The following is a 288,358-nucleotide window of genomic DNA, read 5'->3' on the forward strand; positions in this document are numbered from 1 at the left end:
GATGAAGCTCTTTCCATGTGGCTCTAAGCAAATCACCCTAAAGACATGTTTCCAGCTTCAAAACAAAGGCTATAGACAGAGTAAGTCCAGTCTCACCTGCCAGCTAATGAATAAAATTGAGACCAGGAGCAGGGTATAATTTTTTTTACTAATCAGTGGAGCAACACCATTAGGGATGTTGTGGATTCTCTGCTAATTGAAAGCTTGCTCTTAAGATTAGGTAAATTCAGGCTAAGCCAGAGCAGAATAACTCAATGAATGAAATACTTGGCAAAATTCCATAAACTGTTTTAAGTCATGGAAATAAGCAACTGCAATGGCCTCCCTTGTGTCTTCAACATAAATGAGTAATTTTTCAAAATAATAAGATGCTGTTTGAAATGTTCTGCTTTGTGGAGAAATACAACTTGGTGTCTTTTTGTGTGGCACAATAAAAAGTGAAGACGAAGTGAGCAAAAGGGGGGATTCCTTTGTGATTATAAATTGGGAGAAGGGGAGAGTTGCTCGTTTTAATTTTCAAACCCATATTTGTATATGTATGACAGAATCACGGAATCCTTAGGGTTGGAAGGGACCTCTGGAGACCATCCTATCCAACCCCCTGCCAAGGCAGAGTTACCTGGAGCAGGTGACACAGGAATGCATCCAGGTGGGTTTGGAATGTCTCCAGAGAGGAGACTCCACGACCTCCCTGGGCAGCTGTTGCTGCCCTCAGTGTAAAGAAATTCTTCCTGACGTTGAGGTGGAACTTATTTGTGGTTTAGTTTATGGCCATTGCTCCTTGTCCTGTCGCTGGGCACCACTGAAGAGTCTGGCACCTCTTGGCACCTGCCTTTGAGATATTTCTGTGCATTAATGAGACTCCCCTCTCAGTTTTCTCTTCTCCAGGTGAAACAGGAGCAACTCCCGCAGTCTATCCTGGTAATAGAGATGCTCCAGACCCCTCATCACCTTTGTGGCCTTTGCCAAACCCTCTCCAGTATCTCCTTGTCTTCCTTACACTGTATGTATCTCTTCCTTATACTGTATATAGTTATAATATACTTTCCATTGATTCTCCTATTTTCCTATCCTTTTTTTAATATATATTTTCCTATACAGTAGTTCTAAGGGACATCTACATTTATACAAAAAGAATATTTGAGTTTTTATGAGGCTCTGGCTTCGACATCGCGCTCCCATTTGTGTAAAACCTGAACATCTGGAGCTGGTCAGATGGACCTATAAATTATCGGTATGGCATCGGATGCAGATGGAAATACAAATTAAACATAAATTAAAGGTTTATTCTGTGCGTGTCCCGTCCTTCCCCCCTCCCCGTTGCTGAGGCGACGGGCGGGGTGCGGCGGCGCCCTTGGCCGGCAGGGGGCGCTGCGGGCGGCGGCCACGCGCCCGTTCCCGCTCCTTCCCCGCGGGAGCGGCGGGGCCGGAGCGGGAGCGGAACGGGACAGGGATAGGGACGGGGACAGAGACGGGGACTGGCCGGAGCGGCGGGGCTGGGCCGGGCCCGGGCGGAGCACAGCACAGCACAGCGGGACGGGCGGGTGGCAGGTGAGTGCCGGCGGCAGCGCCCGGGGAGCCGCGCGTGCGCCGTGAGTCACGGCCGGGCCCGCGGCGCTCCCGGAGCGGCTCCGGGCCAGGCCCTGCGAGCGGGGCCGCGGCCTCGCCCCTGCCCGCGGCTGCCCCGGGGCTCCTCCGCGGCTGCTGTCGGGGCGGAGCGGAGCCGAGCCTTGGCCGCGCTCTCGCCCCTGGATCCCCGCGCGGCCTCCGCGCAGGCCGCGGCCCCGGGGGGAGCGGGATCCTGATTCCCGGGGCCGAGATCCCGATTCTCAGGAATAGAACACCCCGCGTTACTGCCCTGCGGCCCGGTCCACGGGGAAGAAGTTGAGCTTTTCGGCTGCGTTACCTGCGGTGAGACTTGCCGCGTCGGTGCACTGTTGGTGCTTCCCTTGCAGTCAGAGAAAGCGATGAGGGTGTTGGTACTTCAGACCATGATGTAATGTTAAAAACACTGATTTTTTTGTTTTTTCCATCCCTTGAAATAAAATTCTAGTTCAGGGATAGTATTGCATCTCCTGAGAACAGCATTAACTTGATGAGGGTCCTTTTTTCGCTGCTTTCCCCTCTGATGCATGGCACTGACTGCAGAAGATCCTGGGCCCGTATTACGGTAACCCACATGACATTCCGTGCTTGCAACCCTTTCTTTTTCAAAACTATTTGGTCCCATCTATAGCTCAAGTATTTCTGTGTCGTTTCCAAGTATTTTTCTGCTGTCAGGAGCTGACAAGTGCAGCAAAAGACAACAAACCTGAGACAAAAGGAAAAACATTCCAATGCTTATTAATTTTGATGCTCTAAGCCAAAATTAATATCGACTTCTTATGTTGCTTTCTAGCTTCAATTTCCATAGGTCTAATCTTTGTATTACTTGTATTACTTGTATCTGATTCTGTGTTTTTTTTCTTTTGTGCTCAAGTTTTAAAGTGGTTTAAAAGGCTGTCATTCCATAGGTGAAAGTTGTCTTGAGCTGATGCATTCCCTGCCTTTGGAAGTTGTACAGCTATAAGCTTCTTAGCTACTCAGCTTCCAGATACTGAAGAGTCTAGGATTTTTGGTAAGAGAGCATGACTTTGTTAGTATGTTAAACATTAAAACTTGTTTCTGAAGGGCTCTGCTTCAGAATATCTAGTCTCTGACAAATGTCTGCAGGGTGCTGGAGACCTTCCTTGAGGTGACCCCGAGTGCTGGAGTGCCTCGAGTCCTCACCTGCCTGTCTTTATGAGGAACCTTCTTTTGTTCCAATGCAGGAATGTGAAAGTGGACTTAAGCAGTTGTGTGCTTAAGCAGTTGGGTTCTTAACTGTAAAAAAATAGACTGGGGGGCAAGAAAGGGGACTAGGAAAAAACTCTTGTATTTAATAGGCAGGTTTTCAAAATGCTTGTATTGTTCCATAAGGTCCTGAAAGATCAACTAGATACAAAAAAATCTAATTCTTGGATATTGTTACTTTACAGTTAATTCAGACTGTTCAAAATGAATGAACATCCTAAAAAGAGGAAAAGGAAGACTCTACATCCTTCTCGGTACTCAGGTCAGTCTAGAGCTTGAGTTATGTACATTTTACTAAAGTTTATCTTTTTTCTCAGAATAATAACTTTATGAGAAGTGACCACGTGTGCTAATACGTGGAAAATTAGTGACACAAATGGTGGATAAGAAGTTTTGGCTTGAATGTACCAAGCACCCACTCTCTGGGCTCCCTTGTTGGGTTACTCTGAGTCACAGGATGACAGAATATGCTGAGTTGGAAGGGACCCACGAGGATCCATTGAATCCAACCCTTAGCCCTGCACAAGACAAGCCCAAGAGTCACACCATGTGCCTGAGAGTATCATCCTAACGCTCCTTGAACTCCGTCAGCTTGGGGGCTGTGACCACTTCCCTGGGGAGCCTGTTCCAGTGCCCAACCACTCCCTGTGTGAAAAACCTTTTCCTGATATCCAGCCTAAACCTCCCCTAAGACAACTTCAGGCCGTTCCCTTGAGTCCTGTCACTGGTCACCACAGAGAAGAGATCAATGCCTGGACAGTTTTGTTCTGTACTCCCTGCAAATGAGGAAACTGGCTCAAGCTACAAATGAAGGTGATCGTGCTTACACACAGGGGAGGAATTTTGTAAAGGTTGGGATGGGGGTATGCAGAAGTGTTCAGCACTGAATGGACTGTGCTCCTGTCACTCTTCAGTGGGAGCAGAGTTTGATAGTGATTGTATCTGATGCTCCAAACATGAGGGCAGCAGCTGCAAGATGTAAGTCACAACAGAAATGTTGTCAGGTGAGCGCAGAATTCTCCCCAAACAACAGATAAAAATGTGAAGAGAATTTTGATGAACATGAAATATGTCTGAAGCTACATCAGTGTATTAGTATTTAAACTTACTCTTTTTTTGTTTGTTTTGGTTTAGATTCTTCAGGTGCAAGCAGATACATAGATAACAGTGGAATTTTTTCTGACCACTGTTATAGTGTCTGTTCTATGAGACAGCCAGATACAAACAGAGGTAAGATTACATTCTGGGGTCTTGTTCTGCAATTCTTTAGGAAGTGTGTCATGCTCCTATTCATAGAAGTAAATAGAATACACAAGATATAGAGGGTGATTTCTGAGCAGTGTTGTGATCTGATAGGCCTTAGACTAGTGGAAGGTGGTTTAATCATTACAATTGAAATACGGTTTTCAAAGTAGAAACAATGACAACAGAAAGATCCTTCAGTTTTACATTTATAATGGTGATTAAACTACTTCAAATATCCACTAGCTAGGTAATGTAAAGCTGATGAGTTCAAATTAAATTTACCAGCAGTTGCATTGTATTGTACTTGTACTTATGGAAAACAAAATGCCTTTTTATAAAACATCCATTATATTTATTTTTCTTTTCACTCTAGTAACTTACCCAGCAAGTCTCCAGAAGTCTTATACAGTATTATTTTTTAAAATGTGATATCCAGAAATATTTAAGAATACTTTTTTTAATCATGTCTCTTAAATGTAAAGTTTCTTTAAGGGTTTTTTCCATTACAATCAGCTGACTGTTTTCTGCTGAAATTTTAAAGACAGAGTGGCCACCTTTTGAATTCTTTTTTCTTTTGCGCGTATGGAAATAATTTCTAAGCTATTTATTGTTACCTTTTTTAATGTAGGTTATGATGTGCTTAGTATATTAAGATAAATTTATGCAACTAGAGTAAATAAATAAGATGTATGATTAAATCAAGGAATCAGAACGATGTTAGTGTAGACAAATGATGACAAGAAAATCCTTATCTTACCTTTGCAGGCAGATTCCACAGTCCTGTGCAGAGCCTGGACACGGATGATGACGGGAGTCCGGTGCATGCCGGGAGTTCTCACTGGAGTGGGGCACAGTCAAACCTGGGGCTGCACTGTACAGACCCTAAAAGGAAGGATAAAGGTAAAGGTCAGTGTGCTTGCAGCTGAGGTGCTGGGAAGGTGGAGAGCACAGCTGCTGGCTTTTAATGTAAGTGCTTTGCTTTGACAGAAGACATGAGAGATTTGTAGCTTCTGGTATTTCTTTGTTACCTGAACATACAGCGGTAGTCTGGCGGGGGAAAAATAACTGCTTTTTGTATTCGTAAGCTGCAAATGACTGAAAAGTTAAATATAGACCCAGGTCTTTTGCAGTGAGTTTTTTTCAACGTTTTGTTATGTATTTCCTCCTGCAGATAAAGGTACTAACAATGGAATGTGCAGAGACTTATGTGACTCACCTATATTCAGTGACAGCCCCACAGAAGAAGAGAAACCTCTAGATATCCAAACGGTAGAAATTTCTACAACAGAAGTGAATGCTGTAGAAGTTCACGATATAGAAACACAGACTGTGTCACCTGAGAAGCTGGAGGCTGAGGACCTGGAGGAAATCCCCTTGGAGACCTGTAAAATCTTTGAGAAGAACCAGGCTTTGAATATCACAGCTCAACAGAAGTGGCCCCTGCTGAGAGCTAACAGCAGTGGCTTGTACAAGTGTGAGCTCTGTGAGTTCAATAGCAAGTACTTCTCTGATTTAAAGCAGCACATGATCCTGAAGCATAAGACATGCACAGACACTCACGTCTGCAAAGTTTGTAAAGAAAGCTTCTCCAGCAAAGTGCAGCTCATTGAACACGTCAAGCTGCACGAGGAGGACCCGTACATCTGTAAATACTGCAATTACAAAACGGTGATCTTTGAGAATCTGAGTCAGCACATAGCAGACACTCACTTCAACGACCACCTGTACTGGTGTGAGCAGTGTGACGTGCAGTTCTCCTCCAGCAGCGAGCTGTACCTGCACTTCCAGGAGCACAGCTGTGACGAGCAGTACCTGTGCCAGTTCTGTGAGCACGAAACCAACGACCCGGAGGATCTGCACAGCCACGTGGTGAACGAACACGCCTGTCGGCTGATAGAGCTGAGCGACAGCTACAACAACAAGGAGCGTGGGCAGTACAGCCTCATAAACAAGATCAGTTTTGACAAGTGCAAAAACTTCTTTGTGTGCCAGGTGTGCGGCTTTAGGAGCAGGCTGCACACCAATGTCAACAGGCATGTAGCTATTGAGCACACCAAAATATTCCCTCACGTTTGTGATGACTGTGGGAAGGGATTTTCAGGTATGTTGGAGTATTGCAAGCACCTGAGCTCTCATTTATCTGAAGGGATTTATTTGTGTCAATACTGTGAATATTCAACAGGACAGATTGAAGACCTTAAAACTCATTTGGATTTCAGGCATTCAGCAGATTTGCCTCATAAATGTACTGATTGTTTAATGAGGTTTGGGAATGAAAAAGATCTTTTAAGTCATCTTCAGATACATGAGACGGTGTGATTGCTTTCTTTCCCTGTAATCAATTTGTTAGAATTGGAATCTAGTCACCAAAATTAAATACAATTTTAATAGAAATTGTACAGTTCTAATGTTTTCATCTTTATATCAGCAAAGCATGTATAACAACTTGGTGTTGTGGATTTCCTTGTCTAAGGGTTTCAGTAGGAAAAATCACATGTACAGTGTGATGGATCAGATTTGGGGGGAGGGACAGTGGGAGTGCATGCTGTGATAGCAGTTCTGATGGTCAGCCCACTCCTTCACGTTTAGTGTACAGGACCAGCTCTCCTGATAAAAAGGTACAAAACCAAATCCAATACCTATTTCCATGCCTCAGTAACACAGTATAGATCCCAGTTCCACATCCAGCTCACGTTGCCCTCTGTGGCAGCAGGTCATTGCACTGGTGTTTAGCAAATTGCACCAGCCTGCCAAAGATAAGGGTGTTCCAAAAATTCCCAGGCATGGACATCTCCAAATTCACATACCAGCCTTCATTTCCCACCTCATACTCTTGATAAGCTTTTAAAAGTCTCCTCTTTTTCTTGAGGTACATATCCAATCTCCTTGTTCACTTTGTTCATTGTTCCAAGTCCCATCTGTGGGACTCTCCAACAACCCTCTCTTCCACACATGTACTACAGGATTCCCTTTATTTACCTTCAGTTCCTGTCTTTTAATGCACTGAGGAGACACGCATTGCTTGTGTGTAGATTGGATCATGTTCTAAGGAGTAACTGCAAAAGGAATTGCAGTGATCCAGGTGAGAATGCACAAAGTGAATTTCTTACATAAAAGTCTAATTTAGCTCTGACTGAAATTTTGTATGTCGCCAGCCTCTGAATACAGCAAACCTCTAGAAGTCTATATTGTTATAATTCTGTATATTTATAATCAGCTTTCTGCAACTAATAATTTGAGGACTGTTATTTGAATTCTTTAAATTTTAAACTTCTATATACTGGCATAAAACGCTGGTACATTCCAAAATTTTTACTAATCTCTTTCAAATTATTTCACACATTTGTTTATATTATTTAGTGCTGTCCTGCCACTGTAATCATTAGAAGTGAATTTTTACAGCTCATTCTGTAGCTGTATTTCTAAGGGGATACTTGGACAGATAAAAAAAAGAGTGAGGTCACTTAGATTGTGCTAGTTATCAGGGTGAAAATACCCATAAATTACTGGTGGAGTTTACATTTCTTTCTGCATTGATTGTAAATTTGTAATGTAAATTGTCTAATGCAAGCTTTGTATAGAGATAATTAATGTATAAAAACATTTCTTGATCAGTGAGATTTGGTGTTATCAGCTTCAAGGTGTGCAAGAGTCTATGCATTGGATTTTTAAAGGAAAGGATAAAAATTGGCTGAATGTTGTCGGTTTATGGAAGTTCTGATTTCCAGAAGAGTGTTTCTGGAATGTCTATGAACCAGTTAGTGTGTATTTTGTTATAGGATGCAAGACCATTTCTGTCACTTTGAAATGCTGATTTACTGCTAAATCTTCTGTTTTGTCATTAAAAGAGGGCAACCTGAGGGTGTCCTGCTGTAATTTATTAGTCCCTTGTACAGACAATGACAGTATCTGTGGTAGAATTGCTAATTTCCTATTTTGAACACATTCTTCCTGACTGGCTTAAAATGGTAGCAATAATATAGTTAACGAAACACTAATGAGAATTATTTTCTATATGAAAAGTTAATTTTGTTTATATATTTGAGAGGGGATATGCTGGCTCACTTGAAACCCTGCTCCTGATGATGGCACACAGGTGGAATGGCACAGTTGAGCTGTGGAGAGAAGCTGCTCCAGGGGACAGTGACAAGAACTGGAAAAAAGGCATTAAAAAACCCACCAAAAAATAAAACAAATGGGCTTAAGAAGTGTGTGTATTTGTAGATCAGCATTGTGTCCCCAACAGGAGAGGTGGTGTCTTGTACTGGCACGAAGCCCTGTGATAAAGCAAACTTAAGTGTTGACTCCTGAATAGCTTCATGTCTGTCTTTGAGCTGGTTTATTTCTAATCGCTAAACTGGGAATGAAAACAATACCCCATAGGAATGTTATGAAGCCAAGTCACTCCAAACTAAAACACAGTGTCTAAATAGGAAATGTATCTAAGGCTATCTTAGGTCAGATTTTATAAATGAAGGACTGATGTTAATATTTTTAATATCTATCAGAGAGTAAATGGAAGTGTACAGGAGTAACATGTCCTATTTTAAAGTTTTAAAAACTAACACAAGTAGACTGTAAGCTTCCACATGATCAGCACATTAAAGCATGGAAGATATTAAATAGTAGGAAAAATAGGTAATGAGTCTGTCTAGAAGTTGGAAGGCTGAAAGGAATGGCTGTGCACGCCAAGGACAGTGTGTTGTTGCCATCAAAGGAAAGTGGTTTATTTAGGGTGCTTTATTTAGGTGAAGCTGTAAGTGGAAGGTGAGTGCTCTGACATTGCTGCGCCGAGGTGACCTGGGAGCACATGAGCAGCTGCTCTGACACTGCCACAGACCTGGCGCCTTGTAGCTTGGGCAGTTCATGTCATTCATCCCTGGAATGACAGAAGTGAACTGTGGTGACCAGGAGTATGCCAGTATTTATTATTTTTCTCCAAGACAAATAAGTGTAACACATCCAGTCGTTCAGTGGTACCTGCAAAGTTCGGCTGTTTCAGGAGCAGCATTCTGACCAGAAGCTATGCAAAGTTGTGAGATTGCTTTGGGAAGTGATTCGTATTTGATTCTTCACCTTTCAGACTTTTAAACCTTTAGGCTTGATGTGTGACTCCATAATTTTAGGGTTTTTTTCCAACCTTAACAAGTCTGATTCTGTGTGTTTTAGGTTCCTGGATTATGTTTGTTATTGAGCAAAAGAACTTTTTTATATGAAGCGTTGTTGGCTCCAAACCAAAATTTACATCCCAAAAATTATTCCAAGAATTTAAAATACAGAGGATTAGTAATCCCGAAATGATGTGGTCTCTCTGATGCTCATTGTCACCGATTTTTTTACTGTGGTTCTCATTTTCTAATGCTCCTCTATGAAATACATGAATTATCGGTGCTCTTTAACCCTTGGAAGCTGTCTGTGATCAAACCGTGGTGCTGTGGACTCGATCCCTGGGTGATTATCCCGGTGTTTCCCGGGCTCTGCCCGGCTCCATTTCGCGACCCGCCCGCGCTCAAGATGGCGGCGGCGGCGCCCTCAGCCCGCAGTAAAGATGGCGGCGCCTCAGGCGGGTTAGGAGTGGGTCAGAGGAGGCGGAGGAGGAGGAGGAAAGGGAAGTAACGTGACGTCACGTCCGCCCGTCCCGGCGGCGGAGACGGGCACCGCCGGGGCCGTGAGGGAGCGGGGAGAGCCGGGGTTCTGTGTGGTACCGGGGCCAGCGGGGTCCGTAAGGGAGCGGGGAGAGCTGGGGCTCCGTGAGGGGCCGGGGGCAGCGGGGTCCGTGATGGACCGGGATCGTCGGGCTCCGTGAGGGACCGGGGCCCATCCTCGGTGCCCGGGGCACAGCGCTGACCTGTGGGCGGTGCGGAGGCTGGAGCCGCGTTTGATGAGGGAAAAGTCTCGTGTTTCCAGGACGGATCGCGCCAGATCGGTGCGAACTTTGGCCAGCCGCTCTCGGCGCGTGTGTTGAGGGCAGGAGATAGGCATAAACAGCGCAAACTGAGCGTCCTGCCCTTCGTTGGTGTTCAGGGCTTTGATTTGGGGGTTTTGGCTCTTTTTTTGGTTTTGTGGGTTTTTTTAATGGCTGTGTGTGACTTTTCATTAGCTGAGGGTGTCGAGTGTTTTGGTCACTTTTGCGCACCTTCCCTTGCAGCAGCAGCATGGCAGAAGGCTCCGTCTCCCCGCTGAAGCACTTCGTGCTGGCCAAAAAGACCATCACTGCCATCTTCGACCAGCTGCTGGACTATGTCACTGAGGGGGCAGCGTTTGTGGAGGGTGAGCTTTCTCCTTAAACTTTGCTTGGAGTATGTTTTACAGCAGCACAGTGTGCATTATGTTACCTGTTACTGTGCTGTTAGTATAAACACACGCCTACAAAAGTAGTCACGTTTTTCATTTGACACTTTTTTTTCTTTTTCGATGTGGGCTGGCAGGAATGCCTGGTATGGTTACATAGGTGAAAAGCTGATTAAGTCGCTGGCAGCGTGGCCTCCTTTCCGTGAGGGTGAAAGCTTAACCACCCGTAGTCCTGTTGTGTTTTCTTTTGCATAGAAGGAAGGACAAACATGTTCTCCCATTATTCAGTAGGAAGGTAGGTCAACATGATGTCATGCCAGGAGCCACTGGTCACACCCTCAGAGGTGTTAGCAGTGTGGAGAGGTGTGTGTGGCCACGTGGAGTTGGTTCCTCATCACTCTAGGGAGTTTTGTGGGGAAAAGACAGCCCAGCTTAGCTGGTGTATCCATGAGGGGTCCTGGCTTTCCTTTCTGAAGGAAGCAGGTGTCCCGAAGAGCAGGGCAAGTGAGGACAGCAGGCTGTGTTCACAGGGTTACTGAATCAGCAGTTAGATTAGTGATTGACATGAAGTGATTTATGTCATGACTTCACAAGTGCTTGTGGTGGAGCTATCAAATTACAGGGGCTGATATCACTTTCTGTAGTGAGGTTTTGCTTGTTTTGTTTTATCACCGTAATTAAAATTCACAGTGATCTTTGCTGGCATGTGAAGTACTGATTACCTGTGCCCTGTACTGCAGAGCATGTACTCTGTATGTGATTGCTTTTATGTTTTTCTTTTCTGTGTGTAGCCACGTACAGGAACCCAGAGCTTGAGCATGTAGCAACAGAAGATGAACTAGCAAAAATACAAGCGTATAAAAACAAGTTGGCAGTCATTGGGGAGGTGCTTTCACGGAGACACATGAAAGTGGCATTTTTTGGCAGGTAATGAACGAAATTACCAGAACTTAATTTGATTTTTTTTCCTTTCTCTTGTAGAGCTTAGTGTTTGTATTTCTAATTGAAATGCACTGGAATTAGTGCTTCACTGTAAAATTATTGTATGAAATGTAGTACATAAAACCATAATTACCTAATTGATGCTGAATATTTCTTTGATGCCTTCTTGTTTCCTGACTCTATATTATTTACCTATGTCTTGTTACCTATGTCTTGTTACCTATGTCTTGTTACCTATGTCTTGTTACATATGTCTTGTTATTTCTTTGATAAACTTTGAAAAATAATTATCCTGTCTAGATCCATTATTTGACTTGGTAAGGCCTGAGTTTGTTGTCATCTTCTCCAGGATGGCTTTTTTTTTTTAAGTGGTGGTTTTGTTTGTTTAATATTTTTTTTCTGGGCTATATCTGTTGGTAAGTTTTGTTTGTGTTTGTTCACGAGTGCTGAGGAACTGAACTATGAGCTGTTCATGTTTCTGTATATAAGCAGCTGAAGAGAAATAGAGACAGTCGCCTTGTTGGTTGTATCATCAGTCTGATAGATCTGTGTGATGATTTGAAGGAATAACAGCAACAATGAGGTCTCTTAGTCCCCTTTCCTTCAGGGAGATTGATTTTTCTGTGCTTATATTTAAGCGTGTGGTTGCATATATTTATGGAGTATAAATCTTCATGGTTTAGTTCTAAAAATTCCATAATTGTATTGGAAATAATGCATACAACGGTGGTCTTGCCTTCATTTTGCTAAAAATAGTTATTTAAAGAAAAACTTAAAAGTCCTGGAATAAAGACATTTGTTATATCTCAGCCTTGCTATTTCACAAAGTTAAAAGTTGAATACATTTACAGGCTGTGGTGTGTAATGAAAGTTGCTTTTGCAAAGGGCAGAAGTTCAGAGCAGGAAAAAGAGAGTTTACCTCTCCCTCTGATGTTTCGAATAAATTTGAGTCTCGTAAAGTGAGCATTGAACTTTTTCTAGAAGAAGGAGCTCAAAAATGAATTACGGTCTGTGTAACTTCATGCTGTTGTGTAATAGTTAAACCTCAGATATATATGGGTGAGGGGTAGAGGGTTAATGTGAAGTAGAACTTTGCTGAGTACTTCAAGTTGTTGCAGAATTTGGAGTTGGGGTCCAGTTCCTTTAAGTCCACACTCCCCACTCTTTCCTGGCCAGCTGTGCTGTGCTGGCCTGGAGCTCTGCACCCATAACAGCTTGTGCTGTTCAGTTCAGGACAAAGGTGTGTTTAATGTTACTGTGCTCTGCTCAAAGGGCTTTTATTTTCTATCCCTCTAGAACAAGCAGTGGGAAAAGTTCAGTCATTAATGCAATGCTGTGGGATAAGGTACTTCCTAGTGGGATTGGCCATACAACAAACTGCTTCCTCAGCGTGGAAGGGACTGATGGAGATAAGGCTTATCTTATGACAGAAGGATCAGATGAAAAGAAGAGTGTCAAGGTACGTTTCTTGAATGATTTCACACTGCTTTTCGTAGGATTTTTTCCTCAAAGGGTCTGTCTTTTAGCAACCATTTCAAGTCTAACAAAAGTATAAGGCTAACTTGTTCTGCATTTTAAAGTTCTTAATTAGGAGGGAAGAAGAAACAAATGGCAATTTTTCTTGGCTATTTCAGAGGAACAACTAAATGTATGTCTTATGGTAGGAGAGCATATGTTGAGTGATTTATTTTTATAGGACTAAGAGTAAGTTCTGTTACTTGTTAAGGATTTGGAATGTGCCCCTCATTTGGACTTATGGTGTTTATCTTACTGAACTGCTCGCATTGGTATGTTAAACCTCTGAGGTAGATTCACCATGATGCTCAGTGTCACACACTCCAGCCCTGGAGAGAATACACTACTTTGTGTCTCCACAGAAAACCCTGTCTGAGTTTCAAGGCACAACTTGTTCTTTAGACGCTGGGGACTTGAAGAGCTTAAAAAAAAAAAAAACTCAACTATTCACCAGAACAAAGTATGAACTCTGTTACCCTTTTGCAGAGAGATCCTGTCCAGCTTTGCTTGAGAGCCGAATTAGACTGGTGTACAGACTTGTTCGTGGTGCATATTCGTATTTGTCTTCTCTTTATGCTCTTTCTAGACTGTCAATCAGCTTGCTCATGCACTTCACATGGACAAGGATTTGAAAGCTGGCTGTCTCGTCCACGTCTTTTGGCCCAAGTCAAAGTGTGCCCTGCTGAGAGATGATTTGGTTTTAGTGGACAGGTATGTTTTCCGTTTTAGTAAATGATTTCTTAAAGAAATCAGCCATTAGAATGTTTAGAAAAGAGACTAGTTTAGGTTCAAAATTAATGAAAGGCTTTTTTTTGTTTGAAAGTACAGAGTTTGTTCATTTGAATATACTGATGCCTGCCATCACCTCCCTGATTTTGGCCTTGTAGCAGTTGGAACAGTCAAGTGTCTTGTGACTGAGCTGAATAAGGGACTAGCTTTTGGCTGAGGATACTTTATCTTTAAAACAAACAGTATGGAAGCACGAACAGGGTTGTTGCAGCAACAGCCTTTTGCCCATTTCCTCTCTTTAGACGCTTCAAACTGATTATGTGAAGTATAAAGCAGTCTGGACTTCATTTTTAAAAGCTTCTGATAAGTGTCTACATACCAGAGTAGTGGGTGACCTCAAAACGTGGTTGTGAGTGTCAGCTGTGTGTGCCCTGTGTTGGGCTGGCATTTCCTACAGCTGGTGTGTTGAAAGAATTCTGAAAGCTGTTGCTTTGTCTATGTCAAATGAACTTATTTCTGGCCACTGAGGTATAACCTGGTAATAGATTTTCAGACTTTTAGGTAATTTATACCTAATTTGTAAATCAATATAGATTGAATTTGAGAATAATTCACTCAGTTGTGAGTGAAATTTTAAGTATGATTTCTTCATATCTAACAGAATAACACCCAGGGTGTATTCTAATAAGTTGCAGTGCTTTTGGTTCTGTCTCTAATCTTGTGCCTTTGAAATCACTGTTTTCTTGAGTGCATGATTTGATCTGCATGGTCTCGGTTGCTGAAGGTAAAATGTAAAGGGAGAGGAAAAGAGCCTGGATTCTGATAAAACAGATACATGGAAGGAGCAAATAATCTCTTTACTGTTAAATTGAGGAAATTTGAACCAGCAACAATTTAGGTTTGCAAACGTGACTTATTGCTCATATTTCACTTTAGTGCTGTCAGTTTAAATAAAATATATAGTTTTAGCTTCTTATTAAATCTCCATACAGCTTGCATATCATATCATTTTAAAGTAAGACTTTATTATTGAAAAAAATATTTTATGTACCACTGTCTCTTCTGATTAAAATCTAAACCTCAGGATACAGGGAGGGGAACAATTCTGTGAGGCTCTCTGGGTTTCTGATGGACTGCCTGTCACTTTCCTTGCCAATTATGCTTATTAATACTTATTAATTAGAAATTACATTTGTAATGAGTAGATGGTCTAATGAGCAAGTGACTGATAAATGCTAGAGGGTAATTGGCTTTTGCTGTGTTCACCTTAAGCTTGATGTAGGCAGCAGCCTCAAGGTATAAAGCTTTGTATCTTCTTACAGGGCCCTTAGGCAATCCCACTCTATTTTTATCAGTTTATAAAAATCAAGTACTCCTTTGCTGTGTAAATAAGAATTTGTGGGTTTTGTTCTCAACAGCCCTGGCACAGATGTCACTACAGAACTGGACAGCTGGATTGACAAGTTCTGCTTGGATGCTGATGTGTTTGTCTTGGTTGCCAACTCTGAATCAACTCTCATGAACACGGTATGATGTGCGATGATTTTACACTTCTTCATTTAAATATTCAGCAGTTGCATCACCGAAATAGCTGAGACCTTTACTGGAGGTGAATCACTGCACTTGGATCTTCTGAATAGGATTTGGGGGTAGGAGGCAAGAAACCATGTATATCCCTCACTAGGGAAAGGAGAACCAAGCTTCTTACCAGCTTTCCTTGCTGTGCCTTGAGGATCATAATTATCCTTTAAATTTAAATTGCTTTTTGCATAAATAGATGTTGTAGTGCTTGTCTTGCTTTACAGTTTGTCATATTTGTCACGTGAAGACAATTGTATTATCAAAGACATTTTAGAGTATTTCATATCCAGAAGTTCAGTAAAATGCACAAAGTAGGTGAAGGAAGTTAAATTTCTGTCTTGTTCCTCATATGTTCCTGTCTCAGGAGAGGGCGAATTCCCTTGATTTTTAATACAATAGAGAGTGGAATGTACAAAGACAGTATTTCTTTGCATTCTAGCAAATGAGAATAGTTTGGTAGAAATCTGAGAACATAAAAGGAGTTCAAAAACATGACATTCCTATCTCCTGAGTTGAATCCACAAAACCTCAAATACAAGAGATGTAATTTAGAAGAGGGAAAAAGGAAAATTCCGGCAGCATCCGTGGCAAAGAGAGAATTTGATGTAACGATGGCTTTACATTCCCCATTATCTCAGAAGTGACACTTTGGCTTTTAATATGGACAAAACCTAGAAGTTGTTCACATTATGTGCATATCATAGTTGTTGGGGTTTTTTAATTAAAGGAAGACGGGGAAAAAAATGTTTCAGTGAACATCTGGTTGCTGTCTAGAAATCTGGAAATAATAGGGACCTGTGTGCCAGATTTCATTTTGGTGTAGTGAAATAACAGAGAAAAGCCCAAATTTGATCTCTTTCTTTCATTGTTCAGAAAAATGAACCACTGAAAACAATCTGAGATAATAAATATGCAGCAAAGATGAATAGCCTGTATGTCTACTGGAAGATTCTGTTAATTTTGTTTTTATCTGCTCCTAAACACCCAGACACACAAGTGCTCCTCTGCTTTTTAATGTGATTTTTGGCCAATCTTTGTTCTTGTTGGGTGTGGCCGAAAGCTGCTGAATAGAAACAGGTTAGTCTGGCAATTAAAGTCATGCTGAAGTTTTTGGTTGCCTTGCCTATAAATCCTCCCTTGATGCTGAGCGCCTTCTAATTAGCATCTGGAAATCACCAGTGTCCAGGATGTCTGTCGGAGGGAAAGGAAGTAGATTTTAGTCGTGATTGAGGTTTGGGCTCAGTAAACAGCTCTCTTGCTCTTTCCTCTTTTTTGTTTTTTCGACCTGGTAGACACAAATGAAGTTGCTTTTAACAATTAGGTAACTATGTAAAAGCGTTTGTATTTTTCTTTGCATTGTGGCAGATGGTAATTTCTTCATCTACACAGGTTTATGCTGCAGGTAAAGCGTGTGACAGCTATGTTCTTATCCTCCGTAGGCTTTATTTTTGCCTCCTGCCATAACAGGTTTGAGAATACTTGGCATTATTCTGCCATATTATCACAGATGTGTTTTGCAAAAACATGATTGTTCTAATATTCCCCCCTAAATTCTCCTCACACAAAGTTCTCATTTCTGCAGCAGTGATCTTGTTTGCACATGATTACTCCTGGCTGATGGAGGCTAATGGATCTCCAGTGCTGTGTCCAGGATATGTGGTGGTGTCCTGCTGCCTGAAAAAGCTTATGGCAGCACAGAGACCTCTTGTGTTTCAGCTGTGCTCAGTGGGGATTCACTCCATCATGAATTACTCATTATGGCTATGAAAACAGCAATGATGGGTGGTAGGTACAGGCAAGGGACCTAAATACACCTTATTTTTTAAATTAAGACATTCATCAATGACTTTTTTCCTGTGACTCAAGACTTACATTCTCATGTAGGAAATGTAACTTCTCTGTAGTTCTAACTGATGTTGCCTATGTGAAGAATACAGTTAGAGAATTTTTTTTTTCTGTATATATATATCAGATTTGACAGGGTGATCAGGAACATGTTGGTAGTTCAAATAAGAGAGACTTCAGAGTTTTAGCTAGGCATCTTACTTAAAAACTGAACAGATCTTGTTTGCTCTTTCTCCCTTCCTCTCTTTCCCAACAATGCTTTGAGTGTCACACAAGTGCAAAAAGTTTTAATAGGGGGCTTGAAGTATCAAAGGAGATGAAGTTTGAGATGGTAAGAGTGAAAGAAGGAAGGAAAAAACCAACTGTGAATGATATGAGGGACTTACAGAAAAATAGATCTTATTTTCTAACGTTTTCTAAACTATTTGTTCTGGAAGTTTTTTTGGTTTGTATTTGTACCCATTTTTAGTGAAGCTTGCAAGGTCTTTGACTTTCAACATTGGCATTGGTTTTAAGGCATTTGATGACTTGAACTGTCTAAGCCTATTTTGTGTTGGATATCTGTGGGGGTTAATGTTGATGAATTCTTTTTGATAAACTTTTAAAAAGCTGAATTAACTTCAGAGTCTGTTACAGAAGAATGTGTGACTCTGGTTTGGATGTCTGGGCAGTTTTCTGTTTGTGTTTTAATTCTTAGGAGAAGCATTTTTTCCATAAAGTGAATGAACGACTTTCGAAACCAAACATCTTCATCTTGAATAATAGATGGGATGCCTCTGCATCAGAACCAGAGTACATGGAAGATGTGAGTGAATTGGTGACTCTTATTTGGGTTTACAGTTAATTAAGACATATTAATATGGAAACACTAGCTTTGTCTTATTAATAAAAGGATAAGTTACATGGTCAGAAAATGGAAATAACTTATTCCTTGTTCCATGCAAAAAGCGACCTGCAATTCAAGTGGCAATATATGCAGACAGCTAATACAATGGCAAACTTCTTTAGAACCTTATTCCTCCACAGTTAAGCTTGGTTTTTAATCTTCTTTGTATTACCTTCTATTTCTGTAGTGGTAATGCAGCCTGAGGGTACAGTTCATACATCTGTACCTGTGTAGAGTAGCTGGTGAAGTGCAGCATTAGGTGTGAACAGTTCAGAGTGCTCTTCAGATCTCCCAACAGCAGCCAGCTCATCTCAGATAAGTCAGAGAGACTTATCTCTCTGCATGTGGGGAATGAAGTGTTTACCCCAGTAACGGGCTGAGATCTCTGACAAATACAATTGTAGAAGGAAATATTGTTGCACCCAGCTCTGTTTAAATGAGTAAAGGCAGCTGCTGCCTCGGTAGGATTGGCAGCATCTGCTGTCTGAGGGGTGGTCCAGCATCTGTTCTTGACTCTGTTCTGATTTGTTGACAGCTCCATTTTTGCCATTTTTCCTCATGAGCTTTTTACCTTTTCCTCAGGTGCGAAGGCAGCACATGGAGCGCTGTCTGACTTTCCTGGTCGACGAGCTCAAAGTTATTGATCCTGTAGAAGCAAGGAATCGCATCTTTTTTGTTTCAGCAAAAGAAGTTCTGAGTGCCAGGAGACAGAAGGCCCAAGGAATGCCAGAGGGTGGTGTGTAGGAACTGCTTTTCCTCAAATACAGAAAAATACCATAAAACCTGATAAACGAAAGTATTTAAACACCGCTGTGAGGTCTTGCTGTCTCCCTTATGGTCCATTATGTTTTGCAGGTGGAGCACTTGCTGAAGGATTTCAAACAAGATTCCAGGAATTTCAACATTTTGAGCAGATATTTGAGGTATTTGTGATGGGCTTTTTAGACTGCCTGGGTTTTATTGCAGAGGTACCTTTTGCTTATGCTTAGCTTAATTTTACTGAGCATTACCCATGTTAGCAAAGGAGTGTAAGGTATTTAAACCATCCGCAGCTTTGCCTTTTCTGTGTGTTCTGTTCATCTCTTCTCACCTTGAGCAGCAGGTGGTTGTTGGAAAGGAGTATTGTTCAGTGAGGGAAGGGACCAAAGCTCTTAGCTCTTGTTTGAGATCTCAATACCAGTATGGTCTTTATAAAAGGAGATGATGCCCTTGAAAAGGTGTGTACCACTTACAACCATGTGCTGGTGAATGTTTCTGGTAAGAAATTCAATTTCACCAACATAAATCTAAATATTTACTTGCACTTTTAAAGCCAGAGTTTTGAATCTATCACCATTATGTACCTCTTAGCTCTGTTACTCTGAGCATTAACACTGGTTTTGCATCCTTTGTGCTGTACAGAATCCACACTTCCACCTCAGTCTAGCCATATTCATGGTTGGAGTTTACAGTTTCTGCAGAAGTAGGACTGGCTGGACAGTTGAGTGAGTCCTTTATGATAGGATCCATTTGACTTGCTGAATTTAATAACTAATTAATTAAAGCCATTCTTGGAGATCTTAAGGAGGCATCTTGGGCCTCAATGGTTTTGTGTATGAGCGTATTTAAAAAAATCAAACTGTCTCTGAAAAGTATTTCTTCTTGCATTAAAACAAACGCATCTGACCTTAGCAAAACTGAGTTATGTAGTGATGTGTGTGTATCAAAAAGGTTTTAAAATAATAGCTTGGTTCGGTCTTGCATAAGCAAGAAAATGTCAGACTAAAGTTTAAATTTAGTCCTTATCCATGCTCTTATGAGAGATGACTTGAATTGTTGGATTCAGAGTACTGGCAGGGCCTGAATCCAGGAGGCATGCCATTTCTTGCTTGTGTCATCAGCTGTAGTCAAACATGCATTTTTTTTTGTAATTTTTGTCCTTAGAATTACAGTAGGAAACTTTGAGCCAGTAGGAAAAAAGTGGAAATTTGGCTTCTAAATCAGTTATTGTTCATTATTGTGTTTTGCCATGTGCTGTACCCATAGCTTTTTTGACAAAATCTCTTATAATTACAGTTAAGCACTTAACACTTGGAATATTTCAATGTTAAGATGAATGATTACTTTTTAAATGATGTGGTGCTGTGAGTGCCCAGCACGTGTAAATCAGATGTCACAGGTTGGCCACCACAATGAGAATCATCCATCACAAGGTCATAACCATGACAAGTTTCTGTGTCAGAGGCTGGGACAGGGAACAATTATGTGACAGCACTGTATAGCCTTAAAACAACCTTATTTCTTGTTTCACATTCTGTGTTTCATTTGCTGCACGCCTGCCTCCAACCATGAGAGTAAATTCTGTAATGTTTTTCGCTGCTTAGTCGTGTTACATCCTGAAATCACAATGAATGGCTTTAAATAGGAGTGTGATCCCACCATTTGAAGAGAATGACAGCTGTGCTATATTAAGATTGCCAAAGCAATTTAAATTTTCAGTGTCTGCTGTTGCAACCTCTTTCACATTCAGGTTTTGTGGGCAGTTTCTTGAGTTATAGTGGCATTTTATATGCTTTTAAAGCAAGGCTGATACTTAATGGTTCACCAGGTCTGAAGTCTTCAAACCTAGTACTCAAATTACTGTCACTGGAGCTGATAAAGTAGCTGACAGCAGCATGCTGTTGTCATCAGTTATGTTTGCCAGCTCTAGGCTATGTATTAATGAAGAATATCATGCTCCAGGTAAAACTTTTTGTGTTCAGTCTGGGAACAAATTCTGATACCTTGCTTTGTGCACTGCCAGACCAAATTCAGCCCTGAGTACAACCTGAGCACTTCTGCCTAAAGCAGTTTGCATTTACTCTGTTTCCTGACAGAGGAGCTGCAAGTCTCAAGACTCTTGGATTACACTCCAGTGTGTGAAAAGGAAGGGATGAGAGCACAGATGCTTCTGTCTGTCCTTGTCAGACACTGAACCCTCCCCTTCCTCAGTCTGTCTGTCCTGCCTTTAGCTCCTGGTCCCTGTCCAGGTGCCCTGCTCAGACTTCCCAAACACCTCTGACACCCTTTTGTCCAGCTCCCATCTCTGAGCAATCTCATCACCTCGTGTATAAACTCGTCCACGTGTGCTGTGTTCCCCCCGGGCTGTATCTGCTAGATTTGCTCCTCCTGGATTCTCTCACCCTGCTTCTGTCTTCACTAAAATTGGACAGCTTCTTCCTCTTTTCCATGTGGGCTGAGAAGAGGAACTGTTACTTCTCCAGTACTTCCACATTCCTGATTTTAGTGTCGGTTGATGGGAAAGCCTGTTCATTCCAGGACTGATAGGAGCTCAGTATAGCTAGAATCTTAAAAAAACCCCAAAATCTAGAAGCAGGCCACCAGTGCCAGTTTGTTATGATATGAGAAGAATATTGGACTATTTTTGAAAGGTTTGTAACTACTTTTATGCAGACTTGCGTGTGAGGGCAAAAATCCTTCCAAAAATAGGTGAGACATGGTGTTTTGCAAAGCAGAGGGTGTTTAAAGTTGCTAAAAGAAAAATTGGTGCAGGCATTACTAAAAACACTTGTAAGCAGTGGGGAAATGAAGATTTTAGAGACTCATATAGTAGCTGCTTTAAAAAGTAATGCTACTTTGTATGTCAGCTGTATTGCAGCAGAGGAAAAGAGGCAGTCTTAAAGGGTTGAATTCTTGGATCAGTTCTGAATTTTTGTATTGTGGAATAACGGAAAGAAAGGGTATCTTCTGAAATTTTACAGTGAGATACATGGAAACACCTTATCAAACAGCACAGAAGTGCCTCCACACTGCTAGTCCTTAGTGGATATCCTACATAAAACCAACCTCCCCGTGCCTGGGGTTGTGGTGTTTCCCAAGTTTCTTAAAAAAACTGGTGTCAGAAGTGGTGTGGGGAGCAGTGGAGGAGGGAGGCAGGGTGGAACAGTGCTCCTGGCTGTAAATGGGAGTGAATGGCAGAGCCTGAGTGAGCCTCCCCACCCCTGCTCAGGGGTGGAATAATCTGTGCACCTAATGACTGTCCTGCTTACTGGAAGTGGGCTGGAAGGTAACTGGATGTGGTTACATTGTTGAAACACACCTTTTATCTTTGTTTCAGTAAATACTTATTTACAGACTAACAGCAAAACTGCTGCTGTCCCCCTCTTATCTTTCCCCGTTGTTTAATTAACCTTTGTGTTTTTCCTAGTGCTCTTACTTGGATTTTCTGATTGTGTTGTGAGTGACTGTCATCCTTTTATCTACCACGTACTAACGTTGGGAAGACTCTTTGCTCTGTGCCCAGTCTAGCTCTTACAATGTGCTGATATTTATGAAACTCTGGCCTTTCATTGCTGATTTCTAGATCTGCTTCGTCGAGGAACAGGGGATATTTTACCCATTTTGTTTATTTTGGTTTGATTTATTATTTTTAGATAGCTGAAATCTGTTACTACAGAATATGCTAAGGTCACAAACAAGTCTTTTAAAACCAGCCAAAATCTGTTTGTGCTATGAAAAGTGCATCCACAGATTGGGAAGGGTTTAAAAATCCCATAGATCTGGATTAAGCAAACTGGCTGCTTGCCTTGTTCCCCTCAAACATGGAAGGTGTGGCTACTTTGGGGTGCCTCAGTGCAGGTTGAATTCTGACATTTAATTGGCTCCATAACTCAGGATGTGCAGTTGCTTGAAAAAAAGTCAAATTCTGAATTAATGGCTTATTGCAACTGATTTGCTTTTGCCCAAATTGAACATTTGTATATCTCTTCAGTCGCTGTTCTGTATTTCTGAATCACTGTTCAGTATTCAAGATTGATTAATTCTGTCTTTAGAGCTTTCTTTACTCATTCATTTAACACTTCAGTAATCTTCAGATAAGCTAATATTTTAAGGGCTACTTAACAATTTTTTTTTATCCTGTGAGAAAACCCTTGTTTCTTATCCCTGCTCATATATTTTGTTCCTGGATGGTCAGTATTGACCTGAGCATGTCAAATTTCATTGACAGAACTGCTTCTTGAAACTGAGAACATGTATTGCAATGAAGAAAACTCAAGCCAGGCTGTATTGCCAGTGTTCATGTTTGACATTTGTAATTCTGAAGAGATAGTTTGGAAAATTTTCGAAAGAGATAGATTTATCTTAAGTATTCATCAGTTTTCTTCTTTCTTTACATTATTGATTTATTTTAAAAGATTGAAAACCTCTGCACATTACTGTGAATGAACACGAAGGCAGATTTGCTGCTATAGACTCATTTGAGATTTTAGTTCTGTTGTTGTTTAATTTGTCTATACTTTCTCCCTTTTTATTTCCCATTGGTTTAAGTTCTTGGTAAAATTGGCAGCATGTGCTTTCTGACAGTGAAATTCCTGAGTGTGTTGGCATGGAATTGCAGTAATGTGTTGTGGCTTGGGCCCCTCGCAGGAGTGTATCTCGCAGTCAGCCGTGAAAACCAAGTTTGAACAGCACACTATCAGAGCTAAACAGATAATAGATACTGTGAAAAACATTATGGACACCATAAACGTGGCAGCAGCAGAGAAAAGGTAGGTGGGCTGGAGGGCTGGTTGGCTTTGGTTTGTCCAGATCGTCTGAGGAGCCATTTCTGTGCTGGTGATTTTCTTGGGCCATTTGTGGACTTTAAAATTCACTTTTCCTGCTTGGTAAGAAACAGAAAACTTTTCTGGTGTATCAGTGTGTCAGTCTTACCACTGTTGACTTGCTCAGTCTTGTCCTTGGTCTCTGACTTCCGTACAGGGATCTTGTTATTACTTTGTTGTTCTTTGTTACTGACTTGCAATCGCTGGGTTTTCAAATCTTTTTTTCAGAAATATTTGAAATTTTAAGTTTTTCTAGCTGCATGCAGCATTTCAGAGGTGACATTTTGGCCTGTTTAACCTAAGTTTCCTGTTAACAGTAACACTGAGAAAATAAATGGGAGGATGTGGACATTAATTTGCAAGTGATAATAATACTGTCAGGGATGATACAAGCCCAAGCTAACAGAGTCTTTGCCTCTGGCCCTTTCCAGATTGTATCCTTAAATATCTGTATTCTCTCTTTGTTCTTGTAATCCTGTAGTGCTAATGATAGCAGCTTGTCTGCTCTGTTTGATAGTTTCATGTATCCTTTGAGGTTTGCATAGTCTGGGATTTTTCCTCACTTTTGTTGCTACCCTTTGTCTGTTATACACAGTGAACTTGCTGTGACGTTTAATCCTTCCCATACATCTCCTTTCTGCCTGTCAATAGTGTGTCTTTATGTTTCAGCAGACTCCACTGTGCTGTCAAACACTCATCCTCCTGAATATGTCAGCTTTTACAAACTGTTTACGTACTGACTTGTCTCACATTGTCAGATCCCATGAAAACATGCTGTGAAATGTTTGAAAATTCTCTGATATTCTACTGCTTTCTGTCAATTGACTTACCAAAATGTCTGTGGTGACCCCTCTTAGTCTGAATTGCTGTTTATTGTTTCTGCTGGCCCTCAAGATGGAACTACTCTAGGTTTTCAGGAATTTTTGCTTAAATGATAGGTCAGGGAATTCTGAAGAGAGTTGTTAGTGCTGAGGTTTCTGCCACATCCCCCTTGCTTTGCATCAGACTGATGTCACCATTAAGGAGTAGTTGAGTGCTGCTGGTGAGCAGCAGTTTGATCAGATTTACCCTCTTTTTTTTTTTTAAATCAGGATAGACTTAAGTTAAAGAGCTCTGGTTCCCCACACCTTTTTTAGTTGCAATCATGTACAGTGATAACAGTTTGACTCAAAATGCTGGTTTTGTAAATATATCAAAATGCAGTGACTTGAGTTAGGTTTGGTCAGTGCAGCCACGTTGCAGCCCCTCGGGGCAGTGCCTCTGCCTTGGTCAGCCACGGTTCCTTGTGGATTCCTCTGGATTCCTTGTGGCTGCTCAGTAACCATCAGCTGGGTATGGGCTTGTTTCATTCCTGGGAGAATACCTGCTAGTGATGGTGGTTTCCTTTCTGCTGCATTAGAGTCCATTCCATGGAAGAGCGAGAGGATCAGAAGGACAGACTGGACTTCGTTCGAAACCAGCTGAACATTCTGACGGAAGATACGAAGGAAAAAATCAAACGTGTTACTGAGGAGGTCGAAAATAAAGTAAGTAATGGCAGTGTGAACAACCTCCCACATCCAAGTGATGCCTCTTCTGTCAGGCAGCTCCTTTAGGAGCCCACCCATCGTACGAAGGATGTTTGAAATGTCCAGTATGTTCCTTTTGCAATATAAAAAAAGAAAACCAGGCCTCAAAATACCTGTCAGGTAATTGAATCATTTCTTGTGACAGTTCATGCAGTAGTCTGTTTTCACTCTGACTAGAAAAGGTAGGAGAAATATTTAAAGTATTTTCTGTGTTCTTCCAGGTCTCCTCTGCCATGACTGATGAGATTTGCCGACTTTCAGTTTTAGTTGATGAATTTTATTCAGATTTTCACCCTTCTCCTCAAGTGCTGAAGCTCTATAAGACAGTAAGTTTTCTTGCGTGATTTGAAGTCAAGCTCTTTGTCTTTCCCTTAATTTCTACTTCTGTATTTTCATAATGTATGTAGCATTTTATGTGACACTTTAGGCATTGCAAGATTTTTGCTTTCTGACATATGCATATCTCTACCTCAAATTGGAAAAGGTTAAAAATATTTTCTGCTTTGTGTTTGGAAAGAAATTAATTTTTGTTTCAACCATCCTTTTAGTAGAGTGGCTCCTAATTTGTAGTCTTCACTTCCAGTAAATAAAGACCTACCATAAATAATTTTCACCATACCTAAAATCAAATAGATCCAAAAATAAAATGAGCTTGCAAATACCCAATGCTTTTAATAAAAACTGGGACTTTTTTTAAAGTTCTGTAAATTCCTCCTCAAACTTAGTGTTTTTAAGACCTGTACACCCTCGGTAGCCTCTTATGCTCAGACTTTGCTGCTGAGGAATGACTGCCATAGCTCCCACCTCTTCCAGCCTGGTTGGATCACTTGGGAACACTGCGTTTTCGGGACAATCTGTGCTGTCCCAGCTCAACAGAGTGTCCTGAGCAGGCCCCCACAGGAGTTGGTGGGAGCAGTTTGTCTCTGCAGAGCAGTGAAATTGGCCCCCATCAAATGACACAGTAAAGGCTTTGTAGGGCAGTAGGTGGTTCAGTGGCTTTCCAGTGTCACAGGTTATTGGAAGTACAGACTTTTCCATGTGCCCCTTTAATGATTGCAGTCACAGGGAAGTGTTCCCTGTGTCGTTTCAGTTAGGTTTCGGTGTGCAGTCGGAAAGCGTGGTATTTCCATGGTAACCTGCTTTTCTTCCCACTGTAAGGAACAGTGCTTAGTCTGTAACATGTCAGTGCTCTGTACAGTGTGACTGAATATAAATTAAATGAGTTAAATGCAAATTGGTGAGCATGTGTTCTCTATAAAACTTCAGGAACTGAACAAACATATAGAAGACGGTTTGGGGAAGAACCTGGCTGACCGCTGCTCCAGTGAAGTCAATCAGTCAATGCACCAGTCTCAGCAGGAGATGATTGGTAAGAGGAGGGAGGAGAACTGTTAACACTTCTCACTTAAAGGAAGACAATCTAAGAAAACTCGGTGTTAAATCATGATCAGAAAGAAAATTATTTTAACATTGATGCTATAAATGATAAAGGAAAAGCCAGCATAGATCAGGACTGAGTGTTCAGCTCAGTGCCCTGACTCTGATACTGCCCAGTAACAGATGCTGGGGGAGAAGAACAATGAACCAGGGTAAATATAGCAATCCCTCCCCATTTTAGGGACTTCTGAGCCGAGATACTGCATCTGGATTAATGGCTTAAGCAAGTAGCAATGGACCTGTCCTCTGGCAACTTGTCTAATCCTTTTACAAACCCATTTAAACTTTTGGCTTCCACAACAGACGTATGAAATACACTAATTATTAGGAAATGTTTCAGCAGTATAATCCTCTCCCTAGGTCTCTCCAGATCCTGAATGCAAAGCAGATAATTTCACAAAGGACTTGTGCACTCCCTTTTCTTTCCTTTTTCTTTATAAGTAGTAACTTTATTGCACATCCTTCTCTACTGATCTGTTCCTGGTAATAAAGATTCAGAGCAAGATCATGAAATTACGTGAACCCTTCTGTCCTCTTAATGCAATAATGTTGCCTTTTCTGTATGGCACCACAGAACTGCTGGATAAATCAATTCTTTCTTAGTCTGTCCTTATCTTTTGACCACTGATAGAGGTCTTTCAGTTAATTTGCCCTTTTTTCCAGCAGTGCTTTCTTGATGAGTTGATTTTCATTACTGTTTTCTTACATCAGAGCAATAAATTGCCTGCTCTGTTGGGGTCATCCCTGCTGAAATGCCATCGATTTTACAAATAAATAAATAAATAATGAAGTGGTCAGTTCAGATTCTTGACAAAGCTCGTCAACAGTGCAAGGATACTGCTTGTGAATATGCTCTGCTTTTAATTAATCTTTACTATTTGTTTTTATTTCTAGAAAATCTGAAACCATTGTTGCCTTCTAGTGCTCAGAATCAGCTCCACTTGCTAATTCCATGCAGGAAGTTTGACCTTAGCTATGATCTAAACTGTCATAGCCTGTGTGCAGATTTTCAAGAGGATATCATGTTCCACTTTTCTTTGGGATGGACTTCACTTGTAAACCGTTTCTTAGGTCCTAAACAAGCTCAGAAAGTACTCTTGGGACTAGTAGATCCAAACCTACAAGTGAGTGCTTCGGAGCTTGGGCTGCCATTGTGTGCCTTGTTTTACCTTGATGAGAATATATTGATTTTTACTCTTTGCCTGTGCTGTTTACATGCTTGCTGCTGCCTTCCCCTAGGCCCTTTGTGTGAAATATTTTTGGCGAGGGTTGTTTTTATTGGATTATATTCAGGGTTAGAATGGAACTAAAAACCTCTCCTGAACTTTCTGCAGCTGTAACACGAGTTTGTTTTTCTTTGGATTAAACCCTTTAGATAGCCTGTTCCCTTCATACCTTTTGGATCCTTAGCTCAGAGCCAGCCCTACATAGAAACCCTTATTTTAACCCCATGTCCGTTGGGCAAGGACATGTGAAAGCCTCCACTGCTCCTCAGGAGTCCGGTTCAGGTTTCTGTGCTGAAGGGTTTTCTTTCAGTAGATCAAACCCTGAATGTATGAAAATAAAACAAAAACCCATCTGTGTAGTTCCTTGATGCTTTTTACTCAGGCTGCCCTGTTCCCATCTTCTAGATCCCTCGTCCTTTAGCCACCACCCCGTCTGCCGCCAGCCTTCCCGCTGTAACTCCAGAGAATGTGCCCCAGGATGACTTTATGGTTCCTTTGGTACTGAGTTTAGCCTCGCTGACCTCTCGGACCTCCATGAGCATCATCATTGTTGGCGGAGTGGCAAGTAGCACTGGCAGCATTCCCTGTGCTGGAAGGGATGGCAGAGGCCAAGCTGGCCTGTCTGGTTGGGGTGCAGCACAGAGCCTGTCACGGACTTGACACTGGGCCAGATGAGCACATGCAGTGCCCTGGGTACCCACAGTCAGTCTGTAGTGAGAGAATCAGTTTAGTTACTCTGAGGAGAGCTGGGCATGTTCTCTATGCCATAGGTCTGTGTTCAGTGTCTGAATTAAATGGTGATTTAACTGATTCAGTTTGGATTTAGTGGGAGCTTTGCTTCCTCCTTCATGAAAGAGCAGCAAGGCTTCTGTAACCTGCACATTCTCCATGCCAGTGAGGCCAGCTCATGGGAATGTAGCTGTATTGCTCTGCAGTAATATTATGGAAACAATATATTTTCTTAAACTAATCCGGTGAAAGGGGCCACAGAGATGATTTTTTTAAAAATAGATGGAATTAGATTTAATTCTCTGGGGCAGTTTATTTAAGCTGAAGAAGATTTTCCTTTTCAGATTTGGAAAACTGTAGGCTGGAAACTGATCTCGTTCTCCCTGAGCATGTACGGGCTGTTGTACCTGTACGAGAGGCTGACCTGGACCACGCGGGCGAAGGAGAGAGCCTTCAAGCAGCAGTTTGTGAACTACGCCACTGAGAAGCTGCAGATGATCGTCAGCCTCACCAGCGCCAACTGCAGCCACCAGGTGCAGCAGTAAGTGTCACATGGGCTGTCCCCAAGCTGGGACAGGTGTCTGTCACCACGGGGCTGTGGGGACTGGGTGTGCATGGTGAGGGGAGGCACCTTTAGTGTCCCTTGGCATTTATTGTGAAGGAGTTGGAAGAGAGTTTAAAATTACCACCTGAAAAGGCCAATAGCTGCATCTCTGTGTGTGGCTGTGTGTGCTGCTCTGCAGATGGTGACTCTTTGTCCAGCATCTTACGGTGGAGACGTGGGAGTTTGCTCCAGTGGATTGTTCTGGCCTTGCAGTCCCTGTAGGGGTGAGCAGAGCTTCTGCCCCAGGGGTTGGGATGGGCAAGTTCTGAGTAGCCAGTGCTGATTCTTCTGCACTGCAGAAGAGGAACTTGACAGCCTTTCTGAACTGTTGGATTTTTCTTCTGTGTTCTCTTTCCCAAATCTTTCCCCACCTGTCTCTGCAAAGTAATGTCTAGCTGATTGTCTCCCTCAGACTCTTTCATTGAAACAATTTATTTTGATTAAATTATTATTTCAGAAAATTAGGCCTGCTGATGAGACCTAACCCCCAGGGTGCAGAACACCTCTCCTGTGTAGCTCAGGGAATACTTTACTAGTACAGAGTTCAGCTTCAGCAGAGGAAAGAGACTCATCCCCGTGTCCAGCAGCTGTGTGTCTCTGTGAGGACATGGAAGAGCTGGACTCAAACCAATGCTCCAGTGAGGTGAAGTAGAGAGGGGAGAGGATGTCTCCTCTCCTGGGGGACAGCCTGGGTGCTGGCCCAGGGTGGTAACTGGGTTTGTTTTCTGTTTGTGTAAGGAGGAGTCTTGGAAATGGGGTTGGGAGCATGTGGCTAAGGGGACAAGTAGGATGGGGTGCCTCAGGGGGCAGGTCTGGGGCACAGGGCTGCTCCAGCACCTCTGAGTCTAGCCAGAGCCCCATCTCAGGCTTGTACCTGTGGTTGCTCTATGCAAAATGGCCAGACATGATGTTGGTGTAGACTGAGGTGCATTTGGCATGTTTAAGGTTTCTTTTTCTAATTTAAAAAATGCACAGTTCTCCTGCTTTCTGCTATTCTGTAATCCCTTAAGAGCTGGAGGCTTCGATTTCTGTGTTCTGCACACTCCAATGGCACATGATTTTTGAGTTGTTTTCTTAATTTTTTTTTGGTATCATAGACTTCCCTAAATCATGATTACGAACTTGTTTTCCCTTTAGGGAAATGGCCACTACCTTTGCTCGGCTCTGTCAGCAGGTGGATATTACCCAGAAAAACCTGGAAGAAGAAATTGCTAGGCTTTCCAAAGAAATAGATCAATTGGAGAACATACAGAGCAACTCCAAGCAGCTGAGGTAAGTCTGGGTGTGACTGGCCACAAGCATCTCTTAGCCCTGCTGCCTTCACAGTGATCCGTGCCAGCTCTTCCTCTGGAGCTGAACTAGGCTGGCTTAGGTGCAGAAGGGTGTGCAGAGATTCCCTGAGCAGCTCTGGGTAAGTTAAATAAATATTTGCTGCTGTCTTGGTGAATGAGCAAAGCTCCAAAAATACTCTTTCTTTGATCATCTTTACCCTTGTCTCTCTTCAGTGTATGGGAGAGTGGCCTTTCTCCGGAATTTTAATCTCCTGTAGGTAGCTGAGGTTGGCACCTTCCCAAAGCGCCCTCCCCACAGTAGAGCAGGGGAGCAGCTGTGCTGTGTTGAGTCACTCGGTGCAATACTGGTGTTCTAGTGCCAGTAGTAGGTGTTTGCAGAGGAAAAACTTCCAGCAGTTGGTGCTTTAGGGATTTGGAAGCAGCCTCAGCTGTAGTTTCCTGTTCTTTTCCCCCACTGTAAGGCTGCTCTGGCTCTGGGCTGCTGCCTTGGGCATCCACCACCACTGTGGGGTGAATGTCTGGCATGCCCCACACACCCCTTTGAAAAACCTGCATTTAGGTTGTCTCAGTGCTGCGGGTCTCAGTAGAGGAATAGAAATGAAACTGAATTCCTCAGTAGAGGAATAGAAATAGAAATAGAAATGGTTTTGGGATGTTCCTGCACTGAAGCAAATCCCTTGCTTTTGTTTTGCAGAAATAAAGCCATTCACCTTGAGAACGAACTAGATCGCTTCACAAAACACTTCCTTCAAAAGAGTAAATAAAATGTCCTTGCGAACCTTCCCAGTGATCCTTTGTAGGGCAAAGTAGAAATTTTACAGGTGACACTTCTCCTCTGTGGAGCCACATGAAATGATTTATATTTTAAATGGCACTCTGATTACACTTATTGTAAAACTTGGACTGTGATGGTGAATCAGACTGAAGAGCTGTGCTACTCCAAGTGTTACGTTTGTTTTGCAGATTTTGGGTTAAAAATTATCTTTAAACACTAAATTTCTTTGGGCACTTGACAATAAAAACCCAAATCCTCACTGGTTTCCATTAGTATGTAGCAGTGGCAACTCTTACTTCCTGGCATCCAGGAGCTTATGCAGGGCTAGAGCTTATCACAGTCATCACTGTCTCCTTTCAGCTGCTTAGGAATAAGCCAGGGATGGAGGGTGCTGCTTTTCCACGTGGGTGTGATTTTGTTAAGTGAAGGGAAGTACAAACTCTGGAATGGGGAAAGGACTCCTGACTTGATTGGAAAGCAAGTGCCAGTGTGCTGGGCAGCAGTTCCTCTTCCTCAAAGGGCAGTGAAAGATGAGGGCAAACTGCATTAATGAAATGCAGTGGATAGAGGGGTATCTGGCCACCACACTTAGCCAGGAGGGCACTGGTTAAGTAAAAATGAACCTTTTCTTGCAGTTGTTAGAGCAGTGAAATGGCCCTTTGCCTGTGAGGGCTGGGCTGGAACCATGGTCAGGTGAGCTGCAGGTCACAGCCAGGCACAGGAGGGTTTGCTGAGATGGTCTGGACTGGATTGGTGGGGAAGCTCAGGGTGTCAGGATTGACCTAGAGCTCCTGCTGCTGGACTCAGGGAGTACAGGGGAGATGGGCTTTGACCATGCCCTGACCAGTCCCTTGGTTCTGCTCTAGGTGACACTCCAGGCAGGTGTGCTGAAGACCTTTTTCTTTGCTCACCTTCAGTAATGAAAAGCCTCTTTTTAAAAAAAGGAAAAGTTTCTGCTGTTGCCATCTGCAGTCATTTAACACCTACTTTTTTCTAACTAGACTTTTTAAAATTATTTTAAAAGAAAAACCCTTTTCAGAGTATTTATGTATTTTTATGGCATTTAGTTAACATGACTAAATGAAATACTCAGCTCCAAGGTGTTGCTGTTTTCCAATAACTAAGGGCTACCTTACCAGGAAATGGATGTAAGATGTAATGCCAGAGGAGTCACGGGAAGACAAAGAACAGTTCCACCACTGTGTTGGGGTGTTTGTTCCTGGGTTCTTGGGGGTTTGAGGGAAACTCTGAAATCCAGCTGTGAGTAACAGCCTGGCCGTGGTGTGGTGAGGGCACAGCTGTGTATCAATGCTCTGTTTCTGGAGCATTTTTATTGACATTGTATCAAGATAAAACTTTACATGCATGTGTTCTACAGTTGTTTATTAAAAAAAGTACTACCCCTGTGCTCTATTAAGTTCTTTGCAGCTCTGTCCAAGGTGAAGACCTGCACCTCACTCCCACAGGGAATGCAGATCCAGGGTAGGTCCCAACTGCTGAGGTTGCTCCATCTCCCATCCCATGTCCCAGGGGCTGCTCTACTACAACACTGACAGGTGATCCAGGATGGTTAAAAGCACTTGTTTATTGGTTACAATATCAACTCATGGCAACATCTTTCACTGAGCCACTGTACAAATACAAAGAAAAAGATCCATCCTGGAAAAAAAAAGCTATAAACAGTTGAGTTCATAGCAAGTGATTTTTTTGTCACAGGGAAGTCTTTTTACAACAGCACTGTTAAAGAACAAATGGCACAAGTCCCTGGTTTTTTTAATAGCTTAAATAAAAGCTTTAAGACTGTTTCTGAATACATACACAATCCAAAGGCAGTGCAGAATCACTTCATAATTGGTAACATTACCAAAGTTTTCCAAAGTAGTCAGCAACAAGTAAAAACAAAACAAAAAAAGCTGATGAGAGATCCTGGGAACTAAAGGCAAAGTAAAATCAAGCATGTTTAGAAGCATTTTACTTTGGACTCCTTTGGATGTAATATGTACTACAAGTGTTCAGATGCTTTTATTAAAAAAAAAAAAAAAAAGGAGAAAAACACAAAGAGAACACCATTGTGTAAGTAAAACAAAGGCTTGAAATATCTAAGACTATTCCACCGAAGTCCATATTAGTTAAAACCTAAACATACTGTGTGGTATAAGAATGTCAGGCACATGTAATCTGTTATCAGTTATATCAATTAGTAACACTGTTCACACATTTACCATAACAACACTGCATTAACATTCTGCATGTATTTTACATAACCAGCAATTGGATAAAAGGCTCTGGTGCCTCTGAAGTGTAGGAGGAGTGTGACCAGCATGCATGCCAGAGTACTGGATACACAGTGCACCATCAACCCATGCTAAGTACTTGTACAGGAAATGCTATCTCAAAACCAGCCATTCTGCTACACAACCATTGATACCAACTAGTCCGATTAGCCAATACTCTCACCAACATCTTAAAGCACAGCACTAAACCTAGTGGAGGTGACAGTGTCCTCAGAGAGGACAGACTACAACTCTTGGAATGTTTTCACAATGTTTTCATTCCACCTTAAAGTAATTAATGTGAACTTCATCGTGGGACAAGCGGTTACACAACTGAAGTAAAGAGTTAACTATTTCCAACCCATGCATTACATAAGGACACACTGGGACCTGCTGCTGCACCAGGTCAGCTTTACCAAGGCAAGGTCAGGCCCTGTCCATAGGCAGGGAAAAGCCTATTTATTCTCTGTTCCATTGCCACCGGTACAAATCTCATCAATATACTGAGCTGTTGGCTCTGCCAGGTGCTGCCCCTTCTCTGCAGTTGAGCACGGCAGAGGGTGGTGATGTTTGGAAGGAAAAGGTCTGGAGACAGATGGGAACAGGCCACATTACTGGAGTGCAGAGAGCACATCAGCACGACGCCGCAGCAGCTTTCTCCTCCAGCAAACAGACGCCTGAGTCTACACAGGAACAAGCCCAGGCTGGGCACTCGCCCCAAGGGAGAGCTCTCTATTGCAGAGTTCAGTCTTGTAGGAAAACGCTGACAAGCTCTACCTGAATAAAACAAATTGTTACACCGAGCACATGGTGCTGCTTCCCAAGCCATGACCGACTGGGCAAGAACAACCCAGCCACCATTGGCACAATGCTCCTGGCTACTCCATTTCTTAATGACACAACTTACTTGAAATTCAGCTAAGGATGGAGTTTGGCAACAAACTCTGAAAGCCAGTGAAGATGTGCCTGCTAGTGCTGCCAGACCTGCTGTGAGTGAGTTTGCTGTCATAGTGCAGTCAGGAATCACAGGAGCTGCACACTCGAGCCCGTGGTAACTGTGGGCACACACCAGTTTCTTTGAGATTCAAAACTGGGGTAAAACCTTTCAAGTAAAATCTACAAAGGGTCATTTTACTACCTTCCTTGTATTAGGAGAAGTTTGAGCTTTTACCATTGAAGCCACATCCATTTTATCAGGGGCATCGACCTTGAGAGGTCAGACAGCCATTTAACAGGAATGCCATTGCCTGTGTGAGTCACTACATGGCCTCACACAGCACCTGTGGTACTTAAATCTGTAGGCTTAAAAAAATAACCCATCTCCAGGGCAGGAACGAAACGGCAAACGTCACCTGGGCAGGATCTATCACGGGCTTTCTCCAAGTTCCCGAGACGCACCAGATGCTGTTTTCCCCGCTGTGCTCGGGCTTCTCCAGCGTCTCCTCGTGCGCCGACACAGGAGCCCCCTCGGACCTGGGGCACTTCAAACCCAGGGTGCCCAAGGAGCAGAGGCAGGCAGGGCTCTGTGATGCTTTTGGACACCTCAGCAAGTGGTTGGCATTCCTTAGTATTTATTTTAAAAGCAGCTGAATCCAACAGACAACAGCCATCCAACACTGACAGTGAAGTTATTTGCAGTAATAACCTTACAAGAGCCATTACCACGGTTACAGGATACCTGAACTGGTAAGAAAAGTTATATACAGCTGTAAAATTGGTTTTGGAGTTTCACAAGTAGAAACCAGTTTTAATACCAGAATGTAAAAATGGCACCTGTCTTGGCAAAGGTGTTGACTAGGAAATTGGTTCAAAACACACTTCTATGGAAAAAAAGTTTTTTAGAAAAAGAATATTTTCTTAAAATTCTTTAGTAACAAATTTCCAGAATGATTCACTCAAGGCAGCTGTGAGTTACAAAAAAAAAAAAAAAATAATTGAGTGTAGCACTAAAAAATAAACTGAGTCTGCAAGATCCCAAAGAGCTGCTCACTTAAGAGTTACAAGAATTCCACAACAGTTCTTTTAATGCAGAGAGATCGTAAAGCAAAACACTGAGGAACTCCTGTGAGACACAATACAGTGGGATTTTGGTCCTACACCACAAGGCTGCTGTTAGGAAATGTTCCTTCTCCAGCACAAGAGGTGCCTTTTCCTTATTTTAAAAGTGAATTTACTGTGATTGACTGGTACATTTATTGGCACCTTCACCACTATAGACATGGTAAGTTTACAGGCACAGTCTGGAAGTACTGAAATTTAAGATTAAAAATGTCAGAAACTTGACAAATAGTCATCTCAGCCAGAAATCCAGTTGGATATATTACAAAATTCTGGCCCTTATCTTGACTACCTGACCCAGAGACACCCAGGCTCCCCATCGGTTCTGAGGAGCAATAACTAATATCATCTTCCAACCTGGTGATTTAAAATTCATGTTATTTTCAAAGTAAGTCACTTAAGAGAAGCCAATAGACTTAATCCCCCTTTCAAAAAAAGCCACAGACGTTCAGATTCCCAAGGGAACATCCACTGTTCAGACAGGCTGCCAGGCACCAGAAAGTTAAGCAACCTCCCTGGGCAGTTTCATATGGGCATCAGTCACTTGATTTTCCTCTCTCTACGCTGAACTGTACCTGATCAGATTTATAAGCAACTGACATCCACATCAGAATCAAATGGGGAAAGGAGAGGAAAGGGCTATTTACAGTGTTGGAGCTGCAGAACAACTGGCATCCAGTAACCCCCTGGCACAGCCCTCAGTGACCACAGAAAGACCACTGTCAAGGTTATCGTAGGAAGTTCTCAGGGGTCACAGAGGAGCATTTCAGTTACACAATTCCTTTGATAATTCACTGCACAGAACTGACAACAAGCACTTTTGGCTGGGCTGTGCTTTGGCAACCCCCGAATTTGGAGGGGGATTACAGGCGATTAACTGCACAGTTAAATCCTCTTTAGGAATTTAAGCAAAGTCTTCCTGAATTTCTCAGCTGGTGTGGAACTGAGCAAGCTCTGCAGAGGCACTGCTCTGGGCTCCCAGCAGCAGCTGAATCACTGTCAGTGCAGATCAGCTGGAGCCTGAGATGGGCCAAACCCACCCCGTTCAGCCAGAGCCGAGCACTCGGCTACTGCACGACAGCAGCGACCACTTGGCTTCTGTACCCACGGACTGACTGCGTGGAATAACTGATGCAAAAAGCTGCAGGAAGGAGGCTAAAACTTCTAGAACTGGAAATATTTTATTTTCAAATTAATTTTGCTGTTGTTGCAAGCCTGCCTGGCATTAACTCCTTGGTGTTTGGAGGCCATGACTGCCAATGGATGAACCAGGAACCACTGGCTTGAAGGAAGAACCCCCCTGATTAAAAATAGGCAAGCAGGTCAAGAAGTGAGTGAATAAGGCGGTAGGTATTAACTGGGAGTCTCCAGGGCCTTTAAAAAAAAAAACCAAATGCCTTCCATTATAAAAAACACATACATACCATTGGCTTCACTTTATCTACAGTAAATTCACAAAAAACATTGAAAACAGCAATCTAGTTCACCCACTACAAAACTCAGAAGTGACATCTCAGGTTAAAAGCAAAGCTATAAATGTAGTTCCTTAAAAAATGCAAACGTATTTCTTTACATACAGACAAATGTTACATGATTGGCTGCTATAATGTGTATATTCTGTTATGTACAAAAAAAAAAAGTACAGGATTAGCAGACTGAGCACAAGCAAAAACCCTTCAAGGACAATCTAACCAAACCACCAAAAACAAAAAGACTGGCTCTTAGTTTGTCGGTCACCATGATTATGTGTGCTGGCCCCTTTTAAAAAGTCAGTGATTTCTTCCCCCCTCCCCTATTTCTTCACTTGATTTTTTTTTCTAGTTTACAGAAAGCCTTTTTGTGTAATAATCAGTGAATAGAAAAACTTCACCTGCAAATACAAGGTAGAAATGTTATTTCACAGCTATAGGCTGCAGCATTGATCTCTCCAGATCTCAAATGGAGAATGTACATGTTTGGCTCCCAGTTAATTCCAGATTCTGAGAAAACTGTCCCAAGACCCTGTAGCTACAGCCATGCCATCATCAGTGACACCTAAACAGCTGACACGGTTGTCATGGCCAGCCAGGACACCTGGAAAAGAAGAAGCAATGGAAGTTACTGACTGCAGGATGTCAAGGACTTCGGCTGTTACTCTGCTCTCCCAGGCAAGTCTTAAATTTACTAAAAGAAGTTGTAATGCAGGATTTTAATTATCCTTTCTGCCTTTACCCTGAAGAACCATACAGAACACAACAAGAAACTCAACAGCAAGGTTTTTAAAAACATATACACATGGTATCGCCTCCGTTTTTCTTTCTGCCCTCACAATGTAATGTCTCCTTCCTGCCCCAAAGATGTCCTCATCCCTAATCAGGTTGGCTGTCCCCTGTTTTCGGCAATGCTGTCCACAATTTCAGCCATCAAGTTACTTCCAAAATCAAATGTGATGTCTCCTGACAATGTCTTGGTAACAGGAACCACCTTGAGTTTCCCAAGTTTTTCAAACCCTTGGGATTACAAATCCCCCACGTATCATGTCAGACTATCAGAAGAGGAGCACTATCCTGCCTCTTCCCACTTTGCTTTTGCTTTCCCTCTGCCTGTTCTTGCCCTTGTCTGCTCTGCCAAGGTTCCACACCCAGGTCTATCAGAACTCAGCTACCCACATGTCCCTTAAGGAAAAGGATCTATTTTCAGTCTGAAAAGCAGAACTGATGTTCAGAACTGAACCAGGCCCCAGCATTTAAGTTCCTGTAAGTAGCACAAAGAAATAGCTGCACTATAAACATGCTGTGTCCTGACAGAAGTGACTAATTCAAGGACCAGAAGTGTCCACTTCACCTCTCTCCCAACAGGAGGAAATGATGGTCCCCAAAGCAAAAAGCCTACATCAGAATTACTGCCTCTGAATGGGTGCAGAAGTCAATGCAAATGTGTAATTTTGTATTACTTAAATTCACATACTTCAGTGAAATGCATTTTCTGAAGATGTAACATCATTTTGGAGGCTGTTCCTCAGCCCCAAGAGCTGGGATCTCCCAGCACAGAGATCTGTAATGGTTCATTCCCAAAACCAGGCCTGTTCCACTGACTGCAGCATTTCCTGCACACACCAGAGATGGAACTGAAATGCAGTGTAACTACTGGAACACAGAAGCAAATGCAGTAAAAGGGTGCCATTCCAAAAGAACAGTGTTAAAAGGAAGCAGGCAGATTCCATAACACCTGCAACAGCACTGGCAGTGAACTGGCTCTGCATTCTGCACAGAGTGTGAACATCCCCTGGGACAGCTCCCAGCAGTTGTGTGTCCTCACCTGCCCGCTCCCCTTTCAGGGTGTCCCACACGTTGCAGTTGAAGTCATCGTAACCCGCGAGCAAGAGGCGCCCGCTCTTGGAGAAGGCGACGGAGGTGATCCCACAGATGATGTTGTCATGGGAATACATCATCAATTCCTGATCTGCACGGAGGTCAAAGAGCCGGCAAGTGGCATCATCAGATCCAGTGGCAAATGCATGTCCATTAGGGAAAAACTGGAAGTTTTAATTAAGAGACAAGAGTTTGACACCAGAAAAATACATTGTTCATGCAGGAGTTTAAGAACATGACAGGATTATTTTGCCAGGGTGACCAGAGTGGTTTATTTTAAAGAAATATATGCATGTTAAAAAATGCATATAAACAACTATGCAAGGAAACCCCTCTGGAACAGTGCTGGTGACGCCTGAGGACTGGAATTGTACCTAGCCAGTACCCACGTGCAGGGTAACAGGAGTCACAGGGGATGCAGCTGACTCCTACAGAACAGAGCAAACCCCAGTTCTGTACATCCTGCCCGTGGGCCAGGAAGACAGGGAGAAGTGGAACATGATGTTCCATCCTGAGCTGGTCAGCCAGGTTGGCTCAGCCAAGATAGAAGATTGTAAGCAATTCAATTTCAAAAAAAATCTACTCCAAATCCGAGTCATCCTCTCAACATCCGTATTGATTGAAACGGGAATGGAGAGAGCTCAGCACATCTCAGGGTCCAGGTCTAAGTATAGGATCTGCATTTTTGTACTGGTCATGCGTTCGGTATTTTCTCAGCCTTAATAATTTTTCATGTTTATCAAAAACAGATGCAGCTTAGACTTAGATTTCATTCCCTATTTACCAGGGCTTGTATCTTGCAGATCAGAACATAGTGTTACTATGACAGAGAGGAAATACAATCCAGTTTATAAATATTACCAAATTATTCCAGGGAATATTCAACATCAGAACTGATTTTTAACTTTGCCTTCCAGAATATTTCTCTGAAAGCTCTTTTCAAAGAAAATATTAAATACACTTTTGTTCAACCAAAACCTTTAAGATGAGGACACTTGGCTGTTTTGCACCCTCTCAGTATATTGCATTTATCTGCAATTTTCAGTTTTTAACACATTGCTACACTGCAAAAATCTCCCTAGTCCATTCTTCACTTCTTAAAAAAAGTGATGTCTCAGTTACTGAACAAAAACACTGCTGAAACTATCCCAAGAACAGCTCAATGCATCACAGATAATGGCAATAATAATTCAGTTACAAACTAGATCATAATTTATTAGACAACCTTCTCCAATTTAGCAGTCCCTACCCTAACTAACTGATTTTAAATCAAGGTAACTCAGTAGCTGAATTCATGTAAATATAGCCTTTATCCTCCCCCTTTCTTCCCACGTGGAAATACAAAGGATCACTTACACAAACTGCATTAATATCTGACACGTGCCCTGTGAACGACTGCCTGCACATTCCATCCCGGATATCCCAAAGCTTCGAGGAGGCATCGCAGGCACCCGAAACAAAAGTCCTCATGTCTGGACTTAGGGAGAGACTCATCACATCTCCAGTGTGCCCAGTGAACGTGGTGGTCTGCTGACCAGTTTCAATGTCCCACAAAGCGCTGCAGATAAAAGGTTACCACGTTAACACCGTGTCTGTGATTATTTCAGAGTTCAAGTTTCAAATACAAATAAAGGCACTGGAGAGAGGAAAAAAAATAAAGAGGGGGTGAGGGAAGGCCAACAGAGCTCAAAAACTCACCAGGTGGTGTCTCCTGAGCTAGTGACAATTTGGTTGTCATCTAGGAAGCGACAACAGGATAAGTATCCTAAAACCAAAACAGTTATGTTAGTTTCCAACTCAGGAGTAATAACTGCAAGCTTAAAATCCAAGAACAGCATCAAAGTTCTCCCACAGCCAGTGTGTGACCAGCAGTACTGTTGCACAGCTCACAGCACACCTCAGAGTGAGATGGTTTCCTGTGGTGCAGTAACAAACCAAAGTGGAAGAAGACCATGGCTGACCTGTGTGTCCCGGCAGCTCCCGGCTCACCCGCACATTCCCCTCCCTGGTTTTCAGGTTGTATATGGAGCAGATGTTGTCCAGGCCACCACAGGCCACGTAGTTGCCAGAGGGAGCGTAGGCACAGGTCATCACCCAGGAGGATCTCAAGGGAATGGCGTGCATCTTGGGAGAGACACAGCTCGTGAGGGCACGGACAGCAGCTCGCTCTCACCCAGTCACTCGTTCAGCAGCTCAAACACACCACGGGCACTGTGCACTATAAGCTTCAGTATCTGGATTTTACAACATATTACAGCTCATTCCATATTTACACATCCACACACACTGGGGTGGCAGATACCAGCGGTATCTGCAGGGCAGACATACAGAACTTCAGCACAACACTATTCCACAGCAAAGCTATCCTAAACTTAAACACTTACAACATTTGTTTATTCTACTTAATTTCTTTGTCCAACTCTTTTACATTTTTGAGCTATAGGTCGTAAGACAGGATGGCTGTGCCCATGGAGACTGGACAGTTTATGTAAGCACAGCTTTTTAATTCCTTCTCCTTTCTCTGCCCTCAAACCCAAAATCTTCCTGTAAATTCTGAGGTTGTGTATTTCTACAAATCAAAATCAAATTAGTTTCAGACACAATACCAGACAGGCAGAGAGCAACAGCTACCAGCTACTGCATTAGCAATTTAAGGGTGAAAATGTTACATATTACCTATGTAATTAACTGTTGCTTCAGAAACACACCCTACAACACATCACTAGTAATCAGCTAGTCAAAGAGGAACAAAACATTATGTCTGAATTAGAAACACTGCTGCTTTTAATTGACTTGCAACCATAGAAAAAACAGACACAAGCCTTCTCAAACACACAAATCATACATTAACTGTTGATAAAGATTATAAATAAGTACCTTATTCGTTGTATAACTATCCCAAATAATTAATTTTCCATCTTGAGAAGCACTGACTAGTAGCCTAAATATAAACACAAAATAAAATATGTTAATGTAAAACAAACCACAAATATCTCAAAATATACATACATCATTCATGATTACCAAGTGATTCAGAAGTTTCATAATTTCTCAATTACTCTCTGCTTTTTCTTTTTCAGTGGAGGGGTGCATTTGTTGGGAAAAGTCTGCAAAGATCTAGATCTACACATGACCTGACTGAAGAGTCACATGTGCACAAGGACTCATGATTAGCACTGAACACAACCACACAACTTGGTGAAAACACATTTTATGAACTCCTTCCACAGCTGCTTTCATAATTCACACAATAATATTCTAACTACACAGTTATGAGAAAGCAAATAAAGAATTTAGGTGAAAATGAATCTGGAGAGCAGAGTCCAGATGTATTCCTCTCTGGACAACATGACAGAGACACGAGGCAGTGTTACCACCTGACCATCAGTTGCTCCAAAGGCAGCATAACAAAATTCCAACTTTTCCCACTATGTACAAAAGGATCTTTTTTTTCAATGAAATAAAATTGGTCTGTAAAGTTTTGAAATCTTTGTTATCACAGCAGTTACATGATTATTCAACATCTTGGAAAATACAATGCCCAGCATTCCAAAAATATGCCTCACCACATACTCTCCTCTGCTCAAAAACTTGGTTAAAAATGAAAGAAGGGAAAATACCCACAGTAAGAACAAGCCAAGTACCTCTCCTCTCAACCAAGGCTTCTCTATCACCTCTCTGCAGTTTTAGGAAGGCAAAGTATAACTAAACTCAAAAAACCTGTGATGTCTCTTCAAGGGCACCAACATCACTCCATAAGACTCCCAAAACCTGACATTAAACCTGAAGCTGACAATCTGATTTCCAACCCTTAAACTGCAGGTTTAAGCCTCCCCTGTACCAACCTTGAGTCAGATCCCCAGTGCATGGCATAGATTTTGGCTAAGTGACCTCTAAGCGTGCGCCGGGTCCGCATTTGGATCCGACCCACGGAGTCCAGACTTGTTGTGATCTAAAAATAAATCAAACAAACCCCCGAGATACTGAGAACTATTTTTAATGCACGAGATAACAAAAATACATATGAACTTTGATAGAACATAATCTGCCTTGGCTCACAACAAAATCAAACAAAAAAGGGCTACTGTTGCACACCCAGGATTAGATCCTTGCAACATTGACAAAAACAGATTTTACTGCTGACAGACTGTAACACTCTTCATGATGGCTACACCTGAAACTTCAGGAAAGCTTTTTAAAAGCTATTTAAGGCTATTTCAGATTATCAAATCTGAAAGTTTTCAATTAAAACCAAGGAAAGAAAATCCTCCAATGTTTACTGCACTGTTACTTTTTTAAAGCACGGCAGAACTTTAAATGCAAAAAATCTTTTTGTTCCCAAAATACAGCTAAAAGACATTCATTGAAGTCTTTCTAAATACATTAAACACAATAAACATGCTCTATTTAAAAGGTGAACTGGAAGCAGGATCCATTAAGATGGTGGGGGGTTTTTGACTGGTTGGATTTTTTCCTGTTTTGTTTATTTGGGTTTTTTTGGTGGTATTGTTTTGTTCTGTTTTAAATACACAGTACATTTCCAAAGGCTTCTTTCACTTCGTTCTTTCAGTTACTGAACAGGAACATGCAACAGTCATAAACTGGTATTTTTAATTTTTTTTCTACCAAGTAACAGGCTATACAAAGAATCAGGAACATACCTGAGCAAGAGTTGTGTCACTGCACGCTTTCCTGGCATCCTGAAACAGAAGAATGGAACAAGTTGAATTGGAAAGGCAACACTGAGCATCAACTGAGAGAGTGTCTAAAGGAAAAATGACTCAAAAGTTAGGCTTTAACACACTCAAAAAGCCACACACCACCACCGACTGACATCCCATACACCTTCTGTCACCCTAACTGGTTGGATTGTTCAGGGGATCTAAAGCACTGGCACACAACTAGGGGTAGTGGAGGAAAAGGGACTTAGGAAGGGCTGTGCCCCAGCAGCCTTTGAATCTCCCTTTCTACAGACTACGGGATTCAAAGGCACTTGCAGCCATCCTGAAGTCCCAGTGCCTACCCTTTTCCCTGTATTCCTTCCCTGGGGTGGATGTGCTTGCTCAGGGTGTGCTGAGCACAAGGGAAGAACTGATCCACCTGGAAAAGCAACCATATATTACACATGATTAGCAAGCTCTGTGCCACATGAGGCTGTACATTAATTATCAACCCCCTTGGCATCACAGGGGTGACAGTGCCAGTTGGGAGAGGCAGGATGGAAATCAACAGGCAGGATCTGAGCAGGACAGACAGCAGGATTACCAAAGCTTCACCTGATGATGCACTTGATGCAAAATGAAGGGGAAAAAAAAGATTCTACTAATGCCCTCACTCATTTCATGGAACGGGTGGTGCTCAGCTCTCCATACAGACATTCCTTCGTTTTTCCTTATTTCAGACTGCATGGACATAGGACTTATTTTCTGCACATGATTCAACCCGACCTAAACACCAGACTTTCCTTTCATTCACATAATCAGTCACAGACTGAACACCTGACAAAGGTGAGCACCACCGAGCCTGGTCCACAACAATGATTTTGCAAAACCTGGGTTTAGTTACAGCTGAGACTGCACTGCCCTCCTTCAACTGCGGCCCTGCACTTGAAAAACTGAAACAGGCACATGGTCAGCAACTCCTTCTGAGAAATCTGCTTTAAAACTGGCTTAAAATTAGACAGGAACTGTGTAGCACAAGTTAAGTTAAAATCATTGACAGCTCAACTGAAGGATCAATCCACAGAACCCTCTTGAACTCCTGTGATTTTTCCAGTTTCCCAAAACCAGTGGTTTTCACCACACATTTGTGTGTCCCCCCACCCCACCACAGTTCAATCTGTGCACAAATGGCAAAGTCCTCTCTGAGAGGAGGAACGGAAACATTTACTCACACATTTTGGAACTGCATCAACACTTTCAGACCACAATCTTAATTTTTTTTTCAAGCTCTTGCTTGAGAGTTACTTGACATTGCAACTTCAACATTTCTTAAGTGCATGTTTATTTTGACCACCCTTTATAGCTCTCCTCCCAAGAAGCAAGCCTGAGAGTGGATTAAGTCATCTCAACTTATTTTTATAATGTCTGAACTGTAGAAATATTTATAAAATGTTGACGTCTGGAATCAGGAGGGGTTTAAAATACCAGAGCAGCAAATCCCTTAGCACTCAGGACTTATTTCATCCACAGGAAGAAACACACTGGATGGATATTAAACAACTTTACTTGTTTGGTTTAGCTGAAATACTTAAAGATGTTCAACATAAAATGATTTCTCAATGCAGTCTGAATGAGACAAAGCATTTTTTCTCTTTAAGGAACAGCTATTAGCAACACCTGTACTTGAGGCTGTCTAACGCTTGCCATATGATTGGTAAAGTTGCAGGAACAGGAGAGTTTCAAGAGACTATTTTAATTCTTACACTGACACTGTCATTTCTACGTGAGCATCGTCGCAACAGAATCATTAGTGTCAAAAGATAAAAAAGCTCCTCTATGTACTTGTAGATTTTCTCAGTTCATGCAGCAGACAATGCAAAATTGGTGAGAAAAATCTACCTGCTCGATCAGTGTGCAGCCCCCACGATTTCCAAGCACACGCACCTCAGACCGCAGTTTTTTTCCTAAAATTCATGGATTTTTTTACATACAGTGCCTATTTGTTCAAAATGTCTGGTTCAAGTGACACTGTGCCAAGTAAGCAGCACTTCTAAAAATCATTATCCTCAATTTCAGTTCTCAAAGTGAGGATACACATATCACAAGGGAACTTTTATTACAGAGAAAACTGGGAATTAACTTTAACCATAAACTCATCTGACAGATCTGACAGTTCAGTGTTCAAACCTCCTGCACTAAAAATTCTGGCAATCTTAGGTTATTCCTCCAACATTGTCTGTGTACAGAACTGAGCTACAGCTGCAGTTACTGCATGGGGAGACAGGTACCCACATCACTACGACATTGGAAAAAAAAAATTAAAAATCATTAAACGCTTCCAAAATACCACAGGCTAAAAAAAGGGGAATGGACAGCTCTGCACTGCACTTTGTACACTTGAGGAAGCTGGTAGGTACAATCTGATCTGGACCTCACTTCTAAGCACAAAGCTGATTTTTGTGATCATATTGTTAGAGGAAATATCAGACAAAACCCAAGAGCTGTAAACAAGTAAGACAGCAAAATTCTAGCTATATATAAAACATCAAATGCTATTTTAGGAGTGCATCAAAAATAACCCCTGAAAATTACCAGCCCAATGAATCTAGACACTTAAAAGGAACTTTTTTTTTTTAGCTCCTGTACCTATCCTCTTATTCATCCCAAACAAACACCTATTTAGAAAGAAAACTGTGCAATGATTTAATAAGCAAGATAAACAGTGATCTATACAAATATGAAACTGAGTTATTTAGTCAGAAAGTTTCTTGGGTATTAAGTCACCAGGAGCATTTGTAAGTTGCATATATATCTGAAGTCAGAATTAAGCACAAGGTATCCAAGCCTGCACTCAGATCCAAAGAGGAATCCCTAATTGCCACTGCTGAGCCAAAAGACTCCAAAGGCAATACAGCCCTGGTTACTCAGCTACACCTGATAGATCCAGTTACACGGTTGGGTGACAGAGTTACAAAGGAAATGTTAAATTGACATAAAGCCACAAAATGGAGGGCCAATTATACAAAGGGCCAATCAGATTTTTATGCTCCAAAATTTAAAAAAGAAGCAAAGTTTCCTGCAGCACAGTGGAGCTTTCCTGGCAGCTCTTCCTTCACACAATTTTGAATAAAACATAAAATCAGTCTGATTGATTACCAAGACTGAGCAAAGACTTAACTGGCTCACCCTGATGTCACACATCAGGTAGAGGAAAAATTATGTACAACTTTTATTTGTGCAACGCTGTAATAAAGCTTCAATAGAAAAAAGTATTTTAAACTAAAATTTATTTGCATGTCCTACTGGAAAGGGCACCCAGTGCCACAGCACTGACTGATCCCGCCCTTTTCTTTCTGGAGTGTTTTAAGTGAAAATGATGGGATGCTGAACAAGCAGCAGGAAAGCAACACTTGCCCCCACCACAACTCGTGAAACATGAAGTGTGTTCTCCACATGGCTGACACCAACAAGCAGCCTCACATGAAGCAGGAGACACCACACAACAACTGCTGCCAGCAGATGCCGTGCTAAAAAAAGTCAGTGTGCAACATATTCCAAGAAACCTGTACTCCCCGCTGATAGGAATGCTTGCAAATAAGGCATTCCCATATAAATCAGGTTTATGGATGCTTCATGTTTAGAAAATCTTGATTAAAAATAAAAAGACTTTGAATATCCTTATTATGCTTTGTACTTTCCTGAAAACTGCATCACTGAAATGTACAGGCATGTCGCAACAGATTCCTGGAAAACTGACTTTGGGGATGACAGCTCATATTTGGTTTATCTTCAGTGAGTAAATACAACAAAAAGTTAGAACATATGGGGGGAATCAGTATTTAAAAAAAATAAATTCAACAGGAAGCAAAGAAATAGGGCTTGTAGAAATGACAACCCTGGAAGGTTCTCTCTCACAGTCCATGCTGTGACCTGCAGGCTATTCCAGAGTGGCAGCACAGTCATCACTTTTAGCCCAGAACAAGCTTTTCTAATACCCCTAAGCCCAGTTTGTAATGCCAAAGTTCTATAAGTTTGCTGCTCCCCTCTTGTTTTAAAAACCCAAAATAAAAAAAAAAATTGCAGAGACAAATACACCCCTAATACCAAAACTCAGAGAACTTCAACAGGAAATAAAACATATTGTTCAAGAAATACTAAGAATGCGCTTCATTATACCATTGGCTCTTCTGATTTTTAAACAAATATTCTAAAAACATTTTAGGCTCTGCACAGCTTACACAAGTGTAGTAATAGATGTGATCTTTACAATTTATTCCCTTAAAGGAGGAATTCTATAATGAAAAATAAGCAATTAGCAGTTCTCACTCTGATTTGGTTTCGCAGCTGCTCTGCCTCCTGCCGTAACTGTTCCAGCTCACTCATCTTCTTCAGCCTTTATTTCTCACACTCCACTGGTGAAGAAAACCTGCCAACAAAAGGGAAGAAAAATAAGTTTCAGTATCACTTTCTCCTCTTTAAAAAAACAAAACGAAATCCCCCACAAATATATATATATATATATATATTTATCCTGCCTTTGGAAAGGCTTCCAAATAGATATTCCTGTTAGTACACTGTCTTTAATGAATTTGGCAAGACTTAAATGATTTCAATCCCTGAATTACCATGAAAAGTAGAATTAAGTGAAGTCTATTTTGAATATAGAAGCAACTGTCAACAGAACCACCCACTGTACTTTAAGAACCTGTTTTGTAGCAGGGCTCTGCTCACCCGCCCGCAAACTCCGTCACAAATTCTGTGCCCCAAGATGGCAACAGAGAGCAAAGGCTGCAGGTCCCCTCAACATTCACCTCTGGGCTCAACGGGGGTGTGATACAGGCACCTTGCACAGCACAGCCAGGGTAGGCTTGGTTTTAATTACAGACAAAATTTCTGAATCATTGACTACAGCTGAAATAGCAGGTTTTCTCCAATTTTTTCCATATTTTCCCTGGGCAAGGCACAATGATGTTTTCATTTCAAAGGCCCCCATGCAGTGAGAAGGGATAGCAATGCCTGAACCATCCCTAAAAGCATCCTCGTGCTGATACAGCCTTCAGCTGCCTAAAGCAGTTCTCATCTGACTGAGGACTCAAAGCAACCTCAACAAGAAGATCAATTAACAGTAAGACTTCATGCAGGCACACTTTCAGGTTAGTGATTTTTTTTTTCAAATCAGATTTTGCATCGGATTTTTTTCAGCATGTCGAACAAAGTTTCCTCAGATCAATTTTCCTCTTTATTTCCAGCACAGCAGTGCAACCACTACAGAGACCTCTGAAGTCTGTTCACACACATGGGGACTTCAATATCCTTGCAGTGAAAGGAACATCAGAAAGTAACTTGCTCACAAACAAGCCAGGCACCTATTTGTAATCTTTTCATGACTGGAAAAGCACACCAGAAAGGTGATGGTGGTGGCCCCATGACATTATCTAAAAAGCCAAACCACTTCTAGCTTACAGAAGAAGAAAGACAAAAGTTTGTGAGTATTGCTCAAAAAATGAAAATTGAGGAAGGAAGGAAAAGAAGCGTGAAGAAAAACCCATTCAAAACATTATTTTATGCTTCTTATTTAGTCCACTGAAAAATGGCCAAAAAACAGAGGAAGAAGGGTCACAGAGTGTCTGGGAAGTTGTAGGGAAACCCTTTATTAGGTCTAGATCCTGGTTCTTTGTAGTCCAATAGTGATGTGCTCTAAAAGACTGACTCTGAAAGCTTTTCTCCATCTATAAAACACAACACTTCATAGATTGAAAAGAGTGAGAAGTTTTGGCTCAAAGCAATTTACTAACAAGATAAACACCCCTGGATTAACACCTTAAACAAGTGTTTGAGAGCTAAAAAATTTCTGGCTACTCAAGAAGAAAAGTATCTTCATTAATTATCCATCTACTCCTTTTATCAATCTGAACCTCGTGCTTCACTGCAAAGTCCATTTCAGAACAAACTCACAAACATACATAAGTTGGATCATCTCCAGATCAAAATAAATCCAAACCAGTAACAGAAGTGGTGACTTAGGTCTAACTAATATTTCCAGCTGTATGTAAACAAACTATGAGGTTTTCCTTCCTTAAACCTGTGCTCAGTTCAACTACAAAGACGTAATTCACATGTGAATATCAGACTACTTCATTTACTATCCTGTTCCTATTTCAGATGCCTAAACTACTTAACATGACTTAATGCATAGTAGGTATAACACAGAAGTCATCAGCACTCATGTCTGATTTTAAAAATTAAGCATTAAAAACATCCCTTTAGGATGTACATTTAATCATATACTTTTAAAGTCTATCAGTTTAATTACAATCTTAATGCATTTAATGGGTATACCTCTATGAAATATAGCCCCATTTTCAGTTCTGACTGTGTCAAATTAATCCTCTCATTGTGATTTTCCTTTTTTTATCTAGAATCTATTCAAAGGTAACACAGACAAAACAATGGTCTCAAAGGTCTTAAGCCAGCCAGCCGTGCTGCCTGCCAATGTTTAGTAGTCTTGTGTGCTATTTTTAACAGAAGATAAAGATTCCTAACAGAGAAGTTGATGTGTCTCTATTTTTCTGAGAAGGGAAGTCAGCCTCTGCCCTGTAATGTGCCACACACTTGAGTGCTCTGTAAACAGTCACTTCAATACAGAGAATTATTGATCATAAAGTCAGTGACACTATTCACACCTGGAAGCATGCACGGCCAGTCACAGCCACCTAAAGTCATCAGGGGGTTTTTTATTCATAGGTAAAACCGTGAGCATATTAGGAAATGAGCTGTAGCACTGCACTGGCACTCGAAGTCCATCAATGACCACCCTGCACTTCAACCACAAAGTCGCTGTTAGGGACTTTAATGTCACTTTAATGTATCAGCTCTGTTCACCATTAATGCCATTCCTGCACCAGCAGCTACACGGCTTTAAACTGTGTTACACTTCTCCAAGTTTCTACATGGACAAAATCCAGCTCCAGAAGCCTTCTCACCCACCCACACACGTTTAGCTATAATTCTGAAGCAAATAAAAGGACAATGATCTTCCATATTTTTTGAAAGATATATTTTTTTTGGTAGTGGAAAAGCCCTAGTAGCACCACTATGTTTTAAATCTGCAAGGCCTTAGCATTACTGCTCAGCAGAAACATGTCAGTGGTTCAAGGTCAAGCCATACCTCAGTGAACAGAACGGCCTTCAAGCCAGCACACATTCCCGCAAAATCCAGGTTTCTTTTAGAACTGGATTACTCCAGCTTTAAGCATTAAAGTTCCTTTCCAGTATGCAGCAGCTGAACAGCAAGCTCTGAGATATTCTTAAGCTATGTATAAACACCAGGATACTACAGTAAACAAACTAAGTGCACAGTTTAACTATTAAATTGAAGCGCATCCAACGCTGTTGCACCGGCTGGCGGCAGCTCCCGATGGCCTCTGTGTTCAGATCATCCCCCACCATGAAGTATTTAGCAGAACTGGGACTAAGATGCTTCCACTTGGGATTTTTACTTTTTTCTTTTTTTTAGTACTACTTTGATGTGCCCACAGGAAAGTACAGAAATTGAGTGGGTAGGGAGGAAGCTCTCACAGATGCCTTTGAGATTCACACTAACCCTGCAAGCAGCGTCTCCAAATTCCTGTCAAACTCCCGACTGATGTCAGCAGAATCACGACAGCAACACAGGAAGATAAAACACCTGCTTGGATGCCTGGCACTTGTGGATACATCTGTGTCTGTTTTAATACTTCTGACGCTACAGTGATATGGTTGAAGATGTAGTTATGTCCATAGATCGTTGGCTAGACTAGATTTACTTGCTGTATGTTTTTAAGTGTATCAGTGAAGCACAGCAAGAATTCAGACCTGAGATGCCTGGTAGCACTGGCCAAGCAGAGGCTACATCCTATAAACCTGTCCTCAGTGCAGAGAAGCAGGTCATCACCACAACCTCGAAGTGTGCTATTTTCCAGTGCTATGAGGCATCAGATAAACAACTTGGTTTTTATCAGATTAAATGCTGGGACTGCTTTTGCAGGGCTTACAGGGATTGCCAAGAACGGAGGTCATCTCTATATTGCAATTTTTTCCTCATACAAATTACTGAAAACCTCAGTGGATTCAACAAGTGTTGTACTAGGTTACAAAAGACACATGCCTGTTCGTTCTCCCCTCCAGGAAGATCAAAATACTACAGCCAGGAAGGAGCACAGCCTCACAGCCTGGAAAAAAATCTTTATTCCAAACATGAATTTCCCCAGGAGCCCTCAATCATGTACACAGCAAAGCCACCAGCTCTTCTACCTGTATGGGCAGGAGTGAGGCTTCCTCCTGCCACCTCAGGACACTGGGGTAATGTAATGCCTACCTCCCTGACTTATTCATATTTTTAATAAATGTTGAGTCAGAGAAAAAATACTCTGACTTCCCTTAGATGCAGATCCCTAGTGTTATCTGCTTTTCAGCATTCAGAGGTAGGACCTCTGATAAAGAAGCCAGATGCTTCTCTCCAAATGCAATTCATGATGTGCACGATGAACAGCATCACCTGCTGTGGCAGGGAGGCCTTGAGGGGACGAGCAACAGGAAGGGGAAAAACTTTTTAAAACCTTTGGTAGCTGGGGGTGTACCACGGCAGGACACCCAAGGCATCAGGAAAGGGGGTGAAGGACACGAGATGATTCCATCAGAAGCAACAATACAGGGAGCACTAACCACTGTGTAGCCAAGGCAGTAAATCTCTGCAATACAGGGAGCACTAACCACTGTGTAGCCAAGGCAGCACATCTCTGCCCTCAGCCATTTGCAGGCTGAACTGTCCCTCAGTGCAATTTCTCCTCAGTGGACTTGTACAAGTGAATTTACTGATACCAAAACAAAGTGCCTCCCGAGGCAAAATAATTAACTAAGTCAGATTCCACTGCATATCTAGTGTCAAGAAAGCCAGTGGTAGTCTTGAATGCTCCACAGATAAATTACCCCTTGCACTATTCCTGATTCAGTAGCAACACCATTTGCTAAGAGTTTAATTCTTCATTATACAGGCAGGAGGTGACAAATTACCAGTTTCTTGTCTCCAAAGTACTTTCTTTACAAACCGTGGAATCAGAACACTGTGGTTGGAAAAACACCCTTTTCTCTGTAAAAACTCACTCCAAATGTACTTGAGCTCACGCTTTGAGAAGATTCACTGAGCCCAGACCCCTGTGACATCCCAGCAGGCAGCAGGGCAGGACACAGTGCCTACACAAGCTGGGATGCAGGGAGTTCATCAGACAGGACCTGCTGACCCCATGGCACTGAGCAGAGGGCTGGCACAGGGACCAAGAGCTGATGGAGCTCTGGAAAGCCAGGAAATAGGCTGGTATTTGCAGGTTATTCAAAGCAGAATAGCCAAGCATGTAGTGATAGGAACCTTTAGTTCTATTTCAAGTATTTCCGTCTCAGAGAAGATTACAGTTTACAAACTAAGTAATTTATATTCTTAAAAATAAAAAAAGTATTTAAAATAACAGGTACTTTCACTTGCCTTGGCAAGCTTAGCCTATTCCCCTGTAAAATCACCATATACATAGGATGGAAAAAAAATTACTAGAGAAGTGTAAATATGCCCCTTGCCACAGCAAAGGATTACTATTTTCGTGTCAAATATATAGAGATTAAAGGGACTGCAGAAAGTGTAACTAGATTCTTAAGAGCTATCAACTCAAGAGTTATTTGGGTAAGAATTTCATTCTGTACCAAAAAAATCAGTCCTTTAGAATTGAAATTAATGCTTACCTATACATATCAACTTTAGTTTTTCAACTCATACACAGCAAGATCTCACAAGTGATCAACAGATAGCAGCAAAAAGAGAGGTTTCACATAACTTTTATGTGATCCTCTCTACTAATGATCACACAGGTGGCTAAACATAAGGAATGCTAACTACAGCACCTTACTAATTATAGGAAAAAGACACCAAGGCATACCTCAGCTTTCTCTAAAAGGAGATATATAGTGGTAACTCACACACATTCAGGCTTTGGGCCACAAAACCTTTATATGCTGAAGTTGCTTGTGTAAATTTACCTGTTTGCCTCCTGTGAGTGCTGACAGTGTTTGCAGGGGTGGACAGTGGGGTTCTGGCTCTGAAGCTGAGCCCTGCCAGCACACACAGACCAATACTTCATGTATTCAGGATGTGCCAAAGAAGATTTTCATAAAACACTTCTTCATTTAGTACTAAACAAGACTTTGGCAGCTTTGCCCACTCATTTATGTCTCCCCGAACCCAGGAATAGAGAATTAAAACACAGAGAGGTTTTATTTCTTGCAGCCCGAAGGCAATGGGTTTGACATATTGGAGAACGCTTCAAAATGTACAAACTTGGACATGGCCTTATATAAAGTGAAATCTCTGCCTGCACAACAGTCACTTAAAGTAAATGCATTAATGCTGTGATGCAGTTACAGACCTTCATATAGAAACTCTTTCAGCTGGAATTTTACATAATATATTTTCTGCAGCAGAGCTGTTTGAGGACCACACACACACTCAGCTCTCCACTGAGGAAAATGAAACATGTAATGGTTTTTTTTACTTATATCTTGGCCCTATGTTGTCTCTCCTGTTTCTCAAAGAGACCTTTCCAGCTATCCATTTTCCCAAGCATCCTTTGTTCTGACTTGTAGCTGTACTGCATCAATAAACAAAGACAACAAAGCAAGGAGCTTTTATATTGGTCAACTAATACTTGAATAACAGCAGAGAGAGGCTGGGATAAGTTGAAACACCAGTATGTAGGGGCTGTAATTGTGTCATTGGGTACCTTGCTCTTCTTCTCTCCTCTCAAACCAGTTCATCTCCTTCCTTTATCTTTAATGTATACTTTTGAGGGGTGCACTAGTTACAGAACATCTTACACATTTCAGTAGAGAATAATGATTATTAATTTTAAAATGGTTACCATTTATAAAATAACTCTGGAAATCCTAACAGAATATTTTCCCTAAGTTATTTTAATTTTGCAAAATGGAATTAATTGTCACAGTGATTTCTGAGTCCTGGGCACATGCACAGGAGAGTTCTCCCATATTCAGGGCCTCTGGTCTCCCCAAGAAGAAAACAGGAAGCAGCCTGGGTGTGACCTCGCTCGCTGAGGTCAGCGCTATTGTTGCACTTCTGCACATTTTGGAAGTGTTTTAAAGTGATATGTCTCCATTATAGCTTTGGTACAAAAACAGGAAATAATCAACCAACGCCTCTCGAGAGGAAGGGTATGAGCAGAACTTACTTAAACACCCATTTCTCCAACAGACACCGTCCCCAGTTTTAAGGAACTGATGCGAGTGTGTGCTCAAAATTGAATGTACAGCTGGAAAGGAGAGGCCACAAGACAGACTCACAAGCAAACAATGAATCAGTGGGATTTGAGAGTGTGTTCCCTCTTCGTGTGACCACATGCCCCCTGCAGTTACATCAGGAACACAACCCCACCCACCAACTGGGTGGCAGAAGCAGTTTCAAGACAACAAGATTGCTCCTTCCTTCCTTGGCCAAAACACCTCATACCTACACATCACAAACATAAATATGTGCCATTTGACACACATGTAGCTACTCAGCTGGTGATTTTAGTATGACTTTGAAACAAAGACTGCCACATCAAAACACTTCCATTTACCACAATAACTCCTTGGTGCTGTGAACAGAAGTCATTTCAGTGAGACAAATACAAACATCTGTGTTCACCTTCAGACTTCAGTGCTGTAAGGATCAACCTCTGGTGTGTTTCAGTCACAGAGCTGGGTTTGATGACTGGTTTTATTACGGTTGCCATGGAAGACAAACAGACCGACAAATACTGACCTTGTTAACAGCAGTCACAAAACAGACAAAGGAAATCACAGTTGAGAAGTTTGAGTGAAATAATTCTTAAGTTTGCTAGCAAAAAACCATCAGTAACTTTAGACTTTTACCCTTCTTTATGCAGTAGGCCGACATTTCATGAGACTAGTGTCTGAAGCTCAGAGATTTGAGAGTTTATTTCTAAAACCCAACTGAAAGTCTAAGCCAAGTACATTCATAAAACATATAGAAAGCCCCTACTCTTCTTTGCCCACACACACTAGATTCTAGAAGAAAAACACAAGAAATTCAGTGATGAGCACAAGGCTGAAAAAAGCACAGGAAGGAAGGCATTTTTAAGTCATGAATATTTCACAGTCCAAAAGAGTGATTTTTCCAAAATTAACATTTTTGCATCTTATCCTCATTATGTTTGTTTCCAGGTCAAAATGTTTTGGTACATAAGCACAGATTTATTTTTATCACACTCCCTGCAAACAGAACTTCATGTGAAATTCAAACTGTCTTCAGCGACTATAATGATTCGCCAGTAAAAACTTGGTTCGCTGACCTCAGGACACATCACTGAACAAATTATTAATGGTTTTGCAATTCAAATCATCTAAGAAGTGGCAAGAAAGATCTTAATGAAGCAGAAAGATATAACCCTAAGTAAGAAGACAGTGATGGTTCCAGTCCAATTTCTTCTTTGGGCACAGACAGGTGGACACACACAGGGAGTGTGCTGAGGTTTTTTGTCTCTTCAAATACCCAGCCACATCCAGAGGCTATTCTAACATTTTACTAGGAAAAATGTACTGCAGAGTGACAATTCAAAGTCATTTTGAAAGACTCTCATTTACATTAAAATCCATCTCCAAACAAGTTTGATTTTGGATTTTTTTAGGGGCCAGCACATTGGTATTTACTGAAGTGGCATCATGGAGGGCCAAGCAGAGCTGTGCATATAAAATCTGGTCTGGCACCTACAGGCACAAAAGATTACTGAGGCAGCCTCCTGTTATCTGAGAGAGAGCAGACTGCACAGTGTGCATAAAAGGCACCAAGCACACAGATAATTTTAGGTTTAAAGTCAATGGAGAAAATACACATTAAGAGAAACTAGTACTGTCTCCAGGAAAAGTGCCTTAATTCAACTCGGATGACTATTCACTCGACTGCAACAATTTCTGGCTGACAGTCTTTGCAAGGGGAGCATTCTCACACACTTGAGGAGCAGAAAGCCCAGCAGTACCAGTTACACACACATTGTATCCTTTCAAACTCATCACCAGCTCGGGAAAAACCACGGATCTGATCTATACATAGTGCTCAGCACCCTTCCCTCCTCCTCCCCATTCAGCACCACACACACTCCCTTGGTACCGAAGCTACAGCGAGGCATTATGTGTTCACAGCACCACGCAGCTGGAACACTCAGCTGGACTCTTTCATACGGAAACAAGGGAATAGAAGCACTTGCCTTTTTTTTTTTTTTTTTTTTTTAAATACAGACTATCCAAAGATCAGATAAAACTATTTCCCTCAGGTCCAATTTTAATTTTGCTTTTGGTTCCCAATATATTTCTGGTCAATTACTTGTGATTTGAAGCCACAAGAATTAAGTTCTCTTCCAGATTAGAGTTCAAGCTACTTTAGTAGGGTTTTCTAAATACTTTTTTTGAGATACATATTGTCATAGGCCTTTAAAGAAAAACAACTATCACAAACCTCACTTTACAGAACGATTAGAAATCCCATGCTACAAAGTAAAAACCCTATGTACTGGTTTTTTCACCCCTACTAATGCAAGAATGAGATTAAGAGTACATGGGCTATTTAACTACTTCAGGTACAACTTGTGATGAGATGGATGTATCTAACCTATACTCTTCTGAATTGTTTTTGATGTTTCTCAAGCAGTAAGCAGTAATGCCTGTTTTCAAACAGTTGCTTTTTAAAGATACTACATCCAATATTTAGGAAACATGTTAAGGAAATAAGGAGCACTAGGTTCCTAACTATCTCCACACTTGCAGGGTTCTCAAAATAAAGGCTGTCTTTGTAGCGAGAGTAATTTTTAACTGGCCATAATTGAGAAATTAGCCACCTGCCTACTGGAAAGAAAGTAACCCTAGATGAAGTTTCCAACAGAACAGGGTAAAAGAGAAACAAAATGCTGCTGCTAAGTACAATATTCCCATCTATAGCAGTCTTCCACAAAGGATCACTTTTTTATTTTTTAATGAAAACTTTTTTATGAAAGCATGATGCTCACTAGCCTATAAATAGCAGTATTCCCCTGTGGAGACAAAGCCTAAGGTTACAGACAGGAATAATCAACCAGGTACCATGGCCTCAAGAGAGCCCATGGCTCCAAAAACCTGCTTTGCTGCAGGATATCTTTCCAGTCCACTGGAACTGCTGTTCTTGTAAGTGCTTCCCAGTACGTCCGTGACAGTGAGAGGGGTCAAGAGCAGCTCAGCTGAGTGCATCATCTCAGCCTTCACCACAGACCAGACACTGTTCTTGGAAGACTTTTGGTTTTGGTGTTTGAGATATGCATACTACCATTTTTGGAGTTTTTCTCAGCGGTGGTGACTGAAAGATTAGTAAAAATGGCTAAGCAGTCTTGACCTCCTGCTTCCAGAAGCTACGAGCAAAGCACAGTGGTACCTGACTCAGTGAGAAGGCAAACATTAGCCACAGCTCTGAAACCCACCGGCAATTTAAGTGTTTGCTGAGGCTGTTGGCCTTTCAGCTGTCACCCTGTCCAAGTTACCAGGAAGGGCTATAGCCAGGTTTCTGTAGAGATTGAGAAGAGAAAATTGCTCAAGCTTCTGAAGCAGCATCACGAGCAAAAGCCAACTTTCTTCACTCCGTCCCTTTCCAATGCATGTATTTGGCTTTTGATGCCCATCAGGCTGCATTTGTAATGAAGTCTAATAGATGAGCAGGAAAAAACCCCTTAATGACTTCCCGTCTCCGGCTACTCTACCTTTTTCCCAAAGTGTGGAGAACAGCAGCTAAGCACTCACATCATTAAATACTCCTTTACAGTCCATTTAGTTTGGTCTTAAATTTTATTTTTATTCTGCTGTACAAAAATAAAGAAACAACCTGGCTCCCTCTTTTGGGCTGCTTCCAAGACAAGAGAGGAGTTTTCCCTTTTCCGTTCCATATCTTAGAAATTAAGATTGTGCTTGTAGCACCTGAAATCATAGTTTTACTTCCTGGCTACCTCATTCTCCACACTTTGGAGTGGTTTTGTATTCAGACAGTTTGTATCCAAACTACTCGAAAGAGCACTGGAGAAGTTTCTTGCCCCACAAGCATCAGGAAGATTAAAAAGGAGCATTTAATATCCTATAAAATGCTGAAACACTTCCCTGTGGACCACCACTCTTCTCCCCTGAGATTGTCAGGAGCACCCCCACTCCTGCTGTGTCCTTCCTACCATTCCAATGGAGGGAAAATGGTACTAACATCATTATTTGTTTCTTGACATTCTAGGGCATCTGGACTTAATGCTGTCATGGAAACTTTGCTGTGCTATTTCTGAACTCTGCCTAACGTTGAGATTGCAACAAAACTCAATCAGATCTTCTACCACCTCCCCTTCCCATCAGCACCATGCACATGCAAAGGAAAGGGTTCCACTTTGCATTCTTAAGAGCAGTACAACATAAATACATGTGCCTAAATCTAATTTATAATTGGGGGGGGAAGCTTTTATACAATAAAACTATCTAAAAGCTGGCATACCCCAAATTACTAATTTTTTAGTACTCTGACAGTACATTGCACTGTCAAAGCTGTACGTCAGATCATCAAAAGTTATCAAAATCATTAGATACACACAGAGGCTCTAAAATTAGTGTGTGAAATCAGATTTTGACAAACATAGCTTCTGTATATGGAATTTGAATACTTTTTTCAGCTCAATAACAACTAAGCCCAACTTAAATCAAGAATCTGTAGGAAGAAAAATGTCTTCCTATTCCAAACTAGGAATAAAATTGGTTTGCATGAACAATCACTTAAAGCAATCAATCATGATTGCAAAGGGTCACCAGAAAAATACTCAGATCAAATAGTTCTTTTAAACAAACCAATTTTAAATACCATGTGTGTTTCAACAATAGATCATAAAAAAGCATCTTTAATTTTAATGCAAGACTTTAGATGTGTATAGATACCACACAAACTGCATTTTAATATATTAACAGAAAATTACACAGGTGCAATTTATGCTAATTACCATATTAAAAATAAATAAATAACCAAATAAACACATATAGGGCAGCAAAAGCATATACAAAAATTAATCCAACAAGAATTAAATCATCAAGTTATCCTGAAACTGCTTGGGTGCTCTGTGCTGACCACCTGAACCAATAAGTGCACGATGGAAACAAACTAGGCAGGTCCAAAACTTCCCACTCCTGACTGTGAGGAGGTGATTTGTTCTTGTAAAGCTGCCAAGCCTGTCACCGAGAGCAGCTCCAAGACCTTCAATCTCATTTAAGAAGCACATTCAATCATGGGATTGATCTGATGATTTCATTTTGTTCCCCTCCCTCCCCATTTGAAAATTAAAATCTTATAATTTTAAATTTAACATTACTCAGCTCTTTTAATGTTTCAAAACAGTGGGATTCACAATGACTCAAACACTTGGCTTACAATGAAAATCCATATGATTAATATTTGTTTGAGATCCAACATAAGAAGGAGGGGGAAACTACAGTTTCTGCAAACTGGCAAACCTATTCTGCCCCTAAACAACTAATTTTATGTAATTGGTGAAAAGTTAAAAGTGCCTTGTGCTCTTCAATACAATCAGGCATTTCTATCTTTCCCCTTCTTTCCAGCTGAAGTCCTTTCAGAAGGTAACAGATTGCAAGAGTTACAGTAACCGAATAAAAATTTGGATTACTGTATGTCAGCATTTCACTTACTTTTGGAAGCTGAGACATCGTAAGGGAAACGAACGCCAGTGAACTGCACAACCATTTGCTAGCAAATGTCCATCTATATTTGTATTAATTCTCTCTTTCACCAACCTCCAGCCCAGTTCTCACTATGGTATTTCCCACACTAACTACAGCGATTCACCACAATCAGCAGCACATCGAGTGTCATTGATGGCACCCGAGCCGACGTTCTTTCAAAGCATTAAGAAGTTCCCCCTTGGTTTTTTGTTTCAGGCTCTCTGCAAAGACAGTTTGGTTGTTCGAACGCTGCTGAACACATGAACCCAAGCCTAAGCCTAAACAGCACCATCTTTTTAATTAAAGCTGCAGCTTTGTGCAGCACTGCCTCGTGTTATCTAGAAAGCTCCATGAGCTCCCTGCACCAGTATCAGGTACCAAACTACAGCCTTGAGAGAACAGCACACAGTCAACGTTTTTGGTGATCATTTGCTTTAGCTCTGTTTCGAATCTTTCACATAAATTCTATTACAAAACTCTAAGTTGCAAAACACAGAAGTTTCATACAAGGACAAAACAATAACAACTAAATTTAATTACACACTTCGGAAGATGAAGTAAGTGACAGGTCTGCATCTAATTAGAGGAGAGAAAAATTTTGGTGGAACTTAAAAAATATTTTCTTGATTGGCAATACTCTGCATACTTTCTAAACAGCCAGTTCTGGGCTCTTGGGAGCTGCATTAATCTGAGCATTGATATTCCCAGACAGTATTAAGTACAAAACACAATCACTGCATTATCACTGTCCCTAAGTATTTACATTCCAGGAGCATGCACTGCATGTCAAGTTCAGAGATTCTGAATTTCTTACTAGTTTGATAACACATTTTAAAGAGACACCTCAGATATAAAAAAAAAAATAAATCAAATTACCATCTTCAGTGACACAATAGTCATAAATTAAGACTCTGGCAGAGAAAACAGTGACTGAGGAAGATCACCACTTCTCTACATATTGTGGGGGGTTTTTTGTATTTTTATTTCTTCAAAATCTTATATTCATAAATTTTGTAGCATTTTTAAAAATTCCATAATGGGCTGAGAGAGAACTATGTGGTTTTGTAATCAAAAATATTTTTGCAAGGTTTTCCAGTCCCACATTTTTCTTTAGAAAAATTAAAATACTTGGACAAAATACACATTAAATATAGGAGTACTCAACTAAGCAACATGAAGATACAGTTGAAACTTTCACTATCCAACATAAATATGACATTTGCAGCAAACAATTTCTTACTTAAGATCTAAATGACCTGAGTAGTCCATCAAGACCAAACCCTCAGGAAAGAGCTAAACTAGAGAAAGAACAGCAGTTATTTGCTGTAGCACTTTTACAACACAGAATACAGAAAAAGACATCTCTATAACCTGAAACTCAGTATTTTCATGATTAACAGATGAAAGTTATTATTATAGCAGCCTTGGTTCTCAACCTATTGAATCTCTATAAGCCATCTGTATTACCCACTGTAAAAACTGCTCATTTTAAAGAAATAATAATTTAATACTGCCTATAGTTTGCCTTAGTAGACTCACAGTGAGACATGTCCATATATTTATGATCTCCCTCCTTTTCCTGGCCCCCTTCTTCCGAGATACCATCAGTCTGTTCTTTGGAAGCACAAATTAACTTCACCACAACTATGGTGCTTAAGAATCACAAACAAACATTGCAAAAACCCACTGAAGATTCTCATCCCATTAAAAGGCTTTCAGGACTACGAGAGCTTGTCATGTGGTTTGTTTCATTTTAATTCGTTGATACAGTTATTATTCCTGCTAACATGACTTCAGATTTCCCCAACTCTAAGGAGTAATTAGAGCCACTGTAGCTGTCACTTCATTGTCACATTAGTGACCACCTTTTACATCACTTCCCGTACTTCCAGTGGAAGTCAGCGAGCAGATTCAGGTTTTCCTCTGAACATTGATGATTTTGCAGACTCATGTTTCCTGATATTCCCACTATTTCCCATAAGAACTGCCAAAATTCCTGGATCCTATACTGATATTTAGGGAAGTATATGGAATTCTAGAAAGCACATCAAATGGTCTTGTGGTAACTCCGTGGATGTTGCATGAGGCAACCCCTACAAACCAGAACAAGCTTGTGCTGACAACTGGCAGAGCAGGAAAAGCACCCAACTACCACTGGGAACCCCTTCCTTCTCAGAGCAATCCCTCTGATCCCTCCCTTCGCGTTCCCAGTAGGAAACAGACAAAACATTTTTCAAAGCAGAGACCAAACTGGAACACAGAACTCCACTGAACACATAAATCCCACCACTCAGAAAACTACAGTTCTTGTCTCTCCCAACACTTTTACAGCAGGTTTTAGAGGTTGGTACCTGCCTCCTCTCTCTCTGCTCCATTTTGCCATTCTTTTCCCTCCTTTTCCCAATACTCTCTACTGAGCAGAGAACAACTACTCCCGTTACTTCAGAAACTGATTATATATAATCAAATACTAATAATGAAAGCACTTTTCCCCTCAACTCATACTTAGCTTTGAGACTTACCCTGCTCCTACTTCAGAACTGAAAACCCTCCTGGAAAATTGTCTTTTCCAAGCTACAATAATCAGTCCAATAAAAGACAACATGTCTATTCTCAAACTGTATAATCAACAGGGAATGGATCAGAGGCATATCTTGCATTAGTTCAGGTAATATTACAGCATAAACTAAACTTGTTGTCTATCACATTTATATCTGGTAACAATTTGGAAAAGCAGTTTGGAGGCTTTTGTAAAAACTAAAGAAGCTGATAATCTCAGCAATAAATCAGATATTGGAGAAAAAAAAATCTGGATGTGAAAACCAGGAATACCTATAAAGTATGACACAAAAAGCATCTAATGACTTTGCACTTTTCCTAAAGACGGGGAGTACCTTCGCATTCACCCTTGTCAAACCAATTCACGGAATGCTGACATAAAGACAAGCTCTAGGCAGCCGGAGAAATGGAAAAGAGAGAGGAGAGTTTCCCTACATATTCCATAAGCCTGGGAACTGCCTGTTGCTGCCAGACTTCCAAACCTGAATCTCGAGTCCAGCCGATCCCGCTGGGATGGCAGGCGCGTCCTGCACGGGTCAGCAGTGCCCACCCGGGACTTACAGCGCCAGGGCTGCCCCTGCCGACCCCCGGGCACCGAGCACCGCTCCCCGGGCGGGGAGAAGCCCCGAAGCTCCGCAGTGACCCGCAGCCCGCCGGTGTCACTCGGACCTGCCGCTCCCGAGGGTCGCTGCTCCCGCCCCGCCCGGGACAATGAGCCTTCCCCTCCCTTCCGCTCCCCCGGCACCACCCCGGGGACCCTCCCCAGGCCCTGCCCCGGCCCTTCCCCGCCGAGCCCCGGGCGCGGCCCCGCGTTGAGCCCGCGCTCCGGTACCGTGTGATGCTGCCCGGCCCCCCCGTCGCTCCCGGCGGACCCGGCACCGCCCGCGGGGCTTCACCTGCCGGGGGTCTCCGGGCACTGCCGGCGGCGCCGCCCGAGCGCTGCCTCCCCCCGCCCCCCCGCGCTGCAGTGGTGCCGCCCCAGCCCCTCCCCGGCCGGGATGGAGCCGCCCGCGGGGCGGGGCGGGCGCGGCACTGCCGGGCGGCCCCGGCCCCGCGCCGGGACCTCCCCGTGCCCGGCACCCCGAGCCCGCCCCGCCGGGGCCGCGCCCGCCCCGGCGCTGCACGGCCCGGCGGCAAGCGTGCCTGAGCCTCCCTCCCTCCCGCCGCAGCCCCGCGGGGGCGGCCGGCGCTGCCACCGCGCCGGGAAGCGCGGCCCGCGGACCCCGCCCGGCCGAGGCTGCCCGGCCCCGGCGCGGCGAGCGGAGCCACCGGGGGGAGCGGGCACCGCCCTGGGGCGGCCGCGTCGAGCCCCGTGGGCCGGGCAGAGCCGTCCGCGGGCACAGCCCGGCGTGGGGGCACCCCCGGGCGCGGTACCTGCGGGCGCGGCGGGCGCGGGGAGCGCGGTGTCACCGAGCCGCCGCCATGGCCGGGGCGCTGCTGGGGCGGGAGCGGCCCCGCCCCGCCCGCACGGGCCGCGCGACGGGACGGGCCGTTGCCATGGCAGCGCCGCGTGACGTCAGAGCGCTTAAAGGGGCCGCGCCCCGCGGCGGGGCGGCGCTGCCGCCGCCCTGAGGGGGACGCGGGGCGAGGGGACACGAGGGGCGGCGGCTCCGGGGATGGGGTCGCCGGGGAAAGGAGACCCCGCGGGTGATCACCGGGGGTGGTGGTGTGATCCCAGGGCGTGGAGGTGCAGGGGACGGGATCACCGGGGGATGGGGACTTGAGAAGCCTGGGGTGGAGACCCAGAGGTGTCACCCGAGTGTAGGACCCCTGCGGGTGGCAGCCGTCGGGGATGGGGACCAAGGAGTGTGGGGACACTGTGGGACATCAGGGACATGGGCATGGGGATCCAGGGAGCGGGACACGGGTGATGGGGAGCTGTGGGGACCGAGGGGTGGGAGTGAGAGTGGGGACGTGAATCTGTAACAAGGACCGACTGCACTGAGCTTTGCAGGTCAGTAATGTGAAAATAAAGAAGTGATGTGTTAAATGGATACTCAAATCTTGTGCATTCCTCACAAAAGCTGCCACCCTACATCCCTCAGTAGTGCACCCCTCTCACACCAGCGTGTGGAGAGCAGAAGGACCATCAGAGACTGACTGCCTGGCGTTCGTGGGTCTGGCTGTGGGTCTGGCTGGCCATTCCACATCTGCTGCTCATATTAAGATCAAAAACTGCCAAACTACAGTCACAGCCAACGTGAGACCTGAGAATACAGGGAATAGCTGATTTGTGGATGCTCTGGCTGCATCTCTGGGTCTCCTGCTCCACTGACCTTGATGCTGCAGGGACACCTCTGGAGAGGTCAGTGCCCTGGCACAGCCCTGGTCAGCCCTCCAACACTAGAGATGGGACACCTGCATCATCTCAGCACGGGTCTGACACACCACCACTAACGCAAAGTGTCAAATTCTTGTAAAATATTTTACAAGGGTACCATAACTACTGCGAGTAAACCAATCTTTGAGCTATTAGTGTGTTACGGATGAATGGCTTGGTGTTAATGGCAGTAAATGCTGCAACATACAGTATGTACTGTAATGAAGCAACTCATTGCTTGCCTTAAATCAGTCTTAAAAAAACATGCCAAGTCCCCTAACTGGTTCAAACCTACTATTTTAATAGCTTTGTCCTGGTTGCAAAGTCTATGCTGCGCTTTCCTGCACTGCAATACACCTGTCTTCCATTTATCCAAAGGACAGATGTCATCCAGCAATATGTTTGCTTTGCGTTTTATGAGTGATCACACAGCAAAAACCAACAAGGAATGGGTTTGATTTTGTTGGACTATACCCGAAGAGGAAAATAAACTTGTCTCAGGGTCACTATATCACCATATATATATCACTTATATTTTTATAAAAGGGAGAAATTGGCACAAGGATGGTTCTCCCTTCAACTGTGCTTGTTCCATTACATTTTTTCTAATTCAATCTTCCGAACCCTGAGCAGTGATTACTGACAAGATATGGTCCCAGAATGAGTACACCATTTCTCATCTTCTGTTTTGAAACAGCTCTGGAAAATAACAGGCAGAGAGCAAAGTCCCAGAAAAGTTCAGATGGTATTTAGGTAGTTACATATAATAAAATTATCAGGTTTTGTCCTTCCAGTGCAAATTAAAACCTTTAAAATTACATAATTTATTCTCATGACTCATTTAGGAAACAGGGAAAATTCTTCAGTTGCAGGCTGTGAAAATGAAGCACTCAGGACGGGGTTCTCAGCAGGGAAACTCCTCTCTCAGGAGTGGCATTGCTGCAGCTGTGGTGGTCCAAGGCCAACAGCAAAGCAGAGTTTGCGAGGAGGAATATCCTGTCTTGGACCAACCCATACAAATAAAAGAAATTGCCCCTCCTTGTAAAACTCGTCTCACCCGCTGTGTAGTCAGTTTAGTCATTTATTAGATGAAGTTACAAATTCCTAATGAAATAGAAATCCCCAGTTCTCCTGCTGGCAGTGTTTTACAACCAGCTTTTATCCAGTTCTGCTTCTGATCACTGGTTTCACATGCCAAACACCACTCTGCAAAATCAGAGCTACCCCTAATGGAGCCATTCTTATGCCAGTTCCGCAATATGCTTTGTATTATTTTAGAATTTATATAAGGAATCCATTTTTTCTGCAGTGAAAAAGAAAGGTTGAGAGACAGTGCCAGATTAGTTTTTAAAATCAATATCCAGATCAGTTTCTCCAACACGGTTTCTTTGAATTATGAGTTACTACAGCCAATGCAGCAACTTTGGTTCCTGATAAATTAAACGCTACCAGAGGCCCCCAGTGCTTGGATTCCTGCCCAACGAGCCTGAAACACCTCCAAAGGGAAGGGAACCTGTTTGGAGATTGTGCTGACTCAGCTGTACCTGAAAACCTCAGCCAAGACAGGTCCAGTAGCATCTTAAACACCCTTCTGATGGAAATCAGTGAAACACTGTGTGTTAGAGCACTGAGGGGGTACGAGGAAGCAATGAGAGGTTTTCTAAAAAACTCCCCAGTCTTGGCAGGGCTAAGACCAAAAGGCACAGAGATGGACAGGCACACGTATAATCTAAATGGCTAAAAATACCACCAAAGCCTCTGCATGTCTTTTCTTGGTTCTAGAGAAATGCAGGATTCATTGACAGCCTGGTACTTGCCGTGTACCAGAAAGCCCCTACATTTCATTAGCCCGTTATCTAATTCCTTCCCAAAACACTTCAGGATACATACAAAGAAGTCATATGTTGTTTTTGGTTTTTTTTTCAGGAGACAAGTTGAAGAAAAAAAAACCAAAAACAACAAACCCCAAGCCATAACTAAGAGATAGATCCAGAGGGAATCCCCTGCACTGGTGGACTGAATCACACAACCCCTTTGACTGACTTTAAGAAAATGAAAGAAAAAATAAATTGCTCATCCAGACTTCAGAATTAAATTATTGAGGGAGCAATCCACTTTCTTGACACCTTTACAGTGGCAAGGCTGGTTTTCTTCGTGGTTGTTTGTGTCACTGGTTAAATCAGGCTGCTCCACAGTTGCACATTTGCCTTGTGCTTTGTCCTCGTTCTTTGTTTATGTCTGACAGCACTTCTGCCTCTGCAATCCACGCAGCTCTTCAGGTGAGAGATGCTAATCTACATCTTTTCTCTCTCGCATTTCCATCTTTCTTTTCACATCTGGGAATTAAAATGGCAATTAACCCCTTAGTTATAAGTAAGGAATCTCACATCATTCTTTGTTCAAGCCCTATGGAGAGCTAGACACTTAAAAGTTCACTTAATTTACTGATTTATTTTAATTACTCTGTTAAGCAGGATTACACATATTATCTCTATATTCTATATACAGGATAGGGAAACACACGTCGTTCAGATATCCCTTTCTCACTTAATTCCTAAATATGACAGCAAAAGTTTGCTGCTTTACCTTCCATCTCCTGTTTTTATTCTCACTGAAGTCTAACATTCATTCATTCCAGACCCCTTCTTTTGCTCAGCACAGGTGTGACAGATCCTCTTCTGTCATTCTGTCAGTGTTTCCTTAGGTAGGGGTGACCTTCCACAGCCCCAAGGAGTGGTGATCTCCCCGCTCACCGGCTGATGCTTCACATGAAAAGCATCCGAGGTGGCAGTTTAGCTCACATTGTGTCCATGGCTCTCTAGAATTCCAAGAGGGAATGCATGTGGCACCTGCACTGGCTGCTCACCACCAGCTCTGGTCCAGGGATCGCTCTCTTATGGGGCAGGTGGAGGGGAGTGTCCTTGCTGTGTTTTACTATTGTCCTTGTGCTACCAAGAAACAGGGAACTTCAGTTTCTAGGGCTGCCAATCCAGCAGTTCCTTTTTTATCCACAAGCTAATTCTCTAATATTAAATTCAAATAAAGAATTAGGGGAAAATAATGTAAGCAGAAACGATAATAATATTTTTCTTGTTATTTAGAAAACTGAAAAATTGTGGATTTACTTTCTGAGGTCCAGTAAAATAACTGATCAAGCTACACAGCTGATCATTGTGCAGCTACTGGTTTGAGTTTAGATTCCTGACTCCAGAGAGAGCCAGGTGACTCATCCTTTAAAGAGAACTGAACAATCACTGAACACTATTTCAATAGAAGAAAAGGGAGTGGGCATATTTGCATAGATGCTTTACGTACAGCCTATATATATGCATGTATTTATGAATACATTAATATTTCTTTCAGATAAAATGATGAAGCAGATTCGCGGAAGTGCTGGAAGTGCTCATCGTAAAAGAACAGCAAAAAAAATCAAACAGGCTGAAAAAGCCATTTGATCTCCGTTGTTCCCTTCTAAGATCAGTTGAAACACTGAGATCAGTAGCAGGTTTCACGAGCTCACTGTAGTTTGCAGGGTATTTCACCAGTGTCTGAGATGACTGTGTGAGGCAGAAGGCAAACCTCATCTCGATCACGGTGCTTCTGCACGTTCTCTGAGGCTGCAGCCCAGCCCACTGGTGATGATGGCACGTGAGGGCTGAGAAAACTCCACAGCATGTTTTAGAAATCCTCTGATTCCTTCTGGAGGGGGAGAGGAGTAAGCAAGCAGAGGAAGGGGAATCTGTATTTAAAACCTATGTAGAAAAATGTACAAGTCTGCCTACAAACCCCAGACCCAGGGAAAGAAGCCTCACATCAGCTGTAACTCTCTGGCAGCACCTTTGCTTGCACTGGCCAGGGAGAAGGCTCCTTTCTACCACGGGTGTGGGAGTGGAATTGTAATAGACACTTCCATAAACTGCTGTCTGCCCAAATGTCATGACGTTGGCTTTCTGCCCCATTTTGAGCTGCAGAGAACAGCACATGGGAGGGGCAGAAAAAAACGAAGATCCCTTTTTAACTCTCAGTTTGAAACACCTCCCAGCCCTTTTCAGCCAAATAGCTCTTCTACCTATTGTGAAGATGGCATCTTCTAGATCTTGCTTTGGAAATTACTCTTATTTACTGTATACCAAACCTAATCCTAAACTCCCAGAATTTTACAGTGTGTGCAATAAGGAGCAAAGAAGGACTAGTTTGCTGCACAGACAACAGCAAGTGATCATTTTTTGTGAGTTTTCAGATACTTTTTCAACAAATGAAAAGCATAACATACATTAAAGTTGTTCTCCATGAATAAAGTGAGTGGAGACAAAAGAGAAAATGTGAATAGTGGTGAAAGGAGCTTAACCAAGTGTTCAGGAACTGACAAGGGTAGTAAAAGAGTGTGGAACTAGGAAGAAGGGAGTATTAAAGAAGTACTATTTTGTTCAGCCTGTTCAGCCTGTCTTTTTTATGAAACAAAACAGGAAGACAACCAGAGAATCATGATCAGGTCCATTAATTAGCTTTAGAAATTCTTACAAATATAAGCAACTTTCTAATCAGAACAAAATCAAACTGATTTACACATTTTTAATGAAAGACTCTTGCATTCCACTGATACCCAGTATCTTAGAAAATCGGAGGTGTAATATTTTTTAGTATACATATTCTCATAGGACCACCAACAAATGGAACACATTTCACACCAAACCCTGCTGCACATGACACTGTCCCCTTGAGCACAGCCCATCGCTGCTCACTGCACACTGCAGAACACCAAGCTCTCAGGTGCCACACTGGAAAATGCTTTGGTGGAGATCAGTAAATGAACTAAGAACTTAACTCTGTGAGTTGCAGTTGCATTATAGTAAAGATGGCAAATTCTTCAGTTCTGGAATCTAAGCTAACCCTCGGGTGTAGTGTAGCAGGAAATACTCACTACAGTCAAGTGCTGCATATTAGACTAATTACAGATATATTTCACCTTCCTCTGGACTTTGGGTCTGAGCTTACCCCTGAGTTGTCAGAAGTATGATTCAAGCTTATAATTTTTCAGTTTTGCCATTTAACTTACAAAACTTCTGGTACCTGAAGAGTTTTACGGTACTGAATAAAGAAATTTGATACAAGAGGCTGGTTTCCAGGTCAGCAAGGAGAGAGAGACCATTCTTAGGAAGCTTTTCAGCATATTGCTGCTGCTGGCTCTTAACCTGCATCTGCATCAGCAGTGTTGCTACGACTCCCAGCCATTCCTGAGGGAAAAGGGTTTCAGTTGCAGGGAATTAATGATAGTGGAAATAGCACTGTGGCCTAGGCAGAGGAGAGACACTATTTCTGGTGTTATCTGCAACAGTGTTATAAGACTGTAAGTAATATAAAGTTATATAACAACTGTGCCCTTAACAAACTGCTGTGCCCTGCTGGTGGACACTTTATCCAAATTAAATCGGGGAGGGAGGGAATAGAGAGAACATTAAGGTTTAAGGACAGAGCAATACATACCCTCTGCAGTGCCATTCAGATCTGTACTGTAACTGTGTCTCAGTGGTTACTAGGAATTGCTGCTTGAATATCATACCTGTTAAATAGGCTGAAGAATCCAGAAGAATCTAGAATGTTTTGGATTTTTTGCAGTTTGAAGACTAAGATGCCTATGGCGGTTTGGATGTGTGTATAGATGATGATGACTCAACACTTAGAACTAATTCAGGAAAGGAAAATGAGGAACAGAGGCTTACTGGGTTGAACTAATATACACTTTAAGGAGCACATGGAATATAATACTTGGTTTCAGGTATGTTTTCCTTTAATCCATAGCACTAGTAGATGCACAGTTCTTTTTTTTTTTGTCAAAAATCTTAAGCTGTTCTTCAACTATGAGTCTCTTTCTGTGGGAAAGTAAGGCACAGAGTGGTGTCAGCAGCTTGCCAAGCAACCAGTGGCAGAGCCAAAATCAGAATTCAGATTGCCTGCCCACCTGCCTTCCTTCTATCCTTGCTGCTGAGCAAGTTACCCAACACGAGAGCTTTTCAGATGGAAGAACAAGCGAGCAAACAAAGGAGTGAAATTAAATATAAGCAGAGTGAAAATGACCAGTATGAGAGTCTAAATGAGCAAAATGTGTAAAACAAATAACAAAAACATTATAAAATAAAGTCAGAAATTACAATAAAGAAGTAATTTCCATTTCAGTGCACAATTGCTGATAGTGTGGTAATGATTTTCCTCATATACAGTGGGCTTTGGTCCAAAACTCTGAATGAAACCATTCATGCTCTTCTGTGTATCTTTTACGAGAAGATATCCATGCTCTTAACCCAAGGTGCTTCTGATTTCTGTTCCTGTTTCACTCTGTGTCATTTCAATGATGGGGAAAGCATCAGCCTGACAGCTTTGCAGGCTGGTGTTCCCTCTTGGCAGTGGAGGGAAGGGCACAAGGCACGAGAAGCTGCCGCACCATCGGCTCTGCCCCGAAACACTCTTGTCTTGTGAGAGTCACTCAGGGACAAGGGCAGTGCTGGTTTCTGATGCTTTTCCTGCTGAAAACTGGATGAAGGCACAGTTCACATCCATCAGGCTGTGCTAACACGGTAACAGCTCCCAGTCACTAATGGCCTGGGCTGGATTGGGCTGGGCAGCAGGCCACGAACAAGAAAGCCTCTGTGAGCCATTACCAGCTCCTCTGAGCCATTCAAACCTCCGGAACACCAGCAAAAAAAGAAGCACTTTTTAAAATAAAGCTTCTCACAACTGACAGAGAAGCAGTCGCCCCCTCACACACCTTACTCACTCACTGCACTAAACTGGCATTCCTTCAAGAGCTGGGAAGGGCCCAGAGCTGCTGATTCAAAGACATTTGGAATGAAGACTCAAGATTTGATGGCTTTTGTTCCTTTCTGGCTTGTTGCTTCTTTACTTGGCCTGCTCTGCCTGTCCATGCTGAATGTCAATCAGCAGAGCAGTAGCACCTTTGCAAAGAAGTCCCAAGTATCTTGGTAAATCCATTAACAAGCATGTGAAAAAACCCAAGGCTTCCACTACTCCAAAGAATAAAAGGCTGGATTAGAGTGGTGGAGCTGACCAATGGACAGGGACAAAGGGTCAGGAATTGATAAAGTTATACATTCTTGTTTAAACTATAGCAGACACAGAGTTTCTTTTTCAGAAAAAAACTTCAAAATGATCTTCCTAGTGCATCCACAGCTTATTTCCAGAGACATTTGCTTACATCAAATACCCCTGGAAAAACTCCCATAAGGAAATTGCCAGAACCCGTTGCTAATTGCACGTGCAGAGAAATTGCATCTTACGTCAAAGTGGTTGTGATCAGCCCAAGGTATTTCTCAAAAAAGGCAGTTGCATTTTTATTCAAGTCTCTGACACCTCATAATTGACAGCTCTTTGATGTTCTTTGAATGAGTAACAGCTCAGAAGTTTATTATGAGTTTCTTACAAACCTGCAGTTAGGACCAGCCTAAGTGAGCAAACAGAGAAAACTGATTTGAATTCAACAAATTCAAGTCACCCTCTTTGATGGTCTGATGAAACTGGATCATCTTGATCTTTTGTAACTACTGAATAGCTGGGAATCTGTTTCTTCTGCAACCTGTCAGTTTGACAGCTACATTTAGAACAGGAGCTGTTTTCCTGATGATTTCCATATGAAGCTCTAAGTGAGTGAGCATTTCATCTTTCCATTTTAGCAAGCAAATGTTGTATTTACCATGTCTAACAACATTTTCAAGGTCAATGTAACAGGATATTTCCTACAATTGTTTAAATTATTAATATAACATTTTGAATCTTAGAAATAAATGCAATGGTTTTAAGATGGCTGGTCAAATTCTGCAGCTGCACTGATCGAAATCCTAAACAATTCACTTTGTGAAATTCATTGCAGTTTCAAGTACCTGTAACAGGGAAGAAAATTTGCCTAATCTTTTTGCAATGCTAAAACCGGTAGAGCAAACAAGAGTGTTCAGTAGTGCTGATACAAACCCTAACATTGTCTCCAGTGGGATGAGGCACACTGTAATAAAAAGATACTTAATCTCTTAAGGCTAAATCATGTTCAACAGCCCCTGTTGAACAGGCAGGGTAGTGTGAGAAGAGGCTTGGCTGTTTTTTTGGATTTCTTCAAGTTTCCTGCTAGATCCCACCACAACAGGGAACTGGGGTGTTGAGCAACAGACATGGCACAATAACCTCACTGACCTCTCAATTATTTCTGCTAAAAGACAAATAAAGATAACAAAAGAAGTTGGAGAAGTCAGGCTATGCTGGCTTGTGTGTGCACTGTAGAAATGAGTAGCTAAGGCAGAGGGAAAGAACATCAAATGGGATAATGTCCCTGCATGATTATCTTCAGACTACTCTGATTAGTGACAAATAGTAGAGAGCTGGAGATCTATACAAATGTCATTAGGCTGAGGGTTGTAATGTGATTTAGTGATGTGGCTGCAGTGATAGCTGGTACCCTTGACACAGCAAAACAGATGGTGTTTTAGCATTGTTGGTTCACTACTGTGCTAAAAAGCAAGCACCCAACAGAAATGTGTGTTTGCGTGACTGTGGAAGCACGGGGTTGGTGCTTATTTGCATCACTGTGTAGCAAACTGATGACTTAAATTGGCTTCAGGAGAGTCAGGTCCTAAGACAAAACATATTTCAAAACACTGCAACAGCGCAATGTGGTTGGATCTTTCCAGCACACAAAGATTTATTCCTTTCCCCACTGCTCCCCTTCCTTTTCTTTCATTCCCATTCATCTTGCCTCATCTGGGACTCCCACAGGCCAGGCTGTCACTGGCTTCTCCAGGTGACACCTGGCAGGGAAGGTCTCTGCAGAAACTTCTGCTGCACAGTTTTGTTTCAGGGGATCGTCAGTCCCAGCCACTCTGGCTGGGCTCCAGCTGGCCATGCTAGTGCCCAGATTGCTCTCTCTGGCTATCTGTTGGTCAGTCCTCTTCCCATAAAAGGGCAATTTTTAGCTCTTCTCTCAAGGGAAGTAGCAAGAAATAAACTGTCTTTGGGATAATGAGAGATAATGCTGTTTGCAACCCCATAAAACTTTTGGGGTTGCTTGTGCAATGTTAATTATATCCCGGTTAGGTTAATCAGGTGGTCTGTCATATGGCAGCATCATCTACTTCAAGGCACCATACCAGGAAAGCCAGGAAAAAGTCTGTAGGAAGTTGTCCCACTCCTTTTCTGCTCTTCAGCCAATTAAGAATGACTGAGACCCTCTCTGATGACTGTCAGAGTCTGGGTATACTCAGTGCAGAAACCTTAATGCATTCATAACCAAATGGTTATGTTATTAAATGACAAAGTTTTAGGAGTAAGTGAATCTTAATATATTTATTTCCAACCAGCTTCCATCCATCAAAAAAACCCCTCAGAAAAACAAAACCCAGCACAAAGACACACTCTTAGTGAGTGTATACGACAGAACGAAGTTAACTATTTGAAATCTTGGTTGTTAAATTCATAAGGCTGATTAGGTTCTTTATAGACTAATTGCAGTTGATCTCTTTTTTAGCATTTTACAGCATGTCTGTCATCAATCTACAAAGCGTATGAACACGATTTTCTGGTTTACAACCTTGACTTCATTTCATTTGTAAACTCTAGGAAACAAACTGTAGCAATGGTGTCGTGCAACTGATGAGCAGGGCCTCGAAACACAGTGCACTAAAGCATTTTCCCTCTAACTTCCATCCATCTTCCGGAGGACATAATGCAGTTACTGTTCGCTTTCCTTCATGGTCATATTGTTCATAGCAGTGGGAGGACGCTCCCTCATGACACATGACTGGCAAAACATCAGTGTGCACTGGAAGCAGATACTCTGCCACAGTCTCCAGGCACTCTGTGTCTAGGCAGAGATGAATGGAATGAAAATATTCTCAGCCTAAGATAGGAAAGGGGGCAGATGTTCACAGGCTTCAGCACTTCCTTGAAGGCCTTTGCAGCATAAATAGTAAATGATGTAACGGATACTCATTCACAAAGCAAGGAACCAAGTCCTCAGCACTGAGGGACCATCTGACAAAATTCTATTTCTGTGATCATTTTGTTTTTCTACAGTATTTGTAAATTCACATGGGAGGGAGAGAGATTATTCACAGAAGACAGTACTGTGCTTTCTGTTTATTCTGGACACAAAAAAATATCCAGAGTTTCCTCTAAAAGCCTGTAGAGGACATAGACTAAAAGACAGGCTCTGAGAGGAAGTACTGAAAAGTAAATAGGCAGCACAGGCAACACTGCTAAGACACTGCAGAAAGTCAGTCAGTGTTTCAGAGTTCTGGTCTGTGATCTGAGCACAAGCCTAGGAGACAGAAATTGCCATATAATTCTTTCTGCAACATATAATTACATTTTTAACCTCTTTGTCTTCTTTTCCTTTTTTGATAAAGAGGAAATAATTCATTTCCAGGAATATAAGTGGCTTTAATTCACTTGGATCAAGCCTCTTTTTTTTTCTTTCTTTTTTCTTTTTTTTTTTTTTCTGATTCAGTGCCTGACTCAGAACCATCATTCTTATTGCTTTTGTCAGACTATGCCACATTTCCCAGTGGTTTTTACTACTGAAGTTTGGAAGCACTCTTTGTTCTTATAGTCCCAGCGCCTACTAAGGCTTTTCTTTTCATGTTCTTTGACGTTTATTCCCCAGGAGCCGGATCCTTGTGTCCTCACATGTGAGCCAAATCTCCCAGTGAATTTGCAAACATGCAGGATCAGCAACTTAAACAGTTTATTTGTTCTTCAGGGTTTTCTATGTTCACAGGAAAAAGGACGCCTATAGGCAAACACTGCATCACTAGGTTTCATCTACACAAAAAGGAAGCTTAGAGAGGAAGGAAGGCACAGCAGTGAGAAGTTAACGATTGAAAAACAAAAAACAGCCCTCCTCAGTTTTTTTCCTGAGGGGCTGGTGGTGACAGATGCAGTTACAGGACACTGAACTCAACATGTTTCTTGAAATAAATCAAGACTCCTTCGCTGGGTTTGGCTCAGTGTCAGCAGTAATAGCTGATTCCAACGTGTTGTCAGAAAAATATATATCTTTGGATATGTTTTTGGGATGTCTTTCAGCTTAGATTTCTGAACTACATTTACATTTAAGGAACCTGGAATTTCTAATGGCCTGGCACCTCAGGCTGACAGCACTGCCTGCTCCCGTTCACTTCAGCTTTGGTGTTTGCGTCAGAGCCGGCCTGGCGTGGCAGGAAATGTAATGTATTCAATTTATGTCCTACATAAAAGTTGAGATCAGCATCAGTGACTAGATCCAATCTGCAGCGTTAATTCAAACAAACAGCGTTGCTGACAACATGATTTCTGGGGATAAGGGTTCTGTCTCACAAACTTCCGTATAAGACAATCGTCAAATTTCACTTTAATGCAGGTGTCCCTCTTCTTATGTCTGAAATGTTATGGTGAGTAGACTTGGTGATGAGGCAAGATTTTACATGATCTAACTATCTAACTACGTGAAAATTTGTGGTGAGACGGGACCATTAATATTTTCTTATGCAGTAGAGTGAAAACCTTTTCTTGTTCTCTGTCTGCTGTGCAGCTATAGGACAGAGCTATCGCTCTGTATTATCCAGCCAGAGAGATTATTTGATCTTTCAGTCTGACATTTTACAGCAACAGTGGATGGTATCCCTTAAGAAGTTCCTATATGAGATCCCTTAACTCACTGATGTTAATTTGGATTACGTGTATAGTCTTATGTAGACAAACCCTCAGTTTACTGTGCATGTCAAATATCATGCTTCTTGTCTAGATATACCACCCTAACAGACACATCTGCCTCATTTCCAGTCTGACTCTATCTGGACTCAGCTTCCTGCTATTGGATCTAAGCACATTCCAGGCATATATATTTTGTTGAACTGTCCATCATTTCAATGGGATATAGTTTGGACACGTAAAACATAAATATGTGCTTCCACAGGTGCTTTATATAGACTTTTACTCTAATTTTGTTGATTATTTAGGTCCACCATTCTTACATTCCCTACAAAATTTGGGTAGATCCATTCACAGTCACTTACACAGTTCTGTTTTCTACTTTGCTTCGATTTCAACTGAGGTCCATTTGCACACCAAAAAAGCACAGGCCAGGGGTTTGATTGCTCAGCTAAAGTCAAAGGATATGAGGCTCAGGTAGTTCTACCTCTTGCTGGGAGTATTTCATACAGTTCTCGGTTGAACCTTGAAAACAGAACATATGAGAGAGTGCCACCACCTACAGAAGACACAATAACTTTATGCCACATCTGCACTACTTTGCCAGCATTCCAACAGAAAATCTTATTTTTTAGAGGCTATTTTATTCTACTGCCATTATAATCAGTGTCAAGGCCATCAGTGAAAGCATCAAGCAGACAAAAAGTCTGCCACAAGATCTCAGCTGTTTGTGCTACTGCATGTGCCTTTATCCCTGATGGCATCCCACAAAACAGAGAGAACAACCTTTTTATGAATAAATCTTTTTTTTAATAAATTACTATAAATTCAGACAAATCCACGCCAGAACAGTGCAATGCTCTGGAATGCTGAAACAGCTTGTGAATCAAAAAATCATTGTCTAGTACAAAATCAGGGTGTTGCTGCATTGTCAGCAGGAGATAGTGACATTCAGCCTTGGGGGATACAGCAAGGAAAAAATTAATGCAGCAGGAAACCTTTTTAAACAAGAAGTTGGCCACCTGCTAAAAATCATATGCATTTGATGTTGTAAAGCTTCCCGGTATTTCAATTTCTTATTATCATTCTCTTTAAGATGCTGTTCCTTCAGGTAGGAGTCATCTAAAAATAGTCCTCTCCCTAAAAAAAAAAAGCAAAAAACCAAAAAAAACTCACAAACCCACATAAAGAGGAAATTTTCCTTTTTTTTTTTAAATTATATTATATTTTACCGCTCTGGCCACTAACAGTGAATATAGAATTTTTTCTATCTTATTTTTTCTTTTCTTTTTTTTTTTTGTGCCTGTTTTGCAGACTGAAGAAAAATACTGTAAATCAGTTTGCATTCAAAACACCACACTTGCACCTAAAAGAACAGGATATTATAGCATTAAAAATAAGGTTCAGTGTAATGGGAAAATTTTGTGACTGACAGCAGAGCACCTTTTGAGTCATAAATTCTCATTTTTAAAGGACAAAATGGGCTATCACAATCATTGTCTGAATTCCTACATAACAGAGACAATGTAATTTCACACAATAATTCCTACATCAGGCCCCTGCCTTCTGATCTGCAAGAAAAACTTCTACTTTACATGTCACACCCCGCAAGCAGAAGACCCAGGGATTCTTCAGCTTCATCCATGAAAATTATCAAACAGATTTACAAAAATCATTACCAGCAATAAGGCAGAATCAAATCCTAGTTCTAAACTATCTTGAATGTAGATGAATCAGCACTTGGAAATCATGGTAGGATGGGAATATCTTTTAGAGACGTCAACTCTTACAGGATGAGCACAGGGTAAAATCAGACTATTTTATACTTCACAAAGTTCCTGTAATTGGATCTTGTGACATGGCTAAATACTGTAATGGATCTGTTGCTTCATTAGCACACACTCTGATGTCCTGCAGCACCACATCCATCAAGCTCCTCATTCCCTCTGGGGAAGGCTCCTGCAAGGGCTTGGCAGAGATGCGAGTCAGGCTCTGTAGGATCTGCAGACTTGTGGTTTTAGCCTGTGCACTGGTTGCAGACCAGGTAGTTTGGGGCCAGGGTGCCAAATCTGTAGGGAGAAGAGGTTGTTCTCCCTGCTAAAGGGACCAGTGCTACTTATGAGTGATTTGTGATGGTTTTGCATCACCATGAAGCTGTTGCAGGTGAGTTAGAATGGGTGAGAAAAAGATTATACTTTGGCCAAAGGAGCTTTGGGCCCATTTGTAACTTGAAATGAGAATCCCTGGTGTTTTTCTGGAAGAGTCAGAGCTTCATATTTCTACCCCTGCCTGCCCTTAGATGGTAAGTTAAGAAGTACAAAAAATATTCTTAGGAGTAACTGAGGTTAGACATTATTCTAACAGCACTGATAAGCCTAGTTGAAAATTTCTGTCCATGGCCTAATTAGTACAAAAAACAGAAGATGAGATTTTCAGAGGTTGTGAGACACCCAGTCCTGTGTTTAGCTTAACTTTCATCTTATATTGCTTCTGCATTTATATGTGCTTTCTTTATTAGATCAAATTTAATTTGGAGCAGTTTAATATCTGAAACACCTTACCAGTACCACAGAAATGTTAAACAGAGGTCTGGATTACAAAACTGGAATTAAGCTAAAGCCTGAGAATGAGATCTCTGTCTTCAAGCCTGTCTTATCTCATAAATCTGTAATCAAGGCCTAAAGGTCATAAGTGGTGTCAAAAAACTTGCATCAAATAGCCCCAAAACACAGGGTGAGCAGGATACTTTCCTGAACTTGGAGACTGGAGGCACCATCTATGTCTGCATATAGTCTTTACTGTACATTATTTTTTAAGCTGGAACCCTTCATTTTGCAAAATTAATATTGCTTTGTGCTTTATTTTTTAATAGAACTGTGGTTATACTGGCAGTAACACGGACATCATTCTCGTGCCGTGAATCCCATAGTTACATTAAGGACGGCAAAACACGGATTACTCAGATCAGATAACCTAACCAGTGGGAAATAAACACAAAAAGCTCACTTACCATGACAGTTCTGGAATTTCACCAGGGATGAACTTGTCCCTGTGGGCTCTCCCAGCTCACGAGTCCTAAAGCATCATCAGCATCACTAGCCAGGACGGCAGCCCAACGTTGTTGCCCTCGCATTTAAACAAAAGACCCCTCAGCTGAGCTCTGGATCTTTACCTTCCCATTCACTAGTGGTTTAAAGAGACATTTGATTTTTCTGTTCTGTGTTTGCCTGTAACTATTTTTAGCAGCTAATAGCTGACACCCCAGGGAGCATGATGTCATCACACTCCGCACTTACGGAGCTCTCCGAAGTCAAACCCAGACAGCAGCAGCTGTCATCGTGGGGAGCTGGCTCATTAGGCAGGGCTAAGGCAGTGACACCACCAGAGCCCTGCTCAAAAGACCTAAAAGAAGGAAGTTCAGCAAGATCTCAATTAAAGAACAGTTCATTCTTTTGTAAGTAATCTGTAGCCAAGATGTGAAACATGGTATTTGTTTTTTGAGGCTGCTCAGTACTTTTTGCAGTACTAATAAAAATACAGTCTTACTGGCAATCCTCTTGTCAGTGGCACATGCAAAAGTTTTGTGGACTTTTGGAATTAACACCAGTCCACTATCCTCATCAGAAAGGAAAACTACTGAACGGCCACTGACTGGCAGCTTTATTAGTGATCCCAGCAGACAGACTAAGGACTCAGTGATCACGGACACTGAACCTATATCTGCTCCCAGTGTATTTAATGATCCATCACCCCAGAAAGCTCCATTTGGTTGGGTACATGAGACATTTCTAATTTCCCTTCAAAAGATGAAGATTCATGCCTTTGCTCATCCTGTAGCTCTTCTTTATACCTCTCATAGTTCAAGTTAATTCATCTAAAAATAGCTAAACAACTGTAGAAATACTCAAAAGGAGTTAACACTCCCTGTAAGATGGTACCAACATTTCCTTCAAATTGTTAAAAAACTCTCACCTTCCAGGACTGCATTCTTTTCTAACATAATTATATTCCAATGTCTAATCACATTCATCCTTCCTCTGACAAGTGCACTCAGGTTTGCTTCCACCTCTCCTACTTCCAGTTCACGAACCCCCAGGTTACAGATGAGGTTATTATTGTACCCAAGGTGTCTGGCTTGGTACAGTATGTGACTTACTTATATGACATTACCAGCAAGTTAAAAAGTTAGCCTAATCCTTTTTGAACAACAACCCAGTCTTCCTCAGCAGGGGCAATACCTACCAACACTGTTCCAACGTTGAGGAATTTCACCTCAACACATCAGTAAATATATTAAATGCAACAGATTCCAAAACTAATCCCAGAGGAACATCACTTTTCTCCAGCCTAATCACTTTCTTTTGAATATTACTTTTAGTCAGCACTTTAGCCAGCTCACAATTCTCATGTTCACCACCATCATCTCCAAATTCAAGAAAATTTCCTGTGGGATATCAGTTGCTGGAATCTAAGTGGAGGAAGCTCACTTTTATTGCTCCTAATAAATCAATGACCATACTGAAATATACTGAACATTTGGATCTACCTTTGATAAAAAATGTTGTAATTTATCCCAAAATAGGTCCACAATGGTTATTTTTGATTCATAGGAAAAAAATTAACAACAACCAACCAACCGAACAAAACCTTCCCAAAGAACCCCAACAAAACAAAACAAAAAAAAACCAGGCTCACTACAAACCCCACATTACTGCAGTTATTTCAAAATTCTGGAAATTATGTGCATCACCTAAATTTGTCTTACCAGTAAGCTGTGCTTCCATGGCAGCAGCTGTAATTTCTAGTAATTCTCATGATAGAATTATCACTGCTCTCATCAACTGTACTGATAACTGAGGCTAAACTTTCATTTCATATGTGGGTCACAGCTACCAAACTGTTAATCTGTATCCTATACCTTGTATGAGGTGTCCCACTTCCTTCTTTGAATATCAATGCAGTACAACTACAATCCACCTTGGTTTGTGTGTGCACACAAGCTGGAACAGTTACCTGTGCAAAGTACAAGTGTCAATACAGTGACTTCGCCAGGAATACCCACTACTGAAGAAATTTTGTGTGATATTTTCATTCAGAAATATCACAAAAAATCCCAGAATGGTTTGGGTTGGAAGGACCTCAAACATTCCCTGGTTCCAACCCCCCTGCCATGGGCAGGGACAACTTCCAGAAGACTGGGTTGCTCAGGACCCCATCCAACCTGGCCTGGAACACTTCCAGGGATAGAATCATAGATTTGATTGGAAAGAACCTTTAAGGCCCATCTAGTCTAACCCCTCCTGCAGTGAGCAGGGACATCTTCACCTTTACGAGTTCATGTGAGACATTTTTTCACCCACAAACAATGAAACACTTTGAATTTAGCTTGGATTTTGTTCATTCTTAACCATCAGACAAAAACCTCCTGAGGCAAAAATCTAAACAAGGATGTTCTAAATCTCCTTAGCACGTTGGATGTACAGCCTCTCAAAGTCCAAGATAAAAGGGTTCCCTTTGAAGTAGCAAAGATGATGTGCCCTAGAGAATCATGCTGTGCTGCTTTTGTCCATTCCTTTGAAAGGCTGCATCAGGAAACCTCCTGTTATCAGGCACATGACAAATACCAACAAGTCTCCAAGGCTGAGCTTATGTCAGAGGGACATTTAAAGGGTCGGTCTGAGCAGCTCAAAGGCTTGTTATCAGCCACAGTGTAGCAGCGCCCACATCAGACAAGTGCTGAGGAATTGCTGGCACCAGAAATAATGGGATGGCACAGGAGCAGGCCCAGGGGTGTGGAAGCACCATGCTCACCAGGAGTTCTGTCTGCAGAAGAACATGTTTGTAGCTACGGTTGCTTATTCCCTCCTCACAAGGAAAAAGTACAAAAAAAAAATAGACTGTAAAGAACATTAAAACTTCACAATAGTGCAGTGAGCAGATTTATGTGTGTGTGTATTTTCTGTGGCATTGGAAGCTTTTAGCACCAACACAGATACAGGGTGTGTGCTTGGATTGATCCATTGTTTATGAATATGCATCGAGGAAACAAATTTTCTCTCCATAAAACACACACCCATGAATGCTGTTAGTGTACTTTTCCAATGAATTCATGACATTTCTCAACAACAGGGTTGAGGATATTTTGTGTCTCTGTGTATAAGTTTCCAAAGTAATTTATTAGAGTAGTTATATTTAGAAATTAAAGTCTACTTACTAGATGTTTAAAATGCTTTTCCCTTTAGCTGCCTTTGCTACCACTTTGCTCATTTTTTTACAAATATTTGAGGGGTTCACTGAACAAGTCTTTCTTTATACATTGAAACCATTTCTTTGGTTTTATTCTTTTGTTCTTTCTGTTGAGATTTTTAGTCAAATAGTTTTACACATATTTACCCTTATTTACATATACGAGAAAATAATACTCAGATTCCCAAACAAAAAAATTAGCTTCATTATTTTGTCACCTCCAAGACTGAATTATCATACTGCATAAACATCTGTTTCCTTGCTCAATTCCTAATTTTTCAGTTCTGGGAAAATATAGCCACTATGACTTTGTTACTCCATGCTAAGCATCAGGGATTTAATTTCCTAATTTTCTGGCTGAGGGCATCTCTGCTCAGTGTTTCTAATTTTTATTTTAACTGAAATTATTTCCCTCTCATCTGTGTAATGGAGTACTGAAGGACCACAGAGGGTTGGTCCATCAACCTTACAGCCATAACTGACAGTGAAAAAGGATCCATTCACACAAGAACTAAAGATCAAATCAAACAAATCAAATCATAAAATCATAGAACACTAGTCAGAAGGGGACCTCAAGGAATCTGGTCTGACCTTTCTTGGAAAAAGCACAGTCTAGACAAGAGGGTCCAGCACCCTGTCCAGCTGAACCTTAAAATGTCCAACGTTGGGGAATCTACCACTTCACTGGGGAGATTATTCCAATGTCTGATTGTTCTCACTGTGGAATATTTTGCTTTTGTGTCCAGTTGGAATCTCCTCAGGAGCCACTTGTACCCACTGCCTCCCATCTTCTCTTTGTGACTCCTTGCAAAAAGGGAATCTCCATCTTCTTTATAGCCACCCTTTAAATTCTGGAAGATGGTGATAAGGTCTCCCTTGAGCCTTCTTTTCTCAAGGCTGGACAAACCCATTTCTCTCAGCCTTTCCTCACATGGAAGATTCCTGGTCCTTTGATCATCTCTGTGGCCCTTCTCTGGTCCCTCTCCAGCCTGTCCACTTATTTTCTCCATGGCAGGGTCCAAACCTGAACACAATATTCCAGGTATGGTCTCACAAGTGCTGAGTAGAGTGGGACAATGATTTCTTTATCTCTGCTGGAGATGCCCTTGTTGATGTGACCCAGCATCCTGCTGGCTTTCATTACTGCAGCAGCACTGGTCACTCCTTTGGAGCTCGTGGTCCACCAGGGTCCCCAGGTCCCTTCCCACAGAGCTGCTCTCCAGCAAGGTAGATCCCAGCCTGTGATACACTCCTCAATTACGTTTTCCCAGGTGCATGACTGTACATTCGTCCTTGTTAGACTTCATAAGGTAGAAACACTGGTTTTAACTGTGAGATGAGTTCCCACTGTTATGGCAGAGACCCAGAGCACTCCCTAGGCTGGAACCTGTGAGCACAGTCCTTGCTGTGGAAAATTCCCTCCTGATCCCTGCCCACAGCACTCCTGGTCACTAGTGCTCCCCTGGACAGTTTCAATCTCCCAAGGTTGCTCATGAGACCTGCCAGCTGCTGGCAGAGCTCCCAGCTCTTCCTTGGGTTTCCCTGGCTCCAGGATTCCCCCCTGCACACCTCAACTTAGTGCTCAGCCCAGGATGTAGCACTGCCACAGCTGTGCCTGAACAACTGAGTATTTTCACTGTTAACCGGATTTTAAATATTGCACCGACTTCCTGGTGACATTATCAGCTGAATTTAATCTTTTCTGTATAAAGGGCCACTTAATAGGAGGAGGAAGTTTCTTCTTACTACTTAATTTAGGTATGGTGAATACTTATGCAAGATCTGGTGATGAATGTCAGCCAATGTCAGCTTTCTTGGACCATGACACATATTAATGTCATTGTCCCCCTCCTTCATTTGGTCTAAAAATAGCCTCCTATTACTATTATGTTAGATCAGAATAGGCTTTTTAATGGAGATATATACAGGAAAAAAGCTGGTGCTTGTATTTTTAAGCCCTGGTTGCAGCACTAAGTAAAACACACAGTGAGTATCAGGATCAAATTGTAGCATCTGTCTGTTAAGATTTGTTGGTACAGAACTGTCACCCACATGGCTCCTTGTCTGGTATTAAACAAGTGCAACAGAGAAACATGAGAAGTGTTAATAGTGCTGCAAGTCAGCTGCAAAGGAATGGAACAGAACTTCTGAAGTTAGGCTCTGGATGCAAAATTTTCAGTAATGACATTTCAAAAAAATATTTTTAACCATAAATTAAAAAAAATAATCCTTTTTGAGTTAAAAAATTATCTATTTTAATGAAAACTCAGATTTTTCATATATTCCTTTTTAAGTAAATACTGCTTTCTTCTTACATCAGATATGGCACAAAACCTATTGCTTTTGTTTTGGGTATGAATCTTCCTGTTTTTCAGAGATCTTATCGAACTAAACAGCTCAACTTATGATTTTCCCAGGGACTTCTAGAAAGCCAGTCCTGATTAGAGAAATAACCGCCCCTATCTAGGATGAAACATAGAAGAGGAGAGTCCTTGAGTCTGTCTGACTTACGATTCAGTTACAAATGCAATGCACACACCTAAGATACTCTTCCATTGTCTTTGTCCTTCAGACAAACTATTCAGCCTCCACACACAAGTTCTGTATGTCATGTAAAGAACAGAAAGAGAAGCCTGAGGGGGAAGTGGAAGTTTCCCAAGGTGATGGCATGCAGGAAAGAACGTTATCAGTATTAGATGTGTAGTCCTAGGTGCAAAGTTGCCTTTGCAGTGCCTACACAGGCTGTGTTCAATATCAATCCAGGGGCTTAAGACAGGCAGTTAAATCAAGTCTCCTTCATAATCAGAGAGGAGTGTCAGGCTCCTCTAAAGGTGCTTCAGAGCAGAAGCCATACTTGCGGATTCTGAATTATTTTCTGAAATAACATCCTCTGCATTTAATCTCTCAATAGCTCAGGAAAAGTTGCCTTCCTCATTTAGGCACCTATGTTAGGCATGTAAGGTTAGGCTATGAGAATTGTTATGGGAATTGCCTTATACCTCTCTTTCCCCGTGTTTCTGCACTCCATTTCTACTACTGTCACAAACTTTGCTGAAGCCAGAAGTAGCAGATTTTATCAGTGCACTAACTGGTTCAACCACACTCTTCCTGCTCTGATACTTCTGGTTGTCTGCATACCTAAACAGCATCTCAGCCTTTGATCACCTCCAGGGAGCATGCGCTCTTGAACTGGACTATTTTTAGTTCCTCATCTATGACCATCTTCTCCAAGATGAAAGAACATGGGATGATGATGCCTGCGTATGCTGTGAACTGCTTACATACTGATGCCTGAGAACACTTATACAGGAGTAGCATGTTGTATTTCTATAATTAGACACACGGTATGACTGTTACAGTCTCCTGTATTTCACCTAAATATCAATTTATTTACTTCTTGTGATTTGTCACATTTTGATAAAATCATTTCCCATTTCTGAGAAGAAATATTAATGAAAGCTCCAGTCCACTGCTTGTCCTTCCTCCTGTGATCTGTGGGCATAGAAAACACCGATACATTTTCTTGTAACAACAAGTGACATAGAAGAGAAGGCTTAAATTTTTTGAAGAGAAAAATTTGAATAAAATTTTTATGGAAAAGTCAGTACATTATCCATTGTGATTCCCCACCACTGGAAATGGATTATATAGATGATATAGATAGACAGCAAAGAGTGTAATCACTGCTTTGGGATCAGACAGAGAGAAAAGTCTTGAGACTCCAGTAGCTTCATTTCATGTCTCTCAGAGATCCTATTGGGCCCCTTGGATCTGGATCCAGCTTTCAGGTTCCAGTATGGACCACTATGGAGTCTTTTATGAGTGACCCAGTCACTACTGGGAGATACCCAGAGCAGGGAAGGCAGAGGGAAACCAGGTCTTAAGGGCTGCTCATGAAACCATGGGAACATTTTATCCAGCCATCTCCATCTCTTTAAATTAAGGCCATGATATTGACTTTCATTATAAAACACACTGAGATCCGTGGATGAAAACTACTAAATAAAAACTAATTATTACCATTTAGGTTGGAAAAGACCTATAAGACATCGAGTTCAACCTTTAACTTAACACTGCCAAGTCCAGCACTAAACCATGTCCAGTGCCACATCTACATGTCCTTTAAATACCTCCAGGGGTGGTGACTCATCCCCTGCCCTGGGCAGCCTGTTCCAGTGCTTGACAATCCTTTCAGTGAAGAAATTCTTCCTAATATCAAATTAAAACCTCTCCTGATGCAACTTGAGGCCATTTCCTCTTGTACTATCACTTATTATTTGGGAGATGAGACCAACACCCACCTACAACCTCCTTTCAGGTCATTGAGCACTTTAGTGCCGCTCTATAAGAAATCCAAGCTTTCCTTGAAGCTCAAGGTCCAGTCTTACTGAAGCCTCATCACCTCTGTGTCACCATATTCCTTCAAAGACACTTGCTATTTTAGAATGTCTGAAAATAGAATTACTATATGCTGTCAAAACAGTTGGGTTTTACTACAGACTGAAGAAAAACAAAGCTAATACAAATGGACAGTTATAATTTCAAGCTTTTATAAATTTCAAGATTTTATAAAGCCATTCAGAAAATTATTTAAAGTATGTCCTGTGTTTCTGTAAGACCAAAAATATTATCCTCAATTCTGTAGGGTTTTGGCTTTTTCTTGACAACTCCCCTGCTTCTTTTGGATGGTTTTTAGTCTTTTTTTAAACATCCATAATAGGCAAACTGAATCCTGCCTCTTGACAGCATACCAACATACCTAAAACAAGAAAGTATACATGACGAGTGTTTCTTTTGCTACAAGTTTCAGATCTAGTCTTTGATGAGAAAAACACATTCTCTATCAAAAGCTGAAACACTTCAGCAAATATTGGGGCAATGCTTTATTGTAAAGAAAAGTCTGTTTAAGAAAGGGCTCTGAATTCACATTCCCAATCCAAACTCTGCGTCACAGTCTGAATTTCCTAGTCTGACAGCACTACTAAAATGCCTCCCAGAGACTAAATTTAGCTTTAATTCAGGTTTGTGTGGCCAGCAGAGAATTAAGGAAACCCCCCAGCAGAGTCTAATGGCTCTGACAGCTTCTATGCTAACTCCCATATTCCTTCCACACAGAACATGTCCAGAGAAAGGAGCATTCCTCAAAAACAGATGTTTCAGAGGAAGATGAAAGAAATCCCCATCCAAAGTGGGCAATTCAGAAGCACTAAGCTCTAAATTACATTTCTTTTTAACCTCCATTGAACATTACAGATTATAACTCTAAATTTCTAACTTGTTTTATGATGTTCTTACTAGATTACATCATGCTACCCAGTGTATAAAAACAATGGAATGAAAGCCTTTAATTTTAGCTGTCATAAGTTAAAGAATAAATGGCAGCAGAAGCTCTCACTTATAATAGCAGGATTTTAGGTGACTACAGAAAAAGTTATCTTTTCTGCACATGCAAAAACGCTCAACCTTTTAAGCAAAATTTCAGAAACTGTAAAAAGTTGTGTGTGCTTAAGAGTTAATGGTGAAGGTGTCACTATGCTCAGAAATAGAGGCAACTTTCCCATGTCACATTCAGCTTATTAATAACTCAATTATTCCTGTCGCAATGGCACATGTCTCTCTGCTCCTTGTTATTGTTATGCAACTGGAATAGCTTTCAGAATCACTTTGGGCTGAGCTTGAAGAGGTAAACTATAAAATTCAGCTTGGAACGAGTTTTATGCTGAAATGCTATTGCAATTCACCAGATGAATGCTGAGTGACATAGACTATGCAATTATGCAAGAGGAGTGTTTGCAACAAGCCATCTTGGAAGTACTTCCATTTATGAGAGGATTTTTTCATGTTCTGAATCTGAATACATTAAAAAGCCTGTAATCACTTAATAGAGTCAAATCTGCAATTCTTAGTTCTGAATATCTTCTATAACGAAATGAGCTTCTCAATTCTTGTGATTAACTTACAAACAAAGCCAAACACAAGAAGCTGGCTCAGAAAAATCAATGCAGGAAATCATTGCCAGATTTCTCATAAACATTTCTGCCTTAGAAACCACTGGAATTTACACTCTCTTTATCACATGTTGTATAGGGTTGTACGCAATTACAGCACTTCCTACACAAAGTAATTCAGATCTGAGGAAGATCTTGCATAAATGGATATAAAAATTATATGCAGCCTCCTGGAAAATCGCCAAAGTGGCCCTTATGCTTATAAAATAGTGCATCAATCTCATCTGACCTCTGTGTTTACACGTGTATTGCCACAAAGCTGCTTTGTTTCGACGTGCATTTTCATGACCTTGAAGCTCAGGGTAAGGTATTTTTTACTCTATTCAGTACCTTCACACAAAGATATCTATAATCATTATAAAAAATCTCCAGTCGGAGAAATGGGGGAAAAAAAAAGGGACTTCAACTGCTCGATTTCTAAATTAAGCTACATCTGAAGTTAAAAATAGCCCTTCCGACTGAAGATGCTCTGCTGCCTGAATTTAAATAGCCTGTTTCTTTCCCTGACAGATAACATTTATTGTGCTCTCTGCTGCTGCAAAAAAATGCCTTCTATAAGGAGGCTACCTTTATTTATGACCGATTTCTTTTCACCTACCATGACAGAATTAAATAAAGGAGGTCAGTGTTCTACCTGGGATGTGTACCAATTTTCCCACAGAGGCATTTCTCTAATTTTACTAAATATACCTAAGAATATGCATGTGTATATGTATGACTTTTTCCAGCTCTTTCTGCAGATTCTTCTGTGAAGATCTACAGTAAGAATACATTGCCTGAAATGCAACCAGTTTTCTACAGTACATGTCCTAAAAGTGTTTGTGCCCATCACTATCAACCTTTTTTGTCTTCATTTACTTACAAATATATATATTTTTAGATGTTTCATTGCTGATTCGAGATTAAAAAGAAGTATTAAATGCAATTACACACAGTATATGTGAAATGGTTTACTCACCATTTATGCCCAAAGCACTGAATGAAAAGCAGTAGAAGCTGTATCCCTTTTCTCTCTGGGCCTAACACAGAGCCAGCATATGGATATCTATCCTGTCCATATTCCTGCTGTGGTCAGAGGTTGAGAGGTCAGAATTAAGTTACACAAGCCCTGCTTGTGCTATTCACATAATAACTTCAGCATTGACTTTATAAGGCATGCAGATTAGAAAGGTAAAATTTGTTTTAAGCCACCTTGACCCTTCTCACCAAAGGGGGTTAGTTCCTTTTGTTGAAATTTCTAGTGCTCCAATCTGCATAGTTTTAAGTTTCAAGCACTGTATCCATGCTTGCCCCTGGGAAACTGTAAATTTTCTTCAATATTCATTCTAAATTTACTGTGCCTTAATTTCAACATTTTATGAGATTAAAATTAATCAGATTCACTTCTACATTTTAGGTAAGAAAATGAGAAAGGCACACTTCTAATGTGCAAAATGAAACTTGAATCTTGCTGTATTGAGACAACTCTGCTTTCCCCCTCTTTGTTAAATTGCATATTTTATATGAGCATTCCCAAAGGAATAGCACAGAAAGACTCAGGAATAAGTAAATGAAAGATGAGATGGATATAAGTACTTCTCTTACCCCCGAGCAAGCGTTTCACATTGCACTCAATTTGTGGACTAAAAGCCTGAAAAATCCCCGAAAGCTTCATAAGCATCAATAATATTTGCAATGATGTAAGCCAGAGGCAATGATCTAAATTCTGCAGTCCCTAATTGAATAAAACACCCATCGAAGTCAACAGGAATTGCAGTCAATTAAGCTGTAAGTATTTCAGGTCCTCAGCATTTTACATAATGTTACTACACAGCATCTATGAGTAGTTTTATTTGCATAGGGCAATGTTTGACAGAGAGAAGCCTCTGTGAAAGCAGCCAGGGCTGGAACAGTCACACATAGTCCAGGAGTAGTTTCAGTCATCAATCCCCACCAGGTTAAGGCAGGATGCCCGTTCACTTACCCAGGTGATCAGATAAGGCTGCTTTGATTTGTAGGCCTTGAGCAGCAAGGGCAGTCATGTTAAAGGGGGGCTGGATTTGACTCAAATTTTAGATAAAATGGTTAATAAAATGAAATCCTTATGAAATTTGATGTGTATGTCCGTAGCCCACCAGAGTAATGTAATTTCTCTAAACTAGTTAACCCAAGCTAGAGTCAGAGCTGTTAATTACCAGTAAATAAATGGGTGTATGTGTGGCAGAGCCCTGTCACGTTACAGGATAGTTCACAGTGCCCTTTGCTGTTACACCCTTACTCTGCTTTATCACCACGCATGAGAAACGAGAGCCACACGTGCTGCCCCTGAGGAATTGCAGGGGAATGAGGGTCTGTCTGCAGCACTGGCTCAGCAGATGGTTTAGGGTCTCTCCTGCTGCTGGGAAGGCAGGGCTGTGGCTGCCAGAAACCATTCCCATTGCGCTGTGTCATGAGCTTCACAAAAGCACATAATAATGCATGTAATGAGTCTCTAGAATCACGTTTGTGAGGCCTGGAGAATGTTTCTCTTTCCCAATGTGAACTACTGAGTCATCCTGTTCATGTGAGACAGACTGTATTCTCTTCCCAAAGAGCTCCTTTGAATCACTATTACCACCAGATAACAGATGTTGCTCTCCAGGAAAGTTTTTCATACAAGCTCTTATAATCATGGGGATTATTTCAACTTGACCTTGTAACTACAATAGAAAAACAAGATGAACTGGGGGATCTCAGAGGGCTGTGTGCTCTTTGCATATCTAAGTAACTAAGCCCTGAACAACACGACTACTCAAAGCACTACATAAAGAATAACAGAAACATCCATAGTCTGATAAGGTAAATACTGGTTATTCCCAGCTTACATGGGGAAAAAAACAAGCCCTGAAGTGTTTAATGGAACGGTCTGACATCATACAGCAAATATGCAACAGTTCAGGAATAAGTGATGTAATGTTTGAAAGCACCTAAGTCTCTTTGAAACTTAGAGTCTACGGATGTGCAATGAAACCACAGTTAAATAATTTGAAAATAGGACTAAAAGTATAAATTGGAAGCTTATAGTAAAGTGTTTTAAAATGCCCATCTTCTGCCAACCACTTCTGTTTTAAATCACAAGACATTTTCTCTCTAATTACTTGTTCATAGTGAACCTTAACATGCACTTTAATAGAGACATTGGAAGTGCTGTAATACATTCCAAATTTGTCTTCCCTAACTATGCATGCTGCTGGTCAAACAACAGTAACTTTCCTTCTGTATGCCTTTGTTGTGTTCCTGGATTGCAGCTTTGGATGATAAAGCACATTTTCACCACTCTTTTTTTTCCAAAATGCCAGTAACCAAAAGTTTAAAATCAGACATTTATATTGTAACTATTCCTGTGCCTTCTGGTGGCACTTTAACTAAATTCATGCAATTCAATTATTTTCTAATGTCTTGAATACACACATATCATGATTTCACATCAGAGTTTTGGAGTTACATCTCCAGATCCCAGAATAACAGAGATATGCTTATTCATAGCATTGGACAGCCAGGCCCAGGTAATGCAATAACAGCCAGGCTTCCAAACCAAAACCATAGGGCTTTGTTTGGGTAAAAATGAATTAGTAAAGTTTTCATCTGATGGTCTCATGAATCACTACAGTCACAAACTAGAACTCACAGTATTCCTGTGAGATACATATCCAGAGAGATACTGTTCATTAAAAAAACTACAAAACAGCCAACCAAAAAAGTAATCTATGCTAGATCATGGATAGATGACGTCTCTCAGATAAAATAATCTATCAGGTTTCAGGAGAACTGACCTCTAACAGCAAAGGCCACAGTTCAGGCTGAGGTGCCCAGTGCAGTGATAGCACTAATGCTGTCATCCACAGTGATTTGCTTTGTCATACACTATGTTTAGAAACTTGTTCACTCGATGATTTCATTTATTTTTTGCCTTCTCTTTCTCAAGGGATGAGGAGTTTGGGCTACTGAATGTTTTTATACATTCTTGCATTTATCCAACATGTCTTAATCTTTCCAGGATAAGCATTGGAAACACGGGATAAGCTTCTCTTTTGCCATCCTGACATGTCTTCCCATTCATGAGTATCTCCTTGGTTTTCCCACCCTGGTCTGAAGCCTGACTTTTTCTCAGTTTGTGCTGCTAATTATTCCTCTTCCTTTCTATCTATTCAAAAGTACAAGATAAAAAAACAACCGGAATTCACCACTCCAAAGTTTCCAGCAACACACTCGGCACTAGAAGGATCAAATTGCTGAACAGCACTTACTCCGTGTCCTGGGCAAACACTGCATCTCAAGCTTTAATGTCTGTCTCTATCCAACCCATCCTCCCCAAATTACCACCTGAAACCCTGCACACAGAATCACCGAAATGCTCCAGAAACCCGTCTCTTCCTGGCCTGCTCCCTGCAGCTCTCTGGTAGTTTCCTGCATCACCAAACCCCCTTGGTTCCACCCAGCCTTGGAGCCTTCTCCACTCCCTGCTCTTTGCCTCTGCATCACTCCTCAGAGCCACAAATACCTTGGCCCTAATTGTTGTCAGTTGTGCTGTGAACAATTCACAATGCAGGCTCATTCCCCTCTCCCCATTTCAGCTTTTCTCTCTCTGTTCCCACTGTCTGAAAGTAAAAGCTATTCTCTGCATAATACAACCATGGAGCATTTTTAAATTGGAAAGAGAGATGGTGAAGATAGACAGGAAAAAGGTGGACAGAAAGATAAAGACTGAGGCTTGCTACCCACCATCTTTTCCAGAAAGCTTTACCTCTCAATCTCTCATGTGAAAACCCACTTTTATAATTAACATGCCTTATTTAGCTGTCATCATGTTATTTTTCTGGTATAAGACACCATCTAGAAAAATACAAAATCATCATTTCGTGGTTTTGCTTCCCAGATTACTAAAAATGGTGGAATCATATGGAATGTTGATAAACATTAGATAATGATATATTTTCTTTCTGCTTACTGATTTTTTTCCCCTACTGTGTTAAGTATTTAACACTACTCATATCTTAAACTGCTTAAAAGGGATATCCAGCACACAGATGTCAAAAACCATTTTTAGAAAGAGGAAACAGGTCTACTTTCTGAACAAACATATTTTCTCAACAGCCTGATGAAAAGATCATTTTCACCTCAGACTCTTAAAATTGTTGCTCTGAATACTCTTCTCTCTCATACATACACATCCAGACTCACTGCTGTGCTCCAGTAGTTTTGATAATGCAAAGCTATCATAACCACATCTGAAATATATAGTAACATCTAGAATTTAGCAACTGGAATTTGCCATGCTAAATTAAATGCTCCAATGTATTTTTTCTACTGGGGAAAAGTGTGAGTCAAAATTACACTCTGCATGTATTTGCAGTAAGCAGGAAATAGAGTGAAATAAATATGTGCTTTATTCTGGGTAATATATGTTGTGCCCATCAGGACATGTAAGGTTGCCAGGATGTGAAGCACATGCGTAGGTGCACGTATATTAAGCAGCAAATAGTAATTTTGATGAGACGGTTACTAATTTGAACTTTGATACCCTAGCAATTCCATAGAAAAGCAATACAACAACTGCATCAATTGTCCCTTTCTCCCAGGAAGCCATCACACAAACAGGGAACTGTACCAACAAAGATGCTTGGGACTCAGAATGGTTCTAATGGGAGTCATTTAAAACAACAACAACAAAAAAAGAAACCAACACAAACCAAACATTTCACTCATATCTGTCATAACCCAGATTACACGTAAATACATCATAGAAACTTCAGAGATCATTTGGAACTTCTGAAGAGATATTTTTTTGCCTCCTTTCTTACGTATTATTTAGGTGCCCTCACATGCAAAAGAACAAAATTTGGGCCTATTCAGAGAGGCAATTATCAGTACCAGCTTACATTACTGATCCCAGTTCCAGAAAAAATGCCTGTAGTCTGGAAGCTATATTTTCCCACAGTCCATGGGTGAGCAAAGAGCCTATGAGCCTGCAAGTGCCTATTCAATAGTCAAAATTTAAAAACAACACGAGTTCAACATCTTCAACATCCTGTGGGACAGGACTGCACTCTGGATTTTCAGTTTCCAGTTGATGTGGCATATTCCATACATACAGTACAATGAAGACTATTCAGAACTTCCCATTTGCCTGAGAGGCAACCACGGTTAATGCTCTGAAATCTGCATTACACCACTCCGTGGGTTTCTTGTTTTCAATTCTTCTGAAAATATTTTGGGTATAGTGGATGTATATGGTGATTGCAATAGAAAGGCTGTGGGATTCATAGTTACAAGGAGAATAAAATCCTGACCTGCTGTATATGCAGCACTACTAAGATTTCATTTTTCAAATTAGGTAAAACCTCTCTGCTATTACTAATTTCAGGGTCAGCTACGCGAATAACAACAACAACAACAACAAAGTAATGATACTCAACGTTTTGAATAAATCCAGACAGGACTGTTAAAAAAATAGAAAAGAAAAATCCTCACTTACCTCAGTAGTTGCAAGCTGTTATTTCATACTCTGTAAACTTTCCCTCCCTACTAACTAAACAAAAGTTCTGCAATCCTGATGCTAGAATAGCTCTCAAACACATACTGCAGAATACCAAAAAAGAGAAAGCCTATGTTGTCCTTACTAGCAGGCATCTCTCCAGGGATGATTGGTCATTACCCTGGCAACCCTCACAAATGGCAAATGACGTAAAGAGAGTGGGAAAAAAAGCCACTGAGAGCAGAAAGCACTATATGCATTATAGATAGTTCTGGGAATCCATGCTCATATATGCATTAAATGGCTTCAGAGGAGCACAGGGATCTTCCATTTTGCAGAGCTGCCTGCTGAGGTGAATAAGAAACTTTCTCATTTTTTTCTTAATCAAAGCATTGGGAGCATCTCTGTCTTTAATTGAAGTAAATTAGGGTTTGATTATTTTGATTATTTGATAATTTAGATGCTGGGTTTATTCTCTTTTTTTTTCAATTCTGTTAAAATTTCCCATTAAAATAGTTCACAGTAGTATTCAGACAAGTGGATGTATTTTTCATTTCCTTTTCACTTTCTTTGTTGTTACGCAAAGTTATTTATTATTATAGTTATTTAAATTATCTCTCGTACCCTCATTTTCCCCTAACAATGCATTTGTACAAATTTTACACGAGTTCTTGTGTTCATGACATTAAACACATTGGCAGTTGTATTTAGTGTTACTGATAACTATGCCTCAAGGAGACATGATTCTAGACAAACATCAGAGAACAAATTAAACAGCATTTTGCTATTTTTGTACAGCACGATCACAATGAGTTTGACCACACTATGATCTGTCTGTCACGTAGAGATATAAACTTGGGTGTGGTTAATTCTTCCACAATTAGATGGAAAAAATCATACGTAAGATGAAAAGGAAAACTGCTTTGTGATTCTTTAGCATCTGCACCACTGTTATTAAGTAAAACTGAAGAAATTCTGTGTATGAAACCAAGAAAAGCATCTTCCATCCCTGCTTGTACATATTACCAATTACAATTCAGGATCAGGCATCCTTTTACTTGCTCTTCTCTAAACCTCAGGATTTCTGGATTCCTAAATGCACAAAAAAACAGCTTTCAAAGAGCATGCTGGAAAGTATTATCACTGAGATCATTTTAATAACCCAAAGGAAAGGGCACAATTCTCTGAAATAAGAACTGAAGAAGGAAGTGAACCGAGGTGGCTGCTCTAACCACTTAGCTATTATGTAAAAGTTGGATGGGAATGGCTCTACCATGACAACTGAGTTTCCTGTTGAATTGATGAAAACACATTAGATGTATTTGAACTCTGCCCCACTTCAAATCTGAAATGAAATAGAAGTAACCTGCAGCTGCAAATAGGATATTTCTATACCTGGCTGTCTAAATTCAATTACTTACAATTTTTTGGAGTAAAATTTAGCACTCATTGAAATTCAGATGCATTCAAATTTAGGTGAAGAAGATCTTTGAAGAAGAGGACAGACAGGCTCGAGAAGCCCAGCTTGTTCATACAAGAATAAAGGCAAGAAACTTTGCCAATACCTAAGTTAGAAAATTACATCCAGGTCCTCCAAGAGCAAACAGAGTACAAAGGTAGGAAGAATCAGTGTATGAAGTGCAGTGTACACATTTCTACCGAGGAAATGCTGTTAAAAATATGACTTTCTAAGGGTAACAGAAGGAAGAGTTCGAACTGGTAATTGTACAGAGCAGCACATGTTGTACTTCACCAAATAATGAGAAGACAAGTATCTCCCCTCAGTTCTTTCACTTGCTTCCAGTAAGTCTCAGATCTATACAGAATCAGCAACTACCTGAGAGAAAATGTCATTAGACCAGCAGCAGCCTCTGACTGTCCTCACATCTAGGACAGTGAGCTGAGATTTCAGGAGACCCGAGTCATTTACCTCAGCTGTACTACCAGCTTGCTCTCACAAAATGTTTCCCCAGCTGTACAAAGTGAATAAGGACTCAAACTCCTTTAGAAAGAGCTTTCAGTGCTATTGCTGAAAAGGTTTATAGAAGAAAGGGCTTAATTTTTGTTGTTTTCAAAATCTACCCTCCCATTGCAATCAGGAAGAAGGCATTCCATTTGTATCATGACAATTTTCCAAAAAGGCTGAATGAGCCATTGCAAGTGACTGAAATTTACGACCAAACAAGTAATGAACACAAAATATATTCAGATGATAATGCTCCATTAGGTGTACTTTATTCATTTGCTGAAGACAACTCATTTTTAATTATTTAAACTCTGGCAGCATCATACTAGGAAATGTTCTGCTGGGTTATAATTGACAAATATCTTTATCTGAGCAAAGTGAAATCTCAGTATAACATTACCTCTGATATCACATTTTTTCCTGACATGAGGATAAGCACTATTTTGTGTTGAGAAACCACAGAAGGCAAAGTTCATCAATATGTGTATGGCCAATGCAAGCTCTATGTGTCCATAAATCTTCTCTTTGATGACCCAAATCTAAGCTCCTAATTTTTTCACAGTTACTCTTTGCAGAAATTTAGATCCAACTACAAACCTTCCACCTACTATCACAACGGAACAAAAACTTTACCATCAATGTTCCCAAACGTGCTTTTGTAAGAACAAATGCAGTCTGTCATGGACATATTTTGCATGAAATGTTGTTGGATATAAGAACAGAAAGTATTTAAGTATGCAAAAACTTTCTTGTTTTTGCAAAGAGATGGTCTTAAAATCTTCATCATTTTATATCATATCCAGGCCTATAAGCTTGCCTGTGTTTCATAATGGGAGATTGATCTGTGAACGTCCTGGGCAGCACAATGAGGACTGATGCAGTCTGTAAATGGGGAGAAGGGAAAGACACCAGTGCAGAGCTGCAGTCAGGAAACCAGATTTCTAATGGAGTCTTAGGAAGAGGCACAAAACCAGAAACTTATGCTCATTTTGTGACATTGTGTCATAGTGCTGAGTCTAGCATATGCAGTGCCCGATGGAAAACGGGATTGCCAATCCTTAAAGGATCCTTTCTGTACACTGATATAACTTGCCAACACATTAGCAAATTAAATTAAAAATTCTTCAGTTTGTTAAAAAAGACTGGAGACAGGAACCACTCAATAAATAAGTTATTACTGATTTTATTTGAAGTGATTTGTCCCAGAAAAGGATCAGCTCATTCAAGTGAGTGGAAATCTAAAGTCTTCAGCATTTTTCTGGCTCAACATTTAAATGCTTGTGAAATGCATCCTGTTGCAGAATTCATCCTCTTAAACATGCTCGTAGTCACCTGGTATAAAGGACAATCACACCTTCTCCAGCCTTTCAAATTCTGTCTTTCCTTTTAGGTGTGTCTACTCCAATCTGGTTTTCAGCTGGAGAAAATGAGCTTTAGCAGGCCCAGTGCCCTTTATGCCACAGAGTTACAGAAAAACCCCCTAAACCTATCAGAACATATTATTTCTCTAAAGGCTCTTACACTGCCACATCATGTAAACATCAATGGGGCGAATGATGTTTTTTGTTTCCTAGGCTATGGATACGATTCTGAACATTACACTGCTGAGCAAGCACAATGAATTTTTTTTTTTCCTTTCTCTGTCCTTCTAGAGGACAGACATGTGCCTTGTCAGATGATGCCAAACCCATTATTAGTGACCTTGTGCTTCTCCATTAGGAATATTGCAGCTTGACCAGCTGATGTCAAGGGTGTTCATGCTCCTTTGGAGCAGAAATGACAGCCTTTCAGCATTCTCTGGCTTTCCCATGATTTAGCTTTATCTGGGAACGTTATTACAGTGAAATTCAGTGAGATAAACTAAGGAATATAAAGTACTAACATTCAGAAAATGCAAACATCTGGCTATCAACACACTGCTTTAGTACTCCATTTTAATCAAATTCATAGACGCAGTCTGCATATTAACACAGATGCGTCCAAACCCAGCAATTCGTTACTCTCCATCTTTTTTCCAGTTCCTGCATTTGTCATCTAGTACCTTGATGACTCAGATCAGCCTCTGCTGACCCCATAAACTATGTGCCAAAATACTCCAATAGGTGATGACCACTACAGTTGGGGAACCCCGGGGCAGGAAAACTGGAATAGTTCTGACCAGAGAGGACAATGGCAAGTCCAACCATTTGACAAGACAGGGCAAGGTCAAATGTGCTGCTGACACCTGCAGCCCCTGCTGACTTACCCTCAGAGCTGGTGGTTCACATTAACCATCAGCTACCAAGTCAAACAAACCATGGTTCTGGCAGGTGCTGCAGCCTCAGGATCCACGTGGCACCAGAACTTGTACAAAGCAGCACAGGTCTGGAGTGCCCGGGACTGGCTCTCTCTGTGCTGGCACCTGGCTCATGCACACTTAGAGAAACTGTGTCTACAGCTTTGGGCTTTTTTTTTGAGGTAGATCTAAACAAGCCATTGAAAATAAGTAGCTTCTGAGAAACAGAGCTTAAAAGGCCTGGTTTCCTCCAGTTGTGTTTCATGTTTGGATTCCTTTGTGTGTCTCAAAAAACCAAAAACTTCTGATCAAAGCTCTTCCTAAGATAAAGATACTGACGCAGTCTGCGTTCTAGATGGATTTTCTGTTGTCAGCTATTATAATGCAGCTTATGCTGCAACCTTATCATCTGTGGAAGCAATCAAGCAGGTAGCATAAGCCCAGTTTCCTAAAAGCACTAGTTTAAAAATACCTGAGATTTTCTTAAATTAGCTCTCCCTACCACAAGCATCCCACAGTGCTAGACAGTTTTCTATCTCTATTTTTGTTTATCGTTCAAAGAAAACAAGTAAGACTCCAGCACTTAATAAATGCAAAATACCAAGGCTGTCATGGAGCGGTGCTGTTATATGCTGTTTATGTCCTGTAAGAAAGAACATCCCTGACCACTCTCCTAGTCAGTATTCCCTATCCCTTAGCTAATTTTCACATAAAAGAGTGAATAATGAAGATTACCCATTCACATGAGCTGACAGATCAGGACCCAAGGAAAACTTGCCATCTGCAGATCTTATCAGGTTCTGCCATTATATGACAACTTTTCCTTGGGAACACTCATTCCTCTCAATTTCACTTGCAAGGAAGGTGTCTCAGGCCTGATGCATCTCTTGGAGACAATTCTGCTGCACTGAAATAAAAGACACTGTACCAGTGTGGTGTGAGAGAAGAATCAGACTCTAAGATAACTACATAAGTGGAAGAAAAAGAGATTGCAGATCTCTCAACATAAAAATCAGAATTCTTACACTAGTTTTGAAAAATGCCATGAACTTACCTGTTACAGCAAATTTCAAATAATCATCAAATTATAAACATAAATAATGCAAAAGTCTTATATACAATCCCAATGGCTCTTTAAAATGGAGCATATTAATACAGATGTGTGCTGATGCTGTAATTCAGCAGCTGATACTTTTGAACAGCTGGAGCGTGACTGCCCTAGAATTACACATCTTCTGTGAATAAATATTCAGATAAAGCACTGCAATCCTTAGCTTCTTCTATAAATTGATATCTCCTCAATAAAAGCAGAGCCTTTTCCGCATCACTCTTCTTCCTGCAGTGCAATTGCATTGCTCTACATACTCATTTGGGATGACAAAGTACCTACGTGTCATAGTAATGATCTGAATGAATTCAGGAAAGAAGTGACAATCTCTTTGCAAACATGCCCATCCAGCAAATGTGCTGTTATTTTTCCTCACTACTGTTCAATAATTAATTTTATAACGATCTTTTTTTTTTTGTACAATAGTACATAAACCAAGACAATACTTGTTTTTTTGAAGCCCAGTGGAAGTAATGCTCTTCTAGTTTGTATTCCAAAACCTGCTGCATTACGTGGATTGCTGGTGTCTCTGCCCCTGCTTTGTCTGTGCCCTCTCCTGGTGGGAGAACAAATGTAGCACAGAACAGACACGGTTACACCAAAACTCCCCCTCATAACAAACATTTCCAGATGTCAAGTGAAAACTCTTTTCTACAGTAAAGCAGACCAAGATTTCCCAAAAAGGTGACACAAAATGTGTCACAACACCTGTAAGACCACTGATGATCTCTACTCCCCAGACTGCTTCATTTCACCCAACAAAGCCTGCACATGCAGAAACAGGGACTCGGGCTCTCCTTTCTCAGAGGAGGTCAGGCAGCAGCTTTCTTTTGGATCCTTCCCCCTGGCTGCACAGAGCCATGGTTCTTGGCTGCACAGCATCACAGCTTGAAAATGCTACTGAGGCAACACAGCACCTCCTGGAAAGCTGGGAATAGGGATTTGAGTCTTGCAAGGCTGAAGACAGAGCATCTGAGCAAGAAACAGGAGATCTGCACTCCATGCTACCTGCTCAGCTATTACACCCAGATTCCCACTGTAGCAATGGGAAAGACAGGGGATCAATGTGCCTCATTAATGGCAGGGCTCAGCTGACACAAAGATCTTCTGTTTATCAGGCTAAGCTGGCTCCCAGCTGTAAAGAGCTTTGTTTCTGCAGATGAGAGGTACTGAGCCAGGTCAGAGGTGGCCCAGCTGCCAAGCAAATAAGCCCTGCAAGAATCCAAAGGGACTACAGACCAAGCACTAAGCCTGAAACAGTAAGTTCTGCCAGATCTGAGCCAAGTGAGACATATGTACACAAGAGACTCATTTGAGAAGGGCAATACAAGCACACTTCAGTTCTGGCCAGGGCTGGCTCAGCCCAGCAGACCTATTACCTCAGAACCAGTTCCAGGCAAATATTGCTGTGCATTGCTGACCAAATCTGGCTCTGTCTATCCATTCTCTGCCTGATCTAAACAAGAAAAGGGTCTGGATGCCCCTAATTTGGTTTCACAGTGACCACTTACGGTTCAGAACTATAAAGCAGCACTAATATTATGTGATATTTTCCCCCCATTCTCCAGTGTATCCTAGCCACTACTATTCCAGCCAGTCAGATGGAATCTCAGCATAATCTCCAAACTCTAGTCAGGCCATCCATTGATGGTGGAAAGTTGACTGTGTATTAATGGCAAGAACCATCACCTCTTCCTTCAATCGTGTCCTAAAATAAGACTGAATCACAGGGCCTTTACAAAAGGACTAGTTAAACACACCAGCTCCAAAAGAAGATTCCAGAACACATATCCCCAGAACTGCCTTGCTGGAGTCACAAAGAAATTTCAGACACATCTCTCCTCAGCGTTTTCAATTGCTAAGCCCAACCAGCCTGTACAGTGGTTATTCAGGTTTAAGGTGTCTGTCTTTGGTACATTTTATATGAAACATAATTGAGCATTTGGATTTCAGCCTGAGGTAAGAACCCAGCGGTCATTATGCCAACATTGAGGCCCCTTAGTGAGGTTCAGCATTTAGTTTCTGTTCTTGCTTTTTCTCTGCAGAAGAAGAATGACAGTGTATTTATACTCACAGCATCCCAGTAAGGAAGGGAAGTATTTAAATTGACAAAATACCCAAGTATTTTAGCAAAGAAAGTGGAAAGCTGAGAGGTCATACAAAGTTTTTGACTAAATGAGTATTAATAATTATTTTGCTCTTTCATTTACAGATGCTTTCTCAGTTCACATAAACATTGAAGACCTCATCTAAAAATAAAAAAAATAAAACCTTTAACATGCATTTTGCAATCAAGAATCAAGGAGGAACACAGACGTTATGAATAAGCCATTGTCACAGCCAGTCTGCTGGCACTGCAGTCTGAGAGACTGACTGGCACTTGTATGGCTCTGCTCAAAAGCAACAGGCCATCAACCACCCCATGGGGAAGTGCAGCTTGTTGAGAAACAAAAAATCATTTTGTTCAGTTTTGGCTTGGCATATACATCACTTTCTACATTGCTTTATGTTACTAAAAAGGTGAATGTATTTGCTTGAAACAATTACATCTTAGTGAAGTTTTAAAAACTTCAAAGTAATAATTAGGAAACTTGACCTTCTCCAGACTATCACTGATGAAATTAACTTTTGCTTATGAGTAAGCATCAGTATTTGGTGCCTTGGTTCATGCCTCACTTTTAAAATTATTCTTTTCTTTATTCCTCAGGACAATTTATGTTCATATCTGGCTCTAGAGTTATTATATACAACGTCACATACAGTAAAGAGGTATGTGATATTCCCATGAAAAAGCACATAGTTTGCATTATACCTGCACCTGCAACTCCTGCCCAGATATTACAGCCATTTGTACCAATATGGGAACTTAGATAAAGTACATTCATTGTTTCTGTCTACTTTGATTTTATAATCCTTGCCTGTGAGAAAACTAAGCAGAAATACTTAAAACTCCCCCAAACATCTGGGTGTGTTACGGTCAGCGGCAAAACTTTAGATTTCACCTGCTCTTATGCAAGCATAGGATGACATGCAGGAATTCACTGAAATAATCCAAAATTTAAGCAAGGCTGGGCTCTGCTGGAAACAGACACCTGGAGTCTACTTCCCTCGTGCGTTGAAGCTCGTGGGGTTATTCACATTGCTGCAAATCAAAGTCGCTGCAAAATGTTATCAAACAGCCCTGATGTCCTGCACACATTCCACTGGTGCCTATGAAAGTGCAAGGCAGAGAAAAGTAAGACCTGGAGAGTTGTCAGTCTAAATTTCCTTCCCCTTATCCTCCAGGCTTCTTGAGGATTACACGGATTTGGCTTTATTTCCTCATGCTTGTCAGATCCTGAGGCTTTCAGATACCAGCAGGATTTCCAGTGCACGTTACCTGCAGTTCTCACGATCGGTCCCCATCAGCCTATCAGCATGGTAAAAGTGGGTCCTCTCTCCAAGCCTCACATGCCACAATCCTCTGTACCATGGCACACATTTCCTGACAGCATCACCAGGAATTCTTCTGCCTTGAAGAAATAATGAAGCAAAATAAAGCAACCAAATGCTGTGTTAGTTTCTGGCTTGCTGATCAGCCACAAGCAGCTCTTGTGCAGTGAGCAGGATCTGGCTTAAAAGTGTCAATTATCACACGGAATCAATTAATACATGAATACAATGAATCATTACTACAAAATTAAGTACAAGCAGGAGCTAAATGAAGATCCTTTGGCACAATAATTCCAGATTTTCTGAAACACTTTTCCCATCTGCAATTAATTCCTCCTCCTCGAACAGCTCTACCTTGAGTATTAGTGCCACATACTGGAAATCATGATAGCATACTAACTTTAAAAGATTCCATAATACAAAACCAAGGTGCACTGACTTTATGATGTATAGTTAATGAAACCACAGCATTTAAATGCTAGCATCAATATAGTGTACTTGTAGTGTACTATAACTTATATAAAAAATTAATTCCTTAATTGCATGATAAAACTATGAAGCTTGCTCAATAAAGAACCAGAGTCAGACTGTATCAAATTAAATCCCTCAGTCTTGAGAGTTAGTAAATCAAATCACCTCCTTGTAACCATCATAATTGTGCTCGAAAACCCCCACAACTGGTTGCCCCTTGAAACTCTTGGATTTTACTATTTTTCCTATGTTTTCACACCCTCCCCCTTAAAAGGGAACTGCTGGTCACCAGCCCAGCATTAACTGAAGCATGTTGGGAGCTGCAGTCCAAACACGCACATCCAGGCTGATTTTCTCCTTCACCAGCATAAATTTTGCTGACATTTCCAATAATTAGATCTATTTTCAACAGCTTTACAAATTTCCTGCATAAAACTACTAGGTACACGAAATGTCAATTTGTCTCTCTTCTTACCTCCCTGATTAAACTCAGTGTAAATAAGGAGATAAAACTGAAATTTAAGTCACAACTTAGACAAAAAAACAAAGCTTTGTAGGAAGTTCTGAACTCCCTATCAAAATAAGACAAAGTGAGCTCACACCACTAATTTTTGTCTTCTGACGAAAATTTAAGAAACACTTTTATTATTTACAGTCCAATAATTAATTGCTATTAAGATCACCCATTATGCTATGTAGCATTTTATAGGCAAATGTAAGGGTAATAAATAAAATATTCTATTATGCTGACTAAATCTAGTCACTTGGAGATCCTTATTAAGGTATTAATAATAAGAAATAAGAAATCTTATGTGAACTTTAAAAGAACACTCAGCTCCCCAGCCCCTCCAAAAAAAACCTCACTTCATATAAGAATTGAAGAAGGTGCATACCAGGAACACTTTCCCTTTAAGCCAATTCCCCTCCAGCTAGAATTTTAGTCTTCTCTAATGCTAACTGCTGGTTATGTCTGAGGTCTCTTTCGTTTTCTTGAATTCCTGCATCTTTATGGTTTCCCTTCTCTGGCTGTTCCGGCTGAACACCAGGTTTGGCTGAGCACACCGACATCCAACAAGGCGATGTGAAAGCCTAATTACAAGTTCAGCTGAGAAACTGGCAGCTGAGCTGGCAAATCTGAACCGCCCAGTCCTGCAGGCACAGCAGCCTCAGGGATCAAGGGCTGTGCCCCAAACGAGAAACAACACCACAACGTGCGGGTATCAAGATATACTTCATACACATTTCACTCTCAGTGCAAGAGCCCAACACATCAGTGACAGCAGCAGGGGAATCACAAAATCACAGAATCAATTCGGTTGGAAAAGTCCTCTGATATCGAGTCCAACCTGTGACCCAACACCACGACAAGCAGACCATGGCACTAAGAGCCACATCCCGTGTTTCCTCAAACACCTCCAGAAGCAGTGACTCCACCACCTTCCTGGATAGCCCATTCCAATGTCTAATCACTCTTTCTATGATGAAAATCTTTCTACTGTTCAACTTAAACGTCCTCTGGTGCAGCTTGGGACTATGTCCTCTCGTCTCGGCTGTGGTGGTGGCTTATCCCCCAGGCTCTGCTCGGTGGTGCCCAGCAATAAGACAAGACGCAAAGGGCAGAAACTGATGCACAGGAAGTTCCACCTGAACATAAGGAAGAGCTTCGTTACCGTGCAGTAACTGCGCGCTGGAGCAGGTTACCCAGGGAGGCTGTGGAGTCTCCCTCACTCTGGGAGATATCCCAGAACCGCCTGGACGCAATCCTGTGCCACGTGCTCTGGGACGACCGTGCCTGAGCACGGAGGTTGAGCAAGGTCACCCACTGTACTCCCTTCCACCCTCACCTATTCTAAGACTCCGTGACTCCCCTACACCGTCCCCACCTCACCCACCTCTCCCCTCGCACTTCCCTCCCCGCAGCCCCGCCCTCCCCGCCCGCCTCTCCGTTCACACCGCCCCCCCCAGCTCCCCTGCCCGGCCTCCCCACCCCGCCTCCGGATTGGCTCTTCTTGGGAACAGCCCCGCCTCCATCGGGCCGCGATTGGCCCGCTGTGCCCGCGCGGGGCTGCCATTGGCGGGCGGGCGGCGGCGCTGCGGGTCGGGTCGGGCCGCAGGCGGGAGCGCGGCCGGGGCGCTTTTGTTGCCGGGTCGGCCGCGAGAGGAGCGGGCGGGGAGCGCGGGGCCCGCGGACACCGGGGCGGGCGGGTAGCGGGGCCGGCCGGGCGGCGCGGCGCGGTGCGGGCGCGGCGAACGGCGGGGCCGGGCCCAGCCCAGCGGCAGCCATGAGCGGCGGCGTGTACGGGGGAGGTGAGTCCGGCGCCGCCCTCCCCTCCCCCGCCCCGCGAGGCGGCGCGTGCGGCTCCCGCGGGCGCTTCCCGCCTCCCTCAGCCCGGCCCGGAGCCCTCACGGCCCCTCCGCGTCCCACCCGTGAGGGGGAGCCGGCAGCGGGGGCCTTGTTTGGGTCCTTCTGGGCCGAGGTGCCCCTCCCCCGGGACCGCCCGGGCCGCGGCCTGGGGCAGGATCGGCAATACCGGGGGCCGGGGAAGGTCTCGGTGCTTCGGGACCCGGGTGCGGGTCCCCCCGTGGGCTCTGGGGTCCGGGGGTTGGTTTCAGACAGGTTTTTGCCTTAGGAAGCTCAGAGCTCAGCGGGGATCGGGGCCCGCAGGGATGAGGGCGCTTCGTGCTGTGGCCCCTTCGCTGCTTCCAGTCCCACCTTCCTCATCCCGATCCCCCCGGCAGCTCCGGGCTCGCCCGGCTTCGAGTGGCCGCTAAGTGAGCACTTTTTGAAAGCTTTTTCTTGTGATCTGTTTAGATGCAACCACGTTCGCCCTCGTCTGTTAAAATTCCCCTTTTACTCACACGAGAGGAAGGGGTTGCAGTCAAAGCCTGTCTGCAGCCCTCCAGTAGCTGCAGTAGCTCTCTGGTAACGAGTTCTGAAAGGAGAAGTTTCTCCTTGCCTCGATCCCTTGACTTTTCTACTTTTGCAAGCAAAGCAGGCAGTGGGCAGGGAAAGGTCAGGGTTGCAGAAGAGTGCAATAACTATTCACCATTTATTAACAATCTTTTCAGATGAAGTTGGGGCTCTGGTGTTTGACATTGGCTCGTACACTGTCAGAGCAGGCTATGCAGGCGAGGACTGTCCAAAGGTGAGAGTCTGTGTGCCTCGATGGAAATACGATATGAATTTATGCCTTGGGTCTTGTTTGTGAGTTCCAGCTTTTCAGAATACACTGGGTTTTGTTATAACTGGGTTGTATAAGGAAACCTCTGAATTTATGAGGAAAAAACCAACATCCAAAACATTATGAATCCTCTTGTACTGCCTGCCTTTTGCCTTACAGGTTGATTTTCCAACGGCCATTGGCGTAGTGCTGGAAAGAGACAATGGCAGCACTCTGATGGAGATAGATGGTGACAAAGGCAAACAAGGGGGCCCAACTTACTACATAGACACCAATGCCCTGAGAGTCCCGAGGGAGAATATGGAGGCCATTTCACCTTTAAAAAATGGAATGAGTATGGTGCTCTGTCTTTTTCTACCTGATTTTAAAATAGCATTGCCAGGCTGCAGAAGGTCATAGCTTTCATGTCAACAAGCTGTAAGAACAGATACCTGATTTACAAATTGCATGGAATATGGTTGGTTTTCACTGTTAGTGGACTTTCACCATAATTCTTGAAGTCATGGTAGTTACAAAGGAAGAGGATTATGCAGAGCTGTTAAAAGAGGTTTATGTCTGGTGAGATAGCTTTTGACTAAAGAGCTCTGTGCAAAAAAAAAATAAATTGGAAAACCTCTATGTACTTATGAAATAAACCAAAACTTGGATGTAACTAATCTACTTGCCTCAATCTTGTTACAGTTGAAGACTGGGATAGTTTCCAGGCAATACTGGATCACACTTACAAGATGCACATTAAATCTGAAGCAAGTTTGCATCCTGTCCTTATGTCTGAAGCACCAGTGAGTAAAAGGAGCTTTGCATTTTGATAAGTCTTTTTTGCTGACTCTACAAACATTAGTCTTGGATAAGTCTGACATTGGCTTTTAGGTGACAAGTTTTAAATCCTAGCTATAGAAATGACAATTTTAAAATACTTTGCCAGATTCTGGAAAAAAACCAAACCAATTTGAAAAAGTTTATATGAGTTGTATTAGAAAGTATTTGCAATATGCTATTGTTTCTTACTTATTGAAAAGAAGTCAAAATCTAAAAAAAAAATTTACTGCCTAGAATAAAAGGAAAAAGATGTTTGGACGTGTTATATATAAGTTACACATAATAAAATGCTATTGAAAATCTGCTTCATTCAGCCTTACAACTACTATTACATGACACAGAATAACATTTATAATGGAGAAGTTTTAATTTTTCTGTCTTTGTTTCTGTAAGTGATCTTGTAAGGCAACTGAAGTGGATGAATGCAAATTTCTGGGAAAATCAGTGGACAAGGTTTCTGTCATTTAATAATGCTCAGCATTTGAAGGGCAGATCTTGAAATCAGAGTAGAAAAGGTAGAAATGCCATACACAAGTTATGCCTTTCTTTAATAAAATCTTATGAAAAGGATTTTCTTTTTCATTATTCCCTTGTGTTGAATTGCAGCTTGTGGAGTGTAGATGAATTTGCAATGGCTGTTTCATGTTTGGTGGCTCAGTGGGTGTCTGAATAGAGGTTCCCCTTAACATTCTCCTTACAGACCCGATCTTATTGTATTAGCTTGGGAAAAACATTTTCAGTAATGTGTTGAATATTTGAGATATATCCTGGCTTAATCACCGACAGTAGAACTGTAGAAAGATACCTTGGAAACTGGAAAATCTGGATTTATTTTTCTTCCCACTGGGCAAGTTACTTCATGTAGCTTTCCCCTTGAGAATGGGCATGGCACTTGTTTTAGAGAGTTCTTTCAGAGACCGATACTGGAAGAGCTGTAGAAGTATAAAGAAATCTCTTGTAACAGGAAAGGTGTGTATCACTTTTGTGTGATAGATAAGCATTAATTTCTTGTAGTATAATTGGAATAAAAAAGGTTATAAAGAAGTAAACTGCTAGAAATCTATCTTTTGATCTGATTTGAAACTGTGTCTGCCGTTCTTCCAACCTGTTACTGTGCAAACATATCTTCTTTTTGGCCACTTATTTGTGGTTTGGATTTATTATTTTTTAGTGGAATACTAGAGCAAAGCGTGAAAAACTGACGGAGTTGATGTTTGAGCACTACAACATCCCTGCTTTTTTCCTGTGTAAAACTGCCGTTCTGACAGCGTATCCTTCGAAATGTTTCACTGCATGGGTTTTTTTTCCTCCCCCCAGGAAATTATGGCAAACCTATTCTAGGCAATTCTGAGTATAACAGCATGTCTGACTTCTTTCAAATTGATTTTTCCATAAACATCTAGGGAGGAAGTAAACAAATTCCGTTTCTGAACTTTAAAGCATTAGAGCTCATTTTTGAAGTTCTCCCAGTCTGACTGTTTTCCTTGGAGGCCAAGTCTTTTTTTTTTATTATTATTATTTTATTTTCCATTGTATACCATGGATAAGAATATTACAGACCTGAAATGGTGTTGTCCACACTACTAAATACAGTAATTAGAGCTTGAAGTTCCCATAGCCTTAAGAAGAATATTTGTAATTGTTTTAAACTAATAATGTGTTTTCAGCTTCAGAGTCTAAATGAGCTGGATGTACTTAGAGCTTTCTGCATAGTGTTAATGTGAAATCTCACCTTTGTACATCCGAAGCTTAAGTTAGTTCACAGATGGAAGGTAAATGCTGCTTTCTCTATAAGGTTGTGCACTTCACAGAAAGATGGTACGCACTGGAAAATGACAAATCCTTTTGCAGAGCCAAGGAGTAACACATTGGGGTCCTCATTCCTAGTTATGCTCTAACTGTATGGCAACATTTTTTTCTGAAGTGAAAATTACAATGTTTTCCTTAATCATTTTGGCTAGCTTTGCTAATGGGAGATCTACAGGTCTCATTTTGGATAGTGGAGCAACACACACCACTGCTATTCCAGTGCATGATGGATATGTGCTTCAGCAAGGTAAAAACTTCCATGGGTAACAGCATTTGCAGTATCAAGGTTGAATTAGCTAGATTTCAGCTTGTAGTTTTGTTGTTTTAAAATCTGTGTATCCCCTTAAGCAGGGAAAAAACCCCTGGTGTTCACTGACAAGTAGTTAGTTGTGGGATTTTATTCATGATTTTAGTACTTTCTGGGTTAGTGGGGGTTTTGTGTGGTTTAGGTTTTTTTTTAATTTATTTTGAATCCCCTTTTTTTTCTCTAGGTATTGTAAAATCACCACTTGCAGGAGACTTTATTACTATGCAGTGCCGGGAATTGTTTCAGGAAATGAACATAGAGATAATTCCTCCCTATATGATTGCTTCAAAGGTGGGAAAGTAGCTTTATTTACTAAGTGTTTTCTTGGGGAGAGACTTAAATGTTTAACTGATGATCGTTTATCCTACAATCCCAGGAGGCAGTTCGTGAGGGGTCCCCTGCAAATTGGAAGAGAAAAGAGAAGTTACCCCAGGTCACCAGGTCTTGGCACAACTACATGTGCAATGTAAGTAGATCATTCCTCCTGTTCTCAGCTCCCCTAAATAAATAAACATAAATAAGTTTTGTTTGCAAGTATATCAGGATTTTCTGCTGAAGGACTAGGAAAATCTTTAAAAAGTATCAATTCTGTAAATTCCATAAAATTGAATACTGAAATTCTTATAACCGTATTATTCTTAATTCCATAGTGTGTCATTCAGGACTTCCAAGCTTCTGTCCTCCAAGTATCAGATTCAACCTATGATGAACAGTACGTTACTTTTTTCCTTCTTGTGAATTTAGTTACCATTTGTGCATGGGGTGCTCAGCCATTGCTGTTGGCTGGTTTTGTTGTGGAAGAAAATTTATCCAAGAACTGTTTATTTATAAAAGTAGGGATACAACATACATCCAGGTGATAGCTTTTTATTTAATATTCCAAGATGAGATTATTATTGAAAGTGTAAGTCTTATCAATCACAATATTCCCATTGGAAATTTAGTTTGTAACAGTGCTTAGATAACCTGACAACCTGTTCACAAAGCACTTTAATGTGTTGCTTTCTCACTGTGCTCCAGGGTGGCAGCACAGATGCCAACAGTTCATTATGAGTTCCCCAATGGCTACAACTGTGACTTCGGTGCAGAGCGTCTGAAAATTCCCGAGGGATTGTTTGACCCTTCCAATGTAAAGGTAAAACCACAGTGATAGGTGTAATTGGAAGGCTTAGCATTGCTAGGCTCTCACTTGTCTTCCTTTTGTATGATGTTCTTAATTTCATGGTATGGATGTGTGTATTTGCACCGTGGGGTTCTCTTGGGGGTAGGATTTCCCTGTCTTGTTAGGACTGGGCAAGTGAGGGATGAAATGTCCTAAGGGGTGGTGATAAGCTGAATGGGCAAATAGCAGTGTTTTTTTTCCTTCCCTAAAAAAATGCTTGGCTCCCTCTCTAGTGATACTTGTAACTTCAGCTCATCAGGGCTTTTCTATGCCTTGCTCTTCTGAAGAGATGATGTGTGGATTCCTAATTCTACTTGCAGGGTTTGTCTGGTAACACGATGTTGGGTGTGAGCCACGTTGTCACAACAAGCGTTGGAATGTGTGATATCGACATCAGGCCGGTGAGTGTTAGTCAGCCTGGGAGTACTTTAAGGCATAGATATTTCTGTGCTGATTTGTATTTTTGGGACTAGAACATTGTTGATGAAATGTGGATTTACTAGGATAATGATAAATACATCAGAATAATTCTGTAGGTATCACATATTTTTATATTGGCATATGCACCATTACTGTTTTTTCCTACAAAATGCTAAATCAGGATTTTTTCTTTTACTTAGTGTTTCTATCTATATTTAAATGTCTAATGTGCAGATTTTGTGGCTGGCACTGCATAATGTGCCCTGGGCTGGCTTCAGATGAGCATTTTATGTTCATAACTTTGACTGTTACCTTCAGATTTTTAGGCATGGCAGATGTAATTAGTTTATGTTTAGAAAGTATATGGAATTTATAGAGAGGAAGAGGAAGAGAAGAGGTTTTAAAGGAAAACTTTCTTTTTAAAAACTTACCCTTTACCTTTCTCAGGTGTCAATTTGAAAATATTCAAGTTTGATACAGACTGTATGGGGGTTGTTCCAAAAATTTTTCCTCTTAACCAGCACGTCAGGCAGGCTCTATAAGCTGGGCCATGGTGTGTGTTCACCACCTGCAGCATTAGTGAGATAGAAAACTGCTGCAGGGCTGTGGGGTTTTCTTTTGTGGTTGCATTCAGCTGTAAGAAAACCAACACTTCAGGTACAGGGGAGATCTGTAGGTTTAGGGTTCTCCACAGTAGAAATTGTTCTGTGAAATCATTTAGAATGATGATAATCATTATGATGATTATCATGTATATATCGTGTTTCATTATGATGATTATCATTAGAATGATCATTATCATTAGATAATCATGTGGCTTCTCCATTAGTTTAATATTAAGCTATCTTGAAATATTTTTAAGTGATTAAATAATTAATTGAATTGGGAGAGGTAATACTGTTGGCATCAGGTGATGTTGCTGTTGACTATATGTACTTGTGTTCCATCCCTTTCTATGCTGAGCAGCAGCTGTTTTCAGAGTTAACGCTCTTAATGTTGTTTTTACTCTTTTTAGGGCCTCTATGGCAGTGTGATTGTAGCAGGAGGAAACACTCTAATACAGAGTTTCACAGACAGATTGAACAGAGAGCTGTCTCAGAAAACTCCACCGGTAAAGCAACTCTTTCAATTCCTGCACTGAGTACTTATATTTTGCTTTTCTGCCACATAAATACACAAGCATGTATCATAGCCCCGACTTTGTTAGGAACCAAACAGCTGAACAGATTTCTGCAGGGTAAGAAATCTCCGTCTCTAAAGAAAAGAAAGAAGTCTTGAAAAGCTTTTATACAAAATAAATTCCAATATTTCTTCAGTATTTTACTGCTCTGAAGTGTTGCTGACTAACTTGAGGCACATTCAGTCATTCTGCCTGAGATCTTGTCACTTTGTTGTAAGAATTGTTTTTCCTCAATTCTACAGACAACTCAACTTACTCACAGACAAAAACCTGGTGATTTAACATACTTACATATATTTTTTAATAACTTAATGTCGAAGCATTAACACCTTACACCTGTGTTCTTGAAAGCAGATATAGCTTATGGTATTTCTTGAATTTTTATATATTCAAGGAAAAATGTTCTGCTTGTAACAACTCTGAAATGATGAATGTTAGGAAAAACTGACAAAGGTAGTTATTCACTGCTGAGGAGGAACCCCTTGAATTTGAAAGATTTTACTGCTACAAGGCATTTTGAAAGCAAAAAGAATAAATGACTCCAAAAAAATTAGACAAATTAAGTCCAGCAACATAAGACATTTAGTCCCAGTGCAGTGTTGGAGAGGACAGTATATACTGTGATGTTATTGCTCTCCACCTGCCCTATTCCTTGCCTTAAGCATTTGCTTCTGCTCCCTGTTGGGAGACAAGGTAAAAGCCACAATGTGTCCTGTCCCACTGCAGCTGTTCTTGGATTCTAAACAGAGGGCGGATGAGCAGTATTGCAAATGTAATAAAATTGACCTTTTCCACCTGCATTTTGGTATATACCCCAAGTTCTTGTGCTTCTTGTCCCTGAAGATCACCAGCCTACAATTTGTCTGATGATTCTGTTTTGCCCCCTTTCCTGCTCAGAGCATGCGCCTGAAGTTGATCGCGAACAACACGACCGTGGAGCGGAGGTTCAGCTCGTGGATTGGTGGCTCCATTTTGGCTTCTTTGGTTAGTACACCTGTGTTACTGTGTTTCCATGCTAAGCAGAACTGTCACCCAAAAATCTAATTCCCCATGAGTGGGTGTTGCAGGGTTTGTGCTAAGGCAGCAATCACAGTCTCCTTGGCCATCCTCATGGTGAGGTGAGGAGGATCTATTTCAAAAACAGATAGGAGCATTTCCAGTGAAAACATATCTTGCCACATTGTCCCATTTCTGATGGAAAGATGCAGGCTTGAAATGCAGCCTTTACATGTGTCTAGTAGGCCATGAAAGTAGCAAACATGTTTCTGCATCATATTCCTGAACTTAATTCTACAAGTTACTGAGTGCTGAAATGGTTTGTGGGGATTAATTTATCAGCATGGAAAAGGGAGATTGAAATCAGTACTTGGTACTGCACTTCCTGTCTTGAGTTTAATCCCTGCAAAATTAAAATCAAGGAAGAGACAGTTAAGCAGGTCAAGTCCTATTACCTCAGTGTAAGGACTTGCTATTACCTCAGTGTAAGGACTTGCTTGTTTTCCTGCCTAGGAAAAGCTAATCATGTTTCAGTTAATCTTCATTTGTTTTCTGATTATTTTTTTTAATTGTGTGTTGGTTTTGTTTCTTTTTTTTTTTAATAGGGTACTTTTCAACAGATGTGGATTTCTAAACAAGAATATGAAGAAGGAGGGAAACAATGTGTAGAAAGAAAATGTCCTTAAGACCTCTTACTGTGAAAACTGCTGCCTGCTCGGTGCTCCTTCTGTTTTATAGCTTTAGCATACTCAGGAATGGGATGGACTCTTTTTTGTAGAAAGTTTATAATGGGTTTTTTGCATAATTCAAGTTCCATTTTAACAAACCTTAGAAATTTTGAGAGACCTAATTGGTACTATAATAGAAAAAGGATGTTTACATCCCTTGTAAAGCAATAATTCATGTAACAAGCATTTTATAATTTTGTATAAATGTCTATTTTCTCTAGTATCTTTTCCTGGGAACAGCTTTACAGGTTAGCTAATAGATAGAGGCATAACCTTGCAAATGCCTGTGCTTATTTATTAAATATTTCTTGTCTACTTACACATATTAGTCTTCCTTGCTGGTACTTTGGCCTTAAATTGCTCTTAATCCTCTCTTAAAAAAATAAAATTTGGTCTTTTGTATTTGAGGAGCTTTGTGAGTACTTGCAGAGAAAGTTAGTCTGTTGTTTTAAAAGTTGAAAGTTTGTATTCAGTGACGTAGTTCTTTGTAAGCTTTTACTGTCTCACAGAAGTGTTACATTCCATTGAGTGAATGTTATATTAAGCACTGGTTTGCTATTTTTTTGTTAAGGAGCAAGTTTCATTTCAGTCAGCAATCACTGCTTTCCACCTGCTTTTTAAGAATGTATTTAATGCCTTTGTGATGTAGGTGAGAAGCAAAACTTGTTCGAGCCAGGGAAATTGAGATAAAAAAATTGCCTCTCCAGTACTTGGGAGAACAGGAATAGAAGCCATCAGGGTGTGGCTTGACATTGCTGCAGGGAGCTGTAACTCCGAGGGGCAGCCCAAGGTCTGGATCCCTTGGGGACTCGCAGCAGGGTCAGTAAGTGCCTGTGTTTGCAGGGGGAAGGTGCTCTCAGGGTCACAGCAATTGGGATGATTATTTTTTTGTTCAGCAGGAACTGGCTGTGAAGATGCAGCTCAACATTGCTGTTAAGCTTACTTTCATTTACAGCTGTGTGGTGGTCTGTTCTGGGACACTGAAGTTTTGCTCCTTATCTCAAAAGCTGTGGAAAACCAAATAGCATTTAACTGATCTAAAAAGAATAAACATAAAGTAAACAGTACTGCTACATTTTTATATCCTAAAAGACCTTGTGGGTAAATATGAGGCCTCTATTTGAAACGTTTCACGTTACCTCCAAACAATAAAATAATTTATCAAACCAGCTTGCTTGTGTCTTTATCATAACCAGGAGCTGCTCTTGAGATGAAGTTGCTTCACCCAGATTTTCAAAGCTATTGATAAACCATATTTCTCTCTCAAAATGAGACAAACTGCAGACAGCAGCCCTAAGTGATCTAAGTCACCAGCTCTTGTCATTCTGGAACAGAAAGACTCAGTCTAGTTCATATCCAAGTGGAACATGGAATGCCAGCTGAATTTGTACCTTGGCACCCTGCAGCGAGTGATGCATTTTAAGCTTTCCTTCTGTGACCTGTGCTTAGATTTCATCATGTCAAACCAACTTTTATCTTCTGTGTATCCTAAAAGAATTGCTGTAGGATGGTAATGTCTGTGAATATTCCAGCAGCAGAGGGAGAGCAAAACACTTCGGGGGTTTTCTCACTGCTGTAAAGATTTTGTGTTTAGGCAGCGGGTATTTCGTGTGATGCAGAGGAGTAACTGAGGGTCAGAATGATGGAGGTAGATACTGATGGGAGACTATGGGTTCCTTGCAGTGTTTTACCAGAGTATATTGCCAGGCACACTTGCTTCCTAAAAGACTGGTATTTGTGATTTTAGTCTAAATTTCTAAACAACCTCACGAGGAGGTGTAAAAGCTTTCATGAAGTAGGTATTTCCATCCACTGAGAGCAGCAGTGGTACCTTTCTACTTCAGTTTCACAGAAAACTCTTGCAGTCTTCCTTCAGACGTTTTGCACTCTGCAAAAAAACACTGTACAAGTGTTTGAATTTGTCACAGAAATCTAGGTGTGAGGACCGCATTGTTAAAAGTTCCCATGCTGAATATTTCATACTCTCTAAGAAGCCACACTTAAAGGAGGGGAAAAGTTCAGTCTGCCATGAGGAAGAGCCTGCTCCCCAATGCATTTATACAGACAGCAAATGTACCTCGGGTAACTTACCTGTAACTCAGGGAAAATGTTCAGAAAAATATATCAGGAAAAATACGAACAGGGCAAAAGTTTACGTGAGGTTCAGATGCTTTCACATTTCTATCTGGTTATAATGCATCTTTGTTAAACTAAGCCAGGTAAACACCATCCCTACACTTCATACTGTCACCTGGCACTCCACTGCTGCTCTTCACTGGTACTGGTGGATGTCTCACTCTTACAGCTGCTGGCTAACATATTTATCAGATGTTTCTAGAAACAAACGTTATGATTTCATTTAGGCACCAAAGCTGCTTTTTAATTCCAGATCACATGTTTATTTAAGTCAAATGTGGGATTAAAAAAAGGGGGCTCTGGAATGCTCATGGAGTTGTTTGTGGTTTCAGAACATGTTTCATGTTCAGTCACAGACACCTGACCACTTGCTTGCAGGGCTCTTCCAGCAGGTTACTGGCTCTGAGACTTCAGGGCAAGGTGAGGGAACTTCCTTTCCAAGACCTTCCGCCTCGTCCTCTCCAGGTTTTGCCTTCTTGCCCTTTTCCGTAAGAATTTTTCAAGTCTGAGTCTAAAACAGAGAAGTGGGTGTTGTTAATTAATTTCCACACAGCTTGTGACCACCTTAATGTGCTCACCCCCCTAATCAGACAGAGGCTCTTGGCATTAACAGCCTTAGAATTCATTTGCTTTTGATAAGTAAAAAAGCTTACAAAGCAATTCTTTTTCCCTTCTGCTTCTGATTTCTACAGAATTTACACCTCTGGCAGACCTTTGGTAGTCTGCATGTGAAGTTACTTTTACAGTGCAACTGCATAACCACCTCTCTTAGTAACTAAGGTGGAAACAGAAAAAAGAAACGGAGCAAGCTGTAATTTTAAAAAGCCTCATTTTCAGTCTACTAGCTGTAAAAACAACAAAAGATTACTACTATTTTTCCTTGTAAAGTGGAATAAGGAGGACTGAAGAACAGATCAGAAAATAACCTTCAATGTCAAAAAAATCTTTTTACCTGATGAACTTATTCACAAAAGGTAAGTAATAGAATCTCTTCTTTTTGTGTCTTTCATTCAAGTGCCATGGTATCGGCCATTCCTTGTAACTGTACCTGTTAGGGACAGATAAAAGGGGTTACAGAATGTATACTGTCTTCAGTACTCTGCTCATTTACATTTAAGGGGGAAACAAGTGGATAACAACTAAAAAGTCACCATTATTGTAACATTTGATCTTGTGTTATCTACACTGTTACTGAAGAGCTGAACACTGTAATTAAGTGCTTCCAATGCCAATATGATGAGGGTGAAATTCTGGTAATGAAATAATAGGTCCTGCCAGAGCCTTCAGCATCATCACCTGAAATTACAGGTTACTGAAAGTGTCTGGACAACAAATAATTCAAAAGTTAGAAGCTTCTACCTAACTTAAATATCAAGAGTAGTAGAGAATTACAAACAGCTGTTTGTACTCTGTTGTCCCTGAATATGTGGATTTTGCATTGTAACTAAGAAAGTCCAGATGGTTCAACTTGAACAGTACTCCCTGGTTCATTCATGTGTATCAGGAAAGGTGTAGTAACAAACATCCTCTGAGCACGGAAATCAAATTAGTTACATGGAAGTAATTTTGTTATAATTACTGGTAAAGTTTGCCATTGAATTGTTTAGCAACAATTATAATCACATTAAAAAAAAAAAAGCCAAAACTCAAGAAGCACCGGAATGGTGACCAGAAAATACATTTGGTTCTATACCATATATGGATCCTTCCCTGATTAGTTAAGGATTTTCTGGTAGAGACTCACCACAAGAAAAATTCACACACAGAAAAAAAGAAGTTTTCCGTACCAGAAGGTGCGTCCCAAGAAGTCGTGTCTCCACTCTCCAGGCACTGGCTTTTCGTGGCCAGTTTGTAAAAGCCTCAGAGCAACTTCTCTTTCTTTCACAACCAAGTCTATATTTTTCATAGACTTTTCTACCTGGAAATGGTAAATAGTTTCAGGATGGCCCAACAAAAAACAACGCCAACAATTTAAAAGATCTCAAATAAAGACCTAAGACAAAATTTAAAAGAAAAACAAAGGTAAAACACACTAGTGCTTTAAAAACCTCACTTGAGAGCAGGACAGATACGAAATAACTGATGGTCTGATGTTTGTTTGAAGACCAGCTGGCTAATGCAGAAAGCTCTGAGGCAGGGGTGGGGAGAAGGCAAGGGAAGCAAACAGAAGGTTTGCTGTATGTATTTCTGTCAGGTCATTTGTACTGGCTGTTTGTTATTTTAGTTTTCACTGTGGAGTCTGGTCCCAGCCCCAGTAACACCCACTGGTTGATGAGAAAGCTGCTGTGACCAAAATATGACTTGAGCAGTGTTTGTGCATACACTAAAATCAGGAATAATGTAAAGAAAAGGTCTTAAACAAGTTTACAAACACTTCATCTTTCACTGAGCAATTTTACTTAAGAGTTGTATTTTTATGTAGAATGAACAAATTACCTTTTCTAACCGTTCTGGACTTGGCATAGGCTTGAGTTGTCGTTTTGCTTCTTGCTGTATAGTTAAAAGCATGTTTCTTTCTTTCAGCAGGACATACCTAGGTCAGAGAACACAGTAACTCAAAACCAGCTTCTGGACACCTTAGCAGTTATTCACTTACTATCCTGTTGGATAGAGCACAGTAAAATCCCATCTCCTATACCTGCTGGCTTCATATGAAGAAGAAAAAAGGTACTGAGCAATTGGAGAAAGCCCAGTAGAGGTGGGGAGGGGAGGGCAGACACACAAGGAGAGGATGAGGGAGACAGGTTTACTTAGCCTGGAATACAGAAGGCTTGGGAGGGAAGACAACACTAAGTTGTCTTCCCCTACCTGGACAGAGCCAGATTCTTCTTCCAGGTGCACAGCAAAAGGACAGCATGGAAAAAACTCTTCACAGTAATGATTAAGTGCTATTTTAGCCCTGGCACTGCCTGGAGTGGTGATACAACCTCCAGCCTCAGAGAACTGTCAGGATCAGAATAAACACAGACCTGAGCACCCTGATCTAACACAGTGTCTGGCCCCACCAGAAGGCACTTAAAACCAACTCTGTCCAATTCAAACAACCCAGAGGGTTCAGATTCAGCATCTTCATACCAAACCTTTGTCCCAGACACAACTATCCCACAGCCAGCTGCAGCAGAGCTTCTGTGTTCCGAGCAGGGCCAGAACTGGGGCTGTTCCAAGCCTAAAGCAGGCTGGAGCCTGCAGAGCTGGGTGGCAGACTGAAGTCACTGGCTCATAAGTTCACCAGCCACATTTTAATAAAAAGTGCAGAGCTGCTTTGAAAGAAGGGAACCTTCTTCACTAAAACTTACCAGAGTTTGTGCAAGTCTTCACTACTCTTGCCCCTCAGCTGCTTTATATTCCATGCATCCCCTGTAAAAAAATAAAAATAAACAGAAACAAACCCCAATGATTTAGTAGAACAAAGTTCTCTTATTTGGAAAGGAAAAAAAGTGTTTCTATTAGGCTTAGCTGAACCAACAGAACAAGGATCATTTTAAAGAAAATACTACTACTTGGAAAGCTATCCTTGGGGATATTCAGCTTTGCTTTAAATACACAAAATACACAAAAAAGGCAATTACATGTAGTGTTTATTGGTGTTTCCAAAAGCCTGGTAACAGGGAAAGCTGTAAGATGAATCTACATTGAATTACTTTTGTTCCATAGGACCATATATTTAATCAAAGAACACCTCTTCTGTGACACACTCTCACTTCAGAACAAGGCAGAGGGTTTACAGCAAAACATTTTGCTGCCCAAGAGCTATTTGCTTTCACAAACACTGAACACACACAGGCATAAAAATGCACAAACACATGTATGTATATATATATATAGAAAAAATAAGTTTTATGTAGCTATGAATACTCTCTGATGCAAAAAACCAGGTCAGATTTCAGCTGAGCACAAGTGGCTCGAAGATCATTACCAGAAATGCTAAATATAACTCACCAGACTTGACGCTTTTTTCTCCCCAGTTTCCTGGATCATCAAAAAACTCCTCCAGCCCCCTCTGAGACACAGTCGTGTGCAGGAACTTCACCTGATGGAGGGGTTCAGCTTTTGGCAGGTTTTTGTGAAACAGGTTCAGCACCAACCTGCATAAAAATAAGAAGGAAAGCCATGTATGGTAAAAAAAATAACATTCAGGTGAAGGAGAATGTTTCTTTCATTCACAAAGGCACAGGACCTACAGACAGACCACGGGCTGGGGGGAAAAGACACGGGTTTGGTTATTCACAAAAATGTCATCTCTGTGTTTTCTCCTTTCCCTCGTCTCATCTAATTATCAACTTTCTATACTCAGAGACAAATAGCAATTAAAAATTAAGGATTAACTTTGAGCTATGCTGTACAAGAATACACCGCTGAATCGCCAGGGTTGGAAGGGACCTCTGGAGACCCATCCACTCCAAGCCCCCTGCCCAGGCAGGGTCACCTGGAGCAGGTGACACAGGAACACACCCAGGCGGGGTTGGAATGTCTCCAGAGAGGGAGACTCCACCACCTCCCTTGTGCCTTAATGGCAAAAGCCGTGAACACGCGGTAAAGCACAAAACCCCCGCGCTGGGAGCACGGGGACAAGGACTGCAGAACTGTGACAGGCACAGGGAATCCTTCACACTGCCCTCACACGATGCCTGAGGCCACACACCACCTTGCAGCCCTCACGTTTGAGGAGCCAGGACAGACGGACACGAGGACACACGGACAGCCTCCTCCCGCCAAAGGCTCTCCATCCTCCCGGGAACCGCGCCCGCCTCCCCCAGTGCTCGAGCAGAGCCCCCCCGGCGCGGTGCGTACCCGGGAGGGCCCGGCCGAGCCCGGGGCAGTCGCAGCACGGCCGTGAGGCGCCGGCCCAGCGATCCCACCACCGCGGCCGCCGCCATCGCCCCACGCCTCCCTCAGCGCCGGGAGCGCCGGGAACGAGCTGCCCTTTGCCAAGATGGCGCCTGCCCAGCTTCAACCCCGCCCTCACGTCGCACAGGGAGCACTGGGAGGATTGCCCTTTTCCAAGATGGCGGAAGCCTGGCTTCACCCCGCGGCGGGAAGTGGCGCCGCCGGCCCCGCCCCCTGCCAGTCCCAGCCATGGCGGCCATGAGCCGGCTGCTGAGGGCGGCCGCGGCCTGGGCGGCGCGGCGGGCGGGCGGCACCGGGATCACCGGGATCTCCGGAATCGCCCCCTGCCTCCCCGGCATCCTCGGTACAGCCTCAGTGGGGGAGCGGCGGGGCGGGTGTGCCGGGGGGGAGGTGACCTTGGGGAGCGGGCTAGAGGCCGCGGGGAGAGCCGGGGGCTAAACAGTTGCAGCGTGTCCCCGTTCCTATGAAAAACTGCCTTTTTTGGGGTAAAACATTGATGGAAATGTGCGGGAGGCTGACCTTCTTGGCATGCTAATTGTCAATTTACTTGGCCCTGTAGGGAGACATTCAGTGGTTTACTTGTTGGGACTTACAAGTGGAAGTAGATCCATGTCTAAAGTTAGAAAAAAAATAGGTTCGTGCTGGTAAAATAGGAAATTAGTCCAGATGAACAATGATAAGATCCAGAAAACCAGCTCGGAACAACTCAGCCACTGCTGTACAGTTGTTTTTTTTCTTTCCTCACGTGTGTGTTTGACCTTGTCCTGGCATAATCACCGATGGGATACACAAACATAACACTTCGGTTCAATTTTCAGTTCCTGTGCGACACAGCAGCGGCCATGGGAAGAGAATGTTTTTTATCAAGGCAACAAAGTTTTATGATACTCGATTTCTGAACTTGTTGGTGAGTTAAAAACAAAGTTATTGCATTTGGTGTAAAACGTTCCTTGAAAATGGTGTAAGAGTGTCTAAAATACAACTTTCTGTGCTGTTGATGTGACAGCATCTAAAATATGGTTGGTACTATTCAGATAAACAAGAATTGCAGGTCCTCTTTAAGAATTTTTTGTCACATGCTGTAAAATCAGGGACAGATTAAAAGACTGGCTAAATATCAAGGGTTTGGATAGGTACTTAAATTACTGCTGTAATAGCATTCTTGAATTACATATCAGTGTTTATATATGCATAACCCATAATGCTTTCCACTCCATCCTCCTTTTTAAAACGTATTAGTTACTCTCCTGCAGGATTTGCCTTCAGTTACCTAAACCACTAACACCAGAGGTGAGATTTAGGAAGACTGACCTGAATTTGACCCCTCAAAGCCAGGTTTTGGGTAAAGCCTATTATGACAGGTGACAGCCAATTTGATACAACCCCCTTCACGGCATCAGGCTTCCTTTATCTGCCTTGCACAGCCACCAGAGCTGGTGTTGGATTATTGCACTGGTGTCACTGCCTCATTTCAGGCATTCCAAGATGCTGAGGCAGCGTTCAGGGAAGTGTTGCTGTCCCTCCTGCAGGGACAGACCTTGCTGGGAGAGGGGAAAGCTGCACTGAACAGGCTCCTGGACTGACACAGCATCGCTCTTCGTGTGCTCTGGTTTATTAATTAACTCATTTCAAACAGCAATCTTTACACACAACATCCCTTTCTAACCTGACAGTGCAAATCTAAGAATTACTGGCTGCTGCACCATTTTCAGACAAACCTAATCTAAATTTTGCCCAGGTTCTGAGTTTCCCATACTGTTTCTTTTTATCCACTCTACAGAGATTCTACATATTCCTGACGGGAATACCAGCGGCACTGTTCATAATGTATGTCAACATCTTCATTGGTGAGTGCTCTGTCATGGCTAAGCAAAGTACAATGTCAGAATTATTAAATGGGAACTCATCATGCTGGATAGAAAAAAAAGAGATATTTTAAGGCTCTCTCTTTGGAAGACTATGAAATAGGCTTCACAGTTACAATAATATTGTATAAGTGCATAGAAGATGTTACCAGTATATTTTCTTTAGTTGTTGCTTTTAAAAAAATAAAATCCATCTTTTGACAGTCTTTCAAATATCAGTGAAGTTTAGTGAACACTTCTGTGTTCACATGAGGAGTCTGTATTACCTTGCTTTATGTACTACTTTAACAAGACAGCAACTGTCACCTTTAATCCAGTAAAGATGCCAAAATTCTGCTTGGCAATACGTGTGTTAAATCTACTGCTGTAATAATATGTGATTAATTTAATAGAGAAATTAGGAAAAATCCATGCTTTCATTTCCTGTACTTTACAGGGCATTTTTGTGGACTTGATACAAGTTGTTTCTTCTGTATAGCTGCTAATTTCACCCCTTTGGTGTGTGGTTTGTGTACACAAGTGGCATTTGTTGGGTCACCTAAAGTCTGTGAGCTACAGCATGATCTGTCCATGCAGTGTGATGTGTCTGGAAAAAATGGCAAGTCCAGTTAGAGCTCACATTGAGGGATTAAGTACTCTCCGTGAGAAATAATAATCTAATGATCTTTTCCTAATGTGAAAGGCAGAATATAAGGTACTTTTGAAAAACAATCATAGGATTAAATATTCCTCCCTTCCTTTCCCTGTCAGGTGAAGCTGAACTTGCAGAGATTCCCGAAGGTTATGTTCCAGAGTACTGGGAATACTACAAAGTGAGTGTAACATGTAAGAGAGTGGCATGTTACAGACAGCCTTTCTCTTGATGATACTTTTGGGAGTAAACTTACTTTTACAATATTTAAAGTCCAATATCACACATGCTTTTGTATCTAGAATTGAAGATATTTATAGTCAGAAATTCAAGGTTGTATGTGTTTAATTTCATTATGTTTTCTTAAAATTAGTCCCTGGCTTCTTGCTGCAAGCACTGTTTTGTTTCTGGTAGGAAGTAATTGAATTCAGCAATATGATTGTGACTATTTCAACTCATTTAGACTTTTGTTCCTAGTGAAATGCCCTCTATGTGGAAGCAAAAGTTTGAAATGTTACTATTTACAGTAAGGTTTGGGGTCCATTTCAGTGATTACAGTGGCAGTTTAAGGAACTTCAACAGAAAGAAAATAAATCATGTGTCTTCCATTAACTTTTCATCTTACTACAGAATAGCCATCTGCAGGTTATCTTGGCATTAAAAATGTCAAAAGAAATATGGCTTTTTAGAGTTCTGACCTCACAAATAGTTGTACATGTTTTTAACTTTACTATTATGGTTTGAATGGCAGCACTCATAACGTCTACGACATCTTTTCAGGACTGTGAATATACAAAATTATTCAGCCATGATGACATTTCTACTTGGAAAATGAATAATCTCTGCTTTTCTATTTTCCAGCACCCCATCACTCGCTGGATTGCTCGTTACGTCCTTGACCCCCCTGAAAAGGACTATGAGAAACAGATGGCTGTGCTTGACATGGAAGCGAAGAAAACTGAAATTAGGTACATTCTATAGTTGATGGTTTTAAAATACTGATGCACACTGTAGTTGACTCTTTGATTTTGCTTAACATACTGAGCTGGATGCTGACATAAAGCGCTGTCCTGTATCACCTGACCCTGAGTGCTGCTGCCAGGGTGGAAGTTACTGTATATGTTGTCCCTGCCTTTTCAGTATTAAGATTACCAGAACAATCCAAGGGCAGTCTTGTAAAATAACAGAGGCTCTTCAAAACACTTGGTATTTATAAAGGTATAGCTCAGTCTTCCTGAGTCAGCAAGTGGACAGCTCTTCTTGCTCCTGCTAATGCTTTCAGCTAGACAAGAACTTATGACAAAACTCCTGCAAGTATTATTATTACTCCTTTGCAAAACAACTTGCTGAAAAAAAAATAAAATGGAAGGATATAATAGGTCGTGTTTTAGTTGAACCCTTCACATTTTGGTATCACCTGTGTTTGAGCAGTATTTATAAAGCACAGATGCTAAAGTCATTGCTAATGTCAGTAATGCCCTGATGTTAAACAATCAATACATCAATAAACTCCATGTTGAGTGTGTCTACTGTGCTTTTTTTTTTTCAGGCTGATGGAGTTGGAGGCACGCAGACTGATGAGACACCGGGGAGATGGACCTTGGTATCATTATGAAACACCTGATAAGAACCTTGTTGACAATTCTATGAAATCCACACCTGACAATTAAACAATTTTAGGACAGTGCGCATGGTCTTAAATGCATACTGACAAATTGTGACTGAGCTATGGAATAGACATCCTGCTGTTTGCTGATGGAAATGAATAAAAATAAACAATGGTTGTGTTGATTCCAGTCACTTGAAAGAAAGTGTGTGGCAGTTAAGCTCATATGGCTGTTAAAGTCAGCAAAAGTCAGCCTTATGTCAGTTGGCAGAAATTACTCCTTCAGAACATCAGTGATGTTCTGTAATGTTCTGTGACCTAATATATGTGACCTAATATATGTGAAACAAGTTAGTAATACTAGTTTTCATTGTGTGATTTCTAGCATTTAAAGTTTCAAGTGAATGGGAGAGGAAACGGTAAGGTTTTTTCTTTCTCAGTGCCTTGTGTCAGATAATTGGTGGAAGATGAACTAAGTAAGAAAAATACCTTCATATCTTTGCATTATTAGTATTATATCTACCACTTTAGGCAAATACTTTTTCATTACTGAGGTTTTATTACCTCAGATAGCTCCTGTGTTTTCAGAAGGCAGAATTAAAACATAAATGCTTGCCCAGACCTATGACTATCTATCTACACTGTCAGATGTCGGAGCAGAAAGCAAAGGAAAGATTCTTGAACATTAAAAAGCAAGTGGTGCGTGTAAATTCATGTTTTAGTGATTTTCAGGGGATTTTATAAGTCTTTCATCTAACTCATAATATTCTATGAAAACTTCTTAGGAGAAAGAAGAGTCCTGGTGGACAAATACTAAAATAAGTATTTTCCTATTAACTGCTGCATATCTAACATTTTTAGCAATATATAAAGTTATTGATACTGTGGTTAGAGAGGTTGCTACTTTCTGTAGCAGGCTTAGTATGACGAAGAAGGGGAAAAAAGGAAACTGCTTGTTGAAGGTTGTTGTGGAAGGATTGCTGGATGGCTGAAGAGCAAGGATCAAGCCAGGGAGAATGGTATGGGCTGACATGAGTTAATGGGTTTTATGGGTCACCTTATCACTGCTGGGTGAACAGATACCATCTTCTGCTCTGTGATTACACACCTTTTAGTACATCAAAATCCAAGTCTTGACAGCAGAATTTCAAGATGAAAACTTCAAATTTTATACTCCCAACACTTTTCATGCAAGCAGTGTTGGAGATGAAAAGAGTAAACCTTTCTGGTGTCATTTAGGATAACTCAAAGGCTTCTTTTGTGGGATGAATTTGAATTAAAAAAAGCAAACCAAAAGAGTTTATATCAAAACTCATGTGGAAATGTGCCATGCAACCTTCATTAACCAAGAACAAATTAAGAAAGACATAAGGTGAATAAGGCAAGTTGCACTTGGGACAGCCCCACACTGCCATGCATTTTCAGAACTGTATAGCTGGTTTTCTACACCACTTTTAACAATTCCATAGGGAATATGGAGGGGTTTCCCTTTACCTGGCAGGCTTTTGCCACTAGAGGGATGTGTTTCCTCAGGTTCTACAGGCCATGGTACTCCTGGTTTTAAATCTCAGGAGTGATGGAAAGTGCCTCTTACAGTTTGTGACCGTATCTGTCCGTATTCAAAAGCCCCACTTTTTAAAGGAGATAAGCCCAAGCCCTTTACTAACCCCTGATCATCTTGTGGTTTGAAACTTAAAAGATAAATTTCTTTACATTAAGTGACACTGCATGGACTATTTTAAGCAAAAACTGCCTTGTTTGCTGTTTCCTGGCAGGGCCAAACATTAGAAAGACATTGATTTTGTATCAGTGTATCAGTCCTTTTTGTTTGAGTCAATCTTTCAGGTTAGATGGCTCATATGTCTTATTGTGGCTCTCATTGTTTATAAATGCTGAGTTATTCATAAGGGAAGCCATTAAAAAAGCACAAAGTCTCCTCAGGTAAAATAAATCTGTCTGGCCCCATATTACTGTTTTTTATCCAGCATCCAAAGCGCTCACAAGTCTGATGTAATGTCTGTTCTTGGGTAAATCTAAAATCATTCCATGAACATCACATTCTGCCCTCGGTGTTTCACATTGTTCCCAACACTTCTAGAAAACTTCCTGAGATCAGAGTGCACTGCTCTGCTCAGCCTCACAGCCTGCTCATAGCTGGATACGAACTTATTTTTCCATTCTGTTTTTAATTGAGATTTTCCTAGAACCAGCTTTTGAAACTTCAAATTTTGAGGTAAAAGGTGGTTCTAGTGAAGGTCACATCACCTGCTTAGAAGTGATTGATGAATCCTTGGATATGATGTGGATGTGTGGAAGGTTATTTACCTACATTACTCATCTTCATTTTAAATGGGCCTGTCATTTCCTCAGTGGTGCTGCTGCCAGGCACATGCAATAGTTATTGCTTGAAAAAAAAGTTATTTCAATATTTTTTCCTACAAAGTTACTTCATTCTATTCCTCCTTCCCCTCACTATTCTTTTGAAGTGAAAAGCAGAGAGAAACAGCAAATGGCCCGAAAAAGGTCACTTCAAGCTGAAGGTACTGTCCCCCTCAAGACGTGAGGTCTGGGTTTAGTTGCTGGCACTGCCGCAGGAGTGGCATCCCAGGGCATCCCAGGCTGGGCATTCCCGCCCTGCATCCCACCACCTCGTTCCTCCACACCGACCTGCCCCGCTTGCCCTGCGACATCCGAGCCGTCAGCGCGGCCGTGGTGGGACCGCGACAGTCACCGGACACACGGGACACCTGCATCGCGGCACTGGGCAATTGTGAGCGAGGGACTGAGCGTTAAAATATACGCAATGCATTTTTTACTACACCTATTTCATACAAAAGTAAAAATACAATATATGTAGTATTTAATTGCTTAAAAAAATAAAAGAGACTGTAGTAGAGTATTACCGGTCAAAGGGAAAACTGCTCCGCGCTATACAGGGAGACCAGGAGGCGAAGTCTCCGTCCTTCCCTCATGGGAACGAGGGTTTTCGGGTGAAACGCGGGGCTTCGGCGGGGAACGGGGCTGGGAATCCCGCCCCCGCCGCCCTGCCCGTCGCCCGCCCCCGCTGGGACCCCCGAGTGCCGCCGCCGCAGCTGGTGCCGCTCCCGCTGCCATTGGATTAAAAATAGCATCTTCCCTCCCCCTGCCCTCCCTCGGGCCCGGCTCCCGCCGCCGCCCTGCCCCGGGCCCGGCTGCCCTGCGCCTGCATCGCCCGCGCAGAGCGGCTCCGCAGGGCGGGCGGGCGGCAGGGAGGGAAGGAGGGAAGGAGGATGCAGCGGGCCGCGCTCTTCCGCGGCGGCGATGCGCAGATGGCCGCCGGGGACCTGGGCGAGCTGCTCGTCCCCTACATGCCCACGATCCGGGTGCCCAAGTCAGGGGACCGGGTCTACAAGACGGAGTGTGCCTTCTCCTACGACTCGCCCGTGAGTGCAGCGAACCACCCCCGGCTGCCTCCGCGCCCCCTCCCCGCTGCGCCCGCCCCGAGCGGCCCCTTCCCGCTTCCCGCCGCACCCCCGCTCCCGGGGCAGCCCCATCCCCGGGCCGCTGCCTCTCCCTGTGGCTTCAAAATACCCCCGATCCCTTCCTCCACCTGCCGTGGCCCCCTCGCCCTGCAGGTGCCTCCCCTCCACGCTCGGGGGTCGCGGCCCGTGCCCCGCACTGCGCTGGAGCGGCGGGAGCGCTCCCCGCACATCCCCGGCTCCTTCGCAGTAGCGCGGCTCCTTCCTGCGTTTGTTTGTTTATCTTCCTCCTCAAGGCAGTCTCAAGTGGTTGCTTGGACACGGGGATTTTGTGGTTTTTGGGGAAACTTCCCTGTCTGATCTGCCTGTCCGGGTTTGCCCATCCCCGCGGAGCCCTGCTTTTGCTTTCACACCGAGGCAGATAAAACAGGGGCAGTAGCTGGCCTTCTCCTTGGTTTATTTTGGCGAGCAGATGCCAACAGTTTTGCTTTCCTACTGCCTCGGTGCTCGTTCTGTTCAAAATCTTCAGAGAAAGCTTCCAACATGAAGGCTCATCCTGAAAATCGATGTGAAAGTTCCCCTAAAACACTTTCTCCCCCACGGTTTCAGTTACGTCACTGAACTTCAATGAACTTGTAGTATTTCCCCACTAGCTTGGTTAGTTTGCTGTTAGATGAATGCTTCGTGTGCAGCAAACTTTCTGTGGTAGTGTTTTTATGATGTCCTGCAAATCATCCACCAGCTCTGCAAATTGCATGTGTTCAGTGGCAGGTTTGGGGCCTGACTCGTTTTTAACTGGTAATACTGGAAGTCTTTGTAAATAGGCAATGCTTTGTGAGGAACAGGTGCTTAGAAATTACACTTTTTTTAACAGAGCTGAAGTTTTTTACAAGTTGCTTCTCCACATGAAGCTGTTTTCCCAAAGGTGATTGAGCACTACATATTGATGTAAATGTCAATGGCAGCAATCAAAAGGAAGCTCAGGGTTTACATTACAGAATATTAAATAGAAGACACATTTCGGACGGATTTTTGGAATCCTTTATCTGCTTCTTTTCAATAATTCCCTCTCTCTTTGATAAATCCTTCTAATACAGAAAATCAAACTTGGTTTTAAAGGTGACTCAGCTGTCTGGTGTTCATCATGTCTTGTTGAACAGAGGTTATTTTTACCCACACTCTTCAGATCTCAAGTGTCACCCAGCAGCCCTGACTGTACTGGAGGCGGCTGATTAGAACTGCCAAATCAGACCCTACCGCAGAGGCGATAATTGCATTATATACTTAAGAAGGTTTTGGCAGGGGAAAATCAATATACCACAATCTTTCCTTCAAATTTTTGCTTGGGCGAGCACATGGTTGATGTTTTTAGTAACACTTTCAGACTTCTTCGAAGTTATGGTTTATAAAAAATTTCTGTTAACAAGCAGGAAGGGATATTAAATACTGTCACAGATTAAAAACCAGTCAATCACCACCCCTCCAACAAGCCTCAAGTAAGCACAGCAAAAGCACTTTATATATTTGAACAAAGCATAAAACATTTGAGCAAAACTTAACAGAAACTGTGGATAAAAGCAGGAGTTGAAATCAGCATGTGTGATTTCTTTGTTTTGTTTTGTTTTGTTCCCAATACTCAGTGATATTTCGTCCTTTTGACTTTGTTGGAAAGAGATTTCAAATTTTGGAAAATGCTGCCCTCCAATGTAAAAACTTTTTGTTTAAATTGTGTTATGGGCATTCACTGGGCAAAAGGCTTGGCTGAACCTATGCAGTATCAGTAAAAATAAAAATAAAAGTAGTACCAGTTTTTATTGTTTCCCATGGCTTTTCAGCCCATACCACTCCTCACCTTAGCTGACCAAAAGGCTTGTCGCAGATTTTATTTTTAATTCCCTATAATCTAAGAGATACCTGGATATTGTTTCTGGGACGGCATTTCTAAGGGGCAAATGTAATGTGTGCTTTCAAGGGGAAAACACTGTCATTTACAAATGGAAAATAGCAAAGCTGTGTTTTTACAGTTTTCCATTCAGAAGGAAAGTGAAGGGATACAGACAGGCTGGTGCTTGGCTAAAGGGAGATGTTTATGGTTTGTGTTAGGTTGGTTTTGTGACTTATTTTCTTAGGTTATCACCTGAGTGAGCCTCTTTCTGTTGAGGTTACTACCTCTTTTTGAAAGAAGATACACTGTTTGTTTGTTAGCTTTGTTATAATGTTAAAGCAGATGATCAGTGTTAAAAAACATGCTCTTGATTTTGTTGGCCATGCTAAAATCCCAGATTGCATTTTTGATGGAGGAGGTGTTTTCTCCTGTAGCGATATTTCTCAGTATTTCCTCACATCTTCTCATTTTGCCATTTAAAATATGCTCCTTGTTACAGTTTAGCTTTACCATGTCTCTGTTTCGAGTCAGCTCAATGGAAAATGTTTTGTTCTGTCACTTTTTTTCCAATACAAGATCTAATTTCAGTAGTTTATATTTTTTCCCTTATCCCCCTTTCTTCTTCTCCAAAGAAGAGAATTTTCGGAGTGTTTGTATGTGTTACAGTGACATACCTGTTAATGTAGCAATCCTATACTCAAGTTTCTTTAGCCATACTAATTGCGTATTATTACTTTTCATGTGAGGATGTGCTGTGATCTTTAAAATACACTGAAAACCATCAGACCTGTGAGTATTAGGGTACAAAGTATGGTGATGATGATGATGATGAAAGATTCAGCAGCAATTTTGAAAAGACCAAGCAAAGTGGAAAGATCAAAATCAGAGCTGTTCCTGTCAGGGAGTGCCAAGGAAAATGAGGTGCTGGGTGTGAGTAGCTCCATCTTCTACTTCCAACTGTGCAAAGCAAGACCTGGCTTTTGCAGCCCTGTTTGTCACCCTGTCAGTTGCCTTGTTGTCTGGATTTGAGTAGTACAGTGTCACTGAAGATCCATGTTCCAGTGGATGTAGGCAGCTTCTCTGTTCTCAGAACTGGTTGATGTTCCCTTTCCATGAGTTTAAAATCTTAATTCCTTGGGTGAAGATCTGAGAACAATGGCACCTTTGTGCTACAATGAAAGTCATTAGTTGGGAGAGTTCAGAAGTGTGAGCTAGGAGAGGTACAAGTAGATATTCAGTGTACTTTTTCCACATGGATTAACTGTAGTATGGTGCTCTTCTCAGAAAGGTGGTATTGTTAGAAATACCACTAAACAGATGAGGAATTCATGTCCTTAGATTTAGCCTACTTTCAGCAGATCATACTAGGGTTGGTTCCCAGGAAAATTGGCAGAAACAGGAGGCAAATTTCTGTGTACTCAAGAGCCCTAGTGACACTTTTTAGTTTGCTTGTCTCATAAGATGAGAAAATATGCCTTTTTATGACTTAAATTTTAATTATTTTTCTGTAGGTTTTTTGGTGTCTTCTAGGAAAACTGTGTTTCTGTGATGGGGGCTCTTACTCCAGTTAACTGTTCTTTTATACAGGAATTGAGGAGGGAAGGCAGACTGCTGGTGAAACACAAGCCTGGCCTAGTGTTGGTTGTTGCTTCCTCCAGTGAGTGGCCCAGCAGCTCTGGGAGCCAACTGCTTCCCTGCAATTCGGCTGATGAAGTCCTGTACCTCTGATTTTTCAGATCTGAGGTGCAGTCCTCCCTCCTGGTGACTTTTTCCCTATCTCTGCCACTGTGATGTAGTTTCTTCTCTCCTATTGTGTCTGCTTGTGACTTCTCTTCCTCTTTTGATGGATGAGCCTGACTTTGTGTTCAGTAGAATGCAGGAGGTAAATTACTATTATTTCTGTAGAAGTATAGTACTCATCTGTGGAAATCCCACCTTTTAATGGGATCCTGGTTTCAAAGACCTCTGGTCATGTTAGATCAGACCCATCTGAGGGAGAGGCAAGAGCTGGAAAAGGGATACAAATGGGAGTATAAGAAAGGCTTACGTGTATAGCTGTGGAAGTTGTACATGGATGTGCTCTGAAACCTTCCCCATGAAGGGCATTGGTTACAACCCCAGCACAGCTCATGAGTCTGACACGGGGACAGGACCAAGCAGTCTGGTTCTGTAGAGAGCAGGATTGTGTTTGTTTGAGCAGCTGAAAGCTTGGCTTTGCTCCACTGGAAAACCTTGCTGCTGACAACAGCTTCCTTTGTGAATCTTGCTGACTTCATTTTTGTGGCTCAGGAACTCTGTAATAGTTATGTTGGGACAATTCCCAAAGGCTAAACTGTGCTGATGCTCTGCTTTTTGTTATACAGTACAGTTGAGACTGAAATCCTTGAGAGTCTGGAGTGTGTAATGGACATCGGTGACCACAACGTGTAAAACTTTCTAGAAATAAGCAACTCCTATCTGGCTGTTCCTTTGGTCAATATTCCTTGAAGAAAATCAGAAGGTCACTGTGGCCAGTGTCTGTGAGGGGTAGGCTGGTATCTTGTTTCCCTTGATGGAATGGGAGTAGGAGTGAGGAGACAGGAGGACTGAACACACCAAGACAAATGGAATACTCCAGACAAAGAATTTTGGCCTAACTGCAAAAGGACCTCCAAGTTACTGAGGCAATGAATTCCTTGGTGGTGGGTGATCACCTGAAAAGTCAAAATGAAGTTGTACTGTTGCTTGACAGGGAGATACCAAAGCTGTCCACACCTGTGGACAAGTGTTTTGCTGGCTGGGAGTGCACCAGAACACTAAGGTTAACTCACTGGTCTTCTGAAGTTGGAGAATGTAAGATCAGTAAGGGTTGTGCCTGCAGTGGCTGACACGAGAAATAACTGTGCTGCTTTGGAGGACAAACAATGTGTATTTGCATTGTGCTTTTCCTTGGGATTGATTTAAATTTGGATCTTACTAGCTGTAAATGTGACTGACCATGCTGTTATCTGGAGTGATGATGGACTGGATTATTTTGGGTAGCAGAGAGACTTTGATTGTAAGGTACCTGGAGTGTCAGATGATAAATGCAGAGATGCAGATGAATGGACAATGCTGGAGCTTTGCTATGGAACCATAAGTTTTCCTCTCAATCCTTCTTCACAGATTTTCTGTTCTGGAAGCATGGCACTGTCTTTGTGACCAACAGAACTATGCAGCCAGAGCTCTGCAAAACCCAAAACCATCAAGCTCCCTAAATCTAAGCTGCAATGGAAGCGGTACAGGTGGTGCTCCTTGAGCTGCAGTGCTGGGCTTGAGCTCAGCAGGCAGCCGTGGTGGGGCTGAGACACCTCTGTCAGTGGCCCTCACAATCTGCTCCTGGATAATCTGTGATCATCCAAACAGTGATGATTGATGGGTGGAACTTCAGTATTCCTGGTTGCAGCTTAGAAGTGCTTCTGACCTAACATTAGTATTTGCTCACTTATCGTGAAGTGACTGTGACTTGTCCAGGATACTGTTCCAGAATTACATATGTCCTGCTCTGGAGTTCTCCTGTGACTTACACATGTGAATGAGTAGTCAATCCACCTCTTGGAATGGTGGTTTGGTTTCACTTTAGTGACTGACTGGCCCACACAGCTTTTTTCTTCCCAGGAATGTTTTAAGTGCTGTATTGGATTGGCCTTGATCGTGTGCCCATCTAGACTCTACAACAGAGATACCAGATATCTTTGTTAAGCAGCTGTGAAATAATCTGCTCATAGGAGAATATTCAGTGCTGTTCAGTGCTTTTGTAAAGGAAGGGCAGAGAAATGATTTCTCTTGCACTTGAAGCTAACAGTCCATTATTAGAAGCTCTGTAATATATTTCCTACTCCTAGATCATTTGTCCTTTCTTTCTCTGCCCCACCCAGCTCTTCTTTTCCCATATCTCTCATCTTCCACCAGTTCCAGTAGTACATGGCTCCTCTTCACTGCTTGTATATATTTTCGCATCAGTGTTTCTGTACATCTGTGTTGTTCCATTCCTGGTTTTGATTCTGTTGCTTCTCCCTCTCCTCCTCTTTACCAGATGCCCAGTTTTTCTTATTATTCCTTTTCTTCTTTCCTTTTGTCACCATTACTCTGATACATATCTTAGCAAGTTTTGCCACTGTTCTAGAGGATCTAAAGCAAACACTGTGTAGCAGACACTGTGCCCAAGTCTGTAACTGTTTGCTGTGTTAGTAGATCACCACAGCCTTTGTGTTTTTATAAATTCATTGTTGTCTGAGCCATCTCAGGAGTTGAAATTGCTAAATGCTAGATTTCCCTGAGGGGTCTAAATGATTTGGGAGCGTTGGTAATGGAATAAGAGGTCATTAGTTCAAATCCTGATCAGTTTAGTAGCATTTGAAAGCTGTTAGTGTCTGGTGCCATGAGCAGTGTGAAGTGATGGGGTGATCTCTGTGTCCTCATGGACTGGCATTTGTGTTTCCAGACCTCTCACCCATCAGCTTCCTTGCTCTGTTTTTGAGCCTTGGGAGGGAGTAACTGGTACATTTTTGCTCTCTTTCCCTGTGGATTCTCTATCTCTGTCCCTCCTCAAAACATGAATTGTTATCTAAATAAGTAAGAGTAGCAGCTTTTTTTTTTTTTAATACTTTTCTCTCTGGTGTGGACTGTGTGTCTCCCTCTCTCTCAATAAAATACTGTGGCCATCTTAGCAGCAAAGAACAGGAAGAAATAAAGTGAAGAGCGATCACTTTTTCTTCTGCTTAGAAGGGGAGAAGACTGGCCTGCTCATGAGTGCCCTTCTGGGTAGTGATGAAGGCCTGAGCACGTACAAGCTTCAGCCCCAACAATGTCTTTAGATTGGAGTAATAAGGAAAGGCAATGTTTGTACTTTATCCTAAACTTCACACTACGTGTCCACTTCATGCTCAAGCAAGAGTGAGGGGGAAAGAATATCCAACTGAAGTTCCTGGGTTTGTCTGTCAGGACAATTTATATTTTTCTGGTTTAAAATAGTGTCTTCAGTACTTTAGGTATGCCACCTTCCTCCAGCATAAAATTTCATGCATATTTTAAATGAATGTCAAATACAAAGATTTACATGCCACAACCTGTGTAAGATATCATTCCTTCCAGAACTGGTTGTGTGTTCAGTAGGGTTAAATTAACCAGCACAAAGTTTGTCTTAGATCTGAGTCAAGTTTTTTTGGAGCAGCAAACGGTGGCCTAATCCTTTGTACAACCGTCTACAAAGGTGCCTTTTTCACACGGGCCCCTGTTTTGCTGTGACCTTTTAGGCTTTTGGACAGTCTGTCCACTTCTTTCCACGTTGTGTGAGAGAACACTGCCTGTGTTCTCCAGTAGAAATCACTGTTTTGTTAGTAACCACAACCAACTTACTCAGACTCTACATTTAGCTCATATATTCAAAGTGTCAGATTGTCACAGGCTGCTTCTCAGAAATGGTTCAGTGGTCTCTTGGATTCTCTCCAGAAAAAGAGAGACTGGTCTCTAAGAAAACAAAACTTTAAACAAAGTTCCTGAGACCCTAGAGCGACAACACTATATATTTTTATTTAGATTGGGTACCTATAAGATCCTCTTGTAGAGGACGCATCCATGGCTTTCTCAGAGGAGATAATGCAAAAGGATTTGGAATACAGGATAGAAGAGCAGACAGCAAAAGTATAATGGGCCTTAAGGTAGATAAATCTGTGAAAGAGTAGCGGAAATTAAAATAAAGGTAATACATTTGAAATACAATTGTATTTGGGGAATATTTTGAATACCAGATTTGGAGTTTGCTTTTAACAACTTTATTACTTTTGAGCGCAATTGTAGCTATCAGCCCTGTTCTCAAGGCTGTGAATATTTGACTGTGAATATTTCAAATTAAAAATAGCTGTGGGGTTTTTTTTATGTAGAATGTCAGGGCTTATGTGGATCAGAAATGAGATGGCTAAATAGTTTCATCTGCAGATGTAGTCATTGTGATATGTAGATGCTGGAAGAACAACTTCATGGTATATGTTAAGAGTGAATGGCAGATAGGCTAAACCCTTGCTTCAGGTTGCATATTTTAATTCTGGAATGCTCAAGGCAATTCTTGACCTTTAGAAGTAGGTAGAGCAACAGCTCTGTAGTTCATTACATGTTCACCTCTCAGTTAAATCTGAAAAGCTGAAGTTTGTATGTGTTGGTTCCCATTAAGAAAAGTGGAAGAGATGAGTATTTTCTAAGGTCTTGGGGTGAAACATCATTCTCTGGTCTTTCTTCATGTTTTGCTCCTCAGCTTCATGGCTTTGCTGGATGCTTTGGAAATACCAGTATTTATTGGAGTCTGAGGCAGTTCTTCAGTTCTGGCTTTAGTTGTATTGATAGAAAGGAACATGTTTGAAAGAGTAGCATGCAGGTATGGGTGGTGTAGGTAAGCTGGAGTTTGGATTCCTTCAAATCCTACAGAAATACTCAGTTCCAGTCTTTGAAACAGGCTGGGGAGAATTAACTGGGTTTAGAGTGTCACATTCAAGCTTGGTTTAAATTTGTGTGGCATGATGAGATGGTATCCTGTCCAAGTAGTTGTTGCTGTAACAATTTTCAATACATATTTATATACTTGTGTGCGTCTAACATGACTTGTTTCTGGAAATAATTATCCTTACTTATATATTTTTTTTTTTTTAAATTTCCTTCTAAGGTGCCCATTGATGAGTTTAGTTCATATTGTTCTTTGGGGAATTTAATATGAGATGTTCTGTACTATCCAACAGTACAAACATGCTCACAATAGAAGGAAGGTCACAGAGCTTCTGAAAGGCTCAATCTTTGTTATGCACCACCTATTCAAAACAATACATGTTAGAGGGCTTGAAAAAATTGATCCAACACCAATGAGCAGATGACTGAAAGTTCTCCTGGCAGCCTGATACAGGAGAGGTCTTGGAGTGGTGTTAAAACTGAGCAAGGCCCTGGTAACAGCCAGCATCAACACTCAGCTTTTGGGAGAGCAAAAAGCTGTGGGACTTCTGCCAGATTATGTTACTGACATGTCAGCATTTGTGATCAGTACCAGGAGTATATATCTTTATATTTCCTTTGTAGTGCCCTTGTGTTCATGCTCTCTAGTTGCATGAATAGAGAGAATCCCTGACAGATACTGAAGAATGTACACAAAACACTTGCCAATTTTTTGTTAGCCAGTTTTAAAAGCTGTGAGGTCACTTGAGATCTGTTTTCCTCAGACAGGCTGAATCCCTGGACCATTGCCGCTGCTGATCTTCTGATTTGGAATTATCTTCTTGCAATCAAATGGCAAAAAATAGTTCTACTATTTCAAAAAAATGTCTGTGCTTCATTATTTCTATGCTTTACAAATTTCTGTGCCTACAAATCTCTGTGGATTAGACACTCAAGTGGAATTTTTCAAGACTAACTTGACCTCTAATTCGGACAATCACTAATCTGTAGTTGTAACCCATTTCAAAGAGTTTCTGTAGGCTGTGGAATGATGTGATATGATATGTGATAGGATGTGGAAGTGTCTTAGAGAACTGATAATGTAAACACCCTGATGTACTACAAAAGCCGTATTTTAAGTGCTTGTGTGATAACAGAAAGGGTCTGCAATTCTTTGGGGGTTTTTAATGCATACTGAGTCCTTTCTGTCCCGTTCAGTTCCTTCTGTGTTGTAACTGTTTGTGTAATTCCTTTTAGGATTCAGAAGGAGGTCTCTATGTGTGCATGAACACATTTCTGGGATTTGGAAGGGAACACATTGAGAGGCATTACCGGAAAACAGGACAATGTGTGTATTTGCATCTGAAACGCCATGTGATAGAGGTGAGACTTGTGGCTTCCAAGCTAACTACCCAGCAGTTCTTGGTCTCTTGTGCTCATTTGGATGATTTCAGACACAGACCAAATCCTGAATGTCAGAAATGAACATGTTCAGATTTGGGGCTGGATATCAAATTCAGGTGCTTGGATCCCAGCCAATCCTATAACTTCAGTTCTGACATGAATCAAAAACCCTAAAGTCAGATCTTAAAGGCAGCTTGTTCCTGACTTCCACTGATCTTTTTCACTGCTTGTTTCTGCATATCACATGCATGTTGTCTGCATATTATATTCATACTGTAGGTAGCGAAATACTTTTCTGAAACCTACCTTTGAAGTGTAGAATTACTGGGTTTGGTTCAGATCTGACTGGAAGCTTCTTTGTTAAAAGATCTACCTTTTGTATGATGTTTCATCTCAGGGTGACAGGACTTCTTTTCATCTTAAAACTCCTGTACAGCTAAATCCTGACCTGGTCTGGGATCTTAAGTTTAGCTTAAATTAATGCTGGATTCTAGAGACACACGCTGCCCCTCCTTTAGTCTACCCCACACACAGGGATGGGTACATACAAACTTTGTGTTCACTGTTCTTCCATATTATCACCGCATATCAACAGCAACTTATAACCTTTGCTTCATAGCATGTCTGTGTGTTGTTTGTCTGACATCTTTAAGGGGCTGTTAATGACTTCTGACCTGACCTATATGGAAGGCACTGGGTTTGCTTATGGTCACTCTCCCATAAGCTCTGCCTGTATTGGCAAATTAGAGGGATTAAAATAGCTGCTTGGAGTGGGTTAAATACTTGTTTCTCATTCTACAGCAATGTTTCCCCTGGGTGATGAAGGCCCTGAGTTACCTAAAGCGCCCTTATTTATCTTATTTCCAGTGGATGACTGTTCATATTTTATCAGAATTACAAGGACGTCTTCCAGGTTGAGATTGTTAATAATTTTTGTTATACTTAAGAATTGCTTTTCTTTCTAAGGGTGGTACCAACATTTTACTTTGCACTGTTAACTGAGTTTCTGGAGAGCCTAGTCTAGTTTTAGCAACAGTTGTTCTGACTGACTTTAACACTTCTGAAGGATGCTATATAGAGACAGGTGGGCAGAAATCCTGCCAGCTTTCCTACTATATAACTTCCTTCCAGTATGTTAGGGCAAACTGGGATTAAAAGGAGGCCTCAAAAATTCCTTTCCTGATAAAGATTAGGCTGAAGAACTCCAAAATGGAGAAAAATATCCGAGCATTTGTTTGGTGTTGCATACCCCTTTTGTTGAACTAGTTCAGTGGTTCCTGTTTTTCTCCTTGTGAATCAGGATGTGGCAGAGGGCTGGCTCTGTGTTTGAAGGTGGCAATGCACTGGTGCTCTGGGTCATGTGCTAGGAAACAGGGTTTGACTATACAGTGCAGGTGAAGATTGCATCATCTGATAGGACTCATAGCCAGGATTCCTCATATATTAGCTGTGGATTTTTTTTTACCATGACTGTTTGCTTCTTAAGTGCTGTCCTTTCCTTTGAGCAATGTGAAACATCAGGCCTTCACTGGAGCGGTTTTATGAAGTGTCTGGCACATGCTGCATTGTGGTTTGGGTTTTTTAAGCCAAGCTTTTGATGGTGTGGGATACAGTAAAGCCAAAGGCATTGGATATGGTATGTTAAGATTCTTTCAGTGAGGCTGCTATTCTTGCCTGTGGTTCCCTTGGCATCATCCTTGTAGAATGCACTGCATTGCTGCAGAAATCCCAGTTTGCTTCCGAAGATGTTTGGATTCATCAGTTGGGAATCTTGTCACAGTTCAATTAGAAAATAAGGGTCACATCTTCAGCCTGTTGGCTTAAGTAGAGCTGGGGTATCTGCCAGTGGCAGATCAGCACCAGAGGCAGCTGCTGAATCATCAGAAATGTGCACAAGGTGCAAGTTGTGGAGCACCCTCTGGTAAAATTTTTAGCTAAATAAAGAAAATTCTTTTTTTTTTTCCCCCGCAGAATTTCAGTTTTCAGAATTTCTCAGTCAGCCACTTTCCTGTAGTGTATGACTTGAATACAGTTGACTGGGTACTATTCGGTTCCAGGCACAGCTTTAGCTTGGTGCTGTAGTGATACCTCAGCCCTGTTGAAAACACTAGGAGAGAAGCATGAAGGTTCCTGGATGTTATTCAGGGATGGCAGTGTTATAAAAAATGTGACATTGGTGCAGTTCGAGGGAATGCAGAACAGGCTGTGCTGTTGCCTTGTCCAAGAAGCATCACAAATGGAATTTAATGCCACTGCTGATGCCTCCTGTGCCCTCCCATTCGCTGGGTGTGTTACATCTGTTAGAAATCAAAGTGATTTTGTGAGTGGGGAGTGTTTTCAGTGATCTCTGACACGTGGAGAAACAAGGTAAAACTGTCAGGTTGTGGGTTTTTCAGGAGTATTGGGCATCTGCAATTCCAATGTGTTCAGCAGTTTGGAAAATCAAACTGAAATAATTTCCAGCCTGAATTAAATATAAACACTCCATGTGAATTCTTTCTCTTTGAAATATCTAATCTTAATGACTTTCACAATACCCTACTTGGTGACATAAGAATTCAGTTGGAGCTTCCTAGTATTGCAAACAACAATCCTTGGGGTATGTTTAATTTATTCATAATATATTTGTAATTGTTGTTTCTTGCTGCTACTCTTTTAAAAGAGATTTGGATTCCTGGCTACTTGCTTTCCACTTGTTAAATTCCAGTAGTATTAAGGAAAGAAAGGTTCTGCTTGTTATTTTCACTTGATTGAAGAATTTTTTTTATTTTTATTTTAAATGCTGCAGTTGCAACGCTGACTCTTTTTCCCTAGGGCTTTTATATGTGGATAATGGATTCTGTTCTTAAATGCAGCCAAGGGGCGTTTGTTGGCATCTGCTCTTTCTAAGAATGGAAAATTTTCCTATGATGTATAAGACCTCACTGATGATTCAAGCAATTTGCTCAGGCCAAAGCTTTATTTACGTGGTGAAGGGAACCACCCAAAATATGTGACCCTTTTGCCTGTGAAGGAGCAGAGGTGAACATGAACCTTCCCTAGGCTGACAGGTTCTTGGCTGGTTTCTCTCCACCTGTTGTATCCCAGTATTATTATTAAAAAAAAAAAAAAAGTTGCCTGACAACCCTGCCAGTTACACTAACATTACACACTACATAATGCATCATGTTGGCATCACATAGCCACAGAGGCTTATTTGATGTAATTTGATTTATTTAATGGTGCCATTTAATAAACAGCGTAAGAAGCAAGTGCATTGACTTAGACATTTCCTCAGCTACTACTGTTTTCCATAGTAGTTTGAAGTATACTGAACTGCAAAAGTAGTGGTTGAAACTGAATCTCACTTGGAAGTTGCTGTTCTCTGCTGTGGAGCTTGAATTAAAAAAAATACAATAAAATCCCAATAAACAATTGCTTGGGTGTTGTCAAGTTTCCTCCATACATAAAGAAAACATGGTGGTAATTTGGATTCATCTTGATGGAAGCAGACATGGATCCTGATGAAAAGAGCATTTTTTTTCTGGGAAGAAGAAAATTAAGTGAACTAATGCATTACATCGAAGTGGTCCTACTGGAATTGGTTATGAAGGGTTGAGTCTGTTGTGTGCCTTTTCTTCTCCCTGTAATTCAACTTCAGTCATTAGGAAATACTGTTGGAGATCTAGTGGTGAGAGGTTTGAGAGGTGCTGGATGTAACTGTGTTGGTGCCAGGACAGCAGTCTGACCATGAGACACCCTCTGCTTAATTACTCCAGAGACAAGAGTGAAGGATTCAGGTGGAGCTTCCTCAGTCCATGAGAGTGGTGGGCAATGATGAGCTGAGTCCCAGTGCCTGATGTGAATGAAGAGAATTTAAATTCTTGCTCATCGAGGACTGTGATTTGATAGAAGGACCGTGAGCAGACAGATGTGTGTCAGAAATGGTGAGGGGGTGGGCTGATTTACTGTTGTCTTACTTGATGGATTTTTAATTGTTTCTTTCTCTCTTTCCAGAAGGTACCAGGAGCATCTGGTGGAGCTTTACCAAAAAGGAGGAATGCTAAGCTATTTTTAGGTATTGTGAACAGCTGCTTCCACACAGTCCTTTTCTGACCCTGTCTCTCTGTGTACTTGGGTTCTGTCCACCATTGTGTCTGCCTTTGGGGCTCCTTGTGGGTTTTCTTTTTCTGTTGTTTGGTTTTTAACTTCTGGTACCTGTTTTTAAAGTTTATCCAGACAAATAAGTAATTCTTAGCAATTTTGGTGCATATTGAGAGATGTGTGTATATATACATGAAACACTTTAACCTGAAATAGGCCCTCAGCTATTCTCAAACAGCCTAGGCTCTGATAACATTTTTTGACTGATTCGGTCCATTCTCTCTCTTTGTGATTTCCACAAAGCACCCTTTTATTAAAATGTTTATCTATACTTAATGTTTAGATATATCAGGGCCTCAGTGTGGCACAGTTCTGCTCAGCAGCTGGTCATAGGAAGGTTTGATGCCATTTTAAAATTGTTACACAGGTAAATGTTCTTAAGTGATGTCATGGTCTCTCCTGTAATGAATAGAACTGTACAAGCATCTCTAATTCTGCTACATCCACATCTATATCCCCTTGCTTCATGGAAAGCAGTTTTCTTACCGTGTGCATATAATCCAAAATCCATTTATTCAGATTACCCAGAAAACCTGAGGGCCTCATAAATATGGATGAGGAGAACATGATGCAAAGCCTATATTCTCTCTTCTCCTACCTTTTGTGGTATTTCTCCAATTCATGTATTATTTATTCTCTCTGTATTAATAGTGAAAAGTGAATTTTTCTTCAGGTAATGCAGAGGTTAAATGTTTTCTTTACAATTGCCAGCTCTTATGGCTAAAGGGAAACAATAGCATGACCTTCTTTTGGAGTTGCTTTGATCTGTGGAATGTGTCCCTAAGAGGCCTCTGCAGATTGTGATCGATTAAATTGTTTTTGTTAATGTCTGGAGTAAGTCTTACAAGGACTAAGGAAGAAAAAGGTCTGAAGATGAGTCATAAAGAAATTAAACTTCTTTTGTAGGAAAAGACTGTTACATCACAGATGCTGGTCTAAATGCCATTTACTGCCAGTCTACATTGAAAATAATGATTGCCACTGAATGCTTATAAAAGAATTGGTTCAGAAACAAAGCTGACTGCAATGCAGCAATGGTTGTACAGTCTTAGCAATATAAATGTAAACATGAAGTACAAAAGTATGGTCAGCATCTATTCTTGCTGATCTTCTGCATACATTTGGAGGAGGCTCCTGTTGCTGGGCTGTGCCAGCACACAGGGTACTGGCATAGTCTCTGATGTGCCATATTGAAGTCCTTAAATTCCATCCTTGCACATGAGCATTTTGTTCCCACTAAGTAGATCTGGTACAGCAGTTCCAGGTGCTCCAAGTCCCAGGGAACTTCTGAAGGCAGTGCGGTTTCACTGGGTGGATTTAGCACATGGAACTATCACCATTTAATCCAGTACTTCTGGAATCTAATGCGCTTTTGAAAATTTATCTCATTTAGTCAGTTCTACTTCAGTCCCTGATGACTGGGAGTAAAATGGTATCAACTCTCTGCTCTGATCCTGGAGATAGTACTTCCATGCATCCAAATGCTTTGTATCCACTTCTTTGGCTCAGCAGATTTTACTGGCCATGCTTAAAGTAAAGAACAAAGAATTACTGCTCTACTTGCTCATAGCTGAGGAAACAAAAAACACAGAGAGATCAGCTGATTTGATGATTTTACATGTGACAGCAGCAGAGGTGGTTAGCAAAATTTGGCATCTTATCTCTTAATCCAACATCTATTTCATTGGTTCAGAGCTGCTGGACTTCTCATCTGAACAGGTTGTTTTAGTTCTGTCTTTCTCATTGTGTCCTTGGGCACCTGTCACAGAAAGGTTGGGGTTGGAAGGGACCTCTGTAGATCATCTAGTTCAATCCCCTGCTAGAGCAGCTTGCACATGATCCAGTCCAGGGGTGTTTTTAATATCTCCAGAGAAGGACACTCCACAGCCTCTCTGGGCAACCTGTTCTAGTGCTTTGTCACCCTCAAAGTAAAGTTTTTTCTCATATTCAGATGGAACTTCCTGTGTTTCAGTTTGTGCCTGTTGTACCTTGTCCTGTCACTGGGTACCACTGAAGAGAATCTGGCCCCATCCTCTTGACGTTAAGATAATTGTATATGTTAATAAGATCCCCTCTCAGTCTCTTTTCCAGGCTGAACAGGTCCAGCCCTCTCAGCTTTTACTCATAAAAGAGATACTTCACCCTCCTAATCATCTTTGTAACCCTCCAGTGGACCCTCTCCAGTAGTTCCTTGTCTTTCTTGGACTGGGAAGCCCAGAACTGGACACAGTGCTCCAGATGCTGCCTCACCAGGGCAGAGTAGAGGGGGAGGATGATCTCCCTGCACCTGCTGGCCACACTCTTCTTAATGTCCCCCAGGACTGGCCTTCCCCATTGCCTTCTTAGAGGACACAAGGGCACGTTGCTGGCTCATGGTTAACTTGTCCTGTGGCAGAGGTTTACACCAAACTGGCTGCTACCAGCCCAGGTGTGTAACCTGCCATCTGGGGCTCACCCTGTCAGACAAAAAACAGACAATGATCAGGGGGTCACTAACATTCCTAGGTGTTCCTAACATTCCTAGGTTTCCAGGTGTCTTTGAATAATTCCCTGAAGGCCCAGAGATTTAAGCTTTGTGTACAAAGTCAATCCAGTTTGGGCATTTGTTACATTGCTTGTTGTAATCCTCTTTGATGTAAAACTATTAAAGATACTAAACCCTTTCCAATCTCCTTAGTATTAGGAAAACATCTTTTGGGTGTTCTGATTACTTTCTAGCACTGCTGCTATCTAGTAAATGCCATAGAAATACAGACTGGTTGGGTCAGTCAGCTGGAAGATTTATCTTTCCCAAAACATGAGAAGGTTCATAGGAAAGTGTTTGTGCACATGCACTGCCTTAGGTTTGGGGCACGTTTTGGTTTGGTTTTCTTTTGGAGAAGGTTGGAGAGTGTTGGTTGTGAGTGTTCTATGTAAGCAGGAAGCATAACAGCATTGTTTATTGAAATGTATGGACTGCCTTTAACCTGGCTGGTTTAGGTGTTGCTGGACAGTGTGGACATGATAACTTCAGCTCAGGCCATGCAACCTTTCAGGGGATTTGGGGTGATATTTAAAGCAGACTGTCAGGATGCATGGAATAGTATCCTCACTGCATTGTTATCTAGGCGAGCAAGTTTGGAGGTATTTTGTGCTTGTCAATATGTGTGGGTATATAAAACTAAGTTTTAGATCCTGTCTGTAAAATGGAAATAAATTAATTTATGGGACAAGGTAGTAGCTCCCCATGACTTCACAAGGCTCTCAGATTAGAAGTAGCTGCAACCTTCTGTTTAAACCAGAAGGTAAATGGTAAATATGATGCCAGTTTGGGAGAAGGAAGACATGGTGGGACCAGGAAAAGTATAATCTCTAAATTTAATTTTCATATTAGCCCATAGAGAGTGGTATAAATACAACAGAACAGAACCATTGTGGATTTTCTGAAGTTTTTATTCAAAGTCCAGAGTACTCTGGAACTATGTGTAATAGTCCCCATACATATTCATTGACTTATGTGTGAATGAGAAAACCTCAATTAGTAGGATGTACTACGATCTTCCATACAAGCTCTTGGTCAAAAGGGGTATGAAATAAGAGGGAAGATTCTTGTACTGAAGGGATTGGAGGCACAGTTCTTACCATAGAGTTACCAGCAGAGCCCCCCTGGACTTGTTACTCTCAGGAGTTATCAGCAGAGTCCTTCATAATATCCTAATTATAAAGAATTAATGTGATCATAAACGGTCTGGAAAGGGATTGAAAGATAAGGAAATGGAGTTTGCTGGTTGATTTAAAATTATCTAAGAGACTAAATCTAGAGTGACTTTTAGTGTGTTTCTGAGTAATGAAACAACAGATGAAGTAAATGTTGAAAAATGCAAAGAAAACGAAGTTCTTTAACTGTGTGTGCCCAGGGATGAGGTCGAAGTTACTTGTTGCTGTTCAGAGAGGTGGTTCTGAGAGAGAGATGGGGTGAATGGTTCTCTAAAATGTCAGCTTGGTTGTGAAAGAGTCAAGTGGAACATCAGTAGAGGAACATATTTTGTTCTCTACAATTTTGCTTTATAAATAGGAAGTGAACTTCTCTTTTGAAGAGAGAAACTTCATCTGCACACAGTATCTCCCCCTGCTTCTCTTTCCCCAAAATCAACCAGAAAACACACACACACCCCCTACCCACCCCGGGTAGATATCTGGAAGCTAGGAGGTGTGCATTGAGGGAGGAATCACCACATTTTTGCCTTGTTCTGGTACTCACTTCCTGACATCTTTTGGTCCATGCTGAGCCTGGACCCTGGGCTAAACAGAGCTGGCACAGTGGCTGTCATAAAACTTGTCTGTAGACAGATGTCCTCTCCCAGATCAGTTACCAGAGCATTATCTACCAGTGCAGCAAGTTGTTGGAGCTCTGTTTTGAGCAAAGTCAGGGCTAACTTAGACAGACCATCAATTAAAAGTGTTTTGAAGTCCTCAGATGAACAGCTCTGTCAGCAGATCTGTGGGGGCTGCTGGTGAGAAGAGTGTCAGTGAGGAGTGGTATCCGTGACACACAGCTGGTCTCAGAAGGTCTCGGAAAGGAAGACAAAACTTCCACTTGGAGAGCCTGGGAGAACTTGTAAACTTGCTGAGCTTTTCCTGGATGGCACCTGCCTCATGGCTACTAAGTGTAAAGACCATTCCTAAGAGTGGCTGTACTGGATCTGACCACAGCCTCACTTAGTTCTTCCAGGCCAGGAGCAGAACCCTGTTTTCAGTGAGGATGTTTTTGTTTGGTGAGCTTCTGAAGAGGACTTTTACCATGAGTGGTGTAAATTTATATTTATGTAAGTAAGCGTGTATCTATGAGTGAAAAGCTGTGATGCAGGAGAATTTGAGCATTTCCTGACAATATTTTGACAGTTTAGCCCAGTAAAGTTGTACATACTCCCAAGCAGTGGTAGTGGAACGGATTAGACCAAGAGCGACCCTGTTGTTTTCTGGCTTTGCCACTAATCTTGAATTAAGTATAGAATGGTGAGCAGATACCTTACACTAATTGAGTCTTAATGGTTTGCTGGTTTAGTTAAAACTGTGAAAATTAAGCTAGATTAACACAGGCTTATGCTGCTATCAAAATAGTTGAGAATTTGAGTTTTGGTGATTTAGTTTTGCTTGTTTAACATGTGACTGTGCCGGAAATACAAGGGGTGATGTCTAACCTAGCAGAACAGCCTACTAATGCTTTGGAGATGTAGAGAGCAATTTGAATGCTATTTTATAAGTAGTGAATCATCCAAATGATCCTAGTAGGAAGTTTTACTTTTCTTTTTTCTGCAAAGGAAAATGTTATGACTGTAAAGTGATTTTTTTTTTAAATTTTTTCTTTTTTATAGTTCATCTGATGAGGTCAGGGTTTTGAATGTGCCCGAAGATAAATGAACTGAAAAGCTTATATTTTGCAAAGTGCTGCTGCTGCAATTCACTATTATTTAGAGGCTTCAGGAAGAAATTATTTGGATTGAAGACTCAAGCCTCCACTTCCAAGTCCATGCAAATTTGTTCATTGCTTTCAGTGAGAACAGGATCAAGCCCAGATTCCCAAGATGTCTTTCTCGGGTTTCAAAATTAGTTGTAGCCTCGCTAGTCGACATCCTCACTCAATTTTCATGTTTGTATTCCCTTTCACACACACACAGACACATCCATTTGCGCAGGAAATCCTGTTTGGGGGTCCTGTCTGGAGTCTCCTTATGCCACTATTATTAGTGCAGTCAGTTGGTAACTTGTCTAAATCTGATCTGGGCACATCCACTCCTTTTCTTCCCCTCTGCTGGGTTGGTTTACATTACAGTACTCTGTCTTCCAGCTGCTGTTTTCAGTCAGCTCAGCTGCAATGCTTTTCTCACCGTCACTAAGTGATGCCTCTGAGGTGGAGTAAATTTACTCTACTGACCACTTGCCCAAAATAACAACGTCAGTTGAGCCTCTGTTTTAACATGTCTGTTACTCTGCTTTGCCTGTCGTCCTGGCCTCCCAGCACAACATTTATGACCTATGGATACTTTGTTTTAGTGGCTGCAATGTTTAACTGGGACTCTTAGTCCACTGGAAGGGAAATAATGGCATGTGGACAATGACCATCAAGCTGTCACTCTTTGAATAATTCCAGACTGGTGGGTTCTCTTGTGGCTAAGTCCTAAAACTGAGTAAAGCTTTTTTTTTTGCCCAGAGGTGCTCTCACAGTGCATCTTAGAAGAACATCTTTGTCCAAGAAACAGCTTTGGATGAAATATAGTTCTTGAAACTTCATGGTTTTCAGTGCCTTCAGAGTAATTTTTAATCAAATATGCTCCATTTGCAAGTAGATTTCATGCTGCTCCTCTTTCCTATAATTAAGTTACTCTTACTCCTCTCTCAAATTCTGCACTAGTTTGAAACTGCCTGCAGACTGCACGTGATGCCCAATGGCTTCAGGGTAAACCTCTGCCCTCATTTAGTGTGGGCTCCATTGCCTTCGAAAGTAACAGGCATCTGTTTTTATTATATCTATCCTCATTCTTTCTCAACCATGTTGGCCCTTGCACAGGCACAGAAAATTTAATGCAGGTAGAAATTTCTACTGAACTTTACAACTATGGCTCTCAGCACACACAAACCAAGATTTAAAAATATGAGTAGTGATTTGGGGGTTTCCAGCTAAAATCCTTTAGAGGTCTCCCTGACAGTCAGCCAAAGGGATTAGCTTATATGGTCATCTGCTGTATCAAGAGATTTCAGTCAGTGACCTTAGAAGTCCTTTCCACTCTCATGTAGTGGGGTCTGGACCCTGAGAAACTGTCTTCAGACTGATAATTACCAGAAAGCACTGGCAGTCCCTTTTAATTCCTAGTCAGAGGGAGTAGGTGTGTGGGTGGAAGTGTACCAGCTTTACATGGTCACCTTCAAAAGCCAGTTAAATCCTCATCGTGTTTCCTGGGACTGTTACGAAGCTGTATGTCTCCTTCTTTAAAACAAGGCATGTGATGCTGCCAAACTGGAGTGTCAGACATCCAGAGTTCCATGCTGATGGGACACTGTTTTCTGCTTTTTTGCTAATGTGAATGGTATGAAGCCTGAGAAGGTAAAAAGGAACTTTCCCTCCCTACCCGTTGCACGCAGAAGGCTGATGCTCCCAAGCATGTGAAGTCCTTCGGTGGCAGCAGATGATTGCTAATAGGATACTCAGTCTTTCATCCCTGGATCACTGGTTCAAATGCAGGTCAGGTCAGCAGCAGTAAAGTCTCTGCTCCCTGGCTGTCGTGAGATGAGCTGCAGTGCAGTGCCTGAATTTTGAACACAGGCAACAGTGCCGGTGCTGTTTCTATACAGCAGATTGTAAATAATATAAACTCAGTGTCAGTATCTCAAGGAAATGAAGATACCGGCAGGTCCTACACATGTCCGCAGATCCCAGCAGTGAGCTGGCGCCAGGTTCCCTCTGGTGGCTGAGACAGTGTGTGACCACAGCCCTGGAAGAGGCATTTGCTGCCTCCAAACCTGGCTGAACACACACTGAGTTTTTATCCTCTGTCCTGTTTAGGAGATGGTCAGTACTTTTAGTTTTGCTATGCTGGCCACCACCAAATTTCTGGGCATTATGTGAAAATTCTCTGTGATGTGTTGCCATGTGTATCATGGGCTTGGAGATACTAATTTTCTTTGCTTCATAGAGCGAAAGAGCAGCTACAGATTGCATCTGTGGAGATTGGCTCATTTATCAGACACAGGGCTCTAATACAACCTGGGAAAGAACCCTGGAGTAAAGTGAGATTTCTGGTCATCTCTATTATGCTTCAGTAAGAGAAGGGCTAATTATGAAAATAGTGTGATTTGGAGAATTAGTAAAGAATTAATATTTTCTGTATAAATGTCATGCTTTCAGCATGAGAGAAAGTTCTTGCTTTTGTGTCTGTATTGAGCTGATGAGAAGGGGCTTTTGTTGATTGCTGCTGAGAGAGAGAGAGGTCATGCTGCTGGAAGTCACTGACAGGGGGTGTTGTCACCCCTCAGGACTGGCTGGTGCAGCAGGTGAGCCAAGAATCGATGTTCCTCTCAAGAGGTCAAGTTAAAATATCTTTTGATACTCATTTTATCATTAGAGTTGTTCAGTCTGTTACTACCCTCTGGGTAAATAGAGAGCTTAATTTTCTGTGTCTGGCTTTTGTCATTCTCACTTCTCTCAAACATACAGTTGAGATTTCAGGCATTCCCAGGGGTGCAGTGGTCGCTGCCAATGCTCGTTTAGTATTGAGGAATTCATCAAGCATATGCATGTACTTGGAATGAAAGTAAGAACCAGCTTTGGCTACCACTGATGCGTCTCATTTTTGGTTGAGCTTTATTCTGTCAGTGACTGTCTGATACATCAGAATACAGATGGGAGAAGGATCTAGAAGATCCCATCATTGCCTGGCATATTCTTGCAATTGAATTTTGTGAAATGTCTGACACAATGTGTACATGTTTGGTCTAAACTTTTTCATTTGTCCTGGAAAGAACTGAGCAAGATTTTTAACTCAGTCTTGTCACTATGAGATAATTATGTTAACTAATAATTATATTTTTTCATGAAGATAGAGATACAAACACTATGTATTTAGTTCCCTCCAGGCTTTTCTCTGGGTCCACGTATTTCTGGACAAACATTGTAGCTGATGTTGCATGATCAAAGTTCATATTTAAGCAAAAAAATAATTCTTACAGTGGAAGAATGTACACAAACACTGTGAAAGGCTTGATCTTCAAAAGAAAGCTTTAGTAGTTATCATCATGGCTAGGCTTCGCGAACGAAGATTTGGGAAGGCTCTATCCACATTTGCTGCAGGCACGCTGGTTTAGTAGTTAATGCATGCTTTTTAAACTAATAGTTACAGTGGTTAAGGAGTTGAGAGGGATAGTTAGTGTAACTGTACTTGCTGTAGCTATTTGAGACCGTGGATAAGATGCAGGAATACTTCCAGACAGGGACATCTTCATGGCAGGAAAGGACACAGGTTCAAGATGGATGGAGGCCATAGCACGTTTCAGCCAGGTCTGTGATCTGGGAAATATGGGGTGCTCTTTTTATTTATGCTCTGCAATTTGGGCATGTGTAGTGTGCCCTGGTCTCATATTGTATAGCATTTCAAGATCCTGGGTAAAAGGCATAGCAGTATTACACCCTGATTTTTGTCCAAAATGAGCAGAATTCTGTTAGCTGCTTTGCAGAATGTGATGTCTGCAACAGGGCGGTGGTTGGAGAGGAGACAAATCAATCATGTCTGTGACTGGGGATGACATTAAGTGGAAGTTTTGGTCCTCAGTACGTCCTCATGCAGGATGGTCAGATTTCAGTTCAGACCAGGATTTCACAAACATTTCTAGCCAGAAGAAACTACTGACAGTGTCAACATGCAGGCTGATGCCAGGCAAGCAGTGCTTATAGTGGTACCCCTGCCACAGTTTCGGAACCTTGATGGCAGGACAGTCTCCTAACGTTCCCCATCTTGTTTTCCAGATCTAGAGACAAACAGTGATCTCAACAGTGAGGACTTTGAATATGAAGATGAAGCAAAACTTGTTATATTTCCTGATCACTATGAAATCTCATTACCCAATATAGAAGAGTTACCAGCACTGGTCAGTGAGTGTGTGAAAGTGGCCATAGGAATTTCTCTGTTTCTGTTTTTACCGAGATGGTGCTTTGTTTTCTTATGTGTGGTGCTTGTTTGGACATAAAGATCTTTCTTAACCAGCTGTGATAGAGTGTCAGTCATTTTTATAAGTTGTCTTTATTTCTTGGATTTCCTTTACCTCCTGTATTTCTTCCGTTGTGGTGCCAGCTTGCCCTGGGAAAGCTCACATAGTACATGTGCTTACCCTCCTGCTAAAATAACAACAGTGCTCTAAAAGATTAGATGCATATTTGAGTGTATAAATAGTCTTACTGATAACCAGTTCTGTGTGTGGTTAGCAATAGGCTGAATGCCAAGTTCTGTCCAGTCACTGAACCGTGTTAGGTTTTGATTGACATACATTTGTCTTCCAGGTGACGATAGCTTGTGACGCGCTCCTCAGTGCAAAATCACCCTACAGGAAGCAGGAATCTGACTCCTGGGAAGAAGAGCTACAGGCATCTAAACACGCCAAAACACTTGTACAGTTAGACAATGGTGTTAGGATTCCCCCCAGGTGAGGGTGATAAGGTTTGTTCCTTGTTGGCTCTCGAATTCAGTCCAGGGTAACTGAACCAAAGCCAGGAACTCAGCCCACAATTCCCTTGCATGACTCCAAGCTGGATGTGTGGGTTGGTTTGACCTGCCATGATGGGAAAAACGGGACTGGTTCCTGCCTTACGTATTTCTGTTGTTTCTTCCTGTTTCCTCCTGCAGTGGTTGGAAATGCTCAAAGTGTGACCTGCGGGAGAATCTGTGGCTGAACCTGACAGATGGTTCTGTGCTGTGTGGGAAGTGGTTCTTCGATGGCAGTGGGGGCAACGGGCACGCCATGGAGCACTACAAGGAGACGGGTTATCCCCTGGCAGTGAAGTTGGGAACCATCACTCCTGATGGAGCAGGTCTGTGGCATGTTCTGACATGTAGTATCTGTTGTGCATGAGGCTAAAAGTGTATATCTGTTACCAAGTGGGTTTGTGCTTCTAGTGCAAACGTTTGAGAGTGTGATATGAAAGAAAATCCTGTAAGTCTGTGAATCTTGGGGTTGGTGGGAACATCACACACTCCATTCAGAGAAAGCCCATACCTGTTTTATCTGCTCTTCTTTTCCTGTTTTATATTTTGTGAAAATATATTTTTTTTAATTTGTGTAATAGTAGACTTATGATAGAAGAATGGTATTATTTTGAAACAACAGAGTCTGGAGAAACAGTATTAGAAACAGTTTTTAGTTCTGCTACATTTGCTAGGGCAATGGTTCAAACTTCTGTAACAAAGAAACAAAAACAGGGTAATGAGTTTTTAAATTCAGAAAAGTCTGCTTGTAACAGCATGTTTGGGGTTTTTTAATTATACATGGAAACTGCTCTTTTTCCTTATTGAACAAAATGTTGCTGAAACAGTCTAATGAATGCTCATCTTCACGGGGCTGCTGAGATGCTCAATTGTAAAATGCCTCATGATCTTGAGAGAGGAAAAAAAGCTATAGTTTTATCCTTGTCTGCGTATTCTCCAAGTGTGATGTTCTGCAGTGTTGCTGCAGAGGGGATTATGGCATGTGAGGATTAGTTGGAATAAAAATGTGAGAAGCTGAAAAAATCATAAGGAAAGAGATCTTTTGCTGCAGCTGTATGGAGAAGTAAAAATGGAAGAACACATAGCATGATTATATTTTGGTTTTAGTCCTCATGACTACAGGGATGAAAAATAGCTCTTTAGAGCAACCCCTTTTTTTAAGAAGCATCAGTTGAGAGTTTTTCTGAGTTTTATTCAGTGCCAGGGAAAGGAGACTGTAGTCAGATTCAACCAGCTGTACCAGAGAAATATTAAGCAAAATTCATTCTTTTATCTCCCAGGTGGAATATTATTTCCTTGCATGAGCCTGGTCTTGGATGATTTGTATCCAAATCTCAGTTATTGAGGGTGTTTAGGATTTGCCCAGCTGTAGGTTTCAACTGCATCTACAAAAGAAACAGGGTATTCTTTAGTGGTTTTTTCAGGTTTTTTTTTTTTCTCCTCTTTTCTTTCTCATCTTTAGCAGCAATACTTGTTTCCTTATGGCTGCTGTCCTTGTGCTTCCCACTGATCAGCTACTTCCTCTTATGTGGCCTTTGGGATAACAAAGGACAGGCTGTCATCCTTCCCTCTGAATGAGGGGCACCAGCTGTTCTCCACAGACCTTTGTTCTTCTGGGTGATATTTACTTGGTTTCCATACAGAAAAGACTTCCCTCCCCCAGCCTTCCCTGTTTCCTTTCAGCAAATATTCTGTCTGTGAGCTGTATTTCCGTGGTACTCATAACCCTTGGTAGGGCTGGGTGACAGATGAGCTTCAGGAAAGAGGCTCCGTGGCTGATTTGTGACACAGAGTCTGTCTGTTTTCTGCTTCCCTGGGCTAGAGGTGAAGAGGTGATGGTAGAGGAGTAATAACCATTATTCCCTCTCCTGACATAAATTGTTCCTTTTTCACACCGGTAGGAAAGAGAAAGAGGTGATGCCTCTGCCTGTACTCAAAGGAGAGCTCTTTGTCTTGCCCTGAGAAGTCTGTGCTGTGCACATTATGAAAGATTTCTGAGGCAGTAGCCCCGTTTTGTAACATTCTGTCAACAAACACACCTGGGATCAGGGCAGAAACTGAATCAAACTTCTCTCTTCTGCTCTTGTACCTTGGACAGGATGCACCAGAGAGTCAGACAAGTTGGTTGCCTCAGTAGGTTGAGCACCACTGGGCAGACTGTGCTACCTGCTGACTCTCTTGGCAGTGCCATTGGATTTCATTTCAGGTCACTGTGAGGGTGCTTGTTTGGAAATAGATTAAGGCACGGAAGGGGGGATTGGCAGGGGGAAGCCCTATGTGGCAGGTACTTGAATAAGTTCCTTTGTGGGTGCTAATCTCAGCAATTGTCAGATACTTTTTGGGGGATCCTGAGCAACTTGTTTCTTCAGGGACAGTGTTGACATTGCCTGTTATTGGTTAAGTAGGAAGGATTGATGTCTTCACAGCCAGAACAGGTGTAAATCTTGAGCTGTCAAAGAAAAGGAAGTACAGTAGCATTGTGATTTTTCTTTTCTTACAATAATAGGAATCATAATGATTATTCTCTGTTTAATAATACTCTATGTTAGCTGTCTCAGATTTGTCTTGATGGGGTTTTTTTCCCTTTTTCCTCTTTCTCACTCTAATGATACCATTTTTTTATGTGTCACATTTGCTGACTTGTCTACATTCCTCATCTACCAAAGTCTGTATGACAGCACTGCAGACCTCTGTTTGGTGACTCTAATCTTCTTTCCTTGATTTCTTGAAAAGTGAATTATATCTTTCTCCCATGAAATTAAGTTACACAGCCGAAAGTACTAAAGGATATGACTCAAGCTGGGCTTGAGCAAAAGATTAGTCATGTGTTCCATTTCTGCTGCTTTGGGTCAGTAGTCCCAGAGGACTGCTCCCTGCAGTTGTCAGAGCACAGAGAAAACAATATCAAAGCTTCCATATAGAAAGCAGACACTCAAGTTCAGTTGCTGTGTAATCTCACTCCATTAGGTGTTTGAACTTTTGGCTGTGCTGTGACCTCACCAGAATACTATGGGAATGTTGTGATGTCTTGTGTGTGGATGAACAGTCATGTTTTCTGGGCATGTTTGCTACCACACAGTGGAATTCCAGCAGATGGGCATCTACAGCCACACACATGCCAGGAAGGTCATTGGGATCAACATTATTAGAGTGTCTGCTGGTTAGAGAGTATTAATGTTTGCAAGTATTAATAGTTTGAGAGTATTAATAGTTTGAGAGTATTAATATTTTTCATAAGGCTGGTCAATTTTAAAAGTTACATTATGTCTTTGAGTTCTTGGCTAACCTTCAGTCTATCATTTCAGTGTGGGTTGGGTACTAGCAGACTTCAGTGAGACTACCTTTTGTGAAAGCCTTATGTAGGGGATGATCTGAGTCTGTAGCTGCCAGAGAGGCCAGGGTAAGGACCTTTCAGAACTGATATTTGTGCTGTAAGCAGACTTTATCTGGGTTCCTGATATCATCTCCTGAGTTTGCTTCATCTTTCCCCTGGCTAAGTTTTCTCTGTCAGCCTAGATCTGGCATTGTGGAGCAAGGTCACTGTGAGAAACTCTGCCAGGCATGAAGGAAGCTTGCCTCAGAGAAATGCAGCAGACTGGCAGAGAAATTCTGGATTTTGGTATGAGGAGAGACCAAAGCAATGAAGTAGTCATTTACTAGAGAAGAAGAGACCTGAGAAAAGATGGAAGGCCTGGTCAAGTCTCACTAGTGTTTGTTTTACACTCCAATTTCTTTATGACGCCTGAAGCTTTATCGTTATTTGCTCAAGTAGGTGAAACCTGCTCTGGTCTCAGCATCATCATAAGACTTATTTGGTAAACACTAAAAAAAGGGTTTTTCTCTCTCAACTCTTTTGTCCTTCTGTTGAATTTATTAAACTTGGTTTCATATTGAAAATATCATCATTAGATGTGTTGCTTCCCTTGAGAGTGTGAACTGTACCTTGCCAGAATGTTTATGAGCTTTTACTTAAGGCCTTAAGGAACTATCTTAGAGCTAGAACTGAAATCCAGATCTCCCATACAATTAAACAAGACACCTCACTCATAAAATCATTCTTTCTCCTTAACTGCGAGATTGGATTAATCTTCAAAGTCCAATTCAGTGGAGTCCATTCCAAAAAAACTCCTCTTTATTGCTAATAAAGAATTTCTCTGTTCTCCCCACATCTCTGTGGGAAAAGAGCAAAAGTGGATTTCTTAAACTGTACTAGAAATTAAAATACTATTGGCGTAGTCAGTTGGCCTGATATACTCACATTTTTAGTGTGTCTGCCTGTATCAAGCAGCTCTACAAAAATTCAGAATCTCTCGTTGTCATGTTCAAAATGTGGACTGGCCACATATCTGAGAACTTTGCATGCCTTGTTCCTTGTTTTGCCTACAAATTTCTTTTTTTGAGGAAGGGGAAATACTATGATCACTGCAAGTATTTTTAAGTTTTAACACTGTGAAGGCATGTAATTGCTTTTGAGGAAAGCACTTGAGGTGATTGTGTTGAGACCATTTAAGATACATACTGAGCTATGTGGTTGTCTGTGCACTTTTCTGCTGGCCATAACCAAACCTGGATAATATGAACAAGGCAACTTATATAGGCAGACCTGTGGTAAACAAAGAGAAAGGGATATCATTTGAACCTTTGGTTTCTCTCTACTTTTGTAGATGTCTATTCCTTTGATGAAGAGGAGCCGGTTTTAGATCCGCACATAGCAAAACATTTGGCACACTTTGGGATTGATATGCTGCAGATGCAAGTGGTAGGAAACCCATCTTTTATTTGGTTTGTTGTTTACTTGCTTGTCCAGTTGGGGGTGGGAGAGAAAGAGGAGAAGAATGGCACTTGTAGCTTATTTGTGTGATTCCTTCAGTGTTATAGTACTGAGTTTTGTAAAGTTCAGCCAGCCAGTTTGTGTTTTATTGTCTGAGATCTGAAGGAATCATTACTCTCAAATCCAAAAGGTTCCTTCCCAAAGAGGTCTTTGTGTTCTCTAGTTTACATTTTTCACTTTTCCTGTATTATATATGATTTGCCTTCAAGATGAAAAACCTCATTCAACTAGAGAAGAATATCTAGAATGCAGTGAGTGAAGGAAAGCCTGTTGCATGTGTAAACAGATACGAGTCTTAAGCAAAAAGAAGCTAAGCAATGGATAAGTTAAAAAGTGGCTGAAAGTTCTGAAGTGGCTGAAAATTATGTAAATTTCAGTTTAGGTTTTGTTAAGAAATGCATTACAAAATGAAATAAGACGTTCAAGTCTAGAAAACAGTGTGATCTAGGGTGTGATATAGTAGACATGGGCTGGGGCAGAAAGGGTCCTGTTCCTGAACATGTGTTTGTGTCTGTATTAGTAAAGAAGTACTTCCAATAATTTGTATCTTAGTGGATGTTGATTTCAGTTCTGTTTAAATTATGTAAGAAGTCAGAACAGGATATGGTTATAAAGGCAGGTGGGGATTTTGTTGTTGTGTTGGGGGTTTTGTGGTTGGTTTGTTTGTTTGTTTTTTCACTCAAGCACATAATCTAGTATCACTACCTGAGAACCTGAACTGCTAAAAATGAACAAACCTGATACTGGCTTAGTGTATTTCATTGTCCAAGTGGTGAGAAAACTAACTATAACTGAAATGATAGAGAAGAGTTACACTTCAGTTTCAAAAGCCTTTGTGGTACTAATAATATTTTTGGTGTACTAATGTCCTTGCCAATATAATGAATAATAAGTTTCTTTTATCCAGTGATCTTTCTGGAAAACCTGTTTTACTCAGCAACCTTGAAAACTTAGTGTCAGCTGTTGCAAAGGTTTTGCCTCTAGTCTGAACCATTCTTAGAGAAGTGACACAGTCGTACCAGTAGTGAATGACACTGCAGTGACCTGTACCTACAGGCTGAAGGCTGATCTGTAAAGGAGAGAAACTTCAGTGCCACAAACTTGGGCTTTTCCCATTCGAAAGAAGGGAAGAGTTCTTGGATCTGCAGCTTTTCACGTGGTTTGTTGCTAGGACCAGCTCCTGCAGCAGCAGCTATTCCTGGCCATTACAAGTGGAGTAGAAAATCTGAAAAGAAAGCTGCGTTTGATGCTGAGGTTTGAGGTCACAGCCCTGAGAGAAGTGAAACCTCCAGCTGAGATTGAGGTCACAACTGGGAACACTTGAAGAGCCAGTGGTCTGTGGTAAAGAGCTGAGAGGTGTAGTGGAGGAACAAGCTGCCAGCTTTCTGACCCTCATCTTCTCCCTTACCTGCAGCATTTACCTCCCTTTGCCCATTAATTTGACTTTTCCTTTTTTTGCAGTATAGATCACAAGGTTGTTGGTGATGATGGCAGCAACATAATTGCTGCAGAAGTTAAGCAGATTAAAAAGAAAATCTTGTTGCTTTCAGACAGAGAACGGGCTGAGAGATAATGATATAAAGCCAAGAGTCTCAGAATGGGAAGTGATTCAGGAAGCTGGCGTGAAACTCAAGCCCATGTATGGCCCAGGATACACTGGCATAAAGAACCTGGGAAATAGCTGCTACCTCAATGCTGTCATGCAAGCCATTTTCAGCATCCCAGAGTTCCAGCGAGCGTAAGTAGCTTCACACCAGTTCTTGTCACTAGCTTCTGCCTGCTCAATGTGTTGTTTTTCTAAGAAAAATAAAAATGGTATTTTAATTTTTGTCTCCCCTGCAAACAGGCCTCTTTCAGTCAGTTCAGTGGCTGCTTAGAGGATTGGAAAAGGTTGGAACACAAAACCCAATCTGCCTTTGAAACCAGAACTTACTGACTTAAGTGTTAGGAAATCATATGCCACCTTGTAAATTTGATGTCTCTGTCTCTGCTGTTTATATACATATGCACATATCTCTATTTATCTTAGTATCATCAGTATCACATTAGGGGTTTTGTCCTGGTCCATGCCTTTGTACCACTGCAGGAGACATTCTGTTGCTCCAGTGTGATTTGTGCAAAAAACTGGCACAAACATGTTAATATTGATTCATTCTAGTGGAAAACAATGCACCTGTTGCATGCAGGTCTGGCTAAGGAGGGAAACTGTCAGAGGCATATTTTAATTAAAATTTAAAAAATCATTAAAAAGGTAGTGTAAGCCTATTCTTCCACTGAATAATTAAGAGGACAAAAGCACAATAGAAGAATATGAAATACTCTTGGTGACCAAAACTGAACACATCACTCCAAGCAGAGAAGCCTTTTTGTAAAGGACAGTCTGTGGTTTGAAATAAAATTCAGAGTTTTCTTTTGTTCCACAGCACCAGTAATGTATGTGCTGGAAGTAAATCTTTTAGATTTTGGAAAGCCTGCCAGATTTTCATGTTAGAATTACCTTCTGGAGAAGAAGAGGGAGAAAACTTGTGTTTGCTTACTTTGTTAGCCATATGTAGTACAGTCTGTAGATTCATTAAGTTCCAGCTCTTCTACCTCCATTGCTGAAAAATATCAAAGAAGATTTTATCAAGGAAGGTAATTTTCCACAGCATGGTCCTTGGAGTTACCTGGAACACTCAGTGTCAACAAAGTAGTGGAGGTATTTGGAAGAGGGACCAGGAAGAAATCAGATGTATTCTTCCAATATGGCCACATCTACCTAGCCTGCTTTTACTTGTGCTCAGAGAGTGTGCTGCTGAATGCTTCCAGCAGATTGGCTACAACTGTGTATGTTCTGGTGTCAGAATGGTTTCTCTGAAGAATCTCAATAGAAACACTCTTTTTAAATTGTCCTGATACAGATTTGAATTTATTTGCTTGTGTTGGTTAGGAGTAGAAAATACCTTGGTTCTCAACTCAGCTCTGTGGTTTTGAGCTGCACCATTGTGCAGCTATTTCAAGATCAAGGAATAGAATTTAAATTCCAGATGAACAGCACTGCCATATCCTTTATATCTAGAAGCTTCTAAGTAAAACCTCAATGTCTGTTACCTAATTTCTTTACTATTAGTTTTGCATGATAGAAGCACTCACCAAGGATAGATTGACTCATTAAGCTGCAGTATTTGAACGTTTCTCCTTTGTTCTTGCTGCCCAGGTATGTGGGAAACCTTCCACGAATATTTGACTACTCTCCTCTTGATCCAACACAAGATTTCAACACTCAGATGTAAGTTTTCTCAATTATTTACTTGGTCAACTTAAATAGAATCTAAATAACTTAATGGCAGGGCAAAAGAACACCTTTTCATGGGCTTGAAAGTGAGATATGACACAAGGTAGAATGGAAAGATTTGCCCACTTAGTTGCAGGTAATGACTTTCTGTTTCAAAAACAGTAAACTTCTTTTTTTGCTTGAAATAAAAGTCTTCTATTCTTTTCTGTTTTTCTCACATGTTTGTTTCCACCCCACCTTCTTCCTTACAGGGCTAAACTGGGACACGGCCTCCTTTCAGGCCAATACTCTAAGCCACCCGTGAAATCTGAGCTTATTGAGCAGGTGATGAAAGAAGAACACAAGGTATTTGCCTGAGTTTGTACAGCCTGGTAACTAGGTAAAAGTGATATCCTGAGAAAAGGGAACAGGTGCTGGGCATTGAAGAACACGTGTGGGTCCAGCATGGATGGGATGCTTAGCAAGGTGGAATGTGCAGGATACCAGTCAGGGATATATTAGTCAGGCTCTATTTGTGCAGCACATTAAAGCAAGCATTGATTCTGTTAATAAAGTATTCTCCTGCTCCAGTGATGAGTGCAAATGTTCATAGAATTGGCAACCAATGTTTATCTTCTCTGAGGAACAAAAAAAATCCAGAGAGTCTTGAGTATTGGAAGCAAGCTTATAAATCCTCTGTAAATTTCAGAAAGAAGTACAGAGAGCTAAAGAATTCTTTCCAGGAAGGGTCTGACAATATTCCACCTGATTTCTGGAGAAGCTGTCTAGGTAATGCAAGATTAAGTGGTACTGGAGGCTTTCATGTAGATGGAGGGGCCATGCAGAGCCATAGAAGTGATGCATGTTTCTCCCACAGAACCATGGTGATAGTTTCCATGGAAATGCATGTTTTCCTCTACCTTCATCTATCAATTATTGATATACGAATTTCTCCTGAAATCAGAATGCCAGTGAGATTTTGGACAGACAGAGCACTGATACAGAGTAGTTTACATGATCTGAAAGTCCTGTGTCTCCTTGGTTTGTACAGCAGCTATTCATTGTTTTGGAAAAACAAATAATGAATCGTGCTTGCTTCAAGTTCAACTTCAAAACTTATCAACACACCCCTGGGACTAAGGAATAGTGGAATAGATTTCACCATGCATTGAATTATGTGTACTGACTGACCTGCTTTGCTAAACACACGCAGGATGTGAATGAAGAATGATGTGCTGGAAGTTCAGGGACCTGAATCCTTCAAATAAAGCTACATCTCCATGTTTAGCTCTGCATCCACTACTACCAATGAGATATTGAGAACTTTGTAATGACAGATGGTATAAATCTCTGTTAGGTTGCAGTAGGCATCTACTGGCATTTAACGGTGCTTGTGGTGTTCATAAATGCAGTTTAATAAAGTTGAAGTTACATGCCTCAAATGACTTCCTTATCAAGCAATTCATAGCAGATATTAGGATTTGAAACAACTTTTACAGCTTTTGTTCCTTGTTGTATTGAAGACTTATTTTAAAAAAATCAGATGTAGATGTTTTCTCCATTCCTTCACTCTGGGAATGTGAATCTATGTTTTTTTCAGCTTGGGGATGTTTTTTTTTTTTTGTGCCTTCCCCCTCCCACGACTAATGCTGATATACATTGAGATATTATTTTGTCTTTCAGAGACATTTTAATAAATATAACTGCATAGAATTTTAGGCCTTCAGTGTTTTCAAGTGCTTCTGTTTTGTGTCTATAAAATCAATTATTAATTTTATTTTTTTTTCCTTTCCTTTTTTGTCCCCTCCTACATGCAAAGAAGTCCTCTAGCTTTCTGAGCCTTTGGAACTCATCCAAAGTTTTGGGGAGTTGTTGCTTGTAGAAGCAATTCATATGAGATCTGCAGTGGTCCAGCACAATCTATATTTAGCTAAACTATTTTGCAACTGTTGATGGGGAAAGTATGCCAGGTATTCTATAAATATTCATGGTACTGTGGAGTTGAAATTTTTCACCACAGGAGTTTAGCCTGGAAATGGCAGCATTTTTCTTGGACCCACTTTAACATTAAAAAGAGGCTGAAAGCCTAATGGGTCATCAGCTACTACTTGATTTTCTGTTTAGAGCTTTAGCTTTGGGGGAGTTTTGTGTCCTTGAGGTGGAAAGGGTTTAGATTGCAAGATTCAATCCTCTTTTATAGACTGTCACACATAGCATGTTTCTCTTCTTCTTGTTCAAAGTGTATAGGTATAAACAAGGCTTGGTTCCAAACTCACTGCATTATACAGCAGGATGAGTGTACCGTAATTCTGCTTCTGGCATGGGAAGAAACCTGGTATTTAGTGATCTGAACTAGTTTATGCATTTCTCTCCCCAGTCCTAGTTTTGATGAAAGGCAGTTGAGGACATTGAAGCAAATATAACCCAAGATTCAGAAATCCCTAGAACATCTCTTCGTCCAAGCAATACCAGGACTCTGTCTCTTGACAAGAGACTTTAAGGAGCATCTTAGGCTAATGTGGTTGCTGGTGCAGTGCCAGAAATTAAAAAAGAATTAAAATTGAGCATCTGCCTCTGGTTTCAGTGGTTCTAGGAATATTCTACCCTGGTAAAACAAAGAATAAAATTTTGCTCTTTTAGTGTGTGTTTTATGTGCCTCCCATTTCATGCTGCTTTTTCTATTTTTATCTTGGTGTGATAATGCAACTCTAGTAATGAATGAGATTGACTGAGTTTTTAACAGCCTCTGAGAATTATACTTTTGCTAGGATGGCCTTGAAAACTATTTGGTCTCATAGAGGAAGAGAGCAAATCTGAAGAAAAGATTCTGACCCCTTCAGAAGTGTTATTTAAATGGCAAACCAACTAGTGTTGTCTTGAGGATCTGGAATGGCTGGGGAGTCCTCTTAAACTAGCATAGAGAATGAGAAAGTCAAAACTAGGACTCTCTTGGAAGCTAGAGATTTTCTGATTTAGGGTAGTTTCCTACTGAAAGGCTAAAGGCAATGAGTTATGGTCTTTCAACATGACCAACACCTTTCTGAAAACTACTAACCTTTAGCAAACCTTCGGTAGTCTCTTTTAATTTGCAAATGCCTTAGAACAGGTAGAGTGAGCACTGTAGAAACTAAGTCATAAAACATACTCTAAAACCCCCAAATCATGTTTTGGGCCCTCCCCATTTTTATTAAAATGGAAAAGTAGATGAAACAGAAACTATCATTTCTCCAGTGGCAGAAATGGGCCACAGGTAGATCTAGTGGAGTGACTTTGGGATATTTGGTCCAGGATTGAATAAAAATGTTTCTTTAAAATTTTTCTCTTTGTTTTATTTAGCCTCAACGCAATGGAATATCTCCCAGGATGTTTAAGGCTTTTATAAGTAAAGGCCACCCAGAATTTTCCTCTAATAGACAACAAGACGCACAGGAATTTTTCCTACATCTTATAAATCTAGTAGAGGTGAGAAAATCACAATTAATGCTTCTTTTCCTTGGTTATATTAGAAAATGAGGGCAAATCTGTTGTATGAGAGTCTAATTTTTTTCATTACAGTGTATTTGGTCTTAGATATATAGAAAATGCTACTAATGGAAATGTATTTTGGTTTATAAACAGTTGTTTCTTTAATTCTTCCTTTTCTTTCTTTAATTCTTCTTTAATTCTTCCTTTACTTCAGACTCTTGCATGACCATTCACAGGGCCAATGCTGCTGATAGCAACAGTAGGAGATAAAAAGAGGTCAAGCATCACTGTACAGGCTATAAGATTTATAAACATATGTGACCTTTTAAATTGCTGTTTGTGTTATGTTTACATGCTATCTGTTTGCTTACCATATTGGAGTTTGTCATGGAATATTAACAAATTGGGTATTATTATTATTATTATTATTATTATTATTATTCCTAATTCATATAATTGTTGGGAGCAAATTAACTACCCTGTCCAGCTCTTTTGCAAATCCCAGCTGTACATCATTGAATCACGGGAGGAAGGACTTCTCTGCTGAAAGCTATGTAACTGTTTGTCAGTTGAATATTTTAGTACAAAAGTCTAAGTTCCACTGAGCTCCAGCTTACTGCCGTGTGTATAAGAATCATACTGTGAATTTTAATGCTGTCTTTCTGAAAAGGAATTTACAAATACATCGGTTTTGATGTAAAGCATTTCTTGTCTACCCTCCTCCCTCGTTTTCCCATTTTCCCCAAGAATCGAGGGTGTTTATTCATGTGTTACAGTCTCTAGATGAAGTTACATTTGCATGCATAATGTTCCACATCCCAAAATGCATGTACTGATTATAGGGTGGTTAGAAGACACTTCTCTGTTTCTTGCCTGATAACAGGCATTAACGTGAACAACAAGGAGGAGGTATATTATTTGTTTGACATTCCCATCTGGATAATGAACTACAAGTTGCTTGTTCTGTTTCAGTGCAGATTGAGAGTGGTGGGAGCAATTCTGTTTGCTGAAAGGATGCTCCATGTTATTTGCCTGAGCTTTCTATCTTTATTGTAACCTGCCACCTCCCCACCTCCTTCTGTTCACCTTGACTCAGTCAGGTTCATTAGGCACATGCTCTGCAAGTTCCTGTGTAGAAAGATACTGCTGTGGGTGCAGACATTGTGGACTTCAGTTTATTCTCTACGGGCGCAAGATTTTTGCATTCAGTCCAATGCAAGCTGTGCTGCCAGATCCGGGTGCAAGATCGGTGTCTTTGTGCTCGCCATAAAAAAACCAGCAGCCTTTGGGTTGTCTGGTCATTTTAATGGTCATCACATAAGTGATTGGGTTTAATATTCCTTTCAGAGGAACCCTGTGGGTTCAGAAAACCCGAGCGATGTGTTCCGGTTCCTGGTGGAGGAGCGCACGCAGTGCTGCCAGTCCAGAAAGGTCCGCTACACCGAGAGGGTGGACTACATCATGCAGTTACCTGTTGCCATGGAGGCAGCAACAAACAAAGGTAAAGAAAGAAACTGGTCTGTTTGACCCAGGGATGTGCCACACTTGTAGTACAAGGTGTTCACCCTTGTTTTGCGTGTGTGTTGCGGGGGCAGGGGGGTCATGTGTGTGCCCAAAGATCCCCCTTAGGACTGAATCTCCTTTGTCCTGGGCAGTGAAAAGGTTTATAAACTAACTTCTTCATCATAAAAAAGGAACTGAACATACTAGCTAATAAATATCTGGTAAAAACACACACTCATAAACCCCGAAACCCCCAAACCAATCAAAAAAACTGAATTGGCTTTGTGTTTGTTAGCAGCAGATTAGAAGATTTAATATGATAATAGAGAATAGGAGTATAAGATAGTTTGTAATCTATAAATACAAAATACACAATTTGGATATCCTGGACTGTAGGGAAGGAGGATGAAGCATTGGATGTTGATTTAATAAACAGGAGTGGCTTTTTGATGCCTACAAGCTGTCTGAAATAGGACACTTGTTTTTAAAGGAGACAGTAGCTGAGGAGACTTGAAAACTTGGAAGCAGGAGAGAGGCACTGACAAATCGTGGTTGCCCCTGCAATCAGTGGTGAAGAGTCTCGCAGACTAACAATAAATGTGTGCTTGAGGTAGAAGTGAAGGAGACATCACAGGAACAGTAGAAGGGGGATGTGCCTCACAGATTCAATATGTAAAATATTTTATAGCCAGAGGGAAGTATTTTGGTTGTTTAGTGAGATCCTTTGAAGTAGCACAAAGCTGAGAAGTCTACCTACTGCTTTTCACCTAGCCCACAACTCCTTGAAGTGGACGTTAAGTTTAGGATAACTTTGCAATCTTTGTTCATCAGTTTCAGTGATGATTCTGTTGCTTATAAAAGAGCGTGTTATTTCCAGGTAATGACTCAGAAGACAGATTAGTTTATAAATTTACCATATGGCACTGCTCAGCTTGCTGGTGTCAGGACTTTTTCTAGATCATACATAATCCTGTCCTGTCCAGATAGTCAGATGACAGAGATAGACAGCAATAACTTTCCAACTCAGATTGAGCTGATAAAGTGGGTAGTTGGTGTTACTATTCACACAGGATTCTGACTGTCATGGCAAGATTTTCATTGGTGGTTGCCTGGCATTTCCAGTTCTGTGTTTTCACCATGAACAAACCCCTTCAAAATAGAGATGTGTCTTTAAGTGTAGCTCCTGAACCTGATGCAGACAAAAAAAATTGGTGTCTAGTTAAAGCCATGTAAAAGTTTTATTGCTAAGTATTTTTTTGCATTTTCAAAACTTGCAAAAATAGGCCTGGTGAGGAACACACAACCATGACAGTATTCATTAGTGTTGTGCATATTTCTCAGATGAATTAATTGCCTATGAGTTGAAGAGGCGAGAAGCAGAAGCTGCAAGGAGACCTCCACCAGAACTTGTCCGTGCCAAGATCCCATTTAGTGCATGTCTGCAGGCCTTTTCTGAACCCAGCAATGTAGAGGATTTCTGGAGTAGTGCCCTTCAAGCAAAATCTGCAGGAGTTAAGTAAGTGTGTGTCCAGCTGCCTGTTAAAATCTGTGCTCTGTGCTTGTCTTGCTACCTGGACATGATACAGAGAGGAACAGACAAAAGCATAGTGGGTTTTGCTGTTGTATTGTTGTTGGGGCTTGCTCATAAATGTGATGTGCAGATCAAGCCTGACAAGTTGTAGTGATGCATTGAGCAGGAAATCAATTGTTCTCAACTGTCAGCCTCCAAGAGGTGATGCAGTCTGGTTGTTAAGAGCTTGAACTTTAAATGCTTGTAGCTTAATTGTTTGCCCACATTTTAGAATTTGATCCTGTCTATCAACTAGCAATGGTTCATCTCAGTGTGCATGAGGTTCTGAAGTCTGTGCTCCATGTGATTTTGTTGCCTTGTTTGAAAGAATTGTATTTCTTGTCCTTGACAGGACTTCCCGTTTTGCTTCATTTCCTGAGTACTTAGTGGTGCAGATAAAGAAATTCACCTTTGGCCTTGATTGGATACCCAAAAAGCTTGGTATGTGGTTTTTATATTTACCTTTTCTTCATTCTATCCAAGATAATGGATAAGGTGTACATGCTTTGGTCTGTAATGAGGACCTGACTTGACTCTTAAGTTTGTACTGTGAAGATCCTAATTGAGTCTTCTTTCCTTTTATGACAAATTAAACCAATCCAGCAGATCTGTGGAGTTAAAACACAGTTTCATGTAATCTGACCTCCTAGTTAAATTGTTTTAGTGTTCCAAATGTCTCAAATAACTTTTCAGAAGGAGAATCCTGTCTGTGCTTGTACCTTGAGTACCGGAGTCCCCTCTCTGAAGGGGTAGGTTACACCACAAGGGTCATTTTGCTGGGTGCATAAGCTTAGCCTGTTTCTCTGCTTTTGTAGATGTTTCTATAGACATGCCAGATTTCCTGGATATCAGCCACCTTCGGGCCAGGGGGCTCCAGCCAGGAGAAGAGGAACTTCCAGACATTGCTCCTCCCATTGTCATTCCCGATGATCCAAAAGGTATTTACTGGCTTACTGTCTCATGTGTTCCCCTTTCCTTCTAGCACACAGGGATTCTCTTTAATCTTCACATTTTGGGACTGTGAACAAAAAAGCAGCTCTGTGCTTCTGTCATTGAAGACTTTTACAACACAGCCTTTTGTCTTCCCTGCTAGACATCCCTAGTTCTTCCAGCTTTGATGTTTTCAGGATTTATCATAGAATCACAGGCTGGTTTGGGTTGGAACGGGGGGTTCCAACCCCTGTGCCATGGGCAGAAATTTTAAAATCTGTCTTTTATTGCAATTATTGATGTAGGATTTTAGTGTTACAGTTCTGAGCAGGTGCTCTTCTCCTTAGTCACAGACTTTACTTAGTAATTCCAAACATTTGGTTCAACGTGGCACAACAAGGACAACATGTCTGCAGAACTGATTAATTCACAGGACAATACTTTGTGCACAAGGGGCCACAATTTAAGATAACAGTTTTCCAGGCATAGATTAAGATTAAAATTTTTATTGATTTTTAAAATACAAGGATTGTTAGCTGCATGTTAGACATGCAGCTGCCCATGCATGTTCTCTTCTCTGGATGTACGTGGCTGTACAGCCCATTAAAAAAGGCTGTCTTAAGGAGATGATGTCAAAAGGCTAACTAAAATATTTCTAGAGCAGAAATAAAGAGGAGTGAATAACATGCTATGCTGGCTTTTTCCCCCTTAAATATCGTTTCTTTTATGCTAAAGTTCAGAAACAAGAATATTAGAATGTCCTCCTTCCTCCTCCCCTGGGTTTTTCTGGAAAACAAAATGGTTTATGGGTAGTAAAATGATGCCTTAGTAAATGGCTAGTAAAATGTGCTAGTTTATGGCTAGTAAAATGTGACCTTAGACCCAGGTTGTTGCAATTTCCTCCAAATGACTGGCATTTGGGTGCTTCAGTATTTAATATGAAGCCAGTAATGCAACTACTCTCATGACATGATGCCCCTATTTGCTTGGATATTTTTAATAGAAATGGCATAATATCAAGCTGTATGTAGGTGAAAGAACACCAGTACCTGAAATTGTGTGCAGAGCAAGGATATCGCAAAATTCGGTTCTCTAAAGGTTTTAATTTCATCCCATATCTGTAGAGGTTTCTCACAAAGGCCTGTTCCTTCTTACCCTCTTGTTGAATGGACTGATCTAGTTTTAGTGTAAATGCATGGCTGATGATACTTTATTTATAACAAAACAGATTCCTGCTTAGGTCAACCATCAGCTTTATTTCCTACTGGTTTTTAGTACCAGTGACACTTTGCTCTGAACTAAGGGAAATTACTGCTCTAGTTCATGGCAAAAACATTGGGGATGTAAGGATGAGTGTGCCTTATCTCTATGAGGTCAAATGTTTCTATGACTTTAAAAATATGGAATTGTTTTTTCATATATGGATCTACTTAACCTTCATATAAGTCCTTTTCCCTGTTTTTTTTTCCATTCTTAATTTTCAGATTGTATGACGAACCATTTCATGGAGTGTACGTATCTCATTTTTCTGAGACTGGTATTTCAGCTGCTTAAAAGGTTGTCATGCTTTTGCTCAGCTAATGGATTCTCATCATAGAGATGCATGAAATGTTGCCCTGCATGCTTCTAAATAACAGCTGATTTCTGTACTTGTTCAGCATTTACTTCCACGTGTGTGGGATTCTCTTAGAAAAGAGTCTGTAGTAGCATCAGTGTAGCCAGAATATGAGCTGCTCCTCCATCTGCTGCTCCTCAGGAGGATCTTGCAGTTCTGGAGGTCACAGCTGCTTGATCCTGGCTCCCTCTGGACAGTGATTTAATCTAAAGCTGTCTTTCAGAGGTGAAGTTCAAGTGGACACTGATAGATCTGGCAGGTGTTGTTTATCTAACCTGCAAGATCCTGCCTTTGAGAAGTGCTTGCTTTTGGCTGCCATTTCTAGCTAAGTTCACCATCTGACTTCCTCACCCCTTGAAATCCAGTGGTGAGGTTTCTTAATAAATAAAGTCCTGTAGTCATCCATCCAGGTTTAATGATCTGTGTAGATTACTGTGTAGATCTGTGTGGCAAAAGATTATCTCTAAGTCCATAGCAACTACTGTAATGCTGTGTACAAGGCTTATGGCTGTGGGTTTATTGAAGTACTAAACCAAATCCAAGGGATAGGTACTGTAATATGTGGCACCATGAATAACAATAAGACATCTTATACAGTGGATGAAATTAGACTTTGATATTTTAGAAGGTCTTTTCTTGTAGCCCTAGATATTGATGAGTCTTCAGTTATGCAACTGGCAGAAATGGGCTTTCCTTTGGAAGCGTGTCGGAAAGCTGTGTACTATACAGGCAACCTGGGTGCTGAAGTTGCTTTCAACTGGATCATTGCACACATGGAAGAGCCAGGTCAGTGACTGGAAGGTGTAAGTTAAACTCAGTTCCTCGTTGTGTATTTTGGCAGTCAGTAGAAATTTTATAATGTGTGACAGAGAAACAACGGCCCCTTCCCCACCTGGGAAACCTGGAGGTGTGAGTGAATTTTCCTAAACTGCTCCTGGGATGTGCAGAACTTGACCATTATGTGGTATCCTCTGCCTAGAAGAAGACAACAAACTAAGCTACACCAGAAGTACACCCTCCTGTCCTCACCCATGGTGTGGGCCAGCTCTGTGTTTCCACCCTTTGGCTAGGTCCGGGCTGCTAAGGGGGAAGCTGACTTGTGATCAAGTGTAAGTACAAAGAATCCTGTGGTCTGGATGCTTTTCTTCCATATCAGCCTTCTCTAGCTCAGGCTAGAGCATTCATGCTGTACTTAGAACCTGGGCTATCTAGTGATGGACAGGGCTGCTAGATGTTCTCCACGTCCTGTGTTTCATCCATGCAAAGTTTGGGCTACTGATCCACCACTGGGTATATCTGAGTACTCCCTTGCCAGGAAGCTCCAGATTTGGTTAAGTTCATGCTTCACCATGGGCTTTTGTGTTGCTTGTGTAAATGGGGAATGAGTTTCACTTGGGCTTAGCTGACATTTTCAGGAATGGAATCGGTTCATTTTACATCTATGCACTGGGTTGTCTATTATCCTGGTGACATCATTGCTTCCATACCAGTCTGTGCTACTTTCCTTCAGTTGTTTGACTTCTGCAATGTGCCAAGTTATTCCAGTCTGCTAGATATTTTGTAATGTGCACATTCATTTTGGTTTTTTTGAGGCTTTCCACACATCTAAGTCCCAATTTAGATGCCAGTGAAATGAACTTACATTGATTTCAGGACTGCTTTTGAGGTCCTGCTTGTTGTTTGTTTGTGTTTTTTGTTGACTTTCCACTTCAGTGAGGCAAAAGAATGAACTGATGAATATTTGTTTGTTCCAGACTTCGCTGAGCCATTGGTCGTATCTGCATTTGGAGAAGTTGCTTCCAGTGGGGCAGCAGCATTAGGAGCTGTAGGGTTAGATAACCAGCCTCCTGAAGAGATGGTTGCAATTATCATTTCCATGGGATTCCAAAGGAATCTAGCAATTCAAGCGCTGAAGGCAACAGTGAGTTCCATGGATTACTGGTAGCACTTGAATTTTGTTTCATGTTCTGTACTTTGTACAGGTGCATGCTCAGATGCCTATGAAGTGTATATAAAAATCCAGTTAGTGGATCATGCACCAGAACTATTCTGGCAGAGTGTGGGATGCCTGACTTCTCTGGAGTGGGGATGGCAGTTTGTGTGTTTCACTCAAAGTGTGGAAGACAGTGAGGAAAACTTACCTGCTTTTACTATCGTTCAACAATAACCTGGATGCCTAAAGGCTATGTGTCTGCAAGATAAGAACCTGGGGTCATGGGTCTTAGTTGTGAGATTATTTCTTTTCCATATTCCAAGCTTCTGCAGAGTGCTTGTTGAATACTATTTTACTTGGAATTAGACTGTATACCTTACAAGTTTTAAGTACTGTTAGCATGATGCTTACTCCGTTCAAAAACTGAGTGGCAGCATGATGGTAGAGAATGTATTAAAGGCTGCTCTTTTGATTATTTGGCTCACAGAACAATAACTTGGAGCGTGCATTGGAATGGATCTTCAGCCACCCTGACCTTGAGGAAGAAAGTGAACCTGCCTTGGACATGATGGATATGGAGAACAATGCTAATGCCAATATCCTTGCAGACACAGGGGCAGAGGGACCCAGGATCAAAGATGGGCCTGGAAGTAAGTTCTCCTTCAGCTTAGAACTGGTTATCACGTTGTTGTGTCACACCTATACCATTCATAGAGCTCCTTCCTGTTTTGAAAGTAGTTACTGCGCCTTTTTGGGTATGATCCAGACAATTCTCTTCCAGTCTTGCTTCTGGGCTTGGTTGGCTGCTGAATTCTGTGGGCTGTGTTTGCTCAGAACACTCTTTGCTTGGACTCACTGAATAACCTGAGTCCGAGTTTGTTGTTACCAGAGCATGTAAGTCTGTCCTGGCCAAGATTTACTTTTTTTTCTGTTGCTATAAGATAAAAAGACAGAGAAAAGCTACAATGTATAAGTCCTCAGAGTCTGAGCATCCTAAAGACAATGCTGCTGTTACAGACCACCCGAGTTTCTGTCCTCCTGTGGTCTGCTGGACAGTTTCATAATCCCTTCAACCAAGCTCCTTGGTCAAATATGTCAGATATAGTCTGTATCCTGCATGTACTGCTTTTGTTTTGTTTTCTTTTGGTTGAGATTCTCTGTCATACTACTGCTAAATAAACCACAAGATGGGGCTAAGGTACAGCAGGCAGAGTTGTGAAGCAGGCAAAGAACCAGATGTAAGTGGAACAGCACTGGAGTACAAAAGCTCAACAGTGGTGCTAACATAAGGATAACACATAACATTTTTTGAAGGGCCTTTAGTGACCAGTTCTGAAAACTGTAGTATGTTTTAAACTTCTACCTCTGTTCTTGAATGTAAAGGTCTTATGAAAAAAAATTAACAGACAATTTTATGTTTGTTTCTGTGGTTGCTACTGTTATATTAGCATTATAAATACCAACCTTAATTCTTTTGGAGACATGGGAAACATTGATTATTGCTAGGTTGAAAAAAAGAAGATTTGGAATAATTATTTTTTGTGGTACTTAGCCTTTATAGACTGAGACCATTTACTGAGTGCCTGAAATCCTGATAACCAACATGATTCTGTAAAATGGCTCCAGAAAGCCCTCTCCACCAAAATCCAGGCCCATGTCCTTATGCAATATCCTGAAAGAAGGTACCCTTTTACTTTTGGTGGTAATTTGGGTGAATGGCATGAGTGGGTGGGGATGAAGAACCAATTTAGGCACAAAAATTGTCCTTGTGTTAAAGGAAGAGGTTTCATTCCTGTCCTTTCTTTTATGGGCTGCTAAAATATAAACTTCTGGATTTTGTTTGATTTTTAGGGGCTCTGTGATGACACAGACATGGCTAATTTGTGTGCAGAATGAACTCCATATCTGGCACTTGTGCTATCTGTGAACTGGGAATGAATCTGCTGTTTTCTTTCCTGGTAGGGGCTGTGATCACAGCCCTGGTGTATGCACAGGTCTGTGTGGGTTTGATTAGGATTGGTTTGATGTTTGACAATGAATCTGATGTTTGACAGTGAACCTGACCAATAGGTAGAGTGAGAGTATGCTGCGGTGCTAACAGAAACTCTGTTTGGGGGTGCAGAGTGTGAGTTAGGAGTGCTCAGCTGATTCTCCAGTATTGGAAAGAACATTTCCCCTGGAGTCATATTTCAGTGTTAGCAATAAAAACCTTATGATGCCATTTGTACTTCTTAAAACAGGATATGAGCTGTTTGGGTTCATCAGCCACATGGGAACATCCACGATGAGTGGCCACTATGTTTGTCATCTCAAAAAGGAAGGAAGGTGGGTGCAACTGGGAGACTCACACAGGGATAAGCAAATGCTTGGTTTGAGGCATGAATCTCTACAGTGCAGGGTGTGCTCACAGCAGACAACACGTGTTTTACCATCTATACATTTCCCAACAAAGAAATGAAATTTGTTACAGATTGTAGATGTGATGAGTCAGCTCTGATTCCACTGAGGTCTATGCTGAAGTGTACCATTGGCTCTCCCATGCTTGCTGTTACAAATGTCTTCAGTTTGGGGCATTGGTTCTGTATCTGGCTTAGTTTATCTGAGCTGTCCCCCACTTCCTTTTGTTCCCCATTGATAGCAAGCCATCAAACTATGGGCTGATACTAGTATTGCTGGTACTGTGGTGTTGATCTGGGCTGTGATTTTGATACACTCCCATTATCTTGCATTGGGAATCCCTGATTTTCCTTCATTTGAACTGTAACGACACATGCCTCTTCATGTCCCCCTTCCTTTTCATTTCCTGGCTCTGCCAACGCTCTGCTTTGGCTGTTTCTCTGATCTTTTATTCTTGTTGCAATACCTAATTTTAGATTTTAAGCTCTTTGAGGTTTGCGTCTGAGAAGTCCCTGATAAACTAGTGATGATTTTCATACACACAGAGTGTGATCCATCTTTTTTTTCCTTTCAGATGGGTGATCTACAACGACCTCAGAGTCTGTGCCTCAGAACGACCTCCCAAAGACCTGGGCTACATTTATTTTTACCATAGGATACCAAGTTAGACCTCAAATCTATTTCCTGGCCTTAAGAAGCCATAAGCCTTTTTAACCTGCCCAAAAAAGCGTACAATAAAAAAGAAAATCTAAAACCAACAAAAGACCCCTAACCCTTGGACTGCCAAAAAGCAAAAGAAAACATGGGATGTTTATAGTGTATTTAAAAACAGTCATTTGATGCCGCCTTAAATGTTAGATGGGAAATTTCTATTAGGTGCTGTGTAGTACATTGTTTTAAATTTATACACCTTAAAGGCCATGCAGATTACTGGTGGAGTTTGCAGCCAGTGTGGGGAGAAAGTGGAAGCTTCAGTATTGAACAAAAATAGCCGAGTGCATCCCAGCTCCTGCCTGTTCTGTCCATGCATCTGTTGAAAACCACGAACAAACATTGGTGTCTTTGGTAACTGGAAGCCAGTGTTTTCAACCAGAGCCCAGACCACTTGTGGAAATCATATAAAAGTTGGAGGGAGAGGGTATGTGACTGTTCTTCAAAGCAGATCTTATTTCAGAGGTTATTTTCAGTGCAGTGAGAAAAGTCAACTAAAGTTATGTCTGTTGAAATTCAGTGGTATAGTATTTTGATTTGCCTTTTTTGATGCATAAGTCTAAGAGCCTAATGGAGATAGAAGCAATCTCCTATCAGTGCCCGGTACAATTTCTGCCAAAGAGAAATAGTTGATTTTCTTTTTACAGACATAGATTTCTTCATCTTCTCTTGAATGTTCATTTTGCAAGTTCTTCCAACAGATACAAGATTACAGATGGCTAAAAGAAGCAGACTTACTGACTGTGAAATTAAACATATACCCTCAGGAAAGGCAAGGCTATTATTTAAATTTGGTTTTCATATGGAGGAGATAAGGAAGGGTTTAATGTCCTGTTATATTTACATTTGGGAAACTTGCATCTAGACAACTCATATTCCAGCTGAAATCAACTCCCTGACGAAGTATTCACAGTGAAAATCTGCTTTCTGCTAAGGATTCTTTAAATACAGAGTTTGCTCTGTGAGCAGGGGAAATTGCTTAGTAAAATTGCTGATTTATTGATTTGCCCCTCTTTCTCCCCCTTAAAAAAACCAAACAACAAAACCCAACAAGAACAAAAAACCTTAAATTGATATTTCAGCCTTCTTAAAACTTGCAAACACACCAATAATCTGATTTCTTCAATAGACACCTTCTGAAAGGTGTTTGATGTCTCTGGCATGGTTTAAGGGGTGGGTAGGTAGGGGCTGGCCTTTCCTGTCTCTTTTTGTTTTTTTTTGGTGTTATTTCAGTTTGTTTTACAATGAAGAATATATATGTGGGCTTTTAAATTATATTTGAAATCACTAATTCTAGAAAAATTGCAATGATGAGTGTGAAACCTTTCATGATTCCAAAAAATACCCCAAAGGTTCACAGTGTTGGCCACTGCTTAGAGACTGTTGCTGGAGTTGCCTTGTACAATGTTACTGAGCTCTCAAAATAAATTGCAACAGTCAAAAAACCCTCTTCCTTACAGAGTGGAGGAGAACCAAGGAAGTGTAATTACATTTTCTCTGCAGTCAGGTCCTACAACTTTAATAGCAAAAATTCAGGCAGCTACACACTACAGAAGAGAACCCAAATTAAATGTCTAGGTACGAGTAGGGTATTTTATTTTTTCCCAGTGTTTGGGGGAAAATAGTTCTCCCTCTGATCATAAAGCCTCATGCAGAGCCAAAAAACACTGTTGTTTTTTTTAATCAGTTTTTGATCTTAAAAGATTTGGGGAGAAACTCCAGTGCAATAATTCTGTAGAGTGTAAAGGTGCCTAATTGCTGGGAAAGCTCCCAGCACTTAGTGCTCTTATTGACACAGAATCATGGTGTCCTAGCATATTAATAAGTGTCCCCTGTGAGATTCAGCTGCCTTGTAATTATTGAGCCACCAATTCTGGGTGAAATAAAAGCTGCCAGTAATTTTTTTCCTTCTTCCATGTTTTAGATAGTTGTGTACTTCACTAGAAAATGGCAGATCTGAAAATGGGATCAACAAATTATGCAGTGATACATCATCTATTTAAAGTGAAAGAGCAAAACTTCTGTATATCTACATGTTTTTTCATTCTGGCAGTAGGAAAAGGAGAAAAGGCCTTTTTTTTTTTTCCTCCTTTAAAAAAAAAAAAGTTTGTTTTTTTTTTTAATTCACAATTATATTCCAAGGAAGTTCAGCACAGCAGCTTCCCTCTTGCCTTGTGAACTTAAAGGGCTATTTATTAACTAACAAGATCTGGTGGCCACTGCCTTTTTATTTAGAAAAGTTGGGTAAATAAAGGCCAACAGAGTAATTCCCATGTTCATTATTAAACTGGAAGCATGGCTGGTCTTGTAGGATCAAGGATGGAGCTTGGACTATTGCAAACTATTTGTCTGGTGCATCCTAAAACTGTAGTGGCTGTGGGACTGCCTGATGTCACAAGGCACACTTGGAAGGCTGGGAGGAGATAAACTGGAAATAGTAACTGAAAGGAGAGAGCCCTTGGCTGGCTGTGTAAGGGAACTGTAGCAGCTCAGCTCCTGAAAGTTCTTTTTAGTTCATGACTCGTGTTCTGCCCACCCAAAACCACCAAGCTGGTCAGGAGTGCAGGGAGCAGTTTAGGGGAAGGGCTTACAGGACTTCTGAAATTTAGCAGTTAGAAATATGTTAGAAATTCTTCAGTCAGCTGTTTGAGGCATTATTTTATTCTCTCCCAAAGCAGTGGCTTCCCTTCTTTTTCAAATTGCTGGTTAAGTTGTCTCCCTTTTGTGATGGGATATGTGTGAAGAACATCTTGAATCTGGAGGAGCAGGATGTAAACTCCTGACTCTTCAGCCTAATGTGGGGGAGAGGAGTTTGTTTTGGTGGTTTCTTTTTTTTTTGTTTTCTTTTGTTTTTTAAACTACAGCATGCAGGAACCACACTCAAACAGCCTGTACGGAATAATTTATCAGGCTTTGGCTGCTAAAATTTATATATGCTGAGTTGTGCTGGGCCAGACCTCAGTACACAACCTGGGCACACTCTCTGTGTCTGAGTGGTGGAAGAGCTGCTGGGGAGTTCAGTGTGCTGAGGGCTTCTAGCCAAAAAAGGGATGGAGGAAGAAAAATCACTGTGAGCTGTTTGAGACAATCTAACCTGAGAATTATGGCAAGCCAGGACTTGGCAGTGAATAATTCTCTTATTTCTCAGACTGATTTTTACTTCTGTGTATAATACATTTAGGTTAGGAAATTGGAAGGAAGAAAAACTCAACAACTTCTACTCGTTTAGAATAAAAATTAATTTATTCAGAGCTGTGGTTTTACAACAAGTGTAGATGTTTCTGAACTCCCATCACTTGAAACTCTACTGGGTTCAGTGACATTACCTCTGACTCACTTTGGTGGAACTGAAACCAGCCTCAGCCCAGTTCTTTGCTTCAGGCAGCCTCCACTGGGTCACAGAACACATTTGGAATATGGGTGCAACCAGAGCTCATTAGATTGCTTTAGAAGCCTCTCCAATTCATTCCTTTTGTTCTCCATCCTGGCAGCAGCCATTTTTATCCTCTTTGCTGCTTTCATGCATTGAAAGACTATGCAAAATATGTAACTGGACATTTTATTGTTTTCCCCATCACCCTTCCTACTTTAATGGCTGAGATCAGTGTCTGATTTCTACTCACTCTTCAGTGGTTTTACTGTTGTATCCTGGAAATGTCTGTCCTGGTTTACTTTGCACCACTCAGAATTGTTTGCTTGAAGCACTGTTAACTTTTTGGAGAGTATTTGTCCAAGATGAGAAAGGTTGTGAATGACATTGTTGCAACTGTTTTAAATTAAAAAGAAATATTCTCACATCTGGTGACTGTGTGGATTCTTGCTTCTTTCTTTCCTGTCTGAAGAGGAATAGACTGAACGTGTTTTGATTCTACCTCTTTTCTTATTCTTTGTGGTCACTTTTGGTGTTTTACTTAAAAAAAAATAACCTGCAGAGGGAACAGAGAGGTTCATGAGTCTTGATTTCTTGTGACTCCTGACATTTCGCAGATTGAAAAAAAGAGAAATCCACAAGCCCTGAGTTGATATAAACGAAGGCAAAAATAGAAAACAGGATTTAAGTCAAGATTGATTTTTTGTTTTTAACTTTTAAGCCAGTTGATGTTCTTTGATCACAAGAGTTGGCAAGGTTTGTGTGAAATAGTGTTGTCATTTCACCCCAAATTCCTGCTTTATCATGGTCTATAATTTGTCATACTCACTTAGAAATTTCATCTGCAGTAAAGGAGAAGTCTGTTTTCCTCACGTGTAAGGACTTTACATAGCAATGTGACCACTGGGAGGCTGGTAGGTGCAAGAATAGGCCAAAAAAGAGGACTGAGGATGACAAGCATTTCTACTTTTTACAGGATCATGAAACCAGGAACTGGAGGAGAGGTAAAAGAGGTAAATCTGCCAGGCTCCGAGTGACACTTCCTGATGTGGAAATACAGGACATGTGACATGTTGAAAGATAAGAAATGTAAAGTTGGTTCAGCTTCTGAAATCCAAATTTAATGATCTGTTTTGGTCTCTTTTCTATGACAGATATCCTTTGTGACCATGGCAAGTCACACCACACTGTTCACACCACTTGTGGCAGCTGGCAGAGGTGGGAGAGTCGCTCCTTGTGCAAGCTAAAGGGCTCTGTTCAGACTTCATCCAAGAATTCCCTGTGTAGGATTTGTACTTGCTAGCTTTTGCAGACTGTTTGTGGGAGGTGGTATTGGATAACTCACAAGTTACCACACTCTCCTGTCCCTCACTGAAGCGGGAAGTAACGCCTCTGTCCCTCAGGTGTACTACAAGCTTAACTTGAATAAGGGAGGCACTGACAGCTGTGGTGGAAGACAAATGCCATAAAATTATTGAAGACAGATACTGCATGACTGACAGCTGGTGTGGCGTGGGTGATTGTGTTTTCAGATGTCTTCACCAGTATCCTTCCCTGATTTTTTGAGCAGTTTTTTATGTGTGTTTGATACTAATGCTTTTCTCCCAACCACTGTCTTTGGCTTCAGGATGACAGTGCTGTGTTCCTGATCTGGGTTCCTTACAGAGCATGTAGCTCATGGGTATTCCTGTTGCTGCTTTGTTGGTACATTTGAGCAGCAAGAACTAAACTAACCTTTGTATCTCCTGGCAAAACACACCAGTCTCAAGAGCCCACAATTACTTTCATCCTAATCCTTAGTGTGTTTTTAATGTCTCTTCCCTTTTCTCCTTTAGTGGAGGGTTCTGGTTAAAGCCATATTCAGACAGCTTTCCTTTTGCTGTGGCTGTATCATCTAGTTCTTTTTCCTGGAGCAACCCACATGTTCATGCAGAGTGTCAGCCTTCAGATCCTTGCTGGTGTGGTCCTGCTTTGTCCTGTCACAGCCCCCCAAGCTGTCCACAGCCCCCAGCTTTTCCGTCCACAACATCATACAGGAATTTTTGTCCCTCATGTCTGTGCTTATGTTGGTGTCTCATAGGAAAAGCATAGAGTAGGAATAATATCATCCTTGTCAGCTCCTTTCCCTCATCCTGTGAAAGCCAAAACTGAAAAATGCTCATAGCAAATTCCTACTATAGTGTTTGGGAAATTGCTTAAGTAGTGATTTCAGTCACTGAAAGTTGGGTTGTTTTTTTTTTTATAAGGATTGTTTTCTGATATTATTACTTCTGGTTTAATTGTTGCATGGTCTTCAGGAAAAATTCTGATCTACTTTTTTCCCATTTTCCTCATGTGGACTGTTTGTGCAAAAGCCTTTGGGCCAGGCTTCAGCTGAAATAAATTCCAGTTGTAAATATAATTGATCAACATGTTGAAATAAAAATAAATTCTAAAAATAACTCTGCCTCAGAGTAGCAATGAATTTATGAAAAATGAGAACAAAAGTGTATTCGGGGCTTAATTTTTAGGCAGAGAAGCATGTTCACTTTGCAAACAATAGGACAGAAGACCTCATTGAAAAAATCCTTTCTTTCAGTTGGAGATGTAGATCCTTCCTTTCAGTAGTCAAGACCATTCTCAAATTGAAAAGAGATTTTGAAATATTTGAAGCCACAGACAAAGTTTATTTTTAAAACATATTTAAAAATCGCACAGTTATAAATACAGGTAAATAAATACAATTTAATATGTGGAAAAGAACCCAAGGAAGGCATGCTTCCATTACAGTACAAAAATACTACATCAAGTGTGGTGCTCTGCAAATAGTCATCTATGACCTTAATAAATTTAACACATCCAGTATGCACAACTTTTTTTTTTTTTTTTGAGGAAATAGGTTATTTTTAAACAGCAGTGCAAGGAAACACCAAATTAAAGCATCAGTAAACTAAAGGTCTGTGTTTAATATTATACACAGCCGATAATGCACTAAGTATACAGAGGCAGAGCTACCTGTAGTAAGAAACTGATCTTTTACCCCGTTATGTTCTTACATTCAGATTCTTAATCTGGGTCAATATGAGCCTTGGTAACGGAATGTAAACATTCAGGTGTCGGGCTGAGCTCCCACCTCCGCACCCACCACCCGCCCTGCCGGGCCTGGCACCTGCACTTCACCCTCACACGGGGAGGGAAGTGAGCAGGGCAGGTCTGTGCAGCAGCAGGGCTCTTCAGATGGCCCGGGTGAAAGTATCTGCCAACCCTATAATCTCTTCTTTCCCGTATGTTGGCTTAAAAATAAAGCCAAAAGAACTGATGCAAGATTGCAAAGGTTTTTTTCAAACAGTTTACAGCATATAGAGGAAGCCACACAGAATGCCTCTCAAAACTATATAGTTTTATTTTACTCTAGATATGTTATACTCTGATATATAAAATATATTTATAAATTTCTTTCATTTTTCTGAATTTACAGTAGCTTACTGATATTAAAAAGGCTATTCAAATTAAAGGTTTAGCCAATGTTGATGGCATTCTGTAAATGTAGAAGGGGAAAAAAGATCAAAGCACATCAAGTCTTGACCATGCAAGCTTGCTCAATGGGCTGTCACATATGCAAGCATTTGTAAAGTTACAGCATATTTTAGGAAAATTTAGATTCCTTCTGTCTCTCTCCCTTGTTGAATGCCTATTACTTTGTGGGCTGAGGCTCTGAAACTTCCCGTGGATTCTGACATGCCTGTTTTTCACTTTGCCTAGGTTTGTTCAAAGTGTCAGTGATCTCTTTATGCCTGGCACTTCTTTTTTCTCATTTATTTCACCAGTCCAAAACCAGTAGAACTATAATGAAGGAATCTGACTTCTAGCCTAGGTAAGGTTTGAATAGTAGATAATACTGTATTGCATATCCACCAGTTTTTTGACAACGTGCAGTGCATTTTGTCTTATCATTTTTGTCTGTGAATACTTGGCATATTATAAACATTTATTACATAAATTCACTGTACAGACTGCTAAGCTGACAACACTGGTGACCAGAAATCACATTTTTTTCAACTGTGCAGGTTATTCATGCGAAATACCTAATATGTCTCATTTTGCAGATGCATGTTTGGGCAAAAGAGATCTACAACCAATTTACGTTTTGCTCCATTTCTCACTGGCTCCAACAGACAATGTCTGCCAGTAATTGTATCAGTTATTTCTGCCATGGTGGCTTTTGTGTCCTGGAGGCCCATGCTCTGTGGATGTTCCTAGGATCACCTGGTTGCTCTGTTGGTGTTGTCAGGGTCCTTCTTTTCAGGCCCAGGTTTTCTAAATTTGGCTTATTAGCTTAACTCCGTATGCTGAGGTTTCAGATGAGTTAAGTGTCTTCAGCTGGAGGTAGCAGATATTCAGATCTTGTGAAGTTTTACATCTACGTATTTCAAATAGGACATTGAACACTGAGCTGTTTTCAGAGCTACTGGGCAAGTTTGAAAAGCCTGGCCATGGTAAGAGAGTGCAGACTGAGACAACAGTTTTTTCACTGATTCTTGGAACCTTTTTCTCTAGTTTGTGCTGTGTGGTTTAGACTAGAGAAGAAAATGTGAAAATCCAAACACCCAGCTTCCCTGTGAAAACTGTGCAAATTTAGCTTTTTAATTCTTGAGAGGATACTAAAACATGTCTGCAAAAACTGTTACCACAGATGTCTGTTATTAATTAAACGCTTGAAGCAAACATGAAATCCACAACACAAAGTGATTTCTAAGGATGGGATTTTAAAAGGGCTCTGCTTTTGGTCTAGCCTGTTCCAAATAATATGAACAACTCAGATTTGAGTTTGGCAGACGCAAAGTACTTTTAAAACATTCCATAGAAGATACCAATCAGTAGTTTGAAAATACCCTATGTGGGCCTTCTGCATGCATTCTGTAAACCCATGCTCAGGTAGCATTACTGCATGCATTGGGTTAATACTTCAGAGTGGTTATTGGTTAGTGTAGCTGCATGCAATATTGTCACATGAGGTTTTGTGTCATTTGAACCTCCCCCTCGATATTTTTACAAGTGCTATGATTTATCAGATCATAAGAAAATACCATTAGATACAGGTGTGTATATCTGTGCACCTAAAGATCAAATCAGTTCTTCAAGCCTATCCCCATAAAGTTTCTGTGGTCATTACAGTTTAATGGGATCAGCCAGAAATGAGCCTTTTGCCTTCATTGCAAAGCCTCACTCCATAAATAATCCCCATGATTCCAGTGCCTGTTCAGCACGTGCAATGGTACCAGAGCCAGCCCTTGCCTGGTCACTGAATACCTGCACGTGAGCTGATCATGCAAAGTGCTGAGCTCTCCTGTGAAGACTCCAGGGTTCCAGTGCTCAGCTTTATGGATCAGGCTTCTAGGTCACAAATATTCTTAAAGCTTTGCAGAGAAAAAGGACAAGGACAGTCCTAAGCTGGGGGTTAGGAAAATGTTTTTTAATTGCATGAAATATAAAATAGAAAAAAGACTCAAAAAACTTGGAATCAGTTACCTGGCAGTGATAAATCACCTCTGGAAAAAGAGGGGAGTAACAAGAACAAGAAACAGAGGTGGGAGAGATGGTGATACACCATTGCAGCACTCTGATTTGGCCTCACCCCATAGATGCTGTGCAGTTGTTATCCTGAAATGTCTGAGTCTCTTCTCTGCTGAAGTTGCTAGTCTGTGTGTGAAACTGCTTCCTTAGACCTGGGCAACCTTGTGTTTGTGTGTTACCTTCCTCTCCAGGTGAGTGGTGACCTCACCCATCCTGTCTGTGGGACAGCACCACTCCCCTGCTCCCACACAGTGCCACCACATGCAATGACTACTATTTCCCATCTTCCTTCCTTGCACACCTGGGTGTCACGGATGGCAGGAGGTTTTGACTTGGTCGAGCCCACAGGGAGCACTAAGAGGACCCAGATTTGCTGTCTCTCAACTCTCAGGCTCAATCTGCTACTGTTTAGCACCCGCCTTATTTATCCCACCTCATGCTTGGTTAGAAGTACAAGTAGATGAATTTTCTGTTCAGGTTCTTAATATGCTGCAGCCTCCACACTTTTCTTCTTGCTGTTTCAGGCAAATATACATGCTTGCCCCTGAATATTTAAGGAATGCTGTGAGGGGGTCAGATCAAAGCTGTGTCTTATCCTGTCTGCTGCACTGACAGTGCTTGGCAGTGGGGGCTAAAGGAGAACAGTAAAGGCCAGGATACTAAAGAAGTCCCCAGAAGTCCCAGGAGCTGCTGAGTCTGACCTGTTAGAGAGAGGTGAGCTCAGTCTCCAGCTGCTTTCTCACACTGACCGGGACAGAGGTGAGTGAGATGTGCCACTGGCTCCTAGAAGTCTGCCTGCTTTATCCTTCCCCTCTCGCAGTGTCTCGGTCAGTGGTATATGGTTAACTTGGCATAGGCTGTCTACAAGAGGAGAGAACAGCTGGGGTAATCTCCAAGGGTGTGCACCATCTCTTTGGACAGGCTTTGAAGCTCATGTTCTGTGCAGCAGAACTGCAGTGCTCTTGATGGACCCAGGGGCCTGAGCCTCCCCTTGGGAGGGAGATTTCAGCCCCCGTGATTTGTCTCAAGGTTACACAGACAGCTCGTACCAATCCCATGGGTGTGGACATGCATCAGCAGGTGAATGTAGTTTGGAGCAGTGCATCTCAGGATAAACTAAAAGCTACTTCCTACTTAGTCTGTTCTTTTTGGAGAGGCTTGGAGTTGCATTTTTTCTTAACAACTGCTGTGTTACTCGTCCACCGGCTGAAGATGATGTTTGGTGAACTGCCATGGGTATCAAATGCCCTTTGTCATTCTGACTCTGAGAAATCAAGTACTTATTTTTTTTAATTTGCAGATATAAAAATATCTGTTTTTTTAATTTAAAGATATGAAAATAAAGTTCCTGAACAGCTAATTCCTCTGGGTAAGCACTGATTATCCTACACCACAGCACAGAGGATATTCTAGAGGAACTTGTATGATGGCAGGGCATCAAGCAAAATCTAAGCACATATGCCTTTGCTTTACAGCCTCTTCTCAAAGCTGCCTCCCTTCTCTCTTATCACTTCCCAGATTCAATTGCACTGCACCTTCTGCTCTGCCTTATCAATAAAGAGCTGTCATCACACATCGCTGTCAAAGCAAAAGAGCAAACTGTTGTCAGCAGATAGGAATACAGCAGCCCACTTAGCTAAAGTGACATTCCCAGTCAGTCCCATACCCCATCCTTAGAGAAAGCTGCAGGAATCAGTTATGAAACGATATATAAACAGGAATATAGATGTAGACAATGAATTAATAAAACACTCCTGAAAAATTTCTGTAGCTGTTTCAGCATGTCTGATCTGTGGGGCAGAGTGAGGGGTAAGCCTTTTATTTTTTAATGACTATCAATACTTTGTATTTAACAAACTATAGATGGTGATTAGATGCAGTGATTACACTGTCTTACATGGAATTTTCCTTTAAGTGGTTGCTGAAAATAACAGACAGCTGCAAGAAACTTAAGGTTTGTACTGGTGAAACTGTCCAACTCCCACAGAGCTTCTTTCTCTGTGATCTGTGCAGTTGGATTTCTTTTTTATCTGGCTGAGCTGGATTTTATTTTAGTGTTGTTTATAAGAAATGTGCCATTTGTCCGACTTTACCACATTCCAGAAGCTATTCTGTGCATTGAATTCCTGACCACAAGTCAACACAGTAGCCATCTAATTACACTTTTTCTCTCTCACTATTTTGGAAAAACATTAAAATATCAGCAACTGAAAATCACCTCCTAAAAATTTCTATTCCTTCTTTGATTGATGCATTCACCCTGAGCTAAATGTGTTTGATTGTAGCCAATCAATCTATTCATCATGTGGAAATGTACTGCCCCAACACTGTTCCCCATTCATCCAATCAGGGAAAATTAAGATGGTGTGTTTATATACACATTTGTAAGTAGCTACACATACTGGTGTTATATAAGGATTTACTCTGCTCTCACGGAGGTCACAGAGACTCTTGCTACTGTTTGCCATAACAGCAGGATCAAGTCTTGGTCTCAATCCTACAAGCACTGTATAGACCAATTTCTTCAGGGAAAGTTTTCCCTTGAGCATGATCTGCAGGCAGTAACTCCTATGAAGATTTTTCTTTATTTGCAATAAAGATCTGTGGCTTTTTATGTTCTGAAATGACATCATTTGCATACAACATGTATGTGCATGCACATGCATGTATATGTATAGTACCTGATGGATGCATAATAGAATAATCTTTCTAGTTGTTAATGCAGTTTATACTGTATTTGCATCTTTCTAAACATAAGAATATTGAAAACCCTCTCACTACATTTCAGGAAATGTTAGTTGGTCCTCTATACCAACAAGGCCATCCTGTACATTCTGTTGTTGGTAACTAAAATGAAAGCATAGCACTATTTTACACAAAGAAAGATTAAAGTGCATAAGTACACAGATAGGTGCAGACCCTGCCATGAGCTCCTTTGAAGCAGACAGACTCTGTCCGAGATCAAGGACAGCTGGTTTGAACAGTAACAATTCTAGTGCAAATTGCCCCTTCTGCTGGCAACACTCGGCCTCCCCACTGGTACCCGACCTCATCCCATAGACCTCCACGGACAATGTTCCTCCTGACATTGCACATGGTTTATGAGCCTGCAGAACTGGGCCCAAATGAATCGAGGTACCTTTGGAAGCAAAAACTGGTTGCCAGCTAATAGATATGTCCAAAACAAAACACATCCATTTTACATGCATCTACTTTCAGAGCTGTGTTAAAAACGGACCTTGAGAAGAATTTTCATCAAAGAAATCAAAGGATAGGGAATCCCCATTGTGGGGTAAAGTGGGGTCAGCATAGTGCAACGAGCTACTAAGCAGGTTCCTTGGATGCACTGCTTGCTGTTCTAATGTGCAATAGCCATTATCTAGGTTTGTTCTTAGTATACATTTTTTTGTAAAGCTGTGTATATATAGAAAGATATAGCTTGCATGGGATGAAGATTCTTCAGAAATTCCTATTTCATCTAATTCAGGGCTTTGTCAGATTACCACAGCTCATTTCAATTATTTGAATTGGAATTTATTTACAGTATTTTTGTGCTTTTGAACTTTTCGAATAATGTCTGAAATAATTCCCCTATTGATCTACAATCATGATCTATTGGAAAATGTGGTCATTTTGGGATGAGTAATAAAAAAGTTCTGTTTCCTAATACAATTTAGTCAATTTGTGGGTACTTTTTATTACGGCTCTAGATTAAAAGCTCTTAAGAGAATGTCTAGATCACCCACGTTGGCAGCTTGAAATAGTTCTGGCTGGTCCATCATAGACAGAGCAATCCGAAGTGCAGCCCAAATATTGCCTGATAGAGCAGGGTGGGGAACCTGTTGTTGATTCCTGCTTTTTCTTTGCAAACTGAGAGCAGTGAGAAAATTGCTGACAGCCTCTCTGTAGGGAAGAGGGAAAAAAGACAGAATAGAGTAAAACTTTCTAAAGTTCCATGCCAGACTCTAATGCATTATTTTACCATGCAGTTCATCAGTCTCTTCATGTTGTTCTTGTTTAATTTTCATTAAACAGGTGGGCATGGCTTGTAGTAATGCAGAGCCGAGTCTATTCATACATCTGGGAGTACTGTCTTCATTGCAGCCTAGCTCCCCATCATCTTACCTGTCTTAACTTGACAGCTGGAATACCATCCTTCAGTCCTGAAGGATATACTGCAAGTGTTTTTGGTGACATTAACTACTCAAAGCAGTTTAACTGAAGTTTTCCTTCCAACAATGGGCTCTTATATTTTCTTTTACATATGCTCTTAAGCACAGGACTAAGTTTAAGTGCAAGAACAATCTTACTGATTATAATAGTACTTTCACTTAAAGCTAAAAAAGTGCTTAAGCAGCTTGGTAGTTTTATTATTTAGAATTTGTGGCTATAAGACAAGTACCATTGCTTTGCTAGTACTTCATAAAAACTAATGACAAAATTTTACAACAGCTGAGATTATGTAGCTATATTCTGATTACTTTTTTTTCTTAGATAGCTCCAGCCAGAAGATGAATCTTCACTTGGTAGTTATGATCCCTGACTTTCTGTGTACACATTTTTTTAACTTACCTGTATGCCCCTAGGTTGATGCAGCTTATCCCTAAATTGTATCTGGACCTAATGAAGCCTGGCTGTATTTCCAGAGCACGTGTGTAGGCCTCGACAGCTTCTTCACTGCGATCCCCGTTTGCCAAGGTCGCTCCAAGGCGGTTCCATAACGTATAGTCCTGGTGAGAAAATGAGTTTTTTCTACTGTACGTGTCAAAAAGGGACAGAATAGCTCATTTTTGCTTGCAAAGTTAGGAGGACTGCAGAAAATAACAGTGTTGTATCTTAATTGACACAGAATGTGAGGTTCTGACTCGTGGTCACAGGCAACTTTATATAACTATTACAATTAATCAGAAATTGGACATGTATAAATCTGCTTCTAAATGGGGCTGTCCTGTAATTAACGTTTCTATTTCAGGTATTGAAATTTTAATGGCGGAAGTGACATCTCATTAATAACAGCCTGATCGAGACAGGAGAAGGAAAATGGCCTGTAGAGCTAAATTTTTTAAAATGTAGAAGTAAAAAATGTACCTCTGGTCGAACAGTTAAAGCAGCACTAAATGCATCTATTGCTCTGTTAAATTCTCCATTCAGGTGAAAAAGAACTCCAAGTCCTGTTTGCAGGTCAGGGTCTATCATATCACCATTCTGGTGAGCAGCCTCCAGGTACAAGTCCTTTACTTCTTCGAGTAATGAGCTAGACAAGGGTGAAAAAATAAAGATCCATCATACAGTTATTTACAAATATTTCAATATTGATTGCATAGCTGGAAATTAAAATCCTTGTAGTGGCTTTGTCAGGAGTGATATATTCCTAAAATTTGTAAATAAGCTTCTTCATCACGGCAAAGATCTACTTCAAGGTGGTGATGTAAACTCATGACTGGAATAAAAATTTCATCTATAAAATGAAGTACAGCCGTGAGCCCAAGTGAGATGACACGAAGGGTTATTAAAACTGTTCAGATTAGATGAGTTTCTCGGACATAAAAGCATTCCTTACTGGCAAAAACAGTCGTATTCTTAAGAGGAATAGATAAGTGACTAGCCAAGACCTTTGAAGAAAGATGCCAAAATATAAGGCTTCTGTGCCCACTTCATAAAAAAAGGCTTCATAAAACCTTTGCACTGACAGCACCAGATGTCAGCGGGATGAAGCTGAAGTAAAATAACACACTTAGCAATTAAGCAGAACTTGCATATTTTATTTTTGTTCATGCTCAATTATCTTGTCAACCCAGGACTTGTAAGTGATAAGGGTAAAACATAAGGCCTGTCTTCAAAATGACAAGCAGTGAGATAGCCCGAGTGTTTTAGTTCTGCAAATCATGTTTATGCCTTTAATGACTTTATCATGCATCTCACTGTCCAGAGGTACTTGTTTACTGACCTCATGAAATCATGACGAAGGGCTGCCAACTCATAAATTATTATGTTATTTAAAATGGATGCCAGCTGAAGACAAATAAAATGACTATGCTGCCTCTTTGGTTAGAACCAGAACGGTTTTCAAACAAGCAGATGCCACCTCCCAGTATTTTCAGAGAACTGAAGCCGTGCCACGCTGCAAAATGGCTCATTCCTCGATCCTAGTGGCTGGGTCGGGATATAGGAGAAACTATGAAAGCAGGAAGAACACACACATGTAGAGGAGGATGAAGGCCTGGTATGGATGTGGAAGCAGCTGAAGAATGAGGGTGCAGGATGTGGGATTACAGAGGCAGGAGGGAGGGTCAGAGAAAAGTGATGGGAGTTGAGGAGAAGCATATTTTTTTAGCTGTTTTACTATTTATTTTTAACTTCCAGAGATGGCATAAGAAATAAAGCCTTCACTCCCTAAACCAAATGTCCTATGTTGTCTTCCCACTCCTGCCACTAGAGACACTGAGTATTCCATTACAAGGAACAGGCTGGGTTTATACAGAGCAAGGAGGCACAGCATGTACCATCAGTTCCAGTGATGTTACAATTTCCACCATCAGGATTTACACTGCATTTACCTTTCATCTGCTGTCTTAGACATCCTCCTGTTAAGCGCTGGGGACCCTTTTTTGCTTCTCACTATATACTTGTATTTTGGATTTTGCTTTATCCAGTTTCTCAGAGCTTGATAGGCTTCCTGTTGATGACCAGTATTGGTATAACTTACAGCCAGGGCCATCAGAGCTTTTAGATTGTTTGGCTGTAGTTCCAAGCACCTAGACAGAAAATAAAAATATATTGAAACATTTTTTAGCCAAACACAATTCTTGAATTCTTCCAAAATAATCCGTGTAAAGAAAACCACTCACACAAGTAAAATCTACCCAATAATACTTGTGAAAAGGGGACATTGTCTTATTTTTGTATGATAAGTGGATTATGCACGTGTATACACACATATGCCACACATTGCTGTGCATACACATATATGGACATAAAACTACACATAGAAGTTTTGTTTTCATCCTTCTTACTATAAGGAATTGTAGGTAGATTCATTTGTGTAATATCTGTCTAGTAAGCAAAGAGAAGCTTTGCATAATTTCAAGCAAACAGTTTAATACAGTTTTCAGCTCTACAAAAAAGTATGTTGAAGCCAAAATTTCTTCCATCTCTATGAATCTTCACAGTCATCCTGATTTCTCAGTTGTTCTTTGACAAAGCTGGAGACAATCACCTCAAGCATTCTTTCTCTGGTTGTGTACTATTAACTGAAAACAGAATCTCATCTATTTCGTGAACATTGCTGTCGCTTGTTTGAAAACTGGGAATGAGCAAGCCCTAAATCAGGCAACCCCTCGCATTTCTAACATAAATGCGAAACATAAAAGCCCATTACACAAAGATAATAATAATGCTGAGATTTTGGAACTCACATTTTACATACAAGCATTCTGTGATATTTACATCTCTATCAACCTAAAAACGTTGTCAGTCTAGCATTCAGCAGCTGAAGGGAGCTGTCTCCAATTAAGAAAACCTCTTCATTAAAGGACAGACTATAGAAAACATGCTAAGTGGCTAGAATATTGAAAAGGCACTTCATTTGCATTATGCCTAATTCAAGTTTATCAGGCCATGTAACTTTTCTTTTGTGCAACTACTTAAATTACTAGGTTAAATATTGCACTTATTTAATAAAACAGAAATATTAATCACCCTCTGAAGTCACTTGGAAAGTTTTTATATCTATGTGAATGTTTTACTGAGCTCAATAAATGCTTCACATTCCAAGATAAGAATGACATTAAATATTCCCAAGTCTCTATTACCAAATACTCATCAGACCCTTGATTTAACACTGAACTTCATTTACCTTTGGAGGGCGACAATTGCTGCCTGCTCATTTTCATTCTCTGCCTGTGTTATACCCAGGAACTGCCAGGCCTGCAAAAATAATCATAATTTTCTTAGTTTGTTATATATACCCAATTGCAGAGTTACAACTAATATCACTGTTAAACACAGGGGTGATAAAAGCAGCAGATCTGTCAAGCACTAACTACAGATTTTTCTACAGGGTGATAGCAACAGTACCAATCAATACAGCTCTGAATATCTTTGGGCCTGATAAATGTTTATAGTCAATGAATGCAAGGGTATTCTGTCAGTGTATGATCACATGCTGCTTTCTTAGATTTGAGCTACTGTACATTTTAATGTGGGTAGAATTTTATGGAAAATGATGAAGAAGAATTATTAAGTTATATAGATTTAAGGGGTTCTAGAGGGTTTGGGGATTCTCTGCTTTTTGAAATACTGCTGCTTAGTTTAATGCAGCAGTACATTCAAAGAGCCCTAGATACTTACACTGTAAATATTTTTCACAAAAAACCAGACTTTACCACTATACTTGTTGAAAACAGCAATATTAAGAAAATTTATATAACTTTAAAAAAAATTTCAACACTCATTAAATCAAAACTGTTATCTTTACAATAGTAGTGTTTACAAGATACTTCGAAAGCATCGGGATATGAAGGAAAGGTTTGAAGCATTTCAAACAATAATATTACAAAACCAGTTTCTCATCCTGTGAAGGACTCACTGTTGTCTGTTTAAAGTCATATACTAATTCAAAACTCTTAGAATTTAATCTGTTTCAGTCAATCATGACTAGTAAAAGTTTGAGCCCCCAAATCCTTCCATCACTGCATGCTAAAGGGAGTCCCCGTTCCCTTTGTCAGTAAAAGGCTGATGAGTGAATACCTCTGCATCGTTGGGTTCTTGTAGAATAGCAGCCTCCAGGTATAAGATTGTAACAGGAAGGTCACCTTCTTTCATTTTTTTCAGTCCTTCCTCAAAAGCACCAGGCCAATCTTTGAAGGGATTGTCAGTATGGAAATAATAACCCTGGAGAAGAGAGATAATGGACCGTGATGAAGCACTGTAGCACGGAATGACAACTCCTAAAAATTAAATAACTCACCATTTTCCAGCTGGATGTAAACACCCTTTGTTCTGTGAAAATGGTATGAACTCCCCCATGGAATTTCAATTATAGAAAGGGTAAAAAGTCACCAAACATTTATGTTTCTGCTCTCTTTACTTTTACCTTAGCTCTGAAGTGATACTGGTACTAATGGCGGACTCTCCTACTCCCATCAAAGATAATGGCAACAACTCACTCTGCCTGCAGTAGCAGCAGAGCTGAACCTATCATGAGCCCAGGATATCCAACTGAATTGTAAAGAGCACACGTCAAGCAGCTGGCTCCCTGCAGTGCTTGTAACCTCATGTCTGCTCAGCTAAAATCCTGAAATCTTCAATTAACCTTCCGGATACAGAACAGTGTTGCAAGCACCTGAGTTTATTTTAGAATTCCTTTAAATTTTGCCTTTTTCTCTTCTTGTCACTCCAGTGTAAAGGGTGTATGCTAATATCAGCTACATGACAGAAATCAAATGCAAATGTGAAATGGAAGGAATGAAGAAGAGAGACAGAATCTCTGTCATTACTATCCTCAACAGTGTTTGAATGTTGCTGCCCAGATATTTTTATTTGGTGCTCTTCCTTAGGTGCCTGTCTTCAAAACTGCCCATAATCCAGCAGTTTGCTTTGTGAACCTTTCAGCACAATTCAGGCAGTGTGCAATTCTAAATGTATTCTCACTATGGCAAGGTCTTTTAAATCTATCCCACTCATAGACAATTAAAGAAGATGAACTCTTCTGGGTAAAGTTAACTTCCACATCCAATGAATTTCCTTGGGATCCTTTGAATAGCTGAGTCTCATCTCAGTGTTGCACAGGAGGGATGGGAAAACTTGGTGTTACCTTCTCAATGGTTGAGATGGTGACTTGCCCTGGAGTTTCCTGGTTGTCTGAAATCCAGTTTCTGCGAGCCATTTCTTCCCATTCTGCTTGCATTTTGTCCCAAAACTCTGTGTCTGACTAGAGGAAAAGGAGGAAAACAGAAAATGAACAACAAAATCTTTGAAACAAACTGGTAAACTTTTAATTTCTTTCTACCAGTGGTCTGTCAATTTTGCTGAATGGTATTAATTCTATTAATAATCACACTGACTGAAATGCTACAGCTCCTGTTTGGAATTTCATATAATTAAATTTCATCTCTTATATTGGAATGCATTTTGTCAACAGAAAACTTTTTATCTCAGAGGCAGCATATGTCATATTTGAAGCAGGATTTGCAGCAGCTTACACTGCATCTTATTGATGTTAACAGCAAATGATTACAGAAAATTTGAAGGAAATGAATGTTGCAAGTCTCTGACCAAAGAAAAGAAAGAAAAAAAAAAGAAAAATCAACTAAGTGCATATGCTAAAGAATAACAATAGATAAAACAGTTTAAAAGAGAACGAGCATCTCACTTTGTTATATTCAGCATTATTTTCAGCTTTGTGAAAGGGAAATGTCAAAGCTCAGACAGAGAGTGTTTGAGTAAGAGATTTAATCGAAATTGGGCTTTTTGACATAGTGGAGAAATCTCAATATTGCATTTTGTACTGTACTGGTGAGAGGAATCTACAAGAGATTATAAAGTTGTACAGTAAGATTAACATTCAGCTCAAAGACAGGGGAAAAATGCAAACACAAGGGAAACAGAAATTATGAAAAAAAGAACAAGATTTAGGATGTGCAACGACCAGACAGAGGGAACCACTGTGGCTACTAGAAAATGATGCCAAAAAGCAGAAATGAGATTTAAAAAGAGGGGAGAATCCAAGTTTAGGTGCCATTTCGGTCTCCACAGATTAGTCATAAGCCCCTAAAAAGCAGATCCATAGCAGAATATCTGCCCAGCACTAGGGGCCTTTCCAAAGTTCTCCAGTTCTTGCAAGGAAGCCAGAGCTTCAGTGAAATGACACTACTGGGGCACAGTTTCTCAACTTATTTAGGTCAAAGAAAACAGCATAAATAATTCTATTCAGGTTAGAAATGTAATATTTGTTACAAGACTGACAACTTTGTTACTACTCCACATCCAGGCATGATTTGAAAAATAGAGCTTAGACTGTGATTGCAGGACTTGCTGCAACGTTCCTTAGGTACTTGGAAAAAGGAAAGCATGTGCCTCCTGATATCCAGCACTTTCTTCCAGGGGACTCATAGTTGTCTGAATTATGCAGTTATGGGATCTGTGGAGGTACCTGCAATGTTCCTCTGAATGGCAATCATTCACTCCTGGAGAGGAGATTTCACTCTGGGTAATAGAAGCGAAAGAAACTTGACCACTCTGTTACACACCTGCAGAATTTGCTTTCATTCCAGACTTGAAGGAAATACATTCTTATAAATAGTCATGAGATTGTGCTGAAATGGCCATTTAGAGTTTGAAAAGGCTGGGATAATGAATCAGGTCACTCCCTCTTTAACTCTTAGCCAGGACCAGAGGCACTTGAATCCCTAAAACAATCCCACTTTTCAACAGATGCCTCTATCAACCATTTCTCACTCAGTAGAAATTTGCAGTGCACTGAAATAAAAATTACATGATCGTGTTTATACTAGCATAAATTTTGAGACTCAGGATGAGGGAGGGAGTGGAAATTTCCCTTTTCTTCAGATTAAAACTAATAAAACTACTGAAAAGTAATTAGTAATGCCTTTTTAAGCAGATTTGTTTAAGCAGTTATAGAAATAATTATATATATGAATATATAAATTCATAGATATGAATGTGCATATGAATATATATATGTATATATATATGTTTATATTAAATTTTTGCTTCTATTTTTCCCATAGAAATTCCCTATGAATCAGTGGTTTGGAAACATATCAAATCATATTTCTGCAGATAGTAAGCAAGCATATAGGTGGGTTTAGGTCTTAAATTCAAATTCTGCTGTTTAATTACATATTTTTAATTCCCACAGATGTTCACTGTGTTTATACTCCACGTAAGAAGTCGGTGAATTGTTGTGCATTCAAGTAGCTATGTTGGATGTCCATCTACAGTGAGTCAAACGGGGAGGGAAAATGCAACGAGAAGACCTGCTTTGCTGCAATGTCTCTCCACTCATCCTACACTACTTGGACATGGGGCAAGTAGCAATAACCCAACTGTTATTTCGCAACGATGAGAGAAGATTTGCTTGTTTGGGCCAAGCTCCAGCGTTCTGAGCACATCCAGCATGGGGGGGTTTCTGAAACTGGTGTGGCAAAGCTGCCCTGGGCACCTGGATCAGACACCACTCTGGCACCTGATAAAATGCTGTAATTCTGCTGTGACAAATCCCAGTGTCAGTAGCAGAGGAGTTTAACGTCCTTGAGGAAGAGGAGCGTAACCATCACACAGCCTTTGGCGAAGGCCTAAGTCTGTTCCAGCTGCCATTAGTAGCAATTTTTTCATTGACTTCAGTGGTAGGAAGGTTAAATTAATATTGAGCATTCCTGAAGATCTGGCTTTGCACCAAGACTCCTAGACCTAATTTTAACTCTGCTACATCACTGGTGCCAATTAACCTCATTTCAGTGTTTTTGCTGCCTTAATGCTGGTGAATTACTTTGGATGTACCAAATGTTTTCAGACCAGTTGAACACATTTAACACATTCTCAGATTATCTGCAGCAGTTAAGTGGAATGACAACCAGGAAAAATGTTCATACCATCTGACTACTTCCAAGCAGAAAATTCTGCATTTTGTCAAAGAGGCTATTTTTACTCTTAGTATTTAAAAATATGCTGAAGCAGTTAAACAAATGGGAGGCAAAATATTTCCAGACTCTCTACTTCTGATTATACAGTGAAAGGAGGAGAGGGGTGCACTTTTTCAATATTGCTGGCTAAATTATAAATTTATCTGTTTTCATGACTTTTAGAATTTTGCCTGTCCTGTAGTGTCAAAAATTAATTTGCAATACTCCTTTTAGACCAATGCATAACAAAGTAAGTTTCTGTCATTTTTCTTTGAATTACTGCATCAACATACTCTCTGATGTGAAAGACACAGCTAAACTCATGTGCTTTTAACCAGGTAAGATTTCCTTAGCTGATACCTTCTCAAAATGAAACTTGAAAGTTTTAATAAAATGTAGAGATAAAAAAATTATATAAAAAATTGATATACCAAGGCAAAGATTCCCATCATGATTTGAAAGAGTGACAAATAAAATACATCTTGATGACTCAAGTTCTTAGTTCCCAGGCACATCTGAAGTGATGTCTAAATAGTGAGACAGGAACACTGTAGGTACAGATAGGACTGATACTCATGGGAACCACAAAGCTGATGATTCTAGACTATGTGTTCCTAGGCTAGAAGAAATTAATCCCATCTTTTCCTGCTATTGTCACATAATTTATCTGTAATATATTCTGATGCTTTACAACAGTACATTATACAGCAGATGGTTCAAGTGACATTGTGTTGTAAATAAAGTGATGCTGAGAAGGACAGCTCAAAATTTCTTATGCATAAGCTCATGAAACAGTGTGGCATCTGCAGTTTAATCAGGGAAATGTGGAATAAGAAAATAACAAAACTGATTTTTTTTCCATCTCTGAGACATTTCTCAGTTGGAAGTCTTTGCATTTTCTTGGTTTTATTTCTATTTATCCTAATCTATCACCACTAGAATGGCAGATGATAAAAAAAGTTGTTTTAACAGAATATAGGTACAGGATGAACCTGAATCCCCAGACTAGCATTTTTTAAAAATTCAAAAGTACCAATTTGTGGTAAAAAAGAGCTAATTATTAGGAAAATTACATTAAAACATAGTTCTTACTGCACTTGGGAATCATGAAGATAAAAAAACATGAGGCAAAACCCAAATCCAATTTCCAGAAGAATAGAAAAGGTAGTGAGGTCTGCAAGAACCCGATCACTGCGAGGGAATATGGACCCTCTCTAGTAAAAAAGCTATTTTACTTACTGCTTTATTCTTAAAAGATTCCCCAATGGCAGACATCATTAAAACTTCTTAAGAAAGAATTACCTCACAAATCTTCATTAATCTCAAAGTCTGACATCTTAAAACCATTCCCAAAGCTCTAAAGTGAATACTGGGTGGAGGATAAAGTTTGGTGTCTTCATTTACTGAATTGTTAATTAATTCCTTTCGAACTAGGCCACAAAGAACCTGAGATTTGCTTCCTTTTCTTGATCAGTTTTCTGGCTAATCTTACCACTTGCAGCTTTCCCTATTGAAGAATATTGCAGAAACATCCAAAACGTAAAAAATGAATTTTTGAACTGTATCTGTTCTCCGCTTAAGAAAGCACTAATCTTTCTGAGATGGGCTCCAATTTATTTCAATCATTCCAGCTTTCTTACCACTTCATTTTATCTAGGATGGAAATTCAGCTCTTTTCATATGCAAATGGAAATAACTGCTCTATAAGGTCTTGAAGAATCCTTTCCTTTACATTTTAACTACCTGGTCCAAGGTTCTATTTTAAGCAAAAAGAATAACTTTAGACTGCCAGCTACACAGTTAGGGAAACATTTAATTAGATTCCTTTTAATAACTGTTTTTGAGACTACTTTAAAGTATTTTAACAACCTCTCTATTGCCTCAAAATGACCTTTTAGTCTGCAGGGTTTTTTTTTTATACAATATATTCTTCTCCTTACTTTACTCTATAAAGCAATTCAATAATGTCGTGTAACCTGTTGTTGGACTCAACTCATTTTTCTCTCTGAGTGTCTGGAAACTCCCCATCACACACAGTTGCTGGCAGTTGCAACAGTACTGACATCATTTGCTTAACCACTAACGCCAAGATGTTCATCATCAGACTCCCTCTGTTGCCATTACAGGCTGCAGCACATCATATCCCACCTTCAGGATCAGTCTGCAGTGCAATTAGGAACACCTTGAGCATTTTAAGCAGTGGCAATTTGAAAACAAGTCTCTCCTTTCACGCCAGGAGCAAATGTGTGTGATGTGTGACATCAAAAACATCTCCTGTGCCTCACCAGCAGTTGTTTATAAAGAACCTACTAGATCTGGAAAAAGCAATGCAGGCAGAAAAGACATGAAAAACGCCTTCAGTGTTTAGTTTATAAAAGAGCTTAGTTACTGCTTGTGTCTATTTTAACCTTGTATGCTCAGACAAGATTTTTTTCTCTGTGCAATAAAATCCCAAGAAACCATAGTAGAAACCATACCTCTCACCATAGCATATAATTAAAAAACCCCTACGAATCAGCTTAATTTCCTAAAAAGGAAACTCTGTTTCTAGCTAAAAGCCAGCATATGAATTAGGCATAGTTTTGTTTGTAATCAACCAATATTAATTTAGAATAGTTCAACTGCCAGCACTGGAATTGGAATGGTATAAAAACTTGAGTTAGGGGACTATTAAAACACATGGCTCAAATTTAAATTGAAACTCAAATAACCCTAAAGTGTTCTAGATGGTTTGGAGACTAATGAGACTTCAGTCCATGCTAAAAATAACGAGTTTTGAGGAATCGGTTTCACAGCTTCATCCTTTCCACCCTAAAAATTCGTTTCAGTGGCTGTTACATAACTTAGCCTGAAATTCTGTCCTCAGTGGAAGGCAGCTGTCTTGGCTCTTTGTGGTGACGGGATTTTGCAGGGTTACCAATGGAACCCACGACATTTACGAATCAATGCTCCAGATGATCCTCCGGGTCGGTGCTTATATCTAATTTTTTGTTGAGTTCTTTTAAAAAAACCTGTATTCCATCTTGTCTCTACTCAGGATCAGGATTTCAGTTGGGATTAGTGGTATAGAAGAACACTCAAGAGATGTTTCAGATGTTGGAAATGTAGTTAGTGAAAAAACAATGAAAGTGCACTAGGAGAACTATCCAAATAGCTTCACCTTTTCAAACCAAATTGATTTGCCAGGAAATGAGAATATTCCTATGCTTAATGCTCTGCCACTTGTTGTAAAACTGTGAAAATGGTGCATGGTTACTGCTACATGTGCAGTCTGCATTACAGCAGGTAATTGTGCTGTTTATCAGGGATTCTGAATTCAGGCTCCCATGGAGAGAATTGGTTTGTGTCTGAGCTTAAATAGCTGAGTGCACACGTTCAGTTGCTGGGGAAAAATATTTCCCTCTTTTACTTTCAGTTTGGATGTACTTACATTTATGGGGCATTTTTCTTTACCCACTTGCTATAGCAATAAAAATCGAGCTTGAAAAGTTTGTTCTGTCTAATCTCAATTTATAGCTAAGGGTTGGTGTTTATTTGTTGTTTGTTTTTTTTTTCTTTTAAATGAGATAAAATGCTATTTTAAATTAGAAACTCCAGGATTTGTGTCTTTTCGCTGCTTTAAATAATCCAATCCAATTCCAACTTTCTCCTATGCTTGTGCTGCAAGATAAACAAGAAATCTATAGAACATTAGCTGAAAACGGAACAGTAAATGAAATAATACCTCAACAGCTGCCTTGGCTCTTTCAAATTCCTCTTCCAAGGAGTGATTTCTGGAGAGAAGAGGTGCTCCCCAACGCTGCTCCCTAGTTGATCGTGCCTAAAAAATAAAAGAATAAATCAGAAAAGGATGATAGGATGATAGACTCTCTGCCACATTTCTGAGTTATTTCCTCAATTGTCCAGAGCCCCAAATGGCCTTTCTCATGGGGAAAATTAGTTGTTTCCCTACATGAATTCCTCCGAATTTTCTCACACCATAGCTAATATCACTCCTGATGGGAAGCAGAGTAATCTGTCTTTTCCAGATATTTCTTTTCACTCGAGATGCCTGAAAGATAAAGAGACATCCAAGAAAAGGCAGTGCAAGAGCTGGACTAAAAAAGGAAAGAGCTGACTATTTTATATAGGACTTTTATCTTCATTGTTCCTTCTCCTGCATTACAACTGTCTACTCTCCAGGAAGAAAACATCTCATTTCCCCTGTACATTTTGTAGTTTTCTTTCAGGTTTTCTTTCAGGATCACATTGGAGAGCCAGGTTTGCCATGGATTTCACTGGAGGAACAAATCCTTTTCACAATCAGCAGCTCTCCTGTGCCTTAATATTGGTCGATCCCATTGGAGGCACACAAAGAGGTTTTCCCTGTTCTTATATTAAAAGCAATTTTATTATTTCATTTTTTTTTTAACAAAAGGCACTGTACAAAACCAAACAATTTTTAGGGATGGTATAGAAAGGCACAAAGTGGCCTAATCTTGCTAAACAGAGCTCTGGCTGCTAATCCTTTCCCTCGTGTTTGTCAAGAGGTTAAACTCATTAGCCACTTGCCTGCCCGTGGTCCCAACTGCATTAATTTATGTGATTATATTTCTGATGACTGTACTTGTAATATTCAATTTCAATGAGCCACACTGCTAAAAGACTAATTCTGCTCACATCAGGCTCATTGGGCTGTATCTGCAAATGCTGGTGTGTGCACTGCTGGGATGAAACATCCAACACACTCCTGGGTTCTCACACATGTTGTGTCTGTGGTCGTACACATGTTTTTTTACCCAGAAAATGGCACTCATCTGTCAATCTAGCCTTAAGGTTTCTGTACTGTTCCCGAGCCGTTGGTCTCTCAGGCAGAGATTGATGAGTGAGTTGTACACTGGGTGGATGATACACAGAGGGGAAGAAAACAACAGTACAGCACAAATTCTGTGAGAAGCACAGGCTGGTGGTGGGCACTGTGAGTGTTATTCTGTGTGGGTTTCTGGACTTTGCTGTGACAGGAAGCACCAAGAGTCCACACTGAGGATCTGTTTCTGCTTTCACATCTACTGCCTCTGGTCCATGTGGTTTGCAAACTATTTTTTTCCCTTGCTGAGGCCAGGAAGAGATTTCAGGTTGTTACTGAAAACATACCAAAACCCAGTCCTACACACAAACCAGTTGTTTTACTGATTAATAGAATTTGTGCAGAAGAGAGAACTAGTTCAAATCATTCATTTCTTTACATATCACATTATGGTATTTGTCACTCAACATCCACAGGATCAAACTTATGTTCTACAGAGAATAAACTGAGGTTGTCTGGAATTCATGTCCTTGAGGAAGGTGCTCATATTTAATTTAAAGTTATCAAGAGACCTTAATGATATTTCCAACTACCCTTCTTATTTTTCTCCAGTAGTTTAAAACACATGTTAGTACTCCTTATTTTCTCTGTAGAAAGATACTGATGATTTTAATAAGTTTTTAATGATAAAAGGACATTCCTAGTAAGTAACTACTGCTCTTGAGATCTAATGTTAGCCACTCTTAATCTGTTTAATGCCTTCTCAATTCTTACTGTATGGTGCCAATTTTAAAATCAGAATATGGTGTGTTAATTCAAACATCTTGCAGAATATCACACAGCAACATTTATCAACTTGACCTGTAATCTGATCAAAGAATTACATTTGTTTTCCTTGACACAGGACTCTGTTGATAGGCACTAATTATGTTCCCAGCTTTTCCATTATTTATGAATTGGCTCTTGCAAATGCTTTGATTACTTCCGCTTTTTACCCTTTTGCTTCCAGTGACTGCCATTCCTCAGGTCAAGGACAATACTGCAAAAGGTGATGTTCAGACTGCAGAAGGGGAGAGTGAACTTGTTGGGGCAGCAGAGAGGCGAGGGAGAAGAAGACAAGAAGCATAGAGGTCTCCTCTGCCACATAAGATACACATTATCCCTGCATCACCCCCAGAGAAATGAACTTTCTGCTCCATTAAACTCACAGTCAGAGGGAAAAAAGGTCATTAAGAAACCCCTCATAATCTGTACTTACATATAAACAATGCAGAGTCATACTCTAAGTTGTGATACCCAGAAATGGAAGACCCCATGTGTAATGAACATGCTGCCTTCCACTAGTGCAGGAAAAGAGGGGATGGGAATGGAGAGCCAGTACTGGAGAACTCCACATCTCCAGCTGGTGATGGGCTGGGACTCCCTTAAGGGGAGCCCAAGGTGGGTGTGGGTCAGGGTGGAATGGGTGGACACTCTGTGGACACCATGGTTTGATATTCCCATCACCCTACAATGGAGGTGCTGAAGCTGATCATGGCTGCTGTCCTTAGGGAAAAAAAAAAATCTTCCATTCTGATGCATTTGCACACGCTTTCCCGCACTTGTACTCTACTTATGTGCTGCTGGATCTTAACTGTTGGTGAGAGGCTTAAATTACAGTTTCAGCTTTTGATCAGATCTTCAAATAATGAACTAAATCTGTCCCTTGTAACTTTTCATTTCCTAAGAGTAACTGGCATATCCGAGGAGAGCCATTAGTCTTATTTTAGCTGTTTGGGAGAAGTGGGGAATCAGTATTATATTCTAAATATGTTGCCTCAAATTGGAGATTTCTAAGGTTTAGAGGCTTTGCATTATACCTTTGTCTAAGAGTGCTGACATATTAGAATTAGATACAGCTTTTTAGCATATCAGGGGGTTTGTGTATTATAGGTGAGCAATAAAATATCTATAATGCCCAGGGGAGCATTTCAAGAGCTACAAATGAGCAAACTTAATGTACAGACAATGAAACATATTATCTCCCTCTGCAGTTTGTAATTATAAGATGAAAAATAAGCCTTCAAAAAAACCCCAAACACTGTAGGATATCTCAGTACTAATAAAAGCATAACAAGGAACTTTCCAGAATGGCAGAGAAAAAAAAGAACAGTACCAGTGCTGTTTAAGAGTTAATAATAGGTGAAGTATGATGTGCAAAAATGCTGAGAAGCAAGACAGCCACATCCAGTGAGAGCCACCATGAGAGCATATTCCAGCCTTCAAACACATTTCTCCCTTAGTAGTTCAAAGCTTGTCTTTTGGATTTTGTATTGATACAAGTTCTGGTAAACACAGTTACTTAGCATTTCACTTTGAGGAACTAAATCTAACATGTCAAAGATGAGTGATGAGGTGATTGCCGGGGAAACTGCTGATGGAAAACTGCAGCAAGTTTGACAAGATGGAATATTTAGGCTATGGTAGAATGTGTTGCATATGCAAAGGTTACCTTTAAATGAGATAGATAAAACCTATAGAAGACAAAGTATGGAAAACGTACGCTTTGATAAAAGCTGTAACGTGATTTCTTTTACAAGCACGGTAAGAACTCGGTCAAGATCAATGAGCCTGTTTGCTGGGAACTGACAACTCTGGCAGTCCAAGTATAAGCAGGATGAAGCTGGCAGTGAACAAACCCACTATATTTCTGAGTAAGCTACCCAGGATAAGAACTCAACCTCACTTTAGGTCATTTTTCTGCACCACTAATTACCAGTTCAGCATTTCATTACTTGAATGGATCATAAGTTTGAAAAAAAAGCAGGTTATGACAAAACAAAACAAAAAAATCAAAGCATGAAATATACCAAAACAACAGACAAGAATTTTTTTCTCTGCTTCTTTTTCAAGCTGGCTTATTCAGCTTCATGGTTTTTTTATTTTGAAATATCAGTCATTTCACAAAGCAGTATGGAGCCTCAACTGACTGAACTTAGACTGAATGAAAAATGTGGATTTTTACTTCTGCAGTTACTCTAGTGGAAGATAAACAGGAAATAGACCATAGAAAGTAGAGATGTTATATACTAAATTTGCAACTGCTTTTACAGAGAGCCACGGTATTTTAATTCTGTGACAGTCTACTTGATTTACACACATCTTGGTTGAGCACAAATATTCTGGAATTTAGATCTATTAGGCTGAGGAACAGCCTCCTAAAAATGGGTCAGAGGTACTTCAAGATAAGATAGACAAACTATGTGAGAACACATCGTCCATTTTGAGTGGATGATATTGTGCAATAGATCTTTTCCATTAATAAGAAGTATAAATCTATTGCGGAGGAAGAAAAGATATCATACATTACAACTACAGTGAGACTTTCCAGAGGGAAAAAAACCCTCCTGCTAGTAATGTAGAGATGGCAGGGAAGTAGGCTTTTTTCCTAACAAAAACACAGAAATGGATCTGATAACTTGGTTCTATTTCTATTTTCTTCAAAAAATGGTGCATAATTTAAGAAAACACATTTAGCATTTTAATGTCTCATTTTTCCATTTTCAAATGAGGCTATTATTTTCCATTAATTTCCAGATTTTCCATCTGACAGAAAGTTTTTGAAGTCCAGGCCTAAAAATAACTGTGGAAGGGAAGACAATTATTTTCAACTAAAAGCTAATCCACCAAACAACTCTCTCTTACCCTGGCCAGTGGCAATGACAGAAATCCCTCAGTTAAAAAATCAGAAGCAGGAAAGAAGGTGTGTAAGCAACCTGATCTACGTGAATGCAGATCTAAATCTATGTTTGTACCTGTTTGTGCATACATACATACCAAAAAATATACAACTCTACGCAATAATTGCTTACAACTCTAAATAATAATTGCCACAAGGTCCTGTCCAATATACTGTGACAGTGGGATTGGGCAAATCTACAAACCTTCTGCCCAGAACCCTCTGTACTAGAGTTACTTTTCCTGCAGGAAAAAGTCCTTTGGCCACACTGCTCTCCCACCTGTGGAGATAAACTAATGATGAACATTGGTCTAATGATTTCCTCAACCATTTTCCAATTCTGGGGATTCCTGCTTGATCAAGAGACCTTGAGAACAGATATGTTGCAGGGAGAGGGAACCATTAGAAGTCTGAATTTTCAGAACAGGTTGAAGAGAAAAAAGATGATGCTGTAAATTGTTTGAAGTTTTTGTCTTTGTACAGGAGGGTCACAGTTCACTACAGTATTAAACTCTGAATGGTTGAGGTGCTGACATATGTAAGGTATTTTCACAACATTAATTTCAAAGAGGTGTGAAGATTCAGAGGTATAAATATTTTTCTCTGATGATCCTGAAAACATCCCTTAAATAGTTGTCCCAGAATGTGAACGGTTAGTGGGACAATTTTTCCTTGCCTTTTTGTTGTCAAATCTCCTTACCTGTATTGCAGGTGCAAGTTCTAATTCTGATGTAGAATCAGAGTCCAAGGCACTCTTGACATTAGTCAGCTCAGACTGTGATCTGTTTTCTGTGGACCTAGAAACAGTGCATTTACACGCTCATCACTCAACAGTAAGACACGCTGCTTTACATCTTTCAGGTTCATAAACACACACCAATTAATTAGGGTATTTATTTTAACTGAATTATCAAAAGGCAGTTATCAAAAGTACATGGACCCTTCTCAGTGTTCTCACTCATACACTTCTATTTCATATCCAGGCAAAACGAGGTTAGGCAATGACACAAGACTGTACCTGCAGTCAGTGTCTAAGAATCAACCACCACTATGCAGGAATTCACCTTGGCATAAGTGCATTTTCATACCACAGTATCCTAATATTCTTTCTTCCTAGAAAATGAAACCCTGTAGACCAAAATCAAGTCAACCGAGCAAAACTTGTGTCAAGCTCTAAGTTAATGAAATGCCCAGAAAAAGGGCAGGTTAAAATACAGGATAAGCATCGTTTGGTCAGAAACCTTCTTCTAGTGCATGAAAATGCTGATTATGGCCATGCATAATGTGGAGAATGAGTGTTACTTACACATCAGGAAGGCAGCAGAATTAATCTGCATTAACTGTTCCCAAAGGCAAAGTCCAATTCTTCCCTCATTTGCAACCCCTCAAGTTTAGTTAACTGCGTGAAAGGGGCAGCTCTTGGTTTGGATATTTTATCTTGCCTCTTCCAGTTGTGTCCTTGAGGTAGCAAAGCCAAAATTCAGTGGATATCCAGTGAGTGTCAGATCACTGCACTGCCAAGTATCCTGTTTTATTCATTTTACTCACGTTTGTAGCTGGATTTGGATCATTGCATGTCTCTGTACAATTCTAACCACCATTTATTTAGTAATTGCACCTGCTGCTTTTCACAACACTAAAAATCGCTGGCAAAATATCATTTTAGTGTGTACTTCCTTATGATGCATTGTCCAAAATGTGTGCCTGAGCACATTTAGTGTAATCATAACAGGTTTAATGATATGACTTGTCATCAAGAAGGCATTTCTGTGAATTAAGAAAGCTGGAATGGAAATATTTTTGTAAGGAAAGCAAAAAGCTGTACCATAAAATCTCCTTTGATGGAGCTCTAGATGATGATGATGATGATGATATTCGCTCTGCAGAAGGGTGGACCTTGCTACTCCTGTCTCCACGAAAACTGACATCATCCCATTTCTCTGAATGATGAATATCAACTGGAAAATAAGAAAAGAAAATATGAATCTTTTAAAGAAACTACAGCAGAAAATTTTATCTCGTCTGCTAAATGTACGTTATAGAGAAAATGGTGCCACCAAAGACTATACTTTAAAGTCCAATATACAGAAATGTTTTGCACCTTTCTATTTGATATGCTGTGAAAATACTTGGAAATTCACAACATTTTTTCAAAATCTATTAGCATTCATGTCAGTGTAACTCTTGATTTAAAATCAGTGATTTGTATGTAATTTAGTTTAATTGTAAAAATAAAACCTTTTTTAGAGACTACCATTTAAAAATGTAGGCAACCGATATTATTCAGTCATGTGTCAGACTCACTGTGCAAAAATCAGATGTTCAGCTCCTGTTTGAAGAAAAAGTCTCTAAAAGAATTTCTGTGCTGATGAATGGAAAGTTTGCTGCCTCGGTATAAATTACATTTACCTTGCAAATTCTCAGTTGCAGTGCAAGTAATTTAGTTTGGACGGAACTAAATTAAATTCACCTTTTCCAAAGCTTGTCGATAGATCAGGCTTGGCAGGATATTGAGTTGTTTTGGGGATTTTTTTTCAAGCTGTATAAATATATCTCTCTTGTCAAGAATGGAATTTTTTCCCTTGTATGCATAGATACAGCAGTATTTACAAATGTATTATGTATTTCTGACATCTGCAGTTCTGAAAAGGACATCTATGTATGGGCTTCCTCTCATTTTTGTCCTTTCCCAATTTCTCATCATACCCCTATAGAATTTTTCCACCATTTGACTCACCCTGATTAAATTCTTTTATTCAAAGAAACCTTTCAGAGCTTTATAAGCACACTTGATGACAATTTAAAACATATAATAGCAAAATGTAAAATGTAAACTTGAAACTGTTTCAAGTTTAAAGTACTTCAATTAGTTTATAAAGTGTATCAAAGGTTACACACTCTGCTAAAATGTGGTGCAACAAAAAAAATCTGGTGTTCCTCATAATTTTGTGATAATAGTCAGGAGAAACCTGTGCTAAGAAAGGCTATGGAGCACTAATAAAATAGCTACACTCTTACCAAAATCTAGTGAAGACTTGTCTGCAACTCTGGCAGCCTGGACTTTCTGCTCAGAATCCACACTGATAAGGTCAGGATTGTCTGTCTTCTTTCTGTGAGTTGAAGCTTTTAAGCCTTCACTTCTTGATGGATTCTCTGATTTCTTTGCTTTGTTTTGGGTTTGTAAGACAGGTTCACTAAGATCCAAGAGATCCAGACCTGTTGATAATACTTAGAGACAAAATGTTAAAATTTAATGTTGTTTTAATTCAAAAAGATTGCTTTTAAAGATTTGTTGAAATTGGGAAAAACATTTCTGACATGTTTGCGTTTTACTAGAGTAGGTGTGTGTTTCCTGGCTAAAGGTGATGACCAGCACATTAAAATATGGCTGGGAATTTCAGGTGCTTAACTAATGCAGTTTAATGGACTTGCATAAAAGGCTTCTCATCTGAAAATCTTAAAGACATCCAAAGTCTTAAGGCTGTGGCCTTCACAGATTTTCCTCTGTTGTGAGGGTTCCCTGTACAATTGAGCTTTGAGATAAGATTTGTTTTGATTTATGATTTATCAAGTACTGGTAACAGCTGCTTAGGGTATTACTGTTGTGCCATGTGCCATTTTGGAAAATGCAGGAGTAGATATCTTCCTGGGTTCTTAATTTAAAAGTCGCTTAAAGAATTACATTTAAAATTCCTTAGCATGTAAAATATAGGAAAAGTGTCTTTTTATCATTGTTTTACAGGACAGGTGTTTTTTGACAAATCAGTTTGTATTATCTCTTGCAGTGCTTTATCTGTGTTCTTGGCAAATGACTGAATTTCATCAATCTTCATAGAATAAGAAATTTTTATTTTGCTATTACATAAATCTAACACCCCCCCCGCCCCTCAATCTGGTAGATATTCTAGGCAGCTATACAATATATAGATACTTTTTTACAACAAACACCATTCTTAAACAACCCGAAATAGTTGTATTCATCCCTGTAATATCTTTAGCTAGATATAAAAGGAAAAAATATTATTTATTATTGCTATTTAACTTAGTGTTCCAGTTTTTGTTATTAGAACTTGCATACTGCTTTAGACACGTATTAATTATAAGTGAAGATAATCACCCAGCTGTCAATTATTCGTTTAATAATTTACATGTCTATAGATTTTAATTAAATGACTTCTAACAAGCAGAGTTATTTTAAGAGATAGCAAGAGAACACAGTGGTGTTACGTTGATTTTATTGAATCTCTGCTGATCTGCTCACCTGCATCGATTACCTTTGCACAAATACTGAGTGGGAAGGGACCAATTTCTGAAAATACCTCCAAAGGACAATATACATCAAATAGAATTCAGTATCATTCAAAAGGCTTTCAGAATTCACTCTTACTTTTTCTCTTCTCTGCTATCTCACTGAACACAATGGAGCTGAGAAATATATTAGATCCTTTCACTATTAAGGTGTCCAAACTCAGCCTGAACAAATTGTTTTGATATCTCTTCCCTTTTCCTTTGCTATCCCATCCTAGTTTTTATTTTAAAAAGTCTTTCTAGAGTAAGGAATGGGTTTGGTTAAAATCAGACTAAATGTGGCTTTCTCATTGGTTAACTTTTGCAAAAAAAATATTGAGAATTGGTCAAACTAATGCATACTTTTGTGAGACTTAAACAAAGTGCTTTTATTTCAGCCCCAGAGATCTGCTGGAACTGATGTGGTTTGAATCTCATCATATTGGCCCTCAAATGTAATGAACGAAGTTTTTTTTCTACGAATAGTTCAGGTAATTATAATTTAATACTGGCTTGTGATTTTGTGCGAATAGTAAAAAATCAAGAAACTACTTGAAAAAATGTGCTCTAAATAAGATAAAATTAAATTATTTCTATCTACTGAGGGGTAGTAAAGAATGTTGTTTACCTGCAGTGTTCGATGTTACAGGCCTTGCAACAGCTTCTGGTTTAGTTTCACAGAGAAAGTCGTCAATGGAGGGGCTCAGGAGGGGTCTGCTTTCCTGTTGCTCATTCACCAGCTAACAATAAAGAACCCTGGGTCACAGAATGTTCTTGGCATGAAGAATTTAAAGAAATAAAACACATCTCACAACATCACGTGCTTTATTTTTGATTGTGAGAGTAAAGTGTTGCAATTAGATGATGCACAAATATATCTGGCTTTAAAATAAAAAGAGTCCAATTGCTCTTTTGGGGCAAAAATTACATTCTGGTTTTACAAATCACACAAAAATAAAGCAGCAAGATGATTTTTCCTTAGCAGTTATTGCATACTATTGCTTATAGGGCTAAAGTATACAAGGCCTGATGCAACTCCCTTCAAATCCATGGTGAAGTTGGCCTTCTCTATCACCAGGAGACTAAACAGGGCTTTTTTAGTATTTGGAAGTGGCCTTTTTTTTCTCCCACCAGTAACATGCTTCCCCACAGAACTCCCACAATAGCATTTCATCCAGCAAATATGCATTAGCCCATTAAACAATAACCCACTGAGACAGAAAGCACTTCTCTGCCATACAACGACATGTGAATGACAGTGGATGGAGCCTGGTGAGTGTATGAACTTCCTGCACGAGCTCTGACTTTGGGAAGACTTGCAGTACAATTTTTATTTATGAACAGTTTTCCAATTTTGTTCTGACTGCATGGATGCGTTGGTTTTCTGCTACCTAAAAGGAATCTCTGCATTACAAGCTATTTAATGTACTAGGGATTAAAAAGAAAAAGCAGTAAAAGCCTCAGAAATAAAAGTCTCCTCTTTTCCATCTATCTCTGACTGGAGGATCAAGACCTAAGCTGAGTTGGAGGGATGCCTGATGGTGTGTCCTGCATTTACTGTAAAATAATAATGGAAATAGTGGAGATATGTTTTCCCTCTGTTGCTTTTGCCTGGAGTACTTTCAGGTTTATTTTTCCCTCTCCTCTCTCCTTCTTGCCATTCTCTTCTCACTCTCTTTACACTGCTGAATTTTTGGAATTTTCTCTTAGATATATTTGAATTTTATAATTTAGGATGGACTAAAACTGACAAAAAAAGGTATTTACTCATCCTCATGTTTGTTAATTACCGACACTGAGCTCAGGATTACCTCTAAGCTTAGATTCACTGCTGTTCAGTACCTGATTTCTGTATTGCAAAGTTGCAACAAAATACCAGAACTATTGAAATAAAAAGTCCACTATTTTAATGAATCAAACGTTTAAACTGGTACCTAATGCTGACTAACTCTGTACGTGCACAAATGCATTTGCCCAGGACCTTGAAATACCAATTTACATGAGTGCCATGAGAGACAGGTGAGTGATTGCCTGCCCAACTGTGGGCAGCACAACGTGCAAATATGGGCACTTCATTTAGAAATCTGGCAATGATGTTGTCCCAAACTCTACATCTACGTGTGCTAAACCCAGACTGCAGATGCACCTCACCAGTGACTTAATCATGGGGGGTTCTAACTCGAAAGCACCCAAGATCACTCACTGCAGAAGTGAAAAATAGAAAATCTTAAGACCAGATGAAAAGGCAATTTATTGCCCAAAACTCGTTGTGGACATAAGAGGATAAACTCTGGGAAGGCCAGCAATAATAATAAGAATCAGTGTTGTGGCAGGGAAGGAGACAAGAATCAATAAAGATCTGAATTTTTCCAAGATCCAACTGAAGTATGAAGTTTGATAAATAATTTTTTTTATTTTCAAAGATGGTTATCATGTCCTTAGAAATTTCTTTATTACAGTGGTTGAAAGAGGAAGACCCACTAAGCAACAGGTATTCATTAGTTTGATACCAGCAGTGGATTGTTCAAAACCCTTGGTAAAATTCTACCAACAAACTGAAAGAAGATTGGTGGTAATATCAGCTTCATCAGCAAACAACAAGATTTAATTTTTACTAACTTGTGTCTTCTTTCTGCTGCACTTACAGCAGTTTTATTTAGTTATAAAACAAATAGGTTCCTCTTCTCTGACTCTCTGACTTTGTGAACAAATACACTAAATTCATCAGACACAGGCCACCCAAGTGATCAGCAGAATAAACCCCACATTTTAGAGGTGACTAAAAGAGTTTGACTTGCTTAGGCTAACAAAATGAAGATTGAGTAGGCGTATAGTTATTCTTCGTGTATACATAAAGGGAGAGTGGTTAGATGACATTGGAGGAGGAAAGTTATTTCAGCTATAGAGAAAGGTTGGAATGACAACAAAGAGCTCTAAACCGACCACGAATAGATCCGGTCTGGGAATTAAAAGAACCTATCACAGCAGTGAACTATATGAACAATATTTTTTTTTAGGGTAGAGGGACAAAGTGACTTTTGCCAAGCCTTGTACATAACTCTTTATGGTGTGATTGCTTTTGAGAAGTGGACCATGACCCAGAGGATCCCACCTAGTCCTGTGTCCTGTGCTCCCACGACTAAGGACTAGAAGCTGTACGAGTGTCTTATTAAAGGGCTTATTCCTACGAAAAATAATCTGTTTTCAACTGAAACATTTGGGTCAAAACAGATAGCAAGTACATAATCATGTCTACTAAATCTCAATAAATACAAACTATGTATGTACAGCAATAGAACAAATTAGAAAAATAATATTTTGTTGTAAGGTAGACATTTAATGATGAATTAAGATCTTAATAAGTTAGAGTGTCATGAGCTGATATTTTTTGTGCAGGTAAGTGGGCAGTGGGGTAGGTTTCTGACATTACTCTGTAATCAATGCCACTTGTTAAGCCCTTGGTCTCACACTTGGAATTTCATTTTGCTGCCTCATATGTTGTACCAAATTTATCCCTAGTTTAACTTTACTCAAGTTATTAGAGTTTTATCAGGCATGAATTTCGAGTAGTGCTATAAAAGATTCATGAGATGAAAACTATGATCTATAATAAACTAATAATTTATGGTTCTTGAGCACCTTTCGGGTGAAAATCACAGAATGCTTTAAAACATTCATGAATCAAGCTTGGCACCACTGCAGAGCTGAGAAGTATTATCTCTACGTTGCAGATGAGGGAAGTAAAGTGAAATTAAGAAAGTCACCCAACGTCGCCAGGTGCTGGAGGAAGCGGCGCTGGGAACAGGAGCCGGGCAGATGTTGCCACACTGGATTTATGTGCACAATATCTGTACATACATCAAGCAGTATAGACTCAGCCTGGAGAACTGTGGGTTTCTGAGTACTGATTTAGCCAGTGAGAGCCATAAATTCTCATGATGTCTCCAAGAATTTAAATTTTCTTTATAAAGTTCATTTTAATTAAAGAAGAAGCCCACACACTCCTCTGACTGAGGGATTTCTAAAATCTGTGGAGGGTGGTGTTCTCTACTATCAATACATCTGAAGAGACTCATTCATAGTATAAAATACTCCTCCTAAATCTGAATGAGATTTCTGGGACTGATTCTGCTGTTGAACAGCACAACAGGAAAAGATGTTTTTTTCACCCCAGTACTGCTACTGGAATTTTTTGTCCCTAAAAGCAGATATGTGGGGCTTTTGGGTGCTTTGGGAGAGATACTTGGAGAGTCAAAAGTGTCATCTGGTGATATTTGATACATTGCTTCAATATATTCAAAGCAATGCTTCAATATACTCAAAGCAAGGATTATTTAACAGCAACTGTAAGGTGTGGTCATTCCATCCCATTTTATACACCCTCTTACTGCATTCCTGGTCTTTATCTGTTTGCAGTGCACAAAGCATGATGGTTTGTTTCTTTTCTTTTTTTTAAAGTATTAGTAGGGCATAACATAACACTAATGTTTAAGATAAATTATTTCAACTTTAAACTGGGGGGGTTCCAGTCAGGCATAGGCAGCTAATTAGCACCTATGTTTTGAGCACATAGTGAACTAGTTCTCTTAAATTAAGTGCCAAGATTCCCTCCATATTCAATAGGGAGAGAAAAATGCCTAGAAAAGCAACTCCAGAGGGAGGTTCTACCTGCCTAATTTAGGTTGTCCCTCAGGAGGCTCTCAAAGGCACCTCACTTTCCCCCTGGCTATATATGGAATTTATCTTAGAAGGACTGGTTCAAGAGGCACCCAAAATTTAGCTACCCAAGTTTGTTGGATTGGATTTTGTATTGGATCCACTTTGTCACCTGAGGCTGATTGAATTACTCATGGCAGTAATTTAGGAAGCCCCAAACTACTGCTAGGATAAGAGGAAACAAGTCAATTGGTTTCCACTACCTGACTCTTTCTAAAAACTGATAAATGGGAACCACAACCAGAAACTGAGGTTATTGTTCTCTGGAGTGTAACTGGAAGTACTGGCCTGACAGCTGAGTCCCTGTATCGTTATCTTGGCAGAATGAGAACTGGAAGACCTTGTTTTCTGCTTGCAGAGGGAGGAAAGGGAGCTCCTGGAAAAAATCACTAGTCTCATGATAAAAGTTCAAATTGCACGAGTTACATTTTTCTTCACTTGCTTTTCTAGTAGGTTTATAAACATCTCACAATCAAAATTACTGCCTCACGCAGTTTATTTACTCTTGTATAGTAAGTGTGATCACTACTCAGCTTTTTGCATCATCCTTGTGCCAGGGTGATACTAATTCTTTCTCTGTCAGTGTGAATTTATGCCCCAACGACACTGACGTGAGAGCCAAATATTTGGTTTACACAAGAACAGAGAATCAATTCCCATGGCACGTGGTATAGCTGACTTTGGCCCCGTGGGAATCGTGGGAAGCTCCAAAACTGAGACAAACTCTTTGTACCCTCTTGCAAGGAGCACTGGTGTTGCTGCCTCTCTGAAGACTAGTCTAGCTCAGCAGATGATAACCAGTGCTCTGTTGCAAAGTAGTAGGAAGTGTGTGGAGTGACCTGTGAACCAGAGGTGACAATATCTTACCTGAAATCACACAGGCCCAGTCACCCCAGGGGCTTCGTGCAAACAGATGTCAGGGTTTGTGTGAAGTCAGAGAAGCTGTGAGACGATTGCTGTAGACATTGCACTGGATATTTAAATTCATGTGCCAGCAGATATTTAAAATCTTTGCTTGATGTCTGAGTCAGTAGATAATAATGTGTATGTTGCATCCTCATAAAGAGCAGTTGCGTTTGCTGACAACTCTTGCTGTGATCCCTGTGTTTCTAAGTGCTGACAAATTATGGTGTTTTATTGCAAGGTAAAACTAAGTATCTCTCAATTCAGAATCTCCTTCCCTCTGTCCATCCTGGTCCAGCTAAAGAAAACTTAACATGGGAGTTGTGTCTGGCTCCTGCATTTTGGCCTGGTTCCAGCAAAGCACTTAAGTGTGCTCTGCAGAGCTCAAGGTTAAGCATGTGCTTAACTGTCCTGCTGGATCAGAGCCATGGGGGAAGAGGAGGAAAGTTGCTCTTGTCATATTTTGACTGTGACTGACAGTTTGGCCTTTACTAGTCATATAAAAATGTGATTTATTGTAAATCTGTTGCATTAGTGCCTGCACGCTCCATGCACTTTCGAAGTTAAAGGAAGCTGTTTTCTAAAACAGAGTGTCTCCCCCTCCTGGGTGTTAGAAGATTTCACTTATTTATTTTCCCTCACTTGGTTATGCATCGTTTTTGTGGTGTTACCTTGTGACTTGTGTTTTAGCCTCTCCTCTTCCTCATATCACTATTTAGACTGGAGAATGCTCTACAACAGTGATCAAAGACAACATTAACTCATTGTCAGAGATGTTTAGAGATCCTTGCAAGTAATCTAGTCACTAAGAAGTTACAAAGCGTTTCTTTAAATAAATGATTTCTTACAGAAGTATCTAGTCTGTACTCCTAAAATGACTTGCTAGTTAACTGAGGGATCAACAAATTTTACATGGAAACTGAGTAAACACAGGTTGGAATAGTCTTGTAGAACGGGAAGGATACAGAATCTAAAGTAATCTGTTGAGAAAGTCCTGGAAAAACCTATACTGAGGGGGCAGGCACAAGTGTGATAGTATCTACAAGGAACTCTTCATGCTAGATTCTAGTTTCTCTATTATTCACTAAAATTACTTTTTGTGTGGGAACTTTGGCTGAAGAGGAAACTTGGCTTTGAACCCACAGTTCTCAAATGCTCTTAGATAAGGTGCAGAGGATAGAAACTAGAGAGGTGCTGCTTCCCTCACATTGCAGGTGGTGCATTTCTACTCTTAGAGCTTCTCTCAGAGCAACTTTGATCTTTCCTTACAAAATATTATAAAATTATTTAACATTATTCTCTAGGTGAAAATAAAGAAGACTGACAGCATATAGAACTGAGCAGCAGGTACAAGTTCTTTGTGAAGATGGGAGAATTAAAGACGTCAAATATAGCACGGATTCTGGCAGAATCTAATTAATGTAAAACTTATGCCATTTCTACTGATCTTCAATTGTGTTGAAAATGCCCTTTTTTCATTTTCCATTAAAAGAATTCGCCTTTTACCATACCCTTGCTGTATCTTTGCATGTAGGCTGTAATAACTTCAAAATCTCACAGATCTTTCTTGTCCTTTCTGTGTTTTTTCTTTTCAAATAAAGTTCTGTAGCATAACTACAGCAAGGCTGTGGACGTGTTACTGTGGCCAGGTGCAGGAACCAAGCCATAAGTCCTTGTTATTATATGGCCTTTCTCTGTAGGGATCTGTTATGGTGCATGTGGTTGCTTTGGAATGTTTTTTGTAGATTGAAGAGCTAGAAACTCACAAGTTGTTTGTGAATTGCAATTCAGTAGAACAGTTTCACTGTAAAAACAGAGTTCAATGACTCTAGAACCATAGCATATGGTTTGCAACTCTTTAACAGGACAGTATATTCTTGCTTAGAGTATGCATGAATGAAGAGCCAGCAAGTTTCTGAAAACTCCTGTTATTTCATGTAAAAACCAGGATTAAACTGGCATATTATATCATTTACAAAAAAAAAAATTGTCCAATCTTTCTATCCTTAAGGAATAGTGAGGCATTTTACAATGTATGAAAAAGTATAGTTAATTTTTTTACTGTATTAAAAAAGTGACACCACTGATTCCCATGGTAATTTCAAATTAAAATTGTTATTTCGTGCAAAAATGTATTTAATTTATGTGACAGAGAAATCTGTATTACTTTAGGCAAACAGCCAATTTATGACTTTTAAGCATATTGTCAAGGAAATTTTATTGTACTCATGAGAATATTTGTGCTGAAATTATGCATACTGCCCTAAAAGCAATAAGTGTTGAGCAATATTTAACTTAGAGGTAAAGAACCAATTAATATTTGTACTGCTAAGTGTGCATTTTTTTTTTCTCTTCATGTATTTACCCTGCTTTAATAATAGATGAAAAAGAGTTATCAGTAGGACTTATGAACTGTCTCCAGATAAACTACTCAAAAATTTTATAATAAATCCAGTGAGAGAGATTTGAGATGTATGGAAAATACTGCTCATGAATTTATCACAAATCCTTTAAAAAAATAAAAAATAAAAAAATGTGATCTCAGGTCTAGTTCTCTTAAGATCAGTGTGGAAATTGCCACTGTTCTCAGAAGACAACTTGGAATGTACAGTGTATTATTGTAGCCCAAATTTAGATAATGACAGTAATTAAAAAGCTTGATTTTTGCCTTTTTTTACATTAATGTGCTTCAGTCAGTGAAAATGGAGTGAGTTCTGGTTGTCTATAAAAGAGAATGGAAGCTAATTACATTCCCTGTAACATCCCACTATTCTGTTATAATGTTATTTAGTAAACATTTACGGCGTGGGTTGGAAGTCAGAGCAAGTCTAATACTAAGAAGCTTAGAATGAACATGATTGAATTCAAATGGGACAGTCAACTTTACATGGAAATCTGTGATTATGCAATAAAATTCATGTAGTGAGTCCTTGATACGCACATCAGAAAATCTCCTAACAACATTGGGAGCTGAATATTAGCTATTTTTGCTCTGTTTCCTTTATAAAATTAAATTGAAGCATTTGGAAAATCTTCTGTCAGAGACTAAAAAATTCCAAACAAAGCTACAAAAAGTCCCAGAACAAAACAAAAAAAACCAACAAAGCAAGCAAAAAAAGAAAAGCAAACCCAACGCAAAACATACCACCACCACCAAAATAAAATAAAACAAAATAAATAAATAAAAGCACATGAAACCCCAAATAGCAAAACAGTGGCTTTCAGGCAGTGGAAATGTTTGAGTATTTTATTCATAAGCCCTTGAGCAAACATAAATCTGCTTAGATCAACTAATGGCATGCAAATGAAGTTCACTTAAAAAAAAAAATAGTTCCTACTCTGAATGTTAACTAATACCTTGAAGAGAGACTATAAAAAATCTTAAGCATCTGGTGGAGTTAATTGGGGTGTACTCATGAAACATCTCTTTCTTTGACGTGTGCTGTAGCCTGCATTTTTCATGGGAGAGGATGAATTTCAGCATGTTTCTTATAATGTAACTTCAGCTTTTTAATTCCAACTGAAATTCTAAACCCTAAGTGTTCTGTAAGTTAACTTTTTAAGTTTTAAGTGGTTGAGATCAAACCTATGCCCTGAGAAATGTCTGTGTAGGTCCTGTAAATTCTAAGTAGGCAGCTCCTATATTTTTTGGTTATAAGCAGAAGTGGGGAATAGCTTTCAAGATATACTTTGCATTTCTTTTTCCTGTTGGTGAATTTTTCATGGACTCCCATTTCTGCTCCATATAAGTCCAGAGTATATTTGCATATTTGCCACAGCATTGTCAGGGACATGAATCCCCACTTGCAGGTCTTTCTTTCTGTTACCTTTACAGGGATCCTACCATGAGTAGCTTTCCAATTTGTGTACTCTAATGAGTAATCTAAATTAGGTGTGATGAATCTGGGACAAATAACACTTGTGACACCATGAGATTTGTTTGTTTAAAATCAGTCTGGCAAAGCATTTAATCATGGACTTTTTTACTGCTCAATAAAACAGTTAATCATATTTTAAAGTACAAGTCTGGATCGAAGTGTGTTATTGAATCAGATCCCTTGAAGTTCACGGACCTGTAGTAAACTGGGAATTTCATAGATGACTGTACAATTAAACTTTGACTTCAGGGAGTATTTAGGTTTAAATTTCTCATTAGAAAGTAATTTCAAAGTGAGGTTTTTTCCTCCTGACAAATGCAAAGAAGCTGTGAAGAAGTTAAACAAAAATCTTATTTTACAATTAAAATCAAGTTCTTATACACCATTTTTCTCATTTATCTCTTTGCTTCAGTTAGAAGTATACTGATTCATAGCTGCGTGGTCAGTTAATCTTTGAACCTTCAATAAAATTTCTTTCACATTTTCTACGTTCTATTCATATGAAAAAAAAATCTGTTTTTTCATTTGTCCCAGACTTCTGAATTACCTTTAAAAAGCTAAAGGGAGACAGAAACATGGATAGAGTTATGTTCTATAAAATCCTGTGAGTGCTGAAAGCTCACTCTGTTGATGCTTAAGTATTTAATTTGGCAACCTCTGAATCCTTTTTCACACCAATAAGTGTGAAGAAAGTTACTTTTATGGAAGATAATGGAGACAGAATCACAAAAAATAGATACTGGGAGTCCTATTCAATTACCAAGAATACCCCTCTGCTTACTGTAGTGTACTCATTACTGCTGGAATGATGATTGAGATTCCCAGTTGCCATATATTGCCATGGCCCCACTGGAGTATGCAGTACTTTTTTCGTTCATGTTATTTGAATGTTTGCCTCCAGATCTGATGATATAAAACAATATCTGATGATATAAAACAATCTGGGAATTGGAAACTTCATTTAAATTTAATTCTCAGTATCTATATAAAAAAATAAGTGTCATATTTTACAAGCTGGGCTTTGCTAGGAGCACTACAATAATATATGAGTATTTATCTGTCTTGTTCTGTATTGGATATGTTTTTAACATTTTCCAGAGGAAGAGAGCAAAGAGACATATTTTAAAATACAAATTCAGGGGCCTACGCACATTATCACTATCAAAAAGAGGACTGAGGCTCTTCTTTGAGTATCAGATTCCAACTATGCTTCCTGTGGTATCTGCTCCCACAGTCAGACATGATTAATGCTCCATTTATCATGGATTTTGGAAATGGGAGATTTTAGAAAACCCAGTACTCCTCTATCTAGGCTTCATCCTTCCACTGTACTCTCAGGATTTTACTTAGCTCGTTGTAAGGCTGGAGCAGCATGGATACCCAATGGATTTAATTACTTCCTGATATAATAGACCTGCCTGCCTAATATAATAGACTGGGTTTGGTGATGGTGAGAACTTTGGAAACATCAGGCTTTATTCTCATGACTCAACTTAATCTGGCTTGGGAAGTCTGTAGCCAGTTTGGAACGGGAGTGTTTCACCCTGTGAGCAGCAACCACATCCATCTGTTTCATCATGTAAAGACCAGAGACAAGCACTTTGATGGTGATGGTCAATGTATATCACGATATAACAGAGCGATATTTTGCATGGGTGGTCTGAATGAGAGGTTTACACGGACACACTACACAGACAGCATCTCAAACCAACACTTCAGCCAGACAATTAGGGTACAAATGATGTATGCCACATGGTCGTACAACTGCACACCACACATACATGATGCAGAGATGGCTATGGAAAATACTCACTTTTTCACTTGATTCTGCTTCCTTTTGGCTTCTGCACCCCTTTGGTGCATAGCAGGGAAGTAGGTATTTGTGTTTAGTGGAAGAAATTACACTGACTAACAGACACAAGCATTTTACTCATAAATTTATCATAGACTATTGCTGAGGAGACTGACAGACAGCCACTACAAATGGTGTGTTAAACATTTAATGAACCCAGGCTGAACACCTGTCCCTGTTGAAGCCAATGGAAGTTTTGTATGTTAATTTTTTTGCGCGTTTAATTTTTTTTTTGAGTGCCGTGAGGTTTAGAGGGGGCGGCATTCCATGTTGGTTTCTCGTTGCTTTTTAATCACTTAGTAGAAAATTAGAAATGATACCTTAAAGGGAGCATCTTTTTCCTTTGTGCAATTACTTCATAGACATTAGAGTTCACCATGAGCAAAATATGGTGTTCAACAGGGGCTGAGAAGGAGGTGCCAGACCTGGTTTCCAAATTAGTAGATGGTATTTCTAGAATGTGTATTAGTGCAGCACATCTGCGATGCTCTGAAAAAGAGGTAGGTCCTGGTGTGTGTGCATCTTAAAACTTTCTAAAAGAACAGTCATTGTTATCCTAAATCATGAAAGGAGTAAAACAGGTCTGTGGATTTTGTTTAAGGCTCTCACATAAAAACAACTGCTAGCAATTTCCATTAAACCTCCTGATGAGTAGGAAGTATTTATGTGCAGTAAATATCAGCAGTAAACTAAATGCTTTTGCTTGGGGAACAAATTCGTGTACGTGAGCAACATAAGAGAATAAAATCCAATCTTGTAACAAGATGACTGTGATGTGATTTACAGTAGTGTTCAGTTACTGTCTTTAAGAAACTAATGGAACCACCAAATGTTTGGTGGCTACTCCAAGGTGCGAGTAAGGTTTAGTCTGAGGACATTTTGTCCTTCCTTTGACTGAAGTTGTAGAATGAAAGCAATGAGATGTGCAAATCATGTATTCTGATCCAGACCAGGAACAGAATCCCAGTGAAAACTTAGAAATAGGATCTGAGATATCGAAAATGATACTATTGTAAATGACTGTTTCTTATTTTACATATGCACTGATGTGAATATTTTATATATGAATTGCAAATGAGTATTTGTGGCATGAATATCAATGGCATGAATTAGAACCGTAATTTTAAGTCGGTTTAAAATAACTTTTTGGTAACTGAAACTGGGGGAAAAATGCATTTCTGTTTAATTTTTCATGTGTAAACATCTAGCCCCCCCATTAGTTTCCCCCGTCAGTGAAGCATTGGGATGCCCCTGGTGCGGGATGCCTCGCGTGGGGCGTGGGACTCGCGCAGCGCCCGCGGCCTCCTCAGAGCCCCGCGCTCCGCCCACCTGTGATGCCACAGTGAGGAGGGGCTTTTCTTCTGCAGACTCCTCCCTCGGAATCTCCTTCATCACCATGGCCACAGCCTTATCGGCCGCCCTAGCGCCTTTGCCCTACAACAGCGAAATCAACAATGGCTCCAGTCAGCAGCGAGCGGGAACCGCCGCCCCCCACGCACACGCACCCCGAACCATCCCGGCGGGACACCGGCGGCGCCTGCGGCTGGAAGCGAAGCTTGGTCATAAGCAGAATACACACACATTGGTGAAAAATAAGGATAATAACAAATTATCTGTGAACCCGACAGTTAAGGAGGCGGTTGGGGTCTAACTGTGGTTTGGTGGCTCGTTAGAGTTGCCCCAGTGAAGTCAACAGGAATCCGGCACTGTCCTGCTGAGGCAAGACCTGCTGGAAGTCCACTGATGGTAGGATAGGATTCCCATAGGAGTAAGGGCTGGAGGATCAGCCCCTTCATTTAATTTTAGTTACCCCAAAATTTATATCCAAAACACCTGATTTTTTCCATTTGATTTGGTTTTTTGAGGGTTTTTTGTGTTTTTTTTCCTCAAAAATATCTTCAAGCTGATTTTGCAAATAAAGCACAGTTCCTTGTGGTTCACTGAGGCAAACTCTCCCTGAAATTTGAATGTATAATCTGGACCCACAGTGTTTACAGCTCTAGTAACATTTAAAAAAGCAATTTACATCATATGAACAGTGTGTTTTTGCTAAAAGAACATGCGGAGCCAAATCCTGCCATCATAGACATTGCTACAGCTCTCCCCAAAATGATCATTGTTGTTGAACTTACTGCAAGGATTCTTTTTTAAAATTTCACTTTTCTTAAAATTCACTGAATACATTGTAAATATTCAGGACGAAGTTAAGATATGCTAACGTTATTTAATATATATTAGCCAAAAAAAAATGCACCATTATGTCCCATACTCTGTTTGATGCTCCTCATTTTTATTTAATGAAGGTATCTATCATCTTGAATTTGCATTGATTTCTGTCTTGATTTTTCGTCTTATTTGATCTCCACCTCTTGCAAGTCACAGAGAAAGTTGGAGTGCACACATAAAGCATCACAGCAGAGCTGTGTTGTGCCAGTGACCCTGGGCATGTCCTTATTATTATACTTTAAAGGCTTCCACTGATTTCCGTGGAAGTTTTGACTGTGCACAGAGTGCAGGATCTGGCTCCATAAAAGAAGTATTTTACACTGGACTTAAATATATCTGAATACTTAAAAGTCTACTAACAGAAGGGGTGCTTTAGTATGACATCATATCCAAGAATTACTTTCACTAGTGTCAGATAACCCTCTGCTATTGTTTATACTGAGCTACACTATGTTTCAGAAACATTTCATCAATTGCAGGTAAAACCATTATGAACTATTGCAGGTTCTAAACAGACTTTATTAATCATCAGGTCAATATTAGATTAGCTTGCTTGTGCAACACATCACAGGTACCCTACAGAGAGTTCTTTGCATGCTGCAAGAAATTCTCAGAGCAGAAGTGTCACAAATGATAAGCATGCTGGATTTGTGATGCCTTTGATATCCAAAGAACTGCAAAGTCATTTTAAAATTAAATACATTAAGTTCAATGAGAATTACTTCTAATTGGTAAGCATATCAAAGGTTCTTGGCCAATTACGTGTTTGTTCATGATTCATATGACATATTCCAGGTCTATGAAGCTTGTTTCCAGTATGACACATGAGCTATCGTTAGCTAGCACTAACAGCATGCTACGGGATCTTTACAAAATGTAGTCCTTTTGTGCTGAGTGATAGAACAAAATATTTTATCAGGTAGAGAGGATGCATTGGAAAGCATGCAGTGCTTTTTATTTCTTGCAGAGTAAAAACCCACCAAAGCAAAGGTCAGGTCACTTTTTTGAAGACAGAGCCACTTTTTCTTCAAGGTTTCACCTACTGCCTGAAAAGAGTCATGATACTGGTATTAGTGCCTGCTGTTAATCTTCCGCACACGTAGCTGCAAAACCCTGGGAGTGGTTGACAACATATATAAAATCTGTCTCATCAGTTTGAAGTGGGTATGGGGCAATGGGAAATGGATACCTCTGTGCTATTTTTTATCTGCAGACTTTGTATATTTGCCAGTCAAAGCAAGTGGTTTGATGCTACCTTATTTTTTTTTTTTTACTAGATCCTTCTTTTAACTTTCCTAAAAGATTGCGTGTAAGGTTGACTTATTTCTGGCTACTCAGCCTATGGTATGTAAAATATGATTTTGAAACTAGAGCTTAGCAGCAATTTCCTGGATACCAAAGAGAAAGTCAATGCAGTGAAATAGCTTAAATTCTCAGATTCTGCTGGAGAGATACACAGGTGACCAATTCATTGGAAACGCAGGTTTTTTTCTGGTGATATGGATATTTTTGTCCAACGTAAGGTATGTAAGCTGGAAAATTTTGGTCTCTGTTCACTGTAGTGAACACTATGTAGTCAATCCTTGCCTAAGTGATTAGGTAGAAGAATTGGAGAGCAATAAAAAATGTTTTTCTATGGTCAGGACAACCTTGTTATTGTAAACTGCAGTTGAAATGAAAATCTCTAGCACATTTATTGCAATAATCATTGAAGAATTATTATATTTTTCAGGTGCTATTTACTTGGCCTCCTTCAATATTAAGTGCTGTTTCTTAGCAAGCAAAAATGCTATATGAATTTGTCTGGTACAGTAGTTTATTGCTCAAACCCTGTAATTCTGTAACAGCTAATTTTACACTTGCCAGAACTTTAAAATTAAAAGTTTTTTGACAGTGGAGATTTGCAAGGTAAGTTACTTTCTCATGTAAACATCAATTTAATAATTTAGTAAATAGATTTTTTAACTCCTTATTTGTTTGCAATATATAGATGGAAAAAACTGTGATGCAGAACATGGCAACCCATGTACAAATTAAGACAAACGTGAATTGATGAAGGAAAAAATATATTATTTGTTTTAATGGAACATACTTGAGAAAAACTGAGAAACATGCCAGTATTTCATCATTTGATACAATAAAAAAATGCAACAGTTCCTTTAGGTGGTATTTCCAAAGTAAAATAAGGAGTAGAGTTCAGAGTATTTCCTTGATGCTAAATATTTATAAGACAATTGGCTTCAAAACTTAATAACAATTTCTCTAGGTTTATCCTTTGGGATCAGATAATGGATAGGAATAGACATTTCCACAGGAGTATGCTGATTTAGTAGGATTTTGTAAAGAAATACTCTATTTTTTGGCAGCTGCTCTTTCTGAAAAGCCAGTAGCCAGTGTTTTGTAAATGTTTAACATTTTGACAACAGTATTTAAACTGTAATGATTAATTGCAGAACTTCTTTGTCATCACCTAGGCAATCAAAGGATTTTTATCTAAATCCATATCATTGTCAGAAGTTTGTTCTTGACAAATATTAAGGTACTTGAGTCCCAAACTCACTTTTTGGGAATATTTATACCACTTATTCTTGTGAGAAAGTGAACAGAAAGAAATGGAGTGATTAAATTTTTCTTTTTTTAAAAAACTATATATACATGGAGAAAGAAATTCTTTTTTTGTATAGACCTGTGCTGTTCCATTTATTTTCCAAGATTCTACCAAGGTGTTTCAGCTTTAATTGACACACTACAATGCATCACTATTCCCTGGGCCATTGGAAATCATCTCAAAATGGACACACCTGAATTTAAGCTTTTGTAAAGTAGAATTTTCAAGACAGCTTTCCTTGTAAAGGAATTTGACATAAAAAGGTGTTCTGCAGACAGTGCTGACACAGGTATGACAGAATTACTGATTTCATGTGTCCTCTCTCCTTTCTAGTTGAGGATAAACAAAGTAACAGCTTGTTGTTTATGAATATAATGAATATAATTCCATATAATTTATTGATATAATGCTGAAAAAAGTAACTATCTATCCTGAATTTTCCCATTGGGCTATTGAATGGTAGTGTTTAAAAACAAAAGAAAAACAAGAAACTCCATCAGTCCAGGATATCTTGAAGCATTGTTCTGCTCTTTAAATATCTTTAATATGTTGGGAAGGTTTTTACAAAAAAAACTTTCGAAAGTTTAGTGATAACTTTAAGCTGCAGTAGCTGTCATCCTCCTGTGCTAGGAGAAAGAACAGACAGAGCTGCTGTATGTGTTGAATTTGGGAGGCTTGGCTGCTCTCCAGATCTCCCAGCAGCTGATGTATTAGACTTACAGTACCAATTAAGCAGCCTATTCAAAATGGCTTTATACTCCACAAATCTTTGTGCTTTGTGCAATTTAAAAATAACAAATGAAGGGACAAACTTGGCTTTACTGTTTTAAATTATGCAGCACTAAGATTTCTACCTCTTAAAATGAGCACACGCAGCTATGCCATGGCTCCATGAGAGTTCAGGTGTCCTCAATACAACAGTGAGCTCTTGATTTCACGTAGGATCTGTTGATTACTTCATATTTTTCCCTCCTCAGGCTTTTCTATTCATGTTTTCCCCACATGTCTTTCTTTTCATCTATACTTTTCTGCTGTCTTCTAGTGATGTTGTATCTTATATATGACTAAAAACAGTGAGAAAACATATGGTGAGGCAGTTCTGTGAACCAATACAAGATCCGTATTGAAACAGAAAATTCTACTTCATCAAAGCTCTTGTCAGTTTTTTATTATGAGCTTAATAAAGTGAGGTACATATTTAAGGTCTGTGAACATAATTCCTTCAGTTGGTCAGTTGACTGTGGTGAGGAGACACTTGAACAAGCTCTATGTCCTGAACTGGAAGCAGCATTGTCAGGGACAGCTTTCAGGACCTGACCTAGTATTTCCATATTGTACTTGCATCCTTTGAAACCTCTTATTAAGCTTTCTGTTAGGGATGATCCAAGCTCTTTTGACTCTTGACCTTTAGGAGTTCATTCTTATAAGGTTAGGATGAAATACAGACAGTGTTGGCTACAGAGAAGGAAGCAGTTATAGGAAGACTTGCCTAAGAAGCAATTTACAGTAAGGCAGCTAAATCCACATTGGCTGAGTGCAAAGTGTGCTACTCATCTTTCATTCCTTTTTTTTTCATTCTTACACTGACAGAATAGCAGATTTCAGTATTTAAGTTCTAATCTGATCTTATCCTACAGGTACAATTGTATGAGAGTTTGAAGATCATTTAAGAAAATTTAAAAGGGAAGACTTTACTGCATACAAGAAAATTGGCAAAGAAAGAGACAAGAGCTGATAAAAGGCAATCAGCATAAATATCCACATTTACCCTCATTGGGTTGTGTCTTGTGTCCATTTAAATGTCAATACTGTAGTTAAATTACATTCCAGTTTAAGAAGCATTTGCATTGAAATGGCACTGTAAGTTTTCTGTTAATTGGCTGTCAGTAACTGTTGCATTATTTGTGATCCCTTAAAAATTGTCTCATTCTGGAGCCTGTAGATTCATTCTGAAGGCCAAGTGGGACAACTTCCAAAGTATCACAGGTGGAAGCTCTACAAGACCCATTTTACCTCTAAGAACTTGTGCAAACTTATTGTTCTCAACGCATCTGAACACAAATTATGACTGGAAATTAATACACAGTTCTGTCAAATCTCACTCATTCTCTGTAAACTTGTATGATTCCTTCAGGCTAATAGGAGGAGTAGGATGTGAAACTAGTTTTTTTTCCCTCTTAAGACAAAATTTTTTATTTGGAGTGTATGTTTTGAGCAGGATAACACTCTGTAATGTTGGAACAATAATGATGATGTAAGTGTAAATAGTAAATCCAACCTGGAATATAGAGAAAGGTTGGTAAGAAGAGGTAGGTCTGGGACAGAACTAACTACTTAAAGGTTGTTTAAGGTTCTGGTCCTTTTCTGAAGCAGTTATATAATACATCTGCTTGTGATAGAAGGCTTGGATGAGAGGTTTTGCACTTCTTTCTTTCTGTGTGTCATCTTTTAATAAGACCACTGTGAATATGTAGTAACTATTTTTTTAGCCCCGATTTGGTTGACTTCTTGGCAATTTGGAACTTCATTATCAAAGGGGTGAGTCTTTGACTGCACAATGGTGTATGACTTGAAAAATTTTAGGGAGTAGCTGCAAAATTTCTTTCACTTCTGCTTAGTCTGTGCCAGGGAACTCTGCGAAATCATTGGACTTAGCAACTGGCAATTTCAAATTTGTTTGGTAGTCTTCAGCAGAGAGTTAATACTAAAGTATTTTCTCTCCCATAATTTGGATTCATTTTATGTTGACTTCAGTATCATGAGCCCCAGGCATAACATACACAGAACAGAATTAGTTACTATTAATTGCTATATTGCTATGAAAATGCGTGTACTGAATTAGAATAAGACATTCCTCTAGTATTAGTCCAAGTGAAATTCAAGGAGTTCAGATCACTTTGAAAACAAACAACTGGTGACTAATGTACTGTCTGTTGTTTAAATGTGTGTTTACTGCACACATATTGTGTGAACGATGAGTTTCACTCAGCGACTTCCTCCCAGCACATGATTTATTGTTCTTTGAAGTGGTAGGGGCTTCTCACCTCCTGCTACACAATTTTTATGGTTCTGTTTCATCAAATGCTCAGAGAACACTGACTAAGTCTGCAGTCTGTTTAGGACAGACAATGAAAGTAAACTGAGAGGTGGTGGTATTTTATGTGGAAAAATCAGAGGCTTATCACCAATTCCCTCTTACTTAGGAGAGTAGTCTTCGTAGGAAATCCAGAATATAGAACATTGTTTTGATTTAACTGATGATTACAAGACATCTGTTTCTGAGCCTATCTTATAGAAACTGTTTTATGGGTGTAGCAAAAGGGTAATCCTCATTGAAATTAATAGCTGTGTTTATCTAAACTCAGATAATGGCTTGAGCTACAAAGCATGAGAAAAACATTTTACTTTTTACATGCTTGTCACAAATGTTTATAGGTGTTGGGAATCTTTCTTTTGACAGTTTTGCTTGGATCTGCTTTTTTATTATCTCTGCCTTTAACTCTGCTGCTGTTAGAAAGGTTCCTGTACTCTCAGTTCTGTTGTACTGAGTCAAACCTCTAATTTGTTGATATTAATATAGCAAAGGCAGTGTTGACTAGAGAAAAATCTGGAGTGAGGCATGGCACAGCTCAAAAGTTCCTCCTTATTTACAACAAAAAAACCCCAAATAAACAGGTTCTTTCCAGATCCTGTTGTGCTTTGATACCACTAATGTTTCCTAAAAATAAAATGCATAGATGTGGCAACATTTTGGCCTCATGTAAAAGGCAGTCTCCAAGTACCTAGTAGCAGCCTGTCTTCAATCTGAGGAAAAATGTGTGTGATCTCAGGGATGAGTTCAGTCTGTGGGTTGGTTCTCTTTTTTTATTACTTCACTTGGGACCAGACTCAGAAAAGTGTATGGTGATACTTTGAAGTATGAGTAACAGACAACTAGCAGTATAACTGTGTCTGGAATATCATGCAATTTCTTCTTTTAAAAGAAAGTGATGCAGGTTCAGATGCTGAAATGGTATAATCTCTACTCTTCCTGCCTGGGACATAGAAGAAAATGTGTATTTTTTCCAGCATTTGCAGACTTTGTTGTTCTTGTTCCAGATATCATTATAAAACCATTCACTTCACAGTTGTACACCTGTGTAGTCAAAAGGAATTAGGTCCCATTAGCCCAATATTTTCTATCTCTAGATTGGTCAGAGACTCATCAGACATTTAGAAGGAGAAAAAGAAAGGCAAAGAAATAAATGCAATTTAAAAGATAAAGAAATCTCTTACAGAGCTGGAAGAAGGCTCTGCATGCATACTAATCTGATCTTATCCTATAGTTACAATTGTATGAGAGTTTGAAGATCATTTAATTCCTGAAACTGTGGTTTTCTGCTGAGAAAAGAACTGACACACCAGTAATGAATACAACAGAAATTTTTATCAAAACTGTTGGAGGGACATAACAGTTGTCTGTTGCTTCCTCAGGCTTCTGCATTACCAAATTGAGAGTCCACATTGCTTATTGTCATGGTAAAGATGGTTTTACTCTTTTTTTGAAAGCCCTTAGGAAGATATTGCTTAGTAAATGTGAAATAATATTGAATAAGGATGACTGTTCAGATAACCTGTTATTTCAGAATCAGATAAAATTCTGCATAGTTTTGAAAAATAGGATATGTATTTAAGTAAATGAATTGGTATGTGTCTCTTGCTAGGTACCCAATTCCAGAACCACTTTAAAATTGTATTAGTTCTAAAATTACTTATTTTGATTGTTCTGATTTTGTTTGTGAAGGAAAACAGCTTGGGCATCAAAGACATTGATGTACGTATGTAATGCATTGTCATCACTATTAATTCACATGGAAGATTAGGAAGAAAATCTCAGGATTTGAATTCTATAAATCTGGGGTAAACATTATGTGATCAAAATTCTTGTCCTCAGTTAATTCTTTCATACAGATTCTTTCATGATTTGTGTAGAATAATACAAGATTAAATTCTGTTTAGGATTTTTGTTTTTCTTTGGCTCATTTGTAAAACACCTTGCTCAAATCCTATCAAAAGGAATGGAATTTTTTTGTTACCATGAAATGCTAAAACATTTAATCCCAACATATGTGATTCTGACATGTAAAAGGATAGAAAGATGGTGAGGCAGAGAATGAATGGAACAAAAAAGTAACAAAGGGTAGATAGAAGGTTGTGATCTGGGTTTGTTTTGAAGCAGATTACTGTCACTTTCTCATCACCTGTGATAAGACCTGTACATTTTAAATATATCATAACTAGATGATAGGTTTGAAAACAACAGATCAGGATAGTTTATGATTGAAAAATACTTTTAGGACTTATTTTCTTGACCTATGCAAGTTCTTTCCAGTCTCCATTCTGAATGTTGCCAGGATAGATTTAGCCCTTCCTGTAATACAAGCATTTGATTCCCACCATGATACAAACATTTGATACCCTTGATACTATTTATTATTCAAGATAAGGTTTGAGTCCTTTCTACAGTGAATGGAGGCAGAGTAGGACTGTTATAGCTCTTTAGTCATAAAGGGGCTTTATGACATATCCTTGACCCAAAATTCATCCTGTCTCTCTTGTGCTGTAACAAAGGGTTCTGAATCTTAGTGTACTTACTTGCTAGAATAAGACTCTATTTTTAACATTGTATAGTAGAATATGTTTACCCCCTTATTTTTATTCCCTAAAAAGGGTAGTCTGCTGCTTATCAGACAATGGCAATAGTAGATGAGGCAGTGTTACTGCAAAATAACTTCATGTCCCTGACCTGGAGATGGCCTCTGCATGCACTTTCAGCTTTAGAATGGTCTCATCTGAAATACTAAAGTCTGTTAATGCTGCAAACCCAGCATTAACAGCATCATATAAAAGCAGCATTAGCAGCATCATATAAACCCATTTAGAGAGGATTATGCTGCTGTCCCTTCATTTAGCCTCTTATTTATCACACAATTTGGAAACCTTCAGGAAGCAAATTCTTAAAATTGAGGTATTATGAGTGTGCTCTTAAAAGATATTCCTAATTCTCTGACGTGTACTGTTAACGTGGAGAATGGACTTTTCTACTCTAATATTGCAAGAATATTGTAATTACAAAAATGAAAGTGGAGTGCATTAGTAAATAATTACTTCTAGATGTAATTTGAAGTTCAGCTGTCTTGGACAATTAAAAGCTCATTCTTATAATGGAATCATAGGATGGTTTGAGTTGGAATAGACCTTAAAGACCATCTAGTTCCAGCCCCCTGCCACAGGCAGGGACACCTTCTACTAGACCAGGCTGCTCAGAACCCCATCTGGCCTGGTCTTTAACCTTTACTGTTTAGGATAATTTTTTAGCATAATGGACCACATCGGTTACATTTGTATAAATCTGCTCTTTTGTATATATTTGCAAGTGTTCCATATTCTTTTGGGCTTCAGTAGATTTAATTTCATTGCTATATCAATGACAGTGACTAGCATTTGGCTTGTTCTACAAGCAACTGAAAGCAACATCTCTATTTCTAACAGCACACCACTGATATCAGTTACACTATATATTGTTCTACTTAAACAGGCATTCACCCTCTCCTACAGAAAGTTTTTTTACCTATTTTACTTATTTTTACATACTTATAAAGTAAAAAGCATTTATTAAAGAAAAAAAGAAAATTATGTAATTATTCACTCACTTTACACAAGGCTTTTAAAATATATGCTTTAACATTACCTAATAATGTTTGTAAGAGACATTATATTTTGCAGTCCATTTGTGCTTAGGTTGGCAGGTTCCTCATTAGAGAAGCAAGTTCTCTATTTTTGTTCCTGCAATTCAACAGTATCTCAAAGTTCAATTGTTAACTATCAATTTAGGGATGGCTGCAAGTCTGCAGTATAACTAAAAAGTGGTGAGTCCACACTTTTTATAGCAGCCTAATTTGGTTGGTAAGGTAGCAATTTTGTTTAATAAAAACTCTGTATCTACAGCATGATATCTAAGACTAGGTAATAAAAGCAGCTGGTAATGGGAAATGGCTCTTACAGAGAAATTGTTAATTCTCAAAACATCTTAATTAAAATTTCATATGCAAAAAAAGTTAAATCTTCAATTATGTTTGCTGTAAAGCTTTCTTAGCTGTTACTTTCTTGGGATGCAAATTATACTACTTGTATTCCAAAACTGGCTTCTGGTACATAGAAACCTCCTTGGATGTGCAGTTGCACTAATTAGTGGATTGTGCCTCTTCAGTTGGGATGTCAAATCGAGCACCAGTCTGTCCTGTGTAGTTAAAGCTAAACTAAATCTCTGCCACACCTCAGGGCACAGTAACCTAGCGCTGTGGAGGTTAAGTTGCCTGACAATAGCATGACAGCTATTGTCAGAAATATTTCTTCTCAGAGGTTCTATAAAAAAATAAATCTACCTCAGTCGTGTAGTGCAGTGCTGTGTGCTGCTTGTGTCCCCTTCCACCAGAACAGTCATTTACCACAGACTGTTCTTGAACATCAAAATCAATCTCAATCAAGTGAAAGAGCAGGGATGAGTTAACCACTTTCTGAATTGCTTGCAGTCTCAGTAAATGTGCTTTTATCAGAGAATTAGCAGACATATCTGAGGGAAAGGGGTGCAGAAGCTTGCACGTGTCTGCCACTTGTACCAAGGAACAGGCTGGGATGTGGCTACAAACACATGGAGGGGAACAGGTAGTTGTGGCAGCTCAGTCTGATTGAGGTGGGTGTCAGGCCTGGGTGTAGAGCATGAGCTGTGGAGTCTCAAATATATGTATCTATGTGTATCTTCACTTTGTTTTCTACTCACTGAGGAGAGCAACTGAGCCAGCACAGGGAAAGAAATATTAGTTTGCTGTTGTAGACCAGCAGTAATTCACTGTATTGTCTCCTGGTGGATTTAGGAATAGAGAATGGCCTTAGATAGCTTTTCCAGTGACAGTGCTGTGACTGTCTGAAATCAGTCTATCAGTCAGCACTCTGAATTTTGTATTCACTGCTGCTCCATTTTGCTATGAAAATCTCATAAATAAGGAAGTCTTGATCCCAAATTCACTCTTTCCCATTAAGCTTCAGACACTTCAAATTAATGAAACCCCAGTGAAATGATGTGAAAGATGGCATTGTCAACTCAGATCGTTAAAAATTACTTGAATAAATACACAGGCATATGCTTAGACTGGCAAAGACTGGAAGACTTTTTTTCAGCCCAGATAGCATGAACATAATTGAGGAATAGAGAAGCTGTCGCAGATGGTGATAGCAGTGAGAGGCCCAGTGACATGTGCTTCAACTCAAAGTTTGCTACAGGGGAGTTACTGAGGTAGGATAACACACCAGAGCAGCTGCCAAAATCTCAGGCTCCAAGAAACATGCTTATTAACTAATTAAAGTTGCATATTCATAAAGAGAGTGAATCCAATCCTGCCTTCCCATGGAGAGATGTTCGTGAGTGACAAGTGAACTGAGAAATGTGTGTCTCTGTCCCAAGAGACCAGTGCCAGAGAGCATCCGGCAGAGATGAGGGAATGCGGATTTCCAAGAGCGAGGCAACCTGTGGTATTGGCATGGGGTAGGGTAAGGAATAGTTACCAATAATTATGTAAAGCACATGGGAGGATTGGAAAACACCAGTGCTTTCCTGTACAGGAGGGTGTTATTTGGGCCACAGGGGAGCTGCCTTGTTTGAAATTTGAAGCCATTGACAAACTGTGGTTGATCTAGAAGCTGAACTAAGAGTGTCCACAGCAAGGCCAGGATTTTGGTTTCCCCCTTTCTGTTTACACCTTAACATGAAGTGTCCATAGCAAAAAAAAAAAATTAAAGCGGCTGACTCATGGTCAGTGAAGTGGAAAGGATAACATAGGGCTATTCTCATGCGCTCCTTCCTGAATTGCACTGTCCTCTCATCAGCTACACTTGAGTTTTGCCTCATTTCATCAATAGAATAAGTTTTCTTTGGTCAGTAACAGTGCCAATGGCTGAAGAGAGTTTGGCTGTGGTAGACTGAGAATTTATTCTTATACCTTAGTATATGAAAGACCATTTTCTTTCAAATGTTACTGTGTTATCCTGAAAGTGTTGGAAAAACTCCCTCTCTTTTTCATGTCTCTGTTCTCTGACAAGTGGAGGACTAACTCCTCATGTACCTGCTGAGGCTGTTGCTATTTTCTCTAAGGCTTTTTTTTGGTGTTGGCATTTTTGTCAAATGCTGACCTTTTATTTCTCTATTGTCTGTGACAATATAGGTTAAATTTTACCTTTCAAGAGTAAGAACTCAACGATGTTATTAACTGTGCATTATTTCCCCCTATATTTTTTTGCACTCTCTAACTATCCTGACAATACCAGAGGCTGTAAGCTTTTAGAAACTCTATTAAAGATCTGCTTGCATATGTAAAAATATGCACATTTCATAAAGTAAGATGGCTGTATGCTATGAAATACATAGCATACATATGAGAAGGGTGAGAGGAAATCAATTGTTAATTAAAATGAGGCATTGTTTTCCATGCAAATGTGAACTTTTTAAGAGTAAATGTAAACAACAGACACGCACAGTGAATAAAGTACTTGCATTTTGTGATTCCTTCTGAAATTTCAGTCTGAATTTTCCTTGTTTATTTGTGAATCAAAGGCAATGTGCACAATTAGTTTTCTGTGCAAAAGAGAAGGATCAAGAGCAAAAGACAGGCTTTTGTTTGTCTTGTAGCTGCCTAATTTAGAACTCCTATTTCCAAGTGTGACTTGTTTATTACTATTTCAAGTTAGCCATTTAAGTCTAATGAGAAGCATTACAGGTATCACCAGATCAGCAAATTATAGATGACATTTTAAATTGTTACAAATATTGTGGAAGCTAAGAGAAGGAGGACTTCCTTTCCAAGGTTTTGCAGTAAGACTTTTTGTACCATTAAGAAAGTGGCTTTAATTTTCTGGGCTGTGTGATACCATGTGATACAGTAATTTTTAGTAGTTTCTAGCTTTTGAGGTTATAGTATGCCTTGTGCTCACCTTAGTTGACCTCATATATAACAGATGTAAAAAGTTTTTCTATTTTTTTTGTACGTCACTTGTATCTCACAGGGAATATCCTCTAAGATATATATAGATACATTTTTTATAAATTAAAAAAGTTGGTTCGTGGAATTTGTATTATTCTGCTCACGAAGTGCTCTAGTGCTGCTCTTAAGTGAAGAGCAGGTTTGCTGACTACCTGACCTCTCAGCTCAGAGAAAATTGAGCTCTGATTGAGAGACTGAGTTGCTCCCTACTCCTTCCTCATGAGGTACATCCCCAAAACCCATCCTGCTGTTCATGTCATCATGTCAGCGCTTCGCTTTTCCAGTGGGAGTTGATGGTGCTGAGTACTCCCACGGACAGGGATCTCAGCAGCCTGGCAAAGGGATCTCAGCTAAACTGGAGGGGAATTATTTTGGGAGACTGTTACCTTTCCTCTCCTGAGTTCACACTTCAGGTCAGGTGTGATGGGGTGCAGAAGGGATTTCATGAATTTTCAGTTTCTGTCTCCCTTCGGTGTCCTTGGGATTCTCTTCTGGCCTTCCTCTTTTTTTGCTGCTACTTTTCTGCTTTTTATAGAGCAGCCCAAAAGGCAGCAGAGCACCTGCTACCACAGTAGTGTTCTCTGGTATGTAATCATTCAACTTCAGATAATCACTGTTTCAAGGATGAACTCTATAAACTCCTCTAGGAAATAATCTATAAAATAGTAATCTAGACTAGTTCTTGACTCTTAATTTTACTTTACAATAAATATATCTTGAACACTTGAAATTTATCCTCTGAGAATTACACATTCAGTGAGTGAGAAATGCTGTTACAGAACTAAAATTACACATTTCTGTTTTACTTTTTGACTAACAGGAGGGTTGTCTGGATGTGTATTGCCCTCTATTCTGTTTGTTATACTGAAAATCATACCTAGAAATTATGGGTGCTGTTTGTAAAGTAGGATGTGAAATATTCTATAATGGAACTGCTGAGTTAGAATTACACTGTGGACCAATAAGACACAGCTGTGGCTTCTCAGGGACACGTATCCTACTGCAGTAGCTCTTGTACAGTGCTGACATTTCTCCTACTATGTTCATATATTGATTTAATATTATTATTTAGAAAAATATATGGGAATGGTCTGGAATAGTGATCACCTTACAAGATGATCTGAATAAAGCAGTGTTCAGGCATGTATTTAGCATTGCTGGGGCCTCTGCTCAGTTAGCACCAGCAGCAGCAGTGCAAATTATATGGGAACACCCTTGTAAATGTTCTGTTCCTATCCAGATTGCATCTGCCTCTTTTGGCATGTGAGTGGTTGTCTTTGGTTCACTAGCTGACTGGAAAAAGCACAATGAAAAAATTTTTCTTTCTTTGACCCACAACTAAAGTTACTATCAATGCCATGCAAAATTATTAAAGTAGTCACCTTTGAATCAAACAGGATGTCTTACTAGGTCCAAGTCTTCTAGTTACAGAGGTAACAGAAAAAGATATGGCCCAGAGGAGACCAGTAATTGAATATCTGGAACTAGTATCTCCAAATATTTTTCACAAAAGACTGTCACCAAAAGCTGGGGATGCTAATAAACCTAATATGTGCTATATTTTTCCTGAAAAAACCTATGTGAAGTGAATGTTTATTAAAATTCTGTGGAACTTGGTCACATTGGTCAATCCCTCTCAGTGAAAAGAAATATGGACCAACTTATATATGTTCAATCAAAATGAATTTCTTATTTTGCTGTGTTTTTTAATGATGCCTCTTCGATATTTTCTACATTAGACATATCTATTTTTAATTTGATGGTTTGCTGCTTCCAGGGATGAATTCCAAAGGAAAAAAATCGTATCTTCTTTCTCAGTTGTTCATTTTGTAAAAACTACCTAATGTTGGCAGCAAGTGGAATAAAAACAGCAGGACTAGAGGGATGTAAAGGAATTTCTGAATTTTATGGCAAGGTTCAGCACTCAACAGGAAATCTTTGCAATGCAGTTGTCAGCTCTGTAGTAGAACAGAACCAACTTCTGAGAGTTCAGAGTTTTTCTCCCTGGGATCCTGGTGGGTGAGTGGATGTGAGAAAACATTTCTATAAAGGAGTATTAACTTCCTAAAAATTTTTCAGAATTGTGAAGGTTGGAGGCTGTATCTCAGCACACTGGCTAAGAGGATGCCAGTGTGAAAGACAAAGAGAAAGAGGTCAGGGAATGTGGCACAAAGGGTAATGAATAGACACAGTTGTCCCACACCACTTTAAAGAGAAAATATTTTTCCATAATCCATTTTTTTACATTTGTTTCAGCTATTAATGAGAAATCATGAGACTGTACTTCTTGCAATAATAGTGTCTGTGATCTTTTACTTTTTTCTTTATAAAATGATTGAAATAGAAGTGAAGAGAAACAAGAATCATACAGGTGCTTTGTTTCATCTTGGATGCTGGGAATTTATGCTGTAAAATAAGCTGCAGAAAAATAATACCATTTTTGCTCTGAGAAATACAGAATAGTTATTAGCTTTTGCACTGTAGCAGTGCAATTACCAACTAGCAGTTATCAAAATGGCTAGAAACCAGTCTAAAATTACAAATACTCCTTTCGTAAGGTTTTATACTGCTGTCCATCCATGCTGGTACTGCTGTATTACAAGACCCTGAGAGCATGAATACGATGTGTTCTGTAAGTATTTCCTGAAACCAAACTGTTGGTAGCTCAGAGCAGGAAGAGATAGTTTTGCATATCCTTTCTACTTTTAATAAGATATGAGTAATGCAATTACAAAAACAGAAACTATATCCTGGATTCTAGCTGAGGTTACGTGTGACACTTGTATCGAGATAAAAGCTTGTCTAAGATATAAATATAACAACCTATTTTGACATGTATAAAGACTAAATCTCATACATTTAATTCCTAAATATAACACCCTGTCTGTAGTTAGGGATGTGACATAGGCTAGCCCTGCTATCTGCCCTCAGAGCACTAACCTGGTGGCATCTAGGCAGTGGTTGTGGCTTGACAATGTAAGACATTAAATACACCCAATCCCATTGCCTCCTCCAGGTATAAGGGGTACTCACTAAACCCCATGAGCAGGAATTACATTTAGCAAACTAAGTCCTCCTTCTCTTGTTTTAATCAGTTGAGTTCCTGAATTAGTGGAAGCATTCAGAATCCGTTAAAAATAAACATTGAAAGGCAGCCTAAAGTTTGCATTCAGTCAGCACAAAACCATGTCTGATTGGAATTTCCAACTTTAGACTAAGCTTGGATCCTAGCAGCAAACGAAGCTCCTAATTGTATTGTATGAATGATGGGGAAATATCATAATGAAACATTTTGAAAATTTAGAACTGGGAGAGCCTGGAGGTGGCCCCAGTCAGTGTGCACAGCCGCAGCAAGCCAGAGCCCCTGGATGGTAAGTACTCCTTTTCAGTTGTTCTTCACATAGGTTTAAAAAAAAAAAAAAGAGTTGTTGATGAAATCCACAGTCCTATTATCAGTTTCACCACATCTCCCTGTTCCAAGTACCATGGGGGTTAAGCATACTTGTCTATAAGTATTGGTTTCAGCAGAATAGAGATAGCTATTGTGAGAAATGCTGAGGTCAGACAGAAGAAGAGAGAACATAGATAATGGAAAATGTCAGAAGTAAAGAGAAGGAGAAGACTGATGAGATCATCAGCCCTCATGAAGTATGTCATGTCAAAGGTGTCTGACATGATAAAGGGAGATAGCAAGCGTACACCATACAAAGTTTCTCTGCTTATACACGCACATATCTGTAGCACAGATTTATTTTTTTTTATCATGTTTCATAGAATGGTTTGGGGTTGAAGGGACCTTAAAGATCATCCAGTTCTGATCCCCCTGCCATGGGTAGGGATGCCACCCACTAGGTCAAGTTACCCAGGGCCCCATTCAATCTGGCCTTCAAGACTTGCAGGGATGGGGCATCCACAGCTTCTCTGGACAACCTGTGCCAGGGCCTCACCAGCCTTCAAGTAAAGAATTTCCAACACTCCCAAGTCCTTCTCTGCAGAGCTCCTCACAATGTTTGTGATTAAAGACTCGGGGGGGAAAAAAACAGTTCTCCCTTGGACTTCGACAGCCTAAGCTTTCCAAAGAGTTTGCCACAGAACTTGTAGCAGAGAGAGCTTGAAATACATGGGCACAATCAAGAACCTACAGCAAGGGAAGCTCTGCAACTGTAGCTGTGTTACAAGTAATTCATCATGGCAGAGGCATCTGCCTCTGTGTCCCTGATATGATGCTTTGTAATAATGTATTTTTAGTAAGTAATAATTCTATTAAAATGGACAAAAAATTGACACATGCTCGTGCAATTTATATTTTCTCTCCTAGTCCACGTTGTCTCTTCTAGTCTTTCTTATGTTATTTTTAATTGTATTAGTGGGTCTTCAGGGAGGTAGATCTTCTGTGCTTGACAGTCTTACGAGGCATATGCAACTACATGAAGCTGTGCTCCATCAGGACCTTTTCAGGTGTCTGTTCAGGACCATCCAAGAACTGTAATGGTTAAAGGTGTCTCTGCAAGTTCTCCTATCACCTCATTTTCAGTAGAGGTTTTGCTGTGATTTGCTAAAGCTCCAAACCATCTTGTGTCCAGTCTTTGGCAGTTTCTGGACTACAAAGGAACCCAAACTTCCACTTTGAGATAGAAAGTTCAAATTGGTGGGAAACAATGAAAACTGACTGTCTTAAACTCCAGAACCATATTGCATGAGTATTACCTGCAGTAATCCTATAGCTTTGCACTCCTCATGGTTAGAAAATATTGACTCCAGCTGCTGCCTGCAAAAGACTTTCTATTCTGAGGCATAAAACTCTTCTGCAGGGATACATTAGCCAAACTTGTATATATAGCCTGTCAAAAGTCACAATCGAGAGAATTAAGCTTTTAAAAATTTGTGAACTATCTCGTATAACAAACTTCTTACACTGCTTAAATTAGTGAAAAGACTCAGCAAAGTGAGACATTCAATTTTTGTAGAGTGAAACCTTTTTAAAACACAAGTTAGGAAGAAAATTCAGCATCTGCAGAAACATGACTATCAGAGTTTTAAAAGCCTCTAACTATTGGATCGTCATATTTCAACAACGTGCACTCATTTACGATTAATCAACTCATCCATCACGCTTTCCTTCAACTGAAATGCCTCACTATTTGCAAAACTTTGCAGGATTTGTACTGCCATGTTATTTTACCCATTGCGTCTGTAAAATACCAAATAGACAAAAGTTTCACAGGGCACACAGCCTTTCTTCTTGAGACTAAAGGTCTATCACATAATCAAACATGGAAGCAAAAATTCCAATAAAAACTGGAATTAAATTCTTACCCTCTAGAGTGCTAAATCAGCCCTAAAAGTAGTTTGTAGAGGTTTAGTCTCTACAACTCTCCTATTACAGTAGATTTCCAGCTCTCAGTGTGCAGTCTGGCAGCAGTAAGTGTGCTGTGGCTGGAAGCAGCTGTTCACAGTGGTATGCAGCAGCTGAAAAAAAACCCCAGGGAGAATGCCAAAAACTGAAGTTTTAAAATCTGCTCTAGAAACTCCCAGCCATCCCCTGCCTTCCCCCCCCTGCCCCTTAGAGGACAATTTACTGACAAAGATGAAATTAAAATTAGAGATTTTTGGCTTTTTTTTCTCCTCCCCTTTTTTTTTTCTTCTCCTGTCTATGTTTGTGCACTTCCTGAAACTAAAGATGCCTTGGCACACTAAGCTGTATGTCCTTACATATGTTATAAATTCAGGATTCTCTTTCTGAAAGATGTATGTAGTGGGATGTCTCCTGTGAATCTGTTACACCTGGAAAGCCAGGTGCCTGTTCCTCCCAATTCTGTCCTGGTAATTTTTTAATATTCCTTTCTTGGAGCTAGTAGCTCCCAGGTGTTGTATACATCTCTGCCAGGAAAATGTACTTGTACTTTTGTTGCAGTGTCTTTTAAACCAATTTGAAGTACTTGCCGTCCTATGTCCTCCTCTTGGAAAATGAAGATGGACTTTGACATTCACATAAAAGCTCAAGTGGGGCTGAATTGTTGATACAAGGGTTGAAGCTGAAGCTGCTCATAGGTGTGAGCAGCCCCTGTGTCCATGAGTCACCCTGAAAGACAACTGTGTGCTGTCCCCTGGCCATCTCATCACTCATATGGATTCTGGGAACAGCTGTAGCCTTTCTCTTCTGTACACCCTTCCTGGAAGAGCTGAGTTGGGAACGCTCCAGTACTAGTGGAAGCACCTGGAGCACAAATAATCTGTTTCTTTTTCTTGTCCTCCTGTGTAAGCCCACTTTATTTAACTATTATCTGCCTGCTAATACTGTGACTCAGGTTTTGTGTTAAATGGAGGAAGTAAAGGGTACCACAGCGTGGGGCTGGAATTGAGTCATTGGATGTGCTACTTATAAGACAGCAGTGGCTCCTCTAACTTCCTCAAGAGCTTTCTTCAAAGGAGTTGTTAAATCTGTTTTGCTGCAGAGAGAGCTCTGGTCCCCAGATGCATGTTAAGAATTTCATCTTCTTCAAAGTGTTGTACTTGGCATGTATCCACAGAAAATGCAGCTGAAGAGGTGGCCCAGACAGCTCTGTCAGGGTGCAGCTTTCCGCAGGGTTCCCCCTGAAAGTGTTTATAACCAATTTTATGAATATTGCCGATGGTGTAACAGCTATGGTTTGTAGGCACCAATGACACCAATGACAAAACCTACTTGTGGTTAACTCAAATGCTATACTCTGGTCCTCATCTCTATTTTGAACCTGGTTTAATTTATTTGTACTAGAGGGAATAGATTATCTGACTGTACCTGGCTTTGGGTCTTTGCATCATGGTCATTGGGTTCACATATAACTAAAAATGTGACGGGGTATATTCGTAGCTGTATCAAAAATGTCTCAGTAAATGATGGACTTATGGATTTTTCAAAAACAGCTTGTCCACTGATTTTATTTTGACTTTGCTGTATCACTGTAATAAAAACAATTTTTGAATAGTATTTTTTAATAGAGTACTAATAAAATCTGCAGGCAGCATCAGAAAGCCCGTCAATCCTCTCGTCAGTGGGTCCCACAATACTGGCTGATTATAATTTTCTTTTTATGTGAGAGAATGCATTTCAGTGGAAGCACTCCAAACTTAAACCAACTTGAGAGTTTTAATTAAACATCTTTTGCACTTGGCTGCTGCTGTCTGTGTGTGGAAAGGGTGGGAGGACATAAATTCTCGGTTCCTTTAGCTGTGCTGTGGTGTCACTGAATGAAGCTTCCTCTGCCTACTGTGAGAAGGAAGACAAAGTAAAATACTTGTTCTTTTATTGTAACTCTTAATTCCTTCTGTCTGTGGGGTACATAGGAATTAGACCACATGACAGGCAGAAAGTCATTTGTATTTAGGAAGGCTATTGTTAATGTTTGTAAAGGAGCTGAATGCATTTCCCATCTACGGTCTATGACTAGATCTGTCACTGGATATCAAAAGAACAAAGGTTGTCAGTTCTGTTTGCACTTGTTATGAGTTCACACACTTTCTATGTGCTATGAAGGGTATGACAGTATGGGACTCTGTATAAGATTATGTTCTGCAGATTTATAGATTCTTTTTGTATTACATAAATCCAAATACATACTTTGGTGGGGCTAAGGGGTTTGCATCAGATGAAATCCAGAGGCCTATTCCGAACTAAATTATTATATGATTCTATTTCCTTATCCTGATTTAATCTTTACTTCCTTTTAAGTGAAGAAGTTTTACATTTAAATAGCAGACCTGAGGTGAGGGAGCACAGACACCCGTGGTGCATTCCTGCCTGTGAGTCATTCAGTACCTGGGTTTATGAAGTTGTCCGATGTTCTTGTTCTGCAGATGCCATCTGGCAAACGACTTTCTTCCAAATAGTGGGAGTATTTAATCTCTGATGTGTCATATAAAGCATGTACTGCGTGATAATCCTGAAAACATTTACTGCAGCACACTGGGTCCTGACTCAGGGAAAAGCAGCCGTGAAGGAATGTGAATGAGCTGGGAATATGAAAACACTCAAACTGATTGAGTGAGTAATTAGTTATCTGAAAGGAAAGAGTGTGAAACCCCATCCCTCTTACTGATCTTGAACGCAAACACCGAGTCCGTTCAGCACAGGGAGGTGGGAGCCCCAGCACGCTGTCACGGTTGTCCCTCTTCTTGTTCACCCTCCTGCTCTGGTCAGGGCACTTTTGGTCCAGAGCAGGAAGAGGCAGGTCCCCAGGAACAGGCAGTGGCCCCCAAGAATACTCTCTCTAATTGCAGATGTTAATGTCACTGTTCCATCAGCTCCTCTTTCCATGTCTGCCACTTTGATTAATTTTTGCAAGGATGTTCTCCAGAGTCAAGGCTGATGATTTAAGATTAGCTTAGGTTAAAGAAACCAAAGTCTCTGGCACATTTCAAGATTGATAGATAGGAGCAATTCTCTCGAGCAGAGAAGACAGTGCTCATTAGGGCATTCCCAGAGGAAAGAAATGTTACATTCTGTGTTTGTTATACAAGGCATTCATTTTTAAAGTGCTAAACTATTTGTTTCAGTATGAGGAGAAAATTCTGTTTAGTACCTGCTTTGCACTGATATTCTCATTTAAAGAGGGTATATCACTCTCTTTTCTCTAAAGGGTAAAAAATAGCAGAATAATGAGGAATGTGCTGAATAGAGAATGGGATTTTTTTTTGCTGGCAGGGTACTAACTGGTGTAAACGTAAATGCCTGACCTTTAGTTTTCTGCTGTGAGTTTTGAATGGGTACCTTTGTTTTGAAAGGTGATATTCTTACATGATTTGTGATGGAGTTCATGAACAATATGGACATGAAATCTGACTGTGGACATTAGGCTTCTGAAGAAATACATAGTTTCTATGTTTTGTCAGAAGACTATAAACAAGAAATAATCGTAAATGATATTGGTCCCTCTCCAATTATTTCACTTTACTGATCTTTCAAAAGGTACATTAAAGTTTATGTTGTTATCCACGCTTCAGAAACATTTTAAAGTGCAGGTACACTCTGAATTCTTCCTCTAAAATAACTGAAACCTTAAGAGTTGCTAAATATGTTCAGGAGGATGATTCTACTGAAGATTATTGTCTCCTAGGAGATAATGATCATCTTCATTTTCAGAAAATCTTCATTTTTCTAGAAAATTCTTAGTACCTTGCAGAATCATTGAACTAAGAAATTAAGTTCTATTGCTTGTACAGGAATAATGTCTCCAGACTTGCTGTTTTCAAGTAGTCCTTTGAGAACCGATGTCTACATCAATTTGATTTTTTCACATATAAAATTCTAACAAGAAAAATGGCCTCATGCTGCCAGTTCTTGGTTTTCATCTCTTCCTGTGTTGTAGTTGATTTAGACCATAAATTCTTTGTGTTGGAGCACATCACTTGGTGTAAGTCATCGCAGCAATACTGTGACAGGTCCACACTCACTGAATTTTCTTACTGTTACATGAAAGTACCCAGTTCCTGTGCACCTGAAGCAGCCAAGCTCTCTCACTTCTCCTGAGCATCATGTTCTTCCAACTTGCATTAATGGTGATATAGGCACTGGCCCCTTGAAATCCATGATGAAGACTTTTCCTTGCTTGAAATCCAAGATGAAGCATAACCTAAAACTAACCAATTTTCAACACTGGGCTGCAAATTTTGGATAGTCTTTTGACATAGTAGTGTGTCACTCACATAACCACTGAGGTAAAATAAATCTTCAAAAAAAAAGAAAGCATGCCTAAAAGGTTAACAGCTTGGAGTATAAACCTTTTTCTCCAATGAGGATTTGAAGTAAACAATGAATCATATTCATGAATGGTGCTAGAGATGGGTTGAATATTCAGTCCATCCTTCTTGAGAAATCACACATGAAGAGTTCTTAATTCTCAGTTGCAGGCTTTTTATTCAGAATTATTGAATGGATTCTCATGGAAACATATTTCAGTCTACTGAAGAATTACAAATATGATTTCAATATTCAGCTTCTGTGTGATTTGTTACTTTCAGGATGTGGTATTGGCTCTCTCTGTTTCATGGTTGGATGAATGCAGCTCCAGCAAAGCCTTGAGAAATATTATCAGAGCTAAAAACATTTTTTAAAAGCTGATAGAGGGAGGCTGGCTGAGTAAGGGATCTTTACATATTCTATTCTGGGTTTCCCGGGCTGAACTTTGCCAGAGGCATTGTAACAAGGAGAAAATATCCTGTATAATATTTGATGTGGTGAAATGGAAAGCATATGTATGCGTATGCATTTCTGTGTCGAAACTTAAGCCTCAGGCATTGTGGACATTTCTTCAAGCCCTTCTGTTAAATCCACTAAGCATTAGCCTCTGCAGTGCTCTGTTAATCATCACCAAGCTTTGTAAGCTAAAGGTGATAAAACATGAGGGAGAAAAGAGTTTGCCAAGCAAATAAATTTAACTCTGTGGATATAAGTCCACATCATGTCACAGATATTGAAATTGTTCCGGTGCTGTCTGTGCTCAGACACTTTTGGTACGGATTTTACCATACTTTGTCTTGAGACAAAATGCAGGGTGTAGGAAAGAGATATTTAGTAGGATATGATATGGTTGATGATGTTGCCAAGAGCTGAGAGAAAGATGTGCTAGGATGTGCTTGATGGAATTTATAATTTACTGCCGGAAATTAATTCTCCTTGGTTTTCCATACTATTAATCTCTCCTTGAATTTATCTACTTAGAAACTTTATAAAACAATTTACTCACTGATTTGCTTAATGCAAATTTTTACATAGCTTTGTATTTTTTTATTTCCTAATCTGGTGCTGAGGAAACTTGTATTTAAAGGGTAAGTAAGGCCCAGGCTAGGTACAACCGTTTGCATATGAACACATTGACTCTTTTATTTTAAAAAAGACCGTGTTTTTTTTTCCATTTCCAAAGATGAGTTTTTTTTTTCACCTGTTTATTAAGTTTTTGAGTATTTGTCATTGTCCAACCTGTAAAAGACTGAAATTTTGGTGAAGTTGAATAGTTTGGGTATATGATCTTTCCTTAAAGACTTTCCAGATTATTATTGTGCACATAGCCAGGTTGTGTAGAAAAGCATTTATTTTGGAAATTAGATATAGATACTTTTTGAAGAAACTTATAAGAAAATAATAAGTGTTTCTTTAATTCTTCATGTACTTTTCCTAGCTAAGGTACTGAACTTTTCTAAACCCATTGTGAAGGAGTTGCTATATTAATTACTGAAATGTAGCAGACTCTGAAATGGGATTTGGGTTGTGGATTGCATTACAATACAACCATTAGTAAGTGGATCAACATTCAAACAATTTGTAGCAATTTATTAGAAACCTTTTCAATCTTATTCCTTTGAAAGCTTTAAATCAGTGAAGCTTTTGAGTTCCAGATGCATTAAAATTTTGAGAATTTTGAGAAAAATGTAGAGACCAATGTTTCTGTTGTTTTAAATATGAGTGTTGATTGACTACATATGCAGCTTTTAGGTGTGTGTTTGCATTTGCATGTGTAATGATAAAAGCAGTCATGCTTTGGCAGGCAAAATGAAAACTATTAACCTAATGATAACAGATTGCACCATCCCCTTCAAAGTTACAAAGTTCTTTGCAGATGCTTCATGAAGCAGTGAATTGCTTATTACCTTCTGCTTTTATATTCTTCCTGATTTTCTACAGAGAAAATCATGTTATTCTAGGACTTGTCATCTTACTGAAGATAGCCTGTATTACATGGTTTGAAATAGAACTGGAAATTAATAGTGTTGCCCAAGATGCAGAGACCATTTTCTGACAGGTTTATCAGTATTTTCAACAATAAACCTCAGGAAGCCTTCACTGCAGAAGACCCATATGATTCCACTTCAGAAATGAGGCACACTAGGCAAAAGAGCAAATAAAATTGTTACAGAAGGCTTTAGATAAAAGGTGTTGAATAAGTATGATTTACTGCAGTACTTTATTTCAGAGATTTGAATTATGTCTTTAATTTTGTGTGTTTTATGTAATATCACTCACATGTTTTTGTTTGAGTAAATCAAGGTAATCACTAGTGGGATTTTTATTGTTTTTGAAGATGCTTTAGGAGTGGAGTTACTTCTGTCATCACCTTCTGTTACCTGTGGTTATCACTGCAGTGATATTTGTGAATGCTTCACAAATATTTATCTTTGCATACCCTCACCAGATCTCTCTTGACCCTGACAGAGGCAGCGTTAACCCTGTTTCAGCATACGAGTGTTGGTACTGGGAGTCATCCTACCTGGGCACTGGAAATCACTCAAGTTGCATTTTTTAATGGTCTAGCCTGCACTGTCTGACACCTTCTCTGGAATCCAGAGGGCCTGTTCAGACACAGACTGACTTTTCTGACATTTCTGCCTTCATAGCATAGCCAAGAGGCAGGGAGATCTTACACAAAGAGATTAAGACAAATATTTAAGTCTTTAGCAGCCTGGAATGACTCAGTGAAGCATGTGAATTGATCATAGCTGTCAGAATACTCAGCATTATTTATAGTGCATTGCAAAATATTTGTATCTTATGTAACTTCTTCAGGCTCAATTTATTTTTTTTTTTAATGTTATTTTGGTTTTTATTATTGTGCACTTGGTAGATGTATGGTTCATCTTGGACATCGGGGACAGAATCCTTGATTGTTATGACCTGTAATAACTCCACAGGCAACATCTTGCAATTTATATCCCTTTTTAGCTTGTATTTCCTTACTGTGGAGTTGAATCCACAAAACAGGATAGATTTTTTGACACTTTGTGCATCGACATTTCTGCTGGAGGAGAAAATAAACAGTGTTCCAGAAATGGCTGTGGAGTACTGTTTAAACACTGTCTTTGAACTTCTAAATAGTTATGGAGGGAATCTTAATATAATACTCTAGTATCTAGAAACAGTGAAGCAACAAATTCCTATATAAGTACGTTTTTTCTTTCAAGTGCAAAATGAAATTCTTTTACACTGTGACTGAGCATAACCCAAATAATTTTAAACTACTGATTGATTTTCTCTTGCTTCCTGTAGGCTCTTTGGTTCAATAAGTAGTTTGAGCAGTGGAATGCAGAGTGACTGATTTTATCCTGTGATTAATCTCATACATGACAGTTGAGGGATACTTCTGGCTTTTTTTCCCCATATTTTTTCATAAAAACCTTTCATTTATTCATAGCTGTCTCATAAATGAATAAACAGTTGACTAGATGCTGTTTCTAATATTCCTTCTTCCACAGTGTAGTAAATCCAATAAATCCACTGGTAATTACAGGGAGCTTCTTTTATGAATGTTTCTGAAATAATTCAATTGACAACTGTTCCTCCATCTAGTGGCACCTATTGACAGTAATCCATTTGAAGAGCACATCTTTAATGCCATTCTCACGAGGATCTGAAGAGATAGGGATGTGCATGCCCTGTTTTGCAGGTAGAGACTTGCGAACAGGGTGATTGATTTCCTAAAGATCATGGAAGTGCACGGCAGAGCAGAGCTTTGAATATTTTTCTCCAGTTCATAAGCTCACTTTCTAATCAATGAATTGTTCTTGCTCTCCTGGGTGGGAATTGTGGATACTTTTAAAAATCTTTTTCAGTTGCAGACCTGTGTATGTTTCCAGTGGAGGTACAAACATTTGCAGAGGGAATTTAGGCCTGACAACTGTGACATTGCTTGTGTTAATTGCATTTCTCAGTCCCTAGATATTACCCATGAATTTTCCTTCATTGTGAATTTCCCCTGGGCTGCAGGTGCAAAACCACTGGTGTGGGCTAAGAAGTGATGGTGGTATTTTTGTCTTTGTTTTGTGTTTTACTACTGCTGTCTGGATGGATGTCACTTGGATGTTTCGGATCAGTTATTGGCCCTGTCTCATTTGTTCCTTTGCAGTAAATGGTTACTTAAACCCTAACCTTTACTACTCTTACAGTAAAATTTAATTCCCTTACACATTTGGTTATCTAACTTGACCACTGCTGCGTGGCAGGAAATGAGATTAAGTCTTCTCCAGTAAATCATCCATCTCTGAGAGTAACTATCTGCCAGCTGATCAGAAACCGCACTGCTTCCTGTAACTTCACACTTACTCATCTTTGCAGAATCATCCCACTGAAAACTGACAGTAGAATTTTGGGTAGTTTTAATTAGTGATAGAAAAAACTGTCTCAGGATCTACTTAGATTGCATAATCTGGAGGTGTGCAACAGTCGCCCATCTTGCACACAAGAATTTCCACCAGTTCACGTCTTTAAGGCCTGTCCTTGAGTTACTTGCCCGTGGTATTCTTGGATGTCTTGTTTGGCCTGGGCTTCCCAGCTGGAACCACATCAGCTTAGCCCCAAGGAGTGAAAAACAAAACAAATATCTCCTGTTTTGTTGCCCACCTTCCTCTGATTGCTCCTTCTCTCACCCTCCTACTCTGGGTTGTAGTAGACTTGTGAACCAAACATGAGGCAAAAGAGAAGAGTTGGAGAAAATTAGCAGCAAGGAGGAGTCCAAAGATAAAGTACAAACACAATTTCAATCAAAACCAACTTGTCTGTTATTTGTTACAAGAATGGATATACATGCTCCTTCTGCATAATTTTCATATATCTTCAGCTATTCTACCACAGCTTTATTCTGAGAAGAACTATGCTTAAATCAATGTGATTAGGTTCAGCTCTTGGCTCTGCTACAATCTTTTTGTGAAACTTTGCCCAGATTCTTATTGCTTCCATTTGTCACCTCTAAGAGGACAGTGATAACTATTTGCTCATTTGAAAATTAGAATTTCAAATGTGACAGACTTTTTAGGAGCTGGAGTTTCATTTAGAACATGATTCCTGTTAGATTTTTGCCAAGTTTTTGGTTGCCAAAGATGCAGATAGGGGTCAGTGATATTTTTATAGCTATCTACAAAGATTAGGTGGCTGATCCTAAAGAAAGTTGTTGAGCTAGTAATTTGGTGATTCTGTAAATACTGCAAAGCATCATCTTTAGGCACTTAATGAAGTGGGACTAAGGCTCAGACAGAAATATATTGCTTCAGCTGTAGGAAAACACTACGTGTCTGCTCGTCTATCCCAGGGATCAATATTGGATGAACACTGTTAAACACCTTCATTAATGACCTGGTTGATGGGTCACAGTGAGCCCAGCAAGATTGCAGACACAAAATCGAAAGGAGTGTCTGGGTCACCAAAGGGGGGTGTTGTCATTCAGAGGGATCTCAAGAGGCTGGAAAAATGGGCTCCTGAGGTCAACAAAGGGAACTGCAAAGTCCTGCACCTGGTGAGGAGCAACCCCCTGCAGCAGTACAGGCTTCAGGGTGTTCAGCTAGAAAGTAGCTTGGCAGAAAAGGGCCTGGGGGTTCCTGGTAGGCACCAAATTGAGTGTGAACCAGCAACGTGCCCCTGTGGCAAAGAAATCCAGCAGCCTTCTGTTCTTGCATTGGGAAAACCACATCTAGAAAATTGAGAAAGGTGTTTCTTTCCCTCTGCTCAGCCCTGGTGACACCATATCTGGAGTGCTTTATCCAGCCCTGGGCTCCCCAGGATGAGAGAGGCATCAACACACTGTACTGAATCCAGAAAAGGGCAACCGAGACAATGAAGAGACGGGAGAATCCTAAATATGAGGGAAGGTCCAAGAGAGCTGGGATTATTTAGCCTGGGATTTTGTCAATGTGCATAAATCCCTGATAGGGAAAGAAGACTCAGACAGACTCTTCTCAGTTGTCCTTAGTGAAAGTTAACTCATGACAATTTCGTGTATCTAAGCCCATAGTGTCCTTTATTATATAGTTAATTTTGACAAATTTAAGTCTTTGAGCACGGCAATGCTTTTTTCCCCCTTTATTTGTGGGGAATATATCTCTGAACCTTCACTGAACTGTTCATTGACCCTTCTTCTCAAACTGTCAGATCTTACTGTGATTAGCAGGTCCAAATCTTAATACATTCTCATGTTTATTTTGATAATGTGCATGTTAGCTTTGAAAAGTTTAAATTTCTGTTTTGCATGTACAGTGCAGTACATACAGTGTATGAACAGTGGTAGACAGGCAGAGCTCAGTGTCTAAGTGTGACCTCTGGGGTATTCTGCTTTTGCATTTTGCAGAATGCATTTCCCTGTTGGAATACTTATTCCAGTTATGTTTGCAAAGTGAATTGAGAGGCTCAGATGGAAGGTGAAACAAAGGTGCAAAGTATTATAGTTATAGGATATTTACACTCAAGCTAAAGGGCTCTGAACAGAAAAACCCAGGGGATCTTTTTTTATGATAGAAGTAAAATTCATTCCAGGGTTTTTACTAGGCTTGAACATCTCATATCTGTACATTTTACAGGCCTTGCTGGTATAATTGCATCTGCAGATGATGAAAAGAAACAACTTTTCCTGTTGAGAATACCATAAACAGATGCTGAATTCATAGTAGATTACAACACACTGAGCCTTTGCAGTTTTTACCAAAGAGGAAAAAAAATTACTGAGTATTATGTTGGAAAAAGCATAGCAGGAATACATATTTTCCACAGTTGTGAGTTTATTCTCCTAAGCCAGCTGAAGTCTACATACTGAAATATATCCATCTGCTAAGAAAAAAATAAATATTACACCAAACTTTCTAATTTACATTAATTTCTAGCTAAAAGGTTGTTATGTGAATTCTCCTAGTGCACACAGTGCAAACTTTGGTCATACAGGGTTGTCCATGGATATTGAGAGAATAGTTTGGCCACAAGAGAGAAAACTGCATATTTCCAATTCTAATTAAAGCTGTCTGTTGATCTGGTATAGAAGAGCTTGACTCAAATGCTGCCTTTTTGATTCCCATTAAAACTGGCTGTTGATTTCAGCACAATGACAGAGAAGAACAACAAAGGCAGTCTTAAAGCAGATGTCTGCTCTACATGTGCATGGGTCTGCAGGTGGTTAGGATCCAACAGTGCAGGGGCTGGAAGCTTTGGATCTTGGTACAGGTGCAGGGTCAGGAAAGCCCAGATTGAAGCTGAAAGTCAGTGGGTGATTATGAGAAGATAATTTAAAGGCTGAAAAAAAATTAAAAAGTAATATCCAAAAGCTGTATCAACTTATCTGTGCTCAGCTTGTACTAATAGAAACTCTGTGCACGAAGTTACGAAGACACATTTGTTCTGCATATTAAATACAAATCTGAACGTTCATGCTTCCTGTATCACAATAAATCTGATAAAACTTTCCACAACATGGTAATTTGTGTTTATCGGCATTCCTGTCCCCTTCAACAAGGGGTGCCTTGCTTTATGTACCTATCACAAGAAAGAGGTGAGAACTTAAAAGACTATTCTAGATTAAAGCCCAGTGTAAATTAGCATGCTCAAAAATGCCAGAAGTCACCTGCTTCTTGCAGCTTTCATTAAGAAGCAGATCCCTCTTTGGAATGCAGATTTGGTAACAGCTAATTAGTTTATGTAGCTTATCTTTTACACAGTCTTTCAGGTTATGAAGATAAACTAAACAGTATGAATAGGGAAAAAACATCTACAGCATGCTAATAATAATCAATCCCTGAACATTTCCCCAGTTTATTGTACACTGAGGTATCTTTCAAACCCAAACACCGTTGGAACAGCTGAGAGAAGCTGCAGGAAAGCCTTGAGTAGAGATTCACTGCTGACTACTTTGGAGTTAAGCACAGAAGGGCTGCTTACTCTAAGATGCTTTCCAGTGCTGGAACTGGGGGTTAAGAGAGATCAGATCAGAGGAAAAAATGATCCAGGCAATTGTGGGGAGGGGAAAAAGTGACCTGATTAATCCGTCCTGTGGTATCATGACAAGAACGAAATAGGGTCCTGTAGCTGTATTCTCCTCTGGGGAGGCAATTTTCTGAGTGAGGTGTGGATGTGGAAAAGCCCATTTTACAGTGAAAAAGATCAGAAGAGATTTTTTTCATGTTGCTGTTCCTTAGGTTCATGTGGCAGCAGTCAGTTTTTAATGAATATTTTCCTTATCAAAATATTCTGTTGCTTTAGTAACTCTTCAGTCACTAAATTTAAAGATATTTGCACCTTTATTTTTAAAAGGAAGTTCTGTTTTTTCAGTGTGTTTTATCTATAGTTCTAAGTGCAGTAAATCAAATCAACTTAAACATGACTGGTCTTCTTTTTAAAAAAAACAAACAACAAAACAAATTAAACAGACAAGTCTTTTTTTTTGTCTATGCTTAAGAATTCTAGAGTATATTTATGATCTCCTTTGCATACTGAAGTATTTTAAACCTGGGGAGTTTTATACTCTCAAATTCTTGAACTTGTTCCACTTGCAGGTCTATGTCTTCTGAAAATTTGCTCTCTGAAGAGAAAATCGGAGGTTTAGATTCACTGTTGTCCTAACGTGGCACTGAAAGTCAAGAATTTCTGAATTTTTTAGGAAATATGAAGCAACTCATTAAAAGTAATGAGATAGCAAAAATAAAACTGTCAATTATTCTACTTGCTTTGTGGCTTGTTAAGTCTTTACATTTTAAAGTTTCTCTCAACAGCCATAAAACTTAAACACATTTTTCCAAAATCAAAAGAGAGCTTTAGATATAATCCTGTGACTCTAGGGGCTGGCTGTTTGCTTTTCCAAAAGCAAACTGGTGAAAATGGAAAATGATGCACTAACAATAAAAAATAAATGCGTGGAAGGGAGCTGTTTTCCTTGGTACACAGTTGTGGATGGAAATCAACTGGAATTCATTGTATGTGGATATTTTGTTTATTAAACCAGGAGCATGTGTACAGGAAAGAGGCAACTGATGCAGGTGATGTGATCAAGGAAGTGACACTTGTGTGTGAGAATTTGCATTCAATTTATGTTTTATTGAATGCTGTCAGTAGAAGGCTCAGTGAATGGCAGAGCATCTGTCTTTTTTAACATAATCTAATTCTCACTGATTTGCATCTCAGATTTGTTCTCCTGATAATAAGCTGTTCTGCAGACATGACATCATCTATTGAAACCATTTGGAACGTTGCACAATTATTAATATATTATCACTAAATTGATAGTGAATGGTTTTCCAAGTCATAAAATGAGGGACCAGATTATTTTACAATAAAAAAGCTGTAAAATAGCTAATTATTTAAACTGAATTGCTTAAATGACTTTATTCTGCACTTTGTGTGTTAAACACTGACAAAAGAGGGCAATTAATACCATACTAAAGTTGAGAGTGTGCAACACACAGCACTTAGTGCCAAGGGAGGTTATTTCTTCTCCCTGGCACAGCTGTATTTCACAGTTAGTCTCAGGTATTAGTGCCCACCTCTTACCATTTCAGCCCAGATTTCAACAAAACCATGATTTTATTGTGTCTGTACTTGCCCATATGAGTTGTTTGTGTCATATATCATGTGACATATGCTGTTTGTGCTGGAAAGCCTGTGAGTGCTTGTGAGATCTTCTTCTGTACCGTGGCTTTACAGCCAGGTGGTCCATACCCCTTACCACTTTACAGTCTCTAAAATCGAGTCAATGGATAGATTATTTTTGAAATTTGTTAAATATTAATTATATATTGTATACATGTCCTCTTCTATGCATTGTCTTTCTCTTGTGAAAATTTCCTTTAGGTAGGCAGATTTTAGATATAAAATTTCTACTCTAGTCATGTAAGTTCTAAATTTCATTTGTCTAATCAAATGCTGTCTTGCCCCAGGAGCTTCTAAATGAGGTAAAGGCTCTTTGTTTCAGAGGGCTGTATTTTTTGTTTGTTTGTTTGGGGGTTTTTTTTGTGAAGAAAGAAGGTTTTTACACTAAAATTAATTATTTTGCAGTTTCTCAATTACCTAAAGTTTTGCTTCTGGACACTTCCGTCCTGATAGCACTGAACTGTCTCATGCTGCATCTTTAAGATTCATGAAATAAAGGTTCTTGTGTCTATTTTGCCTTCTTGATTTAATCTGGAAGGCCTCCTTGGTGCATTTCAAGTTCACACAACCCTTGCATCCTTCTCTTTCACCCAGTAACACTATAGTTCAAATAATCATCCTGTCCCATTCTTTCTATTTCCCAAAATTATTTAAGCTTCCTCACCCCATCAGAGTACTCACATGTCAAACTGTAGGATACCCTGGGGTAGTGGGAAGTCATTCTTACTATTTTATCAAAGCAACTCTAATTTGTGTGAAATAAATGTTTTTCAGTGGACTGGAGAAAGCCCTGATTATCAATACAGAGAAAGCCTAGTTGGGGGCAGGGGGAGAATCTGAGGTGGGAATACCTTGAATTTCAGACCCTTGTTCTACTGAACACTTCATTTTTTATCTTCAAATGATCAGCAAAAGAAAGACTAAAATGCAGGTGTTTTTTTTCTTTTCAGCATGACTACTTTGGCTGCTGGGCTATATCCAAGTTTGCTTTTATCCCTTTTCTGACTGATGCTATGAATATTTAATCAGCTCCATGCACAGTGGAGCAAATTCGGCAGGAAGGAATGAGAAGTCCATTAATATAGCAGATTGTCCTACATCTGCTTGTTTGGGGACACCTTGAAGGTGGCAGATGTTGTTTCGGATTCCTCAGACGCGGTCTGGAATGGGGTACCTCTCTTCTGGATCCCAAGAGATGTGTGCTGGAGAGGGCATTGCTGCTCCTCTATTTTCTGTAATTTGGGAGGGGGGGCTTAGGCCATCTCAGTCTCTTAACAACAACGTGTTGGGTATCAGACTCCTGGGGAGGGGTCTAATGAAGTTGTTTTTGTGGCCCAGTAATAAGCCAAGCCAATCTTTTCTGAGCAGTGGATTTCTTAAGCAGCTCCTGCTCCAGCTATTAATGACTGGGAATGGTGATTCAATGCACACATTCATCTCAAGTGCCTGGGGCCCAGCTGTAGATTTCAGGACACAGTGCAATACTTCAGAGTTAGATGATGCCCTGTTCAGCACCATGGTACCTCTGTGCCTCTCCTGCCCTGAGCAGGTGCTTCATGGAAAGATTAGAATCCTAATGAGCAAGTGTTCTGCAAAGATTTCATCTCTTTTCTCCTTTTTTTTTTTTTCCCGCCCAGCTCAAAGCAGTGTTTTATCCACAACAATTTTCAGAATATTCACAGTAATAAAATAAAATGGTTAATGAAATGATGAAAATTACTGCCAATAGTATATGGGAAAGACAAGCTGTGTTTCTAATGATGCAATTTGAAGAGCATATGTCAAAACACAAATGAAACAGCTCACTAAAGATCATGCCAGCTAGGGCAGCAAAGCACAATACTGTCAGATGAAAGGCCCTGAATAAAGAGCTCTGACTTCTGTCTTCCTTGTTAAGCAGCACTTCATATGACCTTCTCCAGTACTTGAGCTGCAAAGCCGTAGTAACACTTGCAGGTACAGTAAAGAACTATTTTGGTTCTGTTTTACAGATGGGATAATTCAAAGCAAAGAGAAGTAAAAGTATAAAAGCAGAGGAGACATAGAAATATCCTTTGTTTCTTTTAGCTCACAGGCAAACTCTAATCTCCATACCATTAATCCCAGTATGTGTATGACAACAAGGGCAGAGAAGAGCCAGGAAGTGTGGCCATATTAATTTCTTACACCGTTTTATAGTAAGCCTAGATAAGATCAGACCTATCTGAGCTGAGTGAACCTGTCTCTGTTCCAATCCAGATGTAATGCTGCTCTTTTTCCTTAGTAGCCTCTAGAGGCAGCTGAAACACACTGCCTTCTGCCTCAGTATTTCGGGCAGTGTCTCATTACAAGGTGATAAATAACTCGCCTGCGGTTTCTGCAGCTCGCTAATACCAGAGACAGAAATATAACCAGCCAGAACTTTTCTCTCTATTAATTTTCAGCTTAATGAATACTGAATAGAAACATTTTCTATTAATGAACTTTGATGGTAGTTGAAACCTGGACAGGATGGAAGGAAAATAGAGAACAATATCACCCTTTGTATGTAGTGACACTCTCCACATTCCTCCCGTGCAGTCCTACAGTTGTCAGCTTTGATGCTTCATTAGTTGCTTTCTTCTTTCACCTGCATCATTTTTTTGTTCTGTAGCTTTGTGTGCTTAGGATGATCTTTCTGTTACAGGCTGCAAAGCCTCTAGCCTTTCTGTCTTTAAATGTTCCTTTCATGGTCCTGCTGTCAGGAGAAAGCTTGCTAGCAACAGAGCCAGAAAGAAGTCTTGTACTTGACACAGATGAGTGAAAACATGGGGCAATAATCAGAGCTGCACTTGATTTACTTGCTGTAGTTCATCCAATAAATGCCTGTTCTTCAAGACTTTCACATTTAATTAGCTGTAAATTAATTAGGATAATTTTGATTGACACTGCTGAGTTGTTTTTCTGCTGCTTATAAAAAATTGTGTATTTTTGCTTAGTTGTACAGTTACATTTTACTGTGGAAAAATCTAATTGTAAGCTATCAGTGGCATTGCCAGGAATCACCACGGAGGCTGAGCTCCACTTATTAATGGGATTGTTGTCTGGTGTTTTCTCTACTCTCATCATTTTTCTCTGCTCTCATCCATCGATAAGTCTTTCTTACACATCTTAGCATTCAAGCAGCTTGGCTTTATTTCTCTCCTGACCTTTCCCTACTGGTCTCAGCTGTTTCTCTCTAGTCTTGCTTGGCTCCTTCTCCTTTTCTTCATTTCAAGTGCAGGTTCTCTGTTACTGATAGATCTTTAAATAGTGAAGCTACGTGATGGTTTTTTATTCACTGCACTTTGTTTCTCATCTGTCACAGTCACAGTAACAATCCATACCTGGATACCTCCCACAAGTTTTCATAGTCTTTTGCTATCAGGGAGAGGAACAAGACCATGTAGGCAATGGTATTTCACCATTATGTGTCTAGTAAGTGTGAAACATTAGTGTCAATGGTATCTTTGCTGTTACATGGAAACTTTAGAGTAGCTACTGCTTTTGTAAGAGTTACGAGTAGCAGCAACAGTGACTGCCAGGTCTGTGAGGAGTGATGAGCATGGGAGGGGAGGGAAGAGAGGGTTGGAGAGTTAGAAGAAATCCTGTGCTTTTCCCTCCTTAGTCTTGACCAAGGTGTTTCATTTGACTTCACCTGGAAGCTTGAAATTTCAAATTAAATAAAGACACTTTCAACATACCCCTCTTCTTACTCAGTTCCACAGTTATTTCATAATAGTATTGTTATCAATGTAATAAGATTAAACTAAAATTGCCTGTATTGAGTTAGATTTTGCTGAAGAAAGCAGCCAGTACCCAAAAGCATGTTTGCTTTTTCAAGCTGTATCAGCTAATCTAATAAAAGATACCATTTTTACAAAACTCTCTTTGCTTATGCCCATTCCTCATATCCTTCTAAATCAATAAATAAAGTTAAGGGTATCTAAAAATAAACTGGGCTTGTTTTGTGGCAGGTTCCCAAGCATACCATGCAAAATACCTTAAGAATCTGACTGTGCATCTTCTCAGCAGTATTGCACCTGGGAGACAACTGCTAGGAAGAAAACTAAGGGAGAGACAAGGACCTGAATTTTTTTCAGAATGTGACTTTTCTCATTTTGCATAAAAGACTTATTTATGTACAGACATTGAATCCTTGAGCCATGCAAAGTGGCATGGTAAATTGTTTACTTCTCAGTGATCCCTTTCCCATGAACTTAAATGCTTAGAATGGTACAATTTCACACACTACCTGATAGTGCAGATGTATTTCATTCTTATAGACCTGATTTGTACTGGATACTTTTGTATTGCTGTAAAAAAATGAAATACATGGCAGGTAAAGAGATTAGAAGTACATTTCTTTAGTGTGTGCTGGAGGCTTTCAAGCAAACACCTCCTAATGATGCATTGACTAAACCACATTCCTGCAGTCAGTAAGGCAATATTGCCTTTGAATTTTTTAATACAATGTAATGAAAATATTTATACTGGTATCTAACCTTTTGCTCCTCATCTGAACATTTAGGATTCTGAGATGTGATTATAATCCTACAATTGCTCATACTATAGTTGTTCATATGGAAAAGAAATCATGAGTTCACACATTTTACTCTTCTCTCCTCCCTGCCCCCCTTCAGCTTCTTAGTTGAAGTGGAACCTTTTAAAGAAATGACAGAAATGTCATCAGTCATTGAAATGGTTCAGCCCCCACTGTTGATTTAGTGTCCATTATTTGAAATCAAAGTATTTCTATGGTACCATAGTAAACATGAGACCAGCATGGTACTGAGGATGCTCTTTATCACCAGGAGCTGTGAAGTACTGCATAGAACTGGGACCTGAAGTTTCTTTTGGGTCATACATTGCCTTGTGAAGGAAGAGAGATGCCCACAAAATGTCATTGCCAGATATTTGGCAGAATATCTCCTACAAGATTATTTTTTTAAATCTCCCTACCATATTATTGTTATAGGTTGCCCTGTTATCCCAAGATTTTGTGTTGATTGAGAGATATGGATGGAGTATTGTCCTTACATGTAGTGTTTCAGGTTCTGAAATTCTTACTTTTTCTTCACCAGTCAGTACTTAAGAACTCACAATTCTAGGAATTACAGCTTGAGTGTAATTAGTCAGCATTTAAATTAACAAATGAAGACTTTTTCAGATTTTCATTTTGCATTGACCATTTAAGTCACTTGGTTAGCAAGAATTTAAAGATATAACTACTTTTATCCTCAAAAAAGGTATTGAAACACTGTTTCCCCTAACAATATTTCAATTAGAAGACAAAAACCCTCTTACAAAACAGTCTGTTTCAGGAAATTTCTTGTGCTATTTTTTTCTTTGTACACGTTCTGAGATAATCAAACCCCTCTGAGAAGGCAGGTTATCACCTCCCCACATGAAGAGCAGTCTTATGTCTTTAATCTTTCTTGCCTATGTGAAAAGCAGGCAACCTGGAGGGAAAACAACATGCCTTTACTGGTGTCAGAACCAATCATTTACATTAGTGCTTCAAGACTGATCTACATTTTCAGTTTTCTCCAGCAGGATTCAGACTTCTGTGAAGTACAATAAGCTCAGTGGGGAAAACATAAGTTTAGAATGTGTCAACTGAACCTTTTCTTCTGTCAAATCTACCTAAGAGTATAGTAGGAGGAGAAACTTTTCTATAAAATAAGAGAAAATAGTATTTAGATGATTATTGTAATTAAAATTATAGCTCTCTCCCAATTTTTCTGTGAGAAACTATTTGGAACCCTCTGGAAAGAGTTCCTCTACATATCAAATAATAAATTGATGCAAATCAAGTTTATACTGCATTATACAATGTGAGTACTTGATAACTCCTCTGTGACAGCTTTCGGTGATATTGCCCTCAGGTTGTGTTTAATGTTAATACAAATGGTGGTAAATAAAGTTCTGTCCTGGCTTGCACCCAGTGTATCCAGAATATAGGACATGGCTGTAAAAGGAACATGTGTAATCTGTTGTCTAATGATAAGCCTCATAAATCAGTGGACTGGTTGAGAATTTTGGCTGGTGTGAGTCTGACCTATAACAAGCAGTTGGACTGAGGTCACTGTACTTCACCTATTTCTGTGTGATTTCTGGCAGACTAGGAAGCAAAAAGCTGTAAATGCCTTTTCTTCCCTGGCACATGACCTGGAAACCTGTTGTGCTGTAAAATACAATATAGGCACAGTGTGTGGAGGGGAAAGCCCAAACTCTCAGTGCCTATTCTCAAATAACTCGTTCCTCTCTGTTCCCTCTTCTGTGGCTCCAGCAAGCACAAGGAAAGAAAGAAAAACATGGAGCATGGGTAGTGACTGTCAGGAGCAGACTTTTGCTACTAAAGTATTAGTTCTCACTTCTCTTATTAGCAGCTGTGATTCCATGGTTGGATATCAGAATTTGCATTAATTTGCCCTCTATCCTGCTCATTCCCCTGTGATTAGCACTTGTGAAGCAACTCACCACCCTTTGCTGCCCATTCAAAATGTAATGTTCCCATTTAACCAGGAAGGCATACGGAGTTCTTTGCATAAACATTGTTAGGTGCTTGTACGCACTTACAAGGCAATAATCTGACTGCAATTATTATCCAATTAAACAAGACAGAACATGACAGGAATAATAAAATCAGTGTAATAACTGTAAGGGCGAAAGTGTTAGTTAAACTCTGTCTGTATCCCAAATACTTATAAAATTTCAGGATTAAAGGGGATTTTAATTTTATGTTTATTTTATTTCAGGAATTACTTGGGATGGTAAGGTGTAAATCAGATACCACTGCTACAGTTTGCAAACACCAGTGAAGTCCTGTAATCAGGAATATGCAAAATAAGTCCTGATCAAAGTGAATTTTCTTTCTCTTATCTTTATTTTTTTCCTTTTCCAAAAGTGAGTTTTGATCAAAAACAAATGATCAAATAACACAGATTTTGATCCACTCCTACAGCATGAACTGATACTAATTATGGCATTTGTGACATTTATGTAAGAGTGGAGCTCACAGTGTTGTGTAAGGGCCAGGTTGATTAACAGTGTGGCATCTGAGATTATTTTTATTGCTGTGCTGAGCAGACCAATTTGGAAGGCAATTGGGTTTGTACTGGGTTTCCAATTTAGAAATCTGCCAGCGAATTGTGCTGGAAACTGTAATTGAGAAACCACAGTTAGGTGACTGTGTTTGAATATATCTAGACAACTTTCCTTAAGGGGACTGGGGAGAATGTAAAGGGAAAGGACTTCACTTTGCTTTTTCTTGTCCTCTGTAAAACAGCACGTCTGAACTGATCTACAGACTTTAGATCAATGGAAAAATCCTGAGCTTAGCTCGTAGCACCCACCTGTTTCAAACACTCTTTTTGTACCCATACTGTTTCTGCACAGCAGTGCTCCCTGTAAGGAACCATCCAAATTCTTTCTGATATGCAAACATTACTCTGGTTTTAGGATTACACAAAGCTTTTGTCCTCCTTTTGGACACTCACTTCTCAGGATCTCAAGCTGATTCTGAATCCTAAGATCTGGAGCACTCTATGCCAGTCTAGACAGTAACAGGAGTGGTGCAGGCTTTCCAAAATATCACTCATGGAGCTCTCAAATGCTGATGTATACTGCATCTGGACTTATGACCAAAGTAGATACAAGTGTTCCTTTACGGATTTAGAACTTTTCTCATCCTCTTAGATGAGTTGCCTTTGCACAGATTGTCTCTGATACATGGTCGAATACAGGATCATGAAGAGTTTGCATAAATATTAAATAAGCAGCTCAATGATCTGTAGTAAATGACTGTTTGAGGAAACAAAGCCTCAATTTGATGGATTTTCTGGCTTGCAATGACAGATCTGATGTTGCTCTATGCTAGAGTAGTATGCTGCTGGCACTGAGAGAACCCAAGCACTTCCACCAGTAGGGAAGGGAGTTTGGCAGGAATAGCTTGAAGAGTAGTGATGTTCCCTACAGTGTTAAATTAGATTGGACCCCTTGGACACCTGTTTGTTTTTGTTGTTTGCCTGTTTGCTTTTGGAAAAAAACCCAAATGACTGCATTGATGTTAGGATTATCTAATCATGGAGAGTGTGATTCAGCCTTGCAAGGAGGTGGTCTTGAAGCGTTTGTTGGTAACAGGACTTGGGCACAGAAAGCAGAAGCTAATGCTCACTAGTAAGAGTAAGTTGACTGGTATAACTTAAGCAGATATTTTGAGACATACAATCACTCTTTATATACATAGACTATTACAGCTACACTTTTAAAAAACATTCGTTGTCTTTAAATCTTCAATGTTCATGTAGTATCAGCATTTTCCATATGAGAATTATGTAGGGAATAAACCTGGTCTGAAAAAAAGGTATGTCAGATAAATTCTTAGTGACAAATCTGCAACAAGCACTAGACTGCCTCTGATTTTTTTCAGAAAGCTTCTTTTATTTTTTTGACAAAAGAAACTGCTGAGAATGGCTAAGACAGCAAAACACACATATCGCCCAGAGACATCAGCACAGTCTACATGCCCTTTGCAGACTGCTCCTTTTCAGATAATTTTGCATATTTTTGCATAATGAGCATGCTACAATTTCTATTAATGCATTTTGAATTTGGAGATTTTAAATCAAAGTACCTTCTCTCTCCTAGCTACGACAAGCTTCTTTCTAAGTCATTGTCACCATGTAGTTAGTTCTGGATTATACAATTAGGAATAACTCATTAGACAAAACAGGTAACAATGCTGAAAACACACCAACCATGGGCATTTGAAGTGAACTGCTGCATGCTGTTTGACGGGGAATGCACTGAGGAATGCAGCAGCTTGCCTATCTCTTCTCAAGGTTGCTTGGATTTCTGAAAGATGTATTCTGAACACAGCTTTTTGGACTTGACTGAGGAACTGGAGTCTCATTCTTTGGTTTGTGCTACTGCACTGCCACTGGAAGTGGTCGCTGTCCTCTGCCACCTTCCGAATTGTGCCTGGGAATTGTTTGGAAGGTTGCACACTAACATGGGCTGAAAGCATGTCAGGGACCATTATGGCAGCCTAACAGTACAGATTATTACAGTCCAGTGTCCAGGAACTTTCCCTGACCTTTTACTAGCACAAACATAACCTGTAGGATAACAGCATTTAGCTTAATTTCTCAGACTTTGTGCTCAGGATTGCTACCTGGAGGTTGTTAGCAATGTATGAGCTTTTATTTTAAACAAGAGGCTATATTTTGAAAAATTAAGCTTGAAAGCTCTTTGAAGGTACTTTAGTATTACTGCTTCCTAGATGTGAGAAGGAGGAAAAAGCTGCATTTTGTGCTACTTCCTCTGCTCACATTTTAGGATTATTGTCCATGGCTTTGTGTTTGAGCCATTTTTAAAGCAGACAGACAATGTGTTTCATGAAGATTTATGGTACAATTGCAGCATATTGGAGCACCAGAATGAAAAGGCAGCAGTGTTATGATTTGCAACAGAAAATGTGACCTGTCCATTTGATTAAAAGTGCTGACCACAAATCGGTTTGTATTCTAAAAGCATGAATTTTTCAGACAAATCGTTGGTTCAAGTGGGACTGCAGGAGTTTTCTGTAGGTCAGCCTCACACTCATATGGCATGGGCTTAACTGGAATTGAAAATACCATGTTTCCTTCAGGCACTGTCTCTTGGAAGAGGGAAGGAACTGAATGAAGAATAAAGGAAGCATTATTGAGAGGATTTGGGAGTCAGTGGATGTCTCCTTCTATAACCCAGCATTAGGCACTTCCCTGGTCCAGTAATGGGGACAGCCTGAATTTCCTCTCACAGGGAGCCTGCTGATTTCAAAGGCACCCAGGGAGCTAATTTAGATACTGAAATTTAGGTACAAATGTTCTGGCGTGTTTTCCCTCTCAGTCTGCCCTGCAGCGTTGAGAAGTGACTTCTTTCTTTACCTTTTACTGTTTATGAGACGGAGATAAAACTGATCCAATTTCCCTTGACATCCTGGAAATAAGTGAGAATTGTTTAAGATACTATACTCGTAAAAGCACTACACGAGTAAGGAGGACAGCAGGTACAACACTTGCCTCTGCAGTACCCCCAGTGTGGCTGGGTGATTTCATTCCAGCCTCTAACCAGAGCTGGGTTTCCCCCTCTACCATTCACTCCCTACTCCTGTGAGCATTTTAAGACCACTGTCACACTTGCCCTTCTCTACCTGCGTATGAATGAGATGGGGTGTGTATTTAGTGTGTGTTTGTCATTCTTTTCTCAGTCATTAGGAGGACACTGGCAAAAATGGAAGAATTAAAGGCATTGAAAACTCATATTTATAACATACCCACAGACCAAAAGAACCAGAGGGGGCTTTCTTCTCCTTATACAAGGGCCTGAGTCCCAAAAAAACTTGAAGGAGACCACATGTTAGTGTATCCATGTCATCTGTCTATAAATCTATCAGCTATGGTGAAATTTTGCAGTAATTTCTTATTGGTTACAACCTCGATTGAGCCTCCCCACGTGTTTTTCAAAAGATGCTAAATCTTAGGCAACTTAATTTTTCTTGAATGTGTGGAAAATGAGCACCCTTTTGCAGTTCACTTGTGAGTGCCTGCAAGCTTGGGAGAAACGGAGTTAGATAAAGAGATTCCCTCTGCAGCTCTCTCGGGCTGATGTCTCACCCCAACTTTCATTTTGTTTTTCACTCTCAGTATCTCTTTACTCACCAGTGCCAGCCAGAAAAACAGGCTGAAGCTCACTAAGATGAAGTAGCTAGGTCATACTGCAGAAAGTGCTGCTGTGAGCTGTTTCTTAACAGGTTGGGTTGTTTTCCTACACAGCCTGTGGATGTGCTGAAACAATAGATTTTTCTTAGTGTATGTATGTATACTCATCTTGGATTAGGGCTATGGATGTACAGAATAACTTGTAATGGTGCAGGATCTAGCATTTCCTGTCCTATGTATTCAAAAATAAATAACTTGCTGTGTTATAATGGTTAACAATTCCCACTATTTCAAGATATTAGTTCAGATTATATCAAAGAAAAACCAGGTATGAAGCAGTCTGAAACTTTACTGTACATTGAAATGCCATAGGACTTAAATTCTGTGCTAAAGGGATTATATATTTACAGACACTGATGGAAAAAAGTCATGTGATGGCAGGTCTGAATGGAGCATAATTCTACACTGACCAGGTAATGTAGAGCTTTGTCTGGATCTCATTTTCGTATATATGCATTAAGTGGAGTGGTTAAACTTGTCATGAAGGAAAGACTCCAAGAAGAAAAAAATGTGGTTAGAACAGTGAATGAGTCGGGTAATTTCTGCATTTTGTGGGGGGATTTAGAAGGCAGGAAATGGACTTGAAAAAGTTAATTCTCAGGTGAAAGGCTTCATGATAGGCCAGAAAAACATTTTAAACGAGGACATAAAAGTAAGAAAATGGGGAGGGGTCATAGAAATTTTATTGGCAGCTATGTGGAGTCTTGGTTTAATTACAAAAATACATGAAAAAAACTCCAAAACCAAACTGTGTTTTGCATATAAGAGGATAGCCCCCATGCATGCCTTTGGGAAGCTGGTCTGTTTTTTACCTTAGTACTTAATTCCTACCTTTAGTACCTAATACCTTCCTTTTCCACCTTAGAACACCTAATTTGCTAATACTTCTTGCAGTACCATTTCCCTGTTACAACTTCATTATTATCCAAGGACCTAGAAGAACTTGACAGGCATCAGTGAATTTAACCACATGATAGATCTCTGGGAGGTAGTTTGGTACCGTCTCTGGAGCACTTTTACAAAGAGAGAAACTGAGGCACAGAGAACCTCAGAAAACAGAGGACTGTGTTTACAGGCACACTGAACCATGTGTAATATCCTCCAGAGTGCTGGCACTTTTCAAATACCTTGAGATCCTAATAAAAGATCTTTGGTATATGCCAGGCTGACAACGCACCAATAAATACTGGTATGAAATGTTTACTCTTGATTTGCTGACTCTGTGATCTGTATGGGATAACTTTCAGCATGACACTAAAGGTTCAAAGCAGAGGGGTTAATAAGAAAATATTAGAGTCCACACACAGAGCAAGAATTTTTAGAATTCTTTTGGAGATGATATTCTGGTGTTTGCTGGCAGTTTTGCATTAATATTATATATCTCCTTTAATTTTATTTTTCTGGTTATGCATACAAAAGTACACATATAAATAAAAGCTTGCTCTGCCAAAATGCACTTTAGAATTTTAGCCTTAGTGATTACCTCTAGTCAAGAGAAGCTATTGATTTTCTGGGGAAAAGAGTATCCTTATTATGTAGAGGTTACAGTTCTACAAATTTCCATAATATCACAAAATATTTTTCCATTATAAGTCTGGTAGGAAGTTAGAATGGAATTTTTTTTTGCAGTCTCTTTCTGTGACCTTCCAAATGAGTCTGTTTAATCCTACATTTCTCTGGCTGAAGTATTAGCTATATGAGTTGCATATTTAGAAAAGTTCAGTTCTTTATTTCTTGTATGTACAAATGATCTCAACTTCATGTGAAAACAGATTTTGATTGATTTCTGTAGCTTATTCTTAAATCTACCATTGGAGAATAGTAGTCACATTGTTAAAAGCCATCTTTTCTAAGTAAAAATGGCTATAGAGCTGAGTATGTTCAAAAGTGTACTGTTTGAAAAAGGTTCCTCATACTCTTACACAAATAGCTCTGTTTCTCACAAGGTTCACAATTTGTTCTGCAGTAATTGGGCCATAAATGCTAGTTTTACAGCAAAATTTTATTTTTTCAAATACATTTAGTATTTTAGATAAAGTGAGCAATCATTCAAGATACTTGAACTTCAGATTGCTGTCCTGATAAAATACGTAGAAATTTATTTTAAGAAGTTACAGAACAAGTACAGCCTCTGCAGAGTGAACTGCAGCAGTTGTGGCCTTGCCCGCTCCTTGCCATCAGCTCAGATGTGCAGGTTGATGCCAACTACCAGAAGGTTCCCACAGCCTCAGACTGGCAAACAGAGTTTACTGCTCAGTGTTTGCGTGTTTTAAAAAATGGTTGTCTTACTTCTGGCATCTATTTTTTTCTTTAGTACTTAGAGCATAAAATATACAGGATTCACAGTTTCAAGGGGAAAGTTAAAAGATTGTATCTTGTGCCACGGTGCTCCAGCTATTTTGTTCGAGCCATTGGAAATTTGTTGTTTCTTTCCACTGCATTGTCACTGTTTGATGTATTGGTGAGTCGTAGGCACTGAATTAACTTCAGCTCATACTCCATACAGAAAGCACTTTAGATGCTATTTTTTGTGGGAGGTGATGGAGTGAAAGTGGAGGAAAAGTACTTAAAAGAACAATTACTATTACTCAGTAAATTAATTTTTTTTTTTTAAAGCATGGCTCTGGCTTGTTAACTTGTACACAGTCACGTGCAGTGAGCTCTGATCAAGTTACACAGTGTGGAAGAACCCCAAAAGTCTGACATATGGGGAATCACAAGTATCTCACATACTCTCTGGGTTTGATGTATCCTGTTAAGTTTCTGTGAAAACTCTTCAGATAACTTGGTATGTTGGACTGTCAAAATGTTATTTAAATACTACTGATGGATGGCATTTAGGAGGCAGGCTCCCCTTAAGCAAGATGTCTGGCACTCAGTAGTTATTGATAAAGCTTTTAATTATTCTATCATTTAGTAATTCAATTTCCAGTAGTTTTCTCACTGTAATTTCACCCCTGATTGTAATAAAGCAAGCTTTTAAGAAAAAGAGATATATTTCCCTGGGAATTTCCAGCTAATAACTGACACTGTTCTCCATGTGGAACCACTTTCTGTGACCCCCAGCTGCAGTTCCCAGCTGGAACTTGTCACAGGGCAAGACACAGACTGACACCTACCCTGTGCTCAGTGGGACATATTAGGGAGAGCTGTGCTGCCAGAGCAAACGCTCAAGCATTAGGGAGCTCCTCCATCAGCTTCCAAACAATGGCTCGACAGGCACAGAAGGAACCACACATGTTTTGGCGAGTCCTTAGGGGACCCAAGTGAATTTTAAATCAGCCAAACATGACACTGATGCCATATCCTAATGAATCCAGTTTGCTCTGCCCTTCTAGTCTGGAGCTTCACTCCTGGCGTTCCCAGCTGAGGGGATCCAAGTGGATTTACTCACACGCAGTGAGTGGAATGATGTGTCTTGATTAAGGCTCATTTGAGTGGCTTTGTTTTGAGTAAATACAGCTGCAAGGGAAAGGTGCAGGCACGTAATCTTGTCGGTGAATTATTAAGTATCAAATTTTGCTGCTGAATAAATACAAATAAAGTACTTGAGAGGAAAAAAAAATGTTATTGGTCAAAATGTTAGAAATTCAAAGGTGCTGCTTTAGCTAAGTAGGGCTGACAGCATCCAGCCAGAGATTCATTGCATGACCTGAGGTCTGCTGAGACTATTCTAAATAAAACAAATAGGCTTTGCTTCATAAACAAGTGGATTCCCTATAGAGGGATTTTTTTATGCCTTTGTATAGTCATGAGGGAATAATAAAAACATCCCTTGAGTCCTAACACAGCATTAAAAAAATATATGGTAGGTGCATTTTAGTTTGAATTAATGACATTGAATAATTTCTGTGAAAGGAACTAAATATCATACTGTCTGATATATATGAGCTTCTATAATTTAATATTTTCTATCTGAGTAGTCCAGGTAAATAGTCAAGCATTTAGTAATGTATTTTGCACATAAGGTCACTCCATTTCTGTTCTACTTGTACAAAAAACATTTCCAAAACATGCACTTCATTTTGGCAATAGTTGCACAGAAATTACTACTGTTTATGTTAATAAATGAGGAGAAAGGAATTAGTACCTTCTTGGAGTTGAGAGGACAGAAATGAATCCAGTGAATGGAACTGGAAAGCATGAAGTAGTGTTGTTAAGCACTGGGACTACTGGCTTGGTTATCATAAATGATAAGCAGTGGTATAGTGTGCAATACTTCTCCTTTCCACTGCACAGGGGAACAAGAGGTTTGTAGTGGAGTCAATGCATTCACTATTGTGACCTGTGTTTGTTACCTTGATTTACCAGCACAATATTATTTCCCTTTCAGCTTCCCTCTGGCCTTTTCTTGGCTTCTAACATTCTCTTGCAGGGAGGATTGTCTCCAACTGTAGTCTGCTCAGTGTCTTTAAATATTGATTATTCTTCCCAAATCAGGACACATGCTAACCTATTTCTTTCACTGACAAGTACAAACTTCTTTGTCTTTTGCTTCCATTCTTAGTGCGGGTAAAAATGGTTCTTCTGTGTTTTGCAACTGGTTGAATAATCTTATTACCTTTCCATATACAGGGAAGAGAGGAGTTTCTTATCTGTAGCATTGTCCAGCTTACTGTGAGAATTGATTTCAGGCTTAGAGACTGTCATTCCCTGTCGTGTTAATTGGACTGTGAAAACTCTCATTGCCAGGAACTTTCTGAGAAAATGCTAAAATAGAAGTATGATTAAACTACCTCAGAGTGAGTAGACTGCATTTTGCTTACTACAATACAGAGATACACACTCCTGACATATACACATGAATTGATTTTAAATTTGCTCTGCAAAGCAGCCTTCCTGTTTAGTGACCCAGCTGTTTTCTAAAAGTTGATCATAATTCCCTCCTACAAGACTAGATGTGAAATCCTTGTTCCTGCAAAGGCAATGGAAACTTTCACACTGTAAGATGATTTTGTGCTGTATATAGCAAGAGGCTGCTGTTACCTTGAGGGTTTTTCCTCCAGCTCCTCCAACTGCCACTTTTGTCCACTGTAAGTGAACTGAAATGCTGCGCTGGGAACAAGGAGACACTTTTATCTGATTCTTTCATGTGCTTATTTACACAGGTCCTGAGTTAGCTGCACTATTCACGCCATAAATATAATTTCAAGCCTTTTCCTTATAATGAAAAGCTTTGAACAATCTGGAGAATCACTACTGCAATATCTTGAGCAAGTGAGAGTAGATTTCCCAGTCTTTAAGCTGAAACTAGATATTTTTCCAGAGTATATGCTGTTCTCATTCAAATAGTGATCTTGAAGATCACTTGTGTCAAGTGTGTGAAGCCCATCAAGTTGCACTGTGTTACACTTCATATGACATAAGTGAATCCTTCTAGCCTCAAAATCTGTCAAGTTATTAGAATAAACTTATTTTGTAACAGCAAGTGTGGTCCAAATGTCAAAAACATTTGCTGGTTTTACTATTAGTTTTCCCCCTCAGTATATATTTATTTACAATTTAGTCATTGGTACAATGTTGTTGTTCAATGAGAGCTTCTGCCTGGTTTTGTCTCCAGCTGTTGATGAAACATTTGTATATAGGTAAAAACTTAAAATAGTTGAAACTTCTATATGATCAGGTTCATTTTTCATGCTACCATGAGGCTGAGGTTCTAGAGTTCTAATAAAAAATATTTCTTCATTTCCCTTACAGCTGTTGTTAAATTGCATTAGAATTTAATTTGGAACTTTTTTGTGTTTTCTCCTTTGGGATCAACCATGCGAAAAATCGTAATATAAAACACCTTGCTTGCAGCAATGAAATAGCTTTCAATAAAACAGAAAATATTGAAGCAACTTATACTAAGTGACTAAAATTGTTCAAATGAATTGCAAATGATACCTACATGAAATTTTAGAAGAGCCTGTCTAGACTTACTAAAAAAGAACATGTTAAGCGAAGCTCTACCACTCAGCAGAGTAGAGCAGAGTACCACTCTAATCAAAGAACAGTTAATTCGTTCACTCTTCTACATGTGAAATGATTGAATTGAAAAGAAATCCCTCTATGAGGATGAATGGTATAAAAAGGAAAATATTAAGCAATGATTTTTCTTTTTTTTTTTGTAACAAGCAGAAGTTTCCGGTGAGAGAAATATGTGATTGCTCTAGAGAATAAACCGCAAGTAAACAGGAAGTGGTGAGTGAGGGCTGGTTTATGGCACCCTTACTCCAAGAAAAATCTTACTCCATTAGCAGCACCATTAAATCCAGCAGTGTTACTCTTACAAAAGGCTCATATTACGTTCTCATAAGTTGTCACAATCTGACGCTACAGGAACACATTTTTATAAGACAGCAATGAAACGTTTCCCCGTGGCTGCACCTCTGCACATTCATAATACATCTGAAATACCTTTTTTTTTTTTTTTAAGATCTGTATCTATTCTTGGCTATGAGGTTTTGACACAGAATTCACACAACATTGTGCATCCCTGATGTTTTACACGGTTTTGTTCCTACTGCTCCCCAACTGTTAACTGTCTGCGGGTACAATTTCTTTATGTAGATCTAAGCACCGATGTGGTCAAAAGGTTAATATGTTGCAGGGAAGAAGGAAAGGGTTCCCAAAAGGTTATGAGCCTCCCTAAGGACTTCATAGCAGCCATGATATCTATATTCCTTTTAGATGGTAGTATTTGGCAACACACTTGCATGCTTAAATTATTAGGTATGCAATTTGCATTCCTCTAGTTTGCCCTCAAAGCCTCGCTGTTCTGAAGCAATCTACTGCTTGCTGACAGAAGATCCAGATTTCACTGCTCAGCCTCTGAGTGTCTGGAAATGACCCTCTTTTCTCAAAGGTGGGAAATCATTCTGATTCCTGTACCTTGCAGTCTCTCCTGCAAGCTGCCTGTTTCCGACTCCCTTTTGCGTCTAGTCTCTTTACCACAAAACGCAAAATCCTCTTAATGTTTTTTCCCCCCCAAACTTACCTTGCAGTATTTTGGTAGCATGATACTAGCTCACACTGGACTTTCTCCCCTGGAGCCTGGCATCAGAGTCCAAACGAGGTCATTAATCTAAAAAAGTGTGGTGGTCTCATCCCAGGCTTTGTCAGGGACGGACGCCTCGCTCGGTCCCGTTCCCGTGTGCTCCGCAGCCTCCGCCTGGAGCTCAGGGCTCCAACCGCGGCATCGCTAATGGTCAGGAGTGCACAGCTCCAGCAGTGCTGTGTCAGTATCAGGAAGCTTTTACTGTGCCTGGGTTCCTGTCAGTGCTACTAATTCAATCACTTACATATGCAATAAATTCACATGAAAAATTAACAAATACCTAGCCAGCAGCAGTGCCCTCTGGTCGTTCTTTTTTTCCTAAAAAAGCTGTGTAGCTTTCTCTTGAAATGATTGAGTTTAATGGTGTCTGGATGTCTTTAGCATGTTCTGTATTTCAGCACTTGGTGAAAAAACCCCATTCTTTTATTCCTAAATAGCTTCTCAATATTAATCTATGACATTATGTTATTTAGCTGTTATTTCTCATATATTACATATATTGCATGTATAATTATATATTTCTAATATATATGTATTTCTAATATTTCTAATATATTCCATCAGGTTCTCTTCTAGTTACATCTGTATTATCCCTTGAACTAAAAGGGCCTCTGCAGATGTCAGGGTGAGGTATAGCTGAGCAGCTTACAGGGATCTATTCCACTCAACTCAAGATCTATTTGATTTTAGTCTGTTTTCTATCTCTAAGATCCACTACCAATAATTTTTGGTATCATCAGTAGTAATAGCTCTAAAGGAAGCACAGCATAATGAGGAAAAAGGATTAATGACTCCTTTTTCTTCCTAAACAGGAATCCCTAGGGAATTGAGGTTCAAGTATCACATCTTTCCTTATTAACTCTTTTGAGAGATTGGTGATCTTCCCCAGAGAGCTGGTCTGGGATTGTACAAGCAGAAGCTATGTCTTTCCTAACATAGCTTGAGAAAAGAGGGTGGAAGTGAATGTATACATCCTCCTCTGCCCATGGGGCAGGCTGAGATTTATACCAGCTGTTAAAGCAGCTGGTGACCAGAGTGATATCTGGGATACCTTTGGAGTGCTCCAACACACACCTGGGGCTGTGCGTGTCTCATTGCTGCCTCAAGTGGCAGGCCCCCTCTCACCGCTGCTTTTTCACACTATAATAAACCAAGAATCACATGGGCAAGGATGTGCACCAGGTAATATAAAGGTATTTATCTTAAATTCCCATGTTAACTAAAGTGTTTCACCTGAATGTAGTTATGCAGACTAAAATATCTTAATTGTCCTGAAAATGCCTCTTTCCATATTTTGAATAGAAACCTCTTGTATCTGGGATTGTGTTATCTCTGTATATCTTTCAACTCACCTATCAGTTCAGCTCTGTGGAGAGCACTGACTCCTGTAGCATGCTGTTACACTGTAATTTCTGTGTGAAATCTGGCAAAAAGCTTGGATTCAAATTTAAAAGTTATTTTACGATGACTTTTTATTTTTATAAGAATAAAAAATTCACTGAGGCATTAAAAAAAAAGTGGTCTCCATAACTGGATGAACATGTGTTTCTATATGTTTTAATACATCTGGATAACATCCTGGGATGATGGAAGTGCTTTTACTTATTTTGTCACATCAAAAATAAGTGCCTTGTACAAGTTCCTGTAGTAAATCTGTGGCAACGGCAAAGCAGGAACTTAACTACGGAGAGACTGCCATAACCATTGGAGGTTACTCATGGATTCATAAAGTTATTGGACAGAACTTGCATACAGATGGAGTGTAAACAGTTACAAATCCTCAAAGTAAAATTTGGCCTAGTTCTACACAAGCTCTTTCTCTGTGTTCACAGAATGAAGACATCCCTTTTAAGACTACTTTGAGTCAAGGAACAGTGATTCCTACTGTGAAAGATTCTTAACAATATCCCAATTACACTGAAGTTAATGGTATCTTTATCACTGATTTTAGTGGAAGCAGGACTTCATATTTCACTGGATGGGGAGTAGATGAACATAGAGTATCATCTTCATAAATGAATCTTCCAGTTCATGAGTACATGCTGCCATAGTCCTCTGCCAGTACTTAAGTTTAATAAGAAGGTGACATAGGACAGAAATCTGCAATGGATTTCCTCTGGAAATTATGCTTCTCATATTTCAGAAATAATTTTGCTGCCCATAAACACAAATTCTGATAGACTGCCCAAAACTAAAGCTGGAGAGAAACAAATGGTAACCAGATACACTAAATAAAGGCTTCTCCTATTAATTAGTGAGAACCTGCAAATATAATTCAGAACAGAATTAAGTGTAATGTCTGTAATACATTTACTTTTCCTTTATTAAAATGATTTTATTGAGGAGAAACAAATGACAAGTGTAGTTGAACCCTTAAGCAGTAATTTTGTTGCTTTTCAAGAAGTGTCAGCTAGAAAGAGTCAAAGAAATCCATGAAAAAAATTGAGCACTTAATTGTCTCTGACTAGTAAACATAGAGTATTCTGTAAACTATTAGCAGGTCTTTGATAGGTGTGTATTTAATTGTCAGCTGAAGTGAGAATACAGTTCAGCCATCATCTCAATGGTTTCAAAACAAAACATAAGCCAGAATGTGTCATATAAATATCACAGTGAGAAAATGAACAGTGTTAAGTTTTTACTTGTAGATGAGTGTAAATGTTTCTTTTGTGCTCCTTGCAGACTCCTGTCCAAAAGAATGTGTAGGTGAAGTAACCACTTTCTTGTCTTCTGAAATGCTGGATGGGATTTTAATTTTTAGAGATGTTGATTTAGCTAGAAAGACCAGAAAACAAAGACAACCTGTTGGCAGTGATATATTGAAAGCACCACACAGGCATCAAACTCATCATAGTTGAAAAATAATCCTGACTGTTTATTGTACAGTAGTGTAAGCCAAGAATTCTATTTCCTTGAGAATAGAGCTGTAAAAAAGTCAGTAAAGCCCTTACTATTCCTGTGGTTTGTATTTTCAATTCTTCAGCCAATTGCAGTTGTCCATGGGTACAGTATGTACACACATCTTAGCCATCTGACAAACTTTGGTTCAATATATGTGGTTTCTCTAGTCTGTGTCCATCACATCTGGTTCGACACTTCAGTATCATCTGCTCTCTAATTCTGCAGATGACACTCATACAGGATGGAACTTGAGCATGTTTGTGTGCAAGATGGACTAATAAATTCTCTTGTTTGTAAATTCACTTAGAATTGCTTTGCTTGGTGCTTAGCAAATACACAGAATATATGTGCAACAACCTGAATAAAAGGTTTATTCTCCGATGATTAATGAGTCTGAGTTAATTACTTGGAATTTCATTTGAAATTTTATTTCTGATATTTGTCAGTGACTACTTGAGAAAAAGGCAGTGAAATTGAGTTACTCTTTGACAACTATAAAACACTTTGGAAATAAGTGTTCGTTTTTCATGTACTGGCAGGAAAAATTACTTAACTCATCAAGCCATAACCCTATTTCCCAGCTCAGTACATTTAGGAATATGCTTTCCCATATCTTTGTCTAGCCAATATCCAGTGATCTCACCTATTTGGAAACTCTTTGCTGGTGTGACTCCTGAAGTTCTGAAATCTGAGTAGCAGACTGATGCTCAGTAAACTGCAATGAGCAACTGCCAACAGCCCGGAGCTGCAAGGCTGTAAGGATATTATCAAACTGTGATGGAGTGTTCATGGACATCTGTCAGCCTGATACCTTGTGGGATGCAAATCACAGCCATCATGATCTGAGACGGGACAGGAACCCCAGCAATCAGATCCTGAAATAGTTTCGTGAGCCTTAATCAACCCAGAAACAATTTTCTGACTTAGTCTTTTACTAGAAGGGACGTAGGACTGACTAAGATGTGGCTCTGTGATCCCTTCAAAGAGAACAGTCCAAAGTGAGTTCAGCACATTTTCCTGACTGGGACTGCGAACAGACAACCCAGTTCTCTTAAGACTATATACTCTAAATAATAACCACTGCACTTATTTTTGGAACTCAGGAGGGAAAAGTGGTTGTATGGAGAAAAAGCTGTGTCCTGGCTCTGCTGAGGCTGGGGAAAATATCCCTCCTAGTTCTGATGGATTCTAGTTTAGATCCTCATGCACACACACTTTGGCTATTATTGAAATAAATTTAAGCTTGCTGTTACACAATGTTAACACAGCTGGTGATTTCAAACCCTCAGTGCCTGCTTGCAGGAACATGAGTACAAGATAGTGAAAAGCTTCAGTGTTTCTAGTTTGAACCACTGAGTTTAGCTGCATGGGGGAAATACATTTCCTCTGATTATTAAGGTTTTATATGAAGCAAAACTCTGAGTTCGGCTGAGTGGGAGAGTTGATAAGGAAGCTGGCAGAGAGTATTCAAACTGTAGAGCTCGGCTCTATGAGTACTCAAAATGATGTTTTGGACCAGGCAAAGTGAGACTAATTTGTCACTGCCTGCGTGGGTCTCTTAGCAGGAGGTTACTGAAGCTGTGAAGGCAGTCAAGCCCTCTACAACCATAATAGGAAGATTTTTGACTTCTTGAAGTTGAGTATTTTGGTCTTTCTGAACAAGAGTCAGGGTTTGTCTCTGCTGAAGTCAAAGAAATTTAAGAAGGCTTTTGAAAGACTTCTGAAGTCGACTTCAAAGAGGCAGCTTTATACAAACATTAGTTTGTATAAATATCTGAAGGGTGGGTGCCAAGAGGATGGAGCCAGGCAATAGAACAAGAGGCAATGGGCAAAAACTGATGCACACGAAAGTCCACCTGAACATGAGAAAGAACTTCTTTACTGTGCAGTGACCATGTACTGGAACAGGTTGCCCAGAGAGGTTTTGGAGTCCTTCACTGTAGATATCCCAGAACCATCTGGATGCAATCCTGTGCCATGTGCTCTGGGATGACCCTGCTGGAGCAGGGAGGTTGGACCAGGTGACCCACTGTGGTCCCTTCCACCCTGATTCTGTGATTCTGTGAAGACAAGGAGGATGCTGTTGGGTTATTGAGGCTCAATCTTCTGGTCCCATAGGCAGCATGTCATATCAAACATCTCATAAATTGATTGTGTTTCATCTTTAAAGTAATTAGGTTTTTTGCCTCCACTATTCCAGTTGGAAGGCTACTGGAAGTCTTGATTGCTCTAATGATCAGAAACCTTCTTCTAATTTCCAACCTAAATTTATTCACAGCCAGTTAATATCCATTTGTTCCCGTGCCAGTTTTGTCCTTAGCTAATTTAGGTTTTTCCATATCTCATGTTTATCTCCCTGATGCATTTACATGCTGTGATTATGGTCCTGCTGAGCTGTAATTTTGATCAATAAAATAAGCCAAAATCTTTTGGTCTGTTCTCCTAAGATAGACTTCTCCTTCATCATCCTTCTTTGGAACTGTTTTCATGCCTCTCTTCCGTACAAGATTCTCAACTGAAAATTTGTTAGTGATGTCATCAATTGGCATGGATATTTTCCTGACTATTCTGGAAAAAAACCCTCTTTCAAAACTAGAACTGCATCTATCTTTTTTATGGATATATCATATTGACAACTTATAGCCATCTGGTATGTGCAAGTCTTTCTTCTTAATAATTTCTAAATGATAGTTCATGGCTTAGGGTAGACGTTTTTTGTTATTGATGACCAGCAGTACACTGTGCTGTTAAATGTGTTTGTATTGTTGAAGTACAGACAGTTCCCTCTGTACAGTGACCCGAAACTCGTCAGTACTGGTGATGTTTCCCAATATTGATGATGTTTCCCAGCACTGAGTAGTCAACCAACGTAGTCACCACCGTCCTGTTTCTGGTACATTTATGTGTGAAACATCAGACATCAGTTCCAACAGTCATCCACAAAGACCTTCCTTATCAAGCTTTCCTCAGTCTGAGCTTTCCTCAGTTATTCCTCTAATACTTTATTTTTCATTTCCCCCGAATGAATTTCTTGTCCTCTTTACAGATTTACTACTATTCTTTACTTTCTCCAGCTTCAATAATAACTTCTTTCGTGCCACCATAACAAATGCTTACCAAAGATCATATAGATCAAGGCAGTTATACCCCCCTTGCCTGAAACCCCAGCTACAATAACAGAAAATGCTGTCAAGTAAGCCTGACATTATCTTTTCTTGATAAATGCAAATAGCATTTTTTTCATTTTTTTTTTTTTGTGTGTCTATGTTTGTTTAATTTTCCTTAAAGTCTTTTCCCTAAAACCTTAAAGATTATGGATAGCCATCTGGGTATCTGGGCTGCTAGGTGTCTCACCATTTTTCTCATCTTATCTTAAATCTGGATATATTTGTTCTGTTCAGATTCCTAAGTGGACTATAACATATTTTCTATCAAATCTTCAATTTAATATCCCATTTGCATCAGCAGTCTGGGATGGAGGATGTATAGAGTGCCTCTGCATGAGCTTTTGCTTCACATATTTGTAACAGCTGCAGAATTCATACCCTCGTAACCACTTGGGTTTGCACCATGAATCAGGTTATCCATAACACAAATGCCACAGAGTATGTTTTGCTTCTCCTCACCCTTCTTCACACGTAACTGAAAACCTTCAACTGTTGTTTTAACATACTTTAAAGATCTAAATAAGCTTTATTTTAGGCAACTCATACTTTTTCCTTCTGCCTTTGAGGAACACTTTATCTCCATTCCCTGTGTGTTCCTGGCATAGCCTTAACAATTTAACAATTGAAAATATTAGTTCTGAAGCTTCTTACAAAATTTTTTCTCACTTTCTTGGGATTCAGGTTCCTAATACAACCAACACCTTTGGTTTTGTGTCTTTCCTGAACAGCACATAATCTTTAATTGTGAGTGCTGCAGGGATAATTGTTCTTTCATTTCCGTGTAGTATTCAGCTGTTTTGTAATAATTCAGATTTCTTTGTTTTATTGCACAGGTTCAGGCAATCCTATACATCCCTTCCAGTTGTATATACCTTGCCATATTGTGTACATTACCTGTATTGAGTACAGTGGTAATATTAACAATGTTTTCTATTGCTCTGAACAAAACATATTCTTCCTAGTTTGCATCCTTCCTAGTTTACATTCTTTTACATTGTTTTTCTCTGTTATACACCATAATATTCCTCTTCTCTTTTATCAAACATTCTTCCTTGTATTCCTTTTTCAAAGCCATCTTAAAATTGTCCTGGTTCTTGAACAGTGTTAGACAACAAATAACAAAATATGAAAGATCTCATCTACATCTGAAGCCTGTAACTGGAAAATCATATTTCTTGTTAAACTTCCACGAATGACAGCAGGAAAACCTGTCACTTTGATGAGAAACATGTCAAATCATATTTTTTTATTTCATTAATTGCTTCTGTGACATTTCTGTCATTGCTCCTATGACAATAGTGTCCAAGGCCATTGTGAAGACTAGGGCCATCCTTCTTCTTATCTGTTCTTCCACATAAAATACCAAATACAGACCTTCTTTTTCAGATTTTCCTATCAGGACTTTAAAAGGTTCTGACAGATTACTACTGTATCAAAATGTGATGTTTACTCTCATTCTTACATAATACACAAAAAGCTTTTATTTGTTTTAGTCTTTCCTTATTCCAATATTAATATTAGCAAATTTGACTTTAAGTAACTCTGTGAAGTTAAACTCTAATATTCAGTGTTACTTACTGAGAAACATATCCCTATATGTCAGGGTAGGCTTAAATGGGCAAGTTACCCCTCAGGTGATTTTTAATGAACAGTGAATAAGATCCTGAACCTTTTTATTGATAAATCTATTAGTTAGAAAATGTTGTATCTGAAAATGCACTTTGTGACAGCTCTCTTGCCCCTATCCTGGACATGTGTACTCCCTACTTGACACTGTAACTTTGGAACCCAACTGGTGACATTTGGAACACAGGGATTGATGTGGAAAAGTCTTGGAAGGAAATTATTCTTTTTTTTTTTTTTTTTACATCAGTGAAATTTCCACTTACATGTGCTCATGTAAAGGTAAGATACAGCTGGTCCTAATGTTGGTAAGGCAAATTTTAAGGTTTGTGTCTCCAGCTTTTGAAAACTACCGAAGTCTATAAAGCCAAATGATTGATATTAAATGAATGTAAAAATAATTCTGAAGGTCTCATCTCTAAGTGACAGCGCACAAGAGTATTTGAATTTCTTTTATGTATTTTGTAACAGAAACAAAGTCTTAATGTGATCAAGAAAGATTGTTTGTCTGAATTCATTGCACAATTCTTTCCTTATCACATATGGTTTTGTTGTTCTAAATGCATAGCTGTTATTCTATATGTTTATTGGAAAATACTGTCCAAAGGTGTTGGTAATTTGTATTAAATTCAACATCCATATTAGGACAAGACGTGTTTTAAGGAAATGACATGAAATTAACAGTCCAACCACCAAGTAGTGTGGTTCTTTTTCTGTAGGTGTTGCCAAAATAGACAAGCATGTGAGAAAAGCGAGTCCATGGACATAGGCCTACCCTGCAAACACACTGTAGTGACTGTAGGCAAAAAGTCAGGTTGTTTTTTTAAAGCTGGCTACTTCCCCTTTCGTGGTGTTCCCCTGTTGTTTCCTGATCTAGATACAGTGTGTGAGCAGGGAGCTCTGCTGGCAGTAAAGTCCTCCACCATCAGTTTGCTCCGTTCTGCTCGTGGCAGTGAACTTCACTGTGGGGCATCTTTGCCTTGTGACCAAGCGCTGCTGAGAGGTGACTCAGACCCTGTTGCTCGCAGCAGTCATGACCTGGCTGAGCTTGGCTGCCCTACTGTGGGCAGCAGAAATGAAACCACGGCACAAATGTAGCAGGAGGCAAAACGTCTCATGAAAGCCTTCAAACTCAGATAAGGAGGAGAAAATGAACAAATAGGACAGTGAGAGAAGCAACAGTGACAAATCTGTATGAGTGGCGTGGTAGGCAAGGTGTACATCTACTATGCCAACCTGATGGAAGTTTAGTACAAAATGTTTGTGAGGAACTGCAGTAATGCTGAGACCTGACTAACTGTGCAAACTCTGGGAAAATCACAAATGCTAACCTTAAACTTTGGGTTGTGTTTTCTGTTCCTGGGCATAGGCAATCTGATAAGACATGGACTTTTTTCCATTCAGTATAATAAGTTTCAGTTACTTGATATTTTAGAATTTACTTTATTTATATGCAAATAAACCACTGGAAATAAAACTCATGTACCAGTGACTCAGAATTTCAAAGGCCTGAGAGGAAAGCAATGAAAAATATTAGACTGTTCATAATAATCCTAACCTGGTAGAAGAATTTGCTGAATATGCTCTTTAAGGTCCTTAGGCATTTTGTTAGCAATGCTATTGGACAATGATGAAAATGCATAATTACAGAAAGTGACCTGCTAGTTTACATGTCATGACACCTGATTTGGAAGACAAGTACTTCTTTCAGTTTTGCAGGATCAGCTATTTCTGAAATAGACTATGCAAACTTAAGACTGTGTGATATACAAATAACTAGTACCTAATTCCTATGCTGAGTAGATTAATTCTAAGTACTATTCCACCTTTTTTACCATTTTCATTTTTAACTATTGCAAAAAGGGTAGCAACTTAAGCTGAACAGATGGTTGTAAACGGACCTGCTTTATACATCTACCTCTTTTTTTTTAAATCTTCTGGAAAATCAGCTTGCTTAGAAACAAGATTATTATAAATTACAAATTATTCTACAGATCAGTTTATGAGACTGCATTTCCTAATGGGACCTCTAAATTTGTCTGTGTGGTTACCTTACTTTTTCCATCCTTTCCTGTACCTTGTTCTGTTTGGACAATTCATCCTGATATAACTTGTGGAGTTATCCCAACCTTTTATACTCCTCCTTTGCATAGAAAATGTGACAGTAGTGGTAGAAAAAAAACCCTAGCATGATTCTTGAGTAAATAGTGCCTCCTTAGTGAAAGCTATATACTGGGTTTAGACTGACATTTATATAAATATATGTCAGTGCTAGAGACTGTTGTTTTTCTATGTTTTGAATGAATTTAATTCCAGAATAGAGGGGTGGATCCTTAGTTAGTAAGAGTTCTCCTTAATTTACATCCAGTAAAAATATACCATGTGCCAAGAATTTCTGAGTCTTTGCAAGATTTTCTGCTAGGCTCTTGCAAAACTGCCTAACAGCTTCAAGGAACACTTCTCTCTACCAGCATTACCAATGCTCACAATTTGTACAGTTTCGGAATGCGCCTTCGCCAAACGCAGTATATCACCTACTTTCTTTGAATGAACTTCCTTCTATGAAAGTGAGCTCATTATTTTTAGCTTTTTTCATTTACAAGCACTTCATAATCTGCTGTTCAAAACTTGTAAAGCTGCTAGTGAATTAACTGGAAAATACCAAGTCAAAATGGAAAACATACCAACATAAAGACTGCCCTACTGTTGAGAGTACTTTTAGAAAATGGTTGTAATAATACAAAATTATCAGTTTATCTTAAAACAATTTTAGCTAGGCTAGGAGTTATGGTTCATTGCCATCACTAGGGATCAGTTAGCATTCCAACTATGTGCCCACATTTTTAGAATTTTGTAGCTTGAAGTTATTAAGTTTATGTTAACAGCTGAGCAGAGATGGAATTTAACATTAATTCAAGTTTACATTGTGTGTATTCTCTGTGAGCTGTTTTATTAACCTAAAAATGCATATGACTTTTTTCTTATTAATAACTGATTAATAGCTTGGGGTTCATTTATTTTATACTGTAGCCACCAATATTACAGTATTTTTAATAGGTTACCAAGTAAGCTGAAATGCAACTTGCATCTGCAGCAAATCTTGAGACTGTTCTGTTTCCCTTTTTCCCAGTGAGTTAGATGTGTCTTAAGTGTTGAGAAATCAGTGCAAAAATGTTTTTTATAAAATATTTAGCAACACTTTTCAGGCCCACTAAAACATGTGAAGCCCTTGAGGTTTCATCTTGCGAGAATTTCCACGTGTACATACTTATTTTTCTGTTGACCCACTGCTATCATATAGGTACGTGTTTGAGAACTGAAATCTTACTGAAATGTGAATGATGAATATGGGTTATTTCATGTAAATATGAAATGCCCGTGGTAGAATATTAAATATCTTTGATAATAAAAAACTCAACACAAGAATTAAGGGCATGAAGTTGATTGCCTATGCAATTAAAAGTTCAGAAGACAAACTATCTGATCTGGAACTTGGCCAAGGCATCGTGACTAACAAGCCTGTTCTCGCGAGAAAGCGCCAGAGGAACTCTGATAGCCATGTGTGGTCAAGATTTCTGCTTTGTCTAAATTAAGCCATCTTGAAACATAACACTGCCATATATAAAATCCCATGCCAACATTTGGCAAAGCACTTCTTCTGTTCAAGCATTTGTGCTGGGGAAAGCTGACTATATACAGCATCAAGGCAAACAGTGTTGAAGGCATTTATTTTGAACTTCATAGGAAGCCAAATGCTGCTGAAAATGATTGCAATTTACCCTCCACTCATTTATGGAACTTTCATAAAAGTCAAAGGGAGGGACTGGTATCAGGTATATAATATACTATAAAAACTTTAAAACTTCTTATTGTTGGTTGTTAAAATGACAGACATTTTACAGCAGTGATTGGGGGTTGAACTCAGCTTATGTTCTGCTTCCATCTGGTCTGCTACTGTTTTGTTGAAGAAGATGAAAAACAGCACACTTTGGATTGCACACATTGTCCCAAGAGAGAAATACTCTCTCTTTCACCTTGTACAGTTTAGCATCTAGACCTGGTTCTTTCGCCTTATCTGTGAATCCCAGGGTGTGCTTCAGTATCCATCAGGTTTCATCCTGTCAGAGACTACATTTACTGAATTAAACAGGACTTCTGACATAACTGGTGTGTTTGTAGACAAACAATCTGTGCACCTCATCTGAAGTTCTTTTTCATGCAAAAGCCTCACCTCGAGGGCGCAGGCTCCAGGAGGCAGCTCATGCCTTAGGACCAATGTCAGTCCCCGCTCTGCTTTAAATGGTCGCTGCAAAAACTGAACTGGCTGGTAAATAGGGCTAAATCAGATGCTTAAGCTTATTATGGTGGTGAAATAGCTTTAAAAGAGCTCCTGTGGCACTGTGTTGCATCTTATTTCTGTTTGTGGTGCTGGCCCTGTGGAAGGCAGCTTCTCCTTTCTACCTGTGTTTTACGTGGAAGCGCGTGGTGCCCGAGTAATGCAACAGCTGATCTCACAGAAAGGTACCTGGAAATGGATAGACAGGACATGCCTTCTTTTTAGATTTTTTTTAGCTGTCTTTGGAATTTGAGCTTAGGACCTCTCTAGTATTTCTGTGTAGTGAGGCTTCATTTGAAAAACAGTAAGAGAGAATTCTAAACCTAGGTCTTCGGAATGAATAAAGTGACTTTCTGGGATTCAGAAAAGAAAAACAACCCAACAAGCTGAATCTGTACTATACACTAAGAATTAAGAAGAGATAGACACGTTGTGGCCTGTTGTAAAGTACTTAAGGTGCTGGACTTCAGCAGTGCTTAAATGGAAATTATATTTCATGTACACTTGCAGAATTTATTGAGCTTAGTTAGAAATTCCCCACTGAAGCTGCTAATGCTTGATGCCTATCCAAGATAGGTCAATTCCCAATCTCTGTAATTATGCTTATTACCTTGTTACAGTTGCTGATGTTATCCCCTTCCAGAAGTATTCCAAGAATTAGCTGAGTTACAGCAGGTTATTAGTAAAACACGGGCTCTGTAAACATCTTTTAAAGTAATTGGACTATGGAATTAATTCTGCAGATTTTACTTTTGCATTTGAGAACAAAACACTAGAAAAAAGGGAAATTATGACTGGCAAATCCTACATTTGATCACTATAACTTTCAAAACTGTAGGAAGAGGTATTATATATTGGCACATCACTTTACATTTGGATGTATGAAGTTAGATGCTTAAATACCGAGCTAAATAAATACTCCAGTTTCTCTCAAAGAAGTGTAGGTTCCGAAAGTGTTCAGTGCTTTAAAAATGAGATTACTTTTGTTTAGGAGTCTAGGTGCTGACTTATGTGTCTGACTTGATCTACCCAAATTTGGATTGGTTTTATGGTTCACCTTATTTTCAATTGGCTGTAACTGCAATTAATTTTCCCTAAATTAGTAGAAGACTTACAAGAAAGTCTTGGATAGCGAGAAAGAACCTGTAATGCTTAGAATGTGCCTACATTTTTATTAGTGTGTGGTTTGATACAGTATTTAGCGTGTGGTTTAATACTGTATGGTAACTTTGGCAGTTTATGTTCCCACATGGTTTAATAAACATTGCAGTAGATCATTTCATTGCAAAGAAATCAGCCCTGTATTGTCTTTGTCTGACTCACTTAAAGGCTCTAATTGAAGATATAGCTGAACATAAAAATCTCTCCTAACGCTTTAGGCTTTTTAGGTGTTATCTGAAGAACATTAATGTCCTGTTAGGACACAGATATATTAAAAAGTTTGGGTGATGAATTCAGGTGGGTTTTTATTTTTAACAATGATAAGTGTACTCAATAGGAATAGTATTTTTAGTTCAGCAAACCTTTTAAGAGAATTTGATCAGCATTTGATTATATTTGGGCTAGAAAAATCAAAATGTTTTGAAAGAAAAAAATTAAAGGGCATCAGTCACAACAGATTTGCATGTTTTGACCTTATTTTCCTATTGCAAGTTTGATTTCACTCTTTTAATGACTCAGAAAATTTAAAGTGCTGACAGGCACCTCAAGATTCCGTTAGATTTCCTTTTATAAAGTGTTGTACATTTGTTGCAATCTATAACTTATAGCATAGATCTGCTTTCTTGAGGGTGTAAATACCTATTTGGCAATGTCCAACTCAGTATCATTAGTTATAGGATTGGTTTTGTGTTTTAACCTTATTTTCAGAAATAAATGGTAACACGTATACTCCCTCCATTGATTACATATCTCGTTCAAACCTGTTTGCTCTCCTATTACAAGCAGTATTATGACACATTATTTATCATTGTTGGATCAGATAACACAAACATGAAAGAGTAACTGGTATAATTCAGTTCTGGAAAGCAGCGCTGAATCAGAGTCCTCGCTTAACTCACATACATCGCACACAACCCTGTGTCTGACATTGACTGAAGTTTAATGTCACCGGTGATCATTCAGCAGATATTTAAATGCTGAAGTGCAGAATCACACCAAACAGAAGTGGTCAGCTTGCACTTGGTAAAGCTGCAGTTTCTCTGTAAACAGCCTTAGTGCAAACACCACCACATGCAAGGCTGGTGCCACTGTATGTGATAAAAGCATTTCATCGTTCCTGGCAGTGAAAATAAAGCCAGATTGG

General features: G+C 40.1%; 8 protein-coding genes across 27 annotated transcripts in view; 5 read left to right on the forward strand and 3 right to left on the reverse strand.

Moving 5' to 3' along the window:
• Window positions 1-1,423: 1,423 nt before the first annotated feature.
• ZNF639 (zinc finger protein 639) lies at window positions 1,424-7,953 on the forward strand. Of its 7 annotated transcripts, none has more exons than XM_039381860.1 (6): window positions 1,424-1,551; window positions 2,054-2,617; window positions 3,018-3,094; window positions 3,967-4,062; window positions 4,843-4,983; window positions 5,249-7,953. In XM_039381860.1, exons 3-6 carry the CDS (start codon window positions 3,037-3,039, stop codon window positions 6,394-6,396), a joined length of 1,443 nt encoding a protein of 480 aa, XP_039237794.1. In that variant the 5' UTR covers window positions 1,424-1,551; window positions 2,054-2,617; window positions 3,018-3,036; the 3' UTR covers window positions 6,397-7,953. The 7 variants fall into 7 exon arrangements, with proteins under 7 accessions (XP_039237794.1, XP_039237795.1, XP_027565550.1 ...); XM_039381861.1 differs by having other exon boundaries at window positions 2,480-2,617; XM_027709749.2 differs by having other exon boundaries at window positions 2,514-2,617.
• Window positions 7,954-9,705: 1,752 nt separating this feature from the next.
• MFN1 (mitofusin 1) lies at window positions 9,706-32,496 on the forward strand. Of its 5 annotated transcripts, none has more exons than XR_005563714.1 (18): window positions 9,706-9,795; window positions 10,223-10,347; window positions 11,160-11,295; window positions 12,607-12,769; window positions 13,412-13,536; window positions 14,973-15,081; window positions 17,678-17,785; window positions 18,449-18,602; window positions 18,722-18,789; window positions 23,273-23,394; window positions 24,848-24,974; window positions 25,238-25,342; window positions 26,283-26,385; window positions 27,348-27,577; window positions 28,085-28,240; window positions 28,753-28,949; window positions 29,470-29,655; window positions 30,150-30,223. XR_005563714.1 is itself a non-coding variant. In XM_039381853.1 (18 exons), the coding sequence occupies exons 2-18, from the start codon at window positions 10,233-10,235 to the stop codon at window positions 31,066-31,068; spliced, it is 2,223 nt and encodes a 740-aa protein (XP_039237787.1). In that variant the 5' UTR covers window positions 9,707-9,795; window positions 10,223-10,232; the 3' UTR covers window positions 31,069-32,496. The 5 variants fall into 5 exon arrangements, 4 of the variants coding, with proteins under 4 accessions (XP_039237787.1, XP_027608010.1, XP_039237788.1 ...); XM_039381853.1 differs by lacking the exon at window positions 29,470-29,655 and adding an exon at window positions 30,999-32,496 and having other exon boundaries at window positions 9,707-9,795; window positions 30,150-30,284; XM_027752209.2 differs by lacking the exon at window positions 29,470-29,655 and adding an exon at window positions 30,999-32,496 and having other exon boundaries at window positions 9,720-9,795; window positions 10,226-10,347; window positions 30,150-30,284.
• Window positions 32,497-32,644: 148 nt separating this feature from the next.
• Window positions 32,645-95,643, reverse strand: GNB4 (G protein subunit beta 4). Of its 4 annotated transcripts, XR_005563715.1 has the most exons (11): window positions 64,170-64,264; window positions 47,748-47,847; window positions 43,422-43,460; window positions 42,606-42,712; window positions 41,638-41,701; window positions 40,722-40,884; window positions 40,459-40,525; window positions 40,117-40,318; window positions 38,708-38,924; window positions 37,281-37,483; window positions 32,645-36,784 (listed from the first exon to the last, which is right to left on the reverse strand). XR_005563715.1 is itself a non-coding variant. In XM_027709802.2 (10 exons), the coding sequence occupies exons 2-10, from the start codon at window positions 47,802-47,804 to the stop codon at window positions 37,377-37,379; spliced, it is 1,023 nt and encodes a 340-aa protein (XP_027565603.1). In that variant the 5' UTR covers window positions 47,805-47,847; window positions 95,548-95,643; the 3' UTR covers window positions 32,645-37,376. The 4 variants fall into 4 exon arrangements, 3 of the variants coding, with proteins under 3 accessions (XP_027565603.1, XP_027565596.1, XP_039237789.1); XM_027709802.2 differs by lacking the exon at window positions 64,170-64,264 and adding an exon at window positions 95,548-95,643 and having other exon boundaries at window positions 32,645-37,483; XM_027709795.2 differs by having other exon boundaries at window positions 32,645-37,483.
• Window positions 95,644-107,044: 11,401 nt separating this feature from the next.
• Window positions 107,045-116,572, forward strand: ACTL6A (actin like 6A). The gene is made up of 14 exons (XM_027709784.1): window positions 107,045-107,106; window positions 107,869-107,945; window positions 108,141-108,315; window positions 108,663-108,763; window positions 109,972-110,069; window positions 110,762-110,856; window positions 111,101-111,207; window positions 111,293-111,382; window positions 111,567-111,628; window positions 111,937-112,051; window positions 112,399-112,479; window positions 113,514-113,609; window positions 114,576-114,662; window positions 115,280-116,572. The coding sequence occupies exons 1-14, from the start codon at window positions 107,082-107,084 to the stop codon at window positions 115,358-115,360; spliced, it is 1,290 nt and encodes a 429-aa protein (XP_027565585.1). The 5' UTR covers window positions 107,045-107,081; the 3' UTR covers window positions 115,361-116,572.
• A 1,189-nt stretch (window positions 116,573-117,761) lies between these two features.
• On the reverse strand, window positions 117,762-122,439 carry MRPL47 (mitochondrial ribosomal protein L47). Its single transcript, XM_027709841.2, has 7 exons — window positions 122,330-122,439; window positions 121,478-121,623; window positions 120,835-120,895; window positions 119,975-120,071; window positions 119,326-119,456; window positions 118,491-118,586; window positions 117,762-118,049 (listed from the first exon to the last, which is right to left on the reverse strand). The coding sequence occupies exons 1-7, from the start codon at window positions 122,413-122,415 to the stop codon at window positions 117,932-117,934; spliced, it is 735 nt and encodes a 244-aa protein (XP_027565642.1). The 5' UTR covers window positions 122,416-122,439; the 3' UTR covers window positions 117,762-117,931.
• A 160-nt stretch (window positions 122,440-122,599) lies between these two features.
• Window positions 122,600-126,678, forward strand: NDUFB5 (NADH:ubiquinone oxidoreductase subunit B5). The gene is made up of 6 exons (XM_027709854.2): window positions 122,600-122,729; window positions 123,205-123,293; window positions 124,167-124,233; window positions 125,002-125,063; window positions 125,744-125,850; window positions 126,432-126,678. Exons 1-6 carry the CDS (start codon window positions 122,615-122,617, stop codon window positions 126,550-126,552), a joined length of 561 nt encoding a protein of 186 aa, XP_027565655.2. The 5' UTR covers window positions 122,600-122,614; the 3' UTR covers window positions 126,553-126,678.
• Window positions 126,679-129,672: 2,994 nt separating this feature from the next.
• On the forward strand, window positions 129,673-180,049 carry USP13 (ubiquitin specific peptidase 13). Of its 4 annotated transcripts, XM_027752186.2 has the most exons (21): window positions 129,758-129,910; window positions 139,521-139,646; window positions 143,664-143,724; window positions 153,307-153,428; window positions 153,838-153,980; window positions 154,181-154,365; window positions 158,704-158,798; window positions 160,421-160,608; window positions 162,067-162,138; window positions 162,396-162,489; window positions 165,460-165,585; window positions 166,936-167,089; window positions 168,433-168,607; window positions 169,014-169,102; window positions 169,477-169,599; window positions 171,076-171,102; window positions 171,849-171,992; window positions 172,961-173,127; window positions 173,627-173,789; window positions 175,380-175,464; window positions 176,111-180,049. In XM_027752186.2, the coding sequence occupies exons 1-21, from the start codon at window positions 129,758-129,760 to the stop codon at window positions 176,202-176,204; spliced, it is 2,586 nt and encodes an 861-aa protein (XP_027607987.2). In that variant the 3' UTR covers window positions 176,205-180,049. The 4 variants fall into 4 exon arrangements, 3 of the variants coding, with proteins under 3 accessions (XP_039237792.1, XP_039237793.1, XP_027607987.2); XR_005563717.1 differs by lacking the exons at window positions 173,627-173,789; window positions 175,380-175,464; window positions 176,111-180,049 and adding an exon at window positions 172,076-172,315 and having other exon boundaries at window positions 129,673-129,910; window positions 172,961-173,036; XM_039381858.1 differs by lacking the exon at window positions 176,111-180,049 and having other exon boundaries at window positions 129,673-129,910; window positions 173,627-175,459.
• Window positions 180,050-182,260: 2,211 nt separating this feature from the next.
• PEX5L (peroxisomal biogenesis factor 5 like) overlaps window positions 182,261-288,358 on the reverse strand; it is a 107,320-nt gene continuing 1,222 nt past the window's right edge. The window contains exons 2-16 of one of the 4 annotated variants that reach the window (XM_027752235.2): window positions 225,161-225,226; window positions 223,284-223,388; window positions 221,916-221,954; window positions 211,234-211,345; window positions 209,337-209,546; window positions 208,144-208,276; window positions 207,019-207,115; window positions 201,539-201,634; window positions 194,985-195,101; window positions 193,919-194,062; window positions 193,026-193,096; window positions 191,728-191,925; window positions 190,259-190,424; window positions 189,743-189,900; window positions 182,261-189,073 (exon numbers count right to left, since the gene is read on the reverse strand). In XM_027752235.2, coding sequence (XP_027608036.1) covers window positions 188,869-189,073; window positions 189,743-189,900; window positions 190,259-190,424; window positions 191,728-191,925; window positions 193,026-193,096; window positions 193,919-194,062; window positions 194,985-195,101; window positions 201,539-201,634; window positions 207,019-207,115; window positions 208,144-208,276; window positions 209,337-209,546; window positions 211,234-211,345; window positions 221,916-221,954; window positions 223,284-223,388; window positions 225,161-225,226 — 1,917 coding nt within the window. In that variant the 3' untranslated portion in view covers window positions 182,261-188,868. The remainder of the gene's footprint in view (window positions 189,074-189,742; window positions 189,901-190,258; window positions 190,425-191,727; window positions 191,926-193,025; window positions 193,097-193,918; window positions 194,063-194,984; window positions 195,102-201,538; window positions 201,635-207,018; window positions 207,116-208,143; window positions 208,277-209,336; window positions 209,547-211,233; window positions 211,346-221,915; window positions 221,955-223,283; window positions 223,389-225,160; window positions 225,227-288,358) is intronic. The other 3 variants (XM_027709698.2, XM_027709689.2, XM_027709708.2) reach the window with 3 other exon arrangements.

This window comes from Pipra filicauda, unplaced genomic scaffold (genome assembly GCF_003945595.2).
Source record: "Pipra filicauda isolate LSUMZ 115617 unplaced genomic scaffold, ASM394559v2 scaffold242_size1167801_pilon, whole genome shotgun sequence".
In the NCBI taxonomy this organism is placed as follows: Eukaryota; Metazoa; Chordata; class Aves; order Passeriformes; family Pipridae; genus Pipra; species Pipra filicauda.

Bases quoted from the DNA above. Each gene is read 5' to 3' on its own strand.
- ZNF639 (XM_039381860.1), top strand. From the start codon at position 3,037: ATGAATGAACATCCTAAAAAGAGGAAAAGGAAGACTCTACATCCTTCT. The intron at 3,095-3,966 runs GTCAGTCTAGAG...GTTTTGGTTTAG, and splicing joins ACATCCTTCTCGGTACTCAG to ATTCTTCAGGTGCAAGCAGA. The intron at 4,063-4,842 runs GTAAGATTACAT...TTACCTTTGCAG, and splicing joins ACAGCCAGATACAAACAGAG to GCAGATTCCACAGTCCTGTG.
- MFN1 (XM_039381853.1), top strand. From the start codon at position 10,233: ATGGCAGAAGGCTCCGTCTCCCCGCTGAAGCACTTCGTGCTGGCCAAA. The intron at 25,343-26,282 runs GTAAGTTTTCTT...ATAAAACTTCAG, and splicing joins TGCTGAAGCTCTATAAGACA to GAACTGAACAAACATATAGA. The intron at 28,241-28,752 runs GCAAGTAGCACT...TTTCCTTTTCAG, and splicing joins TCATCATTGTTGGCGGAGTG to ATTTGGAAAACTGTAGGCTG.
- GNB4 (XM_027709802.2), bottom strand. From the start codon at position 47,804: ATGAGTGAGCTGGAACAGTTACGGCAGGAGGCAGAGCAGCTGCGAAAC. The intron at 42,713-43,421 runs GTATGTTCCTGA...ATTTATTTTTAG, and splicing joins GTGACACAACTCTTGCTCAG to ATCACAACAAGTCTGGACTC. The intron at 41,702-42,605 runs GTTGGTACAGGG...GTTTATATTTAG, and splicing joins CACTGGGGATCTGACTCAAG to GCTACTAGTCAGTGCTTCTC.
- ACTL6A (XM_027709784.1), top strand. From the start codon at position 107,082: ATGAGCGGCGGCGTGTACGGGGGAG. The intron at 107,946-108,140 runs GTGAGAGTCTGT...TTTGCCTTACAG, and splicing joins CAGGCGAGGACTGTCCAAAG to GTTGATTTTCCAACGGCCAT. The intron at 110,070-110,761 runs GTATCCTTCGAA...CATTTTGGCTAG, and splicing joins AAAACTGCCGTTCTGACAGC to CTTTGCTAATGGGAGATCTA.
- MRPL47 (XM_027709841.2), bottom strand. From the start codon at position 122,415: ATGGCGGCGGCCGCGGTGGTGGGATCGCTGGGCCGGCGCCTCACGGCC. The intron at 120,896-121,477 runs GTGAGTTATATT...ATTTTTTTACAG, and splicing joins AGAAAAAAGCGTCAAGTCTG to GGGATGCATGGAATATAAAG. The intron at 118,050-118,490 runs GTAAAAAGATTT...TCTCTGTTTTAG, and splicing joins TTTGTGAATAAGTTCATCAG to ACTCAGACTTGAAAAATTCT.
- NDUFB5 (XM_027709854.2), top strand. From the start codon at position 122,615: ATGGCGGCCATGAGCCGGCTGCTGAGGGCGGCCGCGGCCTGGGCGGCG. The intron at 125,064-125,743 runs GTGAGTGTAACA...TCTATTTTCCAG, and splicing joins AGTACTGGGAATACTACAAA to CACCCCATCACTCGCTGGAT. The intron at 125,851-126,431 runs GTACATTCTATA...TTTTTTTTTCAG, and splicing joins GCGAAGAAAACTGAAATTAG to GCTGATGGAGTTGGAGGCAC.
- USP13 (XM_039381858.1), top strand. From the start codon at position 129,758: ATGCAGCGGGCCGCGCTCTTCCGCGGCGGCGATGCGCAGATGGCCGCC. The intron at 139,647-143,663 runs GTGAGACTTGTG...CTCTCTTTCCAG, and splicing joins TGAAACGCCATGTGATAGAG to AAGGTACCAGGAGCATCTGG. The intron at 169,600-171,075 runs GTATTTACTGGC...CTTAATTTTCAG, and splicing joins CATTCCCGATGATCCAAAAG to ATTGTATGACGAACCATTTC.